We start from the raw sequence: 286,064 nt of genomic DNA, 5'->3' as shown, positions 1-286,064 counted from the left end.
AAAGTCCGGTTTCAGCTATTCTGATGGTGGTTGCTGCTGTAAAGGGGAGCCAGGCATTACCTGTTCCAGGACAGATTTGTGTCCTGGCTCCTAAGCTACAGCAGGGAGTGAACGAGCAACGAAGTAGTCTTTGGAAAGAAGCTAGTGAACTGTCTCCACTGTCTCCTTTTTGTTGTTGATGGGTGTGGGCTTGTTTTGATGTTTCCCCCCCCTACTCACCCCTCACTTTTGACAGGTTTCCGAGGTCTCTGCTCAAATGCTCTGTGGCGCTTGCTCTTGGTGTTTTTCACAGGCAGATCTCTGCATGTGTGATCCTAAATCCAAAGTGCTCTATTTCTAGCTCCCTGCCTGCCAGAACTGCAAGAATTCGGCTTGAAAAGCCTCAGGTTGTAATACTAATATTTTAAGATTGGCTCACTTTTTACAGGCCATTGTATGGCTGCTTTCCTGGTGGCCTGAGCAGCTTCAGAGGGCAGTGGTTTCTCAACCAGAGTCTTCCTTATCTGGGGATTTTGAGTCATATGTTTTCATCTTATATGTCTCCACTATTATGTTATACTAAAGATCACAGTTAATAACCTGTGACAAAGAAGCCACAGTAATGCAGCACTTCTGAGCCCGTTTCTGAATCACATGGCAGCCTTGAGAAAATTCCTAGATTCTTTATTAAAGTCATTATCAACTGGACTCTAAAAGTTGGTTTATTTTTTTTTTTTGCTGTTTCTTTCTTAAAAGCCTTGCCAAATTTAACTTGCACCGCTCTTCAGGCTCTGTTAGTCTTGTGACATCTATTTTTAATAGCACGTGTCTTTGGTGGCTATATTTAGTGTGGACATAGAACCTGGAGGAAATGTGTCCATTTCTTTTCTAGTTCTTCTTCCCCCTTCAAAGAAAACCAAGCCCCAGTAACCTGAACCATAAACCCCTTGCTTTGGAGGGAGAAGAAAAGAATACCTAGAGCTTCTTACTCCTTTTTTAGGCATGTAGATCCTGGTTTTTGGAAGCAGGTAGGACTGCAAGTGATTGGTAACCCAGAGACTGAAAGTTCTGCGTTACTGTTGGTTGTCTGAGTTATTTCTAGTTCTATTTTTGTTTTTGTGGTTACTTGTTTTTGGTGGTGGGTTTTTTTTGTTTTGTTTCTGTTTGATTGGATTTTTTTGTGTGTGATAAGGTAATTTACCTTTCTGGTAGAGCTCTAACCTAAGCTTGCAGGTTGCTGGTCTCTTACCAGTTTTTTTCTGGGTTCCCATCTTGCTGAATCTGAGTCCAGACCTGCCATAAGTAACTTATTTAATGGATCTGAATGCTCACTTTCTGGTTTATCTAATAGCTTGTCTGTCTCGTGAGCCATTTTTCTGTGTGAACCTGTGACTGCAGCATTACAAGAAACTGGAAGAAATTAGCTAAATCCCTTCTGGGATTATGAAAGGCATGTAAAACTCCTTGGCAAACAATACCGTTTTCAAGACTGCTTGGCTAAAAAAAGGCACCTGCTCTGATCCTTTTGGAGGAGTTAATATAAAGGGAAAGGTGTGGAGGAGGTCCAGTGTGGAGAATCTTTTGTGTAAAGAGACTAGAGGAGCGGCAGATGGAAGGGAGTTTGCCACCAAGACGCAGAAGACTTAGCATGATACGCCTGCAGATTTGTTCTCTGAACAAAACCTGCATGTAGGAATGGGGGGGGGGGGAGGGGTTGCCTCATGACAAACTCTTTCTTGGCTGTCTGACAGTGTAGCACCCGCAGGTACTGTGCTGCCAAGACCTTTGCTGGCCCTGCATTGCTCCTGGAGGGATGTGTGCTTGTTCCACTGGAGAGGAGCGGATGTGGGTTACTGCAGGCAGCCCTCTTACTGGTATGCTGTGGGGGAGGTGTCAAGGGGAATGCATTAGAGCAAGCTCCAGTTCTTCCTGGGCTCCCTACTGTGAAGCTTTTTTAGGGACCAGAAGAAGAGATGCTGCCGGAGAGCAGCAGTGCTTCCTCACCCTGGCCTTAGTGAGGAGCCCAGCTGGAGGCTCTGTTCTGCTGCTGGGAGTAGAAAGAAATGTAGTTCAGGTGGCTGGCAGGGAGAGGAGTAGGAGAATTAAATGGCTTGAGCAGCAGTGGTTTGAATCTGGTGCTCTTGTTGGGTGTGTTTCTTTGATTGCTTTTAATTTGATTGCTAACAACTCTTGTCATTCAACAAAGACATGAAGTTGCCTTTTCCTCCTCTCATCTGATTGCTAAGTTAGCAAATGCTTTCCTGCACTGCAGCTGACGGGGGTGAATTCCACCACAAGTGAACCATGCTCCTCTCTGCTTTCTCTGTGTCTGTAAAGGTTATCTGTATCAGCCAGAGATGTAAACTTCAGGTCAGTCTGTGCAGCCAGCAGCATTTCATGGCCAGTTGCGGAGTAAAATAGAGAGAAGTAGCAGAATATCAACTTCTGAGTGCAGGGAAAAGATCAGGTAGTTTAACCATGGTAGTTTGGCCATTGCAGCATTCTTCCAGGGCTGAGGGTTTTTTTTTTTTTTTGAGTTTCAGTATTTCTCTGTCAACATGAGGTTCTGGTAAGCAGAACACTTTCTCAGTGAACTTCAGTTGACTCTGAGGGTGTCAGAACAATGACAGTGAATCATCTGCAGTACTGTGTGTCTGACAATGGCCGAGTGCTTGGAGAAAGTATTAGAAGAGAGTAAATTTATTTTGTTCCCCATGGAAGCTTACTGATCTCATCAGGCTGCGATTCAGGAATTTCTGGAACTAAAGATACTGTCTTTATTAAATAGCCTTAGGTGCTTATTTCTTTCTCAGTGTCTGATCAACACTGAACCTTTGTCTGCTCTCACACATGGACAAACAGAAGTCATGGGGTATCTCCTGTCAATAGCTTTGTAGTGCTAGTGGTAGAAAGAGATGGATTTAAAGGTTTTATTTCTGACTCTTGACTTCTGTTTGAAGCCATCCAAAGGTAGGTGTTGTTTTGGCAGGCTCTGAGGAAATGGAGGGGCTAGCCACCTCACGCTTTGTATGTTATGAGCCCCAGTCCCTTCCCTTCTTTACTGAAGGAATCACTGTAGTGAGTGGGTGTATTGGGGGGTTGTTAACTAGGTCACTTAGCTTGGAGCATGAATGCTATTAAACTCTAGAAAATATCTACTCATCTGCCTTGTGTTTAATGCTCTAGAAAATATCTACTCATCTGTCTTGTGTTTAATGCTCACTTGAAGGGCAGACATTCTAGTGCACAGGAAGTAAGTCCTGGAGAAAGTGGAGTCTTGCTACTTCACTTATTCTAAACACTTTGCAATGTATGCTTAATATTAAGAGTTAAGGTTGATTTTGCAGATGTTTACCATCAAGAAGGCCTGGAATGAAAGGCATGGCCAAGCAGTGGGTTGAATTAGTTTATATTTCAACCTGTCTTGGTTCTTCCATAAATACTTAACAAGAGCTCACTTTTTCATTAACTTACGTGGCTCTGCAGGGCTGTGGTGCAATTTTCAATCTAGGTAGACCAATTGCATTTCTAGTATTGAGTCCCTCCCAGTTTCAGTAATGGAGCTTGTAAAACTAGCTCTCAACAGAGTGCTCCAGAACTCTGAACCATACCCTGGCACCCTTGTTAGTTTGACAAGGTCCTGAAATACAGCCTATCAGCTACAAATAGGAGTGTAAGTACTTCATGCTAATGAGCTACAGTCAACAGTACATGGCTGAGAGTCTCAGGTCAGCTGATCCAGCCTGGCTCCTGCCTAGGCCACTGAGCCATTTCGGAGCTATCTAGTGATGGGGTTTTGTTTCACTTTACAACAGCACATAGTTACAAGAAAAAAGATGCATAAATCTATCAATAGTCTTTGTGTGGATTCCCCATTTCCCCTTGCCCTAGAAATGGGCATGGCCCAATAGTTGCTGGGAGTAGAAGCTCTGCTGGGAATAAATTAGTGCTTAGTGTGATGGTATACAAAGCATCTGTGCAAAGGGTATGAAAAGTAAAGCTAGTTAAGGAACTATAAGGGGAGGAGATGACCTAGTCACTTCAGTGTAGGTCTTCTTACAGAGAGGTAGGTGTAGGGAAGAGAAAGGGATGTCCTGGAACTTGAGAAGCCCATTAGTGTTCTAAATGGCTTTTTGTGCAACATGGAGTAATGAAATTCTGATTCTTCAAACCATATTCTTATCAACTAAGACAGGGAAACTAAGTCTATTAAAAGACATCCCATAGCTGCTTTGAAAACAAAAAAATACAAAAATCCACCCAGAAGCCCCACTATTGCTGTGATTTCAGGATGTGCAACCTTACACTCCAATTTGAAACACAGAATTGTAATATTGAAGGGTGGATAGCAGAGATCCATCATGCTTGAAGAGAAAATGGATGGTATTTTGATTTGTCAGTAGAGTTGCATGCACTGGATGTGCTTAACACATCTGCCAGCTCAGCTTATCTTTCCATTCCTGGTCCACAGTTACGAAGAAGCTTTAATTCTTTACAAACTTGGCTCCATTAACTCCTTCACCATAAGGGTGGTGAGACACTGGAACAGATTGCTCAGGGAGGTGGTAGAAGCCTCATCCCCAGATGTTTTTAAGGCCAGGGTGGATGTGGCTCTGGGCAACCTGATCTAGTAGAAGGTGTCCCTGCCCATGGCAGGGGGTTGGAACTAGATGAGCTGTGATGTCCCTTCCAACCCTGACAGTTCTGTGATTCTGTAACTCTTTCCTTTTTTGCTCTCTTCCCTGTTATGGCTCTGTAGTAGCTTTCCACTCTGAAGGGTCATGGTTAGGGGCCCTTGTATTTTGTGTTGAAATTGCCTGGGAGCCTTCTAGAATTTTGGTAGTTAGCCAGCTTTCACTGAAGAGATGACTTGGGATTTGCCATGTGTGTGTTGTCTATGGGATGTCGTATGTGCTGTCTTTGTGTTTTAGTACACAACCTGTAAATGCAAGAGATACTTCTCTGTTGGGGTTGGCTGGCATGTTGGAAATTAGGATTCTTGCATGGGGTTTTGTAGTTATTTTTGTGACTTAAAGACAGGAGCCAGTACTGTGCTTTACCTACTGGTGATGAGGACTAGTGAAAGAGTGCTGGAAAAGCCACTTGTCTTGTAACTAACTTGTCTTAGAATACCCCAGGCCTAGACTGAACACTCAAAGCTGAGAAGACTGCCATGAATGAGACTTGTTGTCTCTTTGTATTGAAGCATTTGCTTGCAAATTATTTGGTATAATAATTTCAGTGTTTAAATATGAGGCAACAGCCGTTCTTATAATGGAACTGTGCTTTGAAGGGCAGAGTAGGTGTGATGCTTGTCAATCTGGGAACTGAAACCTGATGATTATTGAGGCCTCAAGAGTTACAAGTTAACGCGATTCTGCTGCAGTTACTAATTAACCAAGCAAGCAAGAGCTTTGCTCCAGACAGCGGAGCTGGGGCCAGAAGATGAGCACATAGGTTTAGTACAAAAGATCTCTATAGTTCTGTTTTCTGTCATGCTTTCTGTTGGGGTTGCACCATCCTTTTGCTGGCAGTCCTAAAAGGATCTGGTCTTCAAATGAGAGCAGTGTTGTAACGTTGCTCTCTGCAGGGTGAACCACACCATCAAGACCAGGCTCCTATTTGCTTGAGGTTCTCTCCCACAGCAAACACAAATAAAAGTTTTATTTTATACTGAGTTTTTTATGGTGGTATAATCTCTTATAGTGATATGACAGAGCCACCCATGACTGTTATCTTTGTGAAGGTGAGCAAGGCTCTGTTTTCCCCACTGGTCCATGGGTGGTGAGGGGAACAAAGTGCTGACTCTGCCATAGTTGGGTACACTGCTGCCAGCAAACAATTTTAAGAAGGATCTTGCCATTTCTAGTTTCCTTCCAGTACTCCACCTCCTCCTTTCAGAAGATTGGCCTGCCTGCCCTTTGTACTGTGGGGGTTCAAAGTGCAGCCCTTGGCTGAAAGTGAGCCTGAAGGACCCTTTTTCCAGGCAACATTTATGTAATGACAGGAATGATCAGTTGTCCACTTGTGAATTGCATGTCAGCAATTTCTGGACTTCTGCAGAAGAAGATCTGCCGGTGTGAACTTGCTCTTGATAAAGATTTACAATCTGGCACTGAAAGTAGGTGTGGCTGTGGGTTTTAGGCAAGCTACAAGCGTAGTTCTTCCTATCAAGCCTAGGACATCTTTCCACTGGAAGCAAGTACAGCTCTTAATTCCCATACAAAGCAAGTGCAGACAGGGGCTTTCAGTTGCTATTACAGGGTATCATATCAGTCAGAGTCTTCAGGTAAATCTTGTACTAGTTAAGGGAGGTCTAAATTGTGAATTAGAATTATTCAGTAGCTCTAACTTGAACTCCAAGGGACATCACAAAGGTTTTGCTTCGAGGTGCATACATTGCTGCGATATGTTTTGCTATGTGGCTTTCTGTGGGTTTTCCCTGCTGTTGTGTAGGTGAGGTTTGTGTACAGATAAAGCTTTTTGACTTTCAGCTCTTATTTTAGTGCCTTGTTGCAGTATGTGGGGAGGGCAGGCATGAAGCATTTCTCAGGATACCAGTTATATGAAGACTTGGTTTTCCCCCGGCAAAGGAGTAAGTGATGTCTCATCAGAGGCCAGGCAGTGGTCCTGTGAGTAACTCACTGTATGGACTACGTGGTTGTAGCAGTATGGGACTTGTGCTGCTGTTCAGATGTGATCTGGTATTTTCTGCATGCTGGTTCCCTGCCCTCATGGAGCATAACATCTATGTTTTAGTGCCATTCCAGTTTGCTTGGAGCCTTTTGGGGCAGTTAGGCTTGAAAATATTGGTAACTTGCAGATAAATTCAGAATTTCCTACTGTTCACTGGGAATATTTTTTCCCCCATCTCTTAGTGTTGAAGAATTGCTTGTGCTGTTGCATTTCTCCCAGAGAAATCAAAATCACTGCCTTTTTCTCTCAATGAATGTGCTGTACAGTGTACTTTAGACTTAATATCAGCTACTAGAAGTTTGAGTACTCACTTGCAAGAGAAATGAGAGACTTTCTTGTGTCACATGTTAGATGAAAGCCTTCTTCCTTTGCTTTTATACTAGTGTGCTTGTGTTTCCCTGTGACCCTTGAAGACATGACACCACTCTTAAAGCTCTATTCCCTTTATATCTGCTGGAGTCTGTGCCTCTGACAGTTTTGTAGTTCTCTCTGTTTGGTTGATGAAAGCCCGGGGGGATTATGATCACTAATGTGGAACTGTTTTGCTGTAGTTTACTGTTCTAATCCAGCTTGTGCTGTATTGTCTGAAGGCTCCCAAGGAGAACCTGGAAATGGAGAAGTTGCACAGTTCACTGTAGGCAGTCTTGGTGGGGGGTGAAGCTTCCCAGCGTGGGAATCCCCTGAGGTTAGAGCTTGAGGAAGGCAGCTGGGGCAGTGCAGAAACTTAATTACCTACATAATGGATGCAGTCTCCAAGAACTCCAGCAATCTGTTGCTTGATGCCAATCTAAGGGCTGAACCTGTGAGTGCAGTTGTAGTGTGTGCAGCCAACGTGCAAGCAAATACAGCAGCTTTCATTTTCCTGCTTTCTCCATTGCCTCTGGGTTTAAGGGTGGGGATGAAGGTTTTCCTGTACTGTGTGATGCACCACAGATGGGAATCCCAGTCTCTTCTTCTTTCTGCAAGGGCACACCTGCTGAGCATGGGCTCTACCAGGAGAGCTCTGATGTCAGGGGCTCTATTCTGCTAATGGTTCCAGAACAGCTGTTTTGAATTTCTGGGGTTTTTTTTATGTAGTTTTTGAGCAACCTTTCTCTCTCTCTTTTTTTTTTCTTTTTTTTCTGAGAGAGAGAGCAGGAAAGGGTTTTGGGTGGAGGGAAGGCACACATACATCATTTGCGTGTCGAGGGCATTTTCATTTCTGATTCCTGGCTTGAAAACTGGTTTTAAACTTGTTGCTTGCCTGCTGCTTGAACATGGTCCAGTGGTAAGAGGCTTGAATACATTTCTTCTTTGCAAATCATCAACCTCACATCTTCCAGTAAAGGAAAGAATTTGGGAGTATAGCTTCCAAGAGTAATAGCCTTTTCAGCTCCATGCAACGCACAGGCTCCAACCAGAAAGTTCCAAGGAAAATATTCAGAAAGGGGGAAGTTTTCTGGCTGCATCTCTGACAGTTTTGCATTTAAACTGTTGGGCTTTGCAGAGGGATCAGTGTGCCTTTATTATTTTCTCCCAGATAGGCATGCAGCCATGCTGGAAAGAGGAACTATGCTGGAATACCTTAATCCAAGCATGGAATAGAGAAATTAACAAAATGCTATTTCCTGAGTTTGCATGGGTGATGTTCCCTAGTTTGCCATTTTTCATGCTATCCAATTAATCTCTAACTGAACACCCACTGAAAGTATTGAAGACTGCAGCCAGGTACCTTGCTTTCTACTTGCATCTATCTTGTGATCACTAGTAATGAATTGAGTACCATGAAGTGCATGAAAGGCTTACAGGAGGATGCTGAGCAAAGAAGAGGAAACTTCAATGTGACCATTCTTTCAGAAGGGAATCAATTGGTTTAAAGTCAAGATATTCTTTCAACAAATGAGGTTGTTTTAACCATTCTCTCCAGTGGTGCAGCTTGTAGCTGAATGAGTGTGTACTGTGATTAAACATGTACTCCTACGGCTAGAGCCAACATACAGTTTCTGGGAGCAAGAACTCTTGCTGAGGTAGTGTTGGTGAATAAGTCTAACAGAAGGATTTCTCATCTCTGTGTTTTCTGTGGCTTTGAGGATGATTGGGGAATAAAAAACCCTGAAGAAATGACTGGCTGTAGAAGTCCATGCAGATAGGAATAGATTATGCTTTTTAACCTCATAAAACTGAGTTTAAAGCATACAGGAGATTTAATTTCCTTATTCCCCATTTGTTTCCTCCAAAATGGAAAAAATGACCCAAGGGAAATCAAGAGCATAACTTCTTCAAGTGAGTTCAGAGTTGGATAAGGATATAGTGGAGGATTTGATCTTTTGAATTTACTAGTGCTGCCTAAAGTTTTGTACAGGTGGTGGTGCAGCCTTCTTGTGCTTCTTCACTCTAGACTTGAGGACAAATTTTCCCCTCTTCCTTTGTATCAACTGAATGGTTTTGTGGAAGCCAGTATTTTTCAGCTTTTCTCCTGAATTCAAGGTATATAGCAGGAGTTTGGTTTAATCTTCATCTAATAGTTTCCTTGCATGATGATTGCAACTTTTAGTCTGACAGTTCCTCCAATGACTCGTTTTGTTTTTCATGCCCTGAGGTCCTTGGCTGTCGTCGTTATTATTAAGCATTTTCACTCTCCTTTCTACAGATGAATGTGTAGTTCTCCTGGCACTGTTTGTTGGCAGAAAGTGAGGAAAATCAGGGACAGACTAGGTGACAGTAGCAACAGATGAGATGAGGCCATCCACTAGACAAGTGTGTGGAGACACAATTACAGAATGGTAAAATTTGGAAGGGGCCTCTGGAGCTAATCTAGTTCAACCCCCAGGCTGAAGCAGATTTGCCTGGAGCAGGTTGTACAGGATCATGTCCAGGCTGGTTTTGATTTTCACCAGAGGAGAAACTTTACAACCACTCTGGGCAGCCTATTCCAGTGCTCTGCCACCCTCATAGGAAAGAGGTTTTTCCTTATACTTAGGTGGAACTTCCTGTGTTCCAGTTTGTGCCTGTTGCCCCTTGTCTGTTGCTGGTAACCACTGAAGAGACTGGCCCCATCTTCTCAACACCTGCACTTTAGATATTCATAAACTTTGATAACATCCCCTCTCAGTCTTCTCTTTTCCAGGCTAAACAGCCCCAGGTCTCACAGTCTTTCCTGTGAGAGACATGCTTCAGTCCCCTAGTCATCTTAACTACCCTTTGCTGGACTGTCTCTAGTAGTTCCCTGTCTTTCTTGAACTGAAGAGCCCGGAGCTGGACCAAATACTCCAGGTACAGCCTCACTAGGGTAGAGTAGAGGGAGAGGAGACCCTCCCTTAATCTACTGACCACGCTTTTCTTAATGCACTTCAAGTTGTTACTCGTCTTCTTGGCCACAAGGGTACGTTGATAGCGTATAGTTAGCTAACCAAGACTCCTAAGTCCCTTCTCTGCAGAGCTATTTTCCAAGGGGTCATCCCCTAACCTGTACTGGTCCATGTGGTTGTTCCTCCCCAGGTGCAGGACCCTATACTTGCCCTTGTTGAACTTCCTGACCTTCCACTTTGCCCAGCTCTCCAGTCTGTCCAGGTCTTGCTGAATGGCAGCACAGCCTTCTGGTGTGTCAGACACTACTCCTGGTTTTGTATCACAGCAAACTTTCTGAGGGTACACTCCATTCCTTTTCCCAGGCCATTGATGAATGTGTTCCCCTGGCCTCAGTACTGTCTTGTTTAACACTGCTAGCTGCAGACCTCCAGCTGGACTCTGCACTGCTGATCATGACTCTGAGCTCTGTCCTTCATCCAGTTCTCAATGCGCTTGACTGTCCTACTCATCTAACTCACTTCCTAATCATACTTATGAGGAAGTTATGAGATACAGCATCAAAAGCCTTGCTGAAAGTTGAGGTAGACAGTGATCACTACTCTCTCCTCATCTACTCAGCCAGTCATGCCCTCATAGAAGGCTATAGGATTGGTCAAACATGATTTCCCCTTGGTGAATCCATGCTGACCACTCCAAATAATCATCCTTTCCTCCACATGTTTAAGGGATGATCTCTTGAATGACCTGTTCCATCACCTTTCCAGGGGTGGAAATGAGGTTGACCAGTCTGTAGTTTCCTGGGTCCTTTTTTGCATTCTTTGAGTGACATTGGCCTTCCTCCAGTCCTCAAGCACCTCTCCTGTTCTCTGTCACCTTTCAAAGATGAGTGAGAGTGGCTTATCAATAACATCTGACAGCTCCCTTAGCACTCCTGGGTACATACCCTTGGGCCCCATGTTAAGGTGAATGCCCCAACAGTTAATGCTTTGTTCTATTTAGCTTTATGGATACTAAAATTGCTGTTGTAAAGGTCATTGTCAGGTGCTTTCCAACTTCTTTTCTGACACAGGGGTGTTTAATCTGTTGGGTTTTTTTAGTGTCACAGGTGCCATTTATCCTATGCTGCTTGACTTCTGTTTTCAGTTTTAAAATAATGTCCAGTTTAGAATCAATGATGAAGTAAATATTTTTCTGTTTTGCTGGGCTGAAAACCTAGCAGGTAAGTCAATTGCTTCAATTCCCAGTCTTGAGGTATATGCAAGCAGCTCTCCTTTTTCCCTGTAGGTAACCAAGGTCTGATTAAAAACCTTGTCTCCCTCATGAAGGGAGGTCAAGAAGTTTCAAGCTCTACTCCTAGTGCAGCTGGAAAGTTGTTCTTGCACTATGGACAGGATGGTTACACCAGAGGCTAACACAACAGTGTTCCTCATTGCATCCATTTTAAGGAGTCTTAAGCAGGCTGGGTAAAAGGCATGCAGTGACATAGATCAAAGCCTGTTCTTACTGCTGGTGAACCTTGGGATGGAAAGGACGGCTAGGCTTGTGTTTTCTTTCCCCTTACTCTGTGTGTGATGTTGTGATATGGGGAAATAGCAGCCCAACAACCTGCTATCCATCAATAGTGAAGTGTGTGCAGGATCTGTCCTTCTGGAGGTCCAACCCTGCTCTTGGGTGCTGCTGGTATGCCACTCTGACCTGTTTTTTCTGAATGTAGTGGCAGAGACTGGATTCTGCCACTGCTCTGATGGTTGTGTCGGGCCCATGTGCACATCAGGGTGTAGGCTGGACTTGCCTCCATGAAACAGAGCTGAATGAGCCTGTGCACTGTTGATACCATTATCACTACGCCTCTATGCTTCCATTAGTGACTGATGTCTGATTAAAATATCTGTTACTGCAGAAGCTCAGTGTTGGAATCATAATCAGGGGCACCATTGTGTTGTGCTGGCATTAAGAATTTTGCCATGGTTATGATCATCCTGGTTCTCTGTTGTTTTGACATAGTAAGTAGGAACAGGGTGGAGGAGCTGAGAGTTTTGCTGCTTGTCCCATTCAGGCAGAGAGAGTGATGGCAGGACTAGGTTGGGCAGCCTTTGAAGACTGCGAAAGGAAGAGATGGGAGTGTCAGCAACCTTTGAGTTGTTAACCTTTTGAAGTGGCATGGGGCACATGTCTCATTACCCTTGCCCCAATGCATGCACATTTTTACCTGTGACATACCAAGCAAATTGCTTTCTGCCTCAGAGATGGTGAACAGTTGTTAAACCTGTTTGGCTTCAAGGCAGTCATTCTGGGGATTCTCTTTTATCTGCACTCCTGAAGGTCAGGAGGTCTGCAGAAGCCACCCTTTTCTTCCCATCTCTGCAAGACCGGTCCTCGAGGTAAAAGCTCCTGTGCTGGGTGAGGGGTTTTAGTAAGTGCTTATAAAAGTAGCAGTAGATCATCCCTCCAGTGTCAGGTAAGGGACTGAACAAGATAGTGACTTCTCACAATAGGGAGAGTGCTGGAGTACAATGTCTGAAGACGTAATTAGAGAAATTGAATTTCAAGCTAGACTTGCAGTTTGATATAAAATCTGATACTAAATTCCTGAAGACAATTGCCATGTGATTTTTATTTTCCTTACCAGAATAAGCTGTTTTTAACCTAAGTGACTGACTGCATTGGTGTCTGTCAAAGTGCTGACTTAAGGATGAAGAAACAGTTTATCTGCATCTTGTACACATAGATGCATCTTGGCAGCAATCTTGTTTCTTGGCATGTAGCATGTCTGGAGCAGGTGACCATAATACCAAACAAAGCTATGAGCATTTATTATTTGCTTTTTTACCTTCCAGCTGTTGCAGACTCCTATGAGATTGCAGACAAGCCTGGGTTTGGGGATGGTCAAGAAGGATCCAGAAGCTCTGGAAAGACATGGACAGTGAGAGAACTGCAGTTGTTCACTGTAGAGGACTAAAGTAGAAAATGAAAACTATCATAGAAAGATAGGGAAAAAAAAAAGTCAAATGGAAAAAAAGTCAAACTGAAAAGTATAATCACTGAAGTATCTGACCTCCTGCTGCTGTTCTTGTCACAGCTAAAGTGCTCCTGACTTGCTGTTTATACGTGCCTGTGTTTTTGGTGTCCCAGCGATCCATTCAGTGTTACTAAAACAGGTGCCGCTTAGACACAGGCAGATGAGCTTTCTCCTTGCTGTTCCACCAAAGGATATGACTCATTGCTGAAGTGGTGGTTCATTTAGCAGAGCACTTTGCCTAAAAGCATGGAAATTGTCAGGGTTTCCAGTGATAACTGTTTCCTTTGGTTATATTTGTTGTGTTATGGACACAGCAAGGAAACTTTTTGACTGTAGACATCGACCTACTAGGAGCTGACTTGCAGTGAGACGTTTGTGAGCCTTGTAACACAGGTAGCTGCTTAGTAGTGGGAGATGAGCTCTGTTTGAACCTACAGAAGATTACTGATGCTCTTGTAATCTGTCAGCTCATTCTTCATGCCTGTTTTCTGTTTGGATGTTGTAGTTTTGGGATGTTTTTGGAAAGGGTACTGGGAAAACTCGCAAACATTTTTCAAACAAAAGATGGTTTGTCTGCATGGCTGGGAGGGTTCATTTGGACACTTGTTGTGATTTGTTTTGTTTTGTTTTGTTTGGAAAAACTGAAGTTCTTAGAAGTTAGATGGCCTTGGCTTTCTTTGTTCTTTCTTCTGTCTCAGACATCTGTATCAGCTCTCTCACCGAGCTCTTTATCTTACTTGGCTTTTCTGTGGATGCCTGGAGGCCTTGGCTCACATTCTCAAGAGTGTCCACTGGTTCAAGAAGCCATCGCTGCTATCAAATTACCTTGACAGCTGTTGTCCCATTTCATATTTGCCATCCCCTCCCCCTGACTTCCTTGTGATTTTTGGCAGAAGCTGTGACTATTGAGCAATAAAACTTGGATCTGAGAATCCTGTTGCTGGTGGGAAAATGAGATGAGAGCATACTAGTTAATGCCTTGCAACTTGACTTCTTGCTGCTGTATAATCAGTAGCATCTTTATTTAAAAACAAAACCTACCACTAGCTCTCTGTGGACTGAGTGAATGGTTCATTTACTGTTCATCTGGAGTCATGTGATGGGTGCCAGTCTCTATTCTAAGATATATCTGTGACCAGACAAGCTCTTGATTTGGAATCCTTGACAAATGCTTATGCATAAGGACCGCAGAACAGCAAGGATGCTTGTGTGGAAAGTAATCTATAAGGGCATGACTGACTTTAAGTTTCATTGGTCATCCTGCCTCTGCATAACCTGGAATAGAGTTCCTGTAGTACTATTTTAGTGGACATTAAAGATGACCCTATAGGAAACAATTGCTCTTGGTTGTATTTGATTCAACAAAATGTAGAGAGAGCATTTGGAGACTCTTCTGTTGTGTGTGTTTGGGGATTTCACTGCCATTCTTTTAAATGCAACCACTTCTGGCAATTGACAGAAATGCTGACGATCTTGGGACCAGCCATCATAAGAGAGCTGCCATCTCTGTAAACCTCTCTTTTTAAGATGTTTTCTGTTTCCTTTGTCAGTTGTTTGGAAAGTTGGCTGATGCATGGCATGCTTTAATCTCTACTGATCATTCCTCTTGTCCCTGTTGAAACATGTCAGCAACTAAATTTTGTGTAACACGCTGGAAAAATTAGGAAGGAACAAAGCAGCAGATCTTAATTGGGAAGGTGACTGTCAGAAAACAATTAGTGTATCCAGAACACTCAGTTCTGAGGAACATGTATAGGAAAAGCATATTAAAAATTACTTTTGCTGGCAGTGTGTATGATTTATGAGCTGATAACATCAATGTGAGATGTAAAGCTTGTAAAAGTCTGGATCAGACCAACCTTAATCCATGTCTTACAGTTCCTAAATTACTGTGCCAAAGGAGTAAGACTAGACTCCTACTGAAAAATGTGCTGCAATGGTTTTGTGTGTGACTGCAGAGAAGGTTATTTTAAGCAGCTGGGGAATAGTTCTGGTGTGTGTGTAGTGAAACCATCATTTGAGTCAGTAGCTGTAAATTTGAGGGCTGGCACCTTGGGGCTCCAACCTGGTAGGAGTTGGTGGAGAGTTATGTAGTCTCAAGTGCTGTGGAAACTTTCTGGGTTGTGCTGAAGAAAAAGGCAGGGGTGTATTGTGGCCAGCTATGAGGTGAAGGAGGGAAAACTGGGAAGATGTCCTTCGCCTTTGGAAAATCAGAATTACATCAGAACTACCCCCAGGAAAAGAAATAGAAGTGAAACGGAGAATGGGTTACATTTAGGTGAAAAAATGCATGAAGTGTCCCTCCCCTAGCTGCAACATTTGAGTTCCGGGGTGCAATGCATGGGTTTTCTGTTGACACGTGAGGAAATAACTTTTAACTGACTTTTCTTTCCCTCCTGAAGGAAAACAAATGCCACTCATAAGGCCTCGGTTTGGCGTGCGACTGGGTGAAAGCGTTTATAGTATGTGAAAGAAGCGGCAATTTATCCTCTCTGCCCCACATCCCTCGCTATCTTATCATGTGACGTGGGTTTAATTAAGGTGCTCCTTGGTTCGGTCTCTCCATGAAGACTGCAGAAAGCGCTGGAAGGCTTCAGCTTCCTGCGTTCCCTGGCACGTCTTCCGTTACGCAGCTACGGTTATTGTAGCAGTAGGGGACTTGTTAGTTTTCCAGCTGCAGTTCCCAGTGAATGTGTCCGCTCCGCGCTGTGGACTCCTGCATGTTCGGTGTTAAAATAGTTCTATAGCTTTCAGGCATCTTGCATTTCAAATACGGGCGGAGAAACAAGCGTTGGCCTTTAAGGCAGGGGTTTCGGAGCTTGCTGATATCAAAGGCCATGTTGACAACTTGGCAAGCGCTTTGTGGGCCCGAGCGTGTTAGATCTTTAGGATAGGAGCTGACTTGCTGCAGGCGGTGGAGAGGATGTTTTGCATTGTTTAAATGTGTCATCAGGTGTGTTGTGTCCTTTCTCTGCAATGTCTGCCGAAATGTCTCCTCTTGCGCTAGGCTTGGCTCGCTTCGCCTGTCAGAGAGAGGAGGAGTTAACTTGCTCTTACAGTCCACTCCAGTTTGTGTCTTGCTGTCCAGTCTCTTCTGCTTGAACTTGCTCTCGGGAGGAATCCCAGCTCCTAACCCCTCTGCTGCGGCAGCTTTTGTTGCGCCTACAGAGGGGAGCTTTTGGGTTTTTTGGGTCAGCAGGTTACAGAGTGGGAGGAAGCATCTCAGCTGGGAGTCCTTCAGAGCCCTCTCCTGGGTGTGGGAAGCGGGAAGGGTTCTGCAAAGTCAGGAAAGCAGCCGGTTCTGGCAGGGCAGAGCTTGTCTATCCTGGTCAAGGTCTCAGAGGTCTTACCAGGTTACTCGCTTGTTGACTGTTTGAAGTATCAGCATGTGTCGCTTCCGCTCTGCTCTTGCACTTTCTAGCTTTGCTGAACTGCCGCGCTGCTTTCTTGTATTTGGTGCGTTAGCTCCGCTGGTTTGCCGTGGTATTTGAACATCTTGGGATGATAGATGAACATCTTACCAGTAGTTAAGGAACAACATTTACATCCATAGGCTTTATTTTAATTTCCTATGAGAGGCAAGTGAAGCGGTCAGCGGTACAACACAGTGCAAAAGAATGAATGCAATACATTCAACGGTGGACCAGACCTGTTTTTAGCATCAGCCCAGTTGCAACCAGTGTAGTTATGGCAGTGTGGAGTGCAACCAGCCTAGACATTTGGGTGCTTGTCTGGCTCATGGGTAGAGCTTGCTTCGTGCACTGAACTTTGGCTGCACCACTGTCTTGATGGCTTGCTGGAAGGAGCAAAGCTGGCAGAGGTGTTTCAGCTTTTAAGTGCAGTCACAGGCTTTGGTCTGCCCTTGAAGAATACTTTTAAGAGCTACATTGTTTTGCATGAAAGACTGAACAAGAAATCTGTCGCACTGTGGAGGAGAAGCCAGTTCTCCTAAGTCCTTGTCATGTGCTTTCACCACAAAGACCCTGTTTCTTCTTTTACTTAACTGGAGAATTCCATTAGATCAAAAGCTAGTTAAGGAAAATAGAGCCCCATGTGGTCCTGTGTGGTTACTTAGACAAGTGCTATTTTTAGGAATCTCAATTGAGTAAGCCCTGGCTCTTGCTGCTCTTAAAATCCATGGAAGCAAAATTAAAGCTTCTACCTTCATCTCAGCCACATGTAGGCCACTTGGCTCTAGCTCTCTGTGTGGTTTTTCCCTTTTTTCAAATTATGATTTATATGTTTTAAAAATTTTGTTTGCTTGTGTGGTGTTTGGTTTGGATTTTTTCCTCTCTCTCACTTGTGCCTTCCCCAGCTCATTCCTTGCCTTCAGGGCTTTTTGTATTGACAAGTGAGTATTAATCAGTTCCTTGGGTGTGGGAGATTTGGAATAAGGCAGGTAGGAAATAATGAGTTGTTCCTGTTCTGTATTTCTGAGGATTGTTATCAGAGTTGTTAATGAGGTCTTGCTCTCCAGTCCTAGGGAACTGCTCAACTGCTTCTCCTTTATCTTCTGTGAGCCCAGTTTCATTGATCTGTTTAAGATGCCCCTTGCCTGCTTCTCCCTTTACAAAGAGGAAGGAGCCCCAGTTTGCAAAATGCCACTTGTTTGCAGCTCTTTGATGATGCTGAAGAAAGCTTCTTGCTTACAAAGTTTTGTTTACAGGCCTACTTGACCTGCCATGTAAGAGGGGACAGGGGCAGGGGGAATGGTAGAAGTGAAGCATTTTGCTCTCATTTAAAATATAACAATTCAGTTCCTTTTCTGGAAACAGTTGCCTGACGGTGACCAAACTCTACTCCAGTTCATGTCCTGGCTTGCAACTTGTAGAGATTTTTTGGTTAATTTTTGTAAGTATTTTTCTCAAAATTTGAGCAGCAAAGCAGCAGAGGGTTAAGGTGAAGGGCATGGCAGGAAAAGAGAAACCTTTGGGAGTGTAGCTTCAGGGAAGGCCTGATGAATGTTTTTAAACTGGCTGAAAAGGTTGAGAACTGCAAGTGGTACTTTGGTTCATGGTGCTACACTGCTGCATCCTTGGTGGTGTGGATGTGATTATGTCAATAGACAAAGCTCAGGCATTTTTAACAGGTGTATAGGGATCTGTTGGCTAAATGATTGCTCTTCCATATATGAGTGTAGTCAACTCTTCTCTCCCCACTCACAGCTACTATAGCTGCAACAGTGAATCACTTCCATAGGCAGGAAGGTTTTCGGATCAGAAGGTGAAGTCTTCACATGTGGAGAAGTTTTCCTGTGGCTTTTGAGGATTGTACTTGTGACCCTCTTCCATACCCAGACCTGTCAGTCTGTCCAGGTTGTTAGCTTCCTACTGTTTCAATTTGTGTCCTGTAGTGCCTGTTGCACAGTTGGGATTTTCTTTGGAGCACTTATGTCTATAAATCTGTTCTACCTAAACTCATCTTTCTGCTGGATATTTATTTATGTCCATCTCCCTCTAAAAGAAATCCCTAACCAAACCAAAAGGATAAAAGGATGTGGTTACTGTTCCTCAGGCCTAGAATTGTTTTCTGTCTGGACAATTTGAAGATTTTATGGCTTTGCATCACAGAATGCAAGCCCAAGTAAATAATCCCAAATTCTTTGAAAAATGTGGGGTAGATAACACTGAGTTTCCCTACCCATGGACTGGAGATTAGAAGCAGCATCAGTATGTGAATTGCTGCAATGATCAACTGCTCAAAGTTATAGGACTGGGAGCCAGGAATTTTCATCATAAAATATTGATTGCTTTCCTGGTGGAAAAGGGAATCGAGGTAATGTCTTGTTACTGCAGAGTCTCTTGCTGCAGTAACTAAAGAACAGGCCGCTGCCAAGCCACAGAATGGAATTACAGGGATGTAATGTTCCACGGTGACAGCCATGGAACTGACTGGTGAGATGTGACATCAAGTACACTGAGCAAGCATAAAGTTTCTTGCCTGCATCCTTGTAAAATGTACCTAGTGATGTTTTCAGTCTGTCAAACAAAATAGTTGTGTAAATGAGCTGCCTCACCCACCTACCCATTTTTTGGGTGTCACTGCAAGGAGTCACAGAATCACCAAGGTTGGAAGAGACCTCAAAGATCATCAAGTCCGACCTGTCACCGCAGATCTCATGACTAAACCATGGCACCAAGTGCCACATCCAGTCCCCTCTTGAACACCTCCAGGGATGGTGACTCTGCTAGCTGGCCTGCAAATCAGCTCTTTTGTCTGGGTTGCTGTGTTAGCCTTAGCTGTAGTTTTCACCTTAAAGTCCTATTTGGGTGTAAGATGGTCTAGCCATCACCAGCAGGGTGTTTTTACTTTCAAGTAACATCTTTTTTAAGTTATATGTTTTGCAAGCAACAGGTGAGAGCTGAATTTTCAAAGCAGTTAAATCCCAGTGGTGTTTTTAATTATTTTCTTCTGGCAGAAGGTTTTTTCTTTGAGGAAGCAGCTGTGGAGTATTGCCATGTTATATTTCATAGCATTCAAAGCAGAATGCAAAAGGTGACTGAATACGGATGTGCAAGAGCAGTGGTGTTCATTCAGTGTCGTATCGGACTTCAACTGAAAAGGGTGGAGAAGGTTAGTCCCCAAAGGTGGCTACAAAGCATGGTTATTCTTAGACTGCTGTGGTTCCTTGTTTCCCCTCTAAGGGAAGGGAGTGACTGATGCTTCTGAAAGTTGCAGGCAGTGTGGGAAGGCAAGCAAAAGAAAGGCACTGAAAGAAGCTACCAAAAAGCAGCTTAGCAGCAGAGCCTAAACCTCCCCTGGCACAGCTTGAGACTGTGTCCTCTTGTTCTGGTACTGGTTGCCCGGGAGAAGAGACCAACCCCCACCTGGCTACAACCTCCCTTCAGGTAGTTGTAGAGAGAAATAAGGTCTCCCCTGAGCCTCCTCTTCTCCAGGCTAAGCAACCCCAGCTCCCTTGGCCTTTCCTCATAGGGGAGTATTGAGTAAAGCACCTGCAGCTTTTATTCCTTAATAAAGGAAATAGTAAAGATTAAGCAGAGAAGCCTGTTAAGAATTACAAAATTGAAAAAACCAACAGATCACCTTGCTCTACTTCCTCTGTTAGCCGAGCTGTGTGGCCGGAGAAGCTGACTCACGCCAACCTGTGTTACAGGCTGCTTTGGGTAGAGCAGCTGGAAAACTGTGTCACTTCAGCCCAAGAGAGCTGTAAGAACAGAAGTGTGGTAATGTACTAAAATTACATCAAAGGCTCTAGGAGACTTTAATGAGATCAGTCCCTTATTTATTTTCATGGTTAAGAGCAGAAATAACTGAATAATGTCATGGAGATATTCTGGAATGAGAAGATGTAACAGCCAAGGCTGTTTCTGAGCTGGTCAAAGGCTTTGTTAACTTCAGAAGGGCTGCTTCAGTGTAGGGTATTGAGAACTTGTAGGTGAGAGGGTTTAGGCAGAACAAAGACCTTCTGAAGGTCCAAAATGTGGAAGATAGGTGAATATGACAGAACACTCCTTGACTAAGTTCTCTGTGTCAGCAGCAGACCAACTCAGCACTGCTTTGGGCTGTACCTTCTCTTTATTCTTATGACTCCTTAATAGTCTGGACATTGACTTAATGGGTTGGAGATGTTTCTGCAGGTGTTCAAGCCCCAGGTCCCTCTGCTAGGCTGCTGAAGTAGTGGTTTGCCCCAGCTTACATTAGGTGTACTCTGCTGATCCCCAGAGCAGTTCTTGGCTCAGGTTTTTCTTTACAGACATTGAGAGTACTGCAGAGGAGTACAATTGCCAGTTGTTTCAAGGCTTAACATTTTCAAGCCATTTGCAGGGGAATTGGTGTTTTCTTTGTAGCCCCAGGAGGGTGTTGGGGACCAGCACGAGCTCAACATCCTCTTCTGCCTTCCAGCTATAAGCAGAGCTTTGGGCTTCGTTATACACAGTATCACAGGATAACTAAGGTTGGAAGAGACCCCAAGGATCATCAAGTCCAACCTGTCCCAACAGACCTCACAACTAGACCATGGCACCAAGTGCCACGTCCAATCTCCCCTTGAACACCTCCAGGGACAGTGACTCCACCACCTCCCTGGGCAGCCCATTCCAATGACGAATGACTCGCTGAGTGAAGAACCTCTTCCTCACCTCGAGTCTAAACCTCCCCTGGCACAGCTTGAGACTGTGTCCCCTTGTTCTGGTGCTGGTTGCCTGGGAGAAGAGACCAACCCCTTCCTGGCTACAACCACCTTTCAGGTAGTTGTACAGGGCAATGAGGTCACCCCTGAGCCTTCTCTTCTCCAGGCTAAACAATCCCAGCTCACTCAGCCTCTCCTCATAGGGCTTGTGCTCAAGGCCTCTCACCAGCCTTGTTGCCCTTCTCTGGACACGCTCAAGTGTTTCAATGTCCTTCTTAAACTGAGGGGCCCAGAACTGGACACAGGACTCAAGGTGTGGCCTAACCAATGCAGAGTACAGGGGCACAGTGACCTCCCTCCATGGCTGTGGCCTGTTCAGGGTGCTGCAGGAGGTCTGACACTGAGCTGAGGGTGTGCAGTTGTATGTGCCTGTGTCAGGAGACAGTTCTTATGGATGGGTTTGGGAAGGTTTCTGCCTATTTGCTTGCATTTCCGGGTTCCAGTGGGGCCATTTGTGCCATTGCAGTGCTGCATGCATTGTGTATTTGTGCAAGCAGGTGCCTGAATATTTCCCTCAGCCTTTGCTGAAAGAAAGACACTTTAAAAAAAAAAAAGACATAAAATTATTTAATGTACTGTACTTAAAATGAAGGGAAATGTTACTCTCCTCATCAGAGGTTTGTTGGAAGCAGGGTTACTGTGTGTGTGGTGGTGATAGAGAGGAATATATCTGGTGAGGCACTGGGAGTGCTGCGAGTGTTAGGCTACTTTGTGGCTTGTGAAACTTGTTTTTACATGGCATTTCAGCAGCAGCAGCAGAGACTTAAAGGCTTGAGCCCTGCTCCTCTAGTTTTGAGGAAATGGTTCAGCTCCTGTTGGACTGTATAGTGTCTATGTCCCAGGAGGGGCAAGGGGAGGCCACAGACCGAATTGTCAGTGAATGCATTTGGCAACATGTTTGCTTCTCCCAAATTAGTTTTGAGACAGTGGTGGCTACCAAAGACGTAGATGTTAGGCTGGAGCAGTGTAATCTGTTCCCATTTGGAAGCAAGGTAAGGGGTATGAGAAATAGAAACCTTTCAAAGTATGAACCAGTTCTTCTTTCCAGGTGACTAAGCCAGGAAGGCTTCAGTAAGATTAATTCCTAAGAAGAATTTCCAAGGGGGATGGGGGAAAAGTTCAGTACTTTCTCTAGCATCATGCTCTTGCTATTCCTACTGCCTTTTAGATTCCAAGGTACATGAAAAACTAAGGTTTTTTTTTCATGTGCTTATCAGTAGCTAACAACATTCTGAGAAAATGTTACTTGATTTTTCTGCCTCAATCTCAAGTGCTTTCCCTCTTGCTGTCAGCCACATAGCATCTGCCATACTAACTTTGTGTTTTCTTCAGAGTCAATTATATCTGGAAACTGGGGAGAGTGAAAAGTCCTTTTTTAACTGAAGACAGAAGCTGCACTTAAACAATCCATAAGCACCTCGGTTTTTAGATGCCAGGAAAACCATGTATTTTAATGTAGGAGGACAGAGATCAGCACCACCTCTTAACAAGTTAAACAGCCAAAGAGAATGCAAAAAACTTATATTTAGCCTTGCTTAATTGAAAGGAGAAAGTCTAAACTTTTCTTTCCCCCCCTCCATTTGAAACAAATTTTACCTTGGATAGATGAATTCTAAAAGCCATACAATGGATTCCTGCCTCTCTTAAAATAGGTTTGCATGGAAAGGGTAATTAGACCCTGGAATGGACTGCCCAGGGAGGTGGTGGAGTCACTGTCTCTGGAGGTGTTTAAGGAAAGATTGGATGTGGCTCTTAGTGACATGGTCTAGTCGATGTGGTGGTGTTAGGTCATAGGCTGGACTTGATGATCTCAGAGGTCTCTTCCAGCCTCAATAATTCTGTGATTCTGTGCTTCTTTCAACAGGAAAACAGACTGGACAATTAAGTTAACTAGGTATTGAAATTCCATGACTGAAGAGGGTAAGCAGTGAGGAATCCTTTAAGCTCATAAAGCTGGTGTCTGTAAAAGTCTTTACTTCTCCCATAATTGATTAACTTTCACTAAAACTACCTAGGCTTACATAAAACCTGGAATCACTGTGAAAGGTTTTTGACTTGGAGTGTGGGGGGACAAGACCTTTCAGTGCCTCTAGAGTCTGCATTTCAGTTCTGGCTCCCAGTTGTCCTGACACCAAATTTTTTTGCAGGGTTTGGCTTCTCTGCAAGGAATCCTGGGTGTGTGAAAGATGAGGGCACAGTCCAGGCTCTTCTCAGTATCACAGTATAACTAAGGTTGGAAGAGACTCCAAGGATCATCGAGTCCAACCTGTCTCCACAGACCTCATGACTAGACCATGGCACCAAGTGCCACATCCAATCTCCTCTTGAATACCTCCAGGGACGGTGACTCCACCACCTCCCTGGGCAGCACATTCCAATGACGAACGACTCGCTCAGTGAAGAACTTTCTCCTCACTTCGAGTCTAAACCTCCCCTGGTGCAGCTTGAGACTGTGTCCCCTTGTTCTGGTGCTGGTTGCCTGGGAGAAGAGACCAACCCCTTCCTGTCTACGACCACCTTTCAGGTAGTTGTAGAGGGCAATGAGGTCACCCCTGATCCTCCTCGTCTCCAGGCTAAACAATCCCAGCTCCCTCAGCCTCTCCTCATAGGGCTTGTGCTCAAGGCCTCTCACCAGCCTTGTTGCCCAGTGTGGCTAGAGCATTCATATTCTGAGAGCTGGGCCTTGGCAGGGGTGGGATGAGGATGTCCTTGCCTCATAACGTGACCTTGATTGTCTGCATATTCTGTAAACTTAGGAGAGAAAATTTGTAACTTAAGGTGTGGACACCTTTAGGATCTTAGTGGCCCTTTTGTGGAATTTGCATATTAAGAAATAATGAGACAATTCTCTGATCTCTTATGCAAGAAGTGAAACCTGATTTTTGCCCTTGGTATGGTTTAAAATGGCTGACGTTGTCCTCTGAATTATACTCTGCCAGGTTTTACTGCACTATGTCTCTGGATTGCCTAGTGGAGGGCACATGATTCCTGCCTACTGCCTGTGGTAAAGCACTTAGGTTGGTGTGAAAAGAGTAAACAGACGCTCTGCCAGCGAAGGAGTAAAGATGAGGAGGGAGGAAGCTCTCTGAAATGTTACTTGGCTCCAAATATGCAGAATCTTTAGGTACCTGATTCCTATGGGCTTTGAAGGGAGCAGTGCATTGTAAAGTGAGTTTACTACTGGGAATTTATTTATTTATTTATTTTTAAATGGACCCATGTTAGCCCTCCCTCTGAGGACTGGATTTTCCTTACTTTGTCCAATTCAAATGTAAGCACTTGTAGACACCATTGTCCAACCCTGAAACATTTCTTTAAGCTGCTTGACATCAGGGAGGAGGTGCTTTTTGTTTTCCAAAATGCTTTCCTTGCCTTCTATAGTGCCCTTTTGTGACTTGAATTAAACAGTCAAACATATGACTACCAAAGACTGAGTCTCTAGGCTCCTAAAGTACAGCACAAAGGTTTTCTTCGTGCTGAAAATGCAGTGTTACATTTTGGTAGAGGATAACAAAATCTGACTGCCTGAGATGAGCAGTTGTTTCATCATGCATGACAGAACAAATCAATTTTCCTCCCATTGCTTTTCCTCTTGGGAGATAATATGCCAAAATTGTCAGTACACTGTACTATGAAGGTTGAGGGTTAGATAAATTGTGCACTGAGGTTAGTGGAGTGGATTGCGTGGGGTTTTTTTTTCCCCTCTCCTCCTTCACTAATGACTTGAATAATTTTGTTTTTGAAAGTCCTAGTGTATTTAAAAGATGTTGTGAGTTTAATTGCTTCACTAAAAGATTGCTTATGTGGTTTTGTTTGTTTGTTTTGCCTCTTGTCATCCCAGACACTTTTTTTTCCTCCCCTTAATTAGGCAAGCAAATAAGAAATGTGGCTGTCTTAATAGGTTTCAGGTGCTTGTTAAGAAGGTTTGGCTAAGATACATTTGTTTTGTCCGTAGAGAATCTCTTCTGGAAAACACAAGTCTTGTTTTCTGACATTAAGAGGTAAGGGTTATACTCTTAGATGAATTATTAAAACCGTTGATATGAACTGGCAAGCATTATCCCTCAAGGAGGGGGAAACTGCATGCAAGTCATTGCATGTAATGCACTGCATCCAGGTCTGGAGCCCTCAGTATAGGAAGGACATGCACCTGATGGAGCAGGTCCAGATGAGTCCCACAAAAATGATTAGGGGGTTGGAGCACCTCTGCTATGAGGACAGGCTGGGGTTGTTCAGACTGGAAAAGAGGAGGCTTCAGGGAGACCTAATAGCAGCCTTCCAGTACCTGAAGGGGGCCTACAGGAAGGATGGAGAGAGACTGTTTACAAAGGTCTGCAGTGATAGGACAAGGGGCAGTGGTTTCAAACTGGAGAAGAGTGGATGTATATTGGATGTTAGGAAGAGGTTCTTTATTATGAGGGTGGTGGAACACTGGTACAGGTTGCCCAGGGAGGTGGTTGGGACCCCATCCCTGGAGATATTCAAAGTGAGGCTCAGCAGGGCTCTGGGCAACCTGATCTAGTTGAGGATACTCCTGTTGACTGCAGAAGGGGTTGGACTAGATGACCTTCAGAGGTCCCTTCCAACCCAGACCATTGTATGATTCCATGATTTTAATCTGTCCAATTTGGTGTTGTAGAAAGAGTAATGCAATCTAAGAAGAATCACTGTGAATTTTAAATGGTGGTAATACAAATATAGAAGCAATTGGTCCATGTTCAAGGAACCAGGAAAAGTACTGAGCATTGTGAATGTGTAAGTCTGTGAAGATGAGAGTTTTGCAAGTGGTGATAGTCCAAAATAACAGTAAAGGTACAAGGTTTTCAGGAAATGCTTAGTATTTGAAAGACTGGCTCACTGTGAGTGTAAGTTTCAACAACTAGGAGAGCATCTGAAAAATACAGCACTAAAAGGGACTTCCTTGAAATCTGAGAAACTAACTTGACCAGTGATACAGCTGCTCACTTGTGTTAGGTGTTATGTTTTTCCTGCCTTCCCAAACTAGCCCTGCTACTGATGTTTGCAAAGGACAGAATACAGAATCCTCCTCAGAAACTTGCAGTTAAGCTACATTTAACCTGTGCTGGGTTAGATTAGGAAATGCTGCCCATTCTCAGATGAAGCTCAGTTTCAGAGGAGGCTGGAAGAGTCTGTGATGGCTTCAGCCAGCTGGATTTCAGGACTAGAGTCTGGTGTTTTATAATGGTGCTGTGTATTTTGATCTGATCAGGCTAACTGGAGAGGTGCAAAAAGAACTATGCAGGAGCCAGAATTGGAATGGTCTTAAAATCCATCTCATGAAGTCTGCCTTATCGGTCTTGAGATGGTAGACTTGCTAAATGCATGAAGTGAAAGCATCTCAGCTGACAGTCACACAACTTTTTAACTAGACAGAGGGTAGGGGGCAGGCATCACCTGTGTTTTGGTTTGGTTGTTGGGTCTTTGTGTGGTTTTTCATTTGTTTGTTTGTTTTTGTGCATCAGGTGTTACACAGATTTTTTTCAGGTGAAAATGTGGAATAGATGCCTTATCATGAGCAGGGAAGATAATGCATTATTGATCTGCTATTATACATCAGCTATTTAGCAATCTCTTGGTGGTCAAAAGAGCAACGGCCAGTGATGCAGCAAAGTATAAGCTCTGCTACATCCACTCAACTGAAAATTGAGACATTGGTCAAGTGACTTGGCTCAACATAAAGCCTGTTTAAAAGGGCTTCCACGTTCCTAGCTTACTGCCAAATGGCAGTTTTTGAGGCATCTGAAGCCAGCACAACTGCTGAAATGGGCTATGGACTCGTTAGCCCATGAACAGCAGACAAGTGCATGTCTTTATCTGTCTTAGGCTGATGGTGTTTCTGACCTGCTTTGGTGATTCTTGGTTTTTCTAATCAAGTTGGAAGACCCCTGGGGAAAAGAGATCTTAGTGTGACTCCCAGTACCCTGCCTGTTCGGTTAGCTTATGAAAATTGTGGTGGTGTTTTTGCTTTTTTTCCTAATGTTGCCTTCACCAGAGGGGGACCAACACAGCATGAAGAGAAAAGCTGCTCTCCATCTGTCTTATCTGTAGTCATCAATTAGAAACTGATGAAAGAAACAACTTGGTTTCAAGGCTTATTTGTTCTTCATTGTTTAGTCATTGTGAGTACAGAAGCACTGCTACTGCATACCCAAGTAGAGTTCACACAGTGATGGAGGATTTATACACATTATTTAGATGCTGTGCTTCTGGCTGTTTGTGAGCAGAGGCCCTGGCAGGGATTTTGACACTTCATACTTGATGTATTTGCATGCTTGCAAATGGCTGGTGCTGTATCTGTGTGCTTAGAGCCTTGGGTTTTATAAGTGACTTATACAATTTATGAATGACATTGCCTAAATCAAAATAATTTTGAATTCTGATAGTGGGGAAGAGATTAATACAGGTGGTTTGGTTTGTGTCTTATTGAAGAGAGGCCTGTGTCTTATTGGTGAGAGGCCTCGAGCACAAGCCCTATGAGGAGAGGCTGAGGGAGCTGGGGTTGTTTAGCCTGGAGAAGAGGAGGCTCAGGGGAGACCTTATTGCTGTCTACAACTCCCTGAAGGGTGGTTGTAGCCAGGAGGGGATTGGTCTCTTCTCCCAAGCAACCAGTACCAGAACAAGAGGACACAGTCTCAAGCTGTGCCAGGGGAAGTTCAGGCTCGAGATGAGGAGGAAGCTCAGGCTTGAGGTGAGGAGAAAGTTCTTCCCAGAGAGAGTCATTAGCCATTGGAATGTGCTGCCCAGGGAGGTGGTGGAGTCACCATCCCTGGAGGTGTTCAAGAGGGGATTGGGCATGGCACTTGGTGCCATGGTTGAGTCATGAGGTCTCTGGTGATGAGTTGGACTTGGTGATCCTTGAGGTCTCTTCCAACCTTGGTGATTCTGTGAAGTATGTTGATAAGACTTCTACTAAGCCTTTCTGGAGGATAAGGAAGGAATTGAGTACATGTCCTTCTCTACTGGTATGCCTTTTCTGAGTAGCCAGTCTTTGTGTTGAAAGTATACCTCATGTGTCTCCACAGGTCAGTCACAGTGGAGATAACTTCATCACATGCTCTCTAATTACAGCGATGCATTCAATATTTACTATTTCTATGTAGCCACATAGGAGGGCAAGGTAGACAGTCTGTCTGGAGGATAAAGAAAACAGGCTTGGTAGTCAAACATGGCATAATGTTTCTCTGTGGTGCACTTCCTTTCAGTCCTGACTTCTCTCTTGCCATCTGTCTCCTATGCTTGCACTCTAGATGTAATTGATGGAAAGAATTGGCAGTGGAATGAGGCAGAAGTGAGGAATTACCTTTTGCTGCCCCATCGCTGCCACTGACTTTGTGAGCTGTATTCCCTTCCTGTGGTCCCTCTGGTCTGCAGAGGCCATTTTCTGTTTCTTCAGGTATTCACCAGAGTGGTCCCTCTGGACCTGTGAGGTTAACTAACAGGAAGTGTGGGGTTTTTATACTGTTGAGTGTCAGAATTCTTCTGGAGAAGTTTCATCGGGAGAGATCAGAGGATATCCTATGAGGATGCAGACACAATCTACTTTGATAAGCCATTATCTAAAAAAGACAGAACCTGTTGTCATGGGGAACCTGTCTGTTTTTACAGGCTAAAGAGTGGTGTAGCTGTTGAAAATGTGAGTTTTAAAGATAAGTAGCCAGACTTGATCCTTGCATGGGTTATATAGTGGTTGTATATCACTTACTTCACAGAGATACTGTCAGTCTAGTGCTTCTTGCAGTTCTGCTACCTAAGGTACCTCATAGCAATTTCTGACTTTAAATTCTATGAAAAATATGAAAGTAAAGACAGGAATTAACTGGCTTCTTTAAACTGAAGGTAGCTTCCCAACAGCAAAACCATTACTCTGAGCAATCATGATCTTGCTGCTGCTGCTGCTTCTTGACCAGGCTAGAATCAAATATTCATCGTGTTTTGTTGTATTATGCCACCTGCACAATGCTTAGCAGTTCTCAATACACCCTTGCACAGTGCCTGCTTCAGCAGGCTTGTGTGACCTCCATCTGTCAGGTGATGCATAGATTGTCAAATGGAAAAAGTGTTTCAATGTGTTCAGACCTCTTTTGGGAGAGCTGGATGTCCACTTGTGGAAAGCTCCGTGCAGCTGCCTGGGAGTGCCAAAGCAGTGTTTGTGACTTGCTCACAGTTTTGAGAAGGTCAATGAAAACACATAAGGGAGGTTCATGCATGCCCCGTTCTTTGCTGTGAGATGCTGTTGTAGATTGCAATGCTGAATTGAGCACAACATTTAACCTAGACAATCTAACCCACTGTCTTTCACAATTCTGCCAAACCCTGTCAAAACTGGAGTGTAATCAGTCCTGTTTGGAAATTCATACTAGAAGAGTTTGAATCAAATGGGAGTTCCTCAAGATGTCTAAAAGTGTCTCTGCTTATTTGTGCTCCCTCCCAGGGAGGTGGTTGAGGCCCTGTCCCTGGAGGTGTTTAAGACCAGGCTGGATGAGGCTCTGGCCAGCCTGATCTAGTGTGGGGTGTCCCTGCCCATGGCAGGGGGGTTGGAACTAGATGATCCTTGTGGTCCCTTCCAACCCCGACTGATAACTACGATAAAACAAAAAGGCAGTATTAAGAGGCTCTTGGAATAAGATTCTCATGTAATTCATCTCTTTATAATACCAGATAAGAAGGGAGCACAGAAACTGGCACAATATCTCTACTTTTGTTGTTTAGCTGTGCTGATTCTTTCTTTGGAAAGCATGCACTGGACTTCTGTTTACTTGTGGTGCCCATTCAAGGCTGTCAGTGTCCAGTGTGGTACTTGGTGCTCACAGACTTCCATATCTGTTCCCCACTGTTTTTAGAGCACAACAGTCCTTGGGGGAGGACCACAGCCTGCAGAAGGACTTGCTGGTTCAGGCAGTAATCCAAGTCATTTGTTATCCTTCAAGATAAAGCATTTTTGATAAAGATGCTTTGCTGGGGAAGAAAATATTTCTGAATAGACACATATCCAGAAAGCACCCAGAGTCATAATGCAAGGGATACTGTGCAGTGGTAAACAGTTGTGGAGGTCAGAAAGGTCCTTCAGGTGCACATGTTCACCACTCTGAGCCTGCAGATTCAGCAGCTGCAGTGAGTGCAGGGTGGTTACCATGATGTGGCAGAAAAAATAAGCACAAAACTTTTCTTGGGCTAGTGTAGAAGAGCAATGTGAATTAACACTTTTCCCACTGCTTTGCTTTATGTTGTTATTTTATCTATGTGGTCTCAGCAGTGCAGAGGACTATCAAGGATTAAAGAAACTGTACACCAATGGTTCCTTCTCGTGTCAGTAAGAAGGAACTAAATTCTTCTAGGGTTGTTGGGCCAAGTAGCAACACTGAGGTGAGTGTCCTCCTCTTGTTTCAATTTGGTAGCTACCATAAGTTTAGCTGACCTTTCAAGGTGGATGGGAGATGTCATCTCATGTATTTTATGTTTGAGAACCCCGTGGGAACTGGGGCTTGTTAAGCAGAGAAAGACTAGTGGAAAGCTTGCTTTGATGATGTTGATGTCGTTTAGAGGACACAGTCCACTGCTTAGCAGGAAGCATGTGTCTGACCTTTCACAAAACTATGGTCTTCATGCTAGTGGTCATTAATTCCATTCCTTTTAAGGCAGTAGCAAGATTATCTTGATGTCTGAACCTTCCTTGGCTTCTGCCAGATAGCACTGACCTGGGTGTAGTCTGGAGCCTGTTGGTCTAAATGTAACTATCTTCTCTTGGCAGCCCCTGGTGATCCAGTGTCCGTTCTTCTGTTGTTTGTTCTTGTCAGCTGTCTCTAGTTGTCAGGTCGTGTTGACACACCTTTCCTCTTCACTATGGATTGATCTCAGCAACTCTGGCCTTGTGTGGCTGCATTCTTCAGTTGGTTATCACCACAGGTTAGTCTTGAGTAAGTCCTGTGCTCTGAGACTGTCCAATACCTTTGCTGTACTGTTGTACTTGCAATAGGTGAATAAACCACCTCTCATTGAACGACTCTCTCTCTGCTTAGCAGGTGTGCTCTGAAATGAATTCCTCCTAAACTCTGTTTAAAGTTTCTTCTGTGTTAGATGTGTTGTATTCTGTGGTTTACTTGCCTAGCTGGCCATCTAGGGATTGCTTAGCAGAAATTGCCCCATAAAGTGTACTTCTGTCCTGTATTGGAATGAGTGTTATTTGGAAACAGATCAAGCAAGCTGTTCATGTGGAGAAGATGTAAGTTCATTTAAAGTCTGTTGTCAGGGATAACCATTTTATCTTTTCCTACAAGCCACTGGCATTCAACTGTCCCTTTCCCAGCAGTAGTCCCTGCACATGGTGCCATGTCTCCCCAGCCTGTGTGTCTGGTTAAAGCAGTAGGTCAAACCTCAAGGTTTTGATTGGCAGAGGTGACAAAAACTGTCACCAAACCAGCCCTGTTCTGTTTAAACTATTTACAGTGGTCCATTGAAATGGCTATGGTACTGCAGCATCTTTTGCCACAAAGGGAACAGCCTTCTGGGTTTTTTCCTATGTGCAAGATTGTCTCTTGGCATTTGGATTTTTTCCAGAGCTTCAGGTTATTGTGTTCTGTGTATAATTATGTGATAACAATGCCAGTTAACACTGTTTCCTTAAAAGCTGACCTCTGCAGGGTCTAAGTGAGGGGGGAAAGTGCATTTTGCATGCTTGCATCCTGTACAGTGCAAGTAGTTTCTGATGTGACTTTTAGCAGCTGAGTGGCAAAGTGAAGGTCTAGAGTGCAGCTTGCCTCTTTCACAGCAATTGAGGCTTGTGAAAAGTGTTTGGAAATTACTTTGAAGTGAGTGAAAAGCTGCTGATGTGAGTAAAGCTTCTTGCCCTTCTGTGATGGCAAATACCTGAAATCATGTTCCTTTGTGGAAGCCATTCTCTGGCTGGTGGTTGGTAGAAATTCTCTGGTAGCTATAAAATGGTGTAACACTGTAGGCACCTTGGTTGGCTTGAGGAAGAGTCACACCTATTAAAGCAAGCCACTTGGCAATCTGCTTTGTGAGTGCTGAGCCTATTGACCCATCGGTCCTTAGTTTGTGAGTTCAAAGCTGATAACATAGATGCTGATTGAGTTCCACAGAGATGACTCAGACGTGTATAAATCATCAGATAAAAGTGATATATAGTGGCCATAAAGAGAGATGAATACATTCCACTTAAAACAGAGGAATTCAGAATTCTAATCCAGTTGCTTGCCTTGGAGCTTTGCCAATGTCCTAGGTGAGCCCAATTAGAAATGTTAATAAATATGGCAGGTGAAAATTCACTTTTAATCCTGGGTACAGGGCAGAACATTGAAAGGGGGTGGAGAAGGGGAGACAAGCTGCAGGAGCTTGGGGATTGTTTGGAAGACATCAGTTTATTGGGGAGGTGGAAAATTACTGTGAGAATATACAAATTCTGTGCTGTAAACTGCATTCATTGATGAAGGTATCTACTAATTTCAGGGCAGGGTAGGAGGGTACCATCATATGCTCAGGAGTTTTCATAGAATTACATGTGCCAGTAATCAGCCCATCCATGGAAATGATGGGGCTTAATCCTGCCCTCAGACTTGCACAGCCAGTCAGACCTCCCATAGCAATAGAGGTGTCCTTGCTTAGTGGACTTCTTCATTGTCTTCAGATAAAGCTTTCTGAAGTATCTGTCTGCTCTAGGTTTTGTAGTCAACTCCCTTTTCATCCTAAAACGAATGTAAAGAAGTAACTCACTCTCCCCTCTTCCCCCCCTTTCTGGGAATAACTACAGCATGCAATTGATACCTTAATTTTTGGTGTTCAAAACCAGGCCAAGCAGTGTCCAGTCATTTTTTTTCTTGACAGATACACTGAGCCTTTAAGTAGCTCATCAATGTACCAGCCGTTCCTGTTATAATATATGTTGACCAGTGAAGCTAAGCTGAGGAAAAACAAACGCTAACTGGAATTGATGAAGGATTTTTGTGTTGATTTTTGTCTTACCTGCATTGTGTAATACAAGACCAGGACTGAATCCATAGCAGCATCACCAATTTGTCAGACTATCGATCATCTGCTTCTCGTAATATCCTGCAAGCAGAGTAAGAAGTCACTGGAAGATCATTAAGAAGCAAAGCTGTCTTAACTTAAGTGGTGACTTCTGCATGGTATATATGATGTTAGTTACTAAGTTCATGTAATAATTTAACACTAGAGTTCAGAATGAGAAAGGTCTGGTAGTCAACTCTGCAAGTGAAGGGTGCATCTCCTTACCTTACAGCTTGACTATTGATAAGGGATAAGCAGGGAAAACTTACCCGCTTTAACTATTTATTCCTTCTCTTTATCTTATAAGATTTCTTTGTGGCTTCACTCTGGCCCTGTTGCCCAGTGAAACACTGCCTGTAAAGCTGTATTGAGTGGGAAGGTGGGGGAGGGGGAAACGTTGCATACTTCACTCTCTTCAGGATGTTCTCCAAATGATTTAATGGCTTGTTTCCAGCATCTCTTCTAAATTGCTCTGATGCTTCGCTGGGAAGGTCAGTATTGAGGCAGAGATAAGTGCTGAAGAATGTATTAAGACTTGCATCTATTTTGAGCACGTTGGAATAAGGGAAGATTCTCTCTCTTAATTTTCTGCTCTTTCAAAGCACTTGGAGTGAGTTACGTCAGTCATGCACATGTGCTCCTGTTTAGGACTGCCTGGGGTCAGGATCATGGTCATATTCAGTCAGGGCAACTTGCAAATTAACCCTGTTTTAATATCCCAAATAATAATAAAAAAAAAGAAGGCATATTTCATGCCTTTTTGGACAGAAGTACAGCAAATCTCATCTTTACCAACAGGGCTGAAAATCTGCTGTGACAGAAGCATGTCCTAGAGCAAAGTAGTTGTATTTCTAGCCTCTAGGAGACTGGCTCTTTCATCCCCTCTTGCCTCGGAGCTTGGAGGTGATTTGAATTTTTGTCTGACTTGAAGGCAGAATCAATACTCAGTTTAAGATCATGCAGAAGCAAATGAAGCTGATGAATCTCTGCCCTGATGCTTCTGGACTAATTTCATTTCCAGCACATGGGTTCTAAATGTAAGTGGTGTGGGCGCTGTGTCAAAATGCTCAGTTGCCTTCTGCTATGGACATCTGAGAAGGGACTGCTAATTTTATGCTTACGAAATTCTTGTGACTTTTCAATAATGAGCAGCAAGCTAGTGTGGATAGATACTGAAATGTTAAGCCTTACTCAGCAGGGAATATAGCAATGCCATGTTTTCAGCAAGAGGTTCCACCTGCTGTTCTCCCTCCATTCCCGGAAATTCCTCCTCTCGCAGAGAATTAGATCTGGTTCCAGCCCCGGCCTGTTGTACTAGGCCTTTTAGCCATAACTGACATTGCTCTGGTGACACTTTCTGTCACGATTGCCTTAGCTTATGCCATTTGGACAACCCAACTGACAACACGCTGTTAAGTGTCCCATGTTCTGAAACATCTGAAAAAGTTCATCTTCCTGAATCTATGGTTAAAAGAAAACAAATAGAAAGGAAGTCCTAATGTTTCCCTGGACTGGATTAACTTTTTAAATGTCAGAAATGGTTATTCTTCTGAAGAGGGGAGTTTATCAGTCACTCAACCTACACTATGCAGAAGAACCCTTTCTAAACAGAAATAGCTCCATGAATATTCAGTACTCGCAGCTGGTCTCTTGTCCCTGTTGTATGTCCAAACATAGCAGTTTGGTCTTGTGAATTGTTTAAATTTTGCAAAGAGTTACAGCTGATGTCATTTCCTGGCTCTTTTTCTTTACCCACCAAACACCCAGCAGCAGCACTGAAGTACAGATCCTACCTGCTAGGAGCACTCTTGCCTTCCAGGTTGGCAATGGTCGTACATGGGGCAGCAGGGAAGTAAAGATGACCTCTGAGATTTGATGCTAATAGACCATCGTTCCGACCTTGTAATTCCAGATTTCAGAACCAATACCTCTGGTCAGCTTCATCATTAATTGACACAATTGCTGTTGGTATGTCTGGCATAATAACCATCTCATGATGGGTGGGAACTTCTCTGCTAACATAACTGCTAATTGGTGACTCAGTTAAGCAGAGCACTATTGCCTGGATGTGTGCTCAGTGAAGTGTGTGCTGATACTGGCAGCCCTTGACGGTTTGATACTTTGCTATGCCTAGATGCATATGTGCTCCCATTTCCCTTCTCTGGGTACCAAAATCACCTAACAGTCCAAGTAGGAGATGATCCTCATGCTCTTGTATTTTCCCTTTTTAGATTGACTCTCCAGTAACATGAAGGCAGTAGATATTAACCTCTGCAAACATTGCATTGTAACTTATCTGTACTGATCCTTAGAAACCAAATTATGTTCCAGTTGTGTGTGCTGAGTTTCCAGAATGCCATACCACAGAGCTGATTGGCTTATTAGTCCCAATCACAGCCTGAGAGGAATAGACTACCCTAGTGTACAGACAGCAGCTAAACCTGTGCCACATACCTGGCAAATGCAGTTGCTAACTTTGTCAGATCCCTTAAGGAAATGTCTCAATGAAGTTGAGAAATGAAGTTCTAGCTGGTTACTGATTTAAGAGCCTACTTGATACTTTTAAAAATACATAAAAGGCCCTTTGAGCAAGGTTTTATTGCAGGAAACTTATCTTTACTATCTGTGCTGTGAGAAACTTCAGATGTGTTAGAGAATCGGAGAAAAAAATATGTCTGGAGGTCTTTGTTGCGCTTTTGATGCTACCAGGAAGGACTTTCTGCCACTGGAGAATGGACTTTACAGTCCTTTAAAGCAAAAAAAAAACCCAACAAAAAACCCCAATTAAATCTGTAGCTCTCAAACCAGTTTGTTCGTTCCGCTGTTTGAGGAAAGGCTGAGAGAACTGGGTTTGTTAGCATTGAAGGAGAAGCCTGAGGGGAGACCTTATTACCATATACCGGTCCATAAAGGGTGGCTACCAGGGCAATGGAGACTACCTTTTTACAAGGAGTCACGTGGAAAAGACAGGTGCTAATGGGTACAGGATACTCCTGGGAAGATTCTGATTGGAATCCAGAGGAATATTTTTCACAATGAGAGCACTTAGACATTGGAATAATTGCCCGAGAGAAGTAGTGGATTCCACTATATTGGTCAGTTTTAAGACTCAGCTTGACAGGGTGCTGAGCCTTTGCGTTTAAACTATCCTAACACCTAGAAAGGTTGAACAGATGATCCTTGGGGTCCTTTCCAACCTGGCATTTTCTGATTCTGTGATTCTTCCTGGAAAAAGCAGCATTAAGATCAAGTATATATTCTGCACAGCACACCTTGGTGTGTCCTATGTGGTGTATCATGGAGAGAGAAGCACGTCCAGCGTGCCTTCTGCACAGTGGCAGTGCTTGCTCAGCTTGCTGCTGCTGTGAGTGACTGCAAGGGATGACTGCACTGTCATCCCAGTGTCCTGGTGAGAAACCTAGGTGTGGGTTTCCTAATCGTTTGCAGGGTTGTGGGGTTTTTGTTTTATTTGGTTTGGTTGGCTTTTATTTTGGGGTGGGAGTGGTGGTGAGTGTTTTGTTTGCTTTTCCCCTGCTTGGGGTCTTTGTCTTCCTTCTCATGTGTTGTGTTGGGGAGTGAGGTGTTTTATTTTCATGGGGAAAGGAAAGGGGAAGAGGCAGAACTATAGAGGGTTTACCAAAGTGCCCAGGCTGTTTAAACTTTGCTCACCATTGCACTATTTGCTGTGCCTGGTTGCATTCCCACAGCTTAACTGAGACTGTAGAGCTTTTATTAGTAATTAGCTCGTTGTGGCTTTAGGGCTTTCAGACACGAGTAGTTGTTTTCATTGGGGGTATTAATTATGAATCACAAACTTGTAAACAGCTATAGCCAAGAATGTGCATGTTTGCAGACATGACTGTTTTGCTGTTCAGCCCTGTGTTAGCTCTGCACTGCCCTCATTGTTGTTGCAGAGAAGTGTATGGAAAACATGTTTTTAACCTCCTAGATGCTATTGAGTTTCCTGCATTGCAGTCTGGAAAACTGGGGGGGGGAAATGGCTTGCTCATTTGCTTTCTAAGTAATCTGGGTTAAATATGATGGTTTGACTGGATCGAAGCAAGGACTTTGAGAGCCCACTTTTCAAAAGGCCCTGCTTTTAAGATCTTGTTATAAATACACTTTAGAATGATTTAACTTGAATCTTCAGAGGCGGGAAGAGCGTGTTTACACAGGACAGACTTACCAGCTCAGTGTCACTGGTGCTGGCTTTGTTTCCAGTGTTATTTTCCTGATTTTCTGCAAGAAGCAGTGCCTGACAAGAAGTCAAATTAAATTATCTTCCTATTGAAGCTGACAGCAAATCTTCCTTTGAATTCACTGTAACTTAGTTTTTCCTTTTTAGTGTGGGAAGAACTTGCTCACTGCTCAAAGAAACAGGATTTATATACCAAGGGTCTTGGAAGGCTCCCAACCTCCTCTTGTGGCTGTTGAGACCAAGCAAGATAGAGTGGATAGCAGGGACTCAGGTAGAGAGCTAGTAGAGATGATAGGATATCTGGATTTCTGATTTTCATCAGTGAAAAGGAGAGATACAAAAACAACCAAACAACCCAAACCAGGGTACCTGCTTTTGCAACTCTCTAGTCATGAATTGTGAGAAAGCAAGAGCTGTTTTAATGCATTGGTAATGTCTGGCAGAGCTGCTATTTGGGGAAGAAAAATACTACTACTAGCTAGCTGTCCATTTGTCATGAGAAAAGCTATTACCATCTTCTCTTAGACTCTGAGAAACACTGTGCTAGGCTTAGGTTTTGAGGGACCCAAGGAGGCTAATTGGTAGTGCTAGGCTTGGGCTTTTTCTCCAGCAGGTTCCCTCCTCCCTTCCGCTTGCTCTTCCTTTGATTTTTACTAAGAGCTCTCTCAGTACTTGTCTAACCATGAAAAAAACCACCCCCAACCTTGACAAACTAATTTTGTAGAGGTAATAAAAAGTGAATCATAAGTTGGCTTTTGAGCAGTAATTTTCCTTCGGGTAAATTCTTCAGGCACTTTCATTATTGCCAATTTCCTTTCCTTAAAAGTGTTTTGTAGTGGGATGTAGAAGGCAACTGGGATGATGTATGTTAGGTGATTTGATTTTTTTTTTTATTGCAAGATCTGTCTGCTTTTGATTTATGTAAACGGATAGGGGAAGATGTTTTTTTCCGATCTCCCCTTCCAAGTTAAGAAACAGATGGTCTGACCTGTGTAAGGTTTTAAGTGTTGGCATTGGCATCAGTATCTCCTCGAGGATTATTTTTGAAAAAACAAAACCCAGGAAACATATTGTCTTTACTCAGTGTGAAGGTTGGGCTGTACAAAAATAGTAGGCTCACAATGTGTGACTGAGATGATTCCCCTGACCTAAATAAGGAAAGCAATCACCTGGTGTTTGGGAGGTGGCTTTGCTTCTAGCCTTTTCCTCCTGCCATAAGGCAGTGCTTGTACCTACCTTCCCTTCCCCCTGCCCATCAGCACGTGCTTCTCAATACAGTTGCAGCTTCAAATATATCATAATCCATCACTGGAAGTGTTTAAAAAGAGACTGGATGAGGCACTTAGTGCCATGGTTTAGCTGATGAGATGATGTTGGGTGATAGGTTGGACTCGATGATCTCAAAAGTCTTTTCTCCAACCTGGTTAATTCTGTGTGGTGGGTTGAAAGGAAAGGCTCTGCTTTCCCTCCCCCATTGAGAAAGAAACCACGGCTAGGCCCAGTCAGAGAAAGCAGACTATATTTGCAAGCATATATAGGAAGCAGATTATATGTAACACAACAAATACAGGTATTTTACAATATAGAAATTCGTTTAGAATATCAGAATGTTTTTGTTCTAGTACTGAAAACATTTAGCCAGTGTGCCCCTTCCTTAAAGGCACAGCCTCGAACGGTCACATTCTGTGTTTGGTATTCTGTATTAAGAACATCTAAATCCTGACTATTACTTGAACGGCATCTTGCAAGGTGGTTGCTTGAAATGGGTCTGGTTCAATAGTTATGCATGCACCAGGAAGGAGACTGATGGAGAGCTGCTGGTGGTGGAAAGCATTTGCCACCTCTAATCTGTGTATAGATGGCCAACCGTGATTTTAAACTAGACCTAGATTCGTTCTCCTTTAAAGTTAGTGTTTCCTGAAAATAGCTTATTGCTATTCTTCCCCTATCCTTTTACATAAATCAAAAGGCAGTTAGATTAATAGTTCTTCACAATGTGATGGAGTCCAAGACCGGGAGAGAATAGGTGTTTATTGTTATTGTATTGATTCCAGAGAGTGATAATGTTGACGAGGAATAAATGATCAAAACTGAAATTTGCTTAACACCTGTCATGTTTCCCTGGTGTTGTCTTTTCAGATTCCAGTTTGGATCTCAGAATCAAATTAAGCCTTCTCAGTGCAGCATAGATAAGGAGTATTTCTGTTGTAAAACTTGTGCATGACTACTCTGGTTAGGAGAAAGGAGGCCCATGGAAAGAGATTGTGAAGCAGTCTACTTTAATGAAAAATGAAGATGTCAGCCCTGCTAAGCAAATCCTGGTGGAGTATCTTTGGAATGATCCTTATTTGCATTTGTCATGATGATTCTTGGTAGTCTTTATGGATGTGGTCATTGCTTTTACTGAATGAAATTATCCTAAGTCTTGCTCCTAATTTTTGCTAATTTTTTAAGACCATATTTAACTACGGGCATCTCTGTGGAGATGCTCGTCCTGTCTTGGCCAGTGTCTGGCCTGTGACATATATTTTGGCCCTGCATTTGCTTTTACCACTTGTGTACACTACAAAAAGGAATAGGAGGAATTTTGTGGGCTGGGTTATTGGTTTGTGGCCAAACATCACCTCATCCTCTGAACTGAGCTGCTGAGGGCTGGAGGAGCTCCTTTGGGAAGGCTACTGAGTGCTCACTGTGTGCTCTTGTTCCCTGGGTATCTGCTGTTGGATGTGGGGATAGAAGAGGTTTTGGGTTGGGTGATCTTAGAGCTAACTTTGCAGCGAAACCACTTGGGTCTGGTTAAGCTGAAGCCATAGCCATGACAGTGCTCTGTTACTGAGGTTTAAAAGTGATCATGTGTACTTGCTAAATAAGGCTGTGATAGTAGCACAGGTGTAGGAGAATGGTGAAATCATAGAATCAACAAGGTTGGAAGAGACCTTAAATATCATCAAATCCAACCTGTCACCCAAGACCTCATGACTACTAGACCATGGCACCAAGTGCCACGTCCAATCCCCAAGAATCCACAGCTGGAGCAGTAATAGCTGCTTCCTGCCCTTTCTGATGTATCTTTAGCCTACTGTAATTACCATGCTGTTTGACTAAAGATTGTTGTGTCACTTCTTGTGTCCTGCTCCGTGCGTGCCACCTGTGCAACTTGCCTGTAACTGCTTCATTTGATGGCATTTCCTTAAACAAGAAAGCCCCTGGAAAAGTGTTCATTTTGTTCCTGCCTCCTTTAGAAAAAGAGTATCTGGCACATCTCTAACTGAAGCCAAACAGTTGTTGGACAGGATGAAACTTCTTTTGATCTTGTTTATGTTACAATATTTGCTACCCTGAGCTGTTACGCTGGGAGCAACATTGGCTTTTGTTTCCCCATGGCAGGCCTACACAGGCAGCTAGTGTAGTGGATAAATAGCAGGCGAATTGCAACAGAGCTTGACCCTTCAGCAGAAGTGGAGCTGGCTGCTTGTGTGTTCTGGGAGGTAAGAGTTTCCATATAGGCAGTTACGACAGAGGAGTTAATGAGCTGTGAATGTGCGCCTACCCTGCTTGTGTCACCACAACTCTGTTGGGGTAGCATGCATCATAATTTTCTCAACTCGCTGACCTTCGGGTTCACATCCATGCCAGTATGCCACTTACCTGACTTTTGTATGAGCACACTTGATTGCAAGAAAAACAAATGTTTGGTGGGACTTAAAGCCAGGCTCAGTTTTTGGTTTATATGTGAGAAGTCGACTCCTGTAAGCACCTGTTTTGTCAAAAGGCAAACCGTCTTCCCTGAACTTCAGTCGTGTAGGTTTGATTTTGTTTTGTTCACCCTCACCTTAGGGTAATAGGTCTTACTGGAGCTGAAAATAACTCTCCTACAGACACTTAATGCTGATGTTTATCTGCTACTCCAGTTGAGACCTGGTGGCGAAAAGTGAAATTCGTGTTCTAGCAATGATTCTCGTTGCTAACTGTAGAGAGACATCCACAATCAGAATATATTTGGAAGGAGAAGGGGAGGACAATTTAATGCAATATGTTTTCATCTAGAAACATCTAGAACTGTAGGGGTGTATGCAGTGTTCATCCACAGTGATGTCTGGTTGCATGTGTGGAGACTTCCAAGTGATTGTCAGATCTGTGGTATTATGAAAGCCTACTTGTCTGGCTTTACAGACTGTGTTCCCATGTGTTGTTTTGCTGGGGGATTTGTGTCTTTGAGGGCATAGGGTTGGGGTTTTTTTTGCAAGCAGATTATTTGTGAGAAGATGCTTATGGAGCTATGGAATAGCTTTCCCAGTGGAGCTAGTATGTTGTAATGAATCTCACTCATGGGGTATTCTTTAATCTCATCAAGCATAGCTAGCAGGTCTGGCTTGGCAAAATAAACTGTTCTGCCAATATTTTGAAGTCACTGCATTTTTTTCCCCCTCTTAACTAACTCTGTTAGACTTTCTGCAGTCTGATCATGCGTTTAGCCAAGCAGCAGTACAGATCTGAACAGGTGGAAGAAGAGCAAGATCCAGAGTCATCTAGGAGCAGGAAAGGTACTGAGTGGTGAAACCAAGAATGCTTAGGGAAAGTTGGAGGGTTTAAAGGGATGTCCTCTGCTTACAGGGAGATAAGAGCCTTTTTGTCTGTGTCTTGAATTAAGCATGTGACTTTAACTTTCAGTGAAAATAGGGTGAAATTGAGAAGTCTTTCATTTTATAGTTGATGTGAGCTTTTCATTGAGTCCCTTGGAGGTGGGCCAAGGACGAAGCATGAAATTCTTCAGCAGGGCAGGCTCAACTATTTCTGCTGTTTTGATGGAGAAATGGTTCTCATGTGCAAGTGCAAGGCTTCTGCAGAAGTTCATAAAGCCTTCATGGTGGCAAAGAGTGAAGAGTTGCTGACTAGCCAAAACACTTTAATTCTCCTGCTAGACTAACTGTAGATATGCCTTCAAGTAAGGTACGTGTCAAACTTCATCTAGGAGTAGGTGATTGGGAAAATTAAGGAGATGAGTATGAAGATTGTCCTAATATACTGAAACTGAGTCACTTCCCCTCCAGACCTTCAGTTCAACTCTCAATTAGTATTTGGATTATGGTATATTCTTACAGAATTACTGATTAGGTTTTCCTGATGAGTATACACCACTGTGACGGTACTTTAGTGGGAACTACCGCTGACTCACCTCTGCAACAGAGAAAAGATCCCCTCCACCAGTGTTCATTTTCTTTTTGGAGGGCATCACAACTGTTCAGATTTCACTGGGAAGCTACAGTGCTACAATAGCTTCTACTCAATTTCCATAGGAGCTGCTTTCTAATGCTAATTTCATGCTTGATAAATACAGTCCCTTGTTGCCTAGGCAGCAAGTTACGGCACAAATGTTCATTACTGCACTACTGGTTAATGAGTCTCTAGTCTTCTGAAAAAAAATGGCAGCTGGAATTAAGTAGGTTTATTCACTTTAATTTTAAGTCACTCCCCATCTAAAAGACTGATCTGCTAAATGTTTCCAGTCAGAAGTGATATCGGAGAGCAATAGTGACAGAAGTAACCAGAAGAGCTTGCAGAAGCCTTTGGCATAGCACTGCCTCAGTAAATGCACACATCCATCTGGATTGTTCATTTAAAGGTCTGCTGTTTTTTGAAGATTCCTTTATCATGAACAGCAAAACACTGCAAAGTTTACAGCTGAGATCTCTAGAAATACACTTGTCAGCATTCATGATCTTCGTTAGCACTGTCTAGCTTGGCCAAGTGAGCCTGGCGGTCTTTGAGCAATTTCAGAGTCAAATTTTTGTATGTGCTGACTGCATTCTGTCATTCCCAAATTTATGGGAAAGCAAAGGAGGGCACATCTGATTTGATGTCTTGAGGCAACAGTGATGTTTTCCAATGTAAGTGTGTCAAGAGAACCTCTTGCCAGCAGCTAGTTTTGCACCAGGTTATCAGTTCAGGTCTCATTTGTAAAGACTTCCTCAACTTTATTCAGTTCATGTGTAATTAAGGCAAGAATTCTTGGTGCTCAGTTGGATGAGAGGGTTCTCTGCTTATTGACCTTTCCTTTGGTGACTCAGCATGGAGAACTCAACACTTCCCTGCTGAGCAGAGACCATTGTTTATTCCATTATTATTTTTCATTTAAAAGCTAATTTACTCTATTGCCTTCAATCCTTGTCATACACATTATTCCAGCTGTTAAGTAATGTGAAAGTCTCTCTTTGGCAGGCTGCACATGTCATCTTGCCTTGGGAAATCAAAAGGGAAGATTACATAACAGCTGACAGTAAATTTGGCTCCAGAATGTCATTAAACTAATGAACATTGAGTTTTCTTTCCCAGTCACAACACTCTTGAGTTCAAAACTAAAAACTTCTGTGAAACCTAGAGTGCGTGGAGGTAAAACGCAGAACTTCAGCAGCTTCCCAGTCCTACCCTGTTAAACAGAACATACTCCTTGGTTTAACAACAGGAGATGCAATCCAGAAATGTAGAAGTCATCTGTGTCCCTGAGTGTGTTTAGAATGACTTGATTTAAAAACTTTTTGTCTGTCTCTAAAGTTGCTGTTAGAGTTGCCTAAATGCGATGTGGGTTGGTATTCACCCTCTGAAGGAATCCCAGACTGGCAGTTTGGGTGCAGAAAAGCATTGTCTGGGTTCATTTGTCAAAAGGGCTGAGCTTTTTGATTGTATTTTTTTTTCTTAAAAAAAATAAATCTATTCTGTCTTGTTGTTGTTGAAGGCTAAAGAATTGTAGGACTTAGAATGCAGTTGCTTATTTGTGACGTGCTTGGAAAAACTCAGAATCACAGAATCACCAAGGTTGGGAGAGACTTCAAAGATCACCAAGTCCAACCTGTCACCCAACACCTCATGACTAAACCACGGCACGTCCAATCCCCTCTTGAACACCTCCAGGGATGGTGACTCCACCACCTCCCTGGGCAGCACATTCCAATGGCTAACAACTCTCTAAAGAACTTTCTCCTCACCTTGAACCTAAACTTCCCCTGGCACAGCTTGAGACTGTGTCCTCTTGTTCTGGTGCTGGTTGCCTGGGAGAAGAGAGCAGCTCCCTCCTGGCTACAACCACCACTCAAAGGCCTTAAAATGAAATTTGTTTATTGTTGTATGTTTTAAATGAAACACAAATCTTTGGCCTAGAATTGTTAAATTCACCTTTTTATCATTGCAGCTCCTTATAGGGCTTCTCTAAGATGCAGGAAAGGGAAATGATCATTTTCATTTAGTTTAAAAGTACAGGTTTGTGTGGAGAAGCACTTAACCTCATCTTAGAACTCCCTCTCCCTTTGATACTTACTGTAAGAATCAGGGTGCTGGATTTGTAATGCGACTATGGTAGCATAGCTGTGTGAGGTGTTTGTTTTGTTGCTGTGCAGCTGCTGTAATATCAATACAAGGCAGAAAACATCTTTGTAACCAAGGAAAATGTCCTGCAGTATCAACTCTTCACATGTTTGAAAACTGCAGTGGGCAGGGATTTGGGCTTTTCTTGTGTGGCTTTTAATTACTATTTTTTTAAACCAGCCTGTGTGGGCCTGGTGCTTAGGGACATGGCTTGGTGCTGACCCTTCAGTGCTGGGTCAAAGGTTGGAGTGGATAATCTTTATGGTCTCTTCCAGCTCGATGTTTTCTGTGATTCTGTGTGCATTAAAAAAATGAAGATAAAAAAAATCTTCTTTAGAAAGGCCTTTATTGGGCTAGTGAGGAAACACATTTCTGAAGCAGAGGATAGGGTAGGATGCATGGATGTGGACTGCTGCTCAGGACACTATTTACTCTAATGCATTTGATTACTCCTCCTTAATGAAGAAACATGTGCAACTCATAAGTTTTGTGGTTTTTTTTTTATTGCCATCTGTTATGAGAAACTTTGAGACATTTTGTAGGAGACATTTTCCCTTTTTAAATATATTGTGATTCTGGCGCTTAAGATGAGCCTGTTCTGAAGCAAGCTGTATGCATGATATGAATAACAATGATACTATGCAAGTAGTCCATTAAACTTACCAATTTGAGTAGTCTTTAGTGTAGGTGATTTGGATCTTCATGTCTGTGCATTTTAATAACCCTCAAATGAACAGAGTAACTTTGAAATGAGGCCCTGGTTACTTAGCTCAGCCTTTTCTTGCGCAGCAGGGCAATACATTTTGCAGCTACTCAGGATCCCAGGGCAGGTGAGATGCTTTAAACTCAGTTACATTCTTGCATGCCCTGCCTAATGTAGCCTGCATATCAAGGACAGATGATGGAATGCACTGAATTAAAAAGTGGTCTCAAGGATAGCTGGCTTTGTTAACAATAAATGGACATTTTAATGTGTTGGTTAACATAATAAGCCTGGTGTAAGAGAAGCTTGTGTATCTGAGTCATAACCATTCTAGGCAGTGTTTTTCAGTTACAGAGTAATTTTCTTTAGAGCATATGCCATTTCTTCTCTGAAAGCCGTGGCAAACTTCGGGGTTTCTGTGGCAGCACCTGCTTGTTGATCTAACGGTACCTTCAAATTTGAATTCAGTCTCTCAGCAGAAATTGCCCCCATTCCTGTTTCTCCATCAAGAAACTGTTGTTTTATGCAGGATCAAGGCAAGTCACTAATGTTCTCTCAAAAATCTATTCAGAATCTGCTTAAAATTAAGAGCAAAATAAGCAGCACATGCTCTTTTTGGATAACTCGGTGCTTGTGCTGCAAGTGGTACAGGCTAAGTGGGTCTACCTGGGAACTGGAACTGTGAGTAAGAAAGATATGGTTCTGTTTACTCAGTATTTAAACCTGTAGACTGATTTGATTTGCTAGTTCTGCATGCTTTGTATGCATAGCCTACTCTGCTCGGTGTTCAGAGGCAAAAAGTGTATTAACACTGATACAAAATACTTCAGTCTGGACATAGTGTTCAAAGTGCTGACCAAGTGTACAAAATGTTTTGTTAAATGCTCAGGCCTACTGCCTCAGGGATAACTATTCCAAGTGTACTAAAGCCAGATGGTAAACTGTGATGAGGGAGGAGTGAAGGGTCAGCTGGCTAAGCACTGGCGTGAAGAAGGCTGAAGGAGCAGAACTCCTCCATGGCACCCACCTCACAAAGATACCACTTTTTTCTAGGTTGCAGATATGTTCTGGGGACTATCAGTAAGAGGTAAGACACACCAATCTGTTGGTGTTACCTCTTGACCTTTGCTGCAAAGAGTGTGCTGAACTAGGTGGACGGACCTCTTTTGGTTTGACCTTGTATGTCTGTTCTGTTGGAGAGCTCCTAGTGGAGTGTTGGGACTCAGGCCACATTTCCCTAGAGGATCAAAACTGTAAAGCAAGGTGAGATGGCCCTGTCAGAGCCACACTTGGTCTGTCCTCTCCCTTCACAAGTAACTTCAAGATACAAAACCCAGAGTAAGCTATTAACTTATTTCTCGGTTAGCTTTCTGTAAATCATGTGTCCTGAGCCAGGAGGAGGGCTTTAAAATAACCAGAAGGGGCAATTAATGAACAAATAACTCAGTATATTAGTGTCAGTGGTGTCTGGTAAGTATGGGGAAGGCCAACACTGAGCTGGTGCTTTGTGCAATTGCCCACAGCCCTTCTATCACTGTGTGCATTAGCCTTCTGATAGGCTTACCAGAATGATGTAAATAGCTTGTATTGAGCCTGAGCCACTACCAATCTCTCTCCAAATTCCCAACACAGTGTTATGTTAGCTTCCTCCACCCCCTTCTTTCTTTCTTTCTTTCTTTCTTTCCTGCCTTAGAAAAATAAAAATAAATAAAAAAATAAAAATCCCATCTGTACTCCAGCCAGATGTCTTGCACAGCTGCTGCTGCTGTCTATGCACTTCTTGGTGGGCCTTGCTGGTGGGATTCTCAAGAAGTCGAGTTAGCATTTCTGTTGTCACAAGAGGAAGCTGCCACAACTTCTAACATGGAAGCTGAGCTGTGTGCTGTGTCTCAGGGAACATGATACTGCTCTTCACAATGACACTTGGATGATGTGGGAGCACCTTGACATGACATGTCTTGTGCTGGGTACAGGTATTGAAGCCAGTTTGCTGGCTTCCTGTGATCATGGATATCCCCTCTTCCTCTCCCTCCTTGTTTTATCTACCGTTGAAAATAGAAGCTGCCTTCCACCGTCCCTGGCACTCATCACTGGTGAGGTCAAACCTCGAGTATTGTATTCAGTTTTGGAGCCCTGACTACAAGAAGACGTTGAAGTCCTGGAGTGGTTCCAGAGAAGGGCAATGAAGCTGGTGGAGTCTGGAGAGCAAGTCTTCTGAGGGAACTGGGGCTTAGTCTGGAGAAAAGGAGGTGGAGGGAAGACCTCTTCCCTCTCTGCAGTTACCTGCAAGGAGGTTGTAGCAAGGTGGCTCTTGGTCTCTTCTCCCTAGAAACAAGTGATAGGATGAGAGGAAATGGCCTCAAGTTGCACCAGGGAAGATTGGCTATTAGAAGAAACTTTTTCGCTGAAATGGTTATCAAACACTGAAACAAATTCCCCAGGGTGGTGGTTGAATTGCCTTCCCTGAAGATGTATAAAAGAGCATAGATGTGGTGCTAAGGGACATGGTTTAACACTGGGCTTGGTACAGTTAGATAATGGCCAGACTCAATGATCTTAAAGGTCTTTTCCAACCAAAACAATTCTGTTATTTGAAGCTTCTTAATTAAGTGCAGCTAGCAGAAAATCTGATGGTTTGGGTAGAGGAAGCTTTGCTCTTGCTGCAATCGGAATGGCTGTACCCCGCTTCAGGAGCAGTTGGTCTGCATCTGACGAGCTCAGAGCACAAAGAGTTCAGTCTCGCTGATGAGTGAGATAAAACCCTCTGCTGGCATTAAACTGTTCCCATGCTTGGTCCTTGTGAACTTCCGATGGCTCTAATTGTGTAACCTCTAGGAGATCTGTGTGCTCCTGAACAATGACAATGTTTCTTAAAAACATTTGGGTTTAAGATGGGAATCTACCTTTATCCTGTCAGCAGGCAAGATTATATTATATCCTATTCCTAGTTAAAGAGCAGTGAATCCTCTGCTGATTCAAAGGGTTTTCCCCCTTTTAAGCAGCACTGTGCTGTGTCCAGAGCCTTACATGCCTCTTTCTAGGAAGGATGCCTGTTGTGACACATTTTTAATGCCTGCCTGATAAAAGAACATTGCTTTCATGTGAGGACATCAGAGTACTTCTTAAGACTGGTTAGATATGACTGTAATTAACTCTGCACTGAACTTGGACTAGCTAGCTGGGGTTTTTTCACATGTGAAATTTCAATTCCCAGCCTCATTGGAAAAGGATCTTCAAAACCAGAATGAAATGTCTAGCAGTAGTGAGGGAGGGAAGGATAACAGTAGCCTGGGGGTTGCAGTGAATTTGTAGTTCTCACCCACTCCTAAAGCACAAGAGCTTCTCTGTTCTCTTGAGACCAGCTCCTCTGTCACCTTTGGCATTGCCACTGCTAGCAGCGTATCAAATCTGGGTGGCTTGATGAAGCTGGATTCAGTCAAAGATGTGTCTTAATGTGTTTGCCCTGCGGTGTTGCTCACAAGTCCTGATGTGTGGAATGACCATCCTGAGTCAGATCAGGATGCCAGCTCAGGTTGATTTTTCCATGAATCCAGCCAGTTTAGTCTTTTTAACTCATTTATTTTTGTCGCTCTCTGTATCCTGTGCCAAGACATTCTCATCCATAGCTTCAGTGCATGTGGCTACTTGCCTCCTTGGTAGTTTTGACCTTGCTATCAGTACATACTCCTTATTTCTGCTGGGAAAGAGCATGAGCAGTGCTTTCTTTGCTACTTTTTCCCTGTCACTGGCTTTCTTAGACTTGCAGAAGCCAGCATGAATTTGGATGTGCTTATTCATTCAAACTGTTTATCCTGATGATACAGTACAAGCATATTATCAGTGAGAAACTGAAGCAGCAAAACTGTGACCTATCAGCTGACTTACAGGAGCTGGCTGCTTCTGGCAGGTTCTAGTTCCCTATTCTTACCTGGTTGGTTGAATCATTTTTTTTTGTTGTCATTCCCACTGTATTAGGCTGCAGTGTGAAGAAAATAGCACCCATGAAGATTCAGGCTACATGTCAGAGGAAAGTAATGACAGAGTGATGGAATGGGTTAATTGTGGAAATTAACTGGAAGGTGAGGACACTCAAAGGATGAGATTAGAGAGAAGATGAAAATGGCATCATGTTTGCCAGATTAGATTGTTTCCCTTTGCCATTGTAGACCTCAGATAAAGGAAGATAATAAAGGGATGGATTTTTTTTTTCATAATAAGCTGGTTCCATCTGTTTACCACTGAGGCATATTTCCCCTCTGTGAGGGCATATTCCTCTCTGTGAGGAATCCCCCCCTGAAAACTGCATCTCTCTGTGTTCACAGGTACAATAAATAAAATGTATTAACACCTTAAAAACCTCAGAAAGTAGGAAGGTTGTTACGTGGTTCAGAAGGTGGGAGCTCTGATGATGCTCTGGTTAGATAAGTTTTTGTGCTTTGCATCTCAGATGTTTCTGTAACCATAATTACAGCATGCTTTATTTTTTAAATACACACAGAAAAAAATAGGACTACTTTTAGAAAAGCATTTGGAAAAGCAGGATTTGGAGGTAATCTAAAGTGACAGAGCTATCTTGGTTCAAGATAAGTTCAGCCTGCGGCTTGGATAGTGCCTGCAGCTTGGGTAGTGCCTGCAGCTTTTTTACACTCTGTATTGGACAGCTAGATTCCCTTGTTAGTTGTGCTGTTATCACTGACTTTAGGGGGGGGGGGGAATTAGGAATAATTTTAAGCTGTGCTTTAAACAAACGTCCAAATGTGAGCAGTTTCAGTAGCTTAGGTAAACAGTACACATTGTTTTACTGTTTCAGTCCTTCTGCAGTTACACCACCATCCTGGCTGGTCTGGCCAAACTCCTCCTTGTCTCCCTAACTTACTAAATTAACATCTCTTTTCTGAAAAGAGGTTAAGTACCTTATCTCTTTTTACTCATGTCTCTCCCCTCCCTTTTTTCCTTGCCTTTTAACATCAGTGTTAGTTAATGCCGTGCTTGAATTAAAACAGATAAAAAACCAGCCATGTTTTCCTTTCATTGTTGTCCTGGAGGACTTCATTACTTGTCCTAAAACATGTAGACCCATGGACATAAGATCACAGTTGAATGGAGTCTGACACAAGCTATAACAAGGTTTAGCAAAGTCTTGTTTGACAGCAGATGGGATATTTTTAAACCAGCAGTTACAGAGAACTGAACTGACTTTCCTTGGGCTAATCTTAAAACCCCAAAATCCAGAAGAGCCCAGTGCAGAGATTTTCATGATTACCTTGGGCCTGAAGCTAGCACATCCAATCTACTTGTGATAATCTGCTGCTGCACTTAGGCTTACAGGCTGCAGGGTCTTGCAGATCTGTCCTTGGTTGAGTTGTCTCTATGCTGTAACCTGCTTTCCGCTTTAGATGTGCTCTTTACAAGTGCCTGATGGATACTTCCAGTCTGCACATGAGGCCTGTGACTGGGAGTACAGCATCATAGGGCTTGACTTCTGGCTGGAGACAGAGGGTGATGATTTCTCCTTATCTCTTTCCCCCAGGATTTTGTGACAAATGTAATAATTGATGGGTTTATTTTAGTCTCCAAGACACCCTCCTTTACTTTCCATCTTGAAGAGCTGTGAATAAATTCTGTGGTTACTACCAGGTGTATATGTATGTATGGCCTGGTGCCATCCTGTGTTTTTCAGGGTGGTTATTTGAAGGATTGTATTTGGGGAGCAGAACTCAGCACTGCTCAGCCCCAAATTCAATCCTTCAGTGGCTGTTAGCTTTGAAATCAAAGCAATCTTGCACTGACCACTTCTGCTGTGCTTTGTGTTTTGACTCAGGGTGCATTATAGTCAGGGCAACCTAAATGTTGTCTCTTCTTTCTATCTGGAAATACCATTCTGGTGAAAGTTGACACTGTTTTATCTAGGTTTTGTGAAGAAACAGTAGTCTCTCCTTGTCCATTCTGCATGTCTGTATACATTTTCTTCTTTTTAAATTGTACTGTGCTCTTTGTGCTTTTATTTCTCACCTTCTCTAGCATTGTCCCTGAACAACATGGGTGATCCCAGGGTACTTTGACCTCTGTTGAACAACCTTTGTCTTCTCCATGGATTTTCAATGTGCTCTTTGTAGTAATTCTACTGTTGGGATGTTATTTCATCCTCTGGCAGCTACTGCAACATTAAGTATGTAAACTTCTTTTGGTATCAGAGGAACATGGACTCTAAAAGCAGAACAGAGAGGTCTCAGATGTGTGTAAGGGAAAGATGATGCTTGGCCTTTGCACAGGCCAGGTTATATTTCAAGTGAAAACTTGCCTGGGACCAGGTAAGTTCTTTTATCTCTTGAGCTATTCCTGGGGCAGTATTGGACCACAGTACCTTTCCAGGTGCACGTTGTTGTTCTCAGGCCATTGAGAGCTTTCCTGATTTGATGTGTGTACTTGTTGGGTTCAATACCTGGCATCTGAGAGCCATACTGGAGGGACTGCTGAAGTCAAGAGACAAAGCCACCTTTGCCATATGTATTACAGTTGCATGGGTTTGTTACCCTAGAATAAGGTGTCCTGCTCTAAAAGTACAGCATGCAGGATAATGACTTACCTTGGCTCCCTAGTGCCAGTGGGCTGGGGAGAAGGCAGTAGTGTTCGAGGCCACAGCTGTGAGGAGGCTTTTTGGAGCAATGGTTAGCAAAATTAGGGATGGTATAGGGCTGTAAAAGTTGGTCACATGAGAAGACAGATCAGACAATCAAAGATGAGGTGGCTATGTTCAATTAAAATGGGAGCAAAACTGTGAAGCTGCATGAATTGCTGCTCCCTTCTGCCTCTCTGCTCAGCTGCCTGCTGTCTTCACTTCACTCCTCTCTGCAATCTCTCAGCTGTGTGGAGGGAAGGCCTGCAGGGAGCTATCACGAGGTCTCACTTGTCCCATTTGGAGTCTGATTGTAGCTGGAGCGAGATGCATAGCAAGCCTCCTTCCCTCCTACTTATCAGCACAGGAATGTCTGTGGATATGGCCTGTCTGGGCTAAACATGCAGTGTAAGGGACACCTTTTAAGTGCCAGTAAGCATCTCTGCACTCATGTGTGTGTGTATATATATATATATATATATATACATACACACACAAATATGTAATCTCCAAACCACTCTCTGAACTTGAGGTGGCATCTGTCTTGCCCTTCCTGTGCTTCAGATCATGCATGCATGATGTTTCAGTGAGAATACCAGGCTTGAAAGATGTCTGGAGCAGACTGCCTTTAGTGACTAGCTTTGCAAAAAAATATAGATTGGACTATGACCAAACTCCTCATTCTGGTCATTCCTTTTTCAGGAGAAATAGGTTAGAAGTAGGCTGGGATGAATGTGTGCCTTGTCCAGTTCCTTCCCTCCTCTGCAGAGAGGAACTCTGTTTGAGGGGGAGGACATGGGATTGCTGGAGGTTTTTTACTGTATGGGAGGAGGATCTGACTTCACTGCTAGCACATCATGAAGGAAAAAGAAAGTATCTCTAGCAAATGTAGTGGCTCTCTGGAAGGAATTTGGATTTCCTTTGCTGTCTGAAACCATGCTGGATTTGTGACTCTGCCTAATAAGCTCAGGATAAGTAATGAACTCTTGAGCAGAAACCTGCCTGCAGGAGCTGCAGCAATGCTTCTTGAATTTTACTGTTAATATCAGACTCTTTGGAGCAGCCTTTCCCTTCTGGGAGCCTCATTCCTGACTGTATCCTGCCTAACTCCTCCTACACCTATTTTGCCTTGCATTTTCTGTTCTCTAACCCTTCCCTTTAATGTACTCATGCTTGGTGTTTTCCAGTTGGCTGTTGCCTTGTTTCTGTCTTGACTTGCTCCATTCTGCATCTTGCCTGTCTCTGTACCTTTGTGTGCTGTGCAGTACTGGTAAGTGTGGTAGGCAGCAAAACACATGCTCTGAAGCTGTAACTAGTGGCTGAAAAGCTGAGACCTCATATACTTCAGTGCAGTGATCAGCAAAGTGTCCACAACTGGCACTTTCTGCAGGTTTGCTGCCTGTTGTGTTTCTCCTAATACTTTTGCTGTTTTGTCCTCCTCCCACTACCTTTTCTTTCCCCTCATTATATAGGAATTAGAATGTTTTGGGGATGAGGATTTTATCTTCTATGTTCTGGCCAGTAATTAGCACAATGTGCAGGTCTGGCAAATCTCTTGGATTGGGCACAGTGCTCTAATTTGCTCTACCTCACATTCTTCCAATGTAACAAGTAGTTGGGCATTTCTCCCATGTTCTTGATTATTCTTCATTACTGACAACCTCTTCATCCTCTCTCTGCCCAGTGCAGCTGTGATCCAGTGAGTGAATAAGGCTGTGTGATGCTGCAGGGGAGATGTCCTGGGAAGCTGCTCATTCATCTTCCCCACTGCCTTGGTGACACTGTAGTTAACCATCATATACACGCTGACAGAACTAGTGGCCAAAAACTTCTTTCCCTTGCTTCTGTGTTAATACAGATGTAAGTTGTAGCTGCAAAACACAGCTCTGGGAGAGAGCTGAAAGAGAAATAAAAACAGTGTTAGAGGAGAAGAGGAGTAGAAAGAAATTCCTGCACTTCCTTTTACCTTAAAGTTTGTGGCTGTCTGGCCTGGACCCACAAGCCACTGCATGCAAATATTCCCAATCTGCCAAATTCCTTCTGGAGGGGAGCAGAAGAGGAGATGGCTTTCTTTCATGGTGTGCCACCATGTCCCTTGCTTGCTGGCTTGCTTGCTTGCTGCCTGTCCTGTGAGAAGAGAGCCTGGTCTGTGAGTGGCATTAGAGATGAAAATAAGAGTTTGAGGTGGGTTTGTTTGGTTTGGTGTTGGGTTTTTGTTGTTGTTTGCCAGTTGTCTGTTACTTTCCACCTAACTGCCTTCTACTATGTTGTCCAAGAAATTATCCGAGAAAGCTTGGAATGGACTCCTGACTCTCTCCTCTAAGCATCCTGGCCTGGAGTTAGTCATGTTCTTTGGGTGCTGCAGTTTGCAAATGGCAAAATAGGATTTATCCCCACTGTCAAATATCCTCTATTTTATCAAGTGCCTTTTGTTGTGCTAAAAAGCAAATCCCCATTCAGTCTGAACAAGGTACAGGGGATAAACACCAAAGACAGAGACCTAAGTCAGGTCTTGAAGTAGCTGAAAAGAAATGTGTAGGTGTTACAGAGATATAATTTGGAAAGTCTTCTTAATAAATAAATTAAGAGTAATTAAAAAAAATCTCACTCACCATTGACTTATAGTGTGTCTGACCAGACACTGGCTGATCAGAGACTGAAAATGCCATGGATCCTGAGAACCTACTGAGGTCATGAGACCCAGGCTGGCAGCTCTGTGATCCTCCTGAACTCAGGCATGTTGGGTGCCAAATCTGGGCTCTCTGGACTCTTTGTCATGTAGGAAAGCCACTGCACTTTCTGGAATGACAGATGCCTGGTGCTGAGACTTTCCATGCAGGGAAAGAAAAGCTGGAAGGATAGGCCAGGGGTTACGTGTTTTCCAGGCATTTAACCTTCCGATGACAGTTCAGAAGGCATGTCTTGCAAAAGCCTGCAGGACCATCAATGGCAACTGTGTGGAATTTGGAGAGCATTGTGCTTAAGACCTAATCTGGTAAATATCCAAATGAAGTTGCCATCCTGAACCTCCCTAGAATAAATAATTGATATGAACAGCACCTTATACTTTAAGGTTAGCACTTTCCATTTGCCTGTGGTGTTGAGTAGCTCTCCTGTGACAGTCTCTGAATTCCTACCTCATTAGGCTTGCTGTGTGCAAGAATGCATGTTTTAGTGGTCCATGCCCTTCTCTGGATGTGGTGGGCTCTGTAATTGTTTCCAGGGCTTGATTTGGCTGGCCTCTAGAGGAACAGCGCAACTCTTGCTGGAGTAGCAGTGTGTGCTGCAGGAGGAGTTGCTGATGCAGAGACTTGAACTTCAGTCCTGCAGTACTCATGCTCTGTGAACCTTGTCCCTAATTATAGCCTGAAAACCATAATGTGAAAAGGCTGCATAATCCAGCCATTTTGTCCTGGTCTGTGCCTCAGACTGAAGTTAAAGCACTGGTACATGGGGAATGTCCAGAAAACATGGCTTTGTGGAGATGCTTATACTCAGTGTTTCTGGTTCTTTCTGTGAGCTTTCAATAAGTGTGGTACTGGAGGTGCCTTTAACATTTAAGGTAAACCCTTGATTTAAGGGAAGAAACTTGCATATTAATTGCCTTTTCTGAGATGTCTCAGCAGTAACTGTTAGAGGCTCTGCTTTCACAGTCGTCAAAGCACAGAGCAGCCACAAAGTGCCTCCTTCGGCCTCTGTGATTCATGCAAGGGGAAAGAGCTCTTCCAGCTCCTGAATTTTCAGTCTCTTAATGCCCTTAGAAGGGCCCTTAGGTCAGTGGTCACCCACGCAAGCCACCCAGCCAAATGAAAGTTGGTTGCATTAAGGAAAGATGTTGTTGTTGAAAGGTTAGCAGCAGACAAAGTGGGTTACTTGAAAATGTGCTCAATACCTGTTCTCTTAGCAGCCTGTCTTTTTGGGCTGCTCAGGACAAAAAAGGAGCACAGTGTTCTGAGAAAATTAAGCAAATTGGGCAATGTTGAATGCTTGTAGATGCAGCTCTCCCTCTGGGGATATTTTTGATTATGATAGAGAGATAGGTTTGGTTGGTTTTTTTTTTTTTTTAAAAAAAATCAGCTTTATTTCTTTGTAAATATTCAGATTTGATTTTCCTACCTGTCTAATTGCAAAAATAACAGCAGCTATTTTTCAGGGATCATGCTTGATTCTTTGTCTCCAGGTAGAATAGAATAGAATAGACCAGTTGGAAGAGACCTTCAAGACCATCGTGTCCGACCTATTATCCAACACCACCTAATCAACTAAACCATGGCACCAAGTGCCTCATCCAGTCTCTTCTTAAACACTTCCAGTGATGGTGACTCCACTACCTCCCTGGGCAGCCCATTCCAATGGGCAATCACTCTCTCTGTAGAACTTCCTCCTAACCTCCAGCGTAAACCTCCCCTGGCACAGCTTGAGACTGTGTCCTCTTGTTCTGGTGCTGGTTGCCTGGGAGAAGAGACCAACCTCTGCCTCTCTACAACCTCCCTTAAGGTAGTTGTAGAAAGCAATAATGTCTCCTCTGAGCCTCCTCTTCTGCAGGCTAAGCAACCCCAGCTCCCTCAGCCTCTCCTCACAGGGCTTGTGTTCCAAACCCCTCACCAATTTTGTTGCCCTTCTCTGGACTTGCTCCAGCAACTCAACCTCCTTCCTAAACTGAGGGGCCCAGAACTGGACACAGGACTCAGGGTGTGGCCTAACCAGTGCTGAGCACAGGGGCAGAATGACCTCCCTGCTCCTGCTGGCCACACTGTTCCTGATGCAGGCCAGGATGCCACTGGCCCTCTTGGCTGCCTGGGCACACTGCAGGCTCATGTTCAGCCTACCATTGACCAGTACCCCCAGGTCCCTTTCTGCCTGGCTGCTCTCCGGCTACTCTGACCCCAGCCTGTAGCAGTGCGGGGGGTTGCTGTGGCCAGTGTGCAGAACCCGGCAGGTAGTCTGAGGCTCTCCCATCTTTTAAAAGTATGGTGAATTTTTATAATTGGAGAATTGAAGACAATTCAGTACATGAAATAGCTGTGGAAATGAGTCCTTAGTCTGGTAACTAGTGGCAAGTTAGAATAGAAAGCAGGCCTGCAGGAAATAAGGGCTTGCATGGAATCCCAAAAAGACGCTGTTCAGAAAGGGTGGGGAGGGTGGGAGTGGCAGGGGTTGTGATATATATTGCTGTAAAAAGTTTAGTGAAGCAACAAAGGGGTTGTGCTAAAGGCCAGAGGAACAGCCTGAGGGTGTTCTTGGTAGCTATTTTGGCTCATCACTTTTTGCTGGTTCACTGATCGTGTAACCATTCACTGTTCTTCCCCATTTCAAGCAAGTTCTTATGTCTGTAAAGTATTTCTGCATCCCCTGCACAGATGCCTTTCTCCTGCTTCTTTATCTTTTGGTATTAGCCTTACCCACCTACAGCCCTGCTGCAATACAGAATTATTTTGGATAGCTTGCTACTCTATGTAGTATATTTTCACCTCTTTCTGCAGCGACTGCAGCAGATTTTCTTGAGCACTGCACTGTTTTTCTATTTCTACTCTTTTATCCTTCAAAGAATCCTCAGATGTGAGCAAAAAGAAAAAAAAAATTACAGAAGACTAAATACCCATGACCTGTTTGTGACACTTCTGTAATATTCTTGTATGGATAGCTTCCCCTCTCAGTAGTATCCTGTTCTGATGAGTTTTGACAGCTCTGAGGCAGAAGCTTACTGCTCTTCTGGGCAGTCTTCTGGTAGGATGAGGCTGTTTGCTAGTGAGCAGCCCAGCCAGGCCACTGAGCTGTGACACATGCTCTGCAGGCAGGAATCAAGGGTGTTCATTTAAAGGTGTTAAAGATCACTTTCCTTTACCAGATGTCTCACACTGCTTCTGACTGTGTCATCTTTCAGGAAGGGGCTAATGCATTTGAGCTGGGAATAGTAAACTCTAGGGATTAATGAATGGGTTTAATCCCACTGCTCAACCCAATCACCTCTAAGCTTATTACAGTGCTCAGCTGATTAAAATGAATGGTGATTCTGGTGGGGATACAGCTTTCCCTAACCCATTTGCAGGTCTTCCTGGCCACAGTTTTGTAAGCTGCCCCGTGCTCCTGTGAGGTGCTGAGCAATTCACTCCTTCGCTCTATACCTTACACAGTTGAACCTTTCAAGACTTTACCGTGTCAGCATCACTAGCAATAGTACTTAATTGACTGGAACAGTGCTTGGATTGAACCTTCCTACTCTCCTATAATCAAATCCTTGTTAATTGGAATATGTTCTGGTGGTCTGTATTGTATGTTGGAAATCCTTATGAAGGGAAAGAGGAAGTGAGTGTGTTTTTCACAAGGAGGAAAAGCTAGCTGGCCTGCCTGGAATACATGTAGAATATTATTATATTTATATAGCAAAAGAAACACTGTCTGTGCTTACTCTCCTCTTGTATCTCAAGGTCATTAACAATAGAACTGATCCATTTGGTGCCAGGAGAGGGTCCCAGTGCTAAATAAGATAGTGGAGGTGACAACTTGTTAGTGCTAAGTTAGCCAAGTCAAAATATGCCTTGGATAGTCGTATCAGCTTGCAAGCACCTGCATAGACTTTACACTTTTATGGTACTTTTCTCACAAGGTTGCAAACGCTGTTCGGTGGAATTCTGTACTAAATTGGTATTGGTGCATTGAATAGACAGCAAAACATGGGTTTGGAGTAGAGGCTTGCCTAGGATGATCCCCTGACTCCTGCTCTTCTCATTCTAATTACTGTTCATTTGCTGTGATTGCACACATGAACCCGGTTTTGAGTCACTTTAATCCTGTATGGCTCATCTGTTTGGGAATTTTAACTATGACTGATATTCACCTCCCACTTCATTTCCAAAAAAGCTCATGGAATTACACATTCCAGTCTTTGAGGCCAGAGCCATGCTTCCTGCGAGCTGCCTGGCTGCTGGGAATGGGACTTTATGTGCTGCCCAGCCCTCCAGGAGAGCGGGAAATGTTCTTCTCTGGGTCACAGCCTCTCTGGGGTTTGAAAAAGTTCAGTTCTCTCATTTATTGTGACCAGGGGAAAAAAAAAAGATTTTTTTTCAACACAAAATCCTGAAAATCTCCCCAAGAGTCAGTACCATATTTTAGTATTTGGTGTTGCTCCATTGCTGTCATATCTGTGGAATATTCTGCTACCTTCTGGCTCCACCAAGACTCTTCATTTCAGTCTTAAGAGTAGAGGCTACTGGAAAAGATACTAAATGCACTTTCAAGGTGGGCAAGGATAAAATTGAACCTTTGCTGTCCTTATTTCCTTCCCCCCTACCCCCCATCCAGAGGAACCCAGCCTTCTCTGAGCAGTCAGACAAGTAAATGCCCTGTTTGTGAAGCCTCTGTGAGAGAGAGACGAGGGTGTTGAATGCCATCTTCTCATCTCTCAAAGCCAAATGTTTTCAGAGTGTTGCACGTCTCTACTGCCTTGTTCACATCACCATTGCCCATTAGCTCTGTTCGCTTTTGGAAGTGGGTTTTAACTTATCTGCATCCAGATGGATGCTAAATCCTGTCAGTCACTCCCTGTGCCCAGCAGTTGTACTCATCTGTGTTTGTGCAAGAGCGCACGTGGTGCATGGTTTTGTGTGTAGACTATGATGTGCTTCCATGAAAGGGTTAAAGGATTCTTTGGTTAAGTTAAAAATCAACTTAGTGCAAGAGTTGTTGCAATCTTCCATTTTGCATAGCCTAAATCACCCAAGCTTTGAGAAGCCAAGTAGGTTTCTTCTGGTTGATAAAGAAGAATCCGTTTTCCAAGTGAGATAACTAACTGATGCTTTGCTCTGTGCAGTGATAGTGCATTTTAGGGGCTTTAAAGCACTGCAATTGAAATTATGACAGGCAGGTGTAAAAGTGATCCCTCCCATACAACTAAGATGTGTTTGAGCTTGGATTTCTCAATTCCAAGATGTGTGAGGCTTGGAAGAGCATCCTGGACAACTTCACTGTATTTCCCTTGTACCGTAAAAGATTACATTAATCAAAGGATTCGGAGCTTTTAGCCAACTGCTGATTTCTGGGCATTTTGGACTGGTGATTGCAGTGGTGTTTCTCTATTGTTTCTCCCAGAGGCTGATGTAAAATTAACAAAGCAAGTGAGAATGAGGGCAGCATACTTGGGAGAGAAGGAGGGATTATGCAAAAACCTGGCAGATTTTCCAGAGAAGAGGGATCAAACTAAGGAGCTTTACCAACACGCAGCAGTGTCAGGGTTGCTGACCTCTGCCAAGATATATGCCAAGTCTGTGGCTAGCTGGCTGCCTGCGGTATTGTTCTGATGGATTTTTCTATATAAAGCACTTTTTAATTAAAGAAAGATTGCATTGCATGCAGAACAGGCTGCATAAATATTACCTAATAAAAACTGAAACTCGGTTCTTTCATGTTGTACCTAAGTAGGATTTTTGATTGTGATGCTCAGCATATTCAAATGGTGTTGGCTGGCTTAATGAGACCTGCACTCATTAAACAGTCCATGTATCCTGATGGAGTTTTAAAGTCATGGGCTGAAGTTGTAGAGATCGCTGGCTGAGTGCTCAGAAACTTTCGATCAAGGTGGGTATATAAAGGAATACAGATAGGTTATTTCCATTTCTGAATTTTAATGACCAAATGAAATCAAATTGGGAATTGAAAAAGCAGGGTGAAAAAACCAAAGTAAAATAAGTTCATCCATGAATAAAAGAGCAGGAGTGAGATGATGGCATCTCCTAGTTCCAAGAGCTGATTATCATATACTTCAGACAGGTTCACTTCTTTCCCAGCAGACAAAACCTCCTCTTTGCTTGGAACAGTTTTATAATGCAAATCATGTCCAGGTGAACTTAAACATTTAAAAACTCTTTATCTGATATAGTTAAAACCTGAGTTATTTGAATAACTTTAAATGCTGCCATCTTTTTCCATGTAAATTCAAGTCTGCTTTCTTTCCAGTTGGATACAAATGATATGTATGCTTTGAAGAACCCACACAACAATAAACACAACACCTAATACCATTTCATAACCCAAAAGGAAATCAGGAGGAGTACAGAGTGGTTATCTTGTTTTTTTTCCAAACAGATGTGGGAACTGGCATGTTCAAATGGCAGTGTAGTGACAGGAACCAGCCCAGGGGACAGGGACAGGGCTGCTTAGACAGGCTGTCCTTGCTGCTAAATGTGAAACTGCAGCCAAAGGCTCTGTGGTAGTTTTAAGCATCAAGGAGATGAGCTCTTTCATGCCACCCAGGATGGAAGCAAATACTGTGAAACCTGGTTTTCTACTTGAAAAGTTGTATCTGTGTTTCTTTAGCTTGAGGAAAATAGAGTTTCAGTTCCTGGTGTTCTTAACAGGAATTTTAATTCAAAGTTACATACCTTTATTTCTTTGTCAGAAGTCCAACCTGATTATAGTGGCCTTGAGAACGACTGAAGTTAGAACCTCCCTGCTTTGTAGTCTCTGAATGCAACTTTGAAATTCAGATAGTATGAAGTATTGGTCTCAAACTGTAACAATTCACTAAGCGTCTGTTAAAAGAAGGATCTGCTTGAACTGGAGCAGAAGGAGAATGAGATGCCTTGTAGCATGTCTTTGTTTTAAGGTCTGGTGTCTTGCTGTCATAACCTGAAGCACTTTAAATGAACCTGAGGAGAACTATTTCTTTTCTAAGTGTTTATCCTACATCTCTTGAGGGGACCTCTCTAGACAAGCTCTTCTGTTAACTTGCTCCTATTTGCTGTTGAAAGAGCTCCTGTGGAAAAATTTGCATGAAAACAGTGGTTTCAAACTGTCACGTCTGCTTTCTGTGTGTTTTGGTGTTCAGCAACTGGAGGAATGTTGGACAGTGATTGCTGGTCATCATTGTGTGTGGGACTTGGAGAAATATTTTTGCTCTGTTACTGCACGTTTGCATTTTGCAAAGAGAGCTTTCAGCTTTTCTGACTGTGGACATCCACATTTGACACTGAAATATGATACTTGGAAGACCCCAAACCTAGTACTATTAAGGGATCCCTTCAACCTGTTTCATCTCCTTTGGGATCTTGGCTTGCAAATTTGGGGTGTTTGGGCTTAGAATAGTATGCTATAGCCACTCCTGTGTTATTCCATAGGAGTTGATGTATAAGGAGAACCCTGTTTCTCTTCACTAGGCATCAAACAAATGATGCTGCTCAGTAGGAGGCCAGTAAGGACTGCAGCTTTGCCCTCATGTGTTGTTCCTGACTTGCCTGTAAGAAACCTGTAAACCCTTTGCTCATTATTTCCATTCAAAACTGTTTTGTTCACAAAACCAAACGAATTGCCCAGAAGCAAAAGCATAAGTGTTCTTACATTCTTTTCTGTCCTGGTTTGATCCAAAGCAACATGCCTCAAGTCCTTTCCCTGTTTTCTGTGAGCTGTCAGACCCATAGCGCTCTGCTTTGTAATGGAGTAGGAATGCTGAGGGGTCAGTCACTTATTCCCAGTTGAGGAGCAGGGAACTTCCAGCTCTGGCAGCATAGCTTCTTTAGCTGCTGTAGCATGGTCCTTTTTAAGTGTCTCATTAAACCCAGTGAGAGCCAGTAGAGGGTAGGATTTTGGCACATATCACTGATGTAACAACATTGACAAATTAAGTACCCATTCCTGCAGTCAGCTGTGCATTTGGCTAGCCAGAGGATATTCTGTTATCAGGGGGAAAAAAAGTGTTGTGGTTTTATTTTTTTAATTGTAATATTATTGCAAAGCTCTTTTTCCACTGTCAGGACTTCTTCACCATTCTGGCTTCGATTAAATTGTTTTACTAATCCCACACTTGGGTGTTTCTTGTTTGTTTATTTGTTTGGTTTTACTGGAATGGCTACATCAGAAGCATTGTCTGGGTTTGTGAGGAAAGCTTATGTTGTTTCAAATTATACCTGCCCAGTGAAGCCAGATAACTTTTGTGCAAAAAAGGTCTCATGCTTGTATCTCATCTTTAGTAAAGGAAAATAAAAACACAAAGGCTGATAAATAAAAGACATGGAACCACCTTCCATGGTTGAAGATGGCATGAAAACCATGCTGATAAAGACTGCTTACTACTGAAAGCTTACCTCATAGCCACTGGATTAATTTCTCACTGATATCCTTGTTTAGATGTTCTGTAAATGCTGCAGAATTTGTAACTCTGACCTAATTTAGTGGTGAAAACCCTTCCCCCCCCCCAACACAGAAAAGTCTGCTTCTCCAAATGCCAGCCATTCTGTTTAAATCTTCTATTTATCTGGAATAAATAGAGAGGTAAGTGGAAGGCAACAGCCTGTATAGATTCCCCAAAATCTTTTAATATTCCCCAGATGTATGAAAAGAACAGATCCCATCAGTGGAATGAAAACACTGGCCAGTAAAATCGGATTAAAGTCAATTTGAAACAGGATCGTGTAATTGGGAAATTCCTGCAAAGTTGCATGAACTTGTCACCGTAACATCTTCAGGCTACAAGCATGGTTTGACAGGCCTGCTGGGACAGAATTTGAAGTTGTTAGGCTTCACTGAAACACTTGTTTTTCTGACAGCTCAACAAGTTACATGTATAAAAGGCAGCATGTAAAGATAAGTGTTGTGGACCATCCGTACCTGCTCTTGTCCTGCTTGGCACCGTTTTGTTGACCACCTGTTACATGAGCCCTACTTGAAACTCCTTCCCCTCTAGGGATGGAACCAGGTGGAGGGCAGTGCTTTTGTATTTCAAGGTGCCCTTGATCCAAAGAGATAAACTATTCTATGAGCAAAGCCATCTGTGAATTAGGAAGGACTGTTAGACTGTTGTCCAGTTTCTCTCTCTAGATGGAGTTGAAAAGAAGCCAGGAGATGCAAACTTTCTTTGGCAAATTGTGGTGGGTTGAGACAAACCCCCAACTAATTTGGAGAATTAGCCCCAAGATAGAATTCCCAGACCAGCTCAGTTGGAAGCAAATGAAGCTGTACTTACAGGCAAAACTGCAATCTAGAAATATGAAATGCAGTGAATATGTGCAAAATACACAGTATTTACAATTTGTAAATAACACAAGAACATCCCCCAGACAAAACCAGGAGGCTACCAATAGCTTCCCTGTCCTCCTCCCCACCCCAGACAAGGAAAAGAGAAAGAGGAGAAGAGCAGAGTGTACCTTGTTAGTACTTAGCCACAACAAAGAAACACAGCCAAGGTCAGCAACAGCCAAGCAAAAGCACCAGCTAGCATCTGCTAGAGAAGAGGGCTGAGACAGAGAAAACGCTAATTTATACAACTAACTTTGTTAGTAATCAGATTATGTAGACCTTATCATTATTTTCCCTTTACATCCAGCGGTAATTTATTTACATTCTACCACTTTCTACTCAATCTGTGGAAAATTTCCTAGGCATCAGCCTTAAACTGCCACACAAATCTATTTTCATAAACCTACAGCAGCTGGAATTAGAATGTACTCACCCGTAAATCCTTTTAGCTGACAGAGTGCCATTAATTTATTCCTCCTCGCAATATTATTAAGAGAATTCTTACAAAGGAAAAAAAAAAGAAAAAGAAGCCCAAGGTTAGTAATGATAAATTCTTCATTTTAAAAATGAGGAAAGTAACCTCTGAAATTATCTTTCAGAGCAGGCAATATTCTGTAAGGGTATTTTGAGTAAGAAGATCAATGCTAAATGCATTATTGGACTTTATATGCTGCCTGAATCTTTAAGGCATTCTGGAAGGGGAAAGTGTAAGGCAAGGCTCGTTAAAAATATTTCAGGATGTTCTGCCTTGCTGAAATTGTGCTCATCCCGTTCCTCAACCTCCCTTTGGTGCTTTACGTTCTAAGGTATGCAGCAGCTTGCATGAGTTCCTCGTTGTGCGGTGCAGGGAAGGTGGTCTGAAAGTTACAACAGTATTCTTGATAAGTTCAAGCAAGTACATTTTCAGTGTCCATACAAGGATGATTTATAATGCTACCATTTACTTTCAGCATAGGAGGTCAGGACATAGAATAGAATAGAATAAACCAGGTTGGAAGAGACCTTTGAGATCGTGTCCAACCTATCATCCAACACCACCCAATCAACTAAACCATGCAACCAAGCACCCTGTCAAGCCTCGCCCTGAACACCCCCAGCGACGGCGACACCACCACCTCCTCAGGCAGCCCATTCCAATGGGCAATCACTCTCTCTGTGTAAAACTTTCTCCTAACCTCCAGCCTAAACCTCCCCTGATGCAGCCTGAGACTGTGTCCTCTTGTTCTGGTACTGGTTGCCTGGGAGAAGAGACTTCAGGCTGGTATGTGTAGTCACCATGCAGTGCCTGCAGTGAGAATGGACTGGAGAGAATGCAATTAAAAACCCCACTGAGCTCCCTCTGTCTGGACTCTTTTGGGAAGTAAAGATGCTGTTATCGGTCTACTTCACCTACCTACTGTTGGGGTAACTGACTATGACCCAAGTCTCATGCTTGGACTCTAGAGATCCTATCACCATCCATTGCAGAGACACTTTTTGATGGCAAGAGTGACTCAGGGAGCCTGCTGCAGTAGCCTGTATTTCTGTCTGCTTGGTTCTGCTAATATCAATGTCTATAGAGCTGCACCTGGAACTGAATCAGGGAATGGAACTGAATTTAAAAAATCTCCCCCTCTAATCATTGTTTTTAAGTGTGATTCATTCCCTGTGTCTCTGCACATCCCTCTGTATCAGTGCAGTCACAGGGGTTGTATGCAGAGGCAGGAGTCTGGCAAGGGGCTGGAAGGGTGGAGGCAACTGTAGAGGAACATCTCTACAACTACCACCTCAACAATTCTTGCCAGGAAAGCTGATGTGCAGACCACTTGCATCTCATTAAATGATACAGACACCTGTTGCTGCACAATCCTTCAGTTTTGCATGTTAAAGCATAAATCCTTGCTGTCAGAGCTAAAGGTTGAAGGTTGTTGGGTCAGAGATAGGACCAAATTCAGCTTCAGGAATGATGCAGCTCTGTGGGAGACAATGAAGCTGTCGGTGTGTGCCACACTAGGTCTTCAACACTGAGCCATGTCACTCTTGGAAGAGCTGGATTGGAATGTCTGGCAGTGGTGACTTACACACATATGAAGCTCCCTGGTCTTGGCTCATGGAAGTGATGGTTTCTTCCCCCAGTAGCTCCTTAGGTAGCTTTCTCAAAAGGGAAACCACAGTTTAGAATTACCTCAAAGCAGTTGTGAGAGTGACTGTGACGTGCTGAGAAAGGTGAAAGAGAGGGTAAGGACATGGCACACAGGAGTAACAGCAGGTTTGTTGCCCAGTGGTAACTACATGGTGTAAGGAAGATGCCATACTGGGGTGTGAGTCTGAAAACTGTAAACCCCACTGGCAGGTAAGAGACTAAGGACTGTACTAGCTAGAGCCAGTAGTGTGTGTTAGGGAGGCTTCGTAGAGCTTTTCTGAAGAGAAGTTGTGTCTTACAAACAACAAATCAGTAGTAGTAAGCAGCAACGGGATGAAAAGGATTCCTTACATGGTTGTGTTACTAGTTAAAGAATCTGAGGTAAAGACAAAATGATTGGTTTTCTCAACACAGAGGAGTTGATAGTGAAGTTTCCTCTTTACATGAGCTGCGAATATTACTCTAATCAAGAGCAGTAAAACCCAGGATCTGACAGAGGTGCGGATGGACCTTGTGATAATGAGCGATAAATTGCCAGGCCATTGAGGAAAGATCTGGAGTAATCTGGTGCTGGGCTCTGAGCTAGTTCTTTCCATGCAGGAATGCAGTGTGGGGAGGCAGCAGCATGCTCGAGTGAGTGAGTGCCATTTCATCCAGCCACAGCAGAAACCAAATAAATGTGAGATCTAAGTGCAGTGACATATAGGAGCTGAGAGAGTTGAATTCTGAAGTTACTGGGAAGGTAGGTATGCTTTGTGATGAGAGGGAATTAGAATTGCAACACAGTATGTGCTTACAGAACTCTTGGAAGTAGCCCAGTTTCTGGGTTGTGTTTAAACCTGGGGTGGTGCTGCTGTTCAGCAAATCCCAGTGCCAAATGCAACTGAACGTAGAAGGACATTTATGTAGTGTGGTCAGTGTATGAGCACTAACAAACACATAAGGAAGGCATACCCTTCCTATTGAATAAACTGATCTGCAGGCTTGGTGTCTTCCCAAGAGTTTATTCAAGAAACAAGCTTTCTCCAGTTTTGTACTTGGTTGTTAATTGCATGGAGGTTGTGCTCTGCTCCCTCAGTGCCAAGAGAATGTGCTTTCCATTAAAGTATTTTGAGAAAGGCAGCTCTTGAGAAGCAACTTGCAGGATGCAGTGGGGAAATCTAGAATGCTACTCAGCTCCATTGCTCCAGGGATCTGTTCCTCATCTCTTGACTCTCAGACAACTGTAGCTATTGATCCTGCCTTCCTCCATTGGATTATCAATGCAGTGGTTAGGGTGGAAACGTGATTTCATCAGAAGAAATTTAAAAGCTTGCCTTGTTCAGTCCAGCTAAACAAAGGATGAGAATCAATGTCTTTGATTTTTGCATTGAGTAAGAAAGCTAAATCTCAGAAGAGAAGAGCCATGTGAGGGAAAGGACGGTACTAGAGCAAGAATGAGCTGGTATAAAGTGGCTATGGATGTTTTTCTGCTGGAAGTGGGGGGAAGGTTCATTCACCATTACAGCAGTTAGGTCTGGAATGGTGTGCCAGTCACAGGAACAAGATCCCAGCAAGATGGTGCTCAATGGTGCCTATAAAAGGGGTTATAAAACAATTTGTCTTAGCAATTGCCACACAGTAGCCTTTCCAGTCCCACTACTGTGTGAGGAAGTAAGATACAAGTTGTAAATAAGTTAGTCTTTAAAGCAGTGTTATCACTTCAGAAAATGGGGAGCAGGAAATGAATTCTTTTCACTTAAGGAGCGAGCTGCATACCCAGTTAAACCTCCCAGACAAACACAACCTCATTAGAGCTATGCTTGGCTGCTTATTCATTTATGACATTTGTGATTAAACGCTTAGGAAGACAAGGCTCGTTTAGTATTCCCTGGTGGGCATTTGGTTCAGGCATTATATTTGTGACTGAAAAGCAGCTCTTGACCAATATTGAATGTAGCTGGATTGGAAAAGGAAGAGCTGATAAGAAGCAATAGATAACAGTAGAGTGAAGGAAGACAAGCACGGTCCTCTCTGTCCTACCAGTGTGGAGCTGGGAAATACTTTCACTTTATTATCTGTTCTTAAGATACTAGGCAGGAGCAAACTTGCATTTTTAGCTGAGATGCAGGTGGTGCTACCTACATGATTAGACTGTTGCCTGTAATTACCACTTAAGCCCCCTCTGAAATGGATGCAAGAGCCTAGAAAAAGGTAGAGGTACAATTACCTGTCCCTTTTGCCATGTTGATCACAGTGACAGGTGATAAATACAACTCTGAAGTATTGGATTCTTATTGAATAGTCTGCTTGGGCAGATGAACATCTGTCCTAATTTTTTTTTACCCTTGGTAAAGCTTTGCTGTTACAGAGCTGTGCAGCAGCGAGATTCCTGATAGGATTGTTCGTTGTCTGATAAAAACATCGTAGTTTTATGTTTGCAGGCTTTGAGTTGCCTTACTTAGTCTCAAGTTGTGCCAGGGGAGGTTTAGACTCGAGGTGAGGAAAAAGTTCTTCACTGAGCGAGTCATTCATCATTGGAATGGGCTGCCCAGGGAGGTGGTGGAGTCGCCGTCCCTGGAGATGTTCAAGGGGAGATTGGACGTGGCACTTGGTGCCATGATCTAGTTGTGAGGTCTGTTGGAACAGGTTGGACTTGATGATCCTTGGGGTCTCTTCCAACCTTAGTTACTGTGATACTGTGATACTGTGATACTGTGATTTCCTGGAGAAAGGACCTCTGCTGTTCTCATCCCCTTCTCTCATCCTTTATCCCCAACATCTGATACTCTTATCAATTCTGTAGATGGAAAAAAATGTTTCAAAAATGTTAAATTCCTACAAGTTCTGTTAAGCTGGAGGTAAGGGGAGCTAAAATCACTCAACCTCATGTTCCCCTGTAGTGAAGATGGCACCATCAACTTTATCGTGCACCTGTTCTCTTTGTTCTGCTCATCTGGCTGTCAGATCGGTGCCCACATTTTGGAGCCAGCGTGTGCATATGCTGTTCCTTGCCCAGCTTTGGAAGGTTTGTGAAGAACCTGAAGGTATTGATGGGGAATATAGATCAGAGAAGAGTTGAAGAGAGCAGAGGAAGAATGTGAAATAGAAAATGCCAGAGGCAAGCAGTGAATGAAGTTGGAAATGCCTCTGTTTTTCTATAGAGTTGTGTTTCATTAGGTCTAGTATCTCTGGAATGTCTGATATTATGAGAAGGAAGCAGCAGTAGCTGTGTAGTACTCTGAAAAATGGCTAAGGTACCTTTTGGCTGGTAAGATGAACTCAAGTATACAACCTTTTTGTATAAAGAAGATCAATGTTATTGACATTTTGGTTTTTATGTGTTTGGTTTGAGTTTCTTCTGTGTTGGTTTTGTTTGCCAGTTTTGGTTTTGTGGGATATTGTTTGGTGGGGATTTTTTATTTGGGTTTTTGTTTGGTTGGTTTTGGTTGGATTCGTTGGGGGTTTTTGTTGGGTTTATTTGGTTAGTTGTTTTTAGGTTTGGTTTTGTTTGTTATCATAGAATGGTTTGAATAGCAAGGGACCCACAAAGATCATGTAGTCCAACCATCCTACAATGAACAGGGACATCTACAACTTGATAGTTTGCTTAAAGCTTTGTCCGGTGTGACCTTGAATGTTTCCAGGGATGGGGCTCTTCAGTCTTCATAGGCAACTTGTTCCCGTGTTTCACCACCCTCATTCTATCTAATCTAATTTACCCTCTTTTAATTTAAAACCCTTACCCCTTTGGACAGATGGGCACAGTCCAATATGATGATAATCAACAAGTCCAAGTGTCGGGTGCTGCACTTTGGCCACAACAACCCCATGTAGTGCTGCAGGCTGGGGTCAGAGTGGCTGGAGAGCTGCCAAACAGAAAGGGACCTGGGGGTACTGATAGACAGCCGGCTGAACATGAGCCAGCAGTGTGCCCAGGTGGCCAAGAAGGCCAATGGCATCCTGGCTTGCATCAAGAATAGTGTGGCCAGCAGGAGCAGGGAAGTCATTGTGCCCCTGTACTCTGCACTGGTTAGGCCACACCTTGAGTACTGTGTCCAGTTCTGGGCCCCTCAGTTTAAGAAGGACATTGAGACTCTTGAACGTGTCCAGAGAAGGGCAACAAGGCTGGTGAGAGGCCTCGAGCACAAGTCTTATGAGGAGAGGCTGAGGGAGCTGGGATTGTTTAGCCTGGAGAAGAGGAGGCTCAGGGGAGACCTTATTGCTGTCTACAACTACCTGAAAGGTGGTTGTAGCCAGGAAGGGGTTGGTCTCTTCTCCCAGGCAACCAGCACCAGAACAAGGGGACACAGTCTCAAGCTGCACCAGGGGAAGTTTAGGCTCGAGGTGAGGAGAAAGTTCTTCACAGAGAGAGTTGTTTGCCATTGGAATGTGTTGCCCAGGGAGGTGGTGGAGTCACTGTCCCTGGAGGTGTTCAAGAGGGGATTGGATGTGGCACTTGGTGCCATGGTTTAGTAGTCATGAGTCTTGGGTGCCAGGTTGGACTTGATGATCTTTGCGGTCTCTTCCAACCTTATTGATTCTATGAATGTTTCAGAAGGTTTTTTGGGGTGGTGGAGGGAGTTTGTTTTGGTGGGTTGTTGTTGTGGTTGTTGGTTGGTTGGTTTGTTTCTTGGCTTTGTTTGGTTGGTTTTTAATAGAATGGGGTGAATTAGATCACTGGGATGAAATTTGGGCAAAGTGAAGATGATGAAAGAGAACTGGACAGGGTAGTCAGATGCTGCAAAATGTTCTACTACAATGGCTTTTGGAAATTTATTTTAATGGAGTTTTGTATTTCATAATGTAAGTGCAGTATTGCTTAATTAAGTGCTGTAGGTATATGGCCACTGGTCTGTGTGGCTAAATAAACCCACTTGAAAGTAGTGGGTAGGGTGTGATGTTACTACCAGGGTACCTGTGGATGCAAATTAGTTTTATACCACAGTAGGTTGTAATGTCTTTATTTTTTTAAAACTGAGCAGGATTATTTCTGGTCAAGAGTAATCTCAGAGCTGTGGAGGTAGAATGGGCATAGCAACCTGATCGAATTGAGGATGCCCCTGCATACTGCAGGGGGGGTGGGACTAGATGACCTTTGCAGGTCCCTTCCAACCCAGACCATTCTATGATTTACTCCCTCATTTTACTCCACATACAGGATCAGAAGGTTAGGCAGTGCTCCTGTTGCTGATAGATGTCATCTTACCTGGTGATTGAAAGTCCTGATTGTGAATTTTAGGCATTTCTATTAATTTTCACCATATAATAACATGATTTTCTTCTGTAGTTTCAGTGGATAACATTCTTATTTCCACCTCATAATAACCTGTTGCACAGCCTAGAGGGGCACTGCTACATTTTATGCAGATGCTGAGAGCAGTACTAACAGTGGGAGTATTTAAGTGCTCGTGATGCTCTGATAGTCAACAAGGTAGAGATATCTATAAAGTCCCTCTAGTACTCTCTGAAATACATTATCCTTTAAAGGTGTCAAGTTCAGCACTTAAGAAGCCTTGGAAAGTTGCAGCAATTCTCTATGTGCATGCAAGGACAAAGTTTTGTCCTTCACTAAGGAGAATAGTGAATCAAAAGCAAAAATATTTCAGTAGCTATGGGATGCTGTAAATCTGTGCAGCTAAGAGGCAATGAAATTTAAGAAGCATCTGGTTAAACACACCACAGATTGATTTTGCTGCTAATAATTATAAGCCTGTTTGAGCCAAGTGCTGTTCTCTGTCACACACGCCTTGGGAAGTGCCAAACCATTGAATTATTCTTCTTGCCAAGAGCATAGGGCAACTTCTACTACTGTGTTTTCTATGCAGCATGTTTTTGCTGGATGTAAAACAGTCACAGAGAAAGCAATAGAAAAGGAGGAAAGAGGACTCTGCAGATTTTATGGTATTCACCCAATTATTGACATTGCAGCCCTGATTGTAAATCTTTGGACGTGACACTGGCTCCTTGTGAGGTTTCTCAGTTGCCTTCCACAGGAATTGCCAAACAAGGTCATACCCCAGGTCTGTCCAACCCAGTGTCCCATCTTCAACAGTGACAGGAACCAATGTGTCAGGGAAATACAGAACAAGGATTTCTATGTATATTAGAGCCCATCTTCCCTCTAGATCCCATTCAGGTACACAGTTGAGAAGATTGAATGTTTAAAGTCTCATGTTCTCGCACTGTTTGATACCCCATCAGAAAGCCTTCTGGATGAGAAAGTGGGAACCTTGCTGGTCACTTAGCTTATCTTTGGTGTCTCAGCGTGAATCTAAGTTGTTTTAAGCTTGTTTTTTCCTGCAGGGTTGTTTTGGATAGTGGTACAGTGCCATCTGTAGGGAAGTAGTTAAAGAAGCACAGGAAGACTTAAACTGGAGTGACTGTAGGTATATGGACCGTTAAGAGTATGTCCTGCTCCTTCCCACTCAGACATTTTATTTACATCCACACTTGGATTTTAGTGAGAATGAATCACAAGCAGCTCTCGTTAGGCTCAGTGTGGCTCATTGACCCAAGGACACCCTGTACGTGAAAGTCCCAACAGCCAACCACAACTAAACCAAAAAGTGATTGGGAGCTGAAGAATTGGGAAATGAGGCTGAGAGTCCTAAGTACTTACAGTTACACTAACAATTTATTTGTGTCGTTGATTTAGTTGAAACGCTGAGGTAGCAAGGGTTTAACTTCTCTGCCTGGGGTCTGGTATGAACGTAGCAAAAGCATGTAAGCCCTCTGGGACCCCCCCAGTCTATGCTTGGCACAGACAGGCAAAACACAGTTATGGATTTGATGTCCCCCAAGATACCACGCAGCGCTGGTGGGTACTGACTGTGGCACTGCTCCTGGAACTGAGCCTGAAGGCAGCCCATGTGTTTCTGATTGCTTTGCTTCACCTTGCAGGTCCATGCTAAGTTGTCATCTGAGGGCTGTTTGTATGTATTTGAGAAGAAAATTTCCACTTGGTGCTGCTGGGACAAATATAGAAGATGCTAAATAAAGAGGAATGTAAACTGAAATAGTCTGCAGCCGTGGGTGGCATATGGAGTTTATCTTTCAAGAGTATCAGCCATCTAAAGAACTTTCCCTTTCCCCTACGCTGCATAGGTATGTAGGAACATTAAGACAGTGCTTCCCAGGCAACATGACCAACTTTTTTCATTTGCCCAGATGCCAGCTTTCCTTCTTTTCCCACTTATTGTCTTTGCATATGAGGTTCTGAAAACACCTGTCAAATATTACCCACTTCTGACAGATGTGTGGCTGGAACTAAGTATGCAGCTTTTCAGGCCAGCCCTCTAAACTCCTGGTCGGGGCATGTGAAGTGTTGGTGTAGAGGCATGCTAGCTTTAGGTCTTGTGTCCTTTAAAGAGTTCTGTTGATAGTGGTGCTCTAAGCTGCGTCCTAAATGCCCTTGTCACTTTTGAGAGTCCTTCACAAGGCCTGGGAAGTGAGTGGCTGTTTAGTTTGTAGTCTCTGTATTACTGGGAACTTGTCATCTTGTGTACAGCATGTAGCTGTAAGGAAGTCTGCATTGTGACCTCTGTGGTCTACAGTTAGATCCAAGGCATTTCAAGTTGTGTGGTGGCTGATTAAATGCAGTTGCTCCAAGTAGTGAAATGGCCTTTCTCATGCCAAGCATGGAGTTAAGTACCTGGACAGGTGGTATCTTGACTCCAGGTTTCCTGTCTCTCTCATGCTTGACATGTTGAGGAAGGCAATCCTTACCCCTTGCTTGACTCCTGCCTCCCCCTGACCTGCACTGAGCTGGCACATTTTGTCTTCATTAAATGAAATATTCTTGTGCCTGACATTCCTGGAGAATTGGAGGTGACTTCAGACAAGTTGCTTTCAGGGTTCTTAAGGACTTTCCTCTGGACCCTGTAAGATAATTGAGCATTTGTTTTGTCAGATCTCTGCAGGACCAGCTACTTTTTCCCTTACAGCTCTCCTAAGGTCTTGGATAGCAGATGCTTCCAAGGGAGTAGTTTTGAGCCTTGTGTAGCTGTGTCAACCCTTGCACAGTCATGTTCTGAAGGACTAAGTTCATGTAGATGTCAGAAAGTTCCTGTAGAAGAAAAAGCAGAAGCAGTTGGGGGAAATCTTCCCCTCCCTAAGTAAAGATGACTAAACATCAGGTGGGAGCTCTTTGGGGGGCAATGGAGGGCTCTTTGTGTTGAGGAAAGTCTGCTTATGCTTTCATTGAGTTTCTTAAGGAGAAAGAGAAGGACTGTCAGCTTCCAGAAATACACAAAGAACTTTATAACTATTCTTTTTGTACTTGAGATTACCCAAAAGTTACTGCTCTGGCAAGTGTACCTGTAATACTGATAGCTCAAATCTGCACCCTAGTGAAATCTTGGTATTGAGCCATCAGTGATAGACAAGCCTTGCTGTAGTGTTTTCCATCTTAGTTAGAAAAAGGACTTAGAAATACTAATTTAAAGCATCAATGTTTCTGTGTTTTGATGACATCTCACAAAGGTGAGTGCAAATCCACAGTTAGATATTTGAGCATACAGACTCTGGTTTTTGAAAGCCAGCTTTCACATTTACAAGGCCTCTACAGGGAAAGGGCTTTTTCTTCTCTTTTACCAAGTCAGCCCTACCAATCTCCTGTGGATGGGAGGTTTTATGAATTCATGTTTTTTGGAAGGCAGGATCAGGAAAAAGTCAGCTTAGGTTTGTGATGGAAACACAATGGCATCTCCTCTCTGGAATGACTGCTGTTACTTCACAGTGAGATTGAAGGAGTGTAGATTCTCCAAAGAGTTAGGGATTGTGGTCTTCTGTGTCTTGTGGCACAGTGACCCTCGCCTGAGTATCAGCACAAAGCAGGCTGCAAAGGGAAAGTGTGTAGAGGAGAGCAACAAAGCTGGTGAGGGGCCTGGAGAATAAATCTTATGAAGAGTGACTCAAGGAGCTGGGGCTGTTTAGTTTGAAGAAGAGGAGGCTAAGGGGAGACCTCACTGCTCTCTACAACTACCTGAAAGGATGTTGTAGAGAGGTTGATGCTGGTCTGTTCTCACAAGTAATGAGAAATAGAACAAGAGGGAATGGCCGCGAACTGCAACAGGGTTAAGTCTAGATGGGACATTAGGAAATTTTTTATCACAGATAGAGTAGTCAGACATTAGAATAGGTTGCCCAGGAGGGAGGTGCTTGAGTCACCAACCCTGGATGTGTTTAAAGGTCATTTAGATGGGGTGCTTGGGGATCTAATTTAGGGGTAAACTTTGTAGAGTAGGGTTATCTGTTGGACTCGATCCCGAGGGTCTTTTCCAACCTGAATGATTCTATGATACATGTGAACTCTGCATGGGGTGGAGTTCTTTGGAAGGTCACTGACTTCACAGAGCCTGTGTAAGCACTGGGAGCAGAACAGCCCCATGGTCTGAAGTCTCACCACCTAAGCAGACAAGCAAAACAGGTAGCGCACCGTGACGCAAGCAGCGCGAGACTAAATGGCTGTGAATGGAACAACTTACTGGCAACATTTTCCATCTGCGGCTCCATGTTGAGGTAATTAGCCCAAATGAGCTCAAACTGCTGGAAAACTGCAAGAGCAATGGAAAATAAAAAGGTCACTGTGCGTTGCAGGGGTTAAACAGCTGGACTTAGAAACCTGCAGCTTTCTGAATTAAAGGGAAATCTGTAGTCATTCAATAGTTCAAAAGGACTTCTGCTTGCTTCTCCTTTATTTCAGTGCTTCAATCAGAATTGTTTATACTCCTCTTTAATTTTGCCTTGAGCTTTATGGTTAATGAGAGTTCATCAGGGAAGAGTTCAGTCTACCCCGTAATTTTGCATGTTAGGTCCTGCTTTCAACGTCCATGCCAAAAGGAACAAAGAGCACAGTGCCCCTTCCTCAGCACCCCCTTCTCACCAGGCTCATGGCAAACAACTTCATTTTAAGCATAAATTTAAAATATGTTTTAATAAAGACAAAGTAGTATGTGTCCTCATGACAGGATGAGATTTCCCATCTATTTTCTGCTTGGAGCTTGCTTCTTAAAAGTACCAAAATTAGGAGGTTTTGCCTTGAAAGTTTGGGTTGGCTCAGTTAGAAGATCTGGTATTTAGCACTGGTAAGGTGAGCAAAGGGGCTGGCATAGATGAGTATGTCTCAAGGGTGCTTTTCTCTGCTGTGAACGCTATAGAATATTTCCCATGGAGGAGGCTAAGCTCACAGGTGTCAGTCCTTGCTGTTACTTTCTGAGGCTAAGAAGAGGATTAGAGTAAAGAGGCTTTCAGTAACTGAGCATAATTGCACTAGAGCCCTTCAGAGTTGAAGCAAAAAACTGCTGATGAGAAGCTAAGGGGTGATCGGAAGGGAATTTGATTTGGAAAGCAAACTTATGTGCTCATATACTCTTGTTTAAAATCTCTCTTACTCACTAGTTCTAAAGGGAATGTATGAGTGTTTGTGTTTGTTGATCTCCTGTGCTGTCATTCCCATGAAGGCTAAAGGCTTTCTTTTGCTGTCTTGATTTACCTGAGAGATGTGTTGTTTTTGCAGAAGAGGTGCTAGCTGAAAGAGCTCCTGGTTTTGTTAATTTGATCTTTGTTTAAGCTCTCTCTCTTCTCATTTCTCTTTAATCCAGTGTTTTTATCACGTTACTTATGTTCTTTACCATGAGCAGCTCTACAGTTATTATAATGCCTGGCTGTTGCTGACAGTAAAAGTGAAGAAATGACCTGTGAGCCCTTGTGATTCCATGAGGAGCCCCCTTCTCCTTCACATCTCCTCACTCCTCTTCACTAAGTATTGCTGTTGCTATTTGCATCTCCTCTGTGCCTTGTTTTTTCCCAATGTGACAGGCTTCTGAGAAGCAGTTCTGATCATTTCCAATGAGGAATTACAAGGAGAGAAAATTCTTAAGCAGCTCAAATTCCCCAAAACAGGGAGGAAAAACTCTGAAGCTGTATGTACAATCCTGCTAGAGACTGGTGAGCCATGATAGATTTCTTATCAGCTCTTGAATGTTCTTAGAGCCCCAAATACAGATTGCTTCTCCCTGAAAATTCAGTTGCAAAACCAAGCTAAAACAAATGTTAGTTTATTGAATTGCATCTCCAAGTGGTTCTGTCTCAATAGTTTGCTCCAAGTCACTAGTTCTGGCAGCTGCAGGTACCTGGAAGCAAGAGAGTCCTAAACATACCCTAATTGTTCCTTCAGTTTATTAGAGAACAAGGACTTGCATTTTACAGTGTACAACTGAGCCAACGAAAACCACCTCTGATACATGTCTGGTGCACCAAGATACTAAAACAATACAGGAAATTATTGGTATAGTTAACTGCAAGCCTACCACAGAGCCATCTTTGGAGGAACAGTAATGCAAAAGTAGTTCTGGTATGTATAAAGAGAAGTAGTTGGTCTGAAATATGACTCTATTTGTTCATGTGTACTTCTCCCCTTGGGTTCTCCTCATGTTTAGATGTTTTAACTATCAAATCCCTTTTTTGTTCTTTCTTCCCTCCTTGTAGTACTTTCCATACCTATTTTAGTGGTGAGCCAAAACAGTGATCTATTTTCCCAGATGATGCAGAACCCAAAACTTGGTTTGGCTTTTCCAGCACTTGAGAAATGTCCTTTGTTGGGGTAGGGAAGAACGTGTTGCTGTGGATCTGTATGTGGCCAGGGAGTAAGACATCTCTGTTCAAGGACAGCAGCATAGCTACAGTGCAGTGTTTCCTATCCCTGCATTCTAAACCTTCTCTGGAAAAAGCTGAAAAAAGAACTGTTGAAAAACTTAAACAAAAAACCCCCAATCAACCAAAATTCAAACCAAAACAAAAGGCATCTTTCTGCATTATTTGGGGTTAAACCATCTTGATAAAAATGACTTGCCTGGGTGGGATTTGCTAGCATTTTCTTTCTTGCCTGGTTTTAGTATATGTGCCAAACATTGGCTACTCTAAAGTGGGCAAGGGAGAGGATCTGTCTCTCTTCCTTAGTAGCCTCAGAAGTTTGAGTTGTTTGGTGTGCTAACATAGTGATGTTTGACAGGACTTACATGTCATAGAGCAAAAGCTGAACAGAGGGACTGATAAACTAGGAGGATCTCAGGACTGGCCACCTTGCAATAACGTGGTCATAATCTCTTCTCTCTTTTTGCCTGAGACCCTAGAACTACGTCTATAAGCACGTTGAAGCAGGGTCCAAAGCAGAAGTCTCTCCCTTGCCTTTCATTTAAGACCATTGAGTTCCTTTCTGTGCTGTCTTTACCAGAGGACAAACCCTTGTGTTTGGGATGACGTTTGCCAAAACCACCAAAGATAATTCCTCCTTCCTGCAGATCCAGCTCTTTGGAGAGAGAGTCTCTTATCACAGAATCATAGAACTGTTTGGGTTGGAAGGGACTGTTCAAGGTCATCCAGTCCAACCCCGCCTGCAATGAGCAGAGACATCTTCAACATGGAATGGTTTGGATTGGAAGGGACCTTTAAAGGTCATCTAGTTCATGTATCTAAACAGCACAGCAAGCACCAAATCTTAGTGCCCAGTGTCCTGCCTGCCAACCAATGATCTCACACATGGAGGCAGGACAGTTTACTGGACAGTCCCATATGCTGAGGCTTAAGCAGCTTTCAGCCCGGTACTCTCTGTGCTTTGATCTTCTCCCATTAGGAGCCACAGGTCACACTCCTCCCCAGCTCTTACTCTGAGTGAAGCAGAGGGCTTTGGTTGCCAAACGGTGTTGTGGGGGTTGTTTTAGGTTCGTTTTGTTTTCTTTTTTCAGGCAGGAAGGAATGTTTTGTGGAGGGAACTCACCTGTCAGTGGACTACGCTGTCCCAGAGCTGGTATCCCTAGCAGCTCCACAAGAACCTGCCCACTACTCCCTACTTTGAAATCTCTTCCCTCCTGCAGCTCTTGCTGTGCCTGACCCTACTGCTAGTTGGCAATTTGATCGATTCCCGCAAGTGCTGAGCATGTAAGGATGCTGATCAGGGCCACTCTTTTAAGGGATATTGTTATGTCTTTGGATGGGAGATGGGAGCCTAACTTCAACAAGACTTTACAGCACATTGTTGATTCTTAAGTTGTCCCAGGACCTCTGAATGACCAACCGTCAATTAACTCTGACCTCTTGTGGTTTCAAAATCTGGATCCAAATGCTGAGGTTTGACTCTCTCTGTCTCAAACCCCTGACCACAGTTCCTATTTTTAAGCAGGAATGGAAGACTGTGATCTTCTGGAATTCATTACTTTCCCCCACCCCACTGCTGCTCTCCCCAGCTCCTTCCCTGTATATCGTGCGTGTCGTTGCGTTAATGCGGCTGGCCTGTCCTGTTCATCACTGCAGTGGTACATTAGAGCTGCAGCCTGAGACACTTGCACTGCCTTTGTCTTGTGCTGCAGCATCTCAGTACAGAAGTTGTTGGCTTTGTTGACTTGTGAAACAACTTCCAAACCCAAACTGCCTGGTCTTGGCATTTTCTCCTTCCATCATGGCTTGCCCTTCCTCTTCTGTTCATGTTTTTGTTTTTGTTGGGAACATCCAGTGGTGTGGTAGACCTCCAATGGGTCAGGGCAGAACTATAGACATTCTTGCAGCTCCTTGCTCAGCTGTCCAGCTGCCCACGCCATGCTTGTTTTCCCATGGCAGCCAGACCACCTGCTGATGTCCAGCTCGGCCTCTCCACCAGCCGGCCACTCGTCAGAAACCCCGGGGGGCTTCAGCTCTCTTCACAAAGCGCTAACTTGATTATTAGGCTTTGGATTAAAGTAAAGGCTCTGGGAGCAGAGCACAGATCACAGTGTTAGTCCACTGAGACGTGTGCTTAGCAGCAGGGGTGTGTTTCCTTTGGGTTTCATATTTAGGTTAGAAATGCTTTCTTTTGGGGCCAACTTGTCATTCTCAGACACTGTAGTCAGTCCTGCTATCAGCCCACGAAGACTACATCTCGAAAGGAAATGACAGAAATAGATATGCTTGTTTCCAAAACAAAACCCTTTGGGCCAGAGGAAAGATACCTGCCTCTTGGGAAAGAGGGGAAGACTCCCATCTCTCCTACTTGTCTGAGCTCAAGGTCTCTTGTCCTTTGTCTTTGACTTGTTTCCCATCGCTTATCATTTACTAGAAAAACATTCCAGAATGTGTGCAATGCTAGACCACCAAAAAAAGATGAAGAAGAGATGGATGCACTGCTGCTTCTCTATTTATAGGAAGAGAGAGATGAACCAAAAATGATATGGGAAAATTCAAATCTTTAAATACTCTGGGAGAGATGGATGGAAAAAGCGCTCCTTTCATTGTTCACAAGGTTCAGGAGACTTTCTCACGAACAGCTTAGTATAAACTCCTGGGTAACTTGATTGTATGACTGGAGGGGATTTCTGTGCACAAACTCTCTTGTTTCTGGAGTATTTTACTTGCTTGAGCAGGTAACTGCTACAGCAGCTCTACCTTTTTGTCTTAGCGTGCTCTTGCCTCCCTTCTTAGTACTTCCTGTGCTCGTCCTCTGGTGTTACCCCACACTCACACATGGCTATTAGCACTTCTGATCATTTAATTTATATTCATGCTATACTTTCTACCTTAGGTTTGCACATTTCCATTCCAGTCACCTTTTCATATTCCCTTAAACAGTGGAAGATATTCCCTGTCTCCTTTGAGAACAGTAAGACAGCTCTGAGATGTCTTCCTTTCCTGTCAGGTTAGTGAAATCTCTTTCTCAAGATACTTCCTTGATGTGCTTTCCCATGACATTTTTGAACCTGCTTCCAGAAGCATCACTCTCTTCTCAGGCCTCCCCACTAATCAAGTTTCACTAGCCTTGGGGTTTGGAAAACACATCTTCCCATATCTCTGACAAAGAGATTGCTTGTGGATCAGTGGTTGTTCTTGATTAAAGATTTGGACATTGCGTTCTCTGCTCTCATCTGAGAGATTGGCTAAGACCCATCACAAAGGAAGAAGGAACTGTTTTCGGTGTTTCATAGCAAGGCATTAAAGCAAGAAGTGTAAGGGCAGAGTAATGCTGCCTCAAATGGAGAGAGGAACTTAAGGCATGCTTCTGAGGGTGGGAGCAACTGAGATGTAGGGTGGGCAAGAGTTTCCTACCTTTTAAATGTCTCACCCCTGAATATCTGGAACGGTGTCAACCCCTGGCACAAGCTCTTCTGCACTGCTCCTTTAACCTATATAAGATTTCCTGGCATTAGCTGTGAATTGTTCTCATCAGGCCACCTCTGTGGTGACACCTAGAGGAAATGGCCATTTCACAATGGCTAGACCACCAGGCCACCTTGCTCATGCTTCTATCTACTGAAACAGAACATCTGATGGAACACATCAGTACTTAAGACAGTCATGTTGTCCCTGCAGCCATCTTCTGGGTTCTTTGATCCCCTCCTCCCTTTCCCCCAGTGAGGCTGGGTCCCCTAACCTCTCTCATACCTCTGTTGCCATGGCTTTCTCCATGGGCTACTGTAGAAGAGCAGACAAATTATGGGGTAGGAAGTCTAATGAGCTGGAGCAGAGATGGTGGTTTGAGCTCTGATTCAAGAACTACCAGTGGAAATAACATGAATCTCATTTGCAGTTCCCAGAGTTCCTCCCTTTCCTTCTCTTCCCCGTATTTTATTTCTGTTGATAAGTCTCTAAATACTGCCTTTAGAAAAACCACTGTCTCCAAGCACTGCTTTCAGCTTTAGCTTTCCTTAGTAATGCACCCCTGTGGGATACAATGCTCAGGGTCCCTCCAAGGGTTGCATCTGCTTGCATCTGCTTCCTGCCTGGAAGAGCCCAGGGCACTGATGATACACAGCTTCATGCCCTTCCTCATCTGGGGGCTTCTCTGCTTTTGAGTTCTATCATCTGACCTCATTACTCAGTGGGGGTTGGTCTCTATATTTGTCAGGCAAGTTCTTGCTAATGTCACTAGGAAGAGTATCTTTATTTTGCAGGAATCTGTAGCAATTAGATTTCAGGCTTATAATCCTTGATTATTCTGTATGGTAAGAAAGGTTGCTTAATAGTTGGATGAAAAACTTCCAGCGAACAATACGCTCTGGTGATTGATTTATTTTTAACTTCTGCCCAAGGACTATTTCTGATGTTTCAATAAAAAGCATCTTCAAAACAATCAGCCTCTCATCAGTAGAGAGCTCAGCTGCACAGAATTCTGCATTCCCACTGAGCATTTTTAGCAGTCCATAAATTGAAGAAGTTGAAGACTATTGTTGCAGTCAGTTTGGCAAATGATTTCCTTTGAGTCGTTACGCTGCATAAATATTTTGCTGTCCTGCCAAGAGCTGTTGTTCTGCCAGACATGTCATCATCTCAATAAATAATAGATCTGAGCTCCTGATCATTTGTGCTCATAAAAGAACTTGGTGTTCCTGTGAGGTGGGATAGATTTGGAGTTCTTGGTCCCAAGATCTAGGACTAGGCTTTTTCTGTGATACCACACTGATCTAATCTGCTTCTAGATCAGACAGTGGTATCCTTCCCTTGTGCCCACGCAGCTGAACCTCTTGTGTAGTGGTTAATTTTCAGCCAGCAAGAAAGTGATGACGTTGTGAAGTGGGACAAAACCTGTACATTTTTGTAACAAAACTCTGCAATGTTACTGCTTCAGTTGTGCAGTTGAATTTGTTCATTCTCAAGCCCCTTTGCCCCTCTGTCCTTTTGATGCAACAGGAATTACAGGGCAGGGGAGAAGACAGAGCTTTTTGATTAGAAGGGAATCCAGTTGCCACGGAGGTATGCAGGTGAGATGCCTCTAGCCTTTAAAGACACAAAGGAGGCAAATTCTGAGAGTAATTAATCTTCATTTCTGGAAAGCCATCTGCCACTCCTGCTCCACCTTACAGCTATTGCATGAAGCTTGACACTGAGCTCTATGGACAGTGCCTACTCCAACCTTTCTCCATGCATGCCACTCTCTTGGTTGCTTTGTCTGACTCCAGCCATTACACAAAGTTGTAACTCTGAGAGGCAGGGCTGGGCATGTAACTTTACTGTTATTTTGGGGGGGAAAAATGAGCTAGTTTATTGTTCACATCATCCAAGGGTTCTTATTGGTGGCAATTTTTATGGAACTGCTACAAAAGTGTCTGGCCTTTATTGCTGACACCTCTCCATTTCTGAATATCAGGATTCTGTATTCATCAAGCAGGAGTGTTTGGCTGGATGTTAACACAGGCTCCTGTGACAGTTTTAAGTATTACAGTCTTAAGTGCTGTGGATGGAGACTCATTGTTAAGAATAACGCTTGAATAGATGAGGTTGAGAGTTGCTAGGGTGTTAGTCTTCATCCATTTTACTAATTCCCCTGGGGGCATGGAAAAAGTGTTTAAATTTTGGCTGTTAAACTTCACCACCACCCCCCACCACCCTCCCAACCCTCCTATTTTCTGCTTCGTTTGTTTCCCTCAGCTTAAACACTGAAAGAAATCAGTAAATTTTGCATCTGCCTTTTGTTTAAATGCAAGAAACGTGGTGTTTGGGACACCAAACCACAGAGGATTAATTAGAGAGTGAAATTCAAGCCCCTCAGACTTGTGCAAGTAAGTCCTGTGAGAAACTTTTATCAAAAGTTGTTTGTTTGGATTTTTTTTTTATATATAGGAGTGGTGTTATAGTGTGGAACACTCTCTCAAGGGTAGCAGTTGCAGTCATTTGAAATGTTTCCTCTAACCCAGCTGTAAATGCCCAGGACCTTAGTGAAGCTAATGGCCTTTTAATCCCCAGGAGACAGGCTTCAAGCCCCAACAAGACCTCTTTGCACCTCTCCTGTCATTTTTGACAGGGATTTTGCTGGACTGGAGGTGGGGGGTTGGGGAAGATGTGGACTAGATGTCTCTTTAGTGAGCCTCTCGGACTCATCTCCTGGTCTGGTTTTGTTGTGCGTTTCTCGTGTCAGGAGAATTTACTATTCAGCATTTCATACAGATATTCTCATAAATCAGAGAGGGGTTTGGTTTGTTGTTGTGGGGTTTTTTTGGGTCTACTTTATGGCAAAGCTTTTCTGTTTTTTTTTTTTTATCTTGGTCATGTGTGACTTCAGTTCCATGAACTAATATTAGCTGTACAGTGAGGAGACATCTATATATAAACGCAGAGTTTTGTGTGTTTCCAAATATACTCGTGTTTCTATATATAAGCAAAATGCTTTCCTAGGAATATTTAGAAATATTTGTCACATTTTGTCGTGTGTTTTATGGTGGGAAAGGGTAATCGGAAAAAATGCATTGAGATCTTGTGGGACAGTAAGGTAAAATAGCTACTTGTGTGAACTGGGTCTTTTTTTAGAAGCAGGCTCTACAGAAATAGCCAAGTGATAGCCCCACTGTGAACTCAAAATGCATTTCCTTTCTGCCAGGGTTTGCTGCTCTGTTTGCCTAACCCTTGTAAGGACAGCCACACAGCCTGCGTAGCTGGGGCCTTCACGTGTATTAATCTGGTGTGCATGAAGACGCAGGTCATACCTGGTCCACCTTACTTAGACAAAGTGTGCCTTTGAGCTCTAGTTTGGAGCACAAGCCCTGTGAAGAGAGGCTGAGGGAGCTGGGGTTGCTTAGCCTGGAGAAGAGGAGGCTCAGGGGAGACCTTATTGCTCTCTACAGCTTCCTGAAGGGAGGTTGTAGCCAGGTGGGGGTCAGTCTCTTCTCCCAGGCAACCAGTACCAGAACAAGAGGACACAGTCTCAAGCTGCACCAGGGGAGGTTTAGACTGGATGTTAGGAAGAAATTCTTCACAGAGAGAGTGATTGGCCATTGGAATGGGCTGCCTGGGGAGGTGGTGGAGTCACCATCATTGGAGGTGTTTAGGAGACTTGATGGGGTGCTTGGTGCCATGGTTTAGTTGATTAGATGGTGTTGGATGGTGGGTTGGACGTGATGATCTTGAAAGTCTCTTCCAACCTGGTCTATTCTATTCTATTCTATTCTATTCTATTCTATTCTATTCTATCCTATCCTATCCTATCCTATCCTATCCTATCCTATCCTATCCTATCCTATCCTATCCTATCCTATCCTATCCTATCCTATCCTATTCTATTCTAAATGTATGTTTCAAGTAAATAAATTGTACACAGTGTAAAGTAGAGGTCTGTACAATCACTTTCATTCATATCTTTCTAGCAAAGCCGGGGTGGGGGGGTGTTTCTCTTTACTTTTGTCATGAAAAAATGCCAACCACCTTCCTGCAAGTGGAAACTATAGCAATATTTTGGACCTTGTCTTCTGTGATGTGAGGGCCTGCCATAGGATCTGCACTGTTACTGCTGTAGGGGGCGTTACCTGGGGAGGATTTGGGGCTTTGATTTTGTTGGAGGGGCTGTGTGTTGTGTTTTTTTGTTGGTTGGTTGGTTTGGGTGTTTTTTTGGTTGGTTGGTTGGCTGATTTGTCTGTTTGGGTTGATTTTTAAAAATCTGGAGTTTTTTCAGTTGTTTTGGATTTTGTCACCTGGCTGGTTATTTTTTCCTTACCCGTCCTAGTCCAACGTAGCTTTGCAAGTCATTGCGTTAGAAAAGTCAGAAATAGCAGTTGTGTGAAACTGTGATGTGTGAGTAAGAGAACATTTTTCCAGTTGCTCCCTCTTGGGCAGAGATGAAATCCCAGCCCTGACCTGTTCTGGGAAGTCAGAACCTTCTGGCTGGTAGTGTGCATTTGTGGAGGGATCTTTCTTGAACAGGCAAAAGTTTTAGAAAGAAGACCAAGAAAATTGTGGGCCCCAAGACAGGGTCTGGAGGAAAGGCGTAGATGTGTTGTTATCAAAGTCGGAGATGAACAGAGGAAAGTAACGGTATTGCAGTGGGGAAAGACACAAAGTTAGACTCATCTGTTTAAAAAAAAACAACCAACAAACAAACCACAAACCCAACAACCTCCCCCTTTATGTATGGCTGTGAATCTTTAGCTTTTCTAAACTCTCTCATGCCCCAGTCCCTGGATATTCTCCTATGAACCACATGCGGCGGCGCACATCCGTTCCGCTGTTGTTAATACACTAGATAAATACTGCTGTTTGTACTACAGATTCAAGAGCAAGTCCTCAGAGCCTAGCAGACAGGTTTTCTGGTTGGGGTTCATGTTGATGTTTTTGTATGGGCATACCCAGAACGTCTGGATTTACAGGCAGTCATGGAAAATAACAGTGAAGTGTGTGTGTGTATGTACATTGCATGACCTAGTTGCCCGTGTCTTGTCTAGCAGAAGTTTGAGCTAGTTTACTTTAGTGTTTATTAGGATGGAGAAGAGTTCAGCCTAATCCTAGCGAAAAATAAATACAAGGCAGAAGTCACGACAATAGGACACCATTGCTCCAAGGCCATTTCCACAGTCAGGGGTTTGGGGATGCAAGGATGCTGGTATTGTACAGTGTCCAAGCGTTCTTAGTGCGGGTACAGTTTTGTGGTCAAAGCTGTATGGAGGCTGGAGTTTTAATTCACCCTCTGTACTCCCAACAGAAACTAATCTGACCTATGCCAGTGGGTTCAGCCATGGTGGTTGACATTGTTTCCATAGCTGGTGAAGTTGTGCTCTATAATTTTCATCAGAGTGTTGCAAGAGGAGCTGGATACATCAGGTCAATGGATTGTAGCTCTGTGTGTAGCAGATTCTTCCAATGAGCCCTTGTGAGCTCTTGCTGTCCTGAGATACCTGGATGCAATGCTATTACATGGTGTTAGTAGAAAAGTGTGGGAGCCTAGGTTTAGATAAAATCAGAGGTGTTCTGACATGTTTACAAACAAGGTGAACAATTTTAAAGAAACTATAGAGACCTGTCCCTTGCCAGAGGAGCTTGAATGAAAAAGTGTTTCTGTTAAGATCAAAATCCCTGTTTCTTAGGAAAGGCTACACCACAAAGCTTGTTCTAGGCTAAAATTGTAATAATAAAAGAAGTCCCAGAAGTCGGTGATATTAAAGCTGAGTACTTAGAATAAAATAGAATAGAATTAACCAGGTTGGAAAAGACCTTTGAGATCATCAAGTCCAACCTATCATCCAACACCATCTAATCAGCTAAACCATGGCACCAAGTGCCTCATCCAGCCTCTTCTTAAACAATTCCAGTGATGGTGACTCCACCACCTCCCTGAGCAGCCCATTCCAATGGCCAATCACTCTTTCTATGAAGAACTTCTTCCTAACATCCAGCCTAAGCCTCCCCTGGTGCAGCTTGAGACTGTGTCCTCTTGTTCTGGTTGCCTGGGAGAAGAGACCAATCCCCTCCTGGCTACAACCACCCTTCAGGTAGTTGTAGACAGCAATAAGGTCTCCCCTGAGCCTCCTCTTCTCCAGGCTAAGCAACCCCAGCTCCCTCATCCTCTCCTCATAGGGCTTGTGCTCCAAACCCCTCACCAGCTTTGTTGCCCTTCTCTGGGCTCTTCTCTGGGTCCTTCTCAGCCTACTATCAATGAGCACCCCCAGGTCCCTTTCTGTCTGGCCACTCTCCAGCCACTCTGACCCCAGCCTGTAGCACTGCATGGGGTTGTTGTGACCAATGTGTAGAACCCAGCACTTAGATGTGTTAAATGTCATGCCCTTGGACTCTGCCCATCTGTCCAGCCTGTCAAGGTCCCTCTGCAGAGCTCTCCTACCCTCTAACAGATCAACACCTGCCCCCAGCTTGGTGTCATCTGCAAATTTACTGACGATGGACTCAATCCCCTCATCCAGATCATCAATAAAGATATTAAACAGATGGGGCCCAGCACTGATCCCTGGGGAACCCCACTAGTGACTGTCTGCCAGCTGGATGTGGCACCATTCACCACCACTTAGGTCATTTGGAAGCCAAACATATTTTGATTCATTTTGGAATGGGCTAAAATAACGATAGCGACTTCACAGAATACCAAAGAAGACAGTGCTGGCTCTACTACACCTTCCCTGAGCAAAACAGGCAGATGATAAAAGAAACACAATCCTGGCAGAATTCCTGTTATGTCACTAAACTATCACATCTCTTTACTTCAGGATAAATATTTGACAAGCAGAATTTGAATAATATTTTAATGTTACGTGTGACTCGTGTGTCATCCCCTGTCATCCACACCCAGCAGCGGAAGAGTTGTTGATCTGTCCTGATTTGTGTGCCATCTTTGGAGATAATTTTGGCTTGGATTTTAGGATAAAACAATGAGCAGCCATTCCACTCATGTATTTTTATTTTCATCCTGCTTCCTCAAATACCACACTTAATGTGCCTGCCATTGTGTGAGGAAATAAATCAAGGAGTTGCTTAAAAGAGCAGTGTAAAGTAGACCTGTGAAAGACAGCTGATGTTCATTACTCACTGTAGACTGGTCTCAGTTCAAAACCGATTTTCTTCACAATTTGAATAGATCCTCTTGAACTGTAGTCATAGGGAGTAAAAGAACTCATCATTGCAGCAAAACCAGTGGTGGCAAGTTCACAGTCTCCTGCTTTGAACTCCTTTTGCCCTCTTCATTTTATATGCAGTGTCCTGTTGCTCAAGGGCACGACTACCTCTTCACCTTATCTACAGTTCTCTCCAGTGGCTGTTGCTGGAGGAGCAAGGCTTTGTTGTCTTATCTGAGAGGCTTTTATCCTCCTTCAAGAGCTCTGAGCAAACTCAGACTACCAGAGGGCTATGCAGGGTGACTCAAAACTAATTAGATGCTTGTTCACAAATGGAAACTTTTAAAAGGTGCTTTATAGAGTCAGTAATTAAAAATATCCGTGGTGTACTTGCCACAGAGATTGTATTAAGTCCTAATTTCCAAATCTGACCCAGTAGTACCATTTTGAAGAAAATTAATCTTGCCTTGTGTAGATAGAATGATAAAGTTGTATTACAAGTGCACTTGAAAATCTTCTGTATGTGAGGAATTGAAAACTCTTAGGAGCAAAGCTAGTTGGTCAGCATTGTTTCTCAAATAATACTGAGAATGCATTCAAATATACCATCGGCGCTGTCACTCTTTCAAGCGAAGGGGGTTGCAGTTAGCTTTCCTTTTCCTGGATATGCTGAGTCAGCACTTGAACTAGTTCTTTTGGCCTCTTTGCATGATAGAGACTTTTAAAGTAGCACATCCTCAAGACAAAAGCTGCTTAAACCCTTAGCAAAATGCAAAATCCTGTGGGTTTCCCCCCCCTCCATACATTATTACTACTTTGCATTACTGTATACAGAGTAATTTTCTATTTATACTATAAACAAAGATACATAGATCTAATACAAATGCATTTTAGTAATACTGTCTATGCAGTGTTACTATTGTGCAAAACACCTGCAGTTGGTAGGTAGGTAGGGACCAGCGATGCTCAGTTCAGAAATCACAGGTGCTCTTGTCTGTCTGCTGTTGCAGCAAGGCAGTTGCAGCATATCTTTGGGTGATTTAAATGATTTCCCCTGCCCTGCTCCATCTGTAAAGGTAGATCTGTATGTATGTATCTGTATGAATGTTTAGGCTGGATGTTAGGGAGAAATTCTTCACAGAGAGAGTGATTGGCCATTGGAATGGGCTGCCCAGGGTGGTGGTGGAGTGACCATCAGTGGAAGTGTTTAAAAAGAGACTGGATGAGGCATGGGTGATGTTATGGTTTAGTTGATTAGATGTTGTTGGATGATAGGTTGGACTTGATGGTCTTTTCCAACCTGGTTGAGTTCTGTATTCTTGATAAAGAGACATGGATCCAGGTTTTAGTTCTGCTCTATGCCATTAACAGCAAAGCAATGTGAGGATGCTGCTGGTGGCTTCAGAAGGTTGGAAATGGTCGCTCCAGTTGAGATTCTCTGGTCATTGGCTTTTGGTATCTCTCTTGACATTCTGCTGTGTTTAGATGTGCAGTACCTTTAGTCTTCAAGAGAATTGCTTTCCAGCCAGAGGATATTCCCTGCTTCCCACTGAATTTGCTGGCAGTGTGGCACAGTTCTGTGACAGCCCTTCTTGCATCATTACACCTCGGTGGGACCTGACTTGAACAAAATACCAGTAGGAGAAGAAGGTTGCATTTCTTGTGCCTTCAAATTGCTGTGGTATCCTTCATTTTCTGCTGAAGCAATTGGAAGTTGGTCTGTCATGGCAGTCACCCCAGCATGGTGTGGAACTCAGTGTGCCCTGCGTTGTGTTTGGGAGAACCAAATGCGCAGCGCTGGAGCGCGAGTGCTCACGTGGCCCCAGCCCTGCGCTCGTGCGAAGTCAAGGTCACTGCTGCTGCCTGTGTTTACAGATGTGTTTATCCTGCAGCTTCCCTCACTCTGGAAGCACTTGGGGGTTTGTGTAAATCCTGCTGGGTGAAGGATGTCACCAATTTAGAAAGTTACCAGGGTACCTCTTTGTTAAGCTTCCCCCGGCTCCATCCGCAGTATGAACTAGAAAGCCTTGCGCTCGCACTGAACAATCTGATGGTGCCATCATCGACCAGCCAGAGTTTTGAGCTGCTGGAACTGCAAACTGCATGCGATATAAATAGCCTGAAGTAAACCAGGTCATTAAAATAGAATATTAATGATCTAAGATGTTGGTAGCACAAGAACATTTTAAAATTTGTGTCCTCAATAGTGACCTAAAAGTAAACTACAGAAGCTGATCATGGTGGTAAAGAAGAGAATACACCCAGCCTTCAGTTCCTTTCATGACCCATAGTCCCAAGGTGCTGCTCTTCTCTTTCAGCTCATATGCTTTGCTCTCAGCACGGTTTAGGTCCTTATGTAAGCACGCTGGCCTCAGCTAACCTCCTCCAAATGTCCAAACATGTTCCTGTTGTGCCTTCTAGTACTTTACCTTTGTGGGATTTAAAATCTCATAGTGTAGATGCCAAAATCTAGAAGATCACCAAATTAAACTCGGTTTGTTCTAAGAATTGAGGGAGGCAGGATTAGAGGGAGGATTAGATCAGTAGAATTTCTGGCTGCAGTGATACAGAATAAGGTCGTTGTTTCTGTGGTGTCGTGCTGTGGTTACCTGAACATCAAAGTCATCTGATTTCATTGTTGTTTCAGGTTGGCTTCTATTTTTGTTGCTCAGAAACGTCTCTTGATGATCTTGTTTTTATTTAGTGGATTAACTGTTGGTTAAAAGAGGCAGCCTGTTGGACAGGTGGAGTGATGGAGGAGACTGACAAGGTGGTAATTTTTTTTTCCTGTGCTCTTATGAAGTGATCAAGGAATGGTCCCACCTAGGAGAGGGGAGGAAGGGAGAGGGAGAAAGGGTGGGATGGGCACAAGTCATAGCAGCAATGCTACAGGAGACTGGACAGGCCATAGCAGATGTTGGTTGTTGCTGTGGAATCCCAGGTTGAAGTATAAATCTCTCAGGAGATCTGCTTAGATTTAGAAGCAGGCCAGGACCCAGACCCCACCGATGCCAGAATCTGGGACACTTCTCCATCTGCTCAGTGCTGGACTGAGGTTTGGGGAAGACTTGGAGCTTTGAGTTCAGCAGACCCAAGGTTTTGCGCTCCCTCTGCTGGCTGCATTTTTACTGGCTGATGCCCGTTCTTCATCCCTGAAGGAACGCCGACATTACTGGTGACAATCTTGAACAGGGAAGCAGTAAAATTAGCATGGCTCCTTTTTAGGGTACTTGAACACCAAATAAATAAATGAAAGTCCTTGTTAACCATGCTTTGGCTGTGCAAGACAATAAGGAGACGCAATCCTTCTGATTCTTTCCAAAAGGTCATTATTTGCCTTGGGAAGGAGAGGCGCGGAAGAAATCACAGCGGCGTAAGTCACACTTCAGTATCTTTTGAATCTGGTGTGGAAGACTTGAACCAAGACCAAGAGTGACTTCAGCATTCTGTTTGTTCATCTTAAATTTTATCTGTTTTTTTTGTTCTGCGTTAGCCCACACAGCCATAGGTTTCTCTCCAGACTCAATATTTGCTTTTCTCGTTGTTGCCACCTCTTCCATCAGCTTTAGTTTGCTGCACTCCCTGAAGTGCTTCCTTGGCTTGGTTTTTAAACTTCCAGCCTGTTTCTCATCTCAAGCCACCAGTGTCTGGATATCACAACATTGTACTCAGGTTAGAGCCTCAGAGGCATGTCACAAAGAATTTTATGTTTTCTGTCGCCTCTTCTCCTGCTTTGGATACAGCAGATACTTCTCTAGGGCATTAGCTTCCAGTTTTGGCAAGTTTGTGTTTGTCCATTTATCAGGCTGATATCACATGTTCCAGACATCACATGTTCTAGCCATCACTGAGAGCAGCTCTGCTAGTGTTGTGCATTTTGTATGCCTGTGGACCCCGGGTATTGTCAGTCTCAGCCATATCCAGCCCATATTCCCTCCCAGATAAGAACTGTGTGACTGGGAAGCGTTGGCACACTGTCCATGGCAAGGCAATCATTACTGCTATTCAAGGAGTTCCTGAAACTTATGCTCTGCTTGCTACTTGCTACCACTGCTTGCTCTTTGCCTACACCTGTTAAGAGTTCTCCCTAAATGTTCTCATTTCTCCTGGTTCTTCCCTAAGGGGGAAGAGCCCTGAGTTGAAATTAAATTACCTTTTTCCTTATTAAAGTTATTTCTGGTTCCCAGCTAATTTCTTTTACTGATGATTCTGACCTGAGTTTGTTGACAGATTCAGTCCAATCACATGTAGAGCTGCAGCAGGTAGCAGCTTTCTAGAACTGTGCTCTCGCATGTAGAAGCAGCAGGAAAGTGAACTAAGTCTGACAATATGCTTCTCACCAAGATCTGACTAGAATGAATTGAAGAGTATGCAGCAGCTGAGCTGGAGCACCTGCACCAACTGATAGGCTGCTGGAGATGGAAAATGTTAGCTGATCACTTCTCTTCCATCTGCCCCAGGGCGGTAGAGCTCCTTACTAGGAGCTTCGTCCAGTTGGTGTTTCAAAGTTGCAGTAAATGAGCTTCTGCTGTTTCCCTTGGGAAAGTATTGCTTACAAGTACAATTCATTGTCAGGAAGTCATTCTGGAACTCTCCCTAATTTTTCTCCTCTTTTTGTTTGGTGTCCTCCCACTAAAATGGGCTTTAACACAAAGAATCTATTTAAAGTGCTACTTTTTTTTTTATTTTCCTGTGAATGCTGATGTGGTTTCTAGTTAATGTTTGTACGAGGCTGCAGGCTGTCTGGTTTTAAAGGCAAAGAATCACTGTATCCCCTGTGGTTGTGCTGGTACTTTCACTCTTTTCCTTGGGGGTCTGGATGAGTTTCATGTGACTGTATTGAATTAATGTTAGTAATTGGGTTACTTTCCCCAAAAGGCATTAAAAAATGGTGTGTTTTGCTGCTGGAAAGAGCAGGCTCTGAAAAGCCTAGTCTAAATCTAGGCTATGTTTGTGCAGGAGTTTTGAATTTCTCCTCATTCTGTAAACAGTGTTGCGTTGTGAATCCAAAGGCGGCGTGCACCGGTTAGTGGGGTGGGGGCTGGGGGTGAAAGTAGGGATCCGATTTCCCCCCTGAAAAATAATCAGAGGGCAAAAGCAAACAGCAGGAATGTGAATTTCTGCTAATGGAAGGCCTTGAACTTGTGCTGCAGGAAAGAAATTGACTAAAACATTTGTTAGGCTGGTATAATTGCTTGTAGGCCATTGCTGTTCTAGAGGGAGTTGGGTTTAGTGGCTCTTGTGCATAATGTGCTGTGCATCTCACTCTGACACGCCAAATCGTTTACCTTTGTAGAAATCAGTCAGAACCAGAACAGAGTAAGCTGGGAGATTTTTCAAGAGCACAGATCCTTGGTTTATGAGCAAATTCAAGGGCAGCTGAACACCTCCTGGGTTTTTTTCTCCATGTCGTTGTAGGGATATTAAACAGGTTACAGCTTAATGTTCCCTTCCTTTGACTTGCTAGTTGCATGTATACTAATGTAGTCAGTGTGCAGTCAGCTTTCCTTGCTGCAAGGACACACAACTGACTAATGTAGCTTGTGCACCAGGACCATGCAGTACTTTTCTGCAGGTGCAGCCAGTCAGTCCCCAGTACCAGTGCACAGGGATTATTTAATGACTTTGCATTTACATTTACTGAACTTCATAGTGTTCCCCATCATACATTTCTTCTGCCTGTGTGTCTGTGGCATGTGAGAACAAGGTGAATTCTATTCATATGGCAAAACTCTACATGTAGACAAGACCAGATGCTGAACTTGGTCAGATGTTTTCATCTCTAGTTTGAACTGTGTGACAATACTCCTGAGGTCCTTGCTCTAAACATATAAATGGAAGAGAATCAATACTTCAGGTGTTTCTCCCAGTGCTGTTCTGTGAGTTCAGTCAATCATATGGACTTCCAGGAGCTCATTCTGGATTCATTGATTCATGTGGATTTCACTGAGCATCTTCATGTTTCTTAATTAGATGAATACATTACCAGGAAGTTGCGGTACAGAGCCAAAATCCAAGCTGAGTGACAGGATTTTGAGCAATAGGATGAGAGTGGATTGCTTTTAACAAAACTCCTTGGTCCTTTAGCTGCCTATGAATGTAACTGAGAGATTAGCATTTGTCACAGCTTGTGTCTCAAGGCATGTACACTTAGAAGCTCTTTAGGCTCTTGCTGATGTTACTGACCGTTGCTGTAGATAAAGGAAGGTGAGGCCAGAAGCAAACACTGCCTGCGGCAACTGAGGAGTTGTGGGTCGGAGCACTGCCCATAGTTCTCCCCTGGTGATGCTTATTACACATCACTCAGGTAGTGTCTGCCTTTATCATGAGATCTGGCAGTGCTGCAGAGCTTCCTGGTTGCTAAATCGCATTGCATCAACACTTAAAGCAAGTGATTAAACAACAATTAATGTCAAAGATGTAGTGTCATTAAGAGACTGTGGCCAGAAAAATCAATGAAGTACAGAAATTATTTATTCCCATGCCTGCTTGCTCTCTGTTTAATTTGTCTTCTGCTCTCAAAGCCCTAGGAACAGTATAGACAGTCTGGATTTCCTTCCCTGGGTGTTGACTTTGTTCAGCTCCTTGCTGGTTACGCATTGTATATCCTTAGGAGTGGAAAATACAGTTGAAAGCTCTTTCTCAGTTGAATAAAATGGTATAACAAGTGTCAGTGGGCTGATAAAGTCTTTGAATAAAGTTGTAGCCAATTTCTATTTAAAACACTCAGAGGAGTCATTATTGTACTCACAGGACGCTTTTAAAGTTGGGCACATGCTGCGTTGTGCTCTTTTATGATGTATAAAACAGTCTTTGCACTCCTCTGGCTTTTCCTTTAGCCTTTTCTGCCTTGATTACTTCCATGCACGGAGGGTATTTTGCAGTCATCTGTGCAGCAGTCAGAGGGCAGCTAGTCTGGGAATGCATCTTTGTCACACCTCCATCATCAGTCCTGATGCTTGCTTCTCTGCTGTCTGATGATTTCTGGCAAACCATTGTATGGATCATGACAAGAAATGTAATTCTTGGATCTGATCTGGATCATCAAGTGACTGCATAAGCATTAGAGCCAGTGCAAAGGAGGGGGTAATCTTTAGGTGCAAAAAGCAGCCCTTTAGAGGCAACCTGGTTAGATTGCCTTAAATTCATCAGACCCCAGCAAAGTGATAGGTTCCTGAAAGTCTGGAAAAGGAAATCTTGAAAGTAGAGATGAAAGAAAGCTTAGTGTCAGCCTGCATTTGGATAATTTTTCTACTATCAACAGGCAAACTCTCTGCAGGCTATAGTTTTATAGTTAAGGTAGAGCTGAACATGAATGCTACCCACCAAAAACTCCAATGGCAAGTTTCAATAGTCTCTATATTTTGGGTGTTAAATAGAAAAACTTCAAACAGAAGGTATGGCAGAGCCATGGGGGAAAAAGTATGTTTCTAACCTTATTTTTCATTGTAAAAGGTGTGTAATATCCAATACTGGTCTATAACTATTTCCTTATCAGCTCACTTTGCATAAGAGACTAGTAGCTGGTACAGATTTTGGTCACTTAGAATCATAGCATCATAGAATTGTTAGGGTTGGAAGGGACCTCAAGGATCATCTAGTTCCAACCCCTCTGCATGGGCAGGGACACCTCACACTAGATCTGGTTGTTCAGAGCCACATCCAGCCTGGCCTTAAAATCCTCCAGGGATGAGGCTTCTACCACTTCCCTGGGCAAGCTGTTCCAATGTCTCACCACCCTCATGGGGAATAATTTCTTCCTAACATCCAATCTGAATCTACCCCTTTCTATTTTTGTTCCATTCCCCCCAGTCCTATCATTACCTGACACCCTAAAAAGTCCCTCCCCAGCTTTCTTGTAGGCTCCCTTAAGATACTGGAAGGCCACAATTAGGTCTTCTCGGAGCCTTCTCTTCTCCAGACTGAATAGCCCCAATTCCCTCAGTCTGTCCTCATAGGAGAGGTGCTCCAGCCCTCTGAACGTCCTCATGGCCCTTCTCTGGGCACGTTCCAGCACATCCAGATCTTACCTGTAATTGGGGCTCCAGAACTGGACTCAGTACTCCAAGTGGGGTCTCACCAGAGCACAACACAGCATGCACCCAACTTTAAAACGAACATTAGATATGGTTGGTCAGATCAGGCTGCTGTGGCATAACATGTTTCAGTGATCCTAAGTTGTTGCTGAAGACCACATCAATGGAAAGGGCACATAACTCATTCTGTGACTGGGAGTGGTGCACAACTGCTTATGGTGCACGACTGCTCATGGTGTTACAGCCCCTCAGGTTCTTCCTGCATCCCATTTCCATGAATCTCTCTTACTGCTTGTAGATGCATAAAGGACTCCACTGTCAGACTGTCCTTTTCAAAATGTAAAATTTTAGCACCTAGCTCAGTTTTGTCATAGGCAGTACTGAAGTGGAGAAGGCAATTCTGATCAAAGCTGAAAGACTTGAGTTGATAGCCTTGTTTGGTGTTGTGTTTGGTTTTATTTTACCCACTGGTGCAGATCTGAGCACACTTACCATTTAGTAATAAGTGAGAAGAGGTGATCCTTGTGGAGGGCTGGAGCACCTCTCCTATGAGGACAGACTGAAGCAGTTGGGGCTGTTCAGTCTGGAGAAGAGAAGGCTCCGAGGTGACCTAATTGTGGCCTTCCAGTATCTGAAGGGGGCCTACAAGAAGGCTGGGGAGGGACTTCTCAGGATATCAGGTAGTGATAGGACTAGGGGGAATGGAATGAAGCTGGAGGTGGGGAGATTCAGGCTGGATGTGAGGAGGAAGTTCTTCACCATGAGAGTGGTGAAGCCCTGGAATGGGTTGTCCAGGGAGGTGGTTGGGGCACCATCCCTGGAGGTGTTTAAGACCAGGCTGGACAAGGCTCTGGCCAGCCTGATCTAGTATGGGGTGTCCCTGCCCATGGCAGGGGGGTTGGAACTAGATGATCCTTGTGGTCCCTTCCAAGCCTGACTGATACTATGATTCTATGATTTGTATCTGAATGAGTAAGGTGCATCCCCACAAGTAAGAAATTAAACAGAGGATTTTGTGATGTGCAAATGAACTGCTCTGTTTGGTGGTAGAAATGGTTCTTGAAGGACTCATGCCTTTTGATTTGAAAGCAAATATTCTAATACCTGAGCAGGCAGAAGGAAATGAATTACAACATTTGATTTGCCAGCGTGTCGGTTTTATGTGCCGTGTTTCTCCTTGAACATAATTATATTGAGAGTATATAATTGGAGTAATGTATTACAAGGGGGAAGCAATGATAATAGTACTTTAATCTTTCAGGTTTTTCTTAAGTCACCTTTCCCCCCCCCCCCCCCAAATGCTGTTCATTGAGCAATAAAAAGAGCTGGAAGTCTTGCAAGGAATGCAAAGAAATAAAACCTGGCACGGCGAAAGACTTTCAGTACAATATGAATGTTGATACTTTAGAATCACAAATCATCCTTCTCTTAATTCACTGTAGAATAAGGTCTCCTCAAGATAAGTCTCAGCAGTACTGTGGAGCTGGTATTTAAAGTATGTCCATCTGCATCTAAACGAGTAGCTCCAAGACAATCAGATTATGCAGTAGTTACTTTGGTGAGAATATCGCCTAAGTGGAATGGAAACTTCATTTTGAGTCTAATATTAGACCCTGCTTTGGAAAATTCCTTTTAAATGATCACAAGCTGGGAATAGCAAAAGAATTTAACTTTCGACAGACAGCATTCACCAAGAATTTGTTTTTTACTGCTTGTGTTGGGTCCCTGGGAAAGCAGATGTGAAAAACTTACCAAAGTGAGTTGGCTTGACCTGATGCAGTGTTTATATCAGTAGTTGATAAGTTTTCCTCCCTCGTCTTAATTTGTTCAGGATATTTTCATTCTTCAAGCATGAGTAAGCCTGGGTTGGAATAGTTGGAATGCTTGTTAGCCTAATAATCTGAATGCTGAAACATGCAGGCGTTATTGCCTATAAAGGGGGTCTAAGTCAAATGGAACTATTTTGGTTATCTTCCACGGGTGGGGATAAGTATTGTTTTTGAGCCCAGTGAAGAAGAATGTGAGACCACGTTGCTCACCTCCTGATAGGTCAGATAGCATCTTGGTATCTGCCCTACATACACTTCAAAATGCTACATGTGCTTGGTGAACCCTTTGAATGCACTTTTTACACAGCTTTATGGAGAATCAGCTGGGGAAACTGGCAACCAGGGATATTAAAGCAGATTCAAAGGGTAGTGACTATAGTACCATTGTTCCTGTGGCAGAAGAGCCTTCAGAAAGCCTTCAGAACACACTGTGAATGATACCCAACTCAGGCATCTTTAGAGTCACTAGTGCATCTCATCTTAGCTTTTCTTTTTGTTGATCACATATTGTCACTTTGTTTTAATTAATTAAACTCCTAATTGAGTCCTACACCCCCCCCATTCCTCCTTATGGAGCATAGCTAAATAAATTAGTTTTTGAGGGAGGGAGTAGAAAAAGTAAAACCCAAGGATTGGACTGGCCTCTTCTCCCCACACTACCTTGTCCACTTGCTTCTGTGGTTTGGGCATTGTGGCTATTGTTTCCAAGCTTGAGGAGAACGTCCATGGCAGCTTGCTGTAAAGGAGGACTCCAGCCTGGCATTTCTCTGCCAACCTGTAAGACAAGAAGTGGAACGACTATTGACAAGATAATGTAGTGAATTCAATGCCAGAATGACAGTTTCACTGGGAAAGACATTAGAGAGGGACCTCTTTATCCCTTCTCCTTTAGTGCACTAGGTGGATTTATGTGACCTGTTAATGCATTTGTGAGAAATCAGAATTTATTAAGAGGCCTGACACCAACCTTTTTGTCTCCTTGTTTACACCTGTGTGTCTACAATTCTGCTGTAATTTCTGACCTTTCAGGAATGTCTGAAGTGTCTAAATTGCTGATCTGTCTCCTTGCAGGCAAGTCTCACCTGGCTATAGTACAAAGAGTGAACAATGAAGGAGAAGGGGATCCTTTTTATGAAGTCCTGGGAATTGTCACGTTAGAAGATGTGATTGAAGAAATCATCAAGTCTGAAATTCTGGATGAAACAGATCTGTACAGTGAGTAAAAGTATTTGCCCTTCATGTATAGATTAAGAGGGAAGCCTCCATACGGTAGCAGTGGCATTTAATAGCTGGGTTTTGGGAGATGTTAAGTTGCTGATTTAAAATATCAGTGGTCAAGTGACCTGCAGATCCCTCACATGGTCAGAGTAGTTTTTGGTTTTGCAGCATGGGCACCTCACCCCTTTATGCTGTACTAATTCAGAAACAGGACAGGTTTATGTGTTTGACCCTCCCATCAAGAAGGTTTACATCTGCAGCAGTCTGGTCTGCCCTGCTATCTGTTCTACATCCCAGTGGCCTTAATAAATCTTTTTGTTAAAATGTTCATGAACTCTCACATTTTCCTCTAACCCCTTTCAGCCTCAAGGGCCTGTAGTTCATCTACTGCCTACCTTAGCAAGAAGGCAGGCAAACATTGTGCCTCAAGGAAGCAGAATGTAGTCTCCTTACACTGTCAGTTTGTCACTCATTCAGAAAAGCTGAGAATAGAAGTCATCTTCAAGGCTGAAAACCAGCATGTTCTGAATGGCTCCTCTCTTTATCACTCAGTAAGACTCCTTCCTTTCTGTTAACATATGTTGAGGAACATGATGCTGCAAGTCATCTATTACCTTGAACTTGAGATATCTGGACTCCTTTCTTTTCCAGTTTAGAGTTTGTCTGGTCTTTGGTCAGTTACCTAAAGTATCTTTGCATCTCTTCCATCTACATAGTCTGGCCTGTACACACAATACTTCCTGTCTGTCATTCTTCATCTGTCTGCTGCCATCTGTGCTTTGATCACTTGCTGGCAGATGCTGGTTTTTACTGTGTGTTCATGTGTAGCACAAGGATATCTCCAGGTTCTATCATAGCACAAACAGTAATGTTAAATATCTTTAACAGTGTTGGCTGTTCTGTCTTTTTCTTTCCTCATGAAAGGGATCTGAACACTTCTACAGCATCTTTTAGAGGCCAGTGCAAGAATCTTCTACCCTCCCTCCAAACCAAAAGCCAAATGAGCACCCTACTTGTATTTTCCCTTATAGATTGTTATTGCCTGAACTACTTTCTGTAGCTGCTGAGTATTTTGCCAGTATTTATGTGCCCCAAGGTTCATGTAAATTGCATTGTGTTTTACAGTGTGCTGAACACTCTGATTACTATGCAAATCACAGAAATCCAGTTCCTATCAATTTCTTTTCGTACCCTCACTGTTGGGCTAATCAGTTACAACATAATGCTGAATTCAGACCTCCTTCTGTGCTCCAAACAGATCCTATCATTGTCTCAGCATCTTTGAGATGCTTGCATGCTTCTACAAATGAAAAGACATTGCATATGCTTTTCAATGTTGTGTTTTCCCCTTGTTTGTTAAAAGAAACATGGATCATGCAGTGTTATTCTTCAGGATAAAAAAAGCTTTGCTCATTAATAGCATGTTAGAAGGAAATGAAATGAGAATTTAATTTTACTGTTAGAATACTTCCTAGATTAACAAAACAGAGCTGGTGAACATGAGTTCATTTGAAACCTTCCTTTTGAAACCTTCCTTTCTGGGAAGGATTTACTATGGAAAATTCCTGGTTCGGAACTGGAGGGAAACTTAACTTCTTAGGCTTCCTGGAGAATGCAGGAAGTTTGGAGGGTGACTCCTGCTATACACCATGAAGATGAACTTCTAGTTTCTTTGCAAGGTTCTCAATGTCATTCCACCCTTCAGTTGAAGGAAACTGTAGCAGTAAGGGATAGAGCAGAAATCCAGAGAAGCTAGGAGGATTGCAGAAAATGCCACAGGTTTTGGGTTGGGGCAGATTAGTGTCCTATAACCACAACTGGTGTAGTGGTGGGAATGTGCTCCAGTGATGGGAAGGTAGCTTACTGTCCACAATACCTTAAGGCAGCTCATGTCTGATGTGTTACTATCAGTGTGTCACTGCTAGTAACCCCATCTAGTCATGAATGATCATCATTCTCTGATGATCCTCATTATAAGACCAAGCTGGCTGGCTCAGCTCAGAATGAGCCAACTTGAAACCTTTAGACTGATTTACTCCATGCTAGGTGTTTATTTAAAAGTAGACCTTAGGAAAAACTTTGGCAGCATTGCTACACCTTTGTTCTGAAGTTTTAAAAATGTTCTGTTTTGATGGAAACTTGAAATTGGGTGAAATGGCTGACCTTGGTGTTGGAGCTTTGCCTTTCTGCTCTTTCCATAAAAACACATTTTCCACTGTGTTAGGGTAGAAGGGATTGTGTATTTACAGCTCTAGCTGAAAGCTGCTCTCACTGCTGAAGCTCTGCAGCTGAATTTCATCAAGCATTGGGTGCCTAATAAATGTGTGCTATTTCTTCAGATTGTTACAGTCTCCTATGTCTTATAGCTAGCAGAGATATTGGGAGCAAGGAGGGGAAGATGGGAGCAAGGAAACTATGAAATATGTCTGACCTTTCAACATCTGGATAGTCCTAGTACTTCTGAGCAGGAAACTTTGTATTGGGGATTCTGATGGGGAGGAGAGAAGAGTTTTCTGTTATGACACAGGGAAGCTCTGACTACATCTCAGCCAGTGTCACTATGAAGAGCTGTCAGTGTGTTTGGCTCTTACTATTGGAGCATTTTTTCGTGGTTGATGCACTACAGGAATCTGTCCTGCACGCCTAGGGCCATTGCCATGGTGGGACAGTATCTCTCAATCTTCTCAGAGGTGCAATACAGAAAACTATATGTTCTGTGTTAACCACAGAGTCCACTTGAGGAACATGGATTTTACCATTCTGACCCAGGTTTGGCTAGTGGCCTATCTTAGTTAGCTCTTTCTAAGGGGAAACAAGTTTAATCACCCCTGAAATGCAACTGGAATGCTGCTGGTTTTCTCTCTTACAGATTCAGGGAGGTTTGCCCCATGTAGAATCTGGAATATTTCTACAAATTAAACACCTTAAGATACCCTTGTGTTCTGCATGTTGCAGACAAACAGTCTGGTTGTAAGCATCAGCTTGCACTACATTTTCATGTCCTCACCCACATGCCACATGCCACGTGAACCCCTCCAGGGATGGTGACTCCACCACCTCTCTGGGCAGCACATTCCAATGGCTAATGACTCTCTCTGGGAAGAACTTTCTCCTCACCTCGAGCCTAAACTTCCCCTGGCACAGCTTGAGACTGTGTCCCCTTGTTCTGGTGCTGGTTGCCTGGGAGAAGAGACCAACCTCCTTCTGGCTACAACCACCCTTCAGGTAGTTGTAGAGAGCAATAAGGTCTCCCCTGAGCCTCCTCTTCTCCAGGCTAAACAATCCCAGCTCCCTCAGCCTCTCCTCCTAGGGCTTATGCTCGAGGCCTCTCACCAAGATAATGGCTTTAAGCCATATGGCCCTGCTCTCACTGTGTCACATTTTGCTTGGGGCAAGGTTTCTGGACAAGCTGCCAGGCAACAGAAGGAGGAGTTGAAATCACCCATCGTTTGATTTATAGCCTGGGTCTCTTACCTTGAGGACAGAATGCAGATGGAAAGATTTAAGACATCTTCCCACAGTGTGATGCTGGCTCTGTTTTCAAGTACCAGAAGTGCAGTGTGAATCCTGTTGTGGCACAGCTCATTCACAGGAGAAACAGAGATGCTTTACTGCCCCACTGAAGAGACATTTCCCTGTCCTAGGAACAAAACCTGTATTTGTGGTGATTTTTATCTCCTTAAAGAGACCAATAACGAAGCTTGTGAGAAAGCCACAGCACTGTGAAAAAAATAGCATTCTCTGAGCTTTTCAGAAACAAAGCAATTTCTGCTCTTAAAATAGGTAGAACATAGGGATAGCTTCTGGGGAACCTTTCTCCTGTTCACTTTATGTTGCTTTGGTATCTGTCTTTCCTTTAACTGCATGTACAGATGAAGTCTGTCTCAGACTATATTCCTAAAGCAGGTATTGTTTGCAGTCTGTAACCCTTGGGTGGTTTCTATTCCTGCTTTTGGAAGAGAAACTGCAGCCCCTGATGCAGTGCAAGTCCTGGGTAAAGTGCTACAAAGGGAAGAGGTTTCTGGTTTCAAAGACAAAAAAGGACATAGATCTTAATCATTCATCTCTGTGTTTATTGGAACAAGTATCTCAAATTTTCTGATCTGCAGTGCTCACAGAATGAGCTTTAGATATCTACAGTAGGTACTTCACTGTGTTGCTCTGGAGTCTGTGATAGTCCTGTAATGGAGGCTTGTCCATGGAAAGTTGAAGGTCTACAAGTATTCATATATAAAAAGCTAGGTGATGTGGGAAGAGTTGTTTGGTTGGGGTTTTTTAGAAACCTGTTAGTTCCTGGTATTGTGTACTTCCAAGCCCCAAGCACAACCACTCTGAACCTTGTGTAGTCAGAATACAGAATTAACCAGGTTGGAAAAGACCTTTGAGATCATCAAATCCAACCTATCACCCAACACTATCTAATCAACTAAACCCTGGCACTAAGTGCCTCATCCAGTCTCTTTTTAAATGCTTCCAGTGATGGTGACTCCACCACCTCCCTGGGCAGCTCATTCCTATGGCCAATCACTCTTTCTGTGAAGAATTTCTTCCTAACATCCAGTCTAAACCTCCCCTGGCACAGCTTGAGACTGTATCCTCTCATTCTGACACAGGTTTTCTGGGTGAAGAGACCAACCCCCACCTGGCTACAACCTCCCTTCAGGTAGTTGTGGACGGCAATAAGGTCTCCTCTGAGCCTCTTCTTCTCCAGGCTAAGCAACCCCAGCTCCCTCAGCCTCTCCTCACAGGGCTGTGCTCCAGACCCCTCACCAGCTTTGTTGCCCTCCTCTGGACACATTCCAGCAAGTCAACAGCTTTCCTAAACTGAGGGGCCCAGAACTGGACACTGAAGTCCAGGTAGACTACATCCACAGCCTTCCCCACATCCACCAGGCAGTCACCTGATCATAGAAGGGGATCAGGTTGGTGAGGCAGGACCTGCCCTTCCTAAATCCATGCTGGCTGGACCTGATCCCTTGGCCATCCTGTAAGTGCTGTGTGATTGCCCTCAAGGTGACCTGTTCCATAATCTTGCCTGGCACTGAGGTCAGGCTGACGGGTCTGTAATTCCCTGGTTCCTCCTTCCAGCCCTTCTTGTGGATGGGCACCATGTTGGCCAGCTTCCAGTCTTCTAGGACCTCTGCAGTGAGCCAGGACTGGTGGTAAATGATGGAGAACAGCTTGGTCAGCTCATCTGACAGCTCTCTCAGCACCCTATGATGGATCCCATCCAGTCCCATGGACTTGTGGGGATCAAAGTGGCTGAGCAGGTCTCCCAACTGCTTCCTTCTGGATTACAGGGGAAGTGTACTGCTCCCTGACTCCATCTGCCAGCTCGAGAGGCCAGTTGTCTGGAAGACAACCTATCTTGCTATTAAAAATTGAGGCAAAGAAGGTACTTCATTTTGACTTCAGTGCCTGTAAAGCAGCCAGAGATTCCCACCTCCAGGCTGTGCAGCTTGCCAGCCTTTGTTGATGTTTGGACAGGACAAAAGGAACTGCATATGCTAGACTTCGGGAGGTACTTGGGCCAAAGACCTGGGGGTTTTGCCAAAGCTGTCAGTGAAGCCGTGCCACAGCGTAAGAGATGTTTCATTGTATAGTTAGTTTATGTACTTGCTGGGAATATTCCAAGGAATGTATATGAAAAAAATAATGGAGGTACTGACAGGTACTCTTGCAGAGCAACACCTTTTGATCATTAGTAACACCGAGCAGGACTCGTGCCCCACACCTGGAAATGCGCACGCACCGTGTGCATTGTGCAGACCTGCTCTGCAATTAGATGTTTGCAGGTGGAAATTTTTCTCCCCATTGAAGTGACAGAAGTGACAAAGACTGTGTCTGCAGGCCAGGGGCTCGTGGAGAGATGAGCCTGCAGCACAGCTCACTAGTTGTTTCTGATTTGGGCTGCATGCTGATGAGCAGGGCTTGGCATGAGCCGCAGAGGGGTCTGTCTGTGCCCTGTGCTCTGGGTGGCTGTCCTGGCTGACTCCATCCAGCACAGTTCACGTTGGAGCCTGTTCTAACAGAAATCACTTCCTTCCTTTCTTTTCCTGCCCTCCCTTCCCCAGCTGATAACAAGACGAAAAAGAAAGTGGCTCATCGGGACCGGAAGCAGGACTTCTCCGCCTTCAAGCAGACAGACAGCGAGATGAAGGTTAAAATATCACCGCAGCTCCTCCTGGCAATGCACCGGTTCCTGGCAACAGGCAAGTGCTTCTGGGCTATCTTTCTTTGCAGCTGTGCCAGAGCCTCAGAGGCAGTTTGTCAGCAAAGGCCGCTGAGGTGGGGGGGAGAGTGCAGGCGGGAAGGGAGGCTGGATTGTGGGGTGACAAATAATGCCACTGTTGTGTTTTTCTTTTTAAATTCTCTCCTCTCCTGTGTTCAGTGTCGGCATGAACCCTCTGAGACATTTACCAGGGGTGGACCAGTAACTTTAAATTGGTCTGAAAGGTAAGGATGAATGCCAAGTGCCGCACTGCATGTCTAGAGTCCATCAGATTAACGACTAGCAAGTGCAGCCCATTAGGAAGAGCTCAGGGAACAAACCAAAGAGGACTCGATACCACTGGGCCAGCTGACTGTAATTGCACTCTGGCGCCTTCTCCAGAAAAAGATGCTGGACTTTTTACAGGAAGGTCTAAACCTGTTCCATCAGACTTTTTGACTCCAAGTGAAAAGCTCTTCTGACACGTTTAATGCAGACTGCGCAGGCGATTCTGAACTGTACTTTTAAAAACGGATTTCTGGCTGGCTTGTGTGACCTGCGTTGAGGACTTCAGGTTTCAGAGGACAGTTGTCACCATCTCAGAACACCTTGGTATTTTAGCCCTTGGGTGGGCAGTCTGGCAGAGAGGCCAGGGCCTTGAATGGTTCCTTTCAGCTGGTATTGCCTTTCGTCGTAAAGTTGGTCCCTTCACCTCAGAGAGGAGCAGACCTGTTAAGAGGAGAGCTTGTGGGAAGCACACCTCCCTGTTGCCTGTGCTCTCTGACATCTAAAGACTTCTGGCATGCAGGCCTTTCAGATGGGAGTCTTGCACTGTGATGTTCAACATGTATCTGTGGGTTGAAAATTATAAAGTTGTTTTGTCTCAAGCTTGCCAGCTCCAATTGGAAATTAGTACTTCCCTTCCTTTAAGGTGCAGTAACTGCCTGCCCAGTCCACCTTCATGCTTTTATTGTGCCTCTCTCTTGAAAGAAACGTGTACGTGATCGTTTATCCCCTCTCAGCTGAGGGGCAGTAATTCCTTAAAAGGCTTGGATTCCTACAGCTCATGTGCATGTGAGCATGTCCTTGATGAAAGGAAGCAGTTCAAGAGGAAGATGTGGATTTAACAGCAAGCAAGGCATTGTTCTTGTAGTGGTGCAAGACCTGATGGAGTTGCCTAAACGCCTGCTCAACAGACGTAGTCTTACAGTGCTGCTTCTTGGATGAAAGGATTGTGTAGCTTAAATCCCAGTCTGTCTGTGAAGCCACTGCTAAATAACATGAAGGCTACAGTTTTGGTTTCTCTGTTCTAATTTGAGAATAGTATCTCTAGCAGATGAAAGGTACTGGATTGTTAATGGTCCTGTTCTGAAATGAGGTGTTAGGAAAGCTTATCAATTTGCATGTGTAAGTCTTGACATCACTGGCTTAACTCTCCCATACAAGGATGAGCTTTTCCTCTTCAAACAGCTCCTATTGGGAATACTGAAGAGCAAGTGGCTAATAGTAGTGTTGTGTGTGTCAGGCATTAATCCCATGTGGTTTGAACTGACCTGCACTGCCTCTCATTTTGAGTAACTCTTCCCGTGTGAACCATGACAGCCCCAACTGTGTCTTTGATTTACATAGAGCATCTATCCAGAACAACTTTCTAAACCCCAAACAGTCATTTTTGGGGGGGATATTTTGTTAGAAAGGTGTAAAACATGCATTTTAATACCTTCTGAGGAATGATAAATTCAAAGGTTCTCTGTGCCCCGACTGTAAAACTCTTCCATTTACACAACTCTCCAGTGAGCCTACACAGCTGTGACTCTGAACTCTCAAGCAGGCAAGACTGCCTTTTTCTTTTCCCTTTCAGATGAAGACATGGGTTTTGGCTGTTTGGAAAAATGTTTCAGTGATTAAAGTTGGGGCATTCCAGGCTTTTCCCCCCACCTCTTACAAATCTAACAGTCTCAAAAGACTTGAAGCCTACAATTCCATAATGGATCTCCCTGCATCTGTGTGTCTTTTATAGGCCAAAGTCTATTTACGAGTGCTGCTAACTTCTTTCCAGGCGTATGATGTGTAATACCAAGTTCTGTCTTGTGTTATAGAAGTAGAAGCATTTGGTCCATCCCAGATGTCAGAGAAGATCCTTCTCAGGCTGCTAAAACATCCCAATGTCATCCAGGAGCTGAAATATGATGAGAAGAACAAGAAAGCCCCAGAACACTACCTCTACCAGCGAAACAAGCCTGTCGACTACTTTGTTCTCATTTTACAGGTCAGACACATGATTATGTACATATGTGCAAAATCCTTCATCTGCTGACATAGCCCTCTGTATACCTCTTCCAGTTGTTGAAGTTTGCCTCCTTTCAAACATGGGAGTGGAGCTATGGCTCCTGGGAAGTGCTCCTTCATCCTTTATGACCTGACCAACGTGGAAGAGCTTGCTCAGCTGCTTTTAGCTTCACTTAAAACAGCTATGAGGGGTAGAGAGCACTTCCCACTTTGAGTCACCTGTTGAACAGTGCTTATGCTGTAGGTATTACTAGGATAGGCAATGCAAAGAAATCCTTGCATGTAGCTGGCATTGCTTGGAAAATAGGGATGCAAGAAATGTCATGTCATAGGAGTGTGACCAGGATGCTTTCTCGAATGTGTTTTTTCCTTTTGCCAAAGGAGGCATTGGGAGGTTTGATAGTTGAGAGAAGTGATCTTTTTTGGGTGCAGTTTTGAAGTTTGTACCTTTAGAGTTGTGAGAAACACAGGTTTCAGTGGGGCACTGCACTATCCACTGAGAGGTGACACCTCCTGTCTCAGTCTCTGCCATTCTTGGGCACCCTGCCATCCAAGCACTTGGCCTACTCCAAGGTTATTGCATTTGGGTGTATATGAGGCTGGAGCCTTAGGTGGTGTGGAAGGACTGATTTCTGCTTGTTCTGTACAGGGTTGCTTCCAGTACTGATTACCTCCCAGGTTTTGCTACTTGCCAGGAAGATTGAATGGCTAGGTAAAGCTTTACACAGAAATTCAGCTTCTGTCTAGTGCTGTTTGATCAGGATCAGTCCTTTAAGAGAGGTATTGCTGGGAAGTTGCTTATTTTTCCATCCTGCATGACCAAAATCAGTTTCAATTACAAAGCCACAGGAATTGTAGGTAATAAAGTTGTTACACAGGGCTTGAAATCTTCATTACAATGGCCTTAAAAACCCCAAAACAAAAAGCCATGGCAAGGGAGATTTGAACGCTGCCAGTGATAGACAACTAAGAAAAACCCGTAAGGTAATATTATGGATTCAACATAATTCTCCTTCAAAAACAGGATCTTCTTTTCCTCTCCCCCCAAGGATTTGAGGAGCCACTGGTAGCTCTTTAACTGCTCTTTATGTGCTGAATTTTTGCAATCTGAAATATTCCAGAGGCCAGGTAATACTCCTGAGTGAGGTAATGCTGCAGAGATGAGAACGGAGGACATGGGCGATAAAAGAGGACAGTCAGTTCTTTCTGAGCCATTCTGCAACCAATAAATATTTAGCACACACAACGTGCTAGCTCTGTACTGCATTTGGAAAGTTGAGTCTTGCAGCAGGTACTTAATATAAAAATGGTAACAAGATTGCTGCTGCAAGGATCAAGAGGGGTAAAAACTTTTCTTGTGTACTTAAATGGACTTAGGCTTATCTCTCGTGTTGAGAGATCAAGAATACCTTCATGGTAAACTCTGGGTTCTAGTTGGAAAGTCACCTGTTTGCAACAGCTTTCCTCTCAGCTGATGAGAAGTTATACTCTAGGAGGTTGAGATTATGTTTTTATTATTGTTATTTTTCTTGCTGATTGTGTTTTTTCAAAAGTCCTTCTAAACAGTGGAAACCCAGAAACCACACATGCAGGCATTTAAACAGAACACACACAATGGCATGCCTGTGGAATTCTTAACAGCTTTTCAGCTACTGTGACTAGGCCAAGCATGCCTGTTCTTCATATGGCCACCACTGGGAAACTTGGAAGTGCTGCTCGGTGTGCCAGTAGAGCAATGGTCTTGGAATCGAAACTCAGCCCCTACTACTAATTACTCGTTTGTATTTAGCTACTATCAATGCAGACTGGGGGATAAGGTGTTAGAAAGCAGCCCTGAGGAAAAGGGTTTGGGGGTGCTGATGGTTGAGAAGCTGGACATGAGCAGGCAGTGTGTGCTTGCAGCCCACAAGGCAAATCACATCTTGGGCTGCATCAAAAGATGTGTTGCCAGCAGATCCAGAGAGGTGATTCTGCCACTCTGCTCTGCTATGGTGAGACCTCACCTGAAGTGTGACCTCACTGTGTACAGGTCTGGAGCCCTCAATATAGGAAGGACACGGAGCTGATGGAGGGGGTCCAGAGGAGGGCCACAAAAATGATCACAGGGTTGGAGCACCTCTGCTGTGAGGACAGGCTGAGGGAGCTGGGGTTGTTCAGCCTGGAGAAGAGGAAGCTCTGGGGACACCTAATAGCAGCCTTCCAGTACCTGAAGGGGGCCTACAGGAAGGATGGGGAGAGACTGTTTACAAGGACCTGCAGTGACAGGATGAGAGGCAATGGCTTCAAACTAGAGAAGGGCAGATTCAGATTGGATGTCAGGAAGAAGTTCTTCACTATGAGGGTGGTGGAGCACAGGAACAGGTTGCCCAGGGCGGTGCTTGAATCCCCTTCCCTGGAAATATTCAAGGTGAGGCTCAATGAGGCCCTGGGCAACCTGGTCTGGTTGGGGATGTCCCTGCTGACCGTGGGGAGGTTGGACTGGATGACCCTTAGAGGTCCCTTCCAGCCTGGACCATTCTTTGATTCTACTAACTCCAGACTCACTGTATATGAAGATCAAAGCCTGGTTGTGAATGTATTTTGGAGCCCTGGTCTTGGCTGGTGAATAACTACCAGCAGTAAGTAGGTTGGGAGCTCTGTTTATAACCAGTCTTTGACTGGGTTACAAAACTGTACCTTTTGGAAGGCTTATAATGAAAAAATAAGCTACTTATATGGGTTGTGGAGTGAAATTGGTTTTAAAAGGGATTATATGAAGTCGTTGCTTGTGATAGCAGGAAAGTGGATTTGTGAGCTAGGCATTCTCTTCCGGCTAGGTAAATGTGGTGGGTTTTTCTCACCTGGGACAGTTAGTCAACTTGGTATCAGGACTCATGCAGACTGAGTTAATTTTCTGTTTTCCTGCCCTGTTACAGCACTGTGAAGTTAAAGGCATGGTTACTGATTTTAAGTTACTCTTAATGACATAAACACATGAAAATAAAATCTGCCTTTTGGATTCATTTAATCTGAACGTGTCAGCTGGTGTTCAGTCTATTTAGTACACATGGGACAGGCAATCTGTCTGCCCTTTCCAGCCTAACCAGAGGGGAAGGGAAGTATGTTTGCCTGAAAACCCCAACCTTTGTGCAGTTCAAATTAAAAGCTGCATGAGATTTCTCTTGTCTGCAGTGGTGTGCTGCTACTCCCGGTGCAGTCTCAGTAAGCACAGGTAACATGTAAACCAGGCTAATTAGTTTTGGCTGTTTGTTTATGAAAGCAGCTCAGATGCTTACAGCTGTTTGAGGTGGTTTCTGTTCTAGAGTCATTTGTGGGGCATAATGTTACACATTTGGTTCAGCACACATCAGAAATGGGTTCACTTGAGTGGTAGTGTGGTTTTGTGCAGCGTGGGAAGCACGGAGGGTCCTTCTAGGCAAAACCCTGTGGAGGAGCAGAATCTTAAGTTCAGGGTGCTGGAATAGGTAAAACTGCTAGAAACCAAGAAAACCAAAGTAGCTTTAAGACTGCTCCTTCAGGATTAAGGCTTTGTTTCTGTGGAAACCTCACTGGTGAAGGCAGATGGCCTCCTTGCCTGTTGGTCTCCCATCTGCCTTTCTATATTTGTGTTAGAGGGGACTGTGTGGATGTGGGCTGTGACCCAAAATGTCTAGATGTCTCGAGACCCCAGATGACTATGCTTCACAGGAGCTTCTTGTGATACTGGGGGAGTACTCTTTTTCACTCTGCATTGAGGGAAAGAAACCTGACAGCACTTGGAGCAGGGCAGTTGAGGGAAAGAAACCTGACAGCACTTGGAGCAGGGCAGTTGAGGGAAAGAAACTTGACAGCACTTGGAGCAGGGCAGTAATACCACCCTACAACGCTGTGATGATCCTACTCTTTTGCAGGGACTTAGGCTGGCCACAGGGCACCAAAGAGCAGGATAGCTCAGGGTACAAGAGCATCTTGCCCTCCAGGGTGTGTCCTGGTTCAAGCACCATTACATAGTCGAGGGACCATGACACTTCTCAGGAATGTCAGGCAAAAATAGCTTTCAGGGCTCAAGGCTGGTCTTGTGCCTATGGTCCCTTTTAATTGCAGCTCTCTCTCCTTTTCCTTAACAGGGGAAGGTGGAAGTGGAGGCTGGGAAAGAGGGGATGAAGTTTGAAGCTGGTGCTTTTTCCTACTATGGGGTGATGGCCCTCACAGCATCACCAGGTATGTCCTCTTACCTTCTGGTTTGGGAATGTGCTCCTGCACATGCCTGCCTGTCCGGTGAGTGGGGCGGGAGGAGGCTGTGCAGGGAATCCCCACCACCACATTCGTGGGTCTGATGTAAAAGATACCTCCTTGCCAGTGAAACCACCTGCCTGGCACAACATCCCTGGGAGGAACATGGGCTGGTGGTGAATCTGACTCCGGAACCCAGGGGCTGGCCAGCTCCCAGAGGATGCGAGCGTTGGCCTTAGCGAGTGATGTGTTCGGTACTGGAGAACAGCTTTGTAGTTCAGCTTAGGGCAAGGTAACAGGGATGGAATTAAGAAGAATAATAATTAGTGGCAGGACGACATCTAGTGGTGCAAAGTAAGACTACAGTTTGGAGCTGCTTGGTTTCACCATGCTGAGTTCTGAAGCCGTCTTGAGGAAAAGGAGGAGAGCCCTGAGAGAGAAGGAATTGCTCCTGTCAGCTTGTGTGAAATGTAACCACGAAATCGGCAGCAGGGGAGAGCTGAGTGTCTGAGGGCAAGGTGCAAGCCAGTTCCCACCAAGCTGCGAGCCAGTGCCCAGCACACAAGCAGTTACCACACAAGCCACAACCTCACAGGCACAGCTTGGGCTTTGTCTTATAATCCACCAAGAGTAGGCTCCAGTGCTGTATCTCAGCATTTGGTGATGTATCACTAGTAACTAGTGATAGGACAAGAGGCAAGGGGTTTAAGTTGTGCCAAGGGAGGCTTAGATTGAACATGAGAAAAAATGTCTTTACTGAGAGTGATGAGGCACTGGAACACGCTGCCCAGGGAGGTGGCAGAGTCACCATCCCTGGGGGTGTTCAAGAAGCATACAGATGTGGCACTTCAGGATATAGAATAGAATAGAATTAACCAGGTTGGAAAAGACTTCTGAGATCATCAAATCCAACCCATCACCCAATACCATCTAATCAACTCATCCAGTCTCTTCATAAACACCTCCAGTGATGGTGACTCCACCACCTCCCTGGGCAGCACATTCCAATGGCCAATCACTCTTTCTGTGAAGAACTTCTTATATTTGTAAAAGCATTTTTTGTTGCCCTTCACAGAAGTGGCCAGTCATCATGGTAGTTGGTTTACAGTTGGATTCAATTATCTTAAAGGTCTTTTCCAACCTTAATGATTCTATGATTCTGCTTTGGTGCCAGCAATGTCATTGCTTAGATCTCAACCTCAGCTGGGAATCCACAGCCGTGCAGAGAGCTGGGGTGCTGGTGCTGGCTGCCAGCTGACCCAAAGCCACTCTCTTAGCTTCAGGGAGAGATGTTTCTTACTCTGAAATCAGGTCCTCCAGTCACAGCAGGATTTCTATGTCACTTGAGAGCCAACTTGTTTTATTTGTATGTGTATCTGCGTGTATGTGCAGTGGTGATGGGTGTTTAAATGAGCATGGGTTTGTAGGTTAAGATTACAGCCTTCAGCAACTCTACACAAAACAGCAGTACCCTTGGCTGTGTGAGCTCACTTTTTCAGGCAGGACTAATTCTTCCTTAATTGTGTACACTATGATCAGTCTATCTTACATCTTTTGAGGCTTGACAGATTTGACAATGTGCAGAGCACTGGGTGGATTTTATCCAAGTGATAGCAGCAGTGTCCGTGAGGAATTGTGACATATGTGTGAACAGCTACACCGTACCCTCAGCTTTGCAGCTCAGCTTTTGCACTATAGTCATGGTCACTTCCCCTACCAGACCTGTGCTTGGAAATCACTTGTGGCATCTCTGTTGTGCCACCATTGTTCAGTTTGGATGTTCCCACGTGTTGTTTTCCCTTGTGTTGCTAACCCTTCCCAAAACCATGCCAGTTGCCCCAAGTCCTCTGAGGTCAAATTATCTCCTCTTTGTGTGCCCTAGATTTTGCCATGACAACCTATTTTAAAGTGATCTTAGCCAACCTTAGGTTTGTTAACCTTCAGCTGGCTGGATTTTACCAATAGCAGACCCCTCATTTTAATGGCATTGCACCTAAGTTTTATGATGTCTTGCAGCATCCTGAGATTTCTGTTAGGATGAGCTCATAAAAATAAAATCCTGTTGCTCGGTGTAGACAGCAAAACTCAGTGGAAGTATAAGTAAGTTCAGAATGAGAGAAAACTTCTGCTTCTCTGTGTCCTCATTAGATTTCCTGTGTCTTACCACCTGGAATGTGAAATCAGTAGCAGGAGAGTAAAGCATATTTAAAAAAACCCTCAACCAAACAAAATAAGACCCCAAAATACGAAGTTAAATCCAAACCAACCAACCAACCAAAACCCAACTAAAGCGTTTTTTACCTTTAACCATAGCTGGGGAGGGGTTTGCAGTAGTGGTGAGCAATATGGTACCCATCTTGACAGGGGTGAGCTTAGAGAATCACCACCTCACTTGACATTTTATTGAAAACTTGAAGTATTTTTATTTCATTTTATTTCAGACTAATTTCCACACACACACACACCCCCATTTTTACCTGGAGCAGCACCTGTGAAAGCTTTCTGACTTGCTTTAACTCTTTGCTTTCCAGACTGGAGTGGGCACCATTGCTCCTTTTGGACTATTTTAAAACTTGAGTGTACCTGTGTGCCTTGATGGGCTGTGCTCTGCTGCATAACCATTCGAATCAGCAAGTGAAAATTGTTCACTTCACTGGGATTCCTTAGGCTTGTGGGTTTTTTTTTGCTTTAGTCCTAAACTTGTTTAATTGTCTTTTTGTTTTGTTTTGCTTTGTTTTAACCCTTTACCTTTTCACAGTTGATTTGCACTTTTGGTTTGAGTTCTTCAGTGTGTGAACTGGCTCATTCCCCTGTGTGGATAGCAGCCACCTTTCTGGTCGTGATCTCATCCTTTTTCTCTCCCTCTTCTAGTTCCCTTGTCCCTGTCTCGTACCTTTGTTGTCAGCAGAACAGAGTTGTTAGCAGCAGGTTCTCCAGGTAAATCCGCATGCTTCTATTTTCACCATTCTTGTGACTGCCCTGATGCCATAAAAAGTCAGCTGCAGTCTGTATTTATCTGACCCCTTTGCTCGTTAGGGAGAAGTCCAGCACAGAGTTATGCCTCACAGGTAGGTATCCTGAACATTCATTTGTGGTAACTGGACAGAGTCACCAAAATGGGAAGAACTAAAAAGAAGGAAACGTATTTGGTAACGTGTGCTCGCTCTTGTTTCTCACGTGTGTGCCGGTGGAAAAAACGAGGAGGGGAAGTTTTTAATAAGAAGTCATTCTCTCCCAAGCTGAGGCTTAAAAAACTTCTGAAGAAAATACATTTGGCAGAGGAGAATGTCTGCTGCTAAACTGCCATACAAGGAAAACTTCTTTAATAGAAAGAGTTCTTCTGTTCTCCTGCTGGGACATTCTATGTCTTGTCTGACCATTTCGCTTCCCCAAAAGCGTTGAGCTTTCTCTCCGTGAGGGTCACGCTGTTGACAAGCACAGTGATTTACTGGGTGGGCAGACTTGTAACAGAATGTACATGAAGGTTGTGGGACCTCTTGTAGGGTTTCCTTGTTCCCATTTTGTTTAAGACCTTTCCTTGCTGAGTAACCAGTTCAGCTGACACAGAAATCCCTTCAGAAAGAGAGACCAAGGAGGGAACAAGTTGAGCGAAAAGAGCTTGGAGATGTGGTGGAGCAGTTGGAAGTTAGGAACAGTCAAGAACTAAGATTTTCAGACTGCATGCACAAAGTAGCTGAAAAAACCAACCAAACAAACAAAACAACAACCCAAACTCATCAAGAAGGTCTGCAGGAAGAGCAGAGTCCTAAAATCATTTGGGCCACCATGAAGATATTTCTTCCTTTTGAAGTTTTCTTTCTCAAATTAAGTGTCTAGACCTAAACCCAAAGTAGATAACAATGCACATACTGAACTGAAATATCTCCTGAAGACGAATACCTTCCACAATCTGCTTCCTGTGTTTGTCCCCTATTCCTTGTTCACTTTAGAAAATGCATTTCACCATCAATCCTTAACTTAGTCTCATGCACAATCCATACAAAACTACAGGTTGTTGCCCTGCAGAGAACTGGTTTCCTGCTGCGAAACGTTAGGGAAGGGGGAGGAATTTAATCTTTCTTTAATTAAAGTACCTGATGGCTTCCTTTTGAGCTTGATGGCTTTATCTTTTTCATCTTGGTTCTTTAGTGTTGCCAGATCCTCTTCTTTTTTCTTTTCCTTTTTTTTTCTTCTCCCCCCCACCCTTCTTTTCCTCTTTTTCCTTTTTTTCCCTTTTCCCCTTCTTCCTTTTTTCCTTCCCTTTTCCCCTTCTTCCTTTTTTTCCTTTCCTTTTCCCCTTCTTTTTTTCCTTTCCTTTTCCCCTTCTTTTTCCCCTTTTCTTTTTCCCCTTTTCTTTTTCCCCTTTTCTTTTTCCCCTTTTCTTTTTCCCCTTTTCTTTTTCCCCTTTTCTTTTTCCCCTTTTCTTTTTCCCCTTTTCTTTTTCCCCTTTTCTTTTTCCCCTTTTCTTTTTCCCCTTTTCTTTTTCCCCTTTTCTTTTTCCCCTTTTCTTTTTCCCCTTTTCTTTTTCCCCTTTTCTTTTTCCCCTTTTCTTTTTCCCCTTTTCTTTTTCCCCTTTTCTTTTTCCCCTTTTCTTTTTCCCCTTTTCTTTTTCCCCTTTTCTTTTTCCCCTTTTCTTTTTCCCCTTTTCTTTTTCCCCTTTTCTTTTTCCCCTTTTCTTTTTCCCCTTTTCTTTTTCCCCTTTTCTTTTTCCCCTTTTCTTTTTCCCCTTTTCTTTTTCCCCTTTTCTTTTTCCCCTTTCCTTTTTCCCCTTTCCTTTTTCCCCTTTCCTTTTTCCCCTTTCCTTTTTCCCCTTTCCTTTTTCCCCTTTCCTTTTTCCCCTTTCCTTTTTCCCCTTTCCTTTTTCCCCTTTCCTTTTTCCCCTTTCCTCTTCCCCCTTTCCTCTTCCCCCTTTCCTCTTCCCCCTTTCCTCTTCCCCCTTTTCCTCTTCCCCCTTTTCCTCTTCCCCCTTTTCCTCTTCCCCCTTTTCTTCTTCCCCCTTTTCTTCTTCCCCCTTTTCTTCTTCCCCCTTTTCTTCTTCCCCCTTTTCTTCTTCCCCCTTTTCTTCTTCCCCCTTTTCTTCTTCCCCCTTTTCTTCTTCCCCCTTTTCTTCTTCCCCCTTTTCTTCTTCCCCCTTTTCTTCTTCCCCCTTTTCTTCTTCCCCCTTTTCTTCTTCCCCCTTTTCTTCTTCCCCCTTTTCTTCTTCCCCCTTTTCTTCTTCCCCCTTTTCTTCTTCCCCCTTTTCTTCTTCCCCTTTTCTTCTTCCCCCTTTTCTTCTTCCCCCTTTTCTTCTTCCCCCTTTTCTTCTTCCCCCTTTTCTTCTTCCCCCTTTTCTTCTTCCCCCTTTTCTTCTTCCCCCTTTTCTTCTTCCCCCTTTTCTTCTTCCCCCTTTTCTTCTTCCCCCTTTTCTTCTTCCCCCTTTTCTTCTTCCCCCTTTTCTTCTTCCCCCTTTTCTTCTTCCCCCTTTTCTTCTTCCCCCTTTTCCTCTTCCCCCTTTTCTTCTTCCCCCTTTTCTTCTTCCCCCTTTTCTTCTTCCCCCTTTTCTTCTTCCCCCTTTTCTTCTTCCCCCTTTTCTTCTTCCCCCTTTTCTTCTTCCCCCTTTTCTTCTTCCCCCTTTTCTTCTTCCCCCTTTTCTTCTTCTTTTATCTTTTTGTCTTTTTTGAAAATAAAACCTTTTCCTTGCTACATCCCAGTGTACACTTTGAACATACAAGTTGTTTCCAATATAAATGCCAAGCATATTTTCATAGCTTTTTTTTTTTTCCCAACTTAAAAAAAAATATAATAAAACATTGGTAATGGAAAATAATAATGAGAAGAACCTCCTTTGAAAGAAACAGATCACTATGGTCACTCTGACAATGTGGTACCAGTTTGGATGAAACTCAGATCTTCTGCTGGGTCCTTCTAAAAGGATTGTGTTATTTAACTCCAAATCCAGGTGTGTTGATGTTTGTCCTGTGGTTTGCTCTTTATCCTCTGTACAGGAAGGAGAGGAGTATGGGAAAACCTTTGTAGAAAGGATCTGTCCAGATCTAGGCTGGCAGGACACTGTTCTGCAAACACAGGCCTGCCCTGGTATTTTTCTATCATTTGCTCTTTCCTGCGTTCTTCATTAACATTTCTTCTTCCTCCCTGATTTGTACATGGTCCATGAGTGCTGTCCTTTTTCTCAGATTTTTAGTAACCATACTTTTTTGTTCTGTCCTTTAGTTTCACCTGTTTGGGTTTTGTTTGTTTGTTTCTTTTGCCTTTTTCTTTCTTTCTTTTTTAAATATTCTTTGTCATGTCATTCTCTGTCCTTCTTTGGGTTTTATTACTGTTATTTCACCATAAGACCCCTGGTGAAAAGAAAGGGCAGATGCAAGTCACACTAGTGCATGGCTGTTCCAGATGAGTACTTTTATCTTCAGCAGCAGTGGTGCTGTTCTTGTCACACACAGTCATATTTTGTGCTACACAGGTGGGAAAGACAGGGGCAAACTCACTCAGCCTTCACAGTTATTGTTCTGCAGTAGGAATTACAGCATCAAGCTCTGTCTGCAGATAGAGGTTTGGCTCCTGGCAGCACTTATTGAAGCCTGCTGTGGCTTTCAAGATGGCAAGTCGTTGTGGAGGAGAACCTTGCAGGGCTCAAATTGCTTCCCCCTAAGCCTGTATTTGGTGTTGCCATAGGGACCTGCACTAATTCCATAGTGCAGAAATGGCAGAAAAATTGCCAGGTTGTCAGAACTTGTATTTTTCTCTCCCCTTTTCTAAAATTGAGGGAAAGACTTCAAAGAGATTTAAGGGGGAAATAAACAACAGCCAAATTCTGCTGTGAATCTAGAAGCATCTAAAGCATTATGTTTAGGAAGGGCTAGCTGCAGAGGTGTAGAACAGGCACTGCTATTTGGGCAAGGTGTGGTTATTTATAGTGATTAAGTAGCAGAGGTGGGGTTGGATTTTAGGGAGGTTTTTGGGAGGAGGTTTGGTTATTATGGGGGGGGAAGTTTATGTATAGAAAAAATATTCCAAGAAGAATTTGAAAAGGTTGCAAGCATGTTGCTGCTGCTTTGCTCAAAGAGGGGTTTGTGTCTTAATATGAAATGAAAATGAGCTTTTGGCTGAGAGTGGGTGTCATGTAGTGAGTGGCATAGTTTACATCAAATTTCAGTTTGGGCAGGCTGGATGAAGTTTGATTGCACTAAGATCCAGAAATTCACCAGTTGTTGGCTTGTTAGGTATTGTATGTGCACCCAGTGTTAGAAGCCCATCTGCAGAAGGGCTTGGGATCGCTCTGAGGATGAATTTCTACATCTCCTGTGTTTTGGATCACTGTGTGAGTGGAAGCTGGGGGGTGCAACATGTTTGTGGCTTCCTGAAAGCACATTTACTTGAGATAAACTGTGGCTCATCACGCTTGCAGGGCAGAGCTGCAAGGTTTTCAAGGGAATCCCTGCAGTGCTTAAAGGCATTAACTGTTTTCCCTCTTTTAATGGCTGGTATGTGCCACATGGACCTGTGAGGGTGACAGAACACTGGAATGGGCTGCCCAGAGAGGTTGTGGAGTCTCCTTCTCTGGAGACATTCAAAACCCACCTGGACACTTTTCTGTGTGACCTACCCTAGGTGATCCTTCTCTGGCAGGGGTATTGGACTGGATGACCTTTCAAGGTCCCCTCCAACCCCTAATGTGCTGATTTCTGTGACCTTGCTTTCCTTCACTGAGCTATTGCTCCTTTGAGCACTGGAAGGTACTAGAGGTAATGAAGTAACCATCACATGGAGTGCACTCTCATCCTCTCAAGATTCTACCACTCTTATGATTTCAAAAATGTCTGCTCTAGCTTGGGAAACAAAGCATATATAGGTACAAGGTGGAACAAAAGTGGGCAAGGCTTAGCTGGGACTGGCTGTGGATGAATGGTTTGCTATGAAGTTATGACTATAAACTATCAGGAAAAAAACCCCATCAATTTATTAAGTGTGGTCTGACTAATAGGAGTTCCTGTAACAGAGCCCTGGGAAGTTACCTTGCTCTGGTGATTATCACAGTATCACAGTATAGCTAAGGCTGGAAGAGACCCCAAGGATCATCGAGTCCAACCTGTCTCCACAGACCTCACAACTAGACCATGGCACCAAGTGCCACGTCCAATCTCCCCTTGAACACCTCCAGGGACGGTGACTCCACCACCTCCCTGGGCAGCCCATTCCAATGACGAATGACTCGCTCGGTGAAGAACTTTCTCCTCACTTTGAGTCTAAACCTCCCCTGGTGCAGCTTGAGACTGTGTCCCCTAAATCACTCATCAACTGAAGCACTGTGAGCAGCTGTGCACAGGGTATGTCCATTGCAGCATAAGCAAAACGAGGTTTGTTTAAGGCACCTCAACAAATGATGGCTGCTGGCTCTGCACTCAGGTTGTGCTGGTTTTCAGGGGAATCTGGTTGCTCAGCTACGTGGGTGAAGTATTTCCAGTGCTTTTGCACTACATTGTGCTTTATTATGTCCTTTTGAAACTGGTGGCTTCGACTGTTTTCTACTGGATTTAAGAACTCTCTCACTCTTGGCCATTTCTCAGCTGAAAACAAGTCTCCACCTCGTCCCTGCGGCTTGAATCACTCAGACTCTTTAAACCGAAGCGATCGCATCGATGCGGTGACACCGACGTTAGGGAGCAGCAACAACCAGCTGAATGCATCATTCCTGCAAGTGTATGTTCCAGACTACTCAGTGAAAGCACTCACAGACATTCAGTTTGTCAAGGTAGGAAAAAAGCTGAAAAGGCCCTGCTGGAAAGCTGGGCTTGACTGATAGGATGGAGAGCCTGGGAAAGGGAGGTCCCTCTAGCTTGCTCTGTGAGTAAATGGGATTATAAAAGCAGCTGCTTAAAAAAATAACTCTAAATTACTTCTTCCCAGTATCTGCTGTCCACTGGTTTGTCTCCACAGTTCCTCTCATTTAGGCTTGTAAGTAGATTGGTCACATGAGTTTCTGGATTTCAGGTGCCTGGAGGAAAGATTATAGAAAATAACCTCTCTCTGCTTTTTATCATGAAAGCCATACCCTTGTGAAGCCTTTGGAACCGTGCAAAATGGAGACCCTTCATTATCAGACAGTGTCCTTGTCTAAAAGATGAGACAGTTCCTGCTGGTTGAAGTTTTTATTCACTTTTGATTTTGGTTTCAGTTTGGGGTTCTCGATCTTACTTTCTGACTTGTCGTCCTACTTCTGCTTGGAGAAGTCTTGAACATTTCTCTTTTGTCTTAACTTCATGTGTTTGTTAGGCTCATGTCTCATACTACCAGTGAGTTGCTGCATGAATACAGCTTTATTTCCCAGCATGGTGCATCCCACATTGAAATGTGTATGAGTCCTGTGGGATAAGAAACACAGCTGGGCTGAGGAGCGGTCAATGCTGGCAGCAGTTACAGCCCAGCTGGAAGTCCAGGGAAGCTGATGTCCCATGGCCAGAAGCTGACCTTAAATTTAAGTGCACCTTGACAGTTTCTTTGTATGTGACTCAAGTGATTTGTGGACTCAACTTCTGCCAAAGTTAATTCAATATTAAGAACGTGGCATGGAGTAGAAATACCAAAGTGCTGAATCAATTGTTCTATAGCCAAATTTCAAAAGCAGAGTCTTGCATTCAAAACTTGACAGATGCAAGTGCACTGGTGGTTGGCTTCAGCCTTCCAGCTTTAGACCAGTAAATACCACTGGGCAGGTGATTCTCACTACAGGTTTCAATGGCTGATGTGCTGTACCGAGATGCTGCTCGTCTTATGCTGGTTTATGTGGAGCCCTTCCAGCTCTCACTGTGCCTCCCTAATGAATTCTGAACTGTCTGGTGTCTCTGCAGTCAGACTGGCACACTTCTTTTTGCATCACTCTGCTTTACACATAGGACAGAGTACTCCACATCAGTGTTTTCACTGTGCCACGTGGACATTTGTTCATTTAATAGCTTGTAAACCAGGGTTGTAACCTGTTCATGCATGTTTGGATTTTGCCTTTTGGGAGTTGTGACCTGGTCCATCTGACTCTCTCCATTTCCAGTACCTCTTTTGCATTGCTACTGAAATGTATGGTTTTCTAAAAGTCTGACCTCTTCTAAAAGTTTAACCTCTTCTACCTTCCTGCCTGCTGAGATAACCCACTGCTGTTGTAGCACATGGGGCTGCCAGTGCACGTGCATCCTGCTGCCTGTCCTGGCTGAAGCTGACTCAGCAAGTTTATGGGCTTGTTGCTTGTGGCTCCAGGAGGAATTCTCCCCTCTACCACCATATGCAGATGTGTGGGGCTATAGGATTCCTTACCTCTGGACCACTATGGACAGTAACACTGTGCTCTAGGCCAGCTCCTGTCATGACTGTTCTGCTGAGTGCAGCCATCTCTTGCAAAGACCAGTGGAAGACTTCATGGGTTGCTAATTTGGACTCATCTCCATGGAGAACCCAGTCTTTTCTAGAATCAAAAGTCCTTATGTATCAGAATAAGGCTGTAGCTCTTGCTGTGTTTGCTGGCCTAGACAAGAGCAGTAATGCTTGTACACTCTGGCTCTGCAGGGACTCTTACAGCCACACCAGGAGTTTGATGAAGTTGGGACAGACTTCACTGAACTCTGGTATTGGCTTGAGAAATGTGCATGGTTAGAAAGAAATGGAGATCTGATTTTAAAGACCTCTGCATAGGAATAAATCCCTGCCTTTGAACAGCATGGTGACTGCACAGCTTTGTGCTTCCATCCTGTCTGGAAGTGCCACCACGTGGTGGTGTTGAGTTGGGATGCTCTAGGCTTGCAAAGCGCAGGGATGTTTTGTAGAAACAGGCAAACAGGGGTCGAGCTGTGACCATCTGGAAAGGGAGGGCATTGCATTTGCTCAGTGTGGCCCGTGGGAGGCTCAAAAGTGTCTGTTTTTGTTCCTTCCTTCTGTCCTTGGAGCAGATCTCAAGACAGCAGTACCAAAATGCCCTGATGGCATCCCGGATGGACAAAACACCTCAGTCCTCGGACAGTGAAAACACTAAAATCGAACTGACTCTGACGGAGCTGCACGACGGTTTGCCAGACGAGACGGCGAACTTGCTGAACGAGCAGAACTGTGTGACTCACAACAAGCCCAACCACAGTATGCACAGTGAAGGAGCCATCTAGGAGCTGACTCCCCACAAACCCACTCATCCCACCTCCTCAGCAGGACCAGCCCTCGCTCCTTCCTGCCTCCTCCCTGAGTGTGAACACCGTTAGTACGTGCTTGCAACACTGTGCTGCATCCAGTGTTCTGAGACCAAAGACTTTTGCGTCTGTTCTGGGAGCAGAAGAGGACGAAACAGGAAGAAAGGAGCAAAGAGCAAGAGAGACTTAAAGCCCCAAGTGCACTTGGGGAATGGTGAGCCGCCCTTGAGAACAATGAAAGTACTTCTTGCAAAGTAGAATCATGTTTATTTTTTATCTGTATTTTTGATCCTCGTTGGGTTTTTTTTCCTCCTCAAACACACGTGGAGAAGTCTGAGGGCTCCTCCAGTTATTTTTTTCAAGAGAGATCATGTTTTTAAAAAGTATTTTGCAGAGTTTTAAATTGTTTCTGTCCCTCCAGAACCTCAAATGGGCTCTGTCATGGTTTTGTGAATTAGCTCCAGTGTCCTTAGGTCTCTTTTCACCCTTTTTCACGTCATTTTTGTTGCCCTGTTGGAGAGGTTAGTAACTGGTACTTGTATGTTATTTGTGTCCTAAGAATGTGTGAGCTTCAAGGAACCTCTAGTTTCAGTCACCTGGAGGGCCAAGGGATGAGTTATTACTGCATTCTTCCAGTTATGTTTCAGGGAAGGCATGGTTACTTTGCTGTTTAATGATCTCTCAAACTTCAGAAGGTTTCTTTGTACAATAGGCAAAAGCATTGTTATGCTTACAGTTTTGTAACTGTAATAACCTTGCATATGTTGAAGGTGGGGGGAAAAAGGAGTTAATTGGCAAAACTGCAGTCTTGTGGAATGAAACCTGGGTGTAATTTTCCACAGTGAAGTAACTGGGAGATTTTTTGATTGGTGTTCCTGACAGTTGCATGGTAAAGTAATGTGCACAGCCCTCCTGTGCTGTAGTGGTCTGCACACCGCTACCTTGGCCAGAGCAGATGTTCAGGCTTTGCTAAGTAACAAGAGAACATCAGTTTCCATCCCCCTTTCCATCTCTAGTATTAACACAAAAAGTGCTGCTATGGTTATGCCCAAAGTACATCCTCCAGGTGACAGTGAACCTTTGCCGGTGCCAGGATGGGCTCTGCTGAGGAGTCAGGACCATTCTTTTCTCTCCAAGAGCTGACAAAACTTTCCAGACGCGAGTGTGTTGCACTTCAGGGATTTGGTGAGGTTCTTTTCCAGGCTGTCTGTAGCCACATTCCTTCCTTGGAGCAGATTTAGTGCATTTCCCTCTCTCTTACCCCTTTTAGCAGCCATTTTACAGATTACCGTGGTAGTAGAACAGAATTTCCCACCCAGGTGCTGCTACTGCAGGGCACCCTGAGTTGGGCAGCAGAAACCAATTCCTCCACTCCAAAAAACTGAATGCAGACTGGATGCAAGCAAGAGGCACACTGTGGCAGCTGTGCATCACACATTCCCCACTTCCACAGATGGAATTTAGGTCCTCAAATGTAAAACAAAATATAAAATCCCAGTTTCCCCCTCACCCTCTCCCCTTCCAGTGCTGTCTCAAACTAAATGTGAACATTTCCCTCGGTATCTGAGGCGATTAATAAATCAGGCATTGTGGTTTGTCTGTTTTGAGACCCTTCTGTGGCCCCTGGCTATGTAGCATTTCCTTTCCTTTCTTTACACTTGGTCAATCTCATCTGACCCTCAGAGAAGCCCCAAGCCCCAAATGCAACTGCCAGAGCTCTCTGTGTCTGCATGCCTGCCCTGTCTCTCCTCCTTACAGGCTGGGGAAGGCACTTGCCGCAAGTTGCTGTGGTCCATCTTTGCCAAGGGTGGCTGGAAAGGTGCAATATTTTGCTGCAGGATCTCCCCACAGGAAACTGGAGTGCGTGTGTGTCAGAGTCAGTTTGGTCTGCTTGTATCTCTCCTCCTCTTCTGGCTTCAGAAAGCAGCCTTAATTCGGCTGCGCTTCCAATGGGAAAGACACACTTCTCCCATGGAGCCATCCCTGAGGATGAAGGAGACACAGAAATTGCACAATATCTAACCTGTGCACCCAGTGAGGAGGAAGTGGGAGCCCCCAAACCCTTACTCTGGTGTTTAGCTTTTAATTAACATTTTTTGAGTCCCATCTGAGAGTGTTTCCTTAGACTCCATCCTCGCTCTGATACGCACCGGCCTGCCACGGCCGAGAGGACGCGGCCTGGCGTCAGCACGGTCTGACGTAAGCCCTGCTCGCTCCCAGAGAGCTGCCAATATTGCACCTTTCTCCTGAAGCAAAGTGTTGAGCTGTTGCAGCCTTTGTCTTTGGCGAGGGACTCGCCTCTCCAGTCTGCACCTGGCGCTGCTGAACGTGCAAGTTTGTTGAAGGCGTTTGACTCGGTGGTGAGCTCGAGATGCAGTATCTTGTTCTGTCAAGCCTGCCAAAGGGAGGGAAGGCTCAAGTCAAAGGCAGCTCTCTCTCTCTCTGGGATGAGGTTGCTCACTGGATCTGACTTCTGCTTCTTGTGGCAGGTTGGGGCTTTGTTTCAGTGTCTGTTTCCCTATTTAAAAAATAAAAATTGGGGGGGGGGGGAAAGAAAGAAAGGAAAAAGAAAAAGAAAAGCCAGTTCTTTCCAACCAAAGCCATGTGATCCCAAAGCAAATACCTCCTGCTTCTGCCCATGCTGCACTGGTCCAAAATTTGCAGGCAATTTTTTTTGCATGACTGTTTTTCACCGTTTGTAAGGATCCAATAATGGAAAGTGAAATGATTTCCATGAAAATAGTTGATGAGAGAGATGTTTCATATGGAAAATATGTACCTGACCCAAAGGGGTTAGGAGCTGCTACTACTGACTAGCTTGGAGAACAAAGCATGGTCCTCTCCCTAGAGAGGAAGAAATCCAGTCTCCCTGTTCTCAGGGTATTTACAGTTTTACTGTTTAACAAATGCAAAGGGGGTTCCCAGCCCTCCTGGTGGGAACCATCACAAGCAGAGGAGCCCAGCATCCAGCTCAGGATTACTTCTGAGCCTCTATCTGGCATTTGCTGGTGCCGGGGCTTGGCTTTCCCGACCGCAACGGAGATGCCATGGCATCTGAGTCTGTGCCCTTGCAGAGGGAGTCCTGCCAGAGCAGGTCTGCTTCCTCTGCCTCACTGGCCGCCTGCCTGCACTCAGGTGAGCTCAGATGCCGTGCTGCAGTGCCATAAGGATGCGTGGCAGGGCTGCCAGTCATCACTGCAGTGCCGGGCACCAGCTTGTGGCTTTGGGAGCCGTTGGACTTGACCTCAGACCTTGGCAAGGCTTTGACCTGTAGAAAGGATACTGCATCTTCCTGTGTCAACTCCTACTGCCGCCGTTGTTCCCCTCGCCCGCCTGCCGCCGTGTGCAGGCAGAGGGGTGGGCAATGGCCTGCTGGCCTGGGGAGGCTGGGAGGGCATCTAGCCATGGTTTCTACTGTCAATACAATTTTGCACAAGAGTTCTTTGAAGTGAGGTTTTCAACACTAGTATCTTAAATGCACAACTGTGAATTATGACTTTTACACTCCTGTTGGTTGAACTTCCTTTAAACAAAATGACCCTGAATCTGTTGTAACTATGAGTTGTTGTTTTTTAATTCTGTGTGTTGCCAAATCTTTGTAAAGATTGAAGGAATGTTCTTGCTTTCCAATGAGAATCTTTCTCCAAATAAGACTGACTCTGGTGACGTGGAGATCATATGAAGCATGCTAGTTCTGAGAGGAGAGGGACTCAGGGTGGGCTTAGCAGACCAACCTCGGCCTCTCTGCAGAACCCAGGCTCAGACCTTCCAGAGTTTACAAAGTGCTTGTTGATTTATTCCCAAGCTTGCTCACTCCCTGAAATCCCTGTGCAGCTGAAAGCCACTGCCCTGGAATTGCTCAGGATGGGATATCCCATGGAGGGACAAGGGATGCTGGCAGTGTGTCTGGGCTGGCCAGGGAGCAGAGTCCCTGAGGCTGGGGTGGCACGATGAGGTGCTTCCCCCATACGGTTGCACCAGCAGAGCAAGCTCCACAGGGCAGGTCCTTCCACCACTCTCCCCTTATGCTCTGCGTGTGGTCATATGTTCCCTCTCGTGCTCTTTTTGCTCATAGGTACACTCCAGCTCCAAAATGAGCATGGGTGAGATGATGCCAAGATCTGTGTGGGGCAGCTGGAGCTGGCTGCACAGGGTTTGCAGTTCTTGGGCCCAGCTGGAAGAAGGGTCAGCCACTCATTTACTGTTTTACTTATTTACAACTATTCTGTTCCTCCTCTCTTATCCTGGACTTACTCCCCTTTTCCTCACCACAGGGTTGGTTTTTTGTTTGGTTGGAGTTTTTTTTCCTTCTTTTCTTTAAGTGCCTTTATGTGCAGATGGAGCTGGCAAGAGTAGGAGCCTCAGGATGTGGCCCTTTGCACTCACCTCAGACCTGGAGAAAGCTCAGGGGAAGCAGGGCGAGTTGCCCAGGATGGCCCATAAACATCACCTGTTTGCTGCTTCTCAGCCTTCAGGAACATGCTTAGATGAGGATGAGATTCTGGTACTAGTGGTGTTAAGCTCTGGCTCAAGTCAGCTCAAAGAAAACCAAAGAGGTAGCTACGTGTGAGGGGGGCTGCTTGCGCAGCAGCGGTGCTTCATGTGATCTCTGCAGAGCTCAGCTGAGGGGCATGGGGGTGCAGACAGCAAAGAGCAGCACTGTCTCCTCACAAGCATCCTGTGTAAGTATCTGACATGATGGAGAATACAGCCTAGTTCTCCAGGACCCCTTGGGACATAGACCTTCCTTGTGCTGGAATTCACCATCCATAGAAATCATTCCCACATGAAGGATGTACCATGTTTTATATGCTATCCAATACACATGTCTGTGGTTTTAAAACTAGTACCTGTGTACCAGTTGTCAAGTTATCCAGTGTCTGGATTATCAGTAGAAAAGGGGCTTGGGGGGTGGGGAAGGATGATGCAAAGTGTCTCTCATTTGTGATACTAACTTGAGGCTTCATCCCAAAGGTGTCCAGCCAGCACTGAGGGGTTCCTGCATTTGTGCTGTGCACTGCTGTGTGTCGAGCTGGCACAAAGCAGAAAGGCTCAGTGTGATATGGCTTTGGGCCTGCTGCCTGCCTTGCTGCCTGGCTCTGCAGTGGGGCCCTAAATAGTCCTTGGATACTGAGGGTTGGTTTGGCCCAACAGTGAAATGATGTTTAACTAATGTGATTGAAGGCCAGGCATCTATTCATGGCATGGAGGAGAAAGCAGCCTTCATCTTGACTAGCAGGGAAGAAAGCTCTACACTGCAAGCTGGGCTGGGAAGCTGCCCTCATCCTTGCTCTGTTGTTATACTTGGTCCAGCAGTTGCAGGTCTCTTGGTGCCATCTTTGTAATGATACTGGCCTCTCTTCTATGCATTAGCAGCACAGGGAACTCGGAGACATCCACAGCTTCCCTCACAGCCCCCACCAGAAAATCCCACGCAGTGTCTTGTTCTCATTCAGGAATCTCCTGGCTTCATGCTGGGTTAGGTTCCTCCATGGTTAGTTTCATAGTTGCGTCCTTGAGGCTGTGTCCAGGTGAGAGGATGCTGTTGCTACAGGTCTCTGGTGATGCAGTTGAGCTTTTTGGTCTGGTTGTGTTCTGTAGAAGCTGGATGCTGAATCTGGGGAGGCCAGAACATTCCTTAGGAGAAAACCCAGTTTATCCCAGCACCCTTCCTTTCCTGACTACAGGAATGGGAAGAGGCTGCCAGAAAGCTGCCTCCAGGTTGTAGTATGGTACAGTCAGTGGAGGGTGGTGTTTCACAGACTGGTAGTGCTGAATGTGGTCCAAGTGACATCTTGTTCTTGTTATCCCGAGGTCGGGCTGTATAGCCGTTCTGCACCTCAGAAATATGGTACTCAAAGCTGCTTATCTTCTGTCTCCAGCTGAAAAATAACTTTCTGCTCTCTCCTGAGGTGTCTCCTTTGGGCCTTGTTTTCCTCTGAGCCAGGCCTATCGCTGGGATCCTGCAGAGAACGGTGTCTTGACTGCTGTCACCCCTCCAGCACAGATTTCTGGCTAACAAAGTGCTTGATGTTTAATCCTTGCCCCAGCAGGAGAGGTTTGGCTGTTCTCAACAGAAGCTGCCTGTCATAGAGCTGGGCTTGATGTTTGTCAGCTGTTGAGAGCAAAACAAGCACCTGAAGCATGCAAGGGCTGCAGCTGGCTCCAATGCTCCAGAGGTGGATTTGGTGCCTCTATTGTCTACCAGAAAGCAGTGTGGCAGTTGCTTGATAGCAGGGTTTGCTGGGGAGGCGGGATCTGTCCCAGCATTTAGTCTGTGAGCTGTTTGGAAACTGCAGAGCTATATAAAATGAGGTGTTTTGTTATCCTCAAGGAATTACTTCCAAATTCAAGTAAGAAACTTGTAGGTGTCAGATGAGTAGCCTGAATCATAGGCCTTAGATGGAAGTGCCTATATTGAATGCATGCCTTCTGGATTTGTCTGGATATCAGTGTGGGAAGCTGGTCAGCTCCTCCGCTCACAGAGGTGACAGGCTGCCTAGGCCTAGATCAGCTCTAGCATCATGCCTCCTTTAAAGTCTCAGGTCCCAGAAGACTGGGCTGGGCTGTTTGGCCAGCAGGTTTTTAGCCAGGTTGTGTGCCCTGTCCTGCATCATGCTGGCTTGGATTCAGCAATGTGGCTTTCTGTGGCTGCTGCTCTCACATCAGCCATGGCTGCTCTGCTCTTCTCCTCGTGGTTTGGTTGAGCATTCAGGAGGGCGAGAGAAGGAGGTGCAGCAGTCAGGAACGCATGGTACTGCAGCTGTCCTGTCTTCATTCCTCACACTAGGGGTAGGAAATACTGCTCAAGGGACTCTGCCTTCTTTGCAGACCACATGGCATTTGGAAAGTGGAAACCTACCAGGACACCAGCACCAGTGCTTCTGTCCCATATGATCTGTGTTCTCCTGAGCTCAAAGGGTGGTTATGAGCAGTTCAGAGTTGGACCCTGCTGAGGGACCTCAGAGCTTTTGGGGTGTACTTACTCCAGCACACACAGCCGCAGAGCCAACCTCAGTACCTGAATCATGGGGCAGGTGCCTGGAAGCCAAACACATTGAGTCTGAAAAACCAAATACTTGAGAAGTGTTCCTGGAAGCCACGAGCACCTGGTGCTCAGCAGCTGGAGATCTCACACACCAAACCTTTCTCCTGCGGTCGTGTCCTTCCTGGCTGCCCTGAGCCTCCCTCCTGGCCCCTGCTGGCTCAGGCTCAGTCCTCCCTTGCTCAGATGCGTGACAGCTCTCCCTCTGTGGTGCGTTTTCATGGCTAGCTGAACCCACTCAGCCATTCCAGCCGGCTCTTCCCTGTGTCTTACTCGCCATCAGCTATGGTTCTTTGCAAACTGTATCATATTGTACATGCCTTGGGGTTTCCAGAGTTGTAGTATTCTGACTACAGTATTTCCATCTGTGTACATAAACCTGAACTAAGCACAAGTGAGCTCCTGGATGAAGTGTATTCGTTTCATATATTGATTGTCAGATGAATGGATTTTATAATTATTCCAATTTTGTTGTAGATTTCCAATCTTTCCTATTTATTTTGTACCAGATTTGTTTGTATATTTTGTGATTTTGTTTAAAAGCATTTGTTTATTTCTATTCTTTTTAGAGAAATGATGATTTTTTTTCTTCTCTCTTTTTCCCTCCCCTCCCCCCCCCCCCCCCCCCCCGTTGAACATTCCAGTGTATGCATTTTTCCCCTCCTTCATGCTCCCTCTTCATGACCAAGGGATGGATTTTGGCATGTGGGTGGTGGGACTTGATGTCAGCGATCCCAGACCCAAACCTTTGCTATTGGCACATCGGCAATCTATAATCTCTGCTTCAGCTGTCAAAGAGCCATGGAGGGCCCTGATCTTGTTCCCCTTGGAGCCAAGTCTTGCTCTTTGCTTTGGTGGTCCTGTAAGTCCTTGAGCCAGGGAGGGCTGTGCCTATGATTTTGCTGACCAAGAGCTGGGAAGGTGGTGGCAACGGCAAGCAGCTGACTTTCTCTTTCTGAAGTTCCCTCAGGGGTGAGGGACTTTTTTCTTCCACTAATAAAAACCTTTTATTTACAACCTGCTCTCTCTATATCATGTTTGTTTGTCCAGAAGTGCAGATGTCCTCTATCTGTCCAGCTGTTGCACACAGGTGGTGTGTGACTGGGAGTCACCAGTGAAGCTGGGGCCAACAGCAGCACTATTGGATGGGCATCACTGGTGGAGTGAGCTTGCCCATCCATTACAGGATCAGAGGATGATAGGGGTTGGAAGGGACCTCTGGAGATTGAGTCCAACCCCCCTGCCAGAGCAAGATCATAGAATCTACTGCAGGTCACAGAGGAATGCATCCAGATGGGTCTTGAAAGTTTCCAGAGAAGGAGACTCCACATCCTCTCTGGGGAGCCTGTTCCAGTGATCCATCTGCATTAGGTGCTGCTGCCTGGTCTCTTGCTGTTCTGGCTTTGGCAGCAGGGGAGCCAGCAGGGACAGAGACGTATGTCTGAGCAGGAGAGTGAGTTTGTGCTTAATCCCCTGCCCGGCAGCACTTTGAGCTTCACACTGGCAGAGGAATGGCCAGCCCTTTTCTGTGTGCCAGATGTGACTGGGCTTCCTTCCTTTCCCATCTCTTGAGCTGCTATACCCTGGAGTTGGGTAGTGTGTGCTTAAGATTTGTCTGGGGTTTTGCTTGCACCTAGTGCAGCCTCTGTCCCTGTTCCTCTGCTGCAGAAGGGTCCCATCCACCTGCCATTGTAACAGGGCAGTGAGGAAAGTGGCAGGTCCTGTGAGGACTTTCTGCTCCTCTGCTTGTGCTTGTCCTGGCAGTGGTGGAAGAGGATGGGATGCAGCAAGCAGGATCTAAGTAGAATTAATGTGTGGGCAGACTTTGGGGCTGACTCTGGCCATGAAGAGCAGCGGAAAGGAGGAGCAGGGCAAGCAAGCCCAGAGCTCCTGGATGACTGAGTGCAAGATGTTGGATCCTTGCAGGGAGATGGGATGGATGTTGCCTGTCTGTGTGCAGGCCACAGCGTGGCAGCAGGGTGGAAGCAGTGCCTGAGGTAAAGGTCTGGGTGTCCCCCAGGCTCCAGCAGCACCCAGGCTGTGTGGCTGGGCTGTGCACTGCTGCAGCAGCAGGGAGGGACACCCCTGCCATCCCAGTAGTAAAAGCCAGTTCTTGCATACTGTGTGAGTCATGCTCAAAGGCACCTTTTGTTCCTCCAGGTTGCTAAGTCCTGGTCATTTGCCCTACCTTGCTGCTGTGTGAGTGCCTGATCAGCCCTGGGCTCCTGCTACACGCTCCCCAGCATGACCCAGGGCCATCCTGCTGGAGGTGAGCTCCCTTTGTTGCAGGGGCAGGGGAACTGGTGGTGCTGCAAGGTTGCCTGGTCACTGTACATTGCAGGAGGCTCGGGCTTCTGCTGCCCATGTTGCAGTCGCTGCCGCTCAGGGGCTGGTGCAGTACTTTGCATTCTCCATCATGGTTAGGCATACCCTGGTGCTGGGTTTGTTCAGCTGCAGTGGGCTTGCTCACTTCTGCAAGAGGAAATGGCATAGAGGAAGAGGAGCTGGGTTTAGCTCTAGTTACTTTGACCTGTTCAGAAGTAGTTGCTGGCAGCTCTCACCACAATCCCCTGCAGGCCTGTGGCTGCGGGCAGAGTGAGCTTCAGGTTTCCAGGAGAACTAGGGATAATCTCCATCCTTTATCAGATGCAGAGGGAAACATAGTGACTAAGGATGAGGAGAAGGCTGAGGTCCTCAATGCCTTCTTTGCCTCAGTCTTTAGCACTGGAACCAGCAGTTCCCTGGACACCCAGCCTCATGTACCCTACAGGAGTCAAATGGGGGGGGGGTTAATCAGAATGAGTATTGTGTCCAGTTTGGGGCACCTCAATACAAGAGAGATGTGGAGGTGCTGGAGCCAGTGCAGAGGAGGGCACTGAAGCTGGGGAAGGGCCTGGAGAATAAATCTTATGGAGGGTGACTGAAGGAGCTGGGGCTGTTTAGTCTGGAAAAGAGAAGGCTGAGGGGAGACCTCATTGCTCTCTACAACTACCTGAAAGGACATTGTGGAGAGGCTGAGGCTGGTCTCTTCTCACAGGCAATTAGTGATAGAACAAGAGGGAATGGCCTCGAGCTACAACTGGGTAGATTTAGACTGGACATTAGGAAAACATTATTCACAGCAAGAGTGGTCAGGCTTTGGAATGTGCTGCCCAGGGAGGTGGTTGAGTTCCCAACCCTGGATGTGTTTAAAGGCTGTTTGGATGTGGTGCTTGTGGTTATGGTTTAGGGATGAACTTTGTAGAGTAGGTTTATGGGTTGGACTTGGTGGTCCCGAGGGTCTTTTCCTTCCTGAATGTTTCTGTGATTATGAATTTGATTAGTGCAGCCCCAGTGGGGCATTGAGGGTGGGTGTGTGGTGGTGGAGAAAGTGGGACAAACCAGAAATCCATCCAGCAAGAGTTGGGGCACAGGAGGGAGGCCTGTATGTGGTGCTTGTCTTGCTCCCACCAGGCCTCTGCCACAGGAGAGATCATTGATGGTGGGCAACAGTGTGCCTGTCTTTTGGGCCAGGGAAGATCAAGCTGCCGAGAGGGCAGCAGCAGCTTGCAGGTGTGGCTCATGCTGGCTTTTCATGGCTTTTTCACTCTAGCTCTTGCTCAGTAATTTCTTACTGCAGCACCATCAGGGAAACGGTGCAGGATGAGCAGAGTAGAGGAGAAAGTTCTTCACCGAGCGAGTCGTTCGTCATTGGAATGTGCTGCCCAGGGAGGTGGTGGAGTCACCGTCCCTGGAGGTGTTCAAGAGGGGATTGGATGTGGCACTTGGTGCCATGGTCTAGTCATGAGGTCTGTGGTGACAGGTTGGACTCGATGATCCTCGAGGTCTCTTCCAACCTTAGTGATACTGTGACACTGATACTGTTATACTGTGAGTGGCACAAGGTCAGGCAGTGAGCATTGCCTGTGTGTCTGTCAGGCTCTGCCTGCCACTTTCCCACCATCAAGTGAGGGTCAAATACTTTCCACTGCTCCAGCCTTGAAGAGTCTTCTCCCCATTGCAGTCAGAAATAGCCCTGGGCTGGGAGTGAGCTATTTGTGGTGACCTGTTGGGAAGAAGGAATGCACAGAGCTCCCCCGATCTCCCTTCCCGCAGCCACATGCCCTCCCCAGCTGCTGAGCTAAAGCTTAAAAAATTCAAGTGGCTATACTTGGAGAAAAGAGGTTTAAACATAGCAAAGCCCAAGATGGCCTTCAGTGAAAGGGCTCAAGAACTGCTCCCTCAAATTGATTCTGCAGTCAGCCTTGCTGTAGGTACACATAGCTGCTTTTCACACCTAAAATCAAGGGGGCAGGGACCCAAATACTGAGTTTGGGGCTTTTAGCAGTTCCTAAAGTGTCAGCTGTTGATCATTGGCCACCATCTGCAGCCATTTACTATTGCTTTTCTGTTTGGCACTTGGGGCCCTGGGACCTGAATATCTTTCTGTGGTGGGGGCCTCATCTGGTATAAACCAGGGGAGAGCTGAGCACAGCAATGTGCTGTCCCCATCTTGGCTGGGCACAGGGTACGTGCAGACTTTGGCTAGGCGAGCTGGTGCCACCACTGTGGCAGCTCTGGCTTTTCCCAGGTATTTTCCTCTGTATAACCATGGTTGCAGCTCCTGGTGGGCATGGTGCTGCCACTGCCACCGTTTGTCATGGAGAGTGGGGGAAGAGGCTGTGGTAATGCTTGTGGGAAACAACCCTGGAAAGGCAAAACGTTGAAGGTGGTGGCAGGGTTGCGGTATTGCCCTTCCTGCTGTGGAAAACCCTTCCTCCTCAGTCTCTTGAGTCTAGGCCAAAATGTTTCTGTTTCCCCCCTGCCTCCCAGCTTCAATGGGGATAACAAAAGCCTTGTGCCCCACTCCCCCATCTTTGCTTTCTGCCCACCTGCTCCCCAAGAACCAGACAAGCCCATGAAAAGTCAGATCCACAGCAACTGCTTGGCAGTGCTTCACACACGCCATTCCTGGAGATGCTTTCCCTCCTCCTCAGCCACCTGTCCTGCCGGGACCCTCCCCAGGACCACTCCTGGCTTTCCCTGCACCTTGGCACAGCCCTTACCACCTCAGCAACATGCCACAAAGCACCAGGCATTTCTTAGAAACATCATCATTTATTGACTTGAACAACTGCCACTGGAGCAGCAGTGTTTCCTGTTCAGATGTTGGTGGTGTGGTTTTGTTTTTATTTTCTCCTAAGGTACTTTTAAAATGGAAAAAAAACCCAACAAACAAACAAAAAGATTAAATGAGTTTATGGTACTGAAACAACAGGTGAATTCATTACAAGAGGGCCCTTGTTGTAATCCCTTCACAGCGAACGGCACAGGCTGGAGTAAGGGAGGCTGCACCCACAACGGAGGAAAACCGCAGGGCACCGCTGCCCAGCCGTGTGCCAGTCCCATGCCCTCCCCGGCCTGGCTTTCAGGCACAAGGATCGCTTGCCCATCCCTGTGGGGCACCCCTGGTTCCTGCATGGCAGCCTACAGCGTCACCTTCCTTGGCTGGGGAGGCAGCCTTGCCCATCATAACTTGCAGTGAGACTCTGCTGCTGCATGCCAGGCCAAAGACCAGGGCAGCTGCCAGCCGGACTGGAATTTGCTGGCTCCCACTGCGGGGCTGTTTCCTAGTTTAGGGCAGACACGTGTGGCCCGCAGCACCCTGGAATAACAGGGCCTTTCGCTCCAGATGGTGGCTGGGATGCTTCAACTTCTTAAAGCTGAGCAGACAGAAAGGTCAGCAACAGGCAGCAGGAAAACAAACCAACTAACGTAATGCTAAAGCAGTAGCTTCAAGCTGCTGGGTTAATATTTACTGCTGAAACTACAGAGGTTGAGAACACAGTGTGCGGCTCAGCTGCCCGAGAGCTGCGCTGGAAATCATGCATCACATGCTGATGATGAAAGAGCTCTGAAACACTGGGAGGGGAAACAAGAGTCTACAAGCCAAAACGTGTACAGCTGCTGATAGGCAAGAGCTGCAATCCCACCACCTGTGATGGCTGGAGGAATCAAACCACTCACACGGAGAAACTCACACCAAGCAGAGGGTAACTGAGTGCTGGAAGTCACAGCAAAACCCTTTCTAACACGGGGAGGGGAGAGTCTGTAACCCAGAAGACAGAGGGTTCAGGGCAGCAACCCAAGGGGCAGGCTGTGGATCATTTTGTCTCCCCGCAGGGCTTAGCACATCCCTTCCTCCTCCACAAAGAATGTAACAAAAGGCAAAAACCGTTCACAGGACACCATAGAGATGAAACTTAAATGACACACATCATGGGAAAGGGAGAAACATGCAGCATCCCTACATGTAACGGGGAGCGGCATGACAGCACAGGCGGGCAGTCCAACCTGAATGTACCACCCAGGCACAATCCATCAGCTCTTTGAACCGTCTGCAAAACTGAAAACAAGGGACTCCTCCTAATTAGTGTTAATTTGTTAAAAGTTTCCAGACACTTTCAAAATGTGCCTTTGCAAGAATCACACCCCCCCAATCCATCACCCCAAGGGCCCTAAGAAAGGAATCCGCTCCTGATCACCGCTAGAGTCATGGTTTGTCTTCAGGAACACTTTGCTTTTTCCTTCTTACTCCTCTTCCTCTTCCTCCTCTTCTTCTTCCTCTTCCTCTTCCTCATCATCATCTTCATCGTGGCAGTGTGTGATTTCCTGAGGGGCCTGGGGGAAGAGGTTGGGCGGTTTGATCTCGCTGATGGAGCGGGTCAGTTGGTGCCGCTTGTAGTCGGAATCTTTGAAATCCACGGAGGTGCGATTGCGCGTGGCCATCGGTGACTCCTTCTCGTTGATGTCAACGTGGGTGTGCTCTACCGTGGACTCGTGTGGCATCTAAACATGGAACAGAGAGAGAAGATGGCAAGGAGCCTCCCAGCCCCAGGGTATCTCCCTGAGACAGACGGGGAGCAAACCGTAGAAATCAGAGTCACAGAATTTCAGGGGCTGGAAGAGACCTCGAAAGATCATCCAGTCCAAGCCCCCTGCCAGAGCAGGATCACCTACACCAGATCACACAGGAACGCATCCAGGGGAGTTCTGATTATCTCTGGAGAGGGAGACTCCAAACCTCCCTGGGCAGCCTGTTCCAGTGCTCTGTCACACTCACAGTCAAAATATTTTTCCTCATATTTACATGAAACTTCCTATGCCTCAGCTTCCACCCATTGCCCCTTGTCCTGTCATTAGGCACCACCTAGCAGAGCCTGGCTCCATCCTCTCAGGACACCCTTTGCATATTTATAAACATTGATGAGGTCACCTCTCAGTCTCTTCTCTAAGCTAAAGAGCCCCAGCTCCCCTAGTCCCTCCTCATACAGAAGATGTTCCACTCCCTTCATCATCCTCGTGCCTCTGCACTGGCCTCTTTCAAGTAGCTCACTGTCTTTCTTGAACTGAGGGGCCCAGAACTGGACACAACATTCCAGAAGCACAATACATGTAGAACACAAGACCCTTTGGCCCATGGTGCATTAAATACCACCCAACCCTCCAAGGTACTGTTGCTGATGCTTGTAGCTCCTGGAAGTGTTAGCAAGCACAAGTGCAGGCACCTCTGGGACTCTTGCCCACTTCCCTGAGGTCTGCAACTCACCAGGACGTGGGCGGCTCTGAAGAGGTAGCTGAAGGGGTAGTAGAGGAGGTTGATGAAGGAGGCTGCATAGAGGTCGGCATAGCGCATCACCTGGCTCGCAAAGAGGGTCTGCCGAGAGCCGCTGCGGAAGAGGCTCCCCATCATCCCGTAGCACATGTCCATGTCGTGGGTCACTTTCTACAAGGAAAGGGCAGGTTAGACCCTGGACCAGGCAGCTAGCAGCCTGGAGCCACACCACCACTGAAGCACAGCACACTGAGCTGGGGGCTACAAGGATCTCTAGCAAGACTTTCTGTGCTCGTGCCTCATGGCATCAGAGCACAGCCATGTCCCAGCTAACCAAGGGGAACGCAGCAGTGGGCTCAGGGCCAGCACCTGCCTCAGGATGGCACCCTTGGAATGGCTGAACCAAAAGCTACAGCCCCTCCAAGTTTGTGTGTGCCAGTGCCCCATTCCGCAGCGGCAAGCACTGTCAGTCAGCACTGCTGTATGCATGAGGAAGGAGACCCTATTCCAGACCAGGCTGCCTTTCAGGAGGGCAAATGACAGCAGTGAGCTGAGAAGCTCGTCCGTTTGCATCTGCAAAGACAGAGCAGCTTTGCCAAGCCTGCCATGCCTGTGCAAAGCATTTCAGGGCTGAGCGGTGGGCTGGGGCTGGACAACCCCAGCCCTCTAGGATCCAAAAGGACAAGAAGAGATTTTTATGGTCGGTACCTTAATGCGTCTCTGGATGGAGCTGATGTCAGGGCGTTCATTGCTGCTACTGTCCAGATGCCTAGTTACAGGCGAGAAGGTAAATACACTGTGTGAAAAGCCTTTCAGAATCAGATGCCGTGGGATGGGGGCTCAGGGGAGGGAGGCTGGTCTGGAGGGGAAGGGTGGTCTCATGGGTAGAGCCCAGGCCTGAGTGAAAGCTCTGGCAGCAGTGCTGCCAACCCCACCCCAATGTTTCGTCAGAGCTGCTCATTAGCTGTTGCTAGGCTGGGAGAGGCAACAGGAAAGTTGTCACTGTTTGAACACTCACTTGTATAGCTCAGCCAAGAAAATGTCCAGACTCTGCAGCTCTTCAAAAAGGGCTGGAAAATCCAGAAAAGAAAGGAGGGGGGAAATGTAAGTTTAAACTGCTGAAATTAAAAGGGCTGAAAGCAAACCCAGCATCCTGCCCACTCCCCTTGCATGGCGGTGGAGGGGCACAGCATTCAAGGAGCAGCCACTGTGCAGGCAGAAGGCTCAACCATGCTCTGTGCCACTGGCAGCGCTTTGGGCTTGGTATCTGGTTGCACCGTTTGTTTCAGGTGCTGAACCTTTGCGGTCACCAAAACCTTCCAACCAGCCACGGGACAGCTTGCATAACCCCCAGACCTATGCACACACCAAAGGGCAAACCTGGGAGAAAAGCAGTAGTGCTGGAGGATGGGAAACACACAGCACTTTGGCAGCAAAGCAGCAGAAGGAGCGGGAAGGAGAATGAAGCAGCTGGTGAGCAGGGACTCCCTGCAGATGGGAGAGCAGTCATGGCTCAGGCATTACAGGGAGAATAAACCAAATGTCTTGTCAGAGGCTTTTTACCAGAGAAATCATGGCTCCATGCAGGCAGAGGGAGAGGAGGTTTTGGGGTGGTGTGTAATGGATGAGGAACTACTCAACCCCACCCAGCTACAGCTTCTATCCCAGCTACATCAGTGCTTGGCTGATCACACATAGGTGGCCCCAACTCCTGCCAGCAACACCCAGACCCACTGAAAAAGAGCTGAAAGGAGAAACAGCAAGCCAGGGTAATCTCTCCTTTGCACCCCTGTGCCCTGGAGATGTCAGAGGTGCAGCACTAGGCAAGCAAGAACCAAGCCTGGCCTGAGGTTTGCCTGGCCGCTGACCGCTTTTGTCTGTCCAGACGTGCAGCTCCTGCGCCAGCTCAGGGATCACCAGAAAGGTCCTCCAGCCCTGGCGCTTCTTCGATTTGAGGATGTCTCCAAAGATATGGTCTCCAATGTACAAGATATCCTTCCCTTTGGCCCCCAGCAGGTCACAGACTGTGTCTGAAGAGCCTGAGAAAAGAACAGTATGCCTCAGAACAAGGAGCCAAAAGGAAGCACGTTGCTGGCTTCATAGTGTCAGGGAAAATGCACCTCCCAGAAACCGCCACTCCTAAATGTAGCACCCTTGCTTAGCCATGGCAGCATGGGGCACTGCCTGCCTACTTGGGAGTCCACCCAGGGGCAGCTTTGCCCAAGCACACCCCCACATGAATGGCAGAAACGAAGGGGCCATGCTGCTTCCCACCCCATGTGAGAGTAATGGAGCCCTGGGTATCACTAACTGCGCTGTATATCCAGCTGCTGCCCTCCCCTGGTCCAGGGGACCCGCCAAGGGTCATCACACTGATGGCAGCACCATGAGTACAGCTCAGAATGTTGCACAGGGCCCTGCAGCTCCTCCTCCACCACAAGCCCTTCATTAACATTTCCCAGACCCTTCCTAGCAAGAAAGACAAGGACATTTGAGGAGGAATGGGTCCATTTCTTCCCTGTCTCGGGCAACTTCTGGTGCAGTGAGTGGAGGGCACAGTACAATGTGCCTTGGAAAACACAACCCTGCCTAGAACCTGGCAAAACTCTTGTCACAGTGGCAGTGGCTTAAGGCCACAAGGGCACATCAGAGCCGCTCCATAGATCAAGAAGGGCTCTTGCCTCACCTCCTGAGTACACGATGCCATGCTGCAGCGGGCCAGTGTAGGTACCAATCTTCAGCTTCCCAGTCACCTGAGGAAAGAGACATTGCATTAGTACAGAACAGCTGATGGTATGGATCTTTTCTGTCCTGCTGATACTTTAGTCTTTGTCTCTCACTTCCAGCCAGCCTAGAGGTGGCTTTCCCCCTTCTTTTCCCGTTTCCACTGGTGGTACATTACAGAAGCCAGTAAAACCTCCAGGTCTGCGGTGCCCCAGGTGATGATGGGGTTGCTCAGGAATCACTAAGAGGAGAAGCAAGCCCACTGTCTCTAGGGCAGGTCCTGTCCAAACGTTGTGCTGCCCATTGCCACTAAGAAAAGCCACAGAGGAGGTGCACAGGCCCTTCCAGCCAGAGAGGTCCCCTCCATGTGCTACTCACTGTGTCCACCTGCCGCAACACGGTGCCTTCCCCAAAGAAGAGAGGTTTTCGTGCATCCACCAGGATCAGGTCGAAGTAGGACTGCCATGGCCGATGGGCACTCCCAGGCTGCAAAGGCAAAGCAAACTCCAGAACGAGGCACAACACAAACACCCAGAGGGAGTTTAGCTGGAGCATCACTGTCCATAGCCACAATCTTAGGACACTGCTGGTCCATCAAAATCCCCTAGCTCGTGCTTCTTGTGGTACAATGGTGGGTTGCCAGTGCCACTGCCTAAAGCACTCCCACTGGGAGATCAAGCAAGCAGTGCAAATTCACCTCACAAGCCTCTTTACAAAGGTTGCAGGACTGAGTTTTGACCTCAGAAAACTAGAAAAAGCATGATTAAAACTTCTGGAGTTACCAAAGCTGGTGAGGGGTTTGGAGCACAAGCCTTATGAGGAGAGGCTGAGGGAGCTGGGGTTGCTTAGCCTGGAGAAGAGGAGGCTCAGGGAGACCTTACTGCTGTCTACAACTACCTGAAGGGTAGTTGCAGCCAGGTGGGGGTTGGTCTCTTCTCCCAGGCAACCAGCACCAGAACAAGAGGACACAGTCTCAAGCTGCACCAGGGGAGGTTTAGGCTGGATGTTAGGAAGAAATTCTTCACAGAAAGAGAGACTGCCTATTGGAATGTGCTGCCCAGGGATCACCATCACTGGAGGTGTTTAAAAAGCATCTGGGTGAGGCACTTGGTGCCATGGTTTAGTTGATTAGATGGTGTTGGGTGATAGGCTGGACTTGATATCTCAAAGGTCTTTTCCAACCTGGTTAATTTTGTATTCTGTATTCTATAATCAAGGCAAAATCACCCATAAGAGTTTCTGCTAGTTTATAAAACTCTTTCCTTTCTATCAAGGCTTTTTTAAAGGACACCTAAAACATTGTGGAAGATTTCTAAGACCCTTGGCTGCAGAATGTCACAGTTAAAATGTATTATCACTAAAATAATGTTATCATTAGCATGAATTATTGTTTGAGACTAGATGATGCCTCTTTTCTCTTTGTTATATTGTACTTGCTTTGATCCTATTCAAACAGGACACAAGACAGCAAGTGTATTTTAACCAGATTAAAGCAACTAATCCCATGCAGCCAATGAAACAGGATTAAAATGCTTTCCAGCTACACAGATAATTAGGCACATCAGTTTCTATTGGAACTGCAGACTGGAGATCACATACCTTTGGTCCATGTGGAAAGTCAAACAAGTAAGTCATAATTTTCTGCAAGACAGAAAGAAAGCATTGAAACATGTTTTCAAGCACACATTTGTTTAATTTATAAGTGCCTACTTTTCTGCTTTTATCTTTTCAGGTTACAGAGCTTTATTTTCAGTATTTACATGGAAGTCAGCATAAGGTTTGGAGACAAAAAGTGACAGGAATTGAACCATAATTTTTGTCATCAAAGAACACATTTGCTTCAGAAATCTGCACACTGCTTCAGGTATATCTTGCAATGCTTTTAAATGGCATATAAATCTCTGGCTTAGCAGTGTTGCAACATTCTGACATCTACCCAGACTCGAATCAACCACGTTTACTCCTACAGCACAGCAAACAGCCCTTTCTGGCTCTTAGACCTCTACAGAACCATGGCTTTGGTGGCCTGTCTGTGCTGAGATTTATCTCACTTGAAATGGAAGTTTTGCATTTTAAATAATGCTGAAATATAAAGTGAGTAGCACTTTCTCTTTTAGCCTTTTAGCTGCTGGAGAGCTGAGTGAGGCACAGAGTGACTTAAGTCAGGCCCATGCTAAGCAAGTAGCAGAACCAGGACTACCAGAGATGGCTCAAGACCTAATGTGAATTCACTGCTAAAGCATCCTACACCTAGCTTAGAAAACATCCAATTCTTCACCAGAAGATGTCCTACCAAAACCCATACAAATGAATGGCTAGCTTTTGCTTATCCCATTATATCCCAAGACAACAACTCAAGCAGCACTTACATCTGTGTATTTATAGTCACTGTTTGTGACCAGAAACACCTTCCCAACTTCATTCATGCGGCTGAGCAGCAGTGGCAGCTTCCCCTGAAAGCCAAGGGACACACAAGTCACACACAAAAGTTACAGAGGTTCATCATCAACAAAGCATTCTCAACTACAATCCCACCAGGCAAAACAGGGCAAATCAAACCAGCAGGCAAGCAAACTCATGTTTTGCACTGGTCAGAGCCAGGAAAGCTGCTGGTCCATCCATGTAACACCCCTCCAGAGCACAGCCCAGGGGAGAAAGGCAAGGGCAAAGGGCTCAGCAAGACTGTGGTGCCTTTGCCAACCACAGAGCCAGGCACCCATTGCTGCTCTCACCAATCTGCTCCGTGCCAGGCACACTGGAGCAGCTCCTCTAGCTTCAAGTCCACTCCCAAAATAGGCCCAGAGGCAGGTGAAATCTGAGCTCACATGAGCTGCAAGTTGGAGAGCATTACAATTCCAACCTCAAATTAGGGAGAATTTATTCCTGGGGTTATTTTTATTGAATCATAAATCTCAGTCCATTGCCAGAGTAGATGATTACCTCACAGAATGGTTGCCTAAGTATTTTGCATGTAACTAGAAACAAGCTTAACTGCTTTAAAGTGATACTCTGCCACAAAGCTCATCTAAACCAAAGAATAATTATCCTGTAAGTGGTCCCGAGGGGCCTTGTGCATTGCGGGGAGGTCAAAAGTAAGGCAGTCACTGGAGCTTGCTTAGATGGAGCTTAGATGTGGTGAACACACCTTTTGGGGCTATCAAGAAACTGCATATGGATGAGCCTTTCAAGATCTTTCCCTCAGTCCCTCCTGGTTAAATCACAGAATGTTAGGGAATGGAAGGGACCTCAAAAGATCTTCTAGTCCGACCCCCCTGCCAGAGCAGGATCACCTATACCAGATCACACAGGAATGCATCCAGGTGAGTTTTGAGTATCTCCAGAGAGGGAGACTCTACAAACCCCCTGGGCAGCCTGTTACAGTGCTTCTGTCACCCTCACAGTGAGAAAATTTTCCTCATGTTTCCATGGAATTTCCTATGCCTCAACTTCCCCCCATTGCCCCTTGTCCAGTCATTGGGCATCACCAAGAAGAGCCTGGCTCCATCCTCTTGGCACTCACCCTTTACATATTTGTAAACATGAATAGAATAGAATAGAATAGAATAGAATAGAATAGAATAGAATAGAATAGAATAGAATAGAATAGAATAAAACAGAACAGAACAGACCAGACCAGGTTGGAAAAGACCTTTGAGATCATCAAGTCCAACCTATCACCCAATATCATCTAATCAACTAAACCATGGCACCAAGCACCCCATCCAGTCTCTTCCTAAACACCTCCAGTGATGATGACTCCACCACCTCCCTGGGCAGCCCATTCCAATGGCCAAACACTCTTTCTGTGAAGAACTTCTTCCTAGCATCCAGCCTAAACCTCCCCTGGTGCAGCTTGAGACGGTGTCCTCTTGTTCTGTTGGTAATGAGGTCTCCTCTTCTCTGAGCTAAAGAGACCCAGCTCCCTTAGTCTCTTCTCATAAGGAAGATGTTCCACTCCCTTAACCATTCTGTGCATATGACATTTTTGTTGGATGGCTAAAGAATAGGTCTGTCTAAAAAGATGCTTTTTAAACAGAAGTCTGCTTGAGCAGAGAAAAAGCAGCTAGGCAACACAGCTGCCTTCCCCACCAAGAGAGACACCCCAAGTCTTGCCAGCGTATTCACCTGCATCCCATGATAATGTTTCCTCCATCTTCTATATTTTATGTAAAAAAAGGTGCATGTGAATACAAAATCACTGGCTCAGAATAAGGGCTGCCTCTCTGAGCGTTCTACTTTGTCTTTGGTTGTTACAATGGAAATCACAGCCTTATCTGTTCCGTGCCTTAGTAAAGCGAAGGGGCACGTTTATTTCTTGTCTGCTCACTCAGTCCAGGACGTCACAGAGCACAACTGAAGTAACCTCACACTTACATCTTTCACCACGTATTTTTCCAGGTTCTCCAGGGTCTTTTCCTTGAGCGATCCCTGAAATAGAAACAACAGAACCCAGTGAGGTAAGGGAAACTTATGATGTAAGAGACATCAAAGTAATGCCAACTTTCACACTTTAAAATGCTGTGAAAGTACAAACCAGGGCGAATCTGAACCAGTGACTCTAGAGATGAGAGGCTTTGAGTAGCAGGGACCATCACAAACTCTGTGATCCATCGATTCCCTCACCATGGTAAATAATCCACTTCAACAGCATTTTAACCCTTTCAGAAGGGAATACAATAGAAACAAACAAAAAAATAGATTTGCCATACCAAACAAGACAGTCAATGACCTGTCTCCAACACTGACCATAATGCTTTACTCAAAGGCCAACTCCAACATGTATCACACAACACTGCATAAGGAAAGAAAATAGATTCCTGGCTACTACATGGCTAAAAAGGACCACCACAAATACAACCATGAGCAGATTTCTCGTCTGGGCTCTCCATCCCACCCCAACAGACCTCTCAAATGAGGAGAACCAAGAAAATCAGGTGCTTAACCAGATGTTAATGCTCACAAAATGATATTCTAAATTTGCACACAAGTGTGTGAAAAAGATGAACTGCCTCTCCTCTCTAAGGAGAGAAGAGTTGATGGATTTCTCTGCGTAATGCAGGTGCTTTTCAGACAACATAACAAAGTACCAATGCAAAACATTTATAGTAAAATGCTGGTTTAATAGGACAATGGATAAATTATGGTCTGTAAATGAAAATATTCCTGTGGCATTATGTTCTAAACCCCCTGAATTACATTACAGAATGGGAATCTAGGCACATTAGAAAGGAATAGCAATCTAAGATAGATATGTTCCAGTGCTAGGAGGGCAGTCAAGATCTTGACTTACATAGAGCTGCAATTTATTATTTGCTCACTAGGAGGCAAAGAAGGGCTCTTGCCCAAAAGTGGAATACACATCTTAACTCAAGAGTTACAAACTAGTCCCTCCAGCTCGGCTACAACTACAGGCACCCCAAGGAGCTCTTGCAATCACCTTATAATGAACCCAATCAACAGCATCTCTGACATCCTGGAACATGCTCCTGAAGGACATGAAGAGGTCTCCATCTTTAAACCCTGTTTCACAGCTGTGAAGTAAAAGAAGAGAGATGGTAGCAGCCAGTTGCAGCAGGTAAAAAACAAGGACAGAGACAGTTCCAAATGTTGCGTTTAAATCTTACCATAATGGTTTCTTATATACTACTTTACTGCAGCTCAGACTTTGAAGAAGGCTACAACCAGACTTTAACAGGATCTGTGTGTTACCCAAGGATGTCTGTTTAAAATTTTAGGATGTGATTTCCTAGCAGCAGGCCTGTACCTGCACAGCAGCACTACCCCTTTCCATGACTGCTACTCTTATTTCTCTCCTACAGTGTCACAAGAAGGAAAAAAAATCCTGGGACTCTGCAGCTGGCAGCACTTGACAAAAGATGAATGATACTGAGGAAGCTAACAGAATATTGCTTTCTCCCTCTTTGCAACGCTGAAGAAGGGGGTGCCCTGGAAATCGACTACATGTAGTACTGCTGAGAGGAGGAACTACTTCTGTGTTGAACTGTTAGGCTTAACATGAGAAACTTCCTGTACAACATTCTGTGGAGGCGTCTTTGAGACACCCATTGAGAGTATGCATTAGAAGAAATCAGGGAGAATTAAACAGAGCTGTATTTATTATGACAGCAATCATCATGCCTGTCCTGAGAAAGGATACTTCACCTGATGGATTGTCAGCATAAACAGTTCCTCTGCTCCCAGGCAGAATCCCATTAAACCTTTGCCTTCCACTCATACAATATGCAAAGATGCCCCATCACATGAGTCAGCAGCACAGCAGCAATCACATTTGCCAATTTAAACCACAGCTTGGTTTTATGCTTATTCCTATTTGAAAGCTAGGTAAATACTCATGCTGCACAAACAGCCTTTTAAACTACACCGTGCCTGAGCGTTTCACCTTTAAGTGAACAAGGTCCTCAGTCAAGACACAAGGGACTTGTGGTAACCAGCTGAGGAAATTCAGCCTTTTTCAGTTACCAGTTCAAATATAACTGTAAGGCACATGTGTTCAAAATGAGCTGCCTGGTGCCTGTAATAACCCTCTAATACAGGTGTGGTCTTAGAAGCTGACCCCAATACCAGTGTCAGTCAGCACGGTGGCACTTCTCTCTGAAGGAAACCCTCATAACTAGTCTCTGCTGTACACACAGATCATCTTGTCACCACTAAATTCTCTTAACATCTGAAGGGTAAGAGACCTGAATTTTCTTTCAACAAAACCACTTGAGAGACCTACACTGATATAAAGCACAGCTCCATCAGTGCTGCACTGCTCTATATAATCACCATCCTGTGGTAGCATCAGCACCTTGAACCAGAGGGAATACACACCTAGTGTACCGGTCACAGTTAGTAAAGAAATCCACTAGGCAAGCCAACAGGTAGGTCTCTGCAAAGAAACAAAGCCAGATTTTAGAACAGGGGTAGTGTATTGCATCCAGCTAACCTCAGGCCTTGTGCCCATGAGAAGAAAGTTGATGCAAAAAAACAGAAACAGGTTAAGTAGCAAAGCTTTAATGGCTGTGGGCCTGTATGGGCTTGTATTAGACTCACCTGGTAGATTGAACAACGTGTTCAGAATGTAAAACCTATCTGTGTCATCCCTCTGGATGAATTTGTTTGGATATTGATCCCGTGTTTCAGGCCTGAGAACAGAGAAGGTGGAAAAGAATGAAACCACAGTAATACTGAGGACGACACAGGCTGACCTGCAGAACGCAGCTGGAGTGGGGTTCATTAACCAGAGCTTGCTGTGCTTTAACCAACACCCAGCATTCTCACATGCACTAGAGGGGCAAAAGCAAAACTGCATCTTCTGGCATTCCCTTCACTGAGCCTGCTCCACAGAGCCGAACACAAAGCCCTCACTGCTGAGTCAGCAAACTGAGCAGGGCCCGTTAGGGAAACAGTGGTTGGGAGTCCACAACTCAACCTTAAGCCCCATGCTGCTGGTTATGAGGATGCCTTAAATCATCTCTGCTTTCGTTGTTTGCTTATTTTAAACTTTCTCCCACTTTCCATGTATTGCTTTACACTCTCCCAAGCAGCTTTCAGCAGGGGAGTGCAAGGCTGTGCTGTGGGAGGCTTGCCTGGGGCCCTCTGCAATTAATCAGCAGGGTGGCAATGATTGAAGTAATTTAATTATTCTGGTTTCCTTCATTTCTGGAGCTTTTGAAGATCACCTCTGACTCAAAGGGGAATTTGAGTGCATATATAAGGGCTTTTTCTGAATTTTTGCTTCCTGATGCAAGGATTTAAGAGGCCTGCAATGACAAGACTTGTCACCTTGGGGGCCCTGAGCTGGCCTCTCATCCGTGGAAGCAGGGACCTGAGGGGATTTGCTAGGACAAATCAGGCATGCAGCACTGCAGTCCTCCTTCTACAGCACCTTCTCTGGGGCAAGAGGAATGCAAGCAGCCAGGGAAGGCTGTAGGAAACAGCCTGCAATGACTCACTTCTGACACCCTCAAACTTCAGAAACAGGAAGGGGTAGAGCATTTTACAAGGAGAGACTGAGGAGCTGGGTCTCTTTAGTCTGGAGAAGAGGAGACTGAGGAGTGACCTCATTGATGTTTACAAATATGTAAAGGGTGAGTGCCAAGAAGCTGGAGTCAGGCTCTGTTGGTGATGCCCAATGACAGGACAAGGGGCAATGGGTGGAAGTTGAGGCATAGGAAGTTCCATGGGTGTGGAATCTCCCCCTCTGGAGATATTCAAGATCCCCCTGGATGCATTCCTATGTGATCTGGTATAGGTGATCCTGCTCTGGCAGTGGGGTTGGATGATCTTTTGAGGTCCCTTCCAGTCCCTAACATTCTATGATTCTGTGAAGCTTGCTCTTCCCCAAGCCAACTCAGGCCTTTGAACTTTCTTAGCAACAGCTGTGGAGTTAACAGTGTCATAGGCCACAGATCCTCTCTACTCCCAGCAACCCTCACACTATAGCTTTGTCTTAACTGACATGCTGCTGATGTTAAACTGTGCCAGGAGAGATGAACAGCCCATGGATTATCCAATCAACCCCTCCCCACAGCATATTTTCTCCTATTTCCAAACCACTGCAGATGTGCCTGTGCCAGCACAGAGCTTTCCTCTACAAACACTCAGGGTTGTTGCTGTATCTGGAACCCTCAGTGCATCCCTGGTCCATCCTGGGGCTGTAAGAACACCACTGCAGCACCTGCTGTTAATGAAGTCCCCACAACTCCTCATAAAATTAGGAGGATCAGTGACTCAAAAGAGTATATGAAGTCAAAAAGAACAGCCAGGAGTCAGCACTCACCCTCTGAGGAAATTAAAGCCGTGTGCACACACTAGGAGGTTCCCATAGGCATCGACTTTCAACAGGTTTCCATAGTGGGTATCAAACACCAGGCCTCTGTTAAGAAAGGGATTTAATACATGAAGTGAACATACTAAGCAGTGACCATTTTAACAGCAGTTCTAAGTCAGCTCTAGAACAGTTGTCTCACTTGGCATGGGGCATCAGAACAGAGTTGCTGTTACACAGATGGGGCCTCTGTTGTCTCTTTTACCTGGCTGCAGGTGAGCAACAAGACCCTGCACTGCCAGGTGAAAGATACAGCTGATCTGCTCTCCATGGACTTGAAAATGGAACCATCTAAGGGGCCTGTTCCACAGGCTCATGAATGTGACACTTGTGTTTGCCTGCCAGCTCTGCTTGGCTGCAAGGAAGAGTGAACTGTGATAAAGGAATTTCTCCCCTCTTCCCTTGCTCTGTCACAGAGCCAAATGGGGAATGTATCTGTTGCACAAAATGCTTTGGACACTGCCAGTTCCAACTCCAGCAACCTCTGCCTCACTTATCTAGTAGCTTGCATCTAGAAAATGCAGTCTTCCCACAGAAACTTCCCTTCTGTCCCCTCCCTGGGATGCAGGCAGGTTTGTGAAGGGTTACTGTCTTTTTAGGGGCACAGGCACACACAGCATCCATCTCAGTGTAAAACTTGCTCACAGGAGGGAAGGAAGGAGGCTGCCCCACTGAAAAATGAAACAAGAACCCAATGACCCTGTGCTGTGGTCTTTTGTAAAGAAGTTCCAAGGAGTCAAAAAAGCAAAATCCAGCAAAGACACAAATGGAAACAATCCAGTGGGACTGGATTGGTCCCACTTTTACTGTTGCTTAATGTCATCTTAATTTTAAGGGTGTCCTATCCACCAGGACACTATTAAATAAAGAGAAAAATTCTCTGAGACATTCTAGCAGTCTGATGGACAGCAAAGGCTCCTCCTCCCCTTAACTTCCAACCCAATTGTGATTGCTGTCTTTGCTTTGAAAGGTTGTTTTTGGACATGTTTTCAGCAGCCCTCTTTCCTTGCACACTCCCTTTTTGGTAGTATAGATTCATGTGTGCCAAGGCCCTCAAATACTGGGGCAGTCTGCTCCCTTCCCTATTATCTGCTGTCAACCACAAGCTTCAGAGGCACAACTCTGAAAACCTGGCCTCGTGTGTTGCCTATAAACTTAACAGAACAAATATTCAAGCGTTCAAGCAGGCTAGGTTGGTGTCTGTTAGTCATTTACCTGGTAGGGAATGCAGGATCATACACAAAACTGAGCAGCTCTAGAGGGTATCCAATGGAAACTAATCTTTCTACGGTCAGGTCAAATCCAAGAGATTCGTATTCAGGGGATTTATACACTGTACCAAGATGAGATTTCAGTTAGAAAATCTGAAAACAGCTAGGGGGTTAAACAAGAAGGCAGTTAAAAGTAATATACCCGCTTGCCCTCCTCCCTCCTCCACATCACACATTCCCGTCTTCACTTCTGCCCTTCACTGCCTCGGGTCCCACAGCCCGGAGACACGGTGGAATTAGCTCATGCTCCAGGACTGCAGCTGAGTGAAGCCACAGTTCAGGTTTCAGCAGCAGAGTGCACCAGATGAAATATCCATCAGTCTATCACAGCTCTCTGCATCAGGGAAAATGTATTTCAAACTGCAGCTCCTCTCCCTGCAGTCCCGTTAGGCACATGTGTGACTGCCCCACTGTCCCACCTGCTCAGATCAGGTTTTTATTTGCTGTGCTTTCACGAAACTGATGAAGGAACCAGTAAATTTTGGTCAGAAAGCCTGGAATTCATTGCTGCTGTGCTACTGTTACTGCCCTGGATACAATCCCACAGCTTAGTATTGTCTCCAGCATTCCTCAGAGGAATTTATGTTTGTTGCAGGCTAAGTTAGCTTGAAGGTAGAGCTGTCAAGTTAACATATGATTTGCTTGTTAATAATAGCATATGGTACTGTAAAAATCTGGTAGCTGTTACCAGTGTGCATCAAAATGCTACCCTCTTAAGCAACCTTACTGCTCTCACACATCAGAGGAGCTACTCAGCTGTGACACATATCTTAGCTCAATGCAAAAGAAGTCGACCTGTTCAACCAAGTCCTTCCTACCACTGGGCCTGTCTTCTTCCTGCAAACAACCCTCCCATGTATTGGAAATGTTACTGCTTAATCAGATTATTAAATTAACATTTAAAAGAAACTCGCTCTGCTTCTAGGTCAGGCAGAAATCACTGTGTTTCTCTGAAGGTGTCTTTACAGATGCTGCACGTTGCTGTCTTAAGTTAGTCTTAAGACGCAACAAGGTCAAATACAACCCTTGACCACGATAATGGTTACCACGGGTTCAGTGGGCTCAACTGTCTCAAACACTTGGATACTCCAAATTTAGCTCAGTGAAGTACAAAAGTTACATAGTAAGCTTGTTAGAAGACAAAGAGCTTTTCCTGAGACAGCTGCAGCGCATCTGTGGGCCTCGCAGTATATATTAAATACACATTATCTATACTACTCAGGTAATCACTGCCATATATATATATCTCCTGTGAAATGCAGAAGCTCAATCTGAGAGGGGTAAAAAGAAAAAATAAAATACTACAGATATACTAAAAAGGCAAGGGCTATAGCAGAAATGAGACTGTCAAAAGACTCAGGTCGTAGTAACCGTGACTAAGGGCTCCTGTATCTTTCAACAGCACCCGAATCCTGAGTTCATTTCCCCTGTTAAACTAACACCATTCAAAATGTAATAAGCAAATTTGTAAAGCTCTTAAGCAGATAGATAAAACCAATAAAACGCTTACAAGATATTCAATAAAACACAAGATATTCAAGCATTATTTTAGCAATGGCAAACATCAACAACATGATACAATGTTCAATGCACGAAGTCTTTTCTGTTCTTTAGGAAGAAAAGGGTTGATTGAGCTACAGATAGCAATAAGCAACCAAAAACTACAGCTAATGAAGAAAGCAGTGACTGACAAGGCAATTCTGGGGAGCGAGCTAGAGTTGGAGGGAGTAAAAGATAGTTAGGTGATGAACAACATTGTGAGAGTGACACCAGAGCATCATCTGGAAAAAGGAATTCCTGATACAGGACAGTAAAGGCAGTTCCCAGGGAAAATGGCAATAAATACACGTGCATGTACTCTCAGAAGGTGAAAGCAGGGCCAAGCTCCCTGTCATGTGAAGCAGCCTCCAGTTCCCCACTCTGTCTACAAAGCTGCTGCACTCCTCATTAGCTTCCTGGGAATTTGACCATGTTATCCATTTATCCATAAAGCATCACTCTTAAACAAAACATTTCTCCAGGAAAACCCTGCTCTTTTTGAACTCACCATCCACAGTGATACTGCTCAGACACAAAGAATCTCAAGAAGCATCAGGGAATCTCCTCTGGACAAGCAGCAGTGGTTTATCAACAGCTCCAGCAGAACCTTTTCACTAAGGCTGGAAGAGACCTCGAGGATCATCGAGTCCAACCTGTCACCACAGACCTCATGACTAGACCATGGCACCAATTACTGTAATGCTTTGTGTTAAACAACCTGTGCATCTTGGTAACTCCACCAGAGAATGGCCCTGGTGGGTGGGACATGTGGCCTGCTGCTCACAAAATGCCCTCATTTAACTTCTTCCTTGCTGCATTTGCCTCTCTGTCTTGTATTTACCACTACAGGCCTCCCTCCTTTTAGCTCTCTGAGTCTAAGGAAACAAGCTGAAGCACCAACAGGAAAAAGGCTGAGGAACAATTATTATCATCAGCCTTCATCAGCCCAAGTCTCTGTTGAAGCAGTACTGTGACAGGACTAATCTGAATGTTTTCTTTGGGGGAGCAGTTATTCCCCTTGCCTCTCAAGTCCTAGATTCTGCTTCCTTGATGTCCCTTTGAACAAAACCAAACTACTAATTCATTCACTCCTCAGGTCCTTCCCTAATTCTCTGCCACTCCAGAGTATCTTGAAAATGAAAGCCTTCTCCTTGGTACATGAACTAAACAAAGACACAGGAAACTGAACTCCTGGAAACAGCAAAAGGGACAATACACATTCTTCAGTTACCATCATAGTCTTCAAGATACTTTCCTTTAACTAGCCATGCAGCTGGAAACAGACTGAGAGTTCAGGGAGCCCACCTGGACAGCACCCTACCCCACAGCACATGCTGCATCAACCAGCACAAGCCACAACCCACTGACACTTCTCATAAGCTGTGTGAATGTCTGTTCCAGTAACAGGAGCTTCGGGGCAAACGAACAATCCACCTCCTTCAGATCAAGTACGAACACGATAACACCGCTGCACCTACAGCAGCACACTCAGGGAAGATGCCCCTGTGACATGCATTACCAGATGTAAAAACATATTTCAATATTGTATGCAGGGCTGGTCGCTCTCTCTCATATCTTGTTGACTTCAGGCATCCATGGGAGAAAAGAGTAGGCAAGACAGATCAAATTTGTTGTTTGCAGCAGCTGTGCAATGAAAAAGTTCAAAATTTTCCTGGAACATTGCTCTCCTTCAGACCTGGTTGCTGGGCTCACAGCTGGAGGTAATTTGTGTGCCATGGCAATGTAATGAATTCAGCTGTTTGCCATGCAATGTCTCCCATGCTCAGCTCTTTCACCGAGAGGAGGGCCCACTCTTCAAGCATCCTCAGCTCTGTGGCAGGTGTAGAGGCAGAGCCACAAATCCCTTTCCAGAGCATCCTCGCCCAACGCAAGCGTCATGACAGCAAAACCAAAGCACGTGCTACAACTTGTTATGTTTCTGGGGTTTTTTCCTGTTTCTTCCTATTTGGTGGCCATGGCTCTGCCACCATGCTAAGTCCCCAGCTTCAGAGGACCGCGTTATTTTAATAGCCTGCGTTCCAACACAGGCAATCGCTTCAGTGGCGCGGGGCAATTGACACCCAGCGCTCAGGGATTATGTAGCTGGGGTGGAAAGAAAACAACCCAAGGTTTAAAAAAAACAGAAGCCAATTTCTCCTTAATACCATCACTTGGCTCAAGGTTATAGCATTGAAAGGAAAAAGCAGCACCCTAGGAGTGGTCTGCAATGAATGCAGGTGTCCCTGTCACACAGGGTGTGCTAGCGGGGGGAAAGTCAATCTGGAATGAGTAAGGGTTGTGCAGTAAGGTATGCAATTCTCATGCATTTGTGTGGTTGTTTTTACCTTTGCTGCCAGGACACGTACAGTAACAATTTTATAGCCTTCCTGAAAAGGAAAAAAAAAAAAAAAAAAGAAAAAGAAAAAAAAAAAGGGGGGAAAAAAAAAAAGGGGGAAAAAAAAAAAATAATAACACCTCTACAGAGGCTCCAGCTTGTGCAAAATGCTGCTGCCAGGATTTTAACTCACATGAGGCAGATGCAGATTCAGAGTGTCACTCCAGTCTTGACGGAGTTACACTGGACTCCCCTGTTAAAGAAAAAAATCAGACTGATTTTAAAACTGCAACAGCTCTGTGCCATGTGGGACTGTATCTGCTGGAGCTCGGTCCTCTGGTAAGCTCAGAAGCCAGCCTGGCAGCTATTCCAAACACACTTAAAACTGATTTATAGAGGAGGCACAGTTGGCAATCGTGCATCCTGCAGGCAAAATTCTGTCCTCATATCCACAAAGCAGTCTTAGATCATCAGATAAGTGATAATTATGAGGAAGAGGCTTTACAAGCACAATGCCCACGTGACACAAACCCTTTGAGTTTCTCTCAGACAGAGCACTGGTTCAAGAAAGGGCCTCGTGCTCTTTCTGGGGCTTTGCCATTATTGTCCATTCCTCAGTCAGTGACAGATTACTCCTTTCAGGGCGCTCACTTTCTTTCACAGCACAAAGTGCCTGCACATGTCAGTGCAGGAGACTCAAAAGAGTGAGTCAGGAGCTACTCCAGGAATCTGAGAAGAGAATTTTGCGCTATATCTGAAGGCGCTCCCAGCAAGAGCCTCACACAGCGGGTCAGTCTGATGTAGCAGGTCTAAATTCAATTGTATACTTTAACATGCTTATGCTTGGGCTTTCATGTGCAAAGCACTGCAGGATAAACCAGTACCAAACCTGAACACAGTACTGCACTGTATTGCAGTGCACTGGTTTACAAGCACACACAGTAAGAAAACAAGACTGATTCTGCAACTTTCAGGTATGCACAGGATAATCAGGAACAACTTTGAGATCCAATTTGCACTAAATAAAAAGCTGAATGAGTTGGGAGGATGTTGTAAAAAGGACCCACAGAAGTATGCAGGCCTCTTGGATGGCCTCTCTGGAAATATGGGTTTAAAACCTGCTTTGTTTCAAAATCAATAGCTGGAGAAGGCTGTAGTGCAAGTGAATGCTCTGTTTAAGCTGTGGGGAGAAAGCCCTACAAGGGCTGCCCATTTCTTTCCTTGCTCTTTCTCCTAGACACACCAAGTTTTCCAATTCATTGAAGATATGACATGGTTTCTTGCAGACTTTGTCAGTGCTTCTTATAAGCTTGTAGTCATGGATCACAGGAGAGAAGCAGTAGCCACAGTTACAACAAACACCCCTTTTCACGCTGCTTCAGCCACATCAGCTCTGTTAGATGTATCTGCAGTCACAAACTGCACCCCTGCCAGCCTGTCCTGCCTAGCCATTTTATTTCTCACCACCACAGATTCGGTGCTGGCAAAAGCCCTGAAATGAGAACAGTGACAATATGCTGATTTCTCACACCACCAAGGCAGCTTTAAGGAAGAAGCTCCTCATTGCCATCCTGCCTTCCCTGCCAGCTAGACATCAAGAGCAGCCCAGGGAAAGGTGCTAGCAGTGCCCCCAGAAAAAAACCCCTGCATTGGCAGGAGACTTCATGGGATTAGCTGCTTTCTGCAGCTGATGCATCACCTGCTCTGATCCTTTGGGCACATCCAGGCTCAACCCCTTCACCATGAAGGTGCTGTCCACGCTGTAGGCTTTGCCATCCTTGGCCCTGGCCACTGAGAGTCTCTTGAGAATTGAAACATCTTAGTCTGACCACACTGTTTTGGTTGGCAGATAAAACTAATTGGCTTTTGATTTTCAGGTGTTCAGATAAGATCAGCATTTCTCAAGCTAGAGGTGACAGCCTCCTCTAAGGGGCTGCGAAAGGCTTTCACAAACACTCAAGTCTTCAGAAATTTTACCTGCTATCTGGGGTCTCCAGAGGTCACACAAAGACAGATAAACCAAAGTGTGGACAGATAATGCAAGGGGTTAACCTTTTCTCTGAAGCACAGGAAATGCAGCCCAATTACTTTGTGCTAAGTCTTGAAGAAATGAAAGTAACATAACTAGAAACAGATTATTTCAGTTGCTGCTTATTCCCCAGTGAGTGAGGCATGCAAAGCAGGCAGTTAGGGGCATACAGAGCCAGGTGGGGAACTAGTATCCAGATTTATACAAGTCTCAGGCACAACATGCATAATTAAGCTTGTGCAAACGCATTCCTGATATTACACAAACCTGACTTAAAGAGCAGGATCAATGTGTTGCCCATTTTATGTTGCTCCATATTCTGAATGGCACCACAAATAAATAATGCCAGTATCTATTTGAAATACATTGAGATCATTGCTGTGCTGACAGAAAGTGCTAAGTTAAAGCCTCAAGGACCCCTTTTACAACCCCATCCCCTGTCAAAGCACAAGTATCAATGTATCCTGCCTCAACAATGTCTATCAAAAGGATACTAAACTAGGGCTTTGAGGAAGGATAGATCTATCCCCAGAGGTCTCCATTTTGTCAACATCTCCTATGTAGGTATAGAATAGAATAGAATAAACCAGGTTGGAAGAGACCTTCAAGGTCATCGTGTCCAACCTATCATCCAACACTACCCAATCAACTAAACCATGCAACCAAGCATCCTGTCAAGCCTCGCCCTGAACACCCCCAGTGATGGCAACCCCACCACCTCCTCAGGCAGCCCATTCCAATGGGCAATCACTCTCTCTTGTGTAAAACTTCCTCCTAACCTCCAGCCTAAACCTCCCCTGACACAGCCTGAGACTGTGCCCTCTTGTTCTGGTACTGGTTGTCTGGGAGAAGAGACCAACCTCCGCCTTACTACAACCCCCCTTCAGGTAGCCTCAAAGCTGGGCATTTAGTGCCAGCTACAGGGAGAGTGTCTGTGAAAGTCACACCTCCACGACCAATCAGACCAGACTATTTCATGTAGGCACCAAATACTCATACCTTAGCACTTGTGATCGCCTGACCTGCGACTCCAGCTGAGAAGCCAGAGGGAAAGAGTGAGTGACAGTCCTGGAGGAGTTTGGGACACTAAACTTAACTAAAAAATAAACCCCACTGAAGCAACAATACTGATTAAACACACTAGTTCAGTGTTGGGCAGCCAGTTCACACACTGCCAGAGTTTGAGGGAAGTTTGTCTCAGCTGTGAGGCCAGAGGTGTGAGATCTCCAGATGTAACCAGATAGTAAAGAACGTTCTCTCACCTCAATATACTAATCTTCCTTTCAGGATATCCATTACCTTCATAACTCTTCACAGAGCAATGCCAGTTTTCATATATAATTAGAAGAAGACACATGCTTTAGAACACTAATTACTTCCGTGCTGTGGGGTCTTTTCTAACCAGGAGAAGTGTTCTCAGGCGCTTGTTATTGAAATGTAACAAAAGGGAAGCAGCAACGTTTGAAGGTGTGAAGCTCTCAATATTAAACCAATTCATTACTTAGGAAGAAATCTGAAATGTCACATTTAAACTTTGCATTTGGGTGTTAGCTTTCCTTTGGTTTTGACAGAGGAGTCAGCCTGTTCAGCTCTGACAGGAGCTCAGAATCATTCCTGGTTTGCACAGCCTGGCAGGGTGCTGTCATTTCGTACTTGAAAGAAGGCAGAGGATTTTCTTTTCCATGAGAACTGGAAACCCTGCAGAGGAACCTGTACTGTGGGAGACTTCGTACAACTGCGCTCAGCTGGCTTGGCAATCGCAGCAGTGTGGGTAAGCACAAACCTCCAGCACTCCTTCCCTTGCATTTCTCTTTTAAAAGACCCATCAAACGTTACCTCAACTTCTGCACAGCCACTGCAGACATTTCGCTGCACAGCACCTTGCCAGGAAACAGAAACTGCTGTTTAAAGCCCTGGTTGTGCACAGCACTGGTTCCAGTTCGGCTCATGCCCACACAACCACGTGCCGGCTATGTGCCTCCCTGCATGCAGAGCAATGGAGTCGTGCATGTTTGTGCTGTGCTGACCTGTAAGCTCAGTGCCTGTAAACAAACTGACAAAGTGGTAAACGTGCCTAATTGTAACTGCAAGAAATCCCAAACAAAACCCATGGGACAACTCATGTTTTCAGTCAGGAACGTGGTGAATCACTGACTTGCCATTTGTTTACAGACTGAGCTGAACTGTGACCATAAAGGGTTTGGCTACGGTCAAAACGAGTTGAAAAACAGCCAGGAACAGACCCCAGTCCTATTGACTCTGGGGGTTTGATTTTAACCACTAGACCATAAATAAAAATGCACTGTATGATGCAAAGCAGAATTGTGGTGTTTCAGCCTGTATTTAAATAGTTTTGCTAGCACCAAACAAACAGAATGGGTAGCAACAGTATGTTTTGTTTCATTGAGCTGACAGAGTTTTTCAAGCTCAAACGAGAAGCAACTGCTGACATAATGATTATAATTTTCATTTATCCTTCTGAATCACAGAAGTGTTCTGTGCAGTAAGACAAAGTCAAGCTTTAAGCACACTTAATATTTAATGTACCTTTTTCTTTTTCACTAGAAATTATGTGTTGGTAGTAATCAGCAAACAAGACCTTGACAAAACCTCCAGCTGCTTCCCAGGATACTTTTGTATGCTTAACATGCAAGCTGCTCTGCTGTGCATCACCAGCCAGATCTTGCACTAAGACTCTCACAGACACAGGCATTTTTGACAGCAAATATGATAACAGGAAGCAAGGTAAGAGTCACTAATCACCAAAGGGTTGAAGCATTTGGATATGAGCTTCAGTGGCTGCCCGGCACTCTCTTCTGCCAGTGCCAAATACAGAGTTCTGGGCAGAAACCAGCATACACTTAGAAAGAAGCACAAAGGCTCTGCAGTCCTCAGCTGCAGCAGTGCCTATAAAGCAGCTATGCACCCCCTCTGCAGCCTAAGAGCAATGGAAAATTCCTTAACTTCTAACATTCCTGCAAACATCCTCAAGTGCATAGAACAGCTTTCAGTTCTAAAACCTCTAACCTGGAACTCTATCAGCTCCTGTTCTCCCACTCTCCATGCCAATGCTGGAATGTGTCTAGAGAAGGGCAACAAAGCTGGTGAGGGGTTTGGAGCACAGCCCTGTGAGGAGAGGCTGAGGGAGCTGGGGTTGCTCAGCCTGAAGAGGAGGCTCAGGGGAGACCTTACTGCTGTCTACAACTACCTGAAGGGAGGTTGTAGCCAGGTGGGGATTGGTCTCTTCTCCCAGGCAACCAGCACCAGAACAAGAGGACACAGTCTCAAGCTGCACCAGGGGAGGTTTAGACTGAATGTTAGGAAGAAGTTCTTCACAGAAAGAGTGATTGGCCATTGGAATGGGCTGCCCAGGGAGGTGGTGGAGTCACGATCACTGGAGGTGTTTAGGAAGAGACTGGATGGGGTGCTTGGCGCCATGGTTTAGTGGATGGTGTTGGATGATAGGTTGGACTCGATAATCTCGAAGGTCTTTTCCAACCTGGTCTATTCTATTCTATTCTATTCTATTTAGATCTGTAAAGACAGGATTTGTTGTTGCTCAAGGACTGACACAGTATTGTGTGTTCAGCTTGGCTCTGAATTGCTGGCTCTACACTCCAGGTTGGTTTTAGTCCTGCATTTCTACTGGTTTTAAAAACAAAAGCGTTGTCAAGTATCATCAACTTTAACTCTTCCCAAAGCAGGCTTATTAGTGCTCTCACTGGTAAATTTCAGATATTTTTAGCTTCTTGCTGTTACATTTTGTTTGCCTTCAAGGTAACAAAGGTTTGGGATGTTTGCAAATGCCTCAGAGGCTGGCAAAACAGAGCTTAGTGCTGGAGAGGCTTCTTCTGCTGAATAAAAATGCATGGCTTGAGGTAACAACAACACTGAGGTCACATTTTGCATGTTGAGAGAAGCAATTCAGACAGACTCTGTATTTGAAGGAAACTTCAGTTTGTTTTAATAGTTGGCATAGCATTCCTTTACACTGGAATAATATTTTAAAGATGACTACACAGTCACCTGTTCTTTTATGGAGATTCCTCATGGTTTCCCTGACACAAGAGAATCTTTCTTTTTCTTTCTTTCTTTCTTTTTTTTTCCCTTGTGCTTAAGAATTCTTCACCATTTACCTCTCAGATACAGCCCACTGGGAGTCATAATCCCATACTGGAAATACCCCTGTATTTCATGGAAACAAACTATTGTGCCAAAACAGAGGCTCAGCTCTTCAATGAAGACTTCTAAACAGGGAAGAAGTAGTTGCCCGAGCTTCATGCTCAAACAAAATTTGCTAGTATCTAGAAATAAAAAGAAAATTATTTAAAGGTATAGGAACTATTTATACACTATCTAAGGCATTATTTAGGCATGTGTCAGTGTTCAAATAGATTGAGTTGCTTATTTCTCTCCATATTTACTTAAGAGAACGAGGCTCAAAAGCTAAACATTTGTTTGACAGTGTGTACCTGGGCCTATACACAGCCCAGTTGCTGACTACAAGCCACAGACATGAGTTTTGCTGTAGTGTGCTAAAATACAGCATTCACAATGCAATAGCACATGTGGTCTCAGAGTTAAAGCCTCTTGCTCTCCCAGCTTTGGTTCCTCCTGCAGAGTAATCTGTTCCTGTCATCGCGATGGTATTTGCAACTTCATAGGACTTCTGTTACGGTATTAAGATTACTTGATAAGGAGGTCTATCAGAGTGAAAAATAATTCCATATTTCCATCCACATGGGACCAACAAGAATTGACCATTGATATACTAAGAGCCTGCTGACCCAGCTTGGTGTTATTTTCGTGTTTTTAAGGGCAAAAAACCAGAAGATAGAAGCCTTTGAAACCTTACTTACACTGTGAAGATTTATTCTTTCAGCAGCTCCTGGCTAGCACTCTGATTTTTTCAAGAATCCACAGCCAGAAGATTAGCAGTTTGTCAGTCAGTGATTTACTGGGACAGAGTAAGCAACACATGCTTCCTCCACTCCTCATTCCCACAGCTCCAGACCTTGGTTTGTTCAGTGCACAGCTTTAAATGGTCAAATGTGGAAGGCCAGCAGCACAAATACAGCAGGGACAATAGCCACTTGAGCACTGCATTGGCATTCAAGAAAACCTCTAGCTCAAAACATACTAGGAACAACTGAGTGTCTCCATCTGCCTTTAGTTTTAAAACACTAATAGATAAAGCAGCCTCCTAAATCCACACTTGTTAACCAGGAAAAAAGAAAATGTGAAAATGCAGACAGCAGATGCACGACAGTGAAGACATCTCCCATTTTTCACTAGGACACTTTGAAGGCTATTGTTGTCACACCCACCAACTCCTTTCTCTATCCATCAGACTTATTTCTGTATGACACAACTAATTGTGCTACCCAGACAACTGGAAAAGAAGGAAAACTGTTTAGTATTTCCCCAGAAGATCCTCAAAACCTGTAGCCCTTACATCATGCTGAAACTAAAGACAAGCCTTTAACCTAAGCAGGAGAGCCTCATCAGAATATTAGTATTAGGGTCCAGTACCAATAAACAGGCAGTAACTATCTTGTTCAAAATGTCTTGTACAGAACTAACCAGGATGGAAAAGACCTTTGAGATCATCAAGTCCAACCTATCACCCAACACCATCTAATAAACTAAACCACGGCACCAAGTGCCTCATACAGTCTGTTTTTAAACACCCCCAGTGATGGTGACTCCACCACCTCCCTGGGCAGCCCATTCCAACGGCCAATCACTCTTTCTGTGAAGAACTTCTTCCTAACATCCAGCCTAAACCTCCCCTGGCACAGCTTGAGACTGTGTCCTCTTGTTCTGGTGCTGGTTGCCTGGGAGAAGAGACCAACCCCCACCTGGCTACAACCTCTCTTCAGGTAGTTGTAGACAGCAATAAGGTCTCCCCTGAGCCTCCTCTTCTCCAGGCCAAACAACCCCGGCTCCCTCAGCCACTGAACAGAAGAACAAATATTTCCTTGTAGTTTCTTACATTACAAGCACAGGAGCTTTTTTTAAGTATTCAGTTAAATCCTTCATGTATAAAACTCCCATGTTTATACTGTTTTTCATATGTGCAATTCAGAAATATCTTATAGAAGATACATTCGTTAGTCCCATTTCTCCACTGTGGAAAGTGAAACACAGCAAACTCATACCCCTCAGCTACAGTTACCACCTTTTCTCCCAGATCACACACACCAACAAGCCAATCCTATCTTCTGGTTGAGTGGATCTTTTCCAGAGTCAACAGGCAAAAGAAAAGCATTTCAACAATAAAATGCAGACGTGGAAAATACCCTTCTCTTCCAAACAGCAAGGATGGCTTCGACACAAATGCTTACTTGAGGAAGGGGCAAACCTCTTTATGCATATTGCACTTAGGAGTAAAATTGGAAAAGACTACAGCTGTCCTTCCTATGTCTTTCTCTGTGTGATAAGAAGGGAAACAGTACAGTTGCAGTATAAGCAATTATGCAACAAAATCTTTGCAGTGCACCAAATCTTGGCATTAAGTTGGCAGTTTCCAGGATACAAGCTATATTCCAATCAGATTATGTTGTATTAATCATATTTGCACACAATAAAGCCAGCATTTTTCAAGCCTCATTTCCCCTTCTTTTTTATTGAAACAGTTCCCAGCAGCCAACAATAATTTTATTATTGATTTCTGGGGAATGTGGAAGAAGCAGTGATTTAAGTACAGGAAAAGCACTCCAAATGAAGACATCCTGCCTATTGATACTACAGCTTATTCACCTCGGAGGGAGAAGATAAAGCTTTCAACAAGGCCATACGTTTTGGAGGAGAGCAGTCACAGAGGAATTTTTCCAAGAACAACTGAATTTGTAATTCTCACGAATTCCCTCTCTATCTGCCAGTGGCCCAGTATGAAACTACAGCCAGTCTGAGAACCCCACTGCTTTAGCCCTGCTCCTATCAAGGGACCTCACTGTGCAACCTGTCCCATTTAAGAGCTAGCAACACCACAGGCCTCCTGCCTTACTTGGATCTAAACCTAATTACAAGTGTAGCACACACTGAGAAGGAAGCAGACAAATAAAAACCAATCTCCTTGCTGCATTTCCAACAGGCCTCATCAACTCCTTGTATCAGATGAGTGCTGCAGTGAAGACTTCATACTAACATATCTTTTTTTAATCTTTCATCCTGCAATCTGCAGCAAACACAAAACTGAGAAGGTTGTGAATCTTCCATGTTGTATGCCACATTTTCCATTACCAAAGCATGGGCAGTTTTGACAGTACTAGTGAAACAGGAAGGCAAACCAGAATTGTTACTGACTGCTGGTTTTCTAGCCAGTCAGGTTGAATAAACAGAGATGAATCATTTGGATAATAAAAGAAACTACTATTTAGTGAACCAAATGACCCTCGAACCTCTCTAACTTAGGAATTTTAAAAGGAATTTAAAAAAACAATTCCCATTTCTGCCCTGAAAGCAAATGCAGCCCTGCATGGGTATTTGCAGAGCCTGGCTTAACGTTGTTACTTTCCAAGGAGCCAAGGGACCCAGGGCAATCAGCATGGGCCTCACTCCCGGGCTGACAGGCAGCAAGGTCAGCAGCGGGGAACGAAGGGCAGCTGGGGTGACAGGCTGTGTAACATCACAGAAACCTGTCTTAACCTCCACTAACAGTGAGGGCTGAAATAGCTGATGACTCCTGCTTACATCAAGCCCTTCAACTATTTTTGCACAGAAACCACAGGCAAACCTTGCTGTTCTTCCTGCTCTTTCACCTTTCCTCCCAATAACACCTAACTTATAAGAAACATTCTTCAATGTACTAAATGTGATTCACTAACACAAGCAAACCAAATTGAATAGGCAGGGAACAGACAGATTAATACACAACACAGACTTCTGAGCTTCTAATATTAGTGTATCCAGAATATAAACCTAGGGAGACTGTGAGTTTCCATACATGTAGGAGACCTTATTCACCCCATGAGGATGTAACAGCAATCCTTGACAGAAAAACAAGGAATCTAAAACATGTAAGAGTTACTTTGATTTTATTTTGAGCTGCCAGCAGTCAAATTATTTCTTGCTGTAATTACAGTGGCTACAAAATCAGCAATTTAATGCCTATAATTTCTCAGAAGGCTAAAACCTTCAGGCTCTTTGCTTCAAGACATTCTTTGCCCAATCCACCCCTTAACAGTATTTCTCAACCCTGTGCAAGGAAAGAGACAAACACAATGAAAGAACATAGAAGTTATTAACAAGAACATAAAATTTAGCCTAATTTTGACTTGAAAGCAAACAAAATCACTGTGGCAATGCTAGATGAGACAGTCTTGATTTTCTTTTTTTTTAATTCCAAGTGGCCCTCTGATTTAATAAGGCTAAGAAATATTGCCCTATAAAACAACACATGAAATCATATTCTATGTGTAGCGTAACATGATGAAACTAAAGCTGCTGCCAGTTAGCAAGCTGACATTCTCAGTTGTGCTAGCAGCAGCTCACATCACTGCAGCGTGTGTTTAGTAGCTGTTACAACGCACTTCGAAATGGAACTGCCAGGACCCTACCAAAATCAGACTATTCTTAACAGAAGAAAAAAAAAAAAGTGTTATTGTAAGTAGGTTTGTGTCCTTAAACCCACACAGTACAACAACAAAACTGTCCTACAGTTCTGAAGTTCAAAGTCAAGTGATTCTGACTTCTCTGGTACTGGCCCGTCTCCTAAGCAAGACTCCTAGAGCTACCAGTGGTCACTGCTCTGACAAAACGAAAAAGAGAAGTGACAGTGTGGTTTGGGGGTTTTTTAACTGACACCACAGCCTCCTCTTCACAAGATGGGTAATTCAAGGTGCTCCAAAACAATCCTTCTTCTTCTGAAATGTCAAGGTGTATGTCTGCCAGTTATGGGATGAATGCCATCCATTTATTTCTGATGTGCAAGTCTGTGACAGAGAATGGGGAAAGCAAGTGGATACGGTTTTTGGCATGGTCAGAGGCTCTGACTGCCTTCAGTCACTACATATAAAGACTGTGTTTGGGATATTTTTAAACAACTTCACAGAAAAGTGGCTTAGCTAGATCTGAAAGTACAAATGCAGAAACTGATTGAGGAGCTGATGACACTGGAGATGCTTCTGTTCTTCCTTGGTCTATTTACATGTCTTGAATGGTCTCCAAAAGGCTTCTGCTCAGCATTCACCATCTGGTATGCAGATACCATTTCCAGATGTTAAATTACAGATAAACCAGCTTTTTATTATTTCCCTTTTTTTAATTGAGAATGCAGCAAGTCCATGTGAAAGAGTATACAGTATCACAGTGTAACTAAGGTTGGAAGAGACCCCAAGGATCATCAAGTCCAACCTGTCCCAACAGACCTCACGACTACATACAAGGGGTAACACAACATGCTTGGGTAGAAAAAATGACAAGGTCTAATGAATGCACTACAAACATACTGTACTTGGCCCACTTCTTAATTAATTTCAAATAAATTAATTATAATTATAATCATGTTCTAACTCTACCCTCTTTAAATCCTCTGCAATGAGTAAGTATTTTTTTCTTGTGTGCAGCAGTCATATACAGCACACACAGAGAAGAAAGGATGACTCTAAGACATAAGAAGGCAAACAGGTATTTTTGTCTGTTAATTTCCCAGTCAAGTGGAAAAAAAGGGAAATAGCACTTATCAGGCATAATGCTTTTCATCAGCAAAAGGCTTTCCAACCTAATTACATTCTCACAACTCCCTGTAAAATGATCTGCAACTATTATCTCTGTTGTACCAAGGAAAAAGTCATAGGACTGCAGCTTATCCCAGTGCGGTCCAGATTTCCAGTTTTCTGCTTGGACCACATTCCATTTCTCTTTCTGCACCATAGTCTGTCACTTGATTGCCCTGAATGCAACAACCTTGCCTGCTTAACTGTAGCATTGTGATGTTCCAGCCTTGGAAAGTCCCGATTTCCATGTCCCTGGGTACTGTTCCAGGACACCTGAAAGGTTCACATTTTTTTCCTCTCATCAAACCAAGCCTCATTTTGTGGATAACAACACATTTGCTCTGTGTTTACAGGAGTAAGCAACACTTAAGTAAAATGAACAGTCAGAGAAGTGAAGACAGTGCTGAAGCTCTCCTTCTGTCAGGATGAAAGTTAGCAACACGCTTCATGATCCACGCCAGTCCCACTGGGATCACCCGAGTCCTTGGGAAATGCTGCCAGTTTGCCAAAGGCACAGAAGTAGATTTTTCCATTACAGAAGTGAAACCTTGTTTGTTGTCGTTTTTTTTTCTAAGCATTTGTTGTTGAACAACTGTTTTGTGCTCCTTAAAGGCACTGCTACAAGGCTGTCACAGCCAGGACTGAAAGCACACGCCTGCAGTCAGATACGGCAGGACTTAAAAAGTGGCAGGAACTTTAAACAGATGTATAAATAAGGTGCTGAACAACCAAACCTTTTATAGAACTACTGCCTCATGGGCAACTGCCTAAAAGAACAAAAGCAAGTGGTCTAAATATAAACTGCAATTACCTGCCACAGTCTCCAAAATTGCTCCTTGCAGTATTGTGTTGAACCACAGGCACACAGAAACCTTCCTGCCCTTTGCTTATCCACTGATCCTGGCTCCTGTGACCCTCGCACTGTCCCTAGCCACATTACTCATCTCACATTCCTTCTCAGCAGACACAGTAACTAGATGACCATAGCTGACATACTGCATTAACCTATTATTAGGTGACCCTGACACTCTACCTCACATTTTCTCAGTTTATATTCACAACCATTCTAAACCGAAATATCAAGGGTGATAGGAACCTGTTATCCACAACCTTGGAAGAGGCAATGAAAAAGAAGGTAGAATTGTATGTGACATCCTCAGTTACAGCCTATGTAATACTCAGACCTAGGAAAGTAGAGTGGGTTTTTGATCTCCTCCTTTTTAAAAATACATAACTTCATTCAAGTCTGATTATGAAGAAAATGGTAACCTTACCCCCCACCCCCCTTTCACCAAGAGCCTCAGAGAACTTGCCTGTCTAGTATCTGGAAAATGGAGAAGTCACTCAAACTGCATGAAACTAAATAGTCTTCTGCAATCTCCTAAAGCCTACCTGCCACAAAGGATGGGCAAAGCTTTCTAAATTAACTTCTCCAGCTGACAGAAGACACTCCCCCTGCATTGCCCCTTCTCAAAATGAGTCACTGATGTGGTCAACCAAGGAATGGGAGAGAGGAAAACTTATTGAAAAAGTGGCCCTTCCAGGACACAGGAGAACCTGCTGGATAAAGGTGCAGCTCACCATATGCACCCAGGATAGAAGAAATCACTTGATTATTCAAAGACAAGCTTGCATTGAGGGCAGTATCAAAATATAGTGGAATCTAAAGAAGCAAGTCATCTTACTAAGCTTTGGTTTCCTTGACACCCATAATCGCTTGCAGGTTACAAAAATCAAAGTGCAATGAATAGTCAATGACATATTTGCTTAGAGAAGCAGCACGTGCTAAATGGAGTAGTCCAACCAGTAACTGGGTTTTGCTCAACGAGACGCAGTATATTCCAAACTAAGGCAATGACAAACAGAATTAAGCAGATACTCACCAGCAAGTGTGTAATCCATATCAAAACCAAAGCACTTTATCTTTTCCATGGCTAAGCTTCTGTTTACAAAGACCCTGTAAAGAGAGAAGAAATCAAGCCGTAGGTACAAGCATTTTAAGTAGAGTCGTAGTTTAGAATAAACATTCTGCCATCTGTCAGATGTCTCTTAGGTCAAAACTAGAAAATATACCTGAAAATGGAGGCATGTTTAATGTTTTGCAGTGGGTTCTCCTGAAGCAAAGCCATGACTTTGCAGGGTTATTCTAATTATTGGTGTGCTGTCTAAAGACATACACGCATGCATGCACACACACACACGGCTTTGCATGTGACCTGCAAAAATTCCTAAGAATAGAAGTGCAAAATCTCCTGAAGCAGAATTCAGAGCCCAAGTGAGAGGAAACTAGAAGCAGAGGATGGGAAGTAACACAATTTGCTTGATTAAACCAAATGCTTACAAAGTGATAACAAGGAAAGGAAAAGAAAGTAACATGTCTGTGAATAAACTTGCAGCATTTAAGCCCTCTTTGGAACTGTATCTGGAAATTCAAAGCAAATCTAAACAGATCTGTTTCTGCATTTACACCAACAGCATTAACAACATTTAATAAATGTCTGAAAAACAGCAACAGAGACCAATTTTAATCCACAAGAATCTGTTATTTCTACTCAGAAAATCTTTTTATTTAGAACTCCTCTGCAACTCCTCTGCAAAACTGCTGGTTTTTAAATTCCACTTTTAATGATTACTGCAATGGCAATCTAAGCTGAACATTTCCAAGCCCTTTCTGATGACATTTTAATACACCATATTCAATTTAGTTCATGTAAATAGCATGGTACAGAAATAGGTCAGAGCGTACAACAAAAGCTTTTCTCGCTTCCTGTTCCAAATACTACAGTAACTAAGCCACTTATGTTTCCCCAGAACTTCAAACCATATAACAGATCTGTAATTCAACAGGATTTCTCTCCACTGTCTGTTTTAGCTGAACTTTAAGAACAAGAGTCAGAACTTGGCTGAGGGATGCAAGCTGAGCTTCTCAACACTGATCTCAGACCGAAACCCCACGTACTGCTCGCGCTGTGATGCCAAGACAAAATTCTCCTGTATGAGAAATGTCCCAGAGCCTTCATCTATACTCAGGTTTCAGTATGTGAAAATTCTCCAAATATTTAATACATGCACTGCTCTCAGCAGAGTAATTATCCTCTCAAAAACTGAAATCGGCAGCGCTGCCGTGTAGGAGGAGCAGCGCAGGGACAGCAGCACAGCAATGGAGACAGCAAGTGCAAAACCAGGCACCCGCACGCTCTGAAAAGCTGAAAGAAACCACTGTGAGATTCTCCTCCACACACATGTTCTGGGCAGGTGGCTGGCAGAATGTGCTCATTTAACTGCCCCTGTCAATCTGCCACTGCTCAAATTCTAACAGCAAACTGCTAACATCAAACTGTCAGACTTCTAAGCAAGTCGTCTTACCTCATCTCTGACCGATGTGCTCCTAGCTTAGTTCGCAGCAGCCTGATTCATCTACTTGTCTGAATCACATTACACAATCCCTTTAACGCTTCCCTAGTACTAATGCAATTTTGCTTGGATCTGATTCGACTTCAGGAGATCACTATGCCTGAACCAAGCCTTAAAGTACTGTGTATCTTCTTGGACAGTGCTGCAGAGAACACATCTGTGGCTAATTTAACCAGTCACTGGATATCGTTGTTGTTCCACACAAATCCACTTGGAATACAGTTTCTCTGGCAATAGTATACTTTCCCCCTAACCTTGCACACTCTCTCTGGGAGTCACAGTTTCCTGGCAAAGTGCCTGTCTTTGACAAAGGGGCTTGTCACTAAGGGGCCTCAGAGGTTATAGATGATGGTCTTTTCTGATAGATTTATGTATTACCTAAACAAGACAAAGTGATGGGGAAAAAACAAACAAACTGAAAACTGGTAAAGAAATGCCTTTTGGAAATATGAGATGGGATTGTAAATCACTGTGTTTCACTCCTGCAATAGCTGGCTTTTGAGTAGGTGGAGTAAATTATTAGACTCTGCAGTTTGAATCCATGTTTGTCTTTTAACATGGAGATAGCTGTGATTTACAAGAGGCCAACGTGAAATGCTGTCTGTTACTAAACAGTCTCATGCTTTGTGTAATGAAGATGATTATGTTCTGCTGCTGCTGGTGCCAAGAAGCATCATTTAATAGCCAACTGAAGCACAAAATTTCTGAGCTTATGTTTGTGCAGTCTCTTTCTGAAGTGGAGCATTTAGGAAGGAATAACATACCTCCGGGAGAACCTAGCAACACTTTTAGTCTGACCTGCACAGTCCAATTTTGTCCTTGCTTTTAGGCTTAGCCCTCAGAGCACAGTTTTACATTCTTCTTAACTTGACAGGAATAGGAAGGGAAATCTAAAGCATTGCAACATTTGGGAACAGTTTCTCGAATGAGGGCAAAAACAAGCAGCAAGACAGAGCTGAATGCGCTTATACAAAGGGTAATATGACAGTGTCTGTGAGAGGCAAAAAACAAGGGAGCTGTGACCCAAGAGATGTCTTCCACAGTCCAGCCTGCCTGTGTTTAGATGGTGATGACACCAAATTGACCAAAAACCATGGAAGGATCTCTAAGACTCAGTCTTTTTTCATCATTGGCATTCAGAGTATATACAAACTGAACTCCAAGACTGGAAAAAAACAAACCCAAACCTGTACACATTAATACTGAAGATCTGGTAAAGTTTACTAAAGGCAATTAAATGAACACCACCTACCAGCATATTTTGGTTCCTGTGGTGGGTTGAGAGAGGGCTTAGCTCTCCCTCCTCCACAGAGTAAGAAACCACAGCTAACTCAGTCGAAGAGCAAAAGCTATATATTTACAAGCATATATGGAAAGCAGGTTATATATAACACAATATATACAGGTATTTACAATATATACACAGCAAAGACAAATAACACAACAAAAATCCCTCCCTCAGGGAGGGATCCCCTCTTTGGAACCCCCTCTCTCCCCCCCTTACCTCCCTTTTTCCCCAAAAAGGGGTTAGAGAGAGAGAAAGGCAAGTTACTAAGGAAAAGAGTTGTTAGCAAGCTTCAAAAGCCCATGCAGGATTAGTGTTTGCTTATCTGAAGGCCAAGTCCAGCAGTTCGCAGAAGAAGCAGGCAGGGAGAACAGGCTGAAACACCAAACTCCCCCAACTCCCAAACCGAACTGAACTGAGGAAAAAATTTTCCAACCGCTTCACAATCTAAAGCTGAATTTTTGTTTATCAACCAATGAAATTCGTTTAGAATATCAGAATGTTTTGGTTCTAGTACCAAAAACATTAGCCAGTGTGTTCCAGCAGTGTTTGTTCTTAAAGGCACAGCCTCAAACGACCACAGTTCCAAATAAATGTTATGGCTAAAACATGAAAATTACTATACCAGCCCCCCGAAAATTACTATAGCAGCCCCCTCTTAGTAAGAAGCTGGTAAAGATCTCTCTCCATCAACTCGTAAACACTGCCTATGACCTAGAAACAGTATGTGGCAGGGTCTAATCATGCCCCAGCAGTGCACAGGACCTGGCAGATTTCAAGGAATCCTACTGACTGATTTGACATGGCAATCACTTCACCCACCAGTGCTGGAGCGAAACAGAGCAAATATTAAAGAAAGCTGAAGGAGGCTATTACACAACACGTTCAGGACAGGAAATGAGAACACTTTAATCAATCTAAACTTGAATATGCCTTGGCAGACTAAATGGCAGACTAAAAAGTAGCAAAAAAAACCAAAACCCACATCTTTTCTTTTTTTTTTTTTAACCAATTTAACTTCTTCTGTGACTTGTGAAGGCCCAGCCAGATATTGGGTTACTGCACTCGGGACCTCAACTTTAAATGCTGATAAAAGAAGATGTCTCCTACTGACAGTGTCCCGCTAGACACAAGGGGCAAGGTAGAGATACTTACAAATATTTACTCTGAACAGCTAAAATCAGGGGCTTTACTCACAGCAGTAAATATCTGCAGCATGCTGGAAACCAAAGAGAAAAATTGAAAATAAATTACCATGACACTTTCTGGGAAGAGCCAGGGGCTTCCCACAAGATTCAGAACAGACTTAGCCTGTTTCAAAGCCATGCTTAGGTCCTAATCAAAGGTATGCCCTGCCTGATTTCGAGAATAGCAGTTAAAACATGTCTGTTGGCAACAAAAACGTGACATCTCCACAAAAGACACGGTATATAGAAATGCCAAAAGCTGGTTTTAACGACTATAAAGCAAAGCCAACACAAAGACCTTAAGAACTCCAACCATCTGAGAGGGAAAAAAAAAATCCTCTGGTCTCAAAAGATGAGATGAAAAGTTTATTACAGTTCATCCAGATAAACAAAACTCCAAGAAGCTTCCAGATTACAAACAGCTGAGATAAAGACAGAGTAAGAAGACAATTAAAACAACCCAACAGTTTTAGGCAAGTCATTTTATTCTAGAGTAATTTTCCCACTTGCCAGAATGAGAAGAAATTGTATCTTCCTGATTTTGTACTTTCCCCATTCAGAATATAATACTTTTTAACTAGGAGCATTGGAGTTAAAAAAAAAATAAATAAGCTGATCTAAAAATTTAAGAGCAGTAGGAAAATCAGACAAATCCAACTGCAGGCACAGAATGAGAACATGCTCTCCATTCCTGGTCATGACAGGCAGAGGTGGATACTACCTAAACCCAACTCTCCAGCTCCACACGTTTTCCACAGAGCATCTCCTTAAACAGAACATTGCCTTCACCTTTCCTTCCTGATGAGAAAAACAAGCTTTATATTTCTGTTTTGAGGAACATCCCTGTGAACACTCTGCAGTTTTTGCACTCCCTGTGCAGTGTAGCTGGAGTGGTCCAAGATGTTGGTGCTTGTGGAGAAGCTGGCTGAGGGATTGGATCCAGCCCCAGTGGCTTCCTGAGCCAGCATATGGCACAGCTGGGAGTGGGGAGGCAGCAGCTTGGCCTTGAGATGGCTTAGCCAGGCACAGGTCCCTACCTTTTGAAAAGTTCACTTGAAGAGCTGTTTATAGGAAAGCATGAAGCGCATTTCTTCCCTAATGAACTCTGCCTCAAACATTAAACCTTGCAGCTTGCCCACAGCAGAAGGCTCTCAATGGTGACAGTATTTATTTTCCTTTTGAGCTCTACGAATTGTGCTGGAGAAGAGAAAAATGTGTGGTACTGTAAGGAAGAAGGAACTGCTGAGCATGCACAAAGTGAGTTGCAGGGCCCTGATATCCTCAACACTGCAGTTCACAGTCCTTTATATTTTTACAAGAGAACTGATCTTGGTTTTGTTACTGTTCTTGTCAATCAGTTCCAAGGCAGGAATCTAAATCCCAACTCTTCTCAAATAACACAGGAGAGAAACCAATGCAGAGAGGGAGAGAAATGCTTCTGTTTGATTCGTGCAGAATCTCAAAACAATTCTGTGCCCTGAATGAAATCTGCATGTAAAATATTCTTGTAATATGGCTGACAAAATAAACAAAACACACAGAATTATGCAAGTAGGGAGGAAATTGGCACATGGCTCACAACTCCTCAGAGCAAGAAGATGAAAATGAACAACGTGAAGTGAGGTTTGTGCAACAGAGCACTTTCGTAATGATTTTCCAAATGAGTCTGGAAATACCTTGAAGCAAGAGGCATTGTTTGTCAGGAGAGTATGCTTAATTGGAAATCAAATAAATACAAAGCAACTTGAAACACTGCTGAGTAGAACAACAAATACAGTGGGAGCTGGCTGAGCATGACCTACATGTGTGTTTAAAAAGACTGGTGAATAGTTGGGCCCAAGCCAGCCATGAAACAGGTACTAACTAGCCAGAAGGCTCAGATTCCTGCTCAGATTCCTGCTTCCTTAAAATTTAGGCACTTTGGTTAAATCTTCACTGTACGGACAACTTCCATAATAATAAGCTAGAAGAATTAAAAAGAAATAAGAAGGAAGTAAATGGATGAGTTTTGAATAACCTCCCATGTCCATGTTCCTTATGGCATCCTTAAATAGGCTAATAAAGGAAAAAAACTCCCACTTATGACAACTGGCTGTTCTCAGCATTGCTAGATAGCCCCCAGATGTTGTGTGCTTGTGGGAGATGTCTCACTCCATGATGATATAGTTCTGGCTAGAGATGACTTCCACCAACAGCAGTGGACTCCAATAAATCTCTCACTGACCTGTCACAAGTCGTGTCAGCAGCCACAAGAAGATACCAACATAGATCAAACTGTCTTGTCTTTGGGTGCTGGATGCTTTTGTATCTGTCTTAGAGGAGATAATAACCTGCTTTAAACTACTAAAACAAATGCAATCAGACTTTTGCCTTGTTAGGCAAATAATGACCATTCCATATATTACTATTTATCATATTATTTGGCCTTTTCTTTTTACAGTGTTAAATTTTCAGAGTTCCATTTTATTCTGACAGGTCAAGATGTTTGTAATCGCATTTACAGATGTTGTTTGGGCTCAAGATTACTTTAGGCCAATGAAACAGCATCGAATAGGAAAGACAGAAGGGCATCAAAATTTCATGGCCACTTCTAGTAACATTTCCAGCAGAGTGCCTTGCAATTTCACAAGACTAATGACCCTTGCACAATTACAGTGACATAAAACTGGAACATCAGGCTATGAGTGGAACTTAAAAGCTTGATGAAGTTGTATCCAGAAATACAACTATGAGCACTTCCCTCTGAAATTAAGCAGGAATCAGATGGTAGGAGATAGCCTTGGCCACTTCTGTTTCCATTGTTTGGGTTTTCTTCCCAGGCAACAGCAAAGTGCCAAGAAGTTCACATATGGATTCCATCCCAAAATAACACTTGTCGGCACTGTGAAACCATTAAGGCAGTGTCATTTCTTTATTATTAATTTGGCAAGTGTTCTGCTTTCTCATAAGCTCACTCATTCTGCTGCCTTAACACTCCCTCTCCCTTCTCTAATGTCTGAAGTACTAAAGCAAAATAATTGGAGAGCCACATGCTGCCCTCCACTACACGCATGCCACCACCACACACGAGTCCAAGGTGGCTGCACAAAGACGAGGACAGACCACAAGCAGCAGTGCCTACAAAGCTACTGCATTTACAGTTACCTCAAAATACCACACATCACCTATCTGAACCTGTATGATGAAAAGAGCACTTTCAGACTGCTAAAGATTTTTGTCTCATTTGCCACCTCAATGAGCTAATCATTTTAAAGAGACTTTATATATTGCCACCCAAACAGATGAACAGTTTCAAGCCTCACAGCCTAGTTTATATAACATTTCCACCTACTTGCATTCATGAGATGAGCTTGTATCAATAAAGTGAAGAAACAAGATCAGCCTTGTGAGTAGCCTTGAGTTTGCAAGTTCAAACAAACTGAAATACATCCTTAACTCTAAAAAACAGAACAACCAATTGGTAATCCTTTTGCTTTGTCACTGTTGATGCATACACTTAACTCCTATAACCACCGTAAGATGGTGGTTGAAAGCAAACTGAAGCACAAAACAATGAAGCCATTTATTCAGTATTTTATGAGCAGTCAGCAGAAGAATTAAGATTAGGAATCACACCACATCCCTTGTGCTAGTCAGTAAACAACAGAGCAAGAAAGCCAAACTAAAGCAACAGAAACCCCACGTTCAGGATGAGCAGTCTCAAATTACTATGATGCAAAACAGTAAAACATCCCAAAGTCTGTCTGTTTAACAAAAGTGCCATCTCAGCTTTGCTGCCCTGTTAAGCCAAATCCACAGAAGAAAAGTACATGCAAATACCTGTTTCCTGGATCTTGGTAACTGTCAGAAACAAGAGTGGATGGAACAACAACTTTTTCCATTATTTGCTTTAACTAGATGTGGTTGCTATTTAAACCCTAAAGAGCTATGTGAGATAATCCAGAGGGTGCCTAGAAGTGCACACTCCAAGTTAAAAAATAGACACTAGGGCAATTTGGTGGCTCAGAGTCAACCTAGTTCTTGCCTAATTACAATCACATTAAATGACAGTACTCCTCCAGAACAAATGACCTAGTGATTATCCTCTACCCGGAAAAGTCAACAAGTAGTGCATGAGGGAGGTGGCCTCATAACCACACACACTGAGGAAAAGCCACCTAACAGCTACACATCCATTTTATTTCTGAATTAAAATGTATGGTGCCAATAGCACAGTAAGGCAGTATCCTCTTACCAGTGACCTCTGCTAGAGAATGAATAACATCTAGCTTGTATATTAATTCGTCTTTGGACCTCACCTCCAACGGGCGCCAACAATGTTGTGTAATGAGGTTTGGAGCTGATAGTAACACTAGCTAACTGAAAGTCCTAGTTAAAGTCACCAGAAACACCCTAAATAAATAACCCCAGCACTTCTCCTCTGCAGACTTTTCTGATTCTTGATGCTGGTTTTATGGCCCTTGAGCTCCACAGCACAGCACAGTACAGGTGTTTATATTCACGAGCTTTGCACATTTCAGCAATAACCTCAATACTCTAATTTCTTAAGCAGCCATATAAACCAATCTAAACATCAAGCAGAAGTTTTGGGAGGAAAACAGCTATAAATATTTGATTTTGAGCATTCTTGCCCACAGCATTCAGACATGATTATGATATAGTCATCACACATTGAGTCAGTGTGCATTACACCAGTTAAACCAGTCTCAGCTGGGATTTCTGCCAACAATATTATACACTGAACATCCACCCATCAGGAATGATACAATAAGAAGTGCAACACCTGAAAGGACACATTCCTAGCATGAATGGGCACAGTAAGATACTACTATTACAGTGGCATATTGAGGGTTTTTTGAAGTTTTTTTACATTTTCATCCTAAGAGAACATTACAATTCAAGCATATTAAATCTGAGCTAGTCCACAAGAACCAGAAAGTCAAATCAAGTTGTCTAAGTATCTCCACTGCTATTTGAGTAAGCATGAAGTAAACAAACAGTGAAACAAGTGTTTTAAATTTCACACCTCAGAAAACCAAGCATAACTGGCAGCATTTAGACAACCACAATGAATTACTTCGAGCCCAGCTGGGCTTCCAACATTGGTATCAAGCGAGCCCCAGTTATACTCATCTGTAAATGCAGCCCAGCTGCCAAGCTCCTTCATCCTTCCAGACTAAGCACATAAAATCACTGGGACAAGCTTTAAGGTAAGTAAATTTAATAGTTTTAAATACAATGTTTGTTTGGGTTTTTTTCCTGTTTCTAAGTCACTTCAGATTCATGTTTCAATGGTTTATTTTCTTTTTTTCTTTAGCTGCTGGAGTAAGAAGAGACAGGAAAAAAGAGACAGAGTGAAAGAAAACAAAACAAAAAAAATACAATGAAAGCCTTGTATTATGTATTTCTTTTATTCATAAAATTGACAGTGCTTCAGCAATATCCAAAAGCCAGAGCATTACTTGTTGAAACAAATTCACATCCTATAACTGATGCGCCCACCACACAGCTGAACAATTATTAAACCACTAAAAAAGATCAGATAAGACAACAAGGGCAAAATCATTTCAGTGGTACTCTATCATGCTAAGTCTGCACTTTATCTTTTAAGTAGCATTACATCTGTTAACTTGAAGATCACAAAAAATACCAGAAATAGAAATCTGACAACACTGCCCCTGGAATGAGGTTGTTTCAGATTCTTACAATACTGGATTATCAAAATAACTCCCATGAAACTGGTACACCAAAGCCATTAATAGCACAGATTTATACTACGGTCTTGGCATCAGGTTCTCTCATTCTCTCCTGTTACCTCCCTCTCCCTCATGCTTCCCCTCCTTAAAAGAAGCTAGTAACTTCAAAACAAAAATGTGCCTTCCCTTAATGTATTGCCAATGTTGTGCTTTCCATGGAAAGCTGAAGTGCCAGCAACATTTCTGCTCCATATATTTTGGGCAAGACATTTCTACGGTCTAAAAAGGGGTACATAATCTGCATCACAGACTAATTTTGGACCACCAGATCCCAGGTCCTAGTGACAAACCTTCCTTCATGAGTTCACTCTCATCTTCCATAAGGAAATTCTTTCTCAAGAAAGTACAGATTTCCTACACGATTTAAGGGTAAAAATGATGAGGACTTGAATGAGTGAGCTTTAAGTACAAGTACTGCTTCCTTTGGCTCTTGTAGAACACTTAACAGACTTGTCAGCACCTAACCATAACAAATGCAGAGGAAATGTTTAGAAAAAAATAGGCCTTATTCTGACCTAATATCCATCAGGCTGAATCAGGAGTAGCACAACTGAAGTCATAGATAAAACTGTGACACAAAGTTAAATCTCTCAATGACTTCAACAATGTGAAGATTTTTTTTGCCAGGGAATAATATAAAATCTCTCTCTTTTTACATGCTATATATAGTTACATTCATTAGATGCTTCCCTATTGGACAAACCAGCCGACACGGAGAGACTCCAATAATGCCACCACTCAAGATGTCTGCCAGATATGTCCAATGGAAATTGGAAAGCTTCAGAAAGGCCTCACAGGATCCATTACTTTTAAGCCTTAGACACTGCAACTTGTACAACCTGGCCTATTACAGGATACTAAGGCGTTTTTCTCTAATTGGATTCCATGTGGAGAATCAAAAGATATCTAACACTTCCAAAACACTTCCTCAGAAATACCACTGTATATGAATCACAAATGCAATGGCATTTAAGCATGAGGTTGGGAAACCTGACTTCTTTTTCTGCTTCTGCATTAGCCATACGTCTCCCCAACGCCTGCTGAATACACTCTGATCATCACACTGCATGACTTCTCAAATTAAACAAGCTAAACTTTCAAGGTACACCTCCCACAAACAGAATACTGACAATTACTCGATGCTGTTGTTTTTAACTCTGTAATGATCCAGACATCTGATAAGGATACAGATTGCATCCATCTTTTATACTCTATGACTCCAGGAGCCGTGGGCTAAATTCTTGGCTCAACCAAACCTCCAAAGTGATCTTGTGAAAACGATCTGGTATCTGTACTTCGATTTCCCCAACTATAAAAAAAGAGTGATAACATTTGGTTTATTCTGTGCTCTACCTTGTTTATTTAGATTGTAATTGTTTTACAGCACAGATGGGTTTAGGCATACATGCAACAGAAAATCAGGCTGAGATCTTACCTTGTGCTTCTGCATGCTCCTGTGGTGCACACAATGAATCATACTAGATACAATTCTCAAACACTTAATTTCTGATCCCATTTGATTTCCCCCTTATTTGTTTGTGCCTTCCACTGCCTAAGGCTAGGCTGTCTAAGTGTGCATTGCAATCATTGCTGTAACACTTTTCCCCCTGAGTATTTCTTGACTTTACAGCTTCTATCCCTTTCAACTGCATTATGAAAGCATACCCTCACTCACTGTAGTACATGTGCCTCAACTTTCCTGTTTTCAAATTCCCACATGCCAACACTGTTAGATCATCTAAGACCCCTTCACAGGATCACAGAATGTTAGGGGCTGGAAGGGACCTCCAAAGATCATTGAGTCCAACTACCCTGCCAGAGCAGGACCATAGAATCTAACACAGGTCACACAGGAACACATCCAGATGGGTCTTGAAAGTCTCCAGAGAAGGAGACTCCACAGCTCCTCTGGGGAGCCTTCTATTAACACTTCTGCAAGGAAGTGAGAATAACCTTTCTCTTTTATCAAAAAGAAAAACAAACAAAACAAACAAACAAAAAACCCAACCAATAAAAGGGGGTTTATGCTTAGTTTATTTCCCTCTGTCTCAGCACCTTCTTTTTGTGGTTAACATGAATGACTCACCGGTGATAGGCTTCCCGACGGTACTTTTTCAGAGCATGCCCATCCATGTTTGCAGGGAGATCTGCTGCATTCTGAAGTCGGTCACTCCATGAGGTTGTCATCTTCAAATGCTTACTTATTTCTGAAAGAGGCAGAAGAGAGAAGCTTGCTTAAGCTCAAGGTTTGTTTCACCAGAAAGTTGCCTGTTTCCCGGTAAGAAGAGATGCAATGCCACTCAGGAAGCCTTGCAAAGTACCAAGTGGAATGATCTGAGTTTGCAGGTCAAGAAAGGTGCCTTTCTCTGAGGTGTTTGCTGAGACAAGGTGTGAAAACAGAGAGCTGGAAAGGCTTTTCCACATGGCTGAAACTGTACAGATATTCCTATCCACTATGGTGAAAAACACATTTAGAAACAGAGACCTTGTTCTTGCTGCTGAAAAAAGAGTATTTTTTGACCCTGGAGTTACTAAGATGTGTTTGCTACAGGTGATGGCAAACCTAGCCTTTATACATGAGATAAATTAGGCAGGGCATACCCTACAAACCCTGGCAGGACTGACCTTGCCACTTTTACTGCATAGTAAAAATAAAAGAGCCTTGTCCAGGCCATTTGATCTCTAAGCAAAGACAAAGCTTCAAGCTGATGCTAAATTTGCAGAAACAATTGGAAGGAAAGTAGAAAGATGATCTTCTGTCCTCAGCAGGTCAGTGACATTGAGACAGAATGAGAACACGCTGCAAATGTGTAACACTAGCAAAGAAATGTTCCCAAGCAGATCTTCACAAATGTATGCACAAGTACTGGTTGTCAAAATCAAACTACTGGACAGTCCTTCTTGTCAGAAAGGCCCTACAGTCAGGAGAAAGAGGTATCCTTCCCAATTGTGCTATTAGCACACTTGGACAACTCTGCTTGCCCCCTTCTCCAGAGCCAGGAGTACGTCCTGCTGTGCGCATGGCACCAGGCAGGATGATGAAGCAGCCTCATGCTGGGCCAGTTCAGTTCACCAGTCCAAGTCAAAGCTAACTGATTGAAATCAAATGAAAACTAGGTACTTGGTCACTGGTCAGCGGGCTGAACTCAGCTCAACCTACCGCAACGCTGTCATTAGAGCTGGTAAGAACAGGGTGGGAGACGCATCCCACAGTTATACCAAATTCGGTATAACATGAAACCACGTTGTGTAACCCACACAACTGCTGAACCACAGGGCTTGGCTTGTTTGCTCTTCCTTAAGAGAAACAAAACCACCCACAAGCTACATGGGTAATGAGACAGCAACCATTTCTAGACACCTCTTAAATATGACTGCTCTCATTTTACAGGAAGGAAAACTAGATGATTTCAGCGAAGTAGAGAGCAGAGCGAACGGCGCTTTCGGCAGTCACACGCCTGCTCGCTCTCCTAGAGGAAATCTGTTTAATGTCTTAGTTTTAAATTTGATGAAAGAGCAACAGTTGCAATTGTCACAGTATTTGTTAGTCTATGTACCTACTAGTTGCTGGTCATAAAAATCAAACAGACAGCAAACAGCTTTTCTGTAAAAAGTATGTTCCTCTCTCCTCCAGCGTTCTCTGCTTGCCTCCTAGTTACTATAACCAAGGTTTACTAATGCATCTTCTGCCACATCCTAAAGGTCACCAAATTTAGGCCCTGGCAGGCAGCCCAGGGGACTGCATGCCAGAGCTGAGAGCTCTCCCCTCCGAATTCCCTGCAACACACCCAGGAGAGGAGGTCACAGCAGGGAGAGGGTGACGAGCCTTTCCAGCCAGCCACAACTTCCACAACAGGGCATGCAGGGAGAAACAGCTTCTAAAATAGCCCACATCCCAGCTACCAAGGGCTTGTAAGTAATTACTAGCTATTTAAGCTGTGCCAGAGCACAGCCCTTAAGCATCAACCTGTTCCACTTCAAAGGCCTGCAGCAATTCTTCTTTACAAGCAGCAAGAGCTACAGCAGTCCTCGGGAGAGGAGCAGTGCCTATGCAAGAGTGACGACTCCAGGTCAGCAGCAAAGAGACATGCATCAAAGTGAAGGATCCAATATGACCCCAGGACTGCAAACCTCAGAAAGGTTTTGTGTCCCCATAGCGTGGAAAAGGATCTACCCCATGCATGGTCCAGATTATCTCTATCATGGTCTTATCTAAAGCTGTTTTAAAGCTACTAAACCTACAGATTCAGCTCCTAAAGACATACACAATTCAGGCTTCTAAAAGGCACGTTAGCAGCTTTGACAAAACCTGTTGCATGGCTGGTCTTATGACTCTGAGACAGCTCTGGGTCTAGATCTTCCAGGTGAAATCCAGATCCAAACTTCCTGCCATTTAGAAAGGTTACACTATTCTGCTTACCTTGTCAGAGCCATAGCAAGATTCAAAGATTTACAGCCACAGCCAAAGCCAGAGACTTTCTATTCCATCAGTCTCTTCTCACTTCATCTGCATCCTGTCACCATTACACCACATCAGAGATGCTGATACAGGTACTAGGACAGGACTGCTCCCGATGGCCATCCATGCCAGACATCTAATCATTCACTAACAGTATCCTACGAAACATCCTAGAATTCAGCTGGCAGAAGCCTTTCAGCAGGCTGCTTTTAATAACATTCTTTCTAAAATTAGAATTGATGGAAACAGTTTGAGCTCCTGTGTGACGAAACCCTCCTCTACAGCAGGAGAAACCAGATAGCATCATTTTGTCTGTGTGAGGATTCAAAACACTGAGACTTGAGGAAACCACAAAAAACTGAGTTTCCAAAATTAAGTAAGGAAGGCCTGAATTATTTTAATGATCCAGCTGTATTTTGCTGTAGCTGTGATGAACAGAGCTCACAGACAGGACAGGGTTTGTAGACAGAGGTACTATCTATTATCAGACCAACAGGTACGGCTAGACAAGTTCTTGGGCACACAAGCCTGTCTGTTTTCAAACAAAAACTGTCAGTTGCTCTAGTAAAAGGTATTACCTCTGCTTTCAGGCTTTGCCCTGATTTATTTATTACAATCTTTCTCTTAATGTTCACAAAGTATAAAATAAAAACATCTTGTAGTACGTGAACTCAAAGGCACTCATATAGCTTAGCAGGCTCCACTGGCACTGTGGCAAAAGCTTACTGCTCTGAAATTAAACAGTAACAACTGACAAAAGATGCTGTGATGGATGTTCCCTGCCCAAAAGTCTTACACACAAAAAATAAATCTAACAGCCTTCAATAAAACTGCTCCTATGTATGGGGTGCTTGGTGCCATGGTTTAGTTGTTTAGGTGGGTTGGACTGGTTGAGGGGTTGGACGCGATGATCTTGAAGGTCTCTTCCAACCTGGTTTGTTTATTGTTATTATTATTATGTTTCAAAGGTGTAAAAATCAGCCTACCTGCTTGGGCAAAGGACATGGAACCTGACCCCTGAATACAAATTCCTTCTTCCAAATAGAGAGAGACAAGTGAGAAGGACTGAATCACTCCACATAGTTGTAAGCTACTGGAATAAACATCTAAGAGAGCAGGCAGCCAGCCAGGCAAGATTCTCAACCCCGAGCAACTGAAATATGATGCATCTTTCCTTAGTTATGAATCTATTTTGGAAATCAATAATCTGTAAATAGCTTTGCATTAAAATAGAAATCTTTGCATAGACAGGACATGTGAGAACACCTCCCCACAATTTATTGCAAACATGCTTCTTGGTAGTGCAGTCTTAATTAAGCATCTGATAGCATACATGATACAGGGTTCATTTGGAAGAAGTATTTAAAATCTCAGCTTCAAAGCTTTGATTCAGAGCTACCATCCAACACATATGCTTTCATCCAAAAGAACACAAGACTTTTAGCACATACTTTGAAATAAGCCCATTTGCTTCTTTTGTCAGATTTTGGCGCTTTCACTTACTATCCCTAGTGTGGTTTTATCAAGTACTCAGCCACACAAAATAACATGTCCAGGAACATCCCCCTACAAGTTTTGCCACTATTTTTCTTACCTCTCTTTGTTCAACAAATAGTTAGAAATTTCTGCACCTGATGATGTGTTCAGGTTAAGTGCACTGCCTGTGTTTTTTTCTGAGTTCAACACTTTAACACTTTTTGATGATGCAATGCCAAATCAGGGGCACAAACACTAAAATGCAGAGATAAACAAAATAGCAGTGACAATTCTTTTCCAAGGATATTCTCTGAAAGCTTATACAGCAGAAAAAAAGCATCACTAACCAATCCCAAGACTGTAGCATACTCATCAGCCATGCACTACCTCTGCCTCCTCAAGAATCATTAAGACCTTGTCAGTACTACCCACAGAAGAAAGTGAACAGAGAGAAAAATCATCACATCTAACACTAGCTACTTCAAAGTTTTATATCTACTTGGAGGCTGTGGGTGTACAGACAAGTTTCTTGGTGCCCCTGCCAAGCCTAGAGCAGTTCCTGGCTCCCCACTGCAATGCAAGGGGAGCCTCAAGGGGCTTTCTGTAGGGAAGGAAGGAATGAACCATGTTAAAATCCTGAGAAAGAGAAAAAGCAAAGAAAGCAGGATTTGGGTTGGTTTCTTCAAGGCTCATATCAAATTTGTGGTCCAGGTCATGTTATGGCCTCACAAACAGAGCATGGGAAGGGAAAGGCAGTTTTTCTTCAGCTAAGAGCATGGTTTCAAAAAGCTTATCTCCTACCAGCATCCCTCTCCCTCCACTGAGGGCAGAAGCAGCTTGCACCTAGTTTAGGCTAGACACTTGGAAGAGCTAGCATCAGAGGAAGGTGAAACCCACTCTAGTCAGCATGATATCCTCTTGAGCATCTGACATCCTGGGCTGAGCTGTGAAAAGTGGCCAGGACTATGTCATCCCCCTCAACAGCATGTCCTACTGCCACTATGTGGTCAGGGGCTGGGCAGGCTTCTGGCCTCACCCAGAAGGGCAGTTCTTACACCTGTGACCCCAAAGTACTTCCAAACCTACCGTACAGACACTGCATTTGGGGGCAGCAAAAGGTGCTGTCCCCATTTTGCTAGGTAGGGATAGCAGGACACAGAGGAGGTGATAACAGAGGGCAAGTAGGAATCAAATGCAGAAGTCTTTATTCTTCAGTCCCTGTGCTAAAAACCAGCCTGAGCTCCTACTGCTGTACTGCTGTCAGGATGAATCAGAGACACACTGCATCTTCCTTGTACACTATACTTTAATGCAAATTCAAATTTCAGTACTTGGCATCAACTGGCAGTCACTGAGAGGTCAGCTGTATTTAATACAATTTCATGCTTAACGCTGCCAGCTTCATAAACATAAGCAAGCCTTGATATATGTGCCCTGCTTGAAATTGCACAGTAGGAATAATGCTTCAAATCTCTACACATTTCTAAACATGCCTGACTTCTGATCCCTACTGAGGCTAAACCCTGTGTTGACCTCTGGCTCTCCCATGTTGCAACTGCATTCCCAGCCTATTTACTAGTTGGCCATGCAACTATTTCAGTCTCTTCAACACTGCTACTAAGGCACTGTGCTTAATTTCACCTGCCATGCCCACAGTGAAGCTTTCTGTAAAGTCAATGATTCTGTTCAGCATATAAACACCAATAGCTACTCCCCTTGCCCTAATGTGCTGGCCCTCTCATGGCTACCTCCGTGGAACAGTCCTTTCTGTGCAGGCTTCCCCTCAGCCAAACGGTGTCTCAACTCAGCTGGGGAGCAGCTGATCAGCCAGAGGCCCCACTAGCAATGTCCTTAAGGGAAGAGCCCTCAAACACTCCATGAACCCCAATGCTGTGAGTCACAAACTCACCAAAGGGATGTTGCAGATGAATGCTAGAAGGCAAGGTGATGTGAAATTTTGAGAACTAAGAATGCCAACCAATGAGGAAAACAATCTGTTAAGTGGCATTTCTAAAAGGCAGGGGAACTACTATTCACATGAGCTAAACAGCAGAATCTCTGCCCATGTTCTGCTTGGGAAGAACAATGCAGAGAAAATAAGCAGGGGACTCCTCAGCCCATGTTTTAATGTTCCTGATAACTCAGAAGTACAGGTCCCAGATGTACAGAAGTCACTATGATCCCAAAACCCTGGAGAGCCATAAAAACATGCTGGAAAACAGGACAAACTTCTGCTTGAGATCCTACCAGTACAACAGGAAAAAGGAAGAAAAAACAAAAGTCTTGTGATAAACCACATTGCAAAATTTGGTGGAGGTCCCAGTTTTGGAGAGCTGAGTACAATAAAAAGGAGAGTTTCTAAAAAGAAATGCTTGGAAGAGAGCAGGGCTGAACAGAGATGAAGAACAATCAGAAGGGGTAGAATTCCTCAGGAAATATCTCTACTTTGCATTTGTTTAGCAGAAAGGGCAAAAAAAGCTGGTTAGTTAATCTCTTGGAGATAACAAAGCATATTCCATTGAATTTGCTACCAAGAATGTTAAGCAAGACAGAGATGAACACATTTAACCAGCCAGTATGATTAAGTCTCCCCAGGAACCCTAACATAATTAGCAAGATGTATTTTAGGCTACATCAGCTTTACCTGATGGCAATCGTAGGAAATGCACTTCAAATGACAACACTGGGTTCAGCTAAAGAAGAATCAGGAGACAAAAACACAATCAGTCTTGGTCAAGGTATCAGTTACACTAGGTATCTAGATGATCTTTAGAATTCTTGAAGACTGAGAGCTACCTGCATGACAAAAACCCACGTAACAAACACCCCAAAGCAGTAGGTTTCTGACTTGCTCCAAGCCGCAAGGGATAGCATGGATGCCAAACAACCCTTTGATTTCATTCTGAATTACAGCCTTATACCCTACTTCTATTAGTTCTAACAGTTACTTCCCTCTTCCTCCACAACCCTGGAATGTGAATGCAAACCACTCTGTATTTTACTGCCAACACTTCTGCTTAAAAGCCAATAGCAAATTGCTTCCAGAAGTTGTTTTCAATCAGTGATGCTTTTGGAAAATTAGGATGTCCATGACTTGAGATCTCTGGTAACACTGGAAAGCCCAGAGTTTCCAAATAGAAGCAGTGAGGCTTGTAAATAAAAACCAAACCAGAAAAGTGAGTTGTTGTTTATTTCCTTCCTGTGCCCAAAGCTAAGTTCTTTACAGAAGAACTTCCACTTCTGGGTGGCTGCACCTCTGACAGCAAGGCTTAAGATTCCTGCTGGCATGAAGGACAAAATACACTTCTCCTATTAGAATATTAACTACTTCCAAGTGACACTTCAAAGTGTACTCTCAGCTCATGATAATTAATACTTGAAGTTAGCTTTAAGCAGGATAATTCGGTATGCCCATTACAGAGCTTTAAAGAGGTAGAGATCTGCTCTTAAGAACCTGGTAAGTTTAACCATAGACACTTTTATTGAGCTTACAGAGATCACCTGTATTGAGCTGACAGCGATCACAAAGACCCATTGGATTACATTAAATTGATAGCACTCTCCTTGCTCCATGGATTGTACTAGGTGGGAACCTTCAGTCTTGCAATCTGCAATGCTGGTTTTCAGTCCTCCTGCAGGAGAAGGGGTAGCTCTTGGGCACCACCAGAGTGCTTGTGTCAATGAAGCTGCTTTCACCAAGGGAGTACCTTTAGTGAAATTGGTCAAACATTCCCAGTCATGCATTTATCTGACTATTTCCTGCTGAATAACCATTTCAGTTAAGTTGTTTCTAATATAAAGTTTCTTAAACAGTTTGTTAGAGGTAATTCTCCACTGCTAGAAAAAAAAAACAAAACAGTATTTAAGGAATGTGAGACTGGGTCCAGGAAAGCAAGACCTATGTCATAGAGAAGAACCAGCAAACATGAGCTCTCAAAGAAATGCTGCAACTGCAGGTCAGCTGTGGTTCTTGGATGTACAAGACTCCATGTCCCTATCTGTCACTGCTACAAACACTGCTGGAAAACTGTCAGTGAGCTGTCCCTATCCAGGAATGATACTGATTATATTGAGAAAGGAATAAAGCTGTGAGAGTAAGGCTGGAGTAGAAGGTTGCCATTTTACCAAGAGCCTCTCTGCAGATGATTTGAAAATAGTCTACAAGCATTTACGCACAGGAAAGCAGCATGACTGTGGAGAGCACTCAGTACAGCACTGACAGAACAAGAGCCTAGAAATTCAATAAATTCACCCAAAAAATATTACTAGAGAGGACAGTTAATTATGAAACAGCTTAAAAAAAAAATAATCTGAAGTAGTTTTCCCATTATCAGGAGGCTCTAAATGAAGGGGGTGGTGCTGCTTAAACCGGCCTGTTTTCAGAGTCAAGAATTAATGCAGGAAATTAAAACAGGCTGAGGTACACAGCAGGTCAAACTGAGTATCAGGACTCAGGTGACTCTTCCTCACCTTGTAAATTGATTGATGTTTTCTCACCTTACGAACTAATGTATCAATGAACATGAGGCTGAGGCACAAGCAATATTGGAAAGAAACCTCTAGGGAAAAGTTTCAAATGGAGAGAAGGTGAATGGACAAACAAAGGCTCTTCTGGGCCTACACTAGCATGACCTGTGCACCCTAACAGCCCTGGGAAACTTACTTCCTTGGGAAAAGGTCTTCAGTAGCCTGTAGCAACCTCTGCTGCAGAGGTTCCCAAACTGCTGTCCAACTGAATGTCTGCCAACTGCAAGTAAGGACCTGGCTAAAAAGATGTTGTTCTCACTGCTTTTTGTTTCCAGCTGTTAAAATTCCAGTAAGAAACATGGAAGGTAATTGAAACATTTTACTCACACTGGTTTTCCCATAACTAATGTGCTGGCTGCACAAGGACTTCAAAGATTAGAGGTGAATTTGATCTGTTTTCTCTGATATATCCACCCTAAAGAAAATCCTTAAGAGTTTCCATGCATTTGCTTTAGCTGAAAACAGAGAGGTAAGCTTTGATGCAAATGCCCACCACAACAGGAATTCACTGTTTGACCGATATCTGCAAATACTAACAGGATTGCTAAAAAGATGAAGCACAACAGCGTGCCAGCCGAGCTGCAGGTTAACATAAACAGCATGAAAGACAGAAATGTCATCATGGAAGCGAATACACTGAATTCTGCAAGTCAGCAAGGAAAGTCAAGATTAAATTTTCTATTCCAAATCTGTTGGTTTACATCAGAACAACCTGAAGCATCTTTAACAACAAAAATAAACTTATTGGCAAGAATTGACAAATAGAAACTCTGGCAACTCAGAGGCCAGAGCACTGCTCCAACTTCTCAAAGGAGACTGATGGTTTCTTCCATCCCTTTCAGCTTGTTACCTCTAAGTTACACTCTTGGTGTTCAAACTTCTGCAAGGATCTATTGCCAACTCATGACAGCTGAATGCTCCTGTGTGGGTTAAGAATTCCCAAAGAGAGAGAACAAGACAAGACATGCCATCCCCAGAGAACTGGAAAGCCATCCTTCCACACGCCGACTTCAAAACAACGAACAACTGTCACCCTAACCTGCTATTAGGGATTATACAACAGTAGTTCTTTTGGCAGCAGATCATGGTGTTCCAAAACAATGACCCTCTTCATTAATTCCACTGTGTTTCAGGAAGCACATACAGACCTAACAGCCTTTCCAGAAGGGCAGCAGCAACTGACGAAGTATTTGAGATGCATAACTCCAATCAGTAGCGCAGCCATTCTGAAAGCCTGCAACTGGGTCAGCTTGGATAACACAAAGAGCCAAAAGTCCTCTTTATCTTCTAAACACTGAAGGCAAGGGAGGACACTTTAATTGGCTTTCCTTACTGACTGTGCTTACTGGTAAAATATCTTGTCTCTGAAGATCCCTGCTTCATTAATATTTTATGGAAAAAGCTGAGATATTGAAAGCTTATTCTGGCTTTTTTTCTGACCTTTGAAAGTAAAAGGAAGAATAAGGATTTGTGTTTTTAGGGACACTCAAATACTCTTCCATGCTGGATGGACCCACTCTACATGTTTATGGGCTACATAAGCAGATGTGACAGCAGACTCAGCAGCTAAACTGTCTACACAGGCTGGAAACATGAGTTCACATATGCCTGCAGCCTTGGCTGAAAGCAGTTCCTGCTCAGCCCAGGTGTGGAGAGCCAGCTGGCTAGTCAGCATGAGTCCCAGGGCTCTGGACAGAACACCTGCCACGGGACGTGCTGCTGAGTAAAGAAGTTGGCATACTTGATCTGGGGAACACTGGCTCCTCCTTCATGAAAAAAGTTACTGAAAATAAACACTGAGCTCAACAGCTGAGGATGATGTGGTAATTCTGAGAGCTGCTCTGTTCAAACCAGTGCGAGTTTTCCCCCGCCCCGCCCGCTAAGAGTCTTCCAGCACCATTTCCTTTGCCTCCCACCTTCTTTAAGGAAAAAGCTTACCAAATGCTCCAACAACTTGGTCTCTCTTCCTTTTGAGATCTTACCCATCAATAACAGGCAGATCTTTGACAAATGAACCCATCTCTCCAAAAGAAGAAGATGAGCTGAGGGCCAGGGAAATAAGCCAGGAAGGAGACAAAACCTTAACATCCAGCAAAGCCACAGATTTCATATGCAAAACTTGTCCATTTCTCAACTTGCTGTTTGCCCACAAAACACAAACAACATAAAATAATGATACTCCTTAGCTATAAAGGGCACTGTGAAGATACAGAAATTATTTAGTGAAGAAGATCTTGATTCTCAGCTACCCTAACACATAGGGCTCCAGATACCTATGCTCCCACTGCAGATTTCACAGGCTTCCTCCTTTTGTCCTTAATAACAGCTACCCAGCTCTCTTTCAAGAAGCCTCCCCTGAGGATGACCTAGCCTCTCCAGTGGGAATGCAAGAGTCTCCTGCATCCAGACTGAGCTCATCAAGCTCCTGGAGCTGGCTCTCACACTTTCCTTAAATGCTCACAAACTCCAGAAGTACAATTCCCCCCCTCCTCTATGTTCCTCCTAAATCAGTAACCACAGGTACCTCACATCTGAGCCACACCGAAATCCTCTCTCTGCCCAGACTAGGGATTGGATGTGTACTTATCACCCATCATGTAGATCGGAAAGGTGCATACCCAAACCCTTTCCTGCACTCTGTTCTCAGCAGGCAGTCCCACACAACAGCTCCATGCCAGTGAAAATCAAGCTACACAGACCTACCAAGGGAGCAAGGACAAAGATGAAAAAACAGGGCACGTGAAAGCTGTAGGTGTACTCTGTAAGTGCTCTTACAGTGTGAAGTTCCCCTCCACATAAAGAGTATTATAATCCATTCCTTTTCTGACCTGTTTTTTTTAATCAGAGACAAACACAGTAATTATAGTCTGCCTGATTACAAATGAAATTACAGATCTGTCCTTAGGGCACAATCGTGTCCCCACCTAGATGTTATCAGCCCCTGGATCCCATTTAATCTTAACAGTGAGTAGTACTGTAGCACCAGTGCAGGAAACCCTACAAGTAAATTAATATTACAAATACTATCTCTGCAGTATTCCTGTGCTCTTCCAAAAGACTGTTAATTCATGCAGCATTTCTTAGGCACCTATGTAACTTCATGCATCAGTAAAATAACTGAACGTCTATGATGACTCTGGCTTTTGTTGAGCCCCTGGCTTCTCTTTGATAACCTAACTGCCTCAGCTTTATCAAGTCATACCAAAGGCCTACATTGTATCATTTCCCAACGGTACTAACTGCTTTTCACTACCCTCATCCAAGCAAAACACATCCCACGGTCCCATCAGCTCACTCACTGCTTTTAAATATGTTAAATCAATCCTGCTGACATAGGAGACTGTTCCGCAGCAAAAGATGAGGAGGACACACATAGTGCTCTCTCTCTACATGTCTCAGCATAGGCAGCCAGAATACAGATGAAGTGACAGACCTACTCCATCAGCTGAAACCTGGAAGAAACCTGTCAGCCTGAAGGGTGAGAGAACATTAACAAACAACTAAGAAGGCATCATTAGCAGATCCCTGTTATTCCGTAATCAGAGCCAAGAGTTCCCAATGCTGAACCTTCCCTCTGCCCAGGACTTCTCTGGAGTCTCGTTAGTGTGGACCTGAAGATACATTCAACAATGTGATCTTCTGCTGCAGATGAGCGAACAGGTTGAACCCCCTGGGTTCTAAGACACCATTATAAACATTTGTCCCATGCAGAGTAGTACAAAAGCCCTGATTCACTGTGAGGGACTTCTTTTTCAGCATGTTACCTGACCTACTGCAGCCGCTAAAGAAAAAGCTGACCATGCGCCCAGCCAGCACAAAGCCTCCCGTTCAGCCACAGAAATACCTCCTTCTAATTGCTTTCAAAACAGCAGCTGAAAAAAATCCTAAACTGGCTCTAAGCATCACAACATGGGAAGACAGTTCTATACGTGCCCTAACCTTTCAATATTTCTTCTTGGCCTCACCAGCACACATCGATTTATGAGGACAGAAAGTGCTCTTTATTACTGTCTTTGTTAATATCCACTCACTACATCCCCGTGAAGTAAAACGTGTGGTAGATGAGTAAAACATTGTTAGTTTTTCATCATCTGTTCCCTCCTGATTGCTCAAGTTTAGCAAGCAGAGTTTTTTGTCCTTGGCTCATAACACTGCCAGAGCAGTATTTCAAGAGAAGCTGAAACACATGTAAAACAAGAGGTTAAGAACCTACCTAATCTACTAGCATGTGGACAAAAACCAAACAAACCCCCCCCCCAAAACCACCAACAAACAGGAAAGGTTAGATTACATATGTGTTTTTAAAAAGACTCTTAGGAAAGCTACAGTGTTATTTTTCTGGATCAGAAGTGAAAAAGTCTCCAAATTATTGAAGGCTACAGATGAATATTTCCTCTCAGATCACAGCAAGTAAAGCTCTTTCCAATTTGTATAAAATGTGCTCATAAAGTATCACACACATCTGCTGATGACTCCAGGAATGACATTTTTCAACATACTCTCTATCAAGCCATTCCACTTCAACACCACTGTCAAGAGGGTAATATAAACGCCAAAACATGTGCAAGACACCGAGTGGTTAACGGTACAGGCAAGCTAATGCCTTCTAGAGGCTAAATTCTTATTGTTAACTCAAAAGGACATAGGAGATCATCTGGTATGCTAGTCACTGCTTAACAGCAACACTTCTGGGTAGAGCAAGCATTCTGATGAATAAAGAAGGGGTTTGTGCCTACTTACTTGAACCACTTACAGCTTTAGGTAGCAAATGCTTATTTTTACCATTTTCCCCTGACACAGCTCTACCCAGCCTTGTCACTTGCAGCTCTGCTTTTGATTATAGGCAGAAAAGTCTCCTGACCACTTCTCCCTTCAGAAATGCACTGCCTTTTAGGCAGTGTTGTATTTTCCCTTTTTAAACAAAGGAAAGTTGTGGAAATGGAGTATCCCAGAACACCAAAAGACTCAAAATAGGCACTGCCTTGCTGGCCTGTCCTTAAACATCACCAATGGACTGACTGATGCTTGCAACATGAAGCGGAAAATGAAATCTGACTCCTGCCTCAGTTTCCAGACAGCAGAACTAACAGATGATTTACCAGTCTGGCTTGCTTCTGTGTCAAATTCCTCTTTCCAGCTTCACTCAGCCACTTGTGTTCAATGATGGGAAAGCTACAGGAACTGAACTGGAAGAGCAGTATCCTGGGTCAGCCTCAATGTAACCGGTGCTCAGAACACCTGCAATTTATGATCAGTTGATCAGTTTAAAATTCAGGCACTGTACTCATCCTGACCTAAAAGCACACACAGAGAATAATGCTATAAAACTGGAACTGAGCAAGCAATGAAAAAGAAACAACAATGCAGCTAACTGTGGATATCTGTTCTTAAAAAGGCCTCAGTGAATACTGTATAGCAGATCAGAAAGGACATGATTTAACCAGGACACCTGGGACCAAATCTTGCAGCTACTTCCTGTGACTTCAAAGGCCACATATGTCTTTGCATAGTCTTTTAGTGGAATTGCTTTGTAACATCCAAAAAGGCAACTTGAGAAGATCAGACAGAAACATTTGAAATACCTCTACCAACAAGTTCAGCTCTTCCTTTGCAAGAGGGGCTTGGAGGAAGTAAAAGATTACTTATTTTTAATTGCAACTAGTTCCATTCATTGACGTCCAAAATTACCTAAGCAGCCTGAAGTTTACCAGTGCTTACTCTTAGATGTTATTGCTGGTAATTGCTGTGTTATGATTACAAAGCACTAGTATAAATCTCACTCAGCACTTCTTTGAATTTCCAAATGCCAAACATTCACATGCTCTTCTCTGACCCCATGTTCCTACTTAGTCACCATGTATGCCTATGTGCAACTCATCACCAATGAAATCAACACAAACACCAGCTGAATTCAGCTGATCTAGAGATTTTTATATGCTTTATGCTAAACTATTGGGCTTCAATCTTTCAAATTTACCTTCCTTTCTAGGTTACTCTAGAAGCCTGGTTATACAGGACAGCCCAGATGCACAATATTTAATGCAAATACCAACAGAAGCACAGCCCCAGTAGTAAAGTATGACTTGATTCCCACCCACAGCTACCATTCTCCAAAGGAGATAAGGAATACTGATTTCAGCAGCAAACACTTCCTGAACAGCTAAACGCTCCCTCCTGAGCCCAGCACGCACAGCTGGGATGTAGATATTGCTACCCCAGCAGCACAGGCAGCAGCTCACGCAAGAGAGGGACAATGCACCCAGCAGCTCCCATAATTCAGATCTGGCCACCACAACTGCCAAATCTGGATCATCTTGTGTGGAAAGCATTCTATGGAAGTGTACCTTCCTGGATGGTTCAGTGAGAATTTGCCTCCTGTAAATCCAGCAAGAATGTATCTTAAGTGTTTCATGCATTATGCCAATGTTAACAGAACTACAAGGCCTGGGTCAAAGCCAGCTAATCCAAAGGCCTATTCTTAAGTAAACAGTGGAAAACCACTGTACTTCAGAGCCTCCTGCAGAAACTCGCACAGGAAATCTCTGTTTTACCCTTTCCTCTGAACCAATTGTGCCAAGCAAGGTTAAATGATAATCTTGTAGTAAGGATATATGCAAACTAGCAAGTCTTTGTTTAAAAATATCTTGAAGGCAGCTGGGAGCTGTGAATACACTCTAACTAAATTAAGCTCAGTTTGGGCTGCATAATGACTTCAAGGAACCTTTGTTTTTAAATAAATCAATTGCCATGCAAAGAGTCATAATGGTAGTTTTGGAGACTGTAACTGTCATATTATTTGAAGGATGGGTACAACACAAGCAGTGCCAGAGTACATTGTTCCCACACATCTATTTCTACTAACTTCCTTCACGTTGGAGCCACCTTCGTATCCGAAGAATCACATCTCTTTGGACCTCCCCTTCTTCTTCCATCCACCTACCCACAGATGCTGTAATTTCAAAAAAGAAACCAACAGGTTGCTCACATCCCAGCAGCATTTCTATAGGTATCTCATTACGGTGACCCTTGCTCTCCACATTCCATGGGCTCACACCTTTGCAGAATTTAAAGCAATATTAGCTGGTACAATGCACAGGGTAAGAACCCAGTTGTTCTCTTGCTTATCTGTAACGAGAAGGTAGCATGCAGATAATGACAGTGGCGTTTCCAGCCTCTCCAGTTTAGTCAGAATTTTCTCTCTAATGAAGCTACCAAAAAAGGGCTGATGTGCTGGTACATCCTGCAACAGGTATTTATGCCCAGAGGATGATAAGCCAAAGGCTGCCCCAAGGAAGAAGTTTAGTCTCTACATTTCTGTACTAGTACTGAGAGGACTGGCACACAGTTGTTCACTACTCCTACATTTGGAGGCACAACTATCCAGAAAGTAAGAGCAAATCTGCTTTTGACCTTCTAGTAAGGCGCACACACTGTTACACGTTCAGGTAGTAGCAAAAATTGACACAGACTGCTGTGGGATTTGTTTTTTTAGGCTGAATTATTCAAGCTCTCTTCTTCATCTCATGCTATCATACCATAAATAAATAAATAAATAAATAAATAAATAAATAAATAAATAAATAAATAACTAAATTCTCCTGCTGTGGTTTCATACAGGAAGGTCTCCCAAGCACCTTTTTAGCTCGGCAAACAACATTCATGAGACTTAACGACTAACCCTATGTAGGTGGGTTCAGATTACCAATTGCATACAGTGGCTACCTTAAATAGCAACGCAATTATTTCCAGATGTTGCTTAAGGTCTATTTACTGTACATTAAGTTCTATTTAGTGTGCATGCCAGATTCTGTCTGTGGTTGTGTTAAGAAAGCAGACACACGTTATACACGCTCTCCATGCAGAGTACACAGTCCAAGGTTTTAGGAACCATTCCAGCTAAGGAGTCATAATGATTTAAACAAAATGCAGCTCATTGTAACCGTGACACATAATAATCATTTCTGTAGTGGTGCAAAACTGGCATTTTATAATAGGAAATATTTCTATGAATGTGCACTTTAGAGATGTTCAAGCAATAAGATATGCTTCAGCACAGAACACCCCGTTTTTGAAGACTCAGATCATGGCCATTTCAAGTATCATTTCAAATGGTATTTGTGCTGCTGACACTGTAAACAAAATGTTAAAAAAGTAGATGCAGTACACATAGTTAGTGAAGAAGTCCCATGTGCTGACTTGGTAACATATCTCATCCCAAAGAGCAAGACAAAGCATCCATTCCCAGGCACATTCTGTTCAGTTTTCTGCCCCATTATTCTCACTGCTAACAAAGCACAGCTGTTTTATATCAGGACACCCAGCGTTCATGAGCCACCCGAGGCAAGGACACGGTGTAGAGCAGGCACTGTGAACTCAGCCCAAGGTACATCACTCAGGCTGTCCTCTGATGATGTATAGCACCGTCCTCAGTTTCCCTTAGGGCAGAGCCAAAGTGCCTTGTTCTCTTCGTGGGGTTACACTGGGTGGCATACTAGTATTTCTTATCTTGAGGTGATTAGTTACAGAGGTGTTCTTTCAAGGCAGTGAAGACAAGGCACAGCTCTGCCAAACAGCAAGCCAGTTCCTATGACAACTTTCCACCGCAGCCTGGCTAGAGCCCATTAACCTATCCTTCCCCAGACCAAGCAGCTTCTCTGTGGTAATGTTACTTTGGGTCATCATAGACCTCTGTAAGACTGTTCAGTAGTGGCTAAGCAACGGCAGGTTGCAAGGTACTGAGCCACCCAGATCCTATGACAAACCCTAATTTCAACTTCCTATGAAAGAATGGATTCACTGAGTGTGACTGCTTGTGTCTCTTGCCCAAGACTTCCAGGGCAAAGCTGAAGTCAGCCCTTCTTCCTGCACCTCCTTGTAAGTCAGTATCTAGAATTTCTGTAGGATTCAAAGGTTGCAGATCAGCTCCGTTTGTCCTGGAGCACTGCAAGCCTGCTCTGGGGCCATCCCTAGATAACAGCTCACACTGCAAGCCAACCACTCATCTACTAGTTTTTACCAGAAGCATTATTTTATTAAGCTGAACTGCAAACAGCAAGGCATGATGTGAGCAAATAAACCTACCTGCTTCTTCAACAAGCATCAGTTAAACATCGTGTTTGAATCGCTTGCTCCCCTTTTACTTTAGGCATAAAAATAATACACTTGCATATTTTTAAAGGAAATAAAACACTCCTTTCAGTGTTTCCCCAGAGAGTAGAATATTGCAGTGTTTACCAGTAAACACCACACTAAGGTTTTTCAAAAACAAACATTCCCCTGGAAGTTAAAAAAACTCCAGGATAAATATTCCTAGCGATTGTAGGAAGGGACTGGTAAATTTCAATTCAAACACGGCAAGGAGCAACAATTCAAGAGGGATTTATAATAATAACTATCATTATTATTTAAAATGGCCTACAAACTGGAAATCAGCCTGGGGAAATTTCAGCCTGCACCTGATCTTTGCTAGCCTATATCCTAGAAACAGCATATATCCCTAACGCTGCCAATGCAAATATACTAACAGGCTATTCATTTCAAACCTCAGCTGAAAACATTTCTCCCATTCTTACAATTTTTCTCCCCATTTATCTCTGCAATTGTACTTACTTCAATGGAGCGTTTTCAATGTAATTCGGTGGTGCATTTTGCCATACAATTTGTCTGAATGACGCTCTACAGAGTAAAGGTTGCATTGTACTATATAATGAAACTACGTCTGTGCTTGAACAAACTCCAACTGCTGTTAATCAAACCAGCAAGCTCCTGAATGATCTTTTGGACTCTGGACTAATGGCAATAGATTATTTTAAATAGCGGTTCTACTCTAAAATATGTTTAGGTCGACATGGGCTGACAAAGACAGACAGACTTCCAGAGCTAAGCTGATGGGTTCACAAGTAAAACATCAGGGTTTTTCCCTCCCTGAGAGAACTACAAATTCAGCACATGAACCAAAGACAGATTAAAACGTGGTTTGGAGTTTTGTTCCTGTTTTTTCAACAAAACCATGTGACACCTGAGAGGTCCTGAAAATCTTCACATTTTCGATTTACTCGCTAGTGACAAACAGAGATACGGCTCAATATATTTGAATCGGCAACAAGATGTTACTCTAAACTGAGACAGGGGATCATCCGGATAGGTAAGAGGGAGGCATTTCTAAGTGGCTACTTGGAAGCATTTCGCAGTCTTTGACACTCAAATGGTAAAACTTCCAGAGACAAGGGGGGAAAAAAAAAAAAACAAAAAAAAAAAAGAAGTCTTTCAAAACATAAGTGAACATGAGAGGAATGTTCTCAAGACCACGTCAGAGAGGATCTTTAGTAGCCAGCTTGGCAGGCTGTAGAAACACTAGCAAGGGAATAAACTTGTGGGTTTCATCATCGCAGCAGTTCCAGGAATTTTTAAACCTGCCTATGCTACAAGAAACAGAACTGCCCTATTAAGTCATCTAGTCTATCAGAAACCAGTGTAGGTTTGTTTCCGCCATGCATTTTTCAGCATCATTTCTGGCACAGGCAGAGGTATTAAAAAAAACAACACGCAAAATGCGAGCAAAGTACATTTAAGTGTTTGGGGGATTTGGCTTGGTTGACTGGTTTACTGGGGGTTTTGCTTGGTTTGTTGGTTTGGGTTTTTTTTATGTTTGGGTGGGTTGTTTTGGGGGGTTTTTTGGTGGTGGTAGGTTGGATTCTTTTAAAAAATTATTTATTTTTTGGTGTCTCGCTCCTGTGTTTAGGTTATCAGCTCAAGTCTGATACAGAAGAATTGCCAACAGCAACTCAAACGAAACAAACCAGTGACAATGAACCCTCGCCCTGTACCAAGGCTGTCAGGGAAGCGTTCTGCCCAGCCCTGGAATCAGACTTCCTATCCTCAGCGAACAGGATCGCCTCTATCTACCTCCATAGCCGAGGTGGCAGCGAGCTGTAAGGTGCCGCCGGGACCCCTCTGATCCACGTGGGACGGAAGGCGGAAACGAACAGGACGGGCTACGGCCCCCAGAAACATATTCCCTAGGGCTCCTACTCCTCACGCTACCTCTCGGACGGCACCAAGGGAGCTTCCCCCGCGCCGGGGCGGCAGCAGCCAGCCACCCTGCCCCAGGAAGGGGGCAGCTCCGGGGCGGCAGCAGCCAGCCACCCTGCCCCAGGAAGGGGGCAGCTCCGGGGCGGCAGCACACAGCCACCCTGCCCCAGGAAGGGGGCAGCTCCGGGGCGGCAGCACACAGCCACCCTGCCCCAGGAAGGGGGCAGCTCCGGGGCGGCAGCACACAGCCACCCTGCCCCAGGAAGGGGGCAGCTCCGGGGCGGCAGCACACAGCCACCCTGCCCCAGGAAGGGGGCAGCTCCGGGGCGGCAGCACACAGCCACCCTGCCCCAGGAAGGGGGCAGCTCCGGGGCGGCAGCAGCCAGCCACCCTGCCCCAGGAAGGGGGCAGCTCCGGGGCGGCAGCACACAGCCACCCTGCCCCAGGAAGGGGGCAGCTCCGGGGCGGCAGCACACAGCCACCCTGCCCCAGGAAGGGGGCAGCTCCGGGGCGGCAGCACACAGCCACCCTGCCCCAGGAAGGGGGCAGCTCCGGGGCGGCAGCACACAGCCACCCTGCCCCAGGAAGGGGGCAGCTCCGGGGCGGCAGCACACAGCCACCCTGCCCCAGGAAGGGGGCAGCTCCGGGGCGGCAGCACACAGCCACCCTGCCCCAGGAAGGGGGCAGCTCCGGGGCGGCAGCAGCCAGCCACCCTGCCCCAGGAAGGGGGCAGCTCCCGGGCGGCAGCAGCCAGCCACCCTGCCCCAGGAAGGGGGCAGCTCCGGGGCGGCAGCAGCCAGCCACCCTGCCCCAGGAAGGGGGCAGCTCCAGGAAGCCAGCGGCTGGGAGGAGGCAGTTCGTGGCCCTGCGTGGGAGCGCGATAAGGAGGGAAAGGGCTCGGGGATTCACCCTGAGGGGGACGGTACCCTGGGGACGCCTTGCTTGGGACAAGATGGGGAGGCAGCAGGGGCTGTCGGGGCATCGTGGCCAGGCAGGGGTAGGGGTCAGTCTAGCCCCGAGAGAAGCGGCGGAGCCGGCGGGCGCTGCCTCTGAAGGGATCCCCCTCATCGGCAGAAAGGGAAGTGCCGCCGGCGGGCACTCGGGCTCCACTCACCGCCCCTCCCCTCCTCTCCTCGGCCACGACGGACAGACCCCCCTCTTCCCGGGATACGCGCCTGCGGGGAGGGGGCAGAGGGCGCTTCCCCCCACCCAACGGTCCCCACCAATGGTCCCCGCCACACGCCCGGCGCGCGCACGCGCGCACTGCCCCCGCGCGCCGGGGCCGCTCTCACCTCCTGCCGCGCTCGGAAGAACTACCCCGCACGACTGCCGCAGCGCCCAGGCGGCTGCAGTGCGCAGGCGCGGCCCGCGCCCCGCCCCTCCCGCCGGCAGGGACCGGGGAGAGTGTCTCAGCTCGGCCCTTAGCCGCAGAGCGGCGGTGACAGGGAGCGGTAGCAATGTGCCAACCCCTGGAACAGCCGTAACAAACACCGCCCCCGCCCCAAAGCCGCCCCCCAAGCCCGCTCCGGCCAGTGCACCAGTGGCCCTGCAGCTCCCTTTAGCCTGGCACTCCCGGAATGCCTGAGATCCCGCAGTTCTGTCAGCTGGCCTCAGTGTTGCTGCGTGCCGTGAAGGCTAAAGGAGACACAGCTTTTATTAAAATAACGCAATTAATTACAGATTTTGGGGAAGGTGTGTTTAAAGCGCAGGATGATATGAGAGGGGCTGGGTGCGACCCACCTGCTTCGAGAAGGGTGGTGAGAAGGTCCCAGGAGCAGCTGCAGGTGGCACTGTGGGTCGTGGCCACGTCTTGGGGGACAGTGGCATAAGGAATGGAGTTCTGCCTGCCCGTCCAGAATAAAGGTCCACTGCCATCAGTGAGCATGGGCCTGAGTCTGTTACACCTATGGGCATGGTGGTCCAGACTGGAAAGGCTCAGGGAATGACTGTGCAGAGTGAAAAATATTCATTAGTTCATTCCTTAGTGTACCACACTGGGCCAGCACCACCTGCACCTGCATCCAGTCTCCCTTCCCATGCCTTAGGGGTAGCTGCAGGCTGGGATTACTTTCTCCTCTGGCAGTGGCTTTTCCAGCCCTTCTGCTGCTGTGCTTCCTTTATCTCCCCAAGGATGCTCACTCAGCTTTCTCTCTATCTCCCTCTGTTCTGCACTCTCAGCTTTCTCTATCCCTCTCTGCTCTGGGTAAAAAGGTACTGCCACCACCCTCCACAGCATGAGGACACACCACTGGGCAGGATTTTGCTGACTTGGGCACACTTGGCCCATCATGGCTCCCCACATTCTGCAGGCCTTGCTCCATGGCCTTGCCAAAGGGAAGCACCCAATGGCACCAGCCTTTGGTACATGCTGTTAGTTCTAGCTTAAGGAGAGCCCAGTTTTGGTGCCAAGCCCATGGCAGGGTGATGTTACCTACCTGGGAAGCTCAGCCTGCACTTCCCAATACCCTGGGACATCTCAGAGCACATGCACTGGACAGTTGGAGATGCATCTACCTCAAGTGGGGAGCTCATTTCCATGTATGCTCATGACACAGCCTATCCTGGAGTGTATGTCTATGTGTGTCTAAATGTCTTTCCAACCCATATGCACAGGAGATGCACTGAAGCCAAGAAAGATGAGTAAAAGCAAGAAGGGAAATTAAATAGATTAAAATCCTTCAGCCAAGGAGGTCTGCAAAGTCCTGAGGTCTGCAAAGTCCTGCACAAGGAGGGTAGTGGGAAGGAACTGCATCCCAGCTCTTCCACTGGGTCACACAAGCCAGGGGAATTAAATTGGCTGGCAGCGACTCTTAAGCACAAAGAAAGATGATGGATTTTTCATGTGGCATATTATCAAACTAGATTAAAGAGCACAGTGGCATCCAGGAAACGAACTTGCACTGATTAGATAAGGACCAGCAAAACTGCTGCCCAAGGAGCTCCAGAGCTGCAGACAGCCAGAATCTAAGGAGTTATACCAGGGAAGCATAATTCTGCCACTGTCAGAAACAAATTCCTGAGTTAGAGCAGGCCAGCACAGCCATTTCCCTGTTTTCATTAGTGTTTCTGTGTGTGCACAATTCAGGCAATATGTTCCCCTTTATTTACATACTTATTACTTATATACATTTTCTCCCTGATTTTGCTGCCCTTACACACAGAGCTCTTCTGAAAGCAGTCAAACCTGCCTTTGCTGCTTGAGATCTGGCAGCAGGCTTCCAGGAGGTTCTTAGATCTGTCTTTTTCCTACCACTGGGAAGCATTTCCCTTTCATATGGCTGCCACAGCAAAATCAGGTGGCAAAACACCTACCCAAAGCAGTATTTTAAAGGTCTGTGCTGAAAACTGGCCAGAAGGAACGTGTCCTATTGCTGTGAATGTATACTCAGAGGACAGCTTTTTCTCTGAATCACAAACCCAGGCAGATTGCAGCTTGGGAGATAAACTGTTTAATGAGCCCCATCATCAGGCAGCTGCTGCGCAGAGAGGATCACAGAGTTTTAAGGAGTCCTCTTGCTGTCTCACAAGCAGTACTTGATTTATGAAGCAACTGGGAGGTATGGAATGATCCTGGGCAATTTAATCCCTAACACAACCCTGCAGGATTCAGTAGTGCACAATTCTTAGCTATGGGACTCTTTTCTTCTTTTGTCTGCCTTATGAAGTTCCTTTTAATGACCTGTGTACATGTACCAACAGAGACCCATGTGTTACATAGACATCAAGGTATCCTGAGGCTGAACACAACCCACACACTGCTCTGGTTTCAATTTGTGCCCACTTCCATTTTGCCACCTCATTTCAGGTCTGATACACTGATCTCAGTTCCAGTCTTCAGAATAGAACAGTTTTTAAATTTATTTTTTTTTTCCCAAGGACTTCCTTCCAGTTTTCTGGGACATGGCTCCTTCTCCAGGACATGGCTCCTTCTCCAGGACATGGCTCCTTCTCCAGGACATGGCCGCAATGCAGCTCTCCCTCTCACTGCGAGCACTATACAGAGAGCCAGGTCAGGTGCCTAAGGGGCTCACATGGGAACGGTGTTTGAGTGCCAACCACCTGTGATGGAGGTCCTGCTGCAGCTGCCTGGAACACGGGAGCACCCTCATAAGTGGCAGCTCATGCTGAGGTGATTCCCAAGATCTCAGCCACCCTTTGCTTCTCTAAGAAGCAGGCTTCCAGTGTGCTAGAGCATCCTTGTTCTGTGGAACAGCAGCACTTATTATCATTTATTGACTTCAACTTCTTGTTCTCATTCAGCTACAAGGTCCTTTCAGTCACATTGTCACCTGGCTCAAGTCCTGCTTCTTTCATGAATGTTTCTTCCTTCAGCATAGAAAGACTTCAGAATACCTCAATCCTTTGGGACGCAAAGGAATTCAATCCCAGGGTCTTTATTCGTGGACATCAGCGGTCCCTGCAGAGACTTTTGCATTTCTTCTGCTGGAGGAAATGGTGACACTCTTAACTCTGCATTTAGATGATATATGTGTATGGCAGTGCTAAAACAACACAAGTGAGGAAGCCAGGACAAGCTGCACTCCACTTTTCCAAGGCAAAAGAGAACCACAGAAGCCCCTGTCATTGGTAATGAGTATCAGTGCAAAGTCATCAGAACAATGCCCCACACATAACTAAGCAGAGCTGGACACTTCTCAGTTATTTGATCAGCTACTCCTAGTAGCAGAAACCTGACTTATGATACTGTAAAGCAAAGCAACAGATGTTGGGGAAGTGAAAAACACGAAAAAAACCCCACCAACCAAACAAAACCAATCAAACAAAACCCAAACCAAACCAAACAAAACCAACAGAAACAAACGAAACAGAAGAAGGAGAAGATTTCTGCATCAGTAGTGTGAGCCAGGCAGCTCCAAGGTCAGGACAGCTGTCAGGCTGTAGTGAGACTGTCTGCCTGCCTTGCCCTGCCACCAAAACGTTAAACTGCTTGGATCATACAAGTGTTGTACTCCTGCTGTCACTGACCTAAAAGGGGCTTCAGGAATACTGAGTTATTCCAGAAAAACTACCTGTGAGCAGATCTGAGTCCCAGAAAAAACAAGGCAGAAGCCAAGTCTCTCACCTGTGTGTGTGCACAGCTCCTGTCCCTTTCCTTTCTCTCCACTGACTGACAATTCTCATTCCTCCTTTCCTCTGTGGGACATATTTATGGGACTAAGGTGGGCTATATACATTTTTGTGTGTTTATTCTATCCCAAATCCCTGACCAGCCTGCTGCAGCAGTAGGGCAGTGCTCTACCTTGGGTTGGGCTCACCTTACTCCCAAGCAAAAGGGATGTTTTCCCCACAGGGTTTCTGCCACAGGCAATGCCCTTTTAAGCATGGTGTATGACTTTTGATAGTCATGGCTCTCTCCAACACTAGCCCTGGCTTGCTGCACTGCATATCTGCTGGACCTCCCTCATGTTGTCCCCTAGTCATCTGTGAGAACAAATGGGGACAAGTGGAGTAGAGAAACTAGGCATCGGTGTAGATCTCAGTGGCACAGAGATGCACAGCAGGAGACAGAATCCAGTTGTATGTTTTGCCATGTTCCTCACACCTGGATCACAATTGCTTTAAACTGGTTCTCCATCTCACAGCTACTTTCTGTGCTGCTGCTCCCAGAGATCAGACACTTCTCACTGGTCTCTTGGCGGGTCCTACCCTAGGGTACTGTGTTCCCAGGCAGGGCAATTGGCCTGAAGTGGGTTGTTCCCCTTCCTGTCAGCTCTGCAGCCCTGCATATTCTCAGCAAACCTCTGCCAGTGGGAAGAACCAGTCTGCTTGTGTGGACAGGAGAGAAACTGAAGCAGTTCTTTCAGTTCCTGGCAAACAACCTGAAGACAAAATTCTCCCTCATCTCTTCCTTGTGGCATGACTGGGCCAGTCATGAGTCTCTGTCCTGGGCACCCTCTCCAGCAGGTATGTTCCCACCTCTGCATCACCCCTGCATCCCAACCTGCTCAGGGCCTCATCCTGCAGGCACTCTACACTCTTGTAGGCACCACAATCCAAACCAGAGGAAAGGGGACAGGACCAGCCTCTGGGGACAACTTCACCCTCGGGCAGAGACACACAGTACAGGTTTCCTTGACCATGAGCAGCTGGGAGTATCCCCGCAGGGGAGATGTGTATGTGTGAGTGTTTGTATCTGCATGTCTGTCTGTCTCTTAGTCTTTCTGTGTGTCTGCCTGCTTGTCTCTCCACCTGCCCATTTCTGCCTGCTCCCTTCTGTGGTTCTGCTTCTTCTTGCCTGTGCATCTGCGTGTGTGTCTGTGTGTGTCTCTACCCGTCTGCTCGTCCCTTTGTTTGCCTGGCTCTGAGCATGTGTATGTGTGAGTCTAAAGGAATGTACTTATCGCTTTTCATGTGCCTGTGCGTCCGTCTATCTGCTTGTCTGTGTGACCTTGTCTATCTGCTCGCCTAGTTTGTGTGCTCTTTCTGTGTCTGTCCATCCCTACCCACGTAAATCTCTCTGTCCTTACCCGTAGCCCGCCCACCGACACGGCTGTTCAGCACCGAGAACCTACGGACAGTTCCTGCCACCTCCTGCTGCGGCACTCACGGGGACGCTCCGAGAACGGAGCCGCTCTGCATCCCGTACCGCTCCGCAGCCTGCACTGCTCCGCACTCCGCACTGCTCCGCAAACTGCATCCCGCACCGCACCGCGCCCCGACCCGCGCCCCCTCCCCACCGGAGCGTCCCGCCCCACGCCACTCTCCGCTCCGCTCCGCGCCCCGCCCCGCCATACATAAGCGCTGTCGCCGCCGCCGGCGGTCCCGAGCCGCCGCCATGAGCTATAGCGCGGAGCCGGCGGCACTGGCCGCCTCCTATCGCCACCTATACACGGAGGGCCCGCGGCGCTCCGAGGGGTCGGTGGGCCTGCGGGCGCGCCCGGGCGCAGAGCCGGGGCTGGGGTGGGAACGGAGCGCCGAGCAGCAGCGAGCGCGGGCCAGCGAGAAGGAGCAGCTGCAGGGCCTGAACGAGCGTTTCGCCGGCTACATCGAAAGGGTGCGGGCGCTGGAGGAGCGGAATCGGGCGCTGGCGGCAGAGCTGGCGGCGCTGCGGCAGCGGTCGTTGGAACCGCGCCGGCTGGGCCAGCTGCTGGGCGGGGAGCTGCGCGCCCTGCGCGCCCGGCTCGAGGAGGCGCACGGGGAGCGGGCTCAGGCGGCCTTGGAGCGGGCGCGCCTGGCCGAGGAGACGCAGCGGCTGCGGGCGCGCTGCGAGGAGGAGGCGCGGGGCCGAGCCGACGCGGAGCAGGCGCTGCGCTCCCGGCAACAAGCGGCCGAGGCGGCCGCCCGGGCACGCGCCGACCTGGAGCGGCGGGCGGCGGCTCTGCGGGAGGAGCTGGCGGCGATGCGCAGCGCCCACGCCGAGCAGCTGGCCCAGCTGGGCGCCGAGCTCCGCGCTGCTGCGCCCCCGGCGCCGGCTGCTGCCGGCCGGCCCGATTTGGCGGCAGCGCTGCGAGAGCTGAGGGCTCAGTACGAGGATCTGGCGGCCCGCAACCTGCAGGCTGCCGAGGACTGGTACCGCGCCCGCTGCGCCCGTCTCCACGAGCGGGCGGCCCGCAGCCAGGAGGCCGTCCGCGCCAGTCGCCGGGAGGCCGGCGAGTGCCGTCGCCAGCTCCAGGCCCGTTTGGCGGAGATGGAGAGCCTACGCGGTGCCCACCAGTCTCTGGAGAGGCAGCTGCAGGAGCTGGAGGAGCGGCACAACGCCGAGGCCGCCAGCCTGCAGGTGAGCCGGGCGGCGTCGGAAACCGTCACTGTCCCCTCCGCGCGCAGGGCCCGCAGCACCGAGCAGCGCCGGACAGCTCCGCGCCCGCGCTCGGTACCGTGCGGCACTGAGCATCCTCCCCTCGGGTAATGTGCCCGAGTTCTCAGCGCCGCCATCCCAGCAGCCTCCCTCGGTACTGTGTAGCACCGGGCATCTTCATCCCGTGCAAATCCCTGAGCACCGAGCCTCCGTGCAGCACCGGCACCTCCGAGCCAGCACTGCCCCTCCCTTGTCCTGTGCAGCGTTGAGCATTTGCATTGCAGGCAAAAGCCTGCAGTGCAGTTCCATCCTCTGCAACAGCTCCTCCCGCAGCTCTGTGCAGTGCCGGACATCCCGATATATGCAGTGCCCCTCCACCCCGCACCATCCAGTGCCCAGCACCCCTGCTATCTCCTGCTTCGCTGGTCTGCATGCAACACCTCTCTCCCGACATCGGTGCTATGCAGCACCAACCCCTTTGCTTGTGCAGTGCACACCAAAATAGGGGCAAGAAGGTGCCCCTGCAGCCTCCCTCCCACCCTGACATAGGGCCTCTCTGCCATGCACAGTGGATCCTGCATCATCAGGGTGTTGCCTACTGCCTTCAGCCTTTATCCAGAGGCAGAAACTCAGAGGGCAGGTTTCAGAACAGGCAGGGCCAGGACATTCCTTCCAACAACCCCTTCTCACAAGACATGGCATTGCCCTACCTCCATCCTGTTCCTCAAGGGTCAGCTCCAAATTGCCCACACATTCTCTGTTTTTGTGGGTAATTCCTCAAAGCTGTCTGCTTGGCCACTTGCCCTGGGGCCTAGTTCTTGGCACCTGCAGAAACTGGAGCTTGGCAAACATTAAGGTTGAATTTGCAGCCAGATCCCAACATCTCTTATATCCCTGGAAAGACTCACATGGGGCAGGCACTGAGCACTCCATATCTCTTATTCCATTACTGCAGTATTACTAAATTGTCTTGCTGCAGGAAACATTCATGATTTATAATAAAATAAATGCTGAGATTCTGCTTTTACATAGCTGTTAAATGATCTGTGCTTTCTAGATTGAGCTGTTTCCTTATAAATACTGGGGGGGGGGGGGGGGGGGGGGAAAGGCTTACATCATACTAAAGCATGTTGTTATTTCACACCCAAGTAATGCCTTGTCATTTTCAAGGCCAAGTGTTGCCAGGCTCTTTAGAATCTGTGACTGTAGCTCCAAGCTGCTTGCAATCTTCCTGAGTATTTAAGGTTGTTTTCAACAAATATTGTGGAAATGGGCAGTAAATGGTATTTTTCTGGACTGAGGGAAGGGATTACACACAGTAATCTTCTTAAGCAGTCTTGATGCCATGTAAAAAGAGGGATTCTGGGGACAACCTATCAATTGAAGGGAAAAAATAATGCATCTGGATTAAACAGCACAATAGATGAAATTGCTTTAGGGACAGCACAGCAGCATTTTCCAACATGACCCTCAGGATCTGCTTAGGTGTGGTAACACTTAGGAATCTTTCAAGCAAATGTGCATGTGTAGGTAAATAATTTCTCTGGCTGCAACCAGTGGAAAAGTCTGGAAGTCCATCATAAAGGAGAATATTTCTATTGTTCAAGCTTTTGAAATGTTCCTATGTACAGCTAAAGCAGGGGTGTGTCTTTGTATTAGATTATCCAGTCTGATCTGGTATGTGAGAGCTTTCCATTAGAGGACAGGTTTGCAGTGCTGTGGGGAGGGGGTTTTGTTCAGCCAGCTCATAGAGTCAGGGAGTGGAAGAGAGACACGGGTGGAGCAACATGGATAATCCATTTTTAAAGAGCATTTTGCTCTTGCAGACTGCAGGCAGAGAGCAGGAGACTGAAGGCACTGAGAGGCAGAGCAGCAAGAGTGAGACTATGCCAGGGGCAGGGTCACCCGAGGTCCCTCCCTCCTGTCATGGCTTAGTGCAGCAGTAGTCTGACTACATTGGAGCAGAGATTTTAATCTGTACCTCAGTGGCATCCATGCATATCCTGAAGCTTTCCAGCTGGTGCCCCAGTGGTCTCCTTGAACCTTTTCCCATTGCCCAATCCCGGAGCCACCACTCTATGCTTCTGTCTTATTAGAGAAGATCATGGGGGCAGCACAGATCAAGGCAGAGACTTCAAGGATGTCCTGCAATTGTCCTGCAAGATAGGATGTGTCCAGCTTACTTGCCTGCGAGATGCCCCATGCCCCATTCAGGATGATCTGGCTCTGCTTTTCTGAGGGCCTCTGCTCTGGGCTTGCTGTGTCAGGCTCAATGCAACTCACTCCTTCGGCAGCTCCACATCTCATGGCTGTCTCTGCACTGTGCACAAGGAAGGTTATGCAGGACTTAAGAGGGGGACAGGATGGGAATGATGCAGCAGGGTAAAGCTCCTTCACTGGAAGAGAGGAGCTGGAAGCAATCTTGAAGGCTCTGCTGCAGAAAGGAGTGCAGGAGAGCAGATGTTGGCAGTGGTCATTGCAGGGCTTTGCAGGCAGGGCTGCACTGTCACTTAAAGGAAACTGCTTACTCATTCCCTGCTCCAAATCACAGCTGGGTGGCACAGCAGGGTGTCTGGACATAGGAAGCCATCTGATTGGGAAGAGCCCTGTAGGAATGGGTTCCACTGCTTTCAGGCTCCTGTACAGATGCCTGAAGGCATGTGGGAGAAAACCAGGCTGCTTGTTTTCTGAAGGGGAAAAAAAAAGACATAAAAAAGGATTAGTTCTCTTTGTTATCAGGAGATACAGCCTTGGACTCCTCCACATCTCAGGCAGAACTGGGTGTAGTAGCAGCCATGGCAGGGCAAAGCTGATGGGAAAGATGCTAAGACATCATTATCCAAGTGAGCACCCTGGCTCTTGCAGGGCAGGTCCCTGACTTCAGAACCCCTCAACCTGAGATATTTTCTGGGGAAGGTGTCATCTTTTCCCTCCTGGAGCCAGCTCTTCCCTTCTGCCCTGGCAGCACCACCTCTCCTTCCACAGCCTGGATGTATGTCTGAACCTTTCTTAAGCCTCCCAGACACAGACTGCAGCCCTTCTCTAGGCATCTGCTCCACCCATGGGCTGCCGCAGTGCTGGGTGCTCTCACTTGTCCCACTGAGCCACCTCCCCAGCTTTGACAGTTTAAGCCCAAAACTTCCCATACCCACCAAGCAGCTCTTCCTGTCCCTCTGTAGCAGCCTATCTCATTCCCTGCAGAACTGGGAGCTCCATCACTATGCACTACTTGGCCTCCCTTCCCCTTCACAGAACCTGCCACAGATGGGTAACTGTATAAATCCGTCGGTGCTGCCTCTCCTCGCTGCACACATTCACAAGCCTTGCCCAGTGCTCTGCTTGCTCCTTCATCCCTGTCAGCATGAGATTTCATGGTCCCAGGTTCCTGGTAAGATGTGTCATCATGGACCAGCTGTGCATGACAGCTTCCCTGTCTAAACAATAAGCAGAGCAGAAAACCCATGGGAGAGGTCCCTCCTCCTAAACACATCCCTGAGCACACTTGCCTTTGCAGGACACAATTGGGCAGCTGGAGGATGACCTGCGGAACACCAAAAATGAGATGGCTCGGCACCTGAGGGAGTACCAAGACCTGCTTAATGTCAAGATGGCCCTTGATATTGAGATAGCTGCCTACAGGTAAGGCTGCTCTGACCCTGCTCTGTCTGTCTGTGATAGTTTTAGGCCCAATCCCAATACACTGACCCTACCAGGCTGGGGTATTTTCAAGAGCCCAGAAAAACTCTGGGTACACTCAAAGAGCAACACCATTGTGTTACTCATCTCCTCTGCCTTGATCTGTCATGCGCTCCTATCTGGGAGCAACCATGGCTTCATGACATGCCTAGCAGCCATGTTCCCCAGCTGTCCCTGAACAGTGTTTTTTGATGGGGGCAGTTGGGGTTGGAGACATGGCTCTCTGGCAAAGTCAAAGTAGATGCTAAAGGCAGAGTCCTTCTGGTTCGGGGTTTCATTTTTCTGGTGTTTCTGGAAGGAGAGGAGTGAGCTGGTGTCATGTGCTCTGTATTGCAAGTGCTCCAAAAATGCTGTGATTTTACACCAGCTTCATGGTGTGGTGTGACCTGAGCCAATGTCCACCGCAGGCTGATGCAACAGCCTGGAGTACTCAGTCTTGCTTGCAGGTCACAGCACCCCCTTAGACTTTGAAGATGTTTCACATGAAATGTTCCCAGACTAACCTCTTCTCTTATGATGTGCTTGCAGGAAGCTGCTGGAGGGAGAGGAGAACCTCTTCAACATGGGAAGCACTAGCCTTTCAGAGCCCTATCCTGTCTCTAACCCCACTTACTCCTTCCAGCCAAGAGGTTTTAGTTCCTCCACTCTGTCCTTCATGGAGGAGAAGCAAGGAGAGGTTATTAAAGTGACCTCTAAAATATCACACAGCAGGGCTGAGATGATTGAGGGGTCCATAACTTCTGCAAAGAAAAGAGGGAGATTAAATGTGCATGATGGAATCCTTGCAAATGCAAAAATGTAACCCTCAGGACCCTGCCCATTTTGAGTCTGATGAGGAACAGTCTCCACTTGGCCTTTAACTCATCCCTTCAGGCACAAAGACATGCTGGGCTTGCAGGAGGCTCTCCCTTAGAAACACATAGCTCCCTAGGGACAATGACCTGGGACCAGCTTCCTCATGGGTCCCACCATGCGGAGGCTGAGCTTGGCACATTGCTCCCTTTTAAATGGGACAGAGGCATGGACAGGTAGCTTGATGCATGTTGGTCATTGTTATGGTGGCACAGTGGACTTGTAGCACCCACCATCCCTCCCCTCCCTCCTCCAACAACAAATGAGGAGCTTGCTGGGACTGCTGCTCAGCTGGCTCCCTGGGGTTCATGGGAGAGTGAGGGAGACATGTCTACTATGACTAGTTTCAAGGACACAGACCTTTGTCTGCTATCCAAATCCGTGTTTATCCAAACTCTACCCCACTCCTCAAGCTGTAGCTAACCACTTTTAATTCCAGAAGCACAGAAATAGCCATACTGGACTGTTACCACACCTGGTGTCTGGTCTGTGAGCCACTTCTGTTTTAAACTATAAGGAATGTTTGTTTTCTCTATGTCCTGACTGTTTTTTGGCAGTGATAATCTAGGCAGGCATGCAGGGTTTGCTAACAGCACATACAGAGCAGGGAACTGGTGCATCAGAGGTGAAGGCATCACCATGCCATAGGGCACAGTACCTCATCTGTGTCACTGGCTGCAAAATGACAGGGTCTGCAGGGCCACTTGTTTGGCTGCACAGTAATCAGATGGAAACTCAACGCTCATATTAGCATCATGCCCCAGATGGTGCTGGGAAGCTGCAGGACTCCAAACACCAGCTCGCAAAGCATTCTTGTCTCCACTCTAAGTGTTCCAATGTGTGCCAAATTTGATATAGGATTTACAACTATAGGTTTCCTTCAATGCCTTAAAACTGCCACTGATTGCTTTTGCAAGAGCCAGAGACTCTGTGTGCGTGTTGTAGTGTGTCAATGCCCTGGCAAGGTTATCATCAGAGACCTCACTGCCCTCACGGTGGTGCCAGAGTAGTTCCTGGAACCAGCAAATTGTTTGCTCACTCTCTTTCCTCTTCTATTGTAAGGCACAAATTAACAAATAAAGAGAAAGAAATAGTTATGTGGATCAAAATGAGCTGGGGTTTTTTTTTTTTTGCTTCTTTGCTTTTGCTCTGCTTGGAAACACATTTCAGTGTCTGTCCTGCAGCTGGTTTGGTCCCCAGCAGTCTCTGCAGTCCCCCACAAAGAGCTTGGTGTGGGGTGTGCAGCTGCTAAAGTGTTCTGCTGGGGCTGCAAGGCAAGCTTGTCTCACTGATGGCAGAGGGGCATTCCACTTGCCAGTGCCTGTTATGGTGGCCTGGAGTCTTAGAAGAGTTCATCACCGGGTGGCCAACAGAACAGGGTCTTCCATGGCCAAGTGTACTCTCATTTGCCCAGAAAATGGGACTCTGGGGCTTTGATTTGCATCACCCCCCTGATAGCTGAGTCTCACGACACCTGCCATTTCTCTTCTACCTTGCTTGCATGCTCAGGGGTTAAAAGTATCCTTTGTTTACCTTCACAAGTGAAGATAAAGCAGTTTACACAACAGCAGATGGAAGAATTGAGGGTGCACCCCACCCACCTCCCAAGTAAACCTAGTGGCCAAAGATGTCCAGAGAGCTGGCATGAGCAGTGCTGGCATACATTCAGAAATGCTCACACTTTGCCAGAGATGTGCCTGTAGAGGAGCACATGGCGGGCAGCAGGGCATGGAACAGCACAGGCAGGCTCCTGGCTGGGAGGCCTCACCAACATCACACTGTCACACCACGTCATATGTCCCCAGGGACAGAGTGACAGTCACAGGCCTCTCTGCTAATGCTGCAGGCCAAGAGCAGCACAGCCACTTCCCTACCACACCAATAACCCTGGGGGCGATGCCCTGTCAAGGCCACTCACCGAGCAGTGACACAGGGCCAGAGGAGGCAGTCCTGTGGGTGGGTGAAACAAGGAGTACCTTTTGGAAGCAGGGGAGGAGGTCAGGGCATGGCTGGGGTACCACATCCCACTGGCAGCCTCCAGCAAAACAGCATAGATAATTGGGAGCACCCAGGCAGAGCTTGTGGGGCTGGAACCTGCAGAGTTAAATCCAAGGCACTGGAACACAGAGCGAGGGCAAGCAACCTCCAAATATCTCCTGGCTCAGCTGTCGGTTTGGAAATGCAAACAGACACCATTCCTCCCAAACCACAGGGGAAATAAAAGGCAGATGTGACTGTGCAGCTAATGTAATAGATTTCGAACCTCAAATACCCTCCAGTGCTGTTTTCTTTCTGTCTCTTGAGTATAAGCAGCCTGACCTGTCCTTTATTCCCAGCACAAGCCTCTATCAAGATTCTTGCTTGCTCAGCTGGCTGGATGCTAGCAACAAAGCTGGGAATGTTATTCTGGTGACACATTGTGTATGGGCTGCAGCCACAGAGGTGGGCAAAGGAGTCAGGGGGAAGAAAAGGCGCTGCTTTGGGAACCAGCTGCCTTGCAAAGCTCAGCTCCAGAGATTTCCTTCATTCCTGTAGCTCTGCAGCATTTTGTTGCTTTCTCGTGGTGTTAAGCCCCAGAAGGGGTAGAAGGGCAGCAAGCAGAGAAGGGACCTGCACACTTAGGATACACCAGAAAGGAACAGGATGGATTTTACATCACCTAATGAGTTTGATAGGCCCTCTGCTGGACCATGGCCCTGTGATTTTACAGAATCTGAGATGCCAAGCTTCAAATACCCTGATAGCAGCAAGTCATTGGCCAACTCCACAAATACTCTCCTAGGACTAAGGGTGAACAAGAGCCCTTGTGGGAGATGGACACAGCTTTTCTGAAGGACAGAGCCCAACCACAGGTGCTGTGCATCAAGGGAAGAGCTCCCCAGTGGCCAGGGCTGCCCCCAGCTTTGCAACAGCCTCCCATCTAGCCATGCCCAGCCTCTGGAGGCAATGCCAGGACTGTAACACCTCAGCAGATCACTGCTGCTTTGACACAAACACATTGTTGTTACACTAACTCAAACCCCAGCGAAGATGGTGATACAGCTCCAGCAACAAATTTGCAGCTGCAAAGGAGTCAGTCAATATTGCATTTCACCTCATATGGGATTACCATTTAGCTCCCAAAAATAAAACCTGACCCATTCAGTGATTAAACCTGTACCTATGGCAACTTTGAGACCTCAGCAAATGTAGAGTAGAATAGAATAGAATAAACCAGGTTGAAAGAGACCTTAGAGATCATCGTGTCCAACCTATCATCTACAGAAAGAGAGATTTGACATTGGAAGGGGCTGCCTGGGGAGGTGGTGCAGTCACCATCACTGGAGGTCTTTAAGAGGAGACTGGATGAGGAACTTAGTGCCATGGGTTAGTTGATTAGATGGTGTTGGGTGATAGGTGGGACTCGATGATCTTGAAGGTCTTTTCCAACCTGGCTGATTCTGTGTGATATTTTGTGAACTCCTGACACTCGGGCTCACAGTCTCCTCTTGCTGGGAATTAGCAGATCTGTAAAAGCAACTCAGTTATGCTGCAATACAACAAGTATTTATTTAGGATCTGTGTTAGCTGTGACACTGCTAAATAGGTAACCAGAAAATAAAACCAGAATCATTTCAAATAAAGAAACAACAGTGTCTGTAATATAATGGACAAATCCAAGCACACCTTCTCTCACTTCTTAAACTTGAGGATGGCTCATCTCCCACAAGGGCAAAGATGCCATCCCAAGATGGTATGTTGTAACAGAAGATCTTCTATCATCAGGACCAAAAGTGACTGGAGGAAAGCCAAGGTTAAAAGGAGACCAACAGAAATAAAACAACAGCAGGAGAGTTGAAAGAAAGGTGGCACATCTTAAGGCAAGAAGACTGATTATCTTTATGCACAGGAAACCACACAGCCCACACATCAGCCTTGGCAACAGCCAAAGGTCACCCCTGCTGCATGCTGATGTGCCCCAGGGGGTACTGCAGGCAGGGGAGCAGATAAAACATCCCTGCCTTCAGGGTATGCTATGAGCCGAAATAAAGCAGGACCTTCAGCCAGGAAAACTAGGATATGTTCTCTGAAGGCAGGTGAGGAAGAAATAGAGTCATGGACAAATGGGAAATCAGAGGTCACTAAGCATTCATACCAAAAATATCATGGGCAACCAATCTTCAATCCTCATTCTGAAAGAATGAAATCCTGCCCATCTGCATCTCAGCTGGCATGTGATTTACCCTACAGACAACCTCTCTAAAAACATTCAGATGCCCCTTGTGAGTCTTTAAATATCAGAAACTGACACTTACATCATAGCCAGTGGCAGCACTGCTGTCTCAAGCCTATGCAAGTCAGCAGTATCCTAGAGTGACATTGATTGGAATAAACTGCCAGCTTCTATACAGCTGCTACGATTTACAAATAGGCCCTGCTGTAGAGGTGAAGTTCAAGCCTGAATTAGGAGAGAAGCTGCAGTGTAAAATGTATACTAACTTTTTTTGGTAAGCATAGAGCTATACATAGAAAATAAAATAATGACTGATAATGAAACAGGAAGTGACAGTATGAAGAATATGAGCCAGAAGGCTTGCATCCAGCCAGGACAATCAGAGCAGCAAAGAAAGATCTGTCTCCCAGAGTACGTGGTAACAACAGCTGTAAACATGAATGAAAATAATCTAGAGGTGACTTGGGGGGGGGGGGGGGGGGGGAGGGGAAATGTATGTCTTGACAAAAGAAAAAAAGGAGTCCTGTAATTATATGGAGTAATTTCTCCTGTATCTGTGTTGAAAAATTATCTTGACAACTTCATTGAGCTATTTCTCATTGAAATCTTCATTTAAAGGAGAGTCCCAGAAATCCCATGTTACTCCAGCTAACAATATGGCAGTTAGCTCCAGTGGAGACTGTGGTATTAAACTGCCCTTCACTATTCAAATTTGTAACTGAAAACTGGGCCCCTCAGTTTAGGAAAGATGTTGACTTGCTAGAACGTGTCCAGAGAAAGGCAACAAAGTTGGTGAGGGGTTTGGAACACAAGCCCTATGAGGAGAGGCTGAGGGAGCTGGGGTTGCTTAGCCTGGAGAAGAGGAGGCTCAGAGGAGACCTTATTGCTCTCTACAACTATCTGAAAGGAGGTTGTAGACAGGCAGGGGCTGGTCTCTTCTCCCAGGCAACCAGCACCAGAACAAGAGGACACAGTCTCAAGCTGCACCAGGGGAGGTTCAGACTGGATGTTAGGAAGAAATTCTTCATAGAGAGAGTGAGTGCCCATTGGAATGGGCTACCTGGGGAGGTGGTGGAGTCACCATCATTGGAGATGTTTAGGAGGAGACTGGATGGGGTGCTTGGTGCCATGGTTTAGTTGATTAGGTGGTGCTGGATGATGGGTTGGATGCGATGATCTTGCAGGTCTCTTCCAACCTGGTTTATTTTATTCTATTCTAAACCCCAGGGCACATGCAGCAGTTTCAGGATCAGCTGCTGTACTTTTGAGGCTGACATTGGGAGCGTGGCATGAAAATACGACAGCTGCATTTCAAATTGGCTAAAATAAAAGTTTATTTTACTGTTACAATATATAATCTCTTCTCAATACAACTCACAAAGTGTTTACAAAATAGTCTCATCTTCTGGTGCATTTTAGACACTACTTTCATACAAACTTTAAAGGTAAAATAGGAATTTGTAGCTAGAAATGCTTCTGTTATGTTCTTTAGAAACATCACAAGAATTACTTCAAACAGGACTTTTTTTTTTTTTATGGTGTCATCTTCACAGATGTAAAGACCTGAGGAAGGATTCATGAAAGCTTTCTTTAGATAAACAATGTCAGTCCTCTTAGGTTGACAGTGAGCAAGTGCATCCGAGATAATTAGGTGTTCTGAAACACCTTACAGAGGAATCCCTTCCCTTTCTCTATGCTGACTGTAGGGAGTGGAGGGAATTGAGTGCATAACTGTGGCTTTCATGAATCCCCACACCAATGACTTAGTATGCAGCAACATCATAACACACAAGGCTCTGGTCCTTAATGCTGCACAAGAGACCATGGAAACCTTGCACAGAACAACAATTGAAGTACTTGAAGTTGTCACAAAACCTATGATTTTAGTATGTTAAAAGTTACTTAATGTCCTCTCTGGATCTAGTAGTAACAGGCAAGTACTACATTACCCAACCCTGGTTTCCACTACAATGCACTAACACACATTAGAAAGAGTGGAAAAAGCTACCATTTTCATGGCTGCTAGAAAGATATGTGCTAAAGTGAAAGGATTTATGCTCCTGCCAGTCAAGTCAGTCGACAGATTTTACATGAGAGCAGAATCAGGCTGACAGTTACTTTACATAAAGCAAGCAGGTAGAAAGAGGTGCTACTTTTTTATTTCTTCCCCCCTCCCCCCCCCTGCATAGTTCAACCAGCTTACAGCCAGCTCATCTCCATCAAGACTAGAGATGCATGATCCACCATTTGGTATAAGCCAAACTACCAGCAAATAGATTTCCAGTGCAAAAAAGAAAATTGTCTTTCTTCAAGAAAAACAACTAAATTTAATGCTACTTCTCAAAAAAAACCCAACCCCAAACCCAATGCATATGCTGTGGCATTTTCTTATTTTGGTCTCAAGTTCCCTTCCCCTCCACAAATCACATCCAAAGACAGATGGTCACAGAACACTTATTTTCCCCCCCTTTTTTTTCCCAGGCAGATGACTGTCTCCTCCCCATAATAAATTATACTGCCCCCTGATGATCATCCCTGAGAACACTGTTCTAGCTAGACACTTAAGAGAGCAAGCAGTATCTCACAGCTTATAGGAACAAAAGGCTGCTCACCTCGTGAGATCTTGTGGTTTTGAAAAGGTAGAAAATAAAATGCAGCTACTCTGAGCATTGAAATTCCCTGAGCTGAGTGAAATCTGAAGACAGTAACACAAACCATAGTAACATCTATAGCCATGCTTACAGCAGCTGTAATTTTGGACACTGGTAAAATGGGACGTTACATTACAAGCCTACAGCAGTTACTGGTGGTTCTTTTTACTTGCTTCCTGTCACAGGAAATACAACAGCCTTCTTTGGTGAAAAACAGCAGTGAAGGAACTTGATGACTTCGGATTCTTTTGCCTTCTGATATTCTAGCAATCTTTAAGTTATAGGCAGTGGGGATACTACCAGGCCATAGTGCAGTACAAGCAAACCATCCTATAGAGAAGAGAAAGAAATTATCATCACACCATCTTCTGCATGAGACATTTGTGTCACCACCTAGCGTGACAACTGCTGCATGGCAGAACCTCTTCTTCAATCTTGTTCACCATCTTGTACCATGTCTGCATGGCAAATCCAGGTTTTGAAATATCAAGGCAAATGATTACATTTCCTCTCTTTTACAGCTTGTGCTGCTTTCCACATGACATTCTGGGGCAGAAAAAGCAGTAATTAAGTATTTTTGGAAGATGCTGCCAAAAGCGGTACTGGAAGGGCCTCAATTGCTGTTATACATTTACCAAGTAGTGAATGCAAGGGATGAAAAGCCCAAACAAAACTTTTTAGTCTATTAAGTCATGTTTCTCCTCTTCTGAGTTTGCTCCACATAGTAAAAAAACCCTTTCAGCTGTGAAACAGGATACTTTCTGACTCATTAGTCTCACCTTACCTAACTCACAGACAGTTGATGAAAGGCCTAGCACTTAGCTTCCACCATCGATCCACTAGGAATCAGTCTTGTTGCATTAGGCCTACTTATATGGACAGGCTTCAATCAAAGCTTTCTTCTGAAGAGAGAACTGCATTCATCACAAATGACATGCCAGAACTTCTAACATATTTTGCTTCTGATGTTTTTGTCTATTAAAATATTGGACATATGTTCCAGAGAAGTTACACAGTTCTGTTTGAGGGGGTATATCAGCACATTAAAAAAATGATAAAGCTTGAATTAAGAAAATAGTAACAAGATTGTCACCTCTCTACAGCTTCTGTATTGTAACACAGTAACAGTGGAAAGTACTAATATATTATATTTTTGGAAAATATATGTACTTTTTCAAACAATTATTTGTGTGTGTGTAGACATGCTTTTTACTGGTTGGTGTAGCCTCAACTACTACTACCACCACCCCAAAAAACTATGAAATAAAAATCTCTGAGCCATTTTACACTGAAGAAAATGGAAGATTACATTTAAGATTAAATTCTTTACAATGAGAGTGGCAAAATACTGGAACAGCTTGCCCAGGGATGGGGTTGAAGCCTAGATGAGGATGGGGTTGAATGCTCTAGATGAACGTGAAACATCACAGTATATACGTCTTCTGATGTTAAAAGAGCAGCAGAAACAAAGTGCCCTGTTTTCCAAATTCATTATCTTCACAGCAAAAACACTTCCACAGCAGATGTGTGCTAGAGGGCCATGGTACTTAAATTATATCACAGCTCTCACTGCTTAGCTCAGGAAACCAAAAAAATACAACAGCGTTGGGTTACAAAGAAACCATTATAATCTGCAAGACCTCTATGCCAAGGACATACAGAAGCTACTCCTTTTAGCTTCTCCCAGGTGTAAGCTCATTATAGCCATCAGTGACACAGAGTTTTGAGAAGGCCAGTTTCAGACAAGTGAAAATAACTACCAGCTTGGGTCATGTGGCATTTCTGCAGCAAAGGGGAGGAAGGCAATGCAGGGAAGAAATTACATTCCTGCATAGTTATTAAGAAGCTTCCTTCTTCAGCTACTTATCAAATTCTTAGTTACAAGCAGATCTCAAAGGTCAGTAACAAAACTGAGAGCCTTTACAAAATTCCTGTGTCTTTGATCCCTCCTTGCAGTATATTCCACAAGTTTGCATTGTTTAAAAAATAAAGCAAATGGCTTGCTTTTACAAAGGTTCTGTGCATTGTTTTGCCCTAAACAGAGCCTAAAATCCTATCTCCAGCTAATTAGACTCAACCAACCACCCAATTTCAGAAATGTTAAAATATCTTCAGATCTACAAAATCTATTCCTGAATTTCTTTTAGCTTTCTATCAATTCCTCGGAAACTAACATGCTTACCTGTTTACACTCAACCACTGCAATTAGGTGCCTATATAGTCCAATTTAAACAACCCAAACAGGTTACCATGGGGCCAGGATCAGGGATATTTGTTTTACTTTCAGATCACACTTATCTTCCCACATGTGTTGGGAAGGCACACAGTTATACAGAGCAGCTAAAATCCTGCTGGCTCACACCTATAAAAGACTTGCATTTACTGAGTCTCTAAGGTATCACTACACTGTATGACTCAGTAAGACAACCAAACCAAAACCAAAACCCCAGAAGAAAACATCCCAAATCTTCACAAAACATTTAAGAACCATTTAGGAGCAAAAGCCCCTAAAAAAACCACCACCCAACAACCCCCCCCAAACACACAGTGACTATGGTCCAAAAACATAAACCACACAAACCACAAAATATGCTGGAAGACAATTCCACTGTAAATGCTGTCAAAGAATGCATGTTAAAAATCAATGCTTTTGCAAAGAAAAAAATTATGTGCATTTTTAAAGTGACTTTTGTCATCAAAAAAGAGTAACTGATGACATGAATGGACTTGCAAGTGAAAAATGTGCTTTTTCCTCTCAGATTTTCATTTCAGAAGAGCAGCTATTTTTCTCCTCAGTACTGTGACTGTACTCATCTAAAAAAAAACCCCAAATCCGATGTTTATTCCTTTAAAGGACTTCGTATGGTCTAAGTAGCTACTGAAGCTATTTTCTTGACATGAAGCATCTACAATGAAGCTCAGAAACTGGCAAATGACAACAGCAGTTTTGAAGGGTGGCATCCCAGTGAGAGCTGTCAGGGGCATTGCGAGCTCCAGCACTGGTTTGGAAAGGTTGGGATGTTATGCTAAGACAAGATGCCCTTGGAGCTCAATTTAAAACCCATCAAATATTCCTCTGTAGCTGTAAGCTCACTGAGACAGGACAATCATGCCCCTCATTAAATTTCAGGTCTTGATTAAAACCAAACAAACCCCAACCAACACAAAACCCCAAACCCTTACCATTTTTAGACTTGACCTTTCTTTCCCCCTGCCCCTACCCAGATAATTATCTAAAGACATTTTCTATGGCTTTATAACCTTAGAAAGGCATCCTCTTGAGTTCTGAAAAAGAATATAATGTGAAACTATAACATCCAAAAATGTCACAGTTATCTCAGTAGGAAAAAAGCAGCAGCTGTGGTCTATTTGCAACATTCCTACTGTAACTGTCTGGCATCCTAAGGTTGTGCAACAAAATGATGAAAAATCAAGGATGAAGCTGATCTTTCCCATTTTCTGGCAAAATTGGCTATGAAAGGCCAAGACTTCACAAAAGTATTTTTGTTTTTGTTTGCCCAACAGAGCAGGCTGGAGGTGTTCAAGAGGAGATCTGATGGGGTGCTTGGTGCCATGGTTTAGTTGATTAGGTGGGTTGGATTGTTTGAAGGGTTGGACGCAATGATCTTGAAGGTCTCTTCCAACCTGGTTTATTCTATTCTAATTTATCACTCATTGAGACTTGAAACACCACTGGAGAGTGTATCCTGAGACAGCTGCTCTCTTGGTGGAGCTGCTGACTGGTACTTAGCCACTAAACATCAATCACACAGACCCAATTCTGACGAGAAATGAAGGACACTAGGCTGATCCATTTCTGACAAGGAATTCAACTGATGCAGTTTTCCTTAAAGTGCTTCCCCAAGAGCATTTTTCAATATGAAAAGCTTACATATTAGGATGGAAGTTTAAAAGCAGGTACATTTGTCTGTACCCCTGGAATGAGAAATAAATCATCCTCCTGCTAGTTACTGAAGCTTTTAGTAGAGGGCATTTCCATCACAAGGTATGGATTGCTGTATTTACTCACAATGAAATCATTACAGTAGAAGCAAATTTGTTACCACGGCTGGGTTACTTATGTTTTTTTATCCCCTGCTCCCCTAATTGAGTTAGGTTAGATTTTTATTACATACTATATAAGCAGGTAAGACTTCAAGTTGGGCACTAAGCCTCATAGACTTTTAACACTACCACAGACTTTTAATGCTTGCATAAGTCACACCTACCCTCACTGTGGGAGCCTTTAAATTAGATAACAGGAAATGCAATGTCCAAGATACCTTGAAACCAGCTTTCCACTTCTTGCCCCAACACAGAAGGCTTCTTATAGCATGAAAGGGTTCAGCAGGAAATTTACAAGATTGTGCATGTGCAAGCAGATCAAGAGAACTGAATTTGCTACTATTTTAGCCCTTCTGCCATCTGCTTAGATTGCTTTCCAAATGAAGTCTCACTCTAAAACCTATTTCTTTCCAATGTATTAGATCAAACATTAACCTTTCTGGCTTCCAAATTTAGAGTAATATACAGGTCACCATATATCATGATTTTACATCTGTATCTTGCTATGAACTGGGCAGACTACTTAATTGTTTTTGCTGCACTTCTGAAATGGTGTGACCCTTCTATTATAAAGATACTTGAAAAAATTCCCAGGAAAATTAAAAAACACCCTTATTTGCAGAGCCAGCAGCACTTAAGACAGTAAATTAACAACAAGAAATAGTTGGCTACATCTTCATGCTGTGACCAGGATCAGTATAGTATGCATCAAGCATATTAATTGCATTCATTACTCTGTATCTTTGGCTTGTATTTTTATGAGCAAATTTATTCCTCTGTCCCAAGCCCAAGGCTAGCCTTATTTGAGATGCTGCAACCCTTTGATTTCCTGCAGAGATGCAGTTGCCAGGGAGGGGAGCAAGGGATGTTAATTGAAAGCAAGGCTAGCATAACTTAGCACTGTTAAGACAGCAACTTGGTTTGTTGTAGAAAAAGACCCCAAACCTCTTGTGTTCAGAACATTGTCAAACTGTCAAGAACACTCTTAGCACATAGTAGAATTCTCAACTCTATTTACCATATTAAAAGTGTCTTCAGACAAGTTGGTGCTACCTGCTAGTTTAAGAAAGAAGTATTCTATTCTAAACTAGAAAACCTGGACAAAGCCCAGCCCAGCTGCCACATGTACCTGCACTGCACTTTCTCCTATGGCTTGACGAATTTCCCTCAGTGTCTGGTAGTGTTCAAGCAGATGATCACCACATATTATGTCCACCTGTGAAGGAACACAAATATGGTCAACTTCAGCCTAGCAAAACAGTATCTAAGTCCTTTAAATTTGATTACAAGAGTTTAAATCCAGCATACTAGAGACTAAAGCCATCTGTACCTTTGTTGTCTAAACATATTGAGCACAATTGCACTGCCCTAATGCCTCCCACCCCATATCTCTGACCTGAGGCTGACTTCTGGAGCCAAGAGGACACTTTATTGTTTTACTCCAAGTTTGGCATGCCCACTGAAAAAAAATTGTTTAGTTATAACTGTCATGAATTTAATGTGACTTTAGATAGTGTACTAAAAGAATTCCACAAACATCCAGCCATTTATCAGTTGCACAAGACAGCAAGCTGTTTGTGACTGAGAGAAGACAAGCCATTGCTATTCTCATTCTCACACCGAGTGAGAAAGCACCTGAAGAAGTCTGCTTAATATGACTTTTAATAGAAAAGAACTACTCACTGTGTGCAACTGTCATTTACACCACACAGTCCTCCTTCAAAATGCAATCAATACTTCTGTGATGCAAGTGAAGGGCATGCTCGGCAATTCTAAGCAACGTCCTCTACTGCAGCCCAACTATGTCAATGATGTCTGCAGTTCCACAGGAGGCACTTTTGTTAAACAACTGCCCACAACACCAGTAAATTGGTAGGGGGGAAAACAAACAAAAAGAAACAATGAGGTATTCTGAATGCCTTACCTTAACGGTTATGAAAAATAAGCCTCTCCACAAAGTTACTACAAATTTACTGTACATAAAGGAAACCCAGTCTCTAACACTCCCAAATTAGAGCAGCTAACACAGCATCACTTCTCTGTCAACTGCAGCTTGGTTATGTTATCCTTATGACCAATTTCTAGGTACGGAAATTAGAGGGCACTCATCTGTGAATTGCAAACCTCAAAATTAAAGTTAAGAGTATTGACAATGAGCTATCCCACAGCCTTCTGCAAGGAAAACATCTAAGCTCTGCCACTGGAAAGTCAGGGAACATAATGCAGTATTATAGAATCCTTTAGGCTGGAAAAGACCATTAAGTCCAACCATTAGCCTAACATTATCAAGTCTGCTGCTAAAGCACATCTCTAAGCACCACGTCTATCACTACATATTCTTCTATCTGGTCACTTTCTACTACAGGATGCACTGGGTGCTTCAGCTGTTGTACTGCCCTGGATTTATGCTCTTCAGCAGGCTGAGACACCATCTCTCACTTGTTCCTCATTAAAAGATTTAGGAAAACATATGCCTCATGATGGCAGACCACGCTGCTCTGAGAATTGAGACCACAGGAATTCTATTCCTTAGAGGATCAAAAAGGGCTAATTCACTTCACCATCTGTATAATATGAGAATGATATAGAATATTCCATTAACATTACGTTGAATCACAATGTGCAGAAGATATAAACTGCTTAGTATGCTGCTTTTAGCTTCTAGGAAGAAACTAGCAAGTAAAAACTAATCTGGATGTAACGCTAAATAATAATTAGATATTGATCTGCATATACACACACACACACATATATATATAGATAGCTCAACATTTGATGTATTTAGCACAGAACCCAGAAGAATTTTTTTGTGCAAGCCAGTTACAGCTATTTTTGCTAGTTCCCCTGAATTTCACCCTCCATTGTTATTACTGCAGCAAGACAAACGTGTCCTGCTTTGCTTTCCAGTGGTATGAGTTTAATTACTCTGTTCTATAAGCTTACTTTTACAATTATTATGCCAGAAGGCACTTGGAAACTCTTATCCTGCTCCCACTGAAACATTTATACACAATTTATGTATTACACAGAAACAGAAAATCTAATTTAAATGCCCAGCAAAGGATGCAAACTGAAGACAATCTTGTCAAACAGCATTAGAAGGCTTGTTTGAAAATGGCCCACTGCTGATCCTGCTGCTCCAGTTTCAAATCATAGTCATGAAAGATTCTGTGTCTTCCAATAAATGGGGTTTTCCACATTTACAGTGTTAGAATGCTCTGAATACCAAATGCCTAATCTCTCCATTCCAGCACCAAAGCCTGAATTTCTGCCTGCTAATTGTTATACTAGGATTCATTCTGTAAGGACAGGATAATAAAATGTACAATGAAAAATTAAAAAAAAAAATCCCAGTTTAGCATGAAAATCAGTTGCAAAATGTGTCTCAGAGGGATCTTTGTGCCACAGAGGAATTTATATACTCCATTACAAAAGAGACAGTGGCAACACAAGCGCTACAAATCTGCTACAATTTCAGTTAAGTGTTAAAATCCAAGCCAAGCAGTACCGGTCGCTAGTGAGACAGAAGAGAAGTAGTTTGACCTTCTGCTGAAAAGAAACATGAAAGTGCAGCTGCTGAACACTCAGTCACTTCTGTTAAAGCTTCTATTAAAATGAAGTAGCTTTTCCATTATGTTTGCTAGAGCTATTTCTCTGAAAGCCACAATAACAAACAATTATAAATGAATACTCACCAAGTAAGAGAGACAGAAATGGAAAACTTACATCTAAGGGACATCCCACGAAAGACTCATCTCAAGGGGGAATTTGGCCCAGAAAGCATTAGACCTCAAATCAATAGTTTCTATGCCAACTGATGCTATCCAGAGAATGACAGTTTTAGAGACTGACATGAGTGTTTGGGATATTTATGCAAAAAGCTGGAAAGCTTTCCATTTCCTCAAGCTGCTGTTTAACTTCTCAAAGCCACCAGATACTTCTATTTCAGAGTCTAAGACTGGCGTAAAGGAAATGCAGTAACTGTGGTGCATGAGCAGAGACTTCCCTCCAGTCCTTCCCGTGCTGCAGCTTACACACACAGACACACTTCCAGAATGCACATCTGTTAATGGAGCATTTCTGTTCCATAAGCTACATTCATGCATTCAGACTAGCCAAGCTGCAAGTCTCTTAAGGTTTTCTCTCAAGAAGGCTGGGGAGAGACTTCTCAGGATATCAGGCAGTGATAGGACTAGGGGGAATGGAATGAAGCTGGAGGTGGGGAGATTCAGGCTGGACTTGAGGAGGAAGTTCTTCACCGTGAGAGCGGTGAAGCCCTGGAATGGGTTGTCCACGGAGGTGGTTGAGGCCCTGTCCCTGGAGGTGTTTAAGACCAGGCTGGATGAGGCTCTGCCCGGCCTGATCTAGTGTGAGGTGTCCCTGCCCATGGCAGGGGGGTTGGAACTAGATGATCCTTGTGGTCCCTTCCAACCCTGACTGATTACTATACTATATTCTACTATACTCTACTATACTCTCATCCTTACAGAATGAATGGGAGAAAGGATAATGCTGCTGTAGGATGACCTCAAAAGGCAGTAAGACTTTAAAGAAAACTCACTGTCTCCCCACTATTCAGCAGAACACAAACTATACAGGTGTGTATCAGATATGTGTTGAAGCCAACTATCTAATGGATTCCAAACACCATAGCCTATATCTAGCTCAAATTAAATGTTACCTTCTTAGCTATTACTAGCAATTCTAGTTGCTCAAGAATTTTCACAACCTCCACCAACCAATTACAGCAAGAATATTTAACTGAGACCTTGCAATTAGAAATATATATAATGCATAAAATTGCTGCCCAAAGCACAGAGATCAAATCAGAGCACTCAGACTCAGAGAAAATAAACTACAGTCAGCTCCAGTGATAGTAAACAACAAATGAAGCCTTAAGCCTTAGATAACCTGAATCATAATCCATTTGCAAACTCAACTACAGAAGTCTGAAAATAATTTGAAGCCTCAGACTACAAAAAAGTATAAAGGCAGTGGCTTCAAAACTCCTTCTTAGTCTTCTCTGTACACTGTTGCATAAGTCAGATGACTTATTTCACACTTTTTATTAACCTCAGTTCAACCCACTTGTGCAGGACAATAAAGGGCAAATATTTGACTTAATTTCTTTGTATGGAATATTAGCAAACAGGTCCAAGCACAGTCAGGTTCAGAATGGGTACCATGCTTCCTATCACTTGGTCACCAAATCAGCTCTAACAGGGAATGAGTAAAATACTCTCAAATAACACTCTTGCAGCTTGTTAAATTGATACTCAGTAGGAACTGACCACTCTCACAAAATAATCACACCTAGTGTCCTCACTAGAAATTTCAACAATGAAATTAAGAATGAAATTCATATACTGAGGAGAAAAAGATGAAACACATTGTGCCCTCCTTACAGTCAAATCTTTTCATGTCTCTGATAAGGTATAATTAAACATTGTGGCATTATCTGTAGATAAATATATGGAAAAAATACTGCAAATGCAGTGCATTATAATTCAGTGGTGTCTGAAATGCTTGTTTCTGAAAGAAATTTCCTACCTTCCCAAGGGAATCCAGCACTTGGAGTCTAGTTCTAAGTTGAATGCAAAACTCATGACATTTCATATGAAAATGGATTATTTTAGGTAATGAAGAACTGGTGAGAATTAAAAATCAAGCCTACAGAAGTAATATTAAGAGGAAAAGCTTGTTGTCCTAAGTTAATATTTATTTCTTCTTTAATACACTTCAGGGAAGCCTACAGAAAATGAACCATTGCAGTCCTCAACTGCCTTCCAAATTTCTACAACAAACTGCAAAAGCAGCCAAACACTCTCTACATTTACATTCTTTGCACATATGGTTTAAAATCTGTTTCCCTAAATTCTTCTGCCTGTGCTAATTTATACTCAGATTCTCCCTAATTTGGTTTTAGAATTTCTGTTTTGTTAGTCATTGTGGGAAATTGGAGTGAGACACAATTCATTAGACTTATTAATCTTCAGTGACATATCTGACATCTCATTTTCTGTGTTTACCAACAAGCCATCAACTTCAGTTCTGCATACTGCAATGACAAAGTGACAGCTCACTACATACACTCCTTTAATTGCAAATTCCCATGTGACAAAGGAAGGATCAGTCGAGATAGGCAAAACATTTCCTGCTTCATTGTCTTGACCTTTTAAAAATAAGCCTGAGTATCTTCAAGAAATCAGCCCTGATTTGTGGCATAGCAATCACAACAGGGAAAGAAATAATCACCCAAAGGGCCTGACTGCAGAAAAAAGCAGATTTATCCTTTCCTCCAGTTGGAAAAGATTTTCACAGAAGAGACCATGGAGATTCGAACTAGCTAATGATTGTGCCCTACTCCTGGTTGCTAGAAGAGATAAAAGTGACTGGATCAGAATCAAGCAACACCTTCAGAAGGAAGTCTATGGAAACACCAGCTTTTGAGACACAGGGACATTTACTCAGAGTGGATCATATCTTCTCTGATGAAGTCCAAGCAGAAAGTAACTAATGAGAGGAAAATTCTCAAATTACCTCTATTAGATGGTCTCAAGATTGCAAAACCTGAAAGACACCCAACATACAGGCCTAGCTTGACTTTCAAAGCTGAGTAACTACAGTACTATTATGGATGTTTACTGTTCCTGAAAATTGAGTTAGAAGTAGTACATCAGAATTTCAAATGAACAAAATTCCTTCCCCTCAATTAGATGGAAACACAATTAATGTGAGAAGTTTCTCCAGCCTCATTTTTAGCATACTTTTATTTGTTCAGAATATCAAGTCATCACCACCTGAGATCTACAAGCTCTCACTTGAGAAGAAACCAGCACATGAAAATATTTTGCTTCCTTCAGTGCTTTGTCACCACTGAAAAGTGGCATGAATAATCACTATTGAGACACACAGTCATGCTCTATTGTTTTAGTTACTGCTGTATGAAAACACAGCCTTACCTCCAAAGCCAGGCTTAAAGTCTACTATCTGCCTATTGACATCAGTATTAGCTCAATTTACTGAGAACTGACAATGTTAAGAATCACTTCCATATTACAGAACTCATTGCTGAATGATTGCTGAAATATGTTGGAAGCAGGTTTGGCATGCAATTCCCATCTAAATGGTTAAGAAACAATTATGAAGTTAAAATGATTTTGTGTAATCTTCTGCTCCTTTGAACTCGTATTTGGAGGCATGTGACTACCTTTGCATTCATACCTTTCATTTCAACACATCCATCTATGGCATTAAGCCTTCCTTAGCCCCCATTTGCTTCTTCGAAAGTCAGTTACATTTTACTGCTATTCAACTCCTACCTGTCTGCCTTCACATCCTTCCACATTCACACTTTCCAGTTGATATACTCAGTTTTACCTTTGAAATAGCAGTATTGTAGTATCAGTCAGGGTTGGAAGGGACCACAAGGATCATCTAGTTCCAACCCCCCTGCCATGGGCAGGGACGCCCCACACTAGATCAGGCTGGCCAGAGCCTCATCCAGCCTGCTCTTAAATACCTCCAGGGATGAGGCTCCAACCACCTCCCTGGATAACCCATTCCAGGGCTTCACCACTCTCATGGGGAAGAATTTCCTCCTCATGTCCAGCCTGAATCTCCCCACCTCCAGCTTCATTCCATTCCCCCTAGTCCTATCACTACCTGAGATCCTGAGAAGTCCCTCCCCAGCCTTCTTGTAGGCCCCCTTCAGATACCGGAAGGCCACAATTAGGTCACCTCGGAGCCTTCTCTTCTCCAGACTGAACAGCCCCAACCCCTTCAGTCTGTCCTCATAGGAGAGGTGCTCCAGGCCCCTGATCATCCTCGTGGCCCTTCTCTGGACACCTTCCAGCACCTCCATATCCCTCTTGTAATAGAGGCTCCAGAACTGGATGCAGTACTCCAGGTGGGGTCTTGCCAGAGCTGAGTGGAGGGGGACAATCACCTCCCTTGACCTGCTGGCCATACTTCTCTTGATGCAGCCCAGGATCTGATTGGCTTTCCAGGCTGCAAGTGCACACTGAGAGCTCATGTTGAGCTTCTCGTCCGCCAGCACCCCCAAGTCTGGGGGACGAGAAGCTCAACATGAGCTCTCAATGTACCTTTATGTTTTGAATTTCAACCCCTGAAATCCTGCATGGAATTTCAGAAATTATATACCATAAATTATAATGAAAATTCAAACATGCTGCAAATGAGTTTCATTCTTTGATCCTTACTTCACAGGAGAAAAATAAAAAATCTAACATTACTTCTAGATGCTAGGAAATAATGGGAATGGTCTGTCTGAAGCACAGGTATTACATTGATCACAGCAGAGTTGTAAGAGTGGCATACCTGACAAGTAGGGTCCAGATCCATTTTTCTTCTGAGGAATTTCTCCACATGTCCAATTGTTGCCTCCCCTGAAACACGGACAAACTTCTTTTCCAAAGGCTACAGAGAACAAATGGAAGATTTTCAGACAATGTCTATTTTAAGTCACCATCATGCTCAGCCCATAACAGAAGCTGAATAACAGAAGGACACAGCTTAAAGTTTTGGACTCTCCTTGGATCTACTTCTAAATCACTTCATAAGAAGAAGGCTACAGATGTTTTAAGACTCCAGATTCAAACTATCTGCTGTTTAAAAAAAAAAACACTTAAAAACAACCATCTACTGACTTAAATCTTATTATTGAAGCACCAAAGAAAGTTTACTATTAATTGTGCACAGAATTTGGTATTACACATCATTTTAAGAACTTCTCCCTCCCACAAGCATTTCCTCATGAGAAACAGGTTTTCTTACTTTCTTGTGTACCAAACATGATTCAGATAACCAAACCATGTCATTTTATAATGCAAGGAGCTTAAGCCCATTAATATTCTAGAAGTATAATGAATTCACCTGGAATCAGTTTAACCGTCCATGAAATTCCAGAGTCAATGAAAATCTGCTACTATGAAGAACACAAGGGCAAGACTGGTCTGAAATAATTTCCAAATGCTTTTGCAGCAAGGACTGCAATGACAAGGCATTTGTTACATCAGCCTCAACAATTTTAATGGGTTTCTCTTCTACAGATAAAATTTTAAACAGCTGACTAGTGATATGGGCAGCTAAGCAAAGATGCACAGAGGCAGAGCAGATGACTGCACTCAGTGTGATAAATGGAGTACCTATTGTGTCAGTTAATTGGATTTTTACACTGACTTCTGAGCAGCTGTGATTTGCTATCTAGGTTCATCATATTCTTTCAATTTGAAAGAAGGGGCAGAGAGTTGTGGACTACCCTTGAACCCAATAATGAATCTAACCATGCATCCATGATAACTGTGTTTTTGGAACTCTAGCTTGATTTATTGATGTACAAGAGCTAGAAATGACGGGCAGACCTGCTCCAGGGAACCATGCTGCAGCCAGCTTGGTGATGCTGAATATATATTTGCTGCATGTATAAATCACAGTTTATGGCCACAGACCTTGCAAACTGCTCTCTCCCTTCCCTCCCCACTTAAAAAAAGCTGGAAACTTTCATATATGAAATTCAACATCTAGTCGAAAAAATAAGACAGATAACCAAGTAATTCAGGATTATTTGCAGCATACAACTGTTCACTGCAAGTAGTGGTGAGCATGCTTTTATCTTTAACTTTAAAGAGAGCAGGAATATTTATGGCTTAAAAGAGAAAAAAACAACCTAAAAAAAAAAGGCAACAACAAAACACTTATGGAAAAAAATAATAATCAAAATCCCTTTCCTGAATCACAAACACTCCTTAACAATGTTTGAGGCAAGTATCTCTTAAAAAAAGGCAAAGTATGTTTCTGAATAACCTATAAAAGCTTTCTAGAGAATCTTCTTCAGAAACCACTATTTTAGACAATGTCTATACCTTTGTTTAAGATTGCAATCAAAGGCATATAGTAGTGTACCTTGTGGAGAGAGATGGAAGAACAACAAGCTAGAATCACCTAGGTAAAATTATGTCATCATTCTCCCACTGGAAGTTCAATTATGTATCCTCAGAAGCATTGTTTTTCCTATTCTATGATGCTATACAATAGTAAGTTTGGAAGTATTCTGTCATCCATGGTTATTTTTCCACTATCCTGATGAAAGTTCAGGCTGCACTCAGTGTATGAAAAACAAGCTACATTACATACATTTATGTTATACATACTTCTGAAGTGAATCATAAGAGAAAAAATTAAAATCACATCTGTACCTTAAAATTCCCTGTCCCTTCATCAGCTCTGCAAAACAAGGGAAGAGTAACCAGTCACTATTGTGAAGGTGAACAGTTATTAACATTCTCATGCTCTTTATTGCAATAGTGACTTACTGGTTTAGTAGCCTGGCACATTAAGCTTATTTTCCAAGCTAGGCCCTTCCTTTCATTAAACTCTAACACATGAAATACTATTAGAGTGAATTTATATATCTTCATCTTCCATCCTTTATCTGGTACTCAGTTTGTTTTGTGAATTTGGCTATTTATGACTTCAAGACTTGTCTATATGAAATGGGGAAAAAAAACCCCAAACCAAACAACACCATCCTAAAGCCGTTTGTAAAGACAACAGAAATTTCAACCCACCATACCTTTTCATGGGAATAAGTTGTAATATTAATGCTGCTCAAACACCCACACTTCATCATCCCTGATATTTGGAACTTTACCAGATAGTACCTAACAAGTTGCTGACAGAACATACCCAACCACTGAAGTGGCTTTCTAGGCCAGCTGTTGGTCTTCCAGACTATTTATATCACAGGGTGAATGCTAATGCTGTCTAGAAACACAGGAAAGCAGCTGGTGTTTCTCTGGAAGGTGAAAAACACACAAAGGTGGCAAATGACCAAATTCCCAGCTGCCTTCAACAGAGCAACATTGATATGCACTGTCTAACCATGGGATCATCTGTACTCCACACCTCCATCTTGTAGTACAATGTAAAAATGTCTCAATTAAGTCAAATTAATGACATTTCACTATTCCTGCATTGCATTAGCAAGTGTGCACATATGAGAGGAAAAGATGTAGGATTTCATTGAACTGGAAGAAGGCAAAAACCAAACACCTTTCTAAACTGACTGTATTTCTACTGGCCATTTGATACTACAAACAAATGTACTTGAAGTATTTGCACAGACTACACATTAGCATGGCACTGCAAGTTACTGTAATTGAGTTAAATATGACTATGTACCAGCTATCAGAGAACATTAAATAAAGCTGTCACAAAAATCTGCCACTGAATATTACAGTTCCTAAGAAACAAACATAGAAAAGCTTTTCCACTACAGCTGTCACTTTCTTTGATACAGTTCCACAGCCACAGGCAACTAAATGCTCTAAAGACACAATGTAGACAGCCAGGCTTTCAAAAAATAACAATTTCTGCAGGCAAACTCAAGCTATTTCAACTTTCTTTATCAAAAATGCTTTATTAATCTCTCTATAGATGGTATTTGCACAATAGTACCTTCTTTGCCAACAACACTGGAATGGAAGTTTCATTTCAAAGTATCAGAAAAACAAATACAACCACACAGACTAAAAAGTCATTTGAGGTCTTAGCTGCCTGACATTTTCCACTCACTTTAAAAAAAACACAACCCCAAAACATACCTGCTGAGAATCACAGCGGGGCAGAAGTCATCATGAGACTTTCACAGTGGAGGTCTAAAGTACTTTGACTACATTGAGTTCAAACTCTATCTAATCCTGCAGTCAATCTAAAGAAGCTTTCTTACAGAGTCACCAAGTCTTCCAGCCTGAAAGACTTTCAGTTCTCTAATACTCCCTTCTCAATCACTAACATAGAAATCTGCATATGCTAAAAGCATTAATATTTTCCCTTCTGGTGTTCCTAAAAACAACTCTAGTGTTTGGGCTGGATTTTCCACACACTGCCCATGCTAAAAGCGACTCCCCATACAAAAGCTTCAGTGTAATTCACTGAAATCCTGTAAACTATCAGGCAAACTTATGAGCAGACCACAGTACTATTCCCACCTATAATATTTAGAGGAACACTACTCTTGTCCAGGTTGTAGTTACACTCCCAAGTCCAAGACCAAGTCCTAGCACAGTCAGCATTAATGGTACTGCCACCTACAGGAATTAAGGAAGTGCAAGAGACAAGCATTTTGTTTACTGAGACTACTTTCTTAAAAATAAAGACCTGTAAGCTTTAAAACTACACTTCATAAGAAGTTATTTTCATAGGAAAACATCTTATGGATTTAATTATCTGTATGATCTAACTGCATAGTTGGCTCTCACTACTACACTGGAAGTGAAACCAGTTACTCACTGTGATTTACAAAGGAGAAAATGCATATTCAGTAAAAACCTAACATCCAGTTAATGGTCCAACACCTACAAGCAGCACCCTCACAACATCCACAACTCACCCAATGAACTCCAGAAGTATGGAGATGTCAAGTTCCGGTGGGATCCGGAACACAGAGCCCAGAACTTTTCGAGGTCTTCCTCTGCTCACTGGAACTGGCTGTGGGACAGCTAAAATATTCAAATAGCCAAAATGCAAACACAACTTGAAATAAAAGCAGTATAAGACACTGACATGTGCCAAGCAAAACAGATTAGCTCATAAGGAAAAACAGCCCATGCAATTCTGATTTTTTAAATTGCTAAGTAATTTGTTTATACATTTCAAGCTGTGTATCTCAACCAGCACTTTATTAGCTTTCAGCATGGCACTTTTCCAAAGAGCTCTTTATTTGGTAGTAAGGAAAAAAACACACCAATAATTAGAATAATCCTTCATCTGTCAAGAGACTTTGAAGTTCTTATTCTTACTCCTTTTTAACATCCATTGTTAATTATGGGCCAGAAAAAAAAATTTAAAAGCAAAATATACTTTATATAAATTTCCTGTTTGTATGCAAAATACAATGCTGTTAAAAATCATATCTGACCACAATCTGGGTTTAAGTGCTGCCAGTTCCATTTAGTTTTGCAAAGCTGAGAACTGTGACAAGTTACAGTAATTGTGACAACCAAGAATTCCCTCTCTCCTATGGGATGTCTTCTTCAGTTATGAGCTAATTGTTGAAAGAAAGTCCTTAAGAGTAAATGGTATAATAAATATTTCCTCAACAATGTCCTCACAGTGATTACAGCTTACCTGGTTTGGGCACTTCTAATCCTCTTTCCTTATAGAAGTCATGCATTTGTTTCTTCTCTCCTGAAAAAAAACAACCACAATAGAACAGATTGGAATGTTATTTCAGATGCTAAGACTATCCATACAGTTTCCAATTGTCTGAGCAGTAAAAACTTTCCAAGTTCCTACAGGTCTTCATCATTAGTATTCCAGAGGGGGCTAGGACAATTAATATATCCAGACTAAGAGTTTTCTAGCAAAAACTAGGGGGTGAGATTTGGAGAAACTGGCTACAAATCATACTGAAATAGCTGCAAAAACTTCTGTCATGACTCCATTTTTATACCATCTGTAGTCCACATATATCTAGTAGATGTGGGTATTTTGTTCAGTCCACTATGCAGATTCATTGGTAAATAAATTGGACTATGCAGATTCATTGGTAAATAACATGAGACAATGAACACACCTAAAATCAGAAAAATAAACACAACAGCAAAGGAAAAATAGAAACATTTGAGAGAATTGAGCCTAGCAAACTTTCCAACTGCACCAAGTGAACTTATCAGAAGGAATGGTATTGTTTGTACTTATACAAAAGTATGAGGCCTGGCTAAGAAGTATTATCTAAATGTTTATCTGGATACAGTGATGCCTGAGCTTCATGAGACAGGGTATATACCACTATCCATAACAGAAATTAGCAGCCAGAGAGATGCCAGTTGTTGCCGCTAATTCATTAAGAACCCAGAATAGAAACAAGGCTTTAAATTACTCTCTTTTCTGTTGAGTCTTTTCAGTCTCTACACAGTAATAAAGAAACAGACTTACTTTCCTCCAAATTGACAACTAATTTATAGACTATGTCTTGCAGCTGCCGGTCCAGCCTATTAAAGAAAGAAAAAAATGAAAGTGCCTTTGGTGCAATACGGAATTGTTTTGTTGAAATTCAAAGAGACAGCAGATAACACCATTGAAATGTGACATGCATAGCCAGTGCACTCCATATCTGTCTAAATTCATGTCCTGACTGCAGAGCTCCAACAGAAGCAGCAATTCAAAGTTAAAAGCACCACCCTTCGAGACAACAGGAACAGTTTGAGAAACTAAACCCCAATACTCTGAGTTATATAACCATACCGTGCCAACACTGCTTTGTGCAAAAGGAAAGCAATGCAAACCATCAAGATCTTGTATTACCTGTAACACTGAAAAAAAGGCTTAAAAATACCCAGGGAGGAAGGTAACACACTCTAAAAAGGGATACAAACTAGATGGGAAACTAAAACTAAAAATAATGGAATACTCTTATCTTCACTATTGAAATGAAACTTAATAAAGAACATAATGTATTTCTTGTAACCGTTCCTTCTTTTGAAATAGGAAAGCACAAGCCTGTAAACCAAAACATTTAAAAGCAAGCAGCAAAGCTTGAAAAAAATTATACTTATAAAAGTGGCATGAACTTATTTACCTGATATTATAAAGAGGCTGTGTCTGATGTACAACGATATTGCATTTGGGACATCTGTTGCTGTAGTAGAAGTGTCTCACTATGCAGCTTTTACAAACTGTAATGAAAAGAAACCCCATAAAAGCCACATACTCATTATACAATGATGTCTGTTTAAGCAAGAGGAGCAACCACACAAAGACTTCCCAAATAAAAAAACTGTCAGAGACAATATGAAGCAAGTTGCTTCACTTTCAAACTATAGTAAACAGCACCTCACTTCCTGGTACAGGATGCAACACTCACAATTATTGAGTTAGAATTATACTTTTGAATAATTCCTACAAATAACCCTAATCCGACTGCAAAAGTAGGGTTCAACATTGTAATTATGCTACTTAGAAAAACAGTGCATCTAAGACAACATTGACTGCTGCAGACAAAAGGTTTGCTAAGAAGCACCCTACAGACATTTTCAGTAGAAGAACCAAGGCAAGGAATTGTACAATTCTGCCATTTTCATGGTATTTTTACACATACTTTAAAAATTTGGAAGGAAAGCTAATGAGTGGAAATATCTAGACTAAATAATCTACTAACTACTGAATCAGCTCTGTATCAGCCTGCACATAGAATTTTCCCACAACATTTACCAGGAAACTTTTAAGAGAGCACCACAGTTGCACTTGCAACATACATTGTCCTTAATAACAGTTTTGCATTATCCTAAGTTACAAACTCCACTGAATAATACATGGTATACAGCAAAGAAGTAAGCAGTGCCCAAAAAAAGTGAAAAAGAGAAGAGAGGGAGAGAGTAAGAGAGAAAAAAGTTTTCCTTCTATGTAGTGTTAGCAGCTAGAAGGACTAAAGGAGTAGGAAGCTAGAGTTCTTGGATTCAAGTAGGAACCTGGATGTGGCTAAAAGCAGCAGCTTCACAGAACGGGGTTTATCAGCTTTAAGAGAAAACAGTCCTGTTAGCAATGGAGAACCTGTTAACACAACACAAAGACTGAGGGGGGAAATAGCAAGATAAGAGCACTGAAACCAGTTTTAAAATATCCATAATTTTCTATTTATCAGATTACAGATGGATATATAGACAGATTATAGTTCCATGGGTGCATATAACTCTTTCCATATCTGAACAGGCACTTCCACACAGCCACTTACTGAGTTCTGTGAATTTATATGCTCATATCAACAACAGTCTATAAACTTTTCTGGTCTATTATGAGCACAGCCACTTAACTTTCTTTTCTCATTTGTATATTCAAATTGCTAGAATCTACATAAATAATGAAAATACAAAAAATAATATGGAAGCTCCACTGGTGTTTTACTTGGGCTTTATCTTTCCCTCCATCATCTTCCTTGTTACATGGGACACTAATCTGACTTAATAATTGATGGATTTCATTATTTAACTAATGCTTAAAATACCCACAATTATATTTTCCTTAAGGAACAGAATAAATACAACAGTCACTTCAAACAGAAAATTATCTTTGTGAAGTCAGAACATCTCAACAGCTGATTTCTGCCTGAATTTGCAGCTAAACTCTCAGAATGACAATAATGATACTTACAGGTGTGCAGGCACTCTGTAATAGTTGTAGCATCGATAAAGTAACCTTTGCAGATAGAACACAGGATGTAAGGTGTCAAGTCTGCGAGGTTTATCATCCGCTACAAAGAAACAGTTCATAAGTTTGAATACACAGAATAACCATGAAATTTCCTGCTTATAGCTTCCAGAATATCACAGCCTTAAACCATGAAAAAAAAAGTCTGGATCAATACACTGCAGAAATTAAATGGATTTTCCCAAGATGTCAGTCATTCCTCACATACAGCTATTTCTATACAGACTTTCTTCTAATCTTCTGAATTGACGTTTTTGTGACTGGCAACAAATCACGTCTGAAAAAGCAAACTATAAACAATGATTTTTTGAGGGAGTTCTTTTGGATAAACCCTTTAACAGAATGTTAAATGTATCAGCAAGCTTTATGTGGATACTTGTAGCAAATACTCTCATCACCTGAAAACACACAGCCAACGCGTTGGAGCCCACAATCAAGATATATAACTAGTGGTGTCTCTTGTTTCTACAGACAAACACATATCGAAGCAAAGACTGGAATTTCATTGCTCTGAGTTCTGCTTATGAAATACATTAATCAGGAATACATACAAGTAGTTCAAGAACACTTTTCCTGTCAGAAGTCTACCATTTCAAAAAATAATACCTTTCTTCACTAGCAACTAAACGACGTGTCTGAAAAAAAGAGTAACACACCAGACTTTTACATTCTGTTTCCTCTAGTCTCAAGTCAGATTAAGAAGCTTTCTTTCCCTCAACGACACGACTCATTTCACCCGTGTCACTGATAACCCCCCTCTCAGATACGCCAAGAGTTTGTAAGGGCATAAGCTAAGTGATACAAATACAGTGAACTTGGATAATAATAAAAAGCCTATTACCACCCAGCTCAGATTGTCTAAGAAGAGGTCCAGATTGGCACCTGAAAGTTTTCAGAAGTCCCCAAAAGCATGGACGTTGACATCTATCCATTGCTTGCAGGACCTGCCTGGAAACTGCGGACTTGGGCAGACGGCAGGCCTCACCTGCAGGCAGACGCTGCCGTTCACACCCAGCGCCCTCCCCACAGCAGGGCAGATTGCCCTCCCACCAGCTCGTGCCCTCCTCGCGCTCCTGTCCTTCTCTCACAGCCGCCCTTCATGGTACCTTGCTTCCCTCCGCTCGGGGTCGGCGGGTGTCCCTTCCCCAACCCCCCCCCCCCCCATCCCGGCTCCGGCGGTGGGAAGCGCGCGCCCCCACCTCGAGCTGCACGCGCCCCCCGGCGCGCGGGGCACGCCGGGAGCGGGGCCTGGCGCACGACGGAGCCGTTGTGCCGGTGGCGGCCGGTGCCTCGGAGAACGGTCTCCGCAGGCTCGCCCTTACCTCACGGTCGTCGTCCGAGTCGAGCTCCCCGTCGTCCATCCCGAACCGTGCCCCAGAGTCCCCCTCCAGCTCCTCTTCTTCCATCTCTTCTTCCTCGTCGTCTTCGTCGTCGTCCTCATCGCCACTGGACTCCGAGCGGCTCCGCTCGAACTGGAAGGGGAGAGAGCGCGACCCTGAACAGCTGGGAGCCCCCTCCATCTCCCGGTCCTCATCGGCCGGGCCCGCACCTGCTCCATCCCCGCTCGACAGCCCCGAGACCACAGAGCCAGCGTCCACTTCCATGTCCACGGCTCGGGGTGGGAGGCGGGAACCGAGGCGAACGCGGGACGGTCTGCTGGCCGCCCGCAGGGGACGACAGGAGCGGCAGTCCGCCTCACAGCCCTGCTAGGGCGCGTGCTCCCAGGTGGCGCGGGGCATGCTGGGAACTGTAGTTTGAGTAATCGGCGCCATTGCGCGGCTAGCAATTGTTATAACCTGCAGCCTTCCTTATTTTTTGTACACTCCTCACTTCTCCAGCTAAAAATTAAGTGACTTGCTTCATTAAAGCACAGGCGAAGAATCTGTTACAAGAGTGCATCAATCACAGGATACCAGTTTCATTCAAAACCCATGGGTTTTAATTCTATGAGATCAAAGAATCTGTACTTACCAAACACAAACAAGCAATATTAGAAATACCTGGAAAACCAAGTGACCCCACCAGAATTAATTTAATTCGGAGCAAGGCCCTTAAGGGCCTAGAGTCACAAGAACATAGAATGCCCAACCTTTTCCATAGGTTGGAAAAGACCATTAAGATCAAGTCCAACTGTTAACCCAGCACCACCAAGTCCCTCAGCACCACATTACACAACCTCCAGGCATGCTGATTCTTCCATCTCCCTGGGAAGTCTGTTTCAGTGCTTGACGGCCTTTCAGTGAATTAATGTCTGATCTTAACCTCCACTAGCACAACTTGAAGGCATTTTGTGTCATCCTATCACTTGTTACTTGAGAGAAGACACATCACTTCAACATCATTTGGGTACTCATAGATAACAAGAAGGTTTCTCTTTTTCCAGGCTTAACAGTCCCAGTCTCTTCAGCCACTCCTAGGAAGACCTGTTCTCTAGACCCTTGACCAGTTTTGTTGCCCTTCTTTGGACACACTTCAGCACCTTCAAAGCCTTCTTGTAGTGAGAGGACCACACCTGAAGACAGCATTGAAGATGCAGCCTACCAGTGCCAAGTAGAGAGGCACAATCTGTTCCACAATCCTGATGGCCACACTATTTCTGATGTCAGCCAGGATGCTGTCGGCCACCTGGACAAACCGCTGGGTCAATATCTACTCCAAGGAGTGGCAGTAGCCTATTAACATCTAATCAATTTCTGAGAGAGGTTCCTCGCATACAGATACTGCAAGTACTGCGGAGCTCCACGATTCCTACTCGCACAGTCACTACCCCAAATCACACTTACTTAGTCAGGACTCCCCGAGTTCAGCGGCCGTCTCACAACCGCTGCCCGAGGCTCATGACGCGAGCAGCTTTTCTGGCAGCGTCGCAAAATGAAGCCACGAGAGCCTAGGCAGGACCCGTCCTTTGCCCTCACTGTCGCAAAAGCGCCCGCGCTTGGCGGCGGCTGCCCGCTGCCGGCGAATGGAGGGCGGTACAAGATGGCGGCACTACCTGAGGAGCCGGCGGAGGTGGTGGCGGTAAAGCAAGACCCTGAGGCGGGGACGCCTCCGCAGCCCCCTGCTGCACCTCCAGCTGCTGCTGCCGCCGCCGCCGCTTCCGTCGCTCCCCCGGTTGCGGCGGCGGAGGGGGAAGCTGCGGGGAGCGGTGGGGATGCGGCACCCCCTAAGCCTGCAGCGCCGGGCCCGGCCGCCTCCCCGACAGCGTTGGACCGGCAGACACTCGTGGCCGTGCTGCAGTTCCTGCGGCGCAGCAACCTCCGGGAGTCCGAAGAGATCCTGCGCCGCGAAGCCCGCCTGCTCGGCGATGACCTCGGTGCCGCTGCCCTTAGCCCCGCCGGCTCCGGGCTTCCGGGAGGCGCAGGCGGCGATACGGACTCTGCCGGCAGCGAGGCACTGCTCAGCCGGGTCACCGCATCTGCGGCCATCGCGATAGGAGGCAGCGTCTCCACTGTCGCGTCTTCCAGCTCCGGGGTGGCGGCGGTTGCCGCCGTTCCGACGGGGAAAGGTGGGGTCCGCGCGGGGGCTGCAGGGTCTCTTCCCGGGGCAAAAAGCCTCCCCCTCCCGCCGCGAAACGTGGGGCCTGGGGGGGCCTTTGTGCGTCTCGCAGCTCTGGGGACTCTCCCTGATGCTGGGGCACAAAGGTCAGTGTCAGTCAGATTGTGGCTCTCTTGGAGTGCGCCTCCTTCGAGTGGGAGGCAAGAGCCAGCTCCGGTCTTCTTGGGGAAACTCCTGGGTGTGTGATTCTTGATGCAACTTGGGAAGAGATTGGGGTCCCCGGGCGTGCTGCCATGGAGCAAAGGAACCAAAGACATTGGCTCCTTTGCAGAGAGCACTGTCAAAGTGAGAGGTGCTTCCCCTTGTCTTCGTGTTTCATCTCGACTAACAGTGTAGCAGGAGGCTGAGGGTTTCTTTTGTAGTTAGAGGTGATGATCCATGATGTGGTCGCAGGGACAAGAATGGAGGCCTGATGTACAGGTTGCATTTTGACAAGAGAGTCATAGGATGCTTGTAGAGGAATCTCTACATTTCTGGAGTGAATTGCTGGATACTTGAGATATCCTTTGGGTAATTCGAGTTAGCTATTTTTAATCAAGGTGTCTTTGGGGGCAGCTTTACAGAATAGTGTAATGAAATTTCAGGAACTGGTATGTCTGAGGTCCAGTGAGTCTGTAGACTATATACTACAGTATAAAGTCAGATTGTCCCTGATATGATTGTTTTTCATTAGTTTGTGTAAACTGTTTAATAACTGCTATGTAAAACAGAATTCTAGGGATGTTAGCTGGAGACAGAAAGTCACTGGCCTGTAATGGTTGTGTAGTGGTCATGATGAGTTGTTCACTTATCTTAATTTTGTTGTTTATTGGAAACAAAATCATTCTAGAGAGTATATTGTACAGGCTTAGAAAGATTCCACTCCTCATTTGAGAGTTTCCATTGTTAGCAGTGAAGATAATCTACTTGGGTGATGTTAGTAGTTTCTTCCTTCACACATACAATCCTAGCACAGTTAGGCACTCTGTTCAATACATTATAGGCAACTATTGTCAGGGAAAGCTCAAAAAATGGCTGAAGCTGTACACATGTGTATCATTTAAACTTAGTGCTGAGTAAGCACAAAACCTGGTATTACATTTTGTTCAGAGCACCTCCAGCACCTCACCTGGAGTTGTTACCCACTGTATAACTGTTAGTTCTTTCAGGCTGTCTTACAAGCTCTTTTTATTTGCAGTTGGAGGAGGTGTTGTTGTGGAAGATCAGCCAGATGTGAGTGCAGTGTTGTCTGCCTACAATCAACAGGGGGATCCAGCACTGTATGAGGAGTACTACAGTGGATTAAAACACTTCATTGAGTGTTCCCTGGACTGTCATCGGGCGGAATTGTCTCAGCTGTTTTATCCTCTCTTTGTGCACATGTACTTGGAATTGGTCTACAACCAACATGAGAGTGAAGCAAAGTCTTTTTTTGAAAGGTAGTTTTATTTTCATTTGTGTATTTGCATTGTTTTATGTTAGCTACTTTGATTACATCTAAGCTATAGTAGCTCTAAGCTATAGTAGCACAGATTTATATATATAGATGTACTGTTTTTCTTCTCTGAAGTTGAAGAGATTTGGAATCTGAAATAATGATGGATAACAGTAACTGTCCTTAAATCCTTCTTCAACCTCCTATGCTATGAAGGTGTGCAAACTACATGCTTTTGAACTATCTTTATGGTGATCTGGTAGGCATCCTGCTGCAAAATCATGAAAGAAGAGATGCTGCTTCTTTAGGGAAAGATTGTGGGGTAATTTTTAAGCACTGGAATGTTGCACTGAGATGCCAAAGTAATGTGCTCTATAACTATTTGCTAATGTAATAGGATGTCTAAGCAGATGAGATTAAAGGAATACATTTATGGCTAATCCATAATTTTCTGTGCTCTTGCTATGTTTAATTCTTTATCATTGGAGAAGAAGATGAAATTTAATTTGGTTTTTTAACCATGAAATATTTAATTCCAAAAGGATAACTCTGTCTCCATCTAATAGGTCAGGAAATATAGTTCTATAAGTAGTTAAAATGTTCCCTGCTACAACCATTCCATAATATGGTTTGAGTAAAAATGGAAAAGTCTAGACATGTGTTAGCTATCAGATAATGCATGTGGAGAATGAAAAACATACACACTGTGGAATGTGCTTGTCTATATAATGAATCAGGTATAAATAGATCCAAGTAGTCTTACATAATAAAAAATACTCTGTGCTTTATAATAGCGCTAATTAGTGTTCCACTCCTGTAAGTAAACATGGTGCAACTATTTATTTCAGCTGAGAACCCCTTGGGTAAATGAAATGCTGTGAGGTTCCACTTGTGTGTTCTCATCATCTCGGTTTTTAACTGTTGAATGCTTTTATTGTAGAGGGCAAGTTATTGGTGTATATTCCCCTGGATGAAATTTATTTCAGTAGGAAAATAATCCCATATGTAGTCAGTAGCTTACAAAAGGTCCTTGCATACATGCTTCACATTAGTCATGTAAACAAGTGTGAACTTCAGAGGTAATGTTTATGTAATAAGTCTTTTATCATATCCTCCATTATTTCAATAGATTTCATGGGGATCAGGAGTGCTATTACCAGGATGACCTGCGTGTATTATCTAGCTTAACCAAAAAAGAACACATGAAAGGTAATGAGACCATGCTGGATTTTAGAACGAGCAAGTTTGTGCTGCGTATTTCCCGTGACTCTTACCAGCTCTTGAAGAGGCATCTTCAGGAAAAGCAGAACAATCAGATCTGGAACATTGTGCAGGAGCATCTTTACATTGATATCTTTGATGGAATGCCCCGCAGTAAACAACAGATAGATGCTATGGTTGGAAGCTTGGCTGGGGAGGCAAAACGAGAGGCTAATAAAGCAAAGGTGAGAGGCAAAGATTGTTGCATGTTTATAATTGAACAAGTCTTCATTTTGCAGCATATGTGGTGGTATAGGCTAACAATTGTGACTTGACATCTTAACAATCAGCATGAACAGAGCAAAAGCAGAGAACTGCACACAGCCTGGTAGAAGATACTCTTGAGCCTCTCTGAGAGACAGCCCACTGAACTCAACTTTACCTCAGGAATTACTCTGTGATTTTTAAATGAACACCTGACTATTAGGCTTCCTCTTTTACACAGATGTAATTCCTTCTTGCTTCCAGTTGTTACTGCAAGGGCTGTTTGTGTAGATCTTGACAGTGTAGTACCACAGTACTATACCAATAAATGATGCAAGCTGTAGGGATTCTGCTTTAAAAAGTGCTTAGAAATGGTAATACAGTAATGTACACAGCAATATTTGTATATTTGTGGAGTCACCATCATTGGCAGTGTTCAGGAGAAGACTTGACAAGGTGCTTGGTTGCATGGTTTAGTTGATTAGGTGGGTTGGATGGTAGGTTGTATGTGATGATCTTGAAGGTCTCTTCCAACCTGGTCTGGTCTGGTTCAGTTCTATTCTATTCTACACAGCAGTTTTAAAGAAACAGCTTTATTGCTTTTAACTATTGCATGAATAGGATTGCAATAAATTAAATTTTCAGTAAGAATAGCAATTACTGATTTGTCTCCTGTGTGTTTTGTTGGTTTGCAGGTTTTCTTTGGCTTATTGAAAGAACCGGAGTTCGATGTGCCTTTGGATGATGAAGATGAAGAAGGAGAAAATGAGGAAGGAAAGCCAAAGAAGAAAAAACCCAAAAAAGATAGTGTAGGATCAAAAAGTAAAAAACAAGACCCTAATGCTCCTCCCCAAAACAGGTACCAAGGGAAACCTTTTAAATTCAGTCTTGTCATGCCAAATTGGCATCACTGTTCGCATGGCATTTTTAGCATTTTGGCCATTTCTGCTGTACGCAGCTTTAGCTGTTGGACTTTAAAGGGATGTCATGGAAAGCTTAGCTTATCTACTTATCTCTGCTAGAGCAGGTGACAGAGGAACACACCCAGGTGGGTTTTGAATGTCTGCAGAGAAGGAGACTCCACAACCTTTCTGGGCAGCCTGTGCCAGTGTTTTGTCACCCTCACAGTGGAAAAAACTTTTTCTTGTGTTCACATAACCTCTAGTGTTCCAGCTTGCATCTGCTGTCCCTTGTCCTATCATTGGACATCACTGAGAAGAGCCTGACTTTGTTCTCCTGACACTCACCCTTCTCATATTTTTAAACATTGATGACGTTCCCCCTCAAGTCTCTTCCAAGCTAAAGAGACCCAGCTTTCTCAGCCTTTCCTCATAAGGGAGATGTTCCACTCCCTTAATCATCTTTGAAGCTCCGTGCTGGACTCTTTCAAGCAGTTCTCTGTCCTTGAGCTGAGGGGCCCAGAACTGGACACAATGTTCCAGATGTGGCCTCTCTCGACCTACTAACCACTCCCCTTCTAATACACCCCAGGCCCTCTTGGGCCTCTTGCCCATGAGGACACATTGCCGGCTCATGGTCATCCTGCTGTACACCGGGACCACCAGGTCCTTTCCCCCAGAGCTGCTCTCCAACAGATCATCACCCAACCTATGCTGGTCCATTGGGTTGTTCTTTCCCAGATGCAAGAGTCTACACTTGGCCTTGTTGAATTTTGTTAAATTTCTCCACACATCTCTCCAGCCTGTCATGGTCCCTGGTAAATCCTACTTGGTTGACCACTGATCTTTCCAGGTCATATTCAATTACTTACATCATTTCACTACCTGTCTGAAATTCTTAAAGCTACTGCCTCTTTTTCTTAACCTGCTAATATATATTTTATGTAGCCTTTCATTTCTTCTAATTCTTCTTTCATACTTAAGGTATAGGGTTGCATGGAAAGCTTTCCCTTTCTTTGTTTAGATTAACAGTGTGGAAGGTGCTTTTACTTTGTAAAAATGTGTGCTTCTTGTAGAATTCCTCTGCCTGAACTGAAAGACTCTGACAAGCTGGATAAAGTAATGAATATGAAGGAAGCTGCAAGGCGTGTGCGTCTTGGCCCAGAGTGCTTGCCCTCCATCTGTTTCTACACATTCCTTAATGCTTACCAGGTTGGTAAAAGAAGAGTTTTGGTAATACAGAAAGAAGACTTTAACAGCATTGGCAAGGGTTTGTTATAGTTTATGATCAAATCTATAAGCCAGAAATATGATAAAAAATGAATATGATTCACAGGGTTATTGGAGTATCTGGAATGAGTATCTGGAATGAGTATCACAAATTTCACCTTCCAAAATGTTCAGAATTCTCTTTAAAAGACTCATTAAACTGTACAATTTCCATGTTCCTTGGTTTTGCTCTGATTTTGCTGTAACTCCTTTCACTTTTCCTGTGGGGCCTTAAGTGGATTCTACAGAATGCAGTGGAGTTTCCAGAATACTGGAAACCAGTATTGTTTTGTCGTCGCCGACTGTGCTTTGCTCATACAGTTTTATTTTTAATGGTGCAAGAGTTTATGTAGTTTTAGGTCTATTCTAGAGTACTTGGTAGGATTTTGTGCTATTTGAAATGTGTCGTGAAAGATAATAAGCAATATAAATGGCTGTTTTTTTGTTTAGGGTCTGACTGCAGTGGATATTACAGATGACTCCAGCATGATTGTAGGAGGCTTTGCTGACTCTACTGTCAGAGTGTGGTCTGTGACGCCGAAAAAGCTACGGAGCGTGAAAACAGCAGCAGGTAATTAAAACAGTAACACTTAAATGAGCTTGCATTACTTGTGACAGCTGTATTTTGCATGAAAAGAGAAATCTTGTTTGTGGTGGGAGAGTCATCTCTCCTCCAGCATCTAGATGCTTTCACTTTGAAGAAACAGTATGTGCACAAATGTTTGATTACATTTTGTATGCTACCATTAGAAGCATTTTTAAAGGAACTGGAAATATGGTTGTGTACACTTGTCATGAGGTGGCCAGTGCACAGAGCTTGGAACTAGCCATAATGAGCATGAAACTAGATACCTGGCTTGTTTACTGGATAGTAACTGCAGGATGTAGTAGACAGTTGGTTTTAGGTGATCTAGGGTAGAGTCTAGAGGTACCTGAGGGAATTCTGAGGATGAAAGAAAAAGTCCTCTAGCTCAATACTTAGGAAATTCACGGAAACCAAGCTTTTTTAATTCTACTGTTTATGTAACAATGTTTTGTGGATGAATCTAGATAGTGTACAAACATTTCTTAATTTGATATTTAACTGAGAGGTGGTCATGATGTTCAGCACATAGTAGCCCACAGACTAAAAATTATTGTTGTGTGTAGTATGCAGCTGTCAGAACATGTCTGTAAAGTGTGTGTGCCTTGTTAACTTTCTGGAAGTGTGAAAACTTTATCTCTGTCAAAAAGATGTTACTGTATTTGAAGATATCATATATGTATGAAAAATAACATGTTGGGATTAATGTATTTTAGCTCAGTGAAGTCTTAAGAAAGAATTACTATTTATATAAAATTTTTTTTTCACCTTTTAGAATAGTAAAAAATACTTTAAGTACTATCATATATTGTAAACTTAACAGTTCCCAGGTACTTTGTCATGTTTACATCATGCTTGGCTTTTAGAGAGAATATTATTTGTTTTCCTGTTCATGACATTTATCTTTAAACTTCTGACTGCTATTATGATCCATGAACTTTGAAATACTGCAGACCTCAGTCTCATCGACAAAGAATCGGATGATGTCTTGGAGAGGATCATGGATGAGAAAACAGCAAGTGAGTTGAAGATTTTATATGGTCACAGTGGACCTGTCTATGGCACCAGCTTCAGTCCTGATAGGTAAAATTAAGTTTAAAAGCTGACTAGTTTGCTTGTCTTGAGTTTCAGTTGTATGCTACCGAATGCAAACGTGTTCTTGATGCAGCTTTTTCCTGAAGGTTAAAGCAATTCTTGTTCGTGCATCTTAGAAGAAACCATGTGTGACTGAGTGTGTGTTATGCTCAGGGTGTTGGGCACTGTCAGCTGTTACTAAAATCAACTGGAGATGAGGATGCCAGCACCTTTTTTGAGGTTCAGGACTTAGATGGCAAAATAGGCTGTCTCTTTTGCAAACTGTAGTTTTAATTAACTGAATTGTAGAGAGGAAAAATACTGCAGTATTGATTTGCCTTACAGTATTGCAAATCAAAGCCATACTGAGTAGCATATTGCTGCACTTGACTTCAAGTTTCTTTTTATTCTACCAAGACTTTATTTTGAAAATGTATGGAATAGTATCTTTAAAATAAGAGATTTAGAACCATTATATAGTCCTGAGAATCACAACAGTAGAAAGGGAGTTTAAAGGTCTTAAAGTTTTGCTTTTGCCTGTGTCTAGTCAGGAAACAACCAACACAGAGACACAGCTGAGAGGTAAACGTTGTGTGGAACATGAATGTAGAGGCTATAGTTATGAATTGAGAATGTGAACATGACATCAGTTCTTTTTCAGGGAATCCTGAAATGATGTTTAGAGTTATATTAATAAAAATACTCTTTTTTTTTTTTTAAGTAAGATAGCATAAGAGTTTCCAGTTATATGAAAAAAATTACTAGTAATTGCTGAGTAAAGACTGCTTTGTTGTTTGTTTTTTGTTTAGTTGGTATTGTCGGGGGGGTTTTTTGGGGGGTGGGGAGAGCTTTTGGGGTTTTGTTTGGCTTTTTTCTCCCCTCAGTATTGCTGTCAATGTCATCAGAATATTTTTGCACAGAGGCCTAGGACTGGACTCTGCAATAACTCTGTTATTGTTGCTTACCCCACCATAACGTTGACTTATTTGTGACATGCTAAACAGATGCTGTTCAGTGCCAGTTTTTCTTATGATAGACATCTCACTTTGTTTCTGCAATGGTTATACAGTCCATGTGTAAGTTTCTTAAATAATATGCTATACTTCCTCCTGTGACAGGAACTATTTGTTGTCCTGTTCTGAGGATGGCACTGTCAGATTGTGGAGTCTCCAAACATTCACGTGTTTAGTGGGATATAAAGGACACAACTATCCAGTATGGGATACACAGTTCTCTCCTTATGGTTATTACTTTGTGTCAGGGGGACATGACAGAGTGGCTCGGTAAGAAACTGGATGAGTTTTTCACTTGCTAGGGTCAGTTTGTGGGGGGTTAACCCTGGGAATGATTAGCTGATAAACTCTAACCTACCCTATTACTGGAAATAAATTTTATTTCATGTCAATTAAAATGCTGAATAAGTGTTCTACTGTAGTTTTTTGGGGTTGTGGGGATTTTTTGTTTGGTTTGTTTTTTCTTTTCCATTTGTTTATCAACCTGGCTTTCCACAAGTTTCAGTAGAGCTCAATACTATGTCAAACTGCTCTAAACTAGATACTGCTAATTCAATAAACTGGACCAGTAAGAAATGACTGCACAGTTACTTCCTTGTATTCCTCATTGTGCACCAGATACTGAATTTCATTGGGGGTTTTTCTTTTCTTTATAAAGCTTTTTCTTTTCTTTTCTTTTCTTTTTGAAGCCTGTGGGCAACAGATCACTACCAGCCTTTACGGATATTTGCTGGCCACCTTGCTGATGTGACGTGTACCCGATTTCATCCGAACTCCAACTACATTGCCACGGGCTCAGCGGACAGGACTATACGGCTCTGGGATGTTTTGAATGGGAATTGTGTGAGAATATTCACTGGGCATAAGGTAAAGGAATAGCACAGCATGAAAGTGATTATAGTTCTTGGATGAGATTCTGAAGAGTAGCATTCAGAATGAATACAGCTTGACTGACTGGATGAGAATAGACTTAACTTGTTTGGTCCCCCCTCTGTCTGTTTTAGGGACCAATTCATTCACTGGCATTTTCTCCTAATGGACGATTCCTGGCTACTGGAGCAACAGATGGCAGAGTTCTGCTGTGGGATATTGGACATGGCTTGATGGTTGGCGAATTGAAAGGGCACACAGACACTATCTACGCACTCAGATTCAGTAGAGATGGGGAGATTTTAGCATCAGGTAAAATTCACTGGAAACAGTGGAGTTTGCATTGTGTTCCCTAAGTTTGCAAAGGAATGATGTAATTGGTTCCTTAAACTGAGGAATGTGAAGCAGAATCACTTGCTTAGCAAAAACAGCAACCGCTGGTTTGAGGCAAATACTTCACTGGACTGTGAAGTACGATCCCCTCACTCTCCAGGAACAGAAGGAAAGATGTTACACAGCTAGACAGTGGCAAAGCTTTCTTCCAGTGTGGTTAATTCTGTGATTGATTCTGTGTACAGTGTTGGGGTGGAATCTGAAGTTGGAAATAACTCTTGGGTAAACAAGAAGTGGCTGGAGTAGAGAGGCACAGGATGCTGGAATGGGAGTCAGACATAGCAGGACTCAAGAGAGGAAGGCATAGAAAGGGAGAGGAGTTATCCACATCTGTACTATTTCTTCACAGTATATTTATTATCTGTATGTAGAAATGTTTTAATAACAATCAAATCTATAAGCAGCAGAACTTGTAAGGCCTGCTTGTTTTTCCTGCCTATCTATACAGATTCTCTGGTGTCTAATACAAAACAGCTCCTATGCCAGTCTTCCTTTCACAAAGGCACAAAGCTGTGTTTAGTGAACCAATTTCTTAAATCATGTAGGGATTTAATGAGCTTTAAACTTGTTTGTTCTGTCAGTTGGTCAAAATTTGCCCCAAAAGTCAAATTACTGACAGAAGAAATGATGGACAGAGGATGTAATTACATCATGGTAACTTCCTCATGAAACCAGGCTAGGAATATCCTGTATTTATTAGTAGTGTATTCCTCAGTGCATTGTACTGAGAATCTTTACTGAGCCTTTAATGCAGGAGCATAAACTAATAGAGGGTGTAGGTCTGATCCAGTCTGCTTGGTGTTTTTTTCAGTTTATCTACCAATTCTCCACTGAGATCATAGGCCACCGGACCTGCAAAACGGTGCCATCTTCTTTGTATCAAAGAAACTGTTACTATATGACTTACAGTCCTTAACATTTCTGAAATTTGGAATCTAACCCACAGGATGGTCCTGCTTTTTCAGTGCTAGGTGCTAAAATACAGACCCAAATTGAGAGCAATTCTTTGTGCTTTATCCACAGGGCATTCAAGTTAAGACTACAGGAAAGCTGAAATCCTGGCAGCTTTTACATACGTGTTCAGGATGTTAGGGGCTTGTTAAAAATGTGTCTCCTTGCCAGGATGAAGGTGTAAGACTACAGTTAGGAGCAAACCTGCTTTTTGAGCTCCAGTTTCTGTTCACTTGCTCCCCAGTGACAATTTATTTATGTCTATACATACACCTTTTTTTATTAAGAAAGACCTTAAACTGTTGGTTGTTCTTTTTAGGTTCAATGGATAATACAGTTCGTCTGTGGGATGCTGTGAAGGCATTTGAAGATTTAGAAACTGATGACTTTACTACAGCCACTGGACATATAAACTTGCCTGAAAACTCACAGGACTTGTTATTAGGTACATACATGACCAAATCAACCCCAGTTGTACACCTCCATTTCACACGCAGAAACTTGCTGCTGGCTGCAGGAGCCTACAGTTCACAGTGAATTGGGAAGCTGCAAGACTGACTGTGCCAAATCATTGCAGTAGTGACCTCGGGATGTGAGACAAGGAGGAATGTCTTGTACAGATGGATCCCACTAGTCTGTTGCAGGAAAACCAAAAAACTATGTAAACTGATGCAAGCAGCATTTTTCAGTTCTGCTGTTCCATACTTATCCACAGTTTGAAAATGCTGGAGCTTGACGAGACATCATGGCTGTACAAGAAGAAATTGTTCATGGTGCTTTTGATAAAAAAAAATCCAAACATGAAAATGGCTGTCTCCCCTCAGACATAGTATTGAGTTCTACTGAAACTTGTGGAAAGCTAACAGCCTTGGTAGGTGTTCTCAAATGAATTTCTTCTAAAGCACTTAATTTATGGTTAGCAAATGTTTAATCAATCTCAAGCATAAGGAAAGACTGTTTAGTTTCAGAAAAGAATGTAGTTTAATTCACTATAGCCTGAGCTGGACAACAGGTACGGTGAGAGTATCACAGCAACTAACAGGGCATTGAAAGAGTAGGTCCCAGCAGCAGAGGCTCATGGGGCTCGTGTGTAACTGCAAAGGTACACATGCAGGTTTTTATGCACCCATATACTACTCCTGAAAAGATTTCAACTACCTGTGCTCTTTTGAGGTTATCAGAAATGAAGAGCTTGTTACTCTTTTTTCACTGGTAGCCAATGCTGTAAATGGGATAAGCAACCAGAAGTGCAATGTGAACTTTATTTACTTTCATACTTTACTGTAGGAAAGAAGGGGGACTCCCCATCATCACAGAAGTGGACTTAAACCCTTTTACATTGTGTTACATCTGAAAGAATTTACAAACCTGTGTACTTTCCACATGAGGTTCAATATATCAAAATGTGAAACTAGCCAAGACATTGAAATGTTATTGCAGAGTAAAAAGATTAATCAGCCTTCAGTGTATAATCAGTGTGCTTTTGAAAGGCCAGCTTGGCTGCTGGTGGCAATTTCCACCCACACAAACGTTGTAGTCCAGCAAGTCCTCCTGGACAACTAATAAAGCTCAGTGATTTATTTCTAAGGAAAACATGCAAAACACTGGGAATTGTAACTTTTCTGGGTCTTTGAACAGAAAACCCCACCACCCAAGGATAGGCTCATTTTGGTGTGGTTTTAGCTTGTTTTGGTTTTGTCCTTTTTTAAAATTATTTTTTTAATATCTTACAAACCCTCTCTAGGGCAAGTTTTACATTCCTCATTACTTTCCAGTAAGAGCTTGGATAACTGAACATTCTTCTGGCTTTCTAGAGAAAATAAAAGCACGTCGTGACATTTCTAAAGTCATGTAAATGAAGAACCACTTCCCCTCTCCTCCCTTACCTAACTTGAACTCTTGGAGTAAAGTTTTATTATAGGCATTATACATCAAAATAATAAAAAAAGAGCTCACCTTGAAATTCTCCTTAAAGATAAACATTAAAACTAAATTACAGATTTATTTTATAATGGTACCACAAAATTCCCTAGCTCTCAATATGATCAGTTAGATTCAAGTACAATTATGATGAACCAAATTGTCTAAACCCAAGTATGTAGTTTTGACAACTTCCAAGAAAACACTGCCACATTCTGCCTTTATATTTTGTACAGTTTTATACTTTTGATATTGTAATAAATACTAAAACCACAGAGTTTGTCTGTTACAAGGTATTTTCTTTCCTGGATGTTTGCAATGGAAGCAAGAGCTGTGCTTGCAGCTGTAAGCACTCTGAGAGAAAAGAGTAACTCAGAAAACAGTCAAGAGGATGACCAACTGTTTCAAGTAAGGGTAGGTGATGGGTTCTAGCAAACTGGAGCTGTTGCACTGTTACTGTTATTCAGTTGTGAAGTTGTATGGAGCAGAGGCCATTTATGCAGTCTCATAGGAAAGGAAGAGGACTAGATTTATTCAGAGGGCCCAGCATGTACAAGCAGAATACATGAACTAGAGAGAGCACAAAGACCCTGTAATCTCACTCTCATTTTTTCCCAGCACCCATGTCTCTTCCCCTGATGACCTCAGTTTGGGAAGTGTATTTGCTTTCTTTAGCATCCTATGTCCCAGGTTCAACCACTGCTGCTGGGACCTTTCAAAAAGCAGCACAGTTCTGCACAATCCCATTCACACATCAGCACTAATGTGTCACCTAAGGAAGGTACTGAGTTTTCATTGAGATACAGAAAAAGACTGTGGAGAATGTGATACACAAATTTTAGTGTTGGGTAGGGAGGGGACCACTAACTCTGGTAGGAATATATTTAGAGGCTACCTACAAGAAAAAGCAGCACTGAACTACTTAAGTCACTGCTTATGAACATGCAGAGTTCATAGAATCAGAGAAGGGTTTGGGTTGGAAGAGACCTTAAGTATCATCTAGATCCATCCCCCCACTGCCACGGGCAGGGACACCTTCCACTGGACCAGGCTGCTCGGGGCCCTGTCCAATCTGGTCTTCCAGCAAGGGGGTAATTTTAAGAGCTTAACATCAGCACAGTAAACCATTTTCTCTCTGGCAGTTACCTCTGCAAGAGGCCAGTAACAGAAAAAGCAGAAGTACCATAAATGTTATCAGTGCTCAGAGCACTTTATGATGTGCTGTAATAGCAGGAGTTTAGTTAAGAGAGTAGTGACCTGAATCAGCTATTCCATCTCCACTACATCTAACTATTTTTGACCAGGAAAAAAAGACAAATGCCACTTTTTTTTTTTTTTTTTCCCCACCACTTCATGTTGCCAATAAAACAAGGCATTATTTATTTTATTAGCCACAAAGGTCATCAGCTTGCATTATGTTAACACGGACTGGAGGCTCAGACATACCAGCAACCTGCCAAGAGAAAAGAGACCAAAGGTATCAACTCTGGCACAGTAGTACTAGCAGCAGCATTCCCTGTCCCCAAGCCTGAACAATTTTAGCAAGCAGTTTTTAGCACACAAACATAATGGTCAAGTAACTCTTTTCTACCCCATTTTGCAGAGTGTGAAAACAGCCTGTAGGGGTTTTTTTTTCCATTTCAGTAGACATTCTGTATTTGAAAGTAACTCTAGAATTTTCTACCATGGTTGTTGCTATGCAAGAACAAGTCAAATCACTTCTATATGGGCATAGCGAGGTGTGCTATAATACAGACCATTCTGTTGTGTGGTGCTCCTTTACTCTGCTCAAAGTAAGATTTTAACAGGCTGCATTAACCTCTGCTTGGAATCTAAGTAAGTCCTCAAGTACTACTATTTTAGTACGACTACTATTTTAGTGATTTACAAAGCAACACCTCACCCTATTTTACAGCAGAAGGGCAGACCACAGGCACCCAACAGCTGTAGTCAAAGCTTGATATCCTGTATTGGTTTTAGCTGCAACATCCTTCCATTTCTCCTTTTTTTTGGTTACTCTTCCCTGCATGCTGTCCCTAGTCCCATTCACCATGTCAGAAGAACAAAAAAACAACACTGGTATCCTATACTTTCTGCATTCTCCTTTAGCAACCTACTTCATTCAAAAGCATTTTGGTCCTGGAAGAACTCCAGACACTTACCATTTACTTATCTGCCACAGCAGGAGCTTGCTTTTTAGGCTTAAACTTGAAATACAAGACGAGCATTGCAACACTTGCATATGTTGCTAACACATACTGGAAAAGATAAAAATTAAGTTTAGTTTCAGTCTAAACCCCAGAAAATGCCATTACACTAGACTACAAAAGTTCAATATATGCAAGACATACATTCCTCCTGCCTATGATGGTGTAGGAATTGAAGTACTTCTGAAATCCAGTGAACTGGTGCTGAGATCCTGAGTCATGGCCAGCCATGGCTGCTTGTCCTAATAAGCAATAAAGAACAGTTAATGAATTTAGAGTGAATTGTACACAGTGTAAAGAAAAATCAAACTCATCTCTGCACTGAAGTTAATGATTCTATTGTCAGCTATTAAGTCTCTTTTCAGGACACTCAGCAGACAGTGGATAGGAATAAGGAGCTGGAAACATTCAGAGCACTCTATCTTAGGGTACAATCAGTGACACAAAAGCAGATAAGCACATGAAAAGTTCTGAAGGGAGGAACACTTATGATTTTCACAGTTCATTTAAATATTAAAAAAAAAAAAAAAAAAAAGGTCAGAATGATGATGATAAAAATGGAAATTCCTCAAGGTACTTGCCAAGAATAGTCCTGCCTACACAGCCATTCAACAGAGAGACGAATTCCCACCAGTTGTTCAGGAATCTGCAATACCCAAGATAAATCTCTGCTACTTCAGCTAAAACCCAGCTTCAATTACATACTCACGAAGTTAGTGACAAGACTCAGGCTACTCTGTGAATCAAAATGTTGCTTTGCAATATTTGCACCATATTAGAGTGCAAGTGCAGTAAGTAAGAACTGCGCTGCTTAGTTGCATGTTTCTAACATATCTTACTTGGATTACCCTAGTATTCACGGATTTGATAAAAATACACTTTTTTCCCCCCTAGTTCAGCAAGTTACTTCAGCAGCTACAAAGCCTCAAAAGTGCTTTCACGGGAACAGAAACACTTTCAAGTACATGAGGGTACACTTCTGGCTTTGTGTACATGTCTGGAACAACGTTTCAGATCTACTGTAAGAAGTTCAAAGGCCTGGCACAGCTATAGTAGCTAACCTGCAGGCTCACTGAATGGCTGAGCCGTGCACTCTGGAGATCACTTATTGTCTTGTAACCCACCTCCAAAGAGGCACGCACCCCATACAGTTACCAGCCAAACCAGGCAGATGCTGCACCCTCCTCCAGGACCCAGAAGAGAGGTACAGGAAACTGCTATACCAGGTGCTATGTTCATTAACACAGCTCTTCTATGAACCCAGCACAGTAAGTACCCGAGCGCACCTGTAACTGGATTGACTACACAACAGCTAAAAATCGCAATGAAAGAACCCTTTTCAACATCAGCACACGAACTGGAAAACTACAGCCATCTTTTCGTATGCCTGAACGATGCAAAAGCTGGAAAAGAATCACCGCGTCCTTCAGGGGTGATTCTGAGGCCAGGTATCACAAGTGTTCCTTTTCGAGGGAGTCCGGTGCCCTTGCCAGCGCGGCCTGCCCCTCCGGCTGCCCTGACACTGGGCGCCACCAGCTGCCGCGCTCGCCCCGGCCCCGCACACAAACCGGCTCCATATCACTGGTGCCGATAGCCGCGTCCCAGCGCCCTCCCTCTCCAGCTCGCATTGGGCCGGGGGAAAGGACGCGCCGACACCTAGTACTCGGAAGGGAGCGACGCCGCAGCTGAAGGTCGCGGGCGCGCCATAGGACAGCCGCGGCTCGGGGCCGAAGCCACTCCTCGTTCCCGCCCGGCGGCGCAAGCCTACAGAAAGAAGCGCGGACAAGGGTCTGCGGCCGGGGAGAGGACTCTTCCTCGCGGCCGCCCAGAGGTACCTCAGCCGCCGCCGTCCAGCCGCCGCGCTCTGCCCTTCGCCAGCTCCCTCCCACAAAATGGTGGCGGCCGAGAGCCGCGCGCAGCCACCGCAGCCGCGCTGATTGGCTGCAAGTCCCAGAGAGTGAACTCTCCCGGTCCCCTTCCCTCTGGTTGGCTGAAGAGGGATTCGCACTTCTGCTTGCCCTTTCCCCTCTGCCCCGCGTACTGCTTCCGGTGTGCTCGTGCTGCTCCCCGCGTGTGGCTTCCCTACAGCAGCGGCCACGGGTGCGGCTGCAGCGAGCGAGGGGCTGCGGGGGCCAGAGCGGCTGCGGCCGGAGGAGGTAAGGCCGCTCTGGACACAGCTCCCGCTCTGCCGGGTCCAGCCGGCTCAGTTACCGGCCGTGGAAGGTGTCTGTGTTGCTTAGCGAGGGCTGTGGTGGAGCGTGCTTTGATGAGCTTTAATTTTATTTTGTGCTTTCACATTGAAGTGACTTTAATATGGACAACAGGCTGTGCCAGGGGAGGTTTAGGCTGGATGTTAGGAAGAAGTTCTATACAGAGAGAGTGATTGGCCATTGGAATGGGCTGCCTGGGGAGGTGGCGGAGTCACCATCATTGGAGGTGTTCAGGAGACTTGATGGGGTGCTTGGTGCCATGGGTTAGTTGTTTAGGTGGGTTGGATTGGTTGATGGGTTGGACGCGATGATCTTGAAGGTCTCTTCCAACCCGGTTTATTCTATTCTATTCTAAACATAACGTTTCAGTGTGAATTTCTCCAGAATTTACCACAGGAATCAACAGCATGTGAGTCGTGACCTAATAAATAAGTTGCTGTTTACTGATTGAAACATAGTGAAGTTAAAACAAATATGTATTAAATATACAAAGATGTATCAAAACATATTAACCTTTAAAAATGGTATTGAGAAAATTAAAAAAAAATGCTGAGTGAGGTTTCTTAGCATTTCATGCACAATTTTTTCTGATAACCAAAGCTGGGAAGTAATTTCAGCTTACTGACTGAATATACTAAAGATCTGTTCAGGAAACTTATGGTTAAAACAGTTTTATGAATATCTATGTAGTGCAGTTAAATGCCTTATAAAAATAATGCTTTAGTCTAGCAGAACTGGGCAACAGTGAAAAAGTGATAGGGGTGCACATGCTTACATGGACCATTGCAAGACCAGTATAGTCAAATGTATTTCAGCATGAGTTTCAGCCTTGCCCTATGAGGAGAGGCTGAGGGAGCTGGGGTTGCTTAGCCTGGAGAGGAGGAGGCTCAGGGGAGACCTTATTGCTCTCTACAACTACCTGAAGGGAGGTTGTAGCCAGGTGGGGGTTGGTCTCTTCTCCCAGGCATCCAGCACCAGAACAAGAGCACACAGTCTCAAGCTGCACCAGGGGAGGTTTAGACTGGATGTTGGGAAGAAATTCTTCATAGAGAGAGTGATTGCCCATTGGAATGGGCTGCCTGGTGAGGTGGTAGAGTCGCCATCGCTGGAGGTGTTTAGGAGGAGACTTGATGGAGTGCTTGGTGCCATGGTTTAGTTGATTAGATGATGTCGGATGATGGGTTGGATGCAATGATCTGGAAGGTCTCTTCCAACCTGGTTTGGTCTGGTCTATTCTATTCTATTCTTTTCTATTCTGTTTTGGCACTGGCTGACTGTAAATTAGCCACCTGAATTCCTTCTTGGTTTGGACATAGTTTGCTCTTGCATCTCTTCAGTAGGAACAAACATAACTACTACGCATTTAATCTCTGTTTTGTCATTTGTCCACCAGAAGTGGAAGCATGGCATCTATGGAAGAAAACTTTCCTCGAGGGGGTGTGCAGAAAAAACCCACAGAAGGAAAAACACCCAACCTGAAGTTAGAGCGGGACAATTTGTTTGATGTAGGTTCTTTATGTGTTCTGAATTAACTCTTCTTAGAGCTTTTCCCTTGTCAAAATATGACCTGCAATCATTTCTATCCCTTACTTCTATAGAAGAGAAAGAGATAACTGCTGGTATCCACATTTTTTCTGATCTCTTAAAGATTCATGGGGTCAGATGCATGTTGAACCTCATGACAGAAAAAGTTCAGTGAAAATTACTGATTGGGCTTTAGAGTTTAAAATTCCCACAAGCATCTTATCCCAAGGTGCTTATGTAGTGAAGCTGGTGTTAGTGGATACAGACTGAACTTGATGTTTCTTTTTGTTTTGGCAGAGTGTGGTGCAGATCGCTTGTGCCACTCTTTTTTTATTGCCAAGATTGAAAGTTTCATAAACAATTAGCTTCAGCCCTAAATAAATATTTTGGAAGACTTGCATATAGACATAGAGCAAGCTGGTTCTCTTTTTTCCCTCCAATCATAGCATTTTCTTCTAATTTTGTTCCTGGCAGCAGAGTTCTGCCAAGACCAGGCTGGATGAGGCTCTGGCCAGCCTGATCTAGTGTGGGGTGTCCCTGCCCATGGCAGGAGGGTTGGAACTAGATGATCCTTGTGGTCCCTTTCAATCCTGACTGATACTATGATAGTGCAAGGTTCACCTCCACCCACTTTTATTTTTTTCCTCTCTTGATTTGCTTTAGGTTCACCATGAAGAGCAATCCCAGAAAAGAAAAAGGAGCCAAAGGGATCAAGGAAACCAGAAAAAGTTCAAGGCAGACAAAACAGCCACTGCTAAAGGCAGTGTTTTGAATATTGAGCCACTCACAGTTGAGGTTTGTGGATAAATGTTTGATTTAATGTGTAGCTCTCTTCAGGGCTACATAAAAATGGCATGTTCTTCCTCACCAAACCTGTAAAATATATCAGTGATTTGGGACAAAAGTGTGTTTACCACACTGTTACTACTGACTTGCCCAAATACCCACCCTGTGCTGTTCTTCCTGCTTTCCCAGGCGGTCTGTGAAGGGATGCTGTTCCTTGGTTGTATAAAAGAGGTCAGTGACTATGAGCTAGTCATCAGCTTGCCCAATGGACTATCAGGATTTGTGCCAGTCACACAGATCAGTGATGCCTACAGCAAAATGCTGAGCAAGGAGGTGGCCCAAGGAGAGCTCCTGGAGGTGAGGCCTTGGACTGTGGCTGTGATTTGTGCATGAAAGCTTGGGAGAGTGTTAATAATACCTCAGAACTCACCCTGAGGTCTTATCAAGAAGCCTGGTGTTCGTGCCTTGCAGATGAGTTACCTGCAATGCCTTAGCCTTGGCTATATAATCTTTGTAGATAGCCTGTTGAACACAAAGAGATTTGTGTTGCCTCTCTGCTGGTGAACCTGAATATTGATGCCTGGCTCTAGGTAATGATATTAGAAGTTAGAGAAGTAGTTGGAAAATGATGTGATGGCACAAGTGTTTCTTGTGCATGGGGAGTACCGTGGTCCTTCCAGTTTAATTTTGCTTTGCTGTGTAGACCTGCTGTGGGCTGATCTTGGTTTGGACCTGGCTTTTCCAAGCAACTTTTGCAATCTGTTGATAAAGCTGATTGCTAGAAAGAAAGAAGGAGGATAAAGTAATTTGTTACCTTGTCTCTCTGGTGTCATCTCTTCATAGTTTTTTTCAAGGTGGGATCTGCCAGGTGCACCAGCCTTTTGGTGGTTGCATGTTTCTCTGCTAAAGAGGGTGATGAGGCTAAGGTCGCTGCTGGCTCTGTAGGTATTTCCTCAGCTGCAACCTCTTGAACTGGGCTACGCAGTGTTCCTTTTTAAACAAAGCCTGCTGGTCTTGCTGACATCACATAGGATCATCACTGCCTCTGTATTGAGATCTTTGTGCTTGTGGTAATTCCTGCCTTTATTGTAGTGTCAAGGGGGGGTGGGGGGTGGGGGTGTTGATTTCAAAAGGTACTTCTTGCTGACATCACATGGGGACATCGCTTCCTCTGTATTGAGATCTTTGTGCTTGTGGCAATTCCTGCCTTTATTGTAGTGTCAACAGGGCGGGGTTGATTTCAAAAGCTACTTCCATAAGAAATTCTGTGCTTCTTATATTACTTAATGATGTAAAATTTGTATGTTTTTTTTCTTGATCATCTCACTGGGCAGGACTTGAATTCGCTGTTAGACATGTATTCTCCAGGGATGCTGGTCAGGTGTGTCGTGACCACTGTAGAGAAAAGTGCTGACGGACGCCGGAGTATTAAGTTATCAATCAACCCCAAGATGGTCAATAAGGGTCTGAACGCTTCAGCACTAGCACAAGGCATGGTATGTATTCTGGGTCTGTCACAGCCTCTTTAGGCTTTGGAGATGCTTCTTGCACAGCACATTGAGGAGCATTTCAGTTTGTCCTTGCATGGTATCAGAGCAGAACATGGGAACTGCTCCCACCGTGGTGGAGACTGAGAGGAGAGGGCAGTACTGGGTCTTGGCTGTTGGTTGCCACTCATGAAATCCATTCACTTGATTCTGTTTCAATATGGACAAGTTATTTAATTATTTATTTCTGGGTAGGTTTGTTGGTTATTTATACAGAGCATAACATTTAGCATGCATTGCAGAGGTGCTCAGTTGTTTGGTTTTTGTGTTTCCAGCTGTATGATTGTAGATGCATCTTTGTGGCTAGAGCACCTGGTATTTTTTTCACATGATGATTTGTGAGCTCTATACATGCACAGTTGAGTAAAGGCAGAGTTGAGATGTCACTGCCAGATCAGCTGTGCAATAAGAAATAATGTAATGTTCTTTCTGCTGCCCTGGCAAACTCAGTTCTCTGTCCTTATGAAACAAGTGAGTGGGGTGTGAAATCTTTTTATCAGATGTGCAGATGATCCAGCTGTTTTGTCATGTTACTGAATTGCAGTGCTTCCCTCCCAACAGCTGCTCTCTGGCTTTGTGGCTAGTGTGGAAGACCATGGCTACCTCATTGATATTGGAGTCAGTGGGACTCATGCTTTCCTGCCTCGTCAGAAAGCCCAAAACTACATCAAAGCAGTCAAGAAAGGTAAGTGCAGGAGGAGTTGCTCGGGTTAAACTGGAGGTGTGGAATGATGGGGATTAAAGCTTGTCATGTCTCTGGTATAAGTGCAGCTCAGTGAGAGTGTATCAAGGTGGAGTCTTTGAGTTACTGAAAACAGCAGTTTTGTGGCTGGTCTGCAACAAGCCATTAGGTTTCAGCTCGTTTTCTGACAGACTATGTTCCAAGCCCATCCATCCTGCTGGCAGTACGACCGCTTAGCTTGAGAGGAGTTCTAACTTCTTAAACCAGAGTGGACTCTGAAAAAAATTCAGAAAGAGTGGAAGGGAATCCCAGAATGTTCCTGTTGGAGGTTTTATGTTGTGGCTTGTCTTTGTAGGGCCTGATCTGAAAATAGGCCAGAACCTGAACTGTGTGATTGTGGAAGTAAAGAATGAGGGAAGGGTGGTCCGTTTGTCCGTTGATCGGTCAGAGGTTGCTGCATCCCTTGCAACAGAGAGACAGAACTGGACCCTCTCCAATTTATTGCCAGGGCTGGTGGTGAAAGCTCGAGTGCAGAAGGTAAGCTTTGGTTTGCCTTTGGTTTTTTGTTGTTTTGGGGGTTTTTGAGTCTTGCTGAAGTAGAGATAGACGTTTATGCCATGGAAAATTTTGTACTTGGGCTCAATTAATGTACAACAGCAAACTTTATTATCTGCTGGGCACTTCCTTCATTCATCTAAGAGCTGGTCTCTGTCCTGGTTGTGGTGCTATGACTATAAAGGCATGAATCTGGTGATAAAGCTTGAAGCAGAGTGGAAACCATTTTATGTTTCTTTGGGCTTTACTTGAGTAAAGTATTCAACCAGTTAGCAGTAGTCTTCAGAGGACACACAGGATTATCAAAAAACTGAAGGATTGTTTTTAAAAAGCAATGTAGAAAGGAGATTTTAAGTGGTTTCCCTGTCTCTTGTGATGTGCTTGTGTTTAGTACTGACAGTGTCTTTTTGTGAAATGTGTGAGCTGGTTTCTGTTTGAGCTGCACGGCAACTGCATCTTTTCTTTCCCCTTCTTAGGTGGCCCCATTTGGGGTCAAAATGACCTTTCTATCGTCTTTCACTGGCATTGTGGATTTCATGCACATGGACCCCGAGAAATCCACAAACTATTCTCCAGATCAAGTGGTAAGAAGTGTGAAGGGTGACTGGAGTTGGTGTGTTGCTTAGAACATCTCTTCTCTTCTCCAACATTTCTGTGGGATAGTCTCTTAAATCTTATTGATGATAGCTGTCTGTTTTTGCCTTTTATTTGAGTTATTATCATGGCTGCTTTAGAGCTGTAGAGCAAAGCTGGTCTTGGGGGAATGGAAAACTTATTTGAGAAACATGAGAGAGCCTTGCAAGTGATATTAAAATGACTTGTGCAGTCATGTTCCCCTCACTGCATTAGTAACAAACTACTCTGTAAACAAGAGACAAAAGCAAAAATCCCTCTTCTGTGAAGCTGTTAGAGTGGAAGTGATGTCTTAGTAATAATATTTGAAAGTGGTTGTAGGTGGGCAGAGAATTTGGGTACTAAGCTTACTACGTAAAGACATGAGCAATGGGTCTTTCTCAACTGTATTTACAAACTCATGTTTAACAAATACTCTGTCTTCTCCCAGATGAAAGCTTGCATCCTCTCTGTCCACCCCACCTCCAAGGTGGTGCACCTTACTCTACGGCAGGCCTTCCTCCACCCTGGGGGCTCCCCAAACCAGCTCTCCAGTGATCGCATGGGGGCCGTGGTGGAGGAGTCAACAGTGAAAGCTTTCTACAAGCAGTTTGGTGCCATCTTTGAGCTTGATGATGGTACTCTTGCATTTGCACGGGTAAGTACCAATGTGGTGAGGCAAGTCTTCCATATCTTATCACTCTCTACAACTACCTGAAGGGAGGTTGTAGACAGACGGATGATGGTCTCTTCTCCCAGGCAGCCAGTACCAGAACAAGAGGACATAGTCTCAGGCTGCGCCAGGGGAGGTTTAGGTTGGATGTGAGGAAGAAGTTCTATACAGAGAGAGTGGTTGCCCATTGGAATGGGCTGCCCGGGGAGGTGGTGGAGTCGCTGTCATTGGAGGTGTTCAGGAGGAGACTTGATGGGGTGCTTGGTGCCATGGGTTAGTTGTTTAGGTGGGTTGGATTGGTTGATGGGTTGGACACGATGATCGTGAAGGTCTCTTCCATTCTATTCTATTCTTCTATTCTATTCTATTCTATTCTATTCTATTCTATTCTATTCTATTCTATTCTATTCTATTCTATTCTATTCTATTCTATTCTATTCTATTCTATTCTATTCTATTCTATTCTATTCTATTCTATTCTATTCGTCTTAGTCTCCAGGGGAAAGAAGCTAGGAGATCTTATGTTCATAGAATGGTCTGGGTTGGAAGGGACCTCTGAAGGTCATCTAGTCCAACCCCTTCTGCAGAGTTCTACCTTTATGCTCTTTGTGAGACAAATACACCAAAAATAAGACGTGGTTGATGTTTTCCAAATCATACCTCCCTTTTTGGGGGCTGGAATATGGAAGAGGTGTTGTGGAAAGACTGGTGAAACTGCTGCATGGAGACAGTATGTTAGAGGAACAGTGTGTCAGATGCTACCACTTCAACCTGAGGTGCTTCCATTTTCCAAAAACTAAATTGTAATATTTTTTTTTTGTTTGTTTTCCTAGTTGAAACACCTTTCAAAAAACAGAAAATCCTTTAAACCTGGAGCATTTAAACCGGGATGCAAACATAAATGTCGAATCATTGACTACAGCCTGATGGATGAGATGTGTATTGTGTCTCTGAAGTAGTAAGTTTCATAGACTCATCCAAAAAAAATGAAGGAATAGAAGGGTGCGATTGAGTGTGGAAAATACCGTGGGGACTTGCTTTGTGAGGCTGGAACTTGCCATTTGAGGGTTTTTTTGGCTTGTATATCTTGTCTTGGGTCAGGTTGTCTGGGTATGTTGCCTATTCTCCCCCTATTATAGGAAATCAGGACACCATCTATATAGTTGGTGAGTGGAGGCACAGAAAGGCTAAATTATTTCTGCTGAGATAATGTCAGAATACTCTGGCTGAACAGGAAACTGAACCTTGGTCTTGCAAGTCTCAGCCCATTTTGTTTCTCCCTTTTATGTGCCCCTTTCATGGAGCCCTTTCAGGCTGTCACCTGAGATAGAGCCTGGTGAGCGTCCTTGAACTCTGTGTCCAGAGAACTGTTTTGGGAAATGGGTCAGTTGGAGTAAACCACAGAACTCTGGGGTTGTAGAGTGCTAGGCTCCATATGGGTTAATTATATTTGGGACAAGTCAAAATGGGGACTATCCCCTCTTAGCCTGGATTTCCTTCATGTTGACTGATTGGTCATCTCTTGCTGTGTCTCCAGTCAGATTATTGAAGCACGGATTCTGCAATACCGAGATATCCGCACAGGGGATGTGGTGCAGGTGAGCTTCTGAAAGACCTGTTCAGTATTTAATGGCTCTTATATGTACAACAGTGATCTGGCTGGTGTGCCTTTCCTCTGCCTGATACGTGTATTCAACTTGTCATCCAAACTAGGGAGGTGAAAATGAAGGGGAAAAAGAAAAGTCTTATTGCAGGACTCAGTTAATGGAATGTGATACTTTCCTTTCCCCATTTTGTTCAAGTTTTTAGACATGATGCTGCCAATCAGATTTCAGCCACAGTCAGTCATTTATTTATGGCCATGAATACACTTTTAGAAAGGGTTGATTGGAAAAAAAAAAACAAACACAAAAACTTGCCCTACACTCAAGTAAAAGTTCTTGTGTGGAACATCACAATCAGCTGATGGGCAGAAAATGCACAGTTGTTGTTATTCTTACATCTGACTTCTGACTGTATTGGATACATCTCTGGAAACAATTTAGTTTGCCAGAGTCAATAGAGATTTTGCAGAAGTAGCCTATTCTTAAGGAAAAGAGGCTGTTAAGCCACCTTATAAAATGTGTAAAAATTAATGGGTCAGATTGGTTGAATGGGGTGTGGGTTGGACTAAGATTGTATTTTTTGGAGGGTGGTTAGATTTGGTGGTGATTGGTGATGCAGTGTCTTGGCTGAGTTTACTGATCCTATACTGATCCTTTTCCCCATTTTGTGTTTTAGGGCAGAGTGGTTGCTCTGAAACCTGTTGGGGTGCAGGTGAAAGTGGCTGAGGGGATTAAAGGGCTCGTGCCATCCATGCATCTTGCTGATGTGATCCTGAAGCAGCCTGAGAAGAAATACAGCATAGGGGATGAAGTCAAGTGTCGGGTGAGAGCTGCCAGACAAGGTCTTCAGCTGCTTTGCATTCTTATTATTCTAAGTAATTAGCAGCTGGCTTGGTCAGGCAATGGCAGACATGCCTTTTGAAACCTCTTTTACTCCATTCTTACAGGTCCTAGAGTGCAATCCTGCAGGAAAGAGGCTGATCCTTACTCTAAAGAAAAGTCTTGTCCAATCAAACCTTCCAGTTCTCTCCAGTTATGAAGATGCAAACCCAGGGCTGATCACACACGGCTTTGTGGTGTGTGCAAGGGAATTTGGCTGCATTGTAAAGTTCTACAATGATGTCAAAGGTCTGGTACCCAAGAATGAGCTGAGCTCAGAACCCGTATCTTGTCCAGATAAAGTCTTTCATGAAGGCCAGGTAATTAATGTATCAATGTCATGCCTTGTGTTTGAATGCATAAGAGAAATCCGCAGTTGACTTGACCCCAGCATGGTTTTTCCCTTGGATGAACTAGCTACACCAAGTGATGCTTGTGTCCTTTCACTTTAAGAAATAGATGTGCTCCATTTAAACAGACTAGGCTGTGAAAGGAACAGCTCCTTTTTTTGAGTATTTCACAGACCTTTGTTCTAGGCTTTCCCTGTTCTGGTGTGCAGGAGGCACCATGGTATTTGATACAGGGGCTACACTTGGCTGAGTTACTGAGATCTTAGTAGAAGTTTGGGGTTGTAGGCTGCACTTTCTTCTTAGGAAGTTAAAACCCTTAGCTACAGAATTGGAAGAAAGGGGTTTTCTGCCTCTGCATTATTCCATTTTTCTTGTTTGTTTCAAGTCCTGCACATCTTAAACCAGGCACTCTGGGAACCATGCTGTTTATCAAGTTGTGGTCTTTGTTGTGGGCAAGCTTATAGGGATCTCAGTTGTATTTATTAATTTATTTTTTTTCTGCTGCTTTGGTTTTAATCCTGATGTTTGTGGGCTAACTAGTGAGGGTAATTTTCTAGTCAGGATTTCTGACTGCAAATCCAGAGATCTGAATTCTATTCTCAACTCTTCTACAGACCTGCTACATAGTTTTAGCAGTCATTTAATGGTTATGTACTTCTATTTTCTATCTGTGTGATCAGGACATTTGTTTCTGGTTGAACCTATTAAGGCTAGCAGGCCACTGACAATTTATGTGTGAGATAAAAGTAGTCTGTGCATTTCCCTGTCTCTTTTTCAGGGTGGTAGCACACTGAGGATGAGGGGCAGCTGAATTACACTTTTTTTCCTCTGCAGGTTGTTAAAGTAACAGTCTTAAAATGTGAGCCCCAGGAGGAAAGACTTTTGCTGTCCTTCAGGTTATCAGGCAAGCCTTCCACAGAGGGAGAAAAGGAGCGTACTCCAAAGAACAAGCAGGAAGTGAAATACCAAATAGGAGAGGTAATGAATTCAGTGACTGCTCCCTTTTTTTCACCATTTTCAAATGATTTGGTATCACTTTGAACAATTTTGCTTCAAGAAAAGCTGTTGGTGGTCAGGAGCTATCATTAAATGTGCTTTTGTTTTATTGTGTGATTGGCCTCCTGGGTCAAAAGCAGGATCTGCCTTGTCAGAGGTCAGGGTAAAGGAGTCCCAGGACAGCCCTTCTAAAAGTACCAATTAATGCTCCTGTTCCTAGATGGTTCTGGATGCTGCTAATGTTCTTGGTCCACAAGCAGTTTGTCTTTTTCCAGGTTAAAAAAAATTGCTTCAGAGAAATGCTTTGAAATGTTTCATGATTGTCTTTGGAATGAAAACAATTTTCAGCACCCTGCAGATACTGCTAATAAAGGAACAGGACAGTTCTAATCTTGCTTATTTTTGTCACCCTTCAGATGAAAGAGAAACAAGAGAATGTTTCTAGCTCTTAATTTCTCTGGGAGCTTTTTGGTTTACTGTTGACATTGGCACACTTTTTAGGCTTAGCCCTCTCAGTATTAGATTTTCTCTTATATAGCTGGGAGGCAATGACAGAGACCTGCAGCACAGGATTTGGTGCCTTGCGCATCAAAAGGAATGAATTCAAAGATGCTTGGAATTTTATATCGCTGTATTTGTTCTCTTTTTCAGATGGTTGATGTGAAAGTCTTGAAGAAGAAAGATAATGGGCTAGATGTTTCCATCTTAGAAGATGAAGGCAATGCAGTAGCCTGGATTCCCACAACACACCTCTCTGACTTCATTGGTACTTGTAGGCTGCTGTGGCATTGTCTTCAAGAGGGAGATGTCCTGCCCAGAGTTATGTGCTTGAGTGACAACGGAGAGCGTATCGTATCCTTTGCCACCTGAACCAGCAAAGCAGGGGGAGGGAGATACCTGTCAGGAAAGCAAAGTATCTGCACCAAACAGAAACTAGAGTAATGTGTTGAAATGAAAGTGCCCATCAAGCTAGTGATGCTTTAACAAATCATTGTAACTTGCATGTGTTACAAGTGAGGTTCATCTGCTGCTACAATCCCATCAGAACCTGGACTTGATCTTCCCAAGCATCTCCTGGGTTGTTAATCATAGTACAACCTTAGCTAATGTTTTTCTGGGCTTATGCCAAAAATCAAACCTGAAATACTAGAAATTGGATATTTCCTCCAGTGTGAAACTTATGCATCTTTAATTCTGAGCAGCTTAAGAGACATTGGTTGCTGTATTTTAATGGAGAGAGATCAGGACACAAATTGGAATTACAGGACTTGAGCACTGTCTAACCTGCAAGAGGTGCTCTAGCCCAAATAGTTAGTAGCAACAAGAGATTTGATTGGCATCAGGCTCCTTTCATTCATCTTTTATTGTTCTTAACTGGTTATTCAGATCTTGAGCAGAAAGGCTGCAGTGATTTCTGCTGTACAGGAGGAGCAAGTTGTAAGAAGTTTCTCTGATATCCAGCCTGGGATGCTGTTGACTGGTTATGTGAGGAATGTGATGCCCTTTGGAGTGTTCGTGGAGTTCCCTTGTGGTGTGACAGGGCTGGCACCCAAAGTGGTAGGCAATGCATTCATTTCAGTAGACATCCTGGGTAAGGAGGAATGCTTGAAACGTGGCTTATAGCAAAGGTACAAGGCTGTGAATCCTGAATTTACACAGCTTCCTTCAGCAGGCCAAAAACTACTTCTGGGTTTTTACCTTAATTCACTTCCAAAATGAAACAAAGGACTTCATTCAAGTGATCTTAAGCTTCAGCAATGACTTCATGTGACTTGAGAAATTCATTTTAATTGATGGCTTTTCATTAGTCTTCATTTCTTTTTAGGCATTTTCCTTAAGTCTTATCTCAAACCCTTCTTTTAAGCAGTACTGCAGATGGTTGATAGCAGTTGCATTCAGTAACCCTTACTCCTTTGTTTCCTTTGAACAGAGCATGAGTGACAAGTTTGTGACGGACACCAAGGACCACTTTGTGGTGGGACAGACTGTGATGGCAAAGGTGATGAGCATTGATGAGGAGAAGCAGCGCATGCTCCTCAATCTGAAGGTGTCAGAGTGCAGCTCAGGCAATGCTGCTGCAGAGAGCTTTGCCCTGCTGAATCAGTATTTCAAGGAGATGAAAGAAATCAGAAACTTGCTGAGAAGAAGAGGTAAAGGATTGCACATGTTCTGCTAAAGGGGGTAATATTGCCAAAAAAAAGAGTGGCTCTAGAGGAACAAAAAGGGGAAACCATTTTCTTTCAAGTGAAAGAAAGGGTAGTTTAAGCAAAGACTTGGATTCCAAGAGGAGTTTATTAGAAGGAAGATCTGTGTGTAGTGTTTAACATGGACAAGAAGGCTTTTCAGAACTACAGCTGGAACAGGCCAAAGTCCAGGCGAAGTTTATTTCTGTGTGCCTGAGTGACTTGCTACAAAGCACCAGTGAAACAGAACAGGCTGCCCAATGGCCAGACCTGAATTTCCTCAAATGCCTGAAAAGGGATTGATGATAAGCAGTGTGGGAGGCCCTCACTGCATACATTTGTTGGTAACTCGTAGCTAATGAGGAATTACCATTTCTACCTTCACCTTTTTAACTGTGACAATGAAGGACAGTAGCATTCATTTTTACTGGCAGATGAGAATTGCTCCTACTATTCTTATGGTACAGGAGTCTGCATCTGTGCATGCTGTGATCATCAGTTTGGTTTTTTGGCTGATATCTGTGCATGGAATGCCTGATTTTTACAGTGGGATTTTTCAACCACTCTGAGCCTTAGCCAGGATCTGCTTAACTAAAAAGTACAAGTACAATTATGATGGCTCTCAAGTGCTTGTGATAACCCAAATCTAGTGCTCCCATGAGGATGAGTTTACACAAATAGATCTGCCTAGTCATATTGTAGGCTTGCTGAATGAGTCCTCCAGCACAGGTATTCTCACATGCTGTTTTCCCAGTGTTAGGAATACTGGATGTGTTCCAGGTGATTTTTATCAAAATCTAACTTTACCTTTTTAGCTTCTTTTTATATCCAGTGGTGCTTTGTTACTTATGACAGTGAAGTGCCAAGTCTGTTTTGTGATTTTGGTATTAATCTGTTTTGCTTTCACCCTTTTCTCTGTGCAGTACTGCCTACTGATGTTTCTAGAAGACTGGAAAATATTCTCTCCAACGTTTTCAGATCCTCAATGTCATGTGTTTCTGCTTTGATTAACTCTCAGAATTTCCTTTATATTTCTACAGATTCAGGAGCCTAAACTTTGTTTTCTGTTGTGATATAAAGGCTTGTTTGAGTGCTCTTGAGCAAACTTAAAGGCTGTCTTTGTTTTGGAAAGAAACAATGTAGTTAAAATTGACTTCACACTTGTTCTTCCCTTTATTTAGGGGAGCTCAGCATGGCCCGAGGCCTTTGTGAGTTGGTGCCTGGGAAAGAGCTGCAGCTGGTTGTGCAAGATGTGAAGGAGGATGGCTCAGCACTGTTCAGTGGCAGCTGTGTTACAGGCTGGACTGTAACAGCCACTGGCTATCATCTGGGAGGTGAGGGCCTTTGCTTGCTCTGGTTTTTCACTGTCCTGAAATAAATTCTGCCAGTGAGGATGTGACATAAGAGGAATCTCAACAGAGTGAAAATGGGCTTGACAAGTACTTTAGTTTCCTAATGTGTTGCCCTGCAACTTGCATGATTCAGAATATATAGTTTAAAACTAACCATGCCTCTGCTACCATACCTCTATATGGGACCTAATCCCACCTCATATCTTGGGCATCTTGTTAAGGTCTAGCTTATGCTCCAAGGTTCTTAGCTGAAGGATACTGTATATAAAGTTAGTTATTAATACAAAACTCCAGCTTTCCCATTTTTTTTTCTTCTTACTTTAGAATTATGTTCCTTGGAGTATGTTCTATTTGAAATTGCTGTTAATTTTGTATTCAGATCAACGTGCCTTTGAAGCAGGACTGTGATTTTGGTACTTTGCAATTCAAAAATTCAAGCAGAGAAGTGCCATATCATGCAGAACCAAACAAGGGCATGCTGAGATAATGAATAAACCAATGAATCCAATATAAACTGCTAACTTTGTCAGGAGTACTAGCCCAGCACCTCCGTGTTCAGGAGAGTCTCTGTCTCCTGAGCAGGCTGACTGATGATGGTTTTGTGCAAATGTGTTAGTGTAATCTTTTTTCAACCCTGTATTACCTAGAATTTTTGCTTAGTCAGCTTTGTCTGCATTATTTAGGAGATGCATCTACATAAAATCAATTCAGTTCTTCCATGAGAGCATCAGCTGTTTTCCAAATGGAAAAAGCCAAACCCTTTGTTTTTTTTTCTCCTTGCTATTACTGTTGAAGGAATATGTTCTTTTCTTAAAGAGGCTTATTACACATTTGGTACCAAGTTGACTTTGTTACTTTATTCTTATTTGTAGACAAAAAAGTGGTTCCTGGTGAGAAAGCCAAGGCATTGGTTCTTCATGTGGATGCCCTCACATCTAAGGTGTATGTTTCTCTTCGGGAAGAGCTGTTAAAGCAAAGAGCCAAGCAAGTATGTGTTTGGTTTTTGTTTGTGTGTGTTGCTGTTTGTCTAGCAAACCAGATCATTACTGAATTCTGAGGGGGGTGGGTTGGCTATTTCTGCTCTATAGAACTGTGGGAGGTAGAGTGAAGGGAATCAGAATCTCAGCAGGAGAACTCACTATCTCCATTCCTGTTAAGTGGCTCGCAGAGAACTCTCAGCACTCTGCCGTCGTGCAGCACGTAGCGGAGCAGTTTGCAGTTGTGTCGTTGTTGGAAACAGGCCACCTGGCAGCCATCCCCATAGCATCTCACTTCAATGACACCTTCCGCTTTGACTCTGAAAAACTGAAGGTGGGACAGACAGTCTCTGTAACCTTAAAAGTAACAAAGGTGAACGACCACGGAATCTTGCTGGCAGTGCAAGGCCCAGCAAAGAAGAATGTTTACGTAAGGGTCCGGAAGGAGTCTGAGCCGGCAGCAGAAGAGATGATTGCTGTTGTGAAACACTCGCTTTCCCTGGGGGATATTGTTACTGGTACTGTTAAATCTGTCAAAGCAACCCATGTCACCGTTGCTATTGATGACAAGCTGACGGGTTCAATCCATGCATCCCGGATTCTGGACGAAGTGCCCATAGGCTCTTTTCCAACGTATACTCTGAAAGCTGGCCAGAAGGTGACTGCTCGAGTCATTGGAGGCAGAGAGGTGAATACTCACAGGTGGGAAAACATGCTCATAATATTATTTCTTGGGGAATGCAAGGGGTGAAACAGTTACTCAACTCAGATTATCTAGGCTGTTGCCTCTGTCAACAGATGCTGTTACAGCTACTCCTGCTGGAGTAGTTGAGGCCTGAGGAAATTTGCTATTGCTTTCTATCCTAGATCCAGGTTTCAGTAAATTAGCTCCCTGCCTGTGTCACTGTATTTATAATTAGGTATAGATTACAAGAAAAAAAGATTTCTAAACTCTTTTTAAGTTCTAGTAGAAGCCCTGAATACAGGCAAGATTTGGCCACAGGGGCTAAATTTGTCATTTTGGTTACCTAAATTGCCACTGAAATAGCCCTAGAAAGAACTGGACCTGAAAAGCTTTGGTAGGTTTAGAGGGCTTACTCCTCTTTTTTTGCCAATGCAAAGTGATTAACGGGTGGGTAACTGTGGGGTATGGGGAGATCTCAAGAAAATAATCCTTTTCCTGCCCTTTAGATACCTGCCCATCACCCACCCACACTTCAAAGAGTCCATTCCAGAGCTCAGCATTCGACCAAGGTGAGCATTGGCCTCTGTGCTGTTTCACAGACCTTGTGTCTTTGTAGATTCCCTCCCTTGTTTCCTCTATTTGTGAAGGAGCTGGCCATGAGCGAGGACCTTCACATCTATGCAGTGTGCCAAGGCCTCTTACTTTATCTTTCACACCAACTTGTGGCTGGGAGCTATGTTAAACTTCACAGTGCTCTCTTAATACATGATTTCTTTTGAATGCCATTTTGGCTTCAGCTTCTGCCAGTCTGGATTCTGGTGTGTCTGTTCATGTCAGAAGGATTTTCTTAAGCCCAGGGAAGTATTAATTCCCTGCAGAAGGATGCTGTTGGGGAGAGGATGAGCATTGCAAAGGCATTGCTGTAGTAGTACTGGCTCACCATAATCTCCTGGGTTTCTAACTCCTATCTTCTTCATTAGGACCAAAGCTGTCTTACTGTTCTCTTTGTTTGCAAACAGTGAAATGGCAGGGAAAGTCACAGCAATGCTGAACCTTAAAGAAGACAATACACTCAAGAAACTTGGACTGTACAATGTTGGAGACACAGTCACCTGTTTTGTCAAAAAGGTGAGACCAGAGTCTTCCAAAGAAATGTGCTGGATGAGGCAGCAAGTGGGGATGACCTCACAGGCTTTAGCTCAGACCTAAACACTGACACTGCTGTGGCTTCCATTAACTGTGAGAGTGGCCCATGCAAAGTGCAGTGTCTTACAGGGAGAGTAAGAGAAGGAAATCACATTTTCTGGACTTGGCAGAGTTGAGCTGACTCATCCTTTTTGACATGCCTATTGCCAGCAGATGCTTGTCACCCAGCACTCTAGCAAAATGGCCTTAGAGAAGTTGCATATGCCAACAAGCACAAAGTATGCTCAGTGTGCTTACTGTGAACCACAGCAGTATTATGGTGCAAGACCAAGGGCCAGAGTAGTTCTTTCTCTCCTTAAAAACTAGCTAATCCACCAGGGAAGGATTTTTTTTCCCCCCAAGATCTCATGCTGTCTCTCTGGTTATTTGTCTTCTCAGTATAATGTCCTCAAAAATTGGCTGGAGGTAGAAGTTGCCCCTGACATTCGAGCAAGAGTTCCTCATCTGCTGCTGTCTCTGAACACCAAGGTAAGAGAGCATTACAGAAAAGTTAACACAATTACATTTTTTTCCTATGCACATGGCTGCAGGTAATGACTGCAGACACTTGTGATATGCATATAAGTCCTAATCCAATGTTCTGCCTTTTAGACATTGGTATTCCTCTATGGCAAGCAAGTACTATGCCTGTAGCTAGTTTGGCTCAGGATAGCAGAGCTATTGGAGCAGTGCTGAGCTACCAGTCAAGTGTGCACAACAAAGATGTGTATAGAAAATGTAAAGCTTCATGGGAGAAACACCAGTGAGATTTCTGCAAAGCTCCTTTTATAGTAATCAGTGGAAATCGATGTCTTTTCTTTCAGGTCTTAAAACATCCAGAAAAGAGCTTCAAAAATGGCCAGGCAATATCAGCTACAGTGACTGGAACAGATGTCACTGAAACAAACCTCTGCTTGTCACTCACAGGTATAGTGGAGCCTTAACAGCAGAAGCCTATTGTATATGATGCTTTAATCAGAGGTGGCCTTGCACTGAGGTGAGGATATTACACTCGGAGCCAAGCAGTACCTCCCTGTAGGACAGAAGTAGCCCCTGGGACGCTGCCCCAGACGTAGCAGCAGGCAAGGCAAAGAGATGTCAAACCTTCAGACTCAAGAATGATTTTGCTACTTTCTCAAACTGAAGCCCCTCTCTGAGTCCTTAGGAACCTACTGCCTTCTAATCTCAGACATGAGATGCTGAATTTGTCAGTTATTCTGGATCCTGAACTGTGCAGCTTAGGGCTCTTTATCTGGGCTATCAGGGCATGTATTGCTGTGAACTGAAAGAGTGGATAGACTGCACCTTACCAAAAGTTGGTGGTTTGGTATGTGACTGGACAACTAAAATTGGCTTAACTGACTCAGTACCCCTATTACTTTTGTTGTGTGGGGTTTTTAGTATTATGAAGCCTTCTGTCTCCTTCACTTTTTTCAGGAATTCAGTCATTGGAGCAGGGCACTATCACTGTAGGTATGGTAACAAAGATGACTCCACACATTGGTTTGACCATTATGCTGCCAGGTGGGAAAACTGGCAAAGTCAGCATCTTCCACCTGAATGATACGTACAAGGAGAATCCTCTGGGTGACTTCAAAGTTGGCAAGATTGTCAGGTCAGTAATTCTCTTTCCTGTTTCTTCAAGCTGCAAAGCTTAGAAATAGCCCCCTTGGTAATAGGCCATAAGATAATGCCAGACTTGTAAGGGTGAGTCTGAAGCTAAGAAAAAAATGCTGACTTATCACAGTGCATTAGAGGTTGGAAGGGACCTCAAGAGATCATCAAGTCCAGCCCCCCTGCAGGATCACTTAGGGTAGTTGGCACAGCAATGCATCCGGGTGGGTTTTGAAAGTCTGATGACCTCATATGCATTTGGGTGAGTTTTATGTTCCACATTTGAAGAAGCCCCTTTTAAGCTGACTTCTAGAACTGTGTTTTGAGAGTAGTTGCTCTCTTTGGGATTGAGGGAAGCCACTTAACCCAGCTCAGCTCTGATTCTGTGGGCCCATGTGAATTTGTAACGCACAAGTAGTTGCATTTTCCTACTTCACAGACTTTTTGGGAATGCTGGAGAGCACAAAAGGCCAAGTGATTCAGCTGTAACAATCTTTAAGTCTTTTGTGCTAGCCACAGAGACTGGCTAAGGCAAGAGGATGCATTTCAAAAATCCCTTTAGGTGATTTCACAAACTCTTTGTGACATGCTGGTTTGTGTTAGCAAGTGCTCCAGGGGACAGAGTGGTTTGTTTCCTTGAGAGCTTCATTCTGCTAGTGAAAATATCTGTCTTGTACCTGTGACTTTTTTTAGCAGGTAAAACAAGCTTTCTGCTTTCTCCCCTTACTCTGTCATGCAGGTGTTACATCCTGTCCAATGAGAATAGCAAAATCCAGTTATCTTTGCGGCAGTCCCGGTATGTATCATCCCTCCAGTCTGTTGATCTCCTACTGTGGAAGAAAAGGATATTGAAATAAAGTAACTCTTAGCTTGGGTGGACTGTGGTTTGTTTGTTTAAAGGGATGAGAGTTGTTTGTACTTGAGAAAGATTTTTCCAGTGTGAAGATGTGGAGGTGTCTTGATAATGTAGAGCTGATCAAGTGGGCTTAGATTTAATTTCTGTTTTTAGACCTGACTGAATGTTTTTGTTTATTTGGAAAGAAAGGGCAAGTTCCACTATTTAATTTGCAATGCAGTCACAGTGCAAACACATTACTCTTCAATGTTGATTTGAACTGTGTTGATTAAATAGCAGACTTAATCCTAAATGTTTCTTAAAACGGAACCCTTTGCTTTGTCTTCTCTATGGAACAAAATGAATAAAACCTGTGAATTGAAGTGTCTTAGAAATCATAGAATCAATAAGGTTGGAAAAGACCTCAAAGATCATCAAGTCCAACCTGTCACCCAGCACCTCATGACTACTAAACCATGCCCTCAAGCACCACATCCAATCCCTTTTTGAACACCTCCAGGGATGGTGACTCCACCACCTCCCTGGGCAGCCCATTCCAGTGGCCAACAACTCTTCCTGTGAAGAACTTTCTCCTCACCTCAAGCCTAAACTTCCCCTGGTGCAGCTTGAGGCTGTGTCCTCTTGTTCTGGTGTTGGTTGCCTGGGAGAGGAGACCAACCCCTGCCTGGCTACAACCTCCCTTCAGGTAGTTGTAGACAGCAGTAAGGTCTCCCCTGAGCCTCCTCTTCTCCAGGCTAAACAATCCCAGCTCCCTTAGCCCTCAGTGGGGGAAAAAACCCAAGCCAATGCTGTACAGAATTTCAGACAACGTTCTGTTCTTCTCACTTTCGTAGTGTCAGAGGAAGCCAGGCTGATCTATTTTGTCTGGCTTTGTTTACAGCAGTGTGTCTATTTCCTAATGCTGTGTGTAGCTTGGCAGAGATGCAGATAGTCCATTAGTACATTTGGATAAACCAAAGGGTGTTTCTGATCTGGTACATTTTCAGGAAGTGCTGGCTACTGTTAACACTGATTATTTTATTTTCTTTTTAATATATATCCAGAGCAGAATGTGGATTATTCAGTCGAGTGCTTTAACTTCTGACCTCTCTTTCCTTTTAGGCTAAAGCCAAAGAGCAACAGCAAAGTGGAGGATGTTGAAATAGCATGTATTAAGGATGTTAAAAAAGGGCAGCTAGTGAGAGGCTACGTCAAATCAGTTGCTCCATCAGGTGTATTCTTTGCGTGAGTAGCATGAGAAACTTATCCTGGGAAATGAGAGGTTTGGGAAAACTTACTTGTGAGCCTACAAATCTGGAATCTTCTTTGAGGAGGGTGGTGTCTGGTGCAATGCGATGTCACAAAATGAATTCCATCCTGGGAGTCAAGATGTCATTGCTGCATTCTTGAGCCTGTGAAAATAAACCAGGGAAAATTTGTGTAATGCTATGTAGAACTAGTTGTGCCACAGATAGAGTCCCTCCACTCTGGGGTTTTTTTTGTTTTCTTTCTCTCCACTATGGAATACTCATGTTTGGTTTTCCTCCTCTTCTCAGCTTGTCCACTTCTGTTCTGGGCCGAATCTTGTTCCAGAATGTTTCCCCTTACTTTGTACAGAAACACTCCTTATATGAAAAGTACCTGCCTGAAGGGAAGCTGCTCACTGCCAAGGTGCTTGGGTAGGTCCAACATTATTTAAAAGGGGCTGTGATTTAACAGAAAGGACATTGTGGAGGAGGAGAGGGTGGAAAGAGGGAGGATAAAAGCTGAGAAGATTTGAAAGAAGTTCACATCCTTGCAGCAGTCACTGTAAATGCTCTGACATTTTGTCCTCTTCTTTCCTGCTACTCTTGGCAATGCACCACAGTGTAACTGGAAAACATGTTGAGCTCTCTCTCTTGCCTGAGGACACTGGGATGCCAAATGTCTTGCCTGAATCCCTGGGTCTACCACAGTATAGTGCAGAGGAAGAGAACACAGAGACAGATGGTAGGGGGAAGACAGAAAAGCTCACGGTGAAGGCAAAACGGAGAAGAGGAAACTCTGACAGTGAGCAGGTATGGATGGGATTGCAAGGGACATGCTAAAGGTCTTGATTGGCCCAAATACTGAAGAGACTAGGAAGATCTATGGGAATCAGGCTGAGGAATTATGCAGTTATTGAAATTATCTCCAATAAATTGTACTGGAGATAGTAAAGATCAGAAACTGTTCCACTTGGGTAGGAGTTAATTGAATTAGCCACCCAGTGGTGTTGCCTGTGTTGCCCATCCTGTTGGTCTTCACACCCTATGTAGGTGAGCAGGGGATTATTCCCTGTTGTCTGTGTTACGTGAGAGGACAGAAGAGGGTGTCAGGGCAGCACCCCTCTCTCAGACTCTTTACTTTGTAAACAAAATTGCCTTTAAGATTAATCTCAGTTGCTGCCCTTCACCATCCACTCATTTTCCCTTATTGCAGGAGGCAAAGCCAAAAAAAAGGAAGATCTGCCCAGCAGATGAAAATGACAGTGGAATTGAGGTATATTACCGAGAGGAGGATGATGATGACCAGGAGGAAGTGGCAGCTAAAAAGAAATCTAAGGTGAGAAGTTTGGAGGAGAATCTGAGCTTTAAATGACTTACCAGCCCTATTGAGAAGTGTCAGTTCTAGCTTGGATGACAGTGTAACTACTGCAGATCGGAGTGGCACAGACTGCTCTTTGTGTTACCTGAAAATGGTTTGAGATGATTTAAGTTTAAATTACAGCAAAGGTGACTGGAGTTTAATGTTTTTGCTGATGGGCTGTTAGCAAGTGTGGCAAGTCAACAGTACTGGCCAGAGAGAATCCACTAGCAAACAACAGTAGTCTGATCTGAAGGGAGGTTGTAGACAGACGGATGTTGGTCTCTTCTCCCAGGCGGCCAGTACCAGAACAAGAGGACACAGTCTCAGGCTGCGCCAGGGGAGGTTCAGGCTAGATGTTAGGAAAAAGTTCTATACAGAAAGAGTGATTGCCCATTGGAATGGGCTGCCTGGGGAGGTGGTGGAGTCGCCATCACTGGAGGTTTTCAGGAGAAGACTTGATGGGGTGCTTGGTGCCGTGGGTTAGTTGTTTGGGTGGTGTTGGATTGGTTGATGGGTTGGACGTGATGATCTTGAAGGTCTCTTCCAACCTGGTTTATTCTATGTATCTAAGTGTAAAAACTTCAAATGAAAACCCAGAGCATTCCTTGTTTCCTCCAACCAGATGAGGAAACCTCGTGAACCTCCCAGGTTACAGGTTTCCGTGGGCTTCACCTGGGATGAGGACATAAATGCAATGGATGTACCTATGCTGAATCAGAAGGAACAGAGCTCAGAGAGTGAGGAGGAGGAGGATCCTCAGTCAAAGGTACTGTATACTGGTGTTGCTTGCACAGGAGACACCACATGGTGGCTCTAACTTGATGTATGTGACTGTCTGCCTCATAGCAAAGCCTTCTAACCCAAGGGAGCACCTCTGACCGCTAATCTGGAAGTTCTTTGAGCGCTGGTCTTAGCAGCAGATATCTGAAGCAGAGGGAAAGCAAGCCTTATTTTAGCATGGCTGCATGAAAATAAGGCTTTTCATGACAACTTGCTAAAAAAATAATTTAGGGTCAAACAAACATTTTCATCAGAAATAAGCTCATGAAGTGCTTTCGTACTCACTCGTCAGTGTTTCCTCTGTCCCTCAAAATTCACCTCCGTAGTGGTCTGGCATGGCTGATGCTTTAGAGGACACAGTCTCAAGCTGTGCCAGGGGAGGTTTAGGCTGGATGTTAGGAAGAAGTTCTTCGTAGAAAGAGTGATTGGCCATTGGAATGGGCTGCCCGGGGAGGTGGTGGAGTCACCATCACTGGGGATGTTTAGAAAGAGACTGGATGGGGCGCTTGGTGCCATGGTTTAGTTAATTAGATGGTGTTGGATGATAGGTTGGACTCAATGATCTCATAGGTCTAGTCTGTTCTGTTCTGTTCTTTGTTGCCTAAGGAATAGCTGCCTTGTGCAGAGAACTATGGCACTGTCAGCTCCCAAATGAGGCCTGAGTCACTCTGGTGATCCAGCAACATACTCAAGTCTTGCACAGTTTCTCCCCATGCATCCTGGACTTTTAGAGTGAAGAGGGGTGGTGAGCATTGGCTGGGATGGTAAAAATGGAAGCATGATAGGGAGGGGTGAAGTGTGAATCCTGCAGTTGGGGTGCAAAACTAGTAAAGTATTTTGTCCCTCAATATATTACATGAACAAAAAGATTTCATATACTACTGCTCTTGGAAGTGTGAACTGTTTGTGAAGATGTGTGAGGTCTGTGTATTGTTTTCCTTTTTTCTTAAGCAATTGACTTAATCTCTTCTGTGAAAACCATCTAGCCTTGGACACAGTCAAGTCTGATAGTGCTTTAGCTGGGCCTGTATGTTCCCACATGACATGCTAGCTTTTCCTCAGTCCTCCTTTTTTGCTCTTTCAGGTGAAGAAACAAACAAAGAAGGAGAAGGAGCTAGAGAAGCAGAAGAAGGAAAAGGAGCTCTGCAAATTGGAGGCAGCTCTAATGGACCCCAGTCGACAGCCCCAGTCAGCAGATGACTTTGACCGCCTGGTGCTGAGCAGTCCCAACAGCTCCATCCTCTGGCTACAGTACATGGCTTTCCACCTCCAGGCTACTGAGATTGAGAAGGCCAGAGCTGTGGCAGAGAGAGCACTTAAGACAATCTGCTTTAGGTAATAAGCTCTGCCTTTCTTTGTCCCAAAGAATAAATCATGATGAGGTAGTTGTGGTGAGAGAATGCTACCAACTGGGAGAGATGCAGCATGTGTGTGTCTGTATATAGTGGCAGAGTCTGTTTCAGTGAGCTCAAAAGGATTAAATGGTAACAATTGTCAGCTGGCCCTTTGAAGGTCTGACCTGAGTCACCACAGTTGGCCTGCAGCTGACTTGTTGCTGCTCGTGAGCACACAAACACCTTGAGGTATCCCTGAGCACACAGACATACTTTGAGCAAGAGGAAGGGTTTGGAAGAGCATAATGCTGTCAGTGATGTTGTCCTTAAATCAAAACATGAAACAAACGGTGAAGCTCTTGTGGTTTTTCTGCAGGGCTGCTCCCTTGTGTATTACATCACCTCTCTATACAGCCTGATTAAGTATATTGTACTTTCTTGAATCATCCTTGTGGTTCTTAATTGCTAACTACAGTGGTCAGAAGTTGGTGTGCAGTACACTCCCTTCCTTTGTCCCAGAGGCAGGCTACAAGTCAGTAAACCTTGCTAGAGTGGTTTGCAAAAAGCTTATGAAGACTGGTAAAAGGCTAAATATTCTCCTTCACATCTGCTTCAAGGGAAGAACAGGAGAAGCTGAATGTCTGGGTAGCTCTGCTGAACTTGGAGAACATGTATGGTACCGAGGAGACACTGATGAAAGTTTTTGAGAGAGCTGTTCAATACAATGAACCTCTGAAAGTCTTCCAGCATCTGTGTGACATCTATGCCAGTTCTGAGAAGAACCAGGTAAGACAGAGCAAGCAGGTCCCAGGCACGTATCCCATTCAGTCATGACATAAACTACCAGTTGTGGCTGTATAAGCTTCTGGTTGTCACCTGTTAGGCTTGTCCTGTTCCTAATGGGGATTAATAGTTATGATTGACAGGGGACAAGGAACTCTTGATAATTGCTTTTCTGTCTCAAGGGTTTAGAGATGTGTGGGTCAAAAGTAAGCCTTTTAAAGCTTCATTATGAGTCTGAGCTAACCCAATTCTGCCCTTCCAGAAAGCAGAAGAATTGTATCACACAATGCTGAAGCGGTTCCGTCAGGAGAAATCAGTGTGGCTGAAATATGCCTCTTTCCTCCTGAAGCAAGGCCAAACTGAGGCTACACACAGGCTTTTGGAGCGTGCTCTCAAGGCATTGCCCACCAAAGAACGTAAGCACTCTTTTCCCTACACTTTATGTGCTTCATGTGTTGCCTGTGGCAATGCTGGTAATAAGTGAGAAGTGCCATCAGTTGGTGCTGGACTTGCTCCCCTTGAGGGGGGAATTTCAACTTGAATATCAAAGCTAAATCCTTCTGTAATGGAATTTGCTGTGATGGGCAAAAGCAAAGCACCCAAAGCAAAGATGACTTTAAGTCTTGCAGTCCTCTTACAGTCCTAGAAATGTTGCATTGGTCTAGTCCTAGGTTTTTGGGGCTGCTGGTGGATCCAGCAAGATGCATTTTGAATGTAAGAATACTTCTGCAGAGAGCTGAAATGGAAAGTGAACTGTAGCCATTCTCTTTCCCACTCTGATCCCACCTTGGTCTAGAACCACTTTGCAATGGAACCTATTGTCTCTGGGGGCAGATGGTGCTGTCTCTGTGCCTGCCTCTGTTCCATGTAATCATCACTCATGCTTGGTAATAGGGAAGAAAACTGCTGTGATACTCTAACATGTCATTACTTGTTTCAGATGTGGATGTCATTTCAAGGTTTGCACAGCTGGAGTTCCGTTTTGGGGACTCAGAACATGCCAAGGCCCTCTTTGAGAGTACCCTCAGCAGCTATCCCAAGCGGACAGACGTCTGGTCCATCTACATGGACATCATGATCAAACACGGCAGCCAGAAGGAAATACGGTGAGTTGCTCTACAGCCTGCAGAGTATGCTGCTTGGAGCACCCTGAGAGGTACCCTGCAGCATCAGCTCGTACAGGGCTTCCCAGTGCAAAGCAAAATAGAATTTTTATCATCTAGAGAAAGAAAATTGGGGTGTGTGGGAGTCTTGATCCGTGTCAGGACTGAGGACACTTTAAGGAGATTGACCCATAGGACAGAGGGGAACTTCTTAGTAAATAATGGCCTGACAAAACTAGAGGACTTGCACTGATAGTCATCTGTCCCCCTGGAGGGATTGCCTTGTATCTGAAGGGTGAGGTCAAGCCCTTGTGTATCTTACAACAAAAATGGAGAAACTTTTCTTATTTCTCTTTTCTTTTCTGAGAGTTGACAAAAGAAGGTCCAGCTTCACACACTACAGACCCAGCCACATGTACTTAATGAATGCAGGGTCAAATACAGTGTCTGGATCTTAACCTGAGCAGTGACCTTCATGTTCTCAAGCAAATAGAAGGCTTCTACTTGGAGATTTTGGCCAATTGTCAAGAATCTCTGTCTTCAAGCACCAGCACTTTGCAGTGGTTTGCAGGTCTTCCCCTGAGTTTCTACTCTTTGTTCAAAGGCACGATAGAGGTCTTGTACTGAGTTCTGTTACCAACATGGCAGCCTAAATCACTTTGGTGTTTTGCAGGGACATCTTTGAGAGGGTCATACACTTGAGCTTGGCACCAAAGAAGATGAAATTCTTCTTTAAACGCTACCTGGATTATGAGAAGAAATTTGGTACAACAGAAAGTGTCCTGGCTGTTAAAAGAGCAGCACTTGAGTATGTGGAGACCAAGAGTTCCCTTGTTGACACCTAATTACAGCACAAGTGAAAACAGAGAGTCAGCTCTCCATGCTGTATGGGAGCTGAGACGTGTGGAGTTCTGCCATGAGTGTCCATGGACAGTGAGTTTCTGGAGACTATTGGTCTATGACCAAACCAAACTGGAGAGAACAAGCAATCAAAGTAAAAGATTTGATCAGTATTTGCAGCTTTGTCCAGATGTTACAAATTATCCTAGTCTGATGACTTTGAAGACATGTTTTAAAATATAGACTGTTTTATAATAAATACAGATTTCAGCCATGTCTGTTCTGCTTTCCTGGGGAAATGGTGCAGCTATGACCCATTACTAACTACAGCAATGTCTTATGAATTGGTTTATCTGTTTGCAAGATGGTAGAGAAGATTCTTGCCTTCCAGCTGAATTAACATGTTGAAAGATTTCTCAAGTGCCTTTGTGCTCCTAGAAATTGGCAAAGCAACACAGAATTGTAGCACAGTTGAGGTTGGAAAGGAGCACTTGTCTCAAAGCAGGGGTCAGTCAGACTAGGTTATTCAGCTCCACATCCAGGTTTGATTTTGATTTCTCCAAGGATTCTGCAACTTCTCTTTGCAACCTGTTCCAGTATTTGAACACATTTACAGCAGCAGGGAAAAATAAATCTTTTTTAAAAAGAAGTGTTTTCTTGCATTTGAAAGGAA

At 44.1% G+C, this 286,064-nt stretch overlaps 7 protein-coding genes across 15 annotated transcripts in view; 4 read left to right on the top strand and 3 right to left on the bottom strand.

Annotated features, from left to right (window-relative positions):
• The window catches only part of CNNM2 (cyclin and CBS domain divalent metal cation transport mediator 2), a 131,878-nt gene extending 5,928 nt beyond the window's left edge, over nt 1-125,950 (top strand). Inside the window, exons 2-8 of one of the 3 annotated variants that reach the window (XM_009908131.2) lie at nt 99,379-99,522; nt 105,600-105,737; nt 107,836-108,005; nt 112,132-112,225; nt 115,109-115,174; nt 120,802-120,986; nt 123,169-125,950. In XM_009908131.2, coding sequence (XP_009906433.2) covers nt 99,379-99,522; nt 105,600-105,737; nt 107,836-108,005; nt 112,132-112,225; nt 115,109-115,174; nt 120,802-120,986; nt 123,169-123,378 — 1,007 coding nt within the window. In that variant the 3' untranslated portion in view covers nt 123,379-125,950. Of the gene's footprint in view, nt 1-99,378; nt 99,523-105,599; nt 105,738-105,916; nt 105,982-107,835; nt 108,006-112,131; nt 112,226-115,108; nt 115,175-120,801; nt 120,987-123,168 lie in introns of those variants that run through there. The other 2 variants (XM_054163709.1, XR_008462362.1) reach the window with 2 other exon arrangements.
• Nucleotides 125,951-135,525: 9,575 nt separating this feature from the next.
• On the bottom strand, nt 135,526-200,984 carry NT5C2 (5'-nucleotidase, cytosolic II). 6 transcript variants are annotated; one of them, XM_054163711.1, is made up of 19 exons: nt 200,916-200,973; nt 186,710-186,758; nt 180,217-180,337; nt 168,372-168,445; nt 150,811-150,928; nt 149,548-149,643; nt 147,819-147,910; nt 147,597-147,654; nt 146,200-146,293; nt 145,137-145,190; nt 143,132-143,215; nt 142,362-142,403; nt 141,141-141,248; nt 140,725-140,791; nt 139,907-140,077; nt 139,057-139,108; nt 138,747-138,807; nt 138,033-138,209; nt 135,527-137,272 (listed from the first exon to the last, which is right to left on the bottom strand). In XM_054163711.1, the coding sequence occupies exons 3-19, from the start codon at nt 180,315-180,317 to the stop codon at nt 137,015-137,017; spliced, it is 1,707 nt and encodes a 568-aa protein (XP_054019686.1). In that variant the 5' UTR covers nt 180,318-180,337; nt 186,710-186,758; nt 200,916-200,973; the 3' UTR covers nt 135,527-137,014. The 6 variants fall into 6 exon arrangements, with proteins under 6 accessions (XP_054019690.1, XP_054019692.1, XP_054019686.1 ...); XM_054163714.1 differs by lacking the exon at nt 186,710-186,758 and adding an exon at nt 193,692-193,830 and having other exon boundaries at nt 200,916-200,968; XM_054163712.1 differs by lacking the exon at nt 186,710-186,758 and having other exon boundaries at nt 200,916-200,984.
• A 5,409-nt stretch (nt 200,985-206,393) lies between these two features.
• Nucleotides 206,394-212,475, top strand: INA (internexin neuronal intermediate filament protein alpha). The gene is made up of 3 exons (XM_054163718.1): nt 206,394-207,361; nt 210,894-211,018; nt 211,604-212,475. The coding sequence occupies exons 1-3, from the start codon at nt 206,420-206,422 to the stop codon at nt 211,875-211,877; spliced, it is 1,341 nt and encodes a 446-aa protein (XP_054019693.1). The 5' UTR covers nt 206,394-206,419; the 3' UTR covers nt 211,878-212,475.
• Nucleotides 212,476-218,532: 6,057 nt separating this feature from the next.
• On the bottom strand, nt 218,533-240,855 carry PCGF6 (polycomb group ring finger 6). The gene is made up of 11 exons (XM_054163592.1): nt 240,832-240,855; nt 240,406-240,786; nt 239,027-239,126; nt 237,459-237,555; nt 236,816-236,871; nt 236,006-236,065; nt 235,269-235,377; nt 233,074-233,101; nt 231,197-231,295; nt 223,986-224,072; nt 218,533-219,121 (listed from the first exon to the last, which is right to left on the bottom strand). Exons 1-11 carry the CDS (start codon nt 240,853-240,855, stop codon nt 219,065-219,067), a joined length of 1,098 nt encoding a protein of 365 aa, XP_054019567.1. The 3' UTR covers nt 218,533-219,064.
• A 1,201-nt stretch (nt 240,856-242,056) lies between these two features.
• Nucleotides 242,057-253,864, top strand: TAF5 (TATA-box binding protein associated factor 5). Its single transcript, XM_054163710.1, has 11 exons — nt 242,057-242,588; nt 243,816-244,056; nt 245,182-245,497; nt 246,212-246,375; nt 247,492-247,627; nt 248,135-248,255; nt 249,221-249,350; nt 250,460-250,624; nt 251,044-251,221; nt 251,359-251,536; nt 252,888-253,864. Exons 1-11 carry the CDS (start codon nt 242,063-242,065, stop codon nt 253,103-253,105), a joined length of 2,373 nt encoding a protein of 790 aa, XP_054019685.1. The 5' UTR covers nt 242,057-242,062; the 3' UTR covers nt 253,106-253,864.
• A 1,954-nt stretch (nt 253,865-255,818) lies between these two features.
• On the bottom strand, nt 255,819-258,588 carry ATP5MK (ATP synthase membrane subunit k). Of its 2 annotated transcripts, none has more exons than XM_054163722.1 (4): nt 258,464-258,588; nt 256,840-256,937; nt 256,651-256,746; nt 255,819-255,941 (listed from the first exon to the last, which is right to left on the bottom strand). In XM_054163722.1, exons 2-3 carry the CDS (start codon nt 256,924-256,926, stop codon nt 256,654-256,656), a joined length of 180 nt encoding a protein of 59 aa, XP_054019697.1. In that variant the 5' UTR covers nt 256,927-256,937; nt 258,464-258,588; the 3' UTR covers nt 255,819-255,941; nt 256,651-256,653. The 2 variants fall into 2 exon arrangements, with proteins under 2 accessions (XP_054019697.1, XP_054019698.1); XM_054163723.1 differs by having other exon boundaries at nt 258,531-258,586.
• A 1,715-nt stretch (nt 258,589-260,303) lies between these two features.
• On the top strand, nt 260,304-285,543 carry PDCD11 (programmed cell death 11). Its single transcript, XM_054163572.1, has 35 exons — nt 260,304-260,410; nt 261,093-261,224; nt 261,405-261,572; nt 262,550-262,711; nt 263,324-263,447; nt 263,800-263,981; nt 264,476-264,583; nt 265,063-265,269; nt 266,118-266,242; nt 266,822-266,882; nt 267,565-267,711; nt 267,836-268,087; nt 268,952-269,095; nt 269,765-269,965; nt 270,500-270,670; nt 271,044-271,263; nt 272,478-272,630; nt 273,521-273,636; nt 273,807-274,327; nt 274,817-274,879; nt 275,330-275,438; nt 275,895-275,984; nt 276,320-276,422; nt 276,933-277,110; nt 277,849-277,905; nt 279,067-279,189; nt 279,501-279,623; nt 279,812-280,001; nt 280,405-280,527; nt 281,174-281,317; nt 282,416-282,666; nt 283,283-283,451; nt 283,711-283,864; nt 284,389-284,554; nt 285,225-285,543. The coding sequence occupies exons 1-35, from the start codon at nt 260,309-260,311 to the stop codon at nt 285,394-285,396; spliced, it is 5,511 nt and encodes a 1,836-aa protein (XP_054019547.1). The 5' UTR covers nt 260,304-260,308; the 3' UTR covers nt 285,397-285,543.
• Nucleotides 285,544-286,064: the final 521 nt, after the last annotated feature.

Source organism: Dryobates pubescens, chromosome 8 (genome assembly GCF_014839835.1).
Source record: "Dryobates pubescens isolate bDryPub1 chromosome 8, bDryPub1.pri, whole genome shotgun sequence".
NCBI classification, from domain to species: domain Eukaryota; kingdom Metazoa; phylum Chordata; class Aves; order Piciformes; family Picidae; genus Dryobates; species Dryobates pubescens.
This window is presented reverse-complemented; position numbering and strand designations above follow the sequence as displayed.

What these genes read in the sequence shown, in the direction of transcription:
- PDCD11 (XM_054163572.1), top strand. Translation starts at nt 260,309, where the DNA reads ATGGCATCTATGGAAGAAAACTTTCCTCGAGGGGGTGTGCAGAAAAAA. An exon ending in CATCAAAGCAGTCAAGAAAG is followed by an intron (nt 263,448 to 263,799) that starts GTAAGTGCAGGA and finishes TTGTCTTTGTAG; the next exon opens with GGCCTGATCTGAAAATAGGC. An exon ending in AGGAGGATCCTCAGTCAAAG is followed by an intron (nt 281,318 to 282,415) that starts GTACTGTATACT and finishes TTGCTCTTTCAG; the next exon opens with GTGAAGAAACAAACAAAGAA.
- ATP5MK (XM_054163722.1), bottom strand. Translation starts at nt 256,926, where the DNA reads ATGGCTGGCCATGACTCAGGATCTCAGCACCAGTTCACTGGATTTCAG. An exon ending in CCATCATAGGCAGGAGGAAT is followed by an intron (nt 256,747 to 256,839) that starts GTATGTCTTGCA and finishes TATCTTTTCCAG; the next exon opens with TATGTGTTAGCAACATATGC.
- NT5C2 (XM_054163712.1), bottom strand. Translation starts at nt 180,317, where the DNA reads ATGACAACCTCATGGAGTGACCGACTTCAGAATGCAGCAGATCTCCCT. An exon ending in TTCTTGGCTGAGCTATACAA is followed by an intron (nt 138,808 to 139,056) that starts GTGAGTGTTCAA and finishes GCCTGTAACTAG; the next exon opens with GCATCTGGACAGTAGCAGCA. An exon ending in CCATCCAGAGACGCATTAAG is followed by an intron (nt 138,210 to 138,746) that starts GTACCGACCATA and finishes CTTTCCTTGTAG; the next exon opens with AAAGTGACCCACGACATGGA.
- INA (XM_054163718.1), top strand. Translation starts at nt 206,420, where the DNA reads ATGAGCTATAGCGCGGAGCCGGCGGCACTGGCCGCCTCCTATCGCCAC. An exon ending in CCGAGGCCGCCAGCCTGCAG is followed by an intron (nt 207,362 to 210,893) that starts GTGAGCCGGGCG and finishes TTGCCTTTGCAG; the next exon opens with GACACAATTGGGCAGCTGGA. An exon ending in ATTGAGATAGCTGCCTACAG is followed by an intron (nt 211,019 to 211,603) that starts GTAAGGCTGCTC and finishes ATGTGCTTGCAG; the next exon opens with GAAGCTGCTGGAGGGAGAGG.
- TAF5 (XM_054163710.1), top strand. Translation starts at nt 242,063, where the DNA reads ATGGCGGCACTACCTGAGGAGCCGGCGGAGGTGGTGGCGGTAAAGCAA. An exon ending in CGCCGTTCCGACGGGGAAAG is followed by an intron (nt 242,589 to 243,815) that starts GTGGGGTCCGCG and finishes TTTTATTTGCAG; the next exon opens with TTGGAGGAGGTGTTGTTGTG. An exon ending in GAATATTCACTGGGCATAAG is followed by an intron (nt 251,222 to 251,358) that starts GTAAAGGAATAG and finishes TGTCTGTTTTAG; the next exon opens with GGACCAATTCATTCACTGGC.
- PCGF6 (XM_054163592.1), bottom strand. Translation starts at nt 240,855, where the DNA reads ATGGCGCCGATTACTCAAACTACA. An exon ending in CGCCGATTACTCAAACTACA is followed by an intron (nt 240,787 to 240,831) that starts GTTCCCAGCATG and finishes GCGCCCTAGCAG; the next exon opens with GGCTGTGAGGCGGACTGCCG. An exon ending in AGTTGTCAATTTGGAGGAAA is followed by an intron (nt 236,066 to 236,815) that starts GTAAGTCTGTTT and finishes GTTTTTTTTCAG; the next exon opens with GAGAGAAGAAACAAATGCAT.